Raw genomic sequence first — 272,222 nt, 5'->3', positions numbered from 1 at the left:
TTGTTTATTTTTATAAACCTCTTTTAGGCAGATTGGTATGAACACAAAACATCAAGAACCTCAATTGTTCTCACAACGCTGCTATGGCTCATTGCATTGTGTTAAGAGACTTGAATTGATGTACAAATTGGATAAACATCATGGGTGTGTGAATGCTATAAGCTTCAATCAATCTGGGACTCGTCTTGCCTCTGGTTCTGATGATAAAAAAATTATTGTTTGGGATTGGGCTATTGGTCAGAGTCTCTTATCATATAGTAGCGGACATACAAACAATGTTTTTCAGGTATGAACAGTACATAGGAGAGTGATTTTTGATTGGACTATTATTATCTCAAACATATGTATTACTTTCAGTGTAAGTTCCTTCCTATGACTGGGGACAACCACATAGTATCATCTGCCCGGGATGGGCAAGTGCGACTGGCTGTCTTGTCATCAACTGGTGAATGTCGTGGAACAAGGAGACTTGCTCATCACCGGAGACCTGTAAACAAACTTTCTCTTCTCCCAGAAACACCCCATGTGTTTTTAAGTGCAGGGGAAGATGGAAAAGTGATGGCTATTGATGTTCGTAACAGTAAACAGTCTACGTAAGTAGATTTAGTTCATAGAAGTGAATAATAATAAATAATTCAAATGATGTATGCTTTGAATTAATTATATCTTCTCCATCCAGTCTTGTTACAGTTAGAAATAATAGGTCCAAAGTGGGTTTGTACAGTGTTGACTCACATCCTCTGAATAGTGAGGAGTTTTGTGTGTGTGGAAAAGATTATTACATCCGAATTTATGACAAACGCAAGATTGATGTTAATGGAGCTCCTATGAAGAGATTCTGCCCAAGTCATATTGTAAGTATTATTTTAGTTGACCTTTAAGTGTCTGAATGTAAGATTTTTCTTGATTTCTTTTTCCCCTTTCATTTTAGGTTGGCACTGATAAATATACCAATGTGACATGTGCCCTATACAATCATGACGGTACAGAAATTTTAGGATCTTACAATGATGAAAGCCTTTATTTGTTTGACACTCGACATTCGGATGGAGCTGATTTTGTCCACAAGTATGAAGGTCATCGAAATAGTGCCACAGGTTGGAAACAGTTTGCAGACGCTCATGCTGAAAAGTTTGTCTTGCACTCTGAGTTTACTTAGGTTTCTGTTGTCATTTAAATGTTTGCAGTTAAAAGCTGTGACTTTTTTGGACCCAAGAGTGAATATATCATGTCAGGATCAGATTGTGGACATATATTTTTCTGGGACAAGAACACTGAAGCTATAGTCCAATTTATGCGTGGTGATGAGTCTGGTGTGGTAAGACTAATTGATGACTTTGTGATATTTACATAACTAGTTTACATCAGGAGAAGAGCTTCGTCATGTATTTCCTTTCCTTTTCTTTATTTGTTGGTCAGGTCAATGCTTTAGTGGGTCATCCTCAGTTCCCAATTCTAGCTACAAGTGGATTAGATTCAGATGTTAAGATATGGGTTCCATCATGTGAAGAAGATCCTGAAATGAAGGAGCTAAAAAAGGTATCTATAAGAAACACTTCCATCGTCAACTGAATGCCTGTGAAATGACAAACAGCAATTCCCTTTTAATTTTTTTAACTTTATTTTTTAACTTAGACAGTGGCGCAGAACCTGCAAGATCGAATGGATGAGCAGCCTTACAGAGTAGATGTATTTGAAACTGATCTCAATTTCGGTTTTCCCAGCAGGTTCAGGGCTTCTGTGGTTCGTAACTTTTCCTTTTATGAGCACTCCCTTCTTACGCTATTCTCACTCAAGTTAAATTTTGTGTCCTTCTGTTATCAGACTCATTCTACACCAAGGTCTTCAAGTTCTGATGGCAGTGACAGTGATGGGAATTCCCCTCGAATTCAGTGTCCTCAATCTTAACTAGAATCTGCTTTGGTCTATTTTTGGAAGACTCTCAAGTTGAATCTGTTTTTAATCTGTTCTGTAGCCTAGGCAAACTAATATTGAATATGGTTGATTCTTCTTATATTTTAAGTTGGAATAATTTCTACAACACTGCTCATTGTTTGTAAGTCATTTTAAATAGTACAATATAATTTGAGGGATAATTGCTTTATTCAGCTGTTAAGTAACATGTGATTATAGGGCTGTTAATTATTATCTCTATAGTCTTTTATTTTGTTTCGAAGGTGATACCATAATGACATGACATGCCCCTGGCATCACTTCATATCACGAATTTTCCGATGTGTTGCCTGTGTAAAGCAGTCTTAATCTGGAAATTTTGGTCCAGAAATTATTCTTGCAATCGGAAGAGTGGCCCTATGCATTTCTTAGCAACTTCGGAATCCGTTTATTTTGGCTGACCTAGTTTCCATTCTACCCCTCTGCAAGTTCAGTTAATATATTTCCTTTGTGTTTCTTCATCAAGTTAAGGCAGTGCTAACTTTACATAAAGTTCTTTAACAATGTATTTAGTGCTTTATATTGGTAGAAATTGAGACTTGTCCAAACTTGGAATTGTGATCTGTTGACTGAAACATCTTAGTATGTACTGCTATCCCTCTCGTTCAATAATATTAATTTTGGTCATTATTTGATTTGATGAATAGATAGTATTCACAGTACTCTGACCAGATCATTGTGGGGTATGTTCAGTTCATGGTATGAATCAGTCTGAGGAAATACAGATTGTAAAGGGAGACTTATATAAAATTGGGTTTTATTTACACTTAAACAGTTTTCATGTAAAAAGAATCAAAGAATAAAAGTCCAATTGAAAGTTATACAAATTTAATTCTTAATTTATCCTAAGTCCATTGCATTTTATACACACTATCTAGCTTGCTGCGAAAAGTCAGGAAGTTTTCCAGTTTTTTTATAAAAAGCAAAAATTTCTTTTCTGTCTTCTGCACCTGGCATATCAGGTTTGATATTCAGGCGTTTTCGATGCTTTCTAACTTGCTCCTGTGGATGGGAATAAGCAAAGACGTACAGTTGTTGTGATAATAGCTACTACACATAAGCAGATAGTACGCACCCAAAATTGACGGCAAAACTTGAAATTTTCAAATGCTACCTCACATTTGGAATAGTCATAGTTGTTTCTGTCCAAGCACGCCAAAGACTGTTGTCTTTCCTAAGAAAAGAAAGCAATAAATTAACTGAAACACAAACACTGTCTCAGAAGAACCAAAACCACAATGCAAGAACATTGAAGTCTAGTACCTTAAAACAAGGAACATCTTCCGAAAGCAAACTTCCAGATTTTCCTCGTTGATCGTTTCCAGCTGACATTGTTGTCACAGTAAATCTACAACAAATGGAAACAACTAAAAGGATATGCCATTTTCCAACCACACTTCACCTTCTCGTTGTCGTCTGCTGCGTTATTCGCACCACACATGTCGCCAACCTAAAGTCATAAATAACTTAGAAAAATGTGAACAGGGACATTTAGTTCGACATAGTTTACATTTTTCATGTAAATAACAAACAAAAAGTCATAAAGGTTCCTCTTGAAACACTAAAACTTTCAGATTTGTCAGATATATCTGGCACAAAGCAAGGTTGTTTGTTGGTGTTTCTAGGTGGAGAGGTCAGCCAGCCTTGGACAGGCAGCAGCAGTCAGCTGTGAGCTGTGAGCTCATCAGTTTTTGTGGATTTCCCCTGTTTTTGCCAGTTTTTATCCCCTAAATCGTTCCGTATTTCTGAAAAACAGAGTCCAAGATGGGGACTGCTTGGACTCACTTTGTGGCACCCGGCACTATACCCCTCGAATTTGCGGAATCCCAGTTCGACCCTATGTTCGGGTTCGAGGCGACGGGTCGGAAGGAAAGAAGTAAGAATCAGGTTTCCTACTGCTAAATTTCGTACTGACAGTCTCACGAATCCAACTGGGTTACAATTGACCACTTTTGTAGTGCAATTTCCTACGATCGTTGTTTCTACCTGCGGTTTTGTTGTGATTTTCAACCTTTCATTTGAGGTTATGTTGTTTTCCAAATATGTTGTTTTCCTCTCGGTTTTGTGAAAATTCGAGTGCACTTAGAACTTTATCATCTTCCTTTACCTGTTCATAATACAATCCTGCAACTATTTGTTCCCTTTGCAGAAATTGATGCGACGATCGCAGAAATGGATTCATTTTTATTACCATCTGAACGGCGAGACTTTTGTGCAAAAGAGTTGATGGAGTATCAGACATGCATGACTAACAACTTTCCTCTGTATCTGAAATGCACTCATCAACTGCATCACTACGGATTCTGCCAATATGATGAGTGAGTGTTGCCTGATAGTTGGTAACAGGGTCTCTGTACTCCATGTATGCTTCTGTGCTAATTATTCGTTTTCTGTCTATAGTTACGTCATCCGAATGAAGGAATACGAACGAGAAAAGAGGCTAATGGCAAGAGCCAAGCGCGTGGGTCCTGAACGAGCCGGTTACAAAGTAGCTCCTACCGAGAGCTAAATATTCAAAAATTTTACTCAATTTGTAGTAGGTGAAAATAACTTGTGAATATTGTATATTTAATTAAATTGGTCCCACATGGGAAAACTTTGTTTTTCTTTATCATTGATGAACTGCCAGTCTACCGCCAGCTGAAAGGGACACATATGTGTCGTGTCTTTTGACTGTACTACATTTTGGGGTTGTTGTTATGAAATAAACAGGAATTTTTCTCAAACTTAACTTTTATTTCACTCCAAAGGATTGATGAAACACAATATAACTAATTAAGATCTTTTTTCGATCATAAAACAAATTGGGTACAATGCTGGACCCTAGTAATCAAATCAGACATAGTCCTGATAAGCTGGTGGACACCTCACATTTTCCCCGTAAATTAAACACGGGTTCACACACAAGTGTTTTACTTCGAAATCAATAGCGACCAATGGCTGTGAATGGTTAGTGGGCAACTGCATTCCGGTTGGGTACGATATCGCTGGCTCCATATTCTTATATACACAAAATAATGATATTTACAACTGACACAAGTCACAAGACCCGCATTTCTGGCTGGAACTGAGCCCGGCCCAAGTTTTTCTTTCCGCGCTAGTCGCACTTGGCCTTCGGGGAAGTCCAGCTCTCCTGACACTCGGCCTGCGGTACGAGCTCTTTCGCCCCCCCGAGTACGAGCTTTGGCTGCTTGTCGTTGTTGTTGGACTCGTCGAGGGGCTTGGGCGCGGGGGCAGCGCTGCAGGCTTTGCCGCTGTAGGCCTTGCCGTAGAAGTCTTGGAACAGGAAGTAGAAGAAGACCGAGTTGGGCAGCGTGAAGATGAGGGTGAAGCGGGGGAAGCCGCAGTCGCGGAAGCACAGCTGCGACGAGTGGATGAAGGTGGCACAGAACTGGGCCTGCGCGGACACAGACAGGACATTCACTTCACAATGAACAAGCTCGGATCCAGAGAGAGAGAGAGGAGGGGGGGGGGGGGGGGGGGCGGAGCGGAAACCACCCACGGTCCCTAGACAGCCGCCTGAAAGGTAGGCGAGTACCCACACCCACACTTTGGCCCTGCAAGCAAGCCCAGTCAGCCACTCACCAACTGCAGCCTGGTGATGTACGGCTTCCACCACAGGTCGTGGTAGCCCATGGCCGACAGCAGGTAGTACATGTACATGGGGATGTGCACGAAGCTGTTGACGAAACCGATGAACGTCCCGTGGCCGCCGGGCATGTACTTGACGCAGCCCCACGACACGATGGGCATGACGGTGTGGTGGTACAGGTGCAGGAAACTCACCTGGAAGTTTACAAAAGAGATAAGCAAGGGGGCTGCAAAGAGGGAAAAGTGGTTACATTGCGACACGAACCTGCCGGTCCTTCTTGCGCATGACAAAGAACACGGTGTCCAGCAGCTCCGTCAGCTTGGACGCGAAGTACAGGTAGCACGCGTCAGCAATCTGGAACGGGGCGAGTGCATTACCGCCATGCAGTGCCATGGCAGTGCACTGCACCAATGGCGTGCAGCGCGCTCCGACTCACATTCACTGATTCACTGGCTCCGGACCAACCAGACCAACCTCAAGCGCCCTGGGCGTGGTGCTGTAGTCCACGGGTTGGCACAGCCAGCTGTAGTCCCGCAGCCACGCCAGCCTGGAGGCCTGCCACAACGCGGAGAGTGAGATGCGTCCTTGGACGTCCCCGCGACCCCGACGGCCAACGCACTGTTCTGCCTCTCACCTGGTAGAAGAGGTAGCACGACAGCACCACCTGCAGGAGGTTGTAGGCGATGAGCGTGTGGTACAGACTGAAGGGCTTCCGGTTGGCCATGAGGGCGGGGCCCAGCTTCTGCGAGAAGTAGTTGTAGAAGGCGAGCAGCGACAGCAGCGGGATGGGGTCGCTCATGAGCGGCCATTGCGACGTGCGCGGGTCTGGAGGGAGAGGGAGCAGCAGCCGGAGGGCCGTAAAAAGTTAATTAAACGAAAAGAAACGGAACAGTGGACCGTCCTCGTCTTGCGGCCAACGAGTGCCACCCACCTGTTGCCCAGTCCAGACTCGGCCCTGACTCTACTCCCTTACCCTAAAGACCCTACGTAACTTAACAACTAAACCCGTAAAGTAGCGATATAAATAATAGATGATTAAAACTAGGCTGAGATGTGGGTGCACGGCGGTCAGTAGCCGTGGATGAGGCCGTGGCCGTGGCGGTACACGCCGCTGCAGCAGCCCAGGCCGTCCAGGGCGCCGCGCAAGGCCCTGGCCTCCTCATCGGCGCAGTCCGCGGCCCCGGCGTGCGCGTGGCGGCGGCACGAGATGAACAGCCTGCGTCGCCACCCCAGGCCGAGGTTGAGGCTGAGCGCGCGGTGGAGGCCCGCCGCGCCGACACCAGGACGACCAGGACGCGAGGGTGCGCCGACGGCGGCCTCGGACTCGCGGGGAGCGTCCTTGTCGACAATCATGACGTGCGGGGCGGGGCGGGCCTGGCCGGGATGCGTGTCACCGAGGCCGGAGCGGGTGGTGGACTGGCGCAGGCGTGCGCAGGCGGCGGGGTGGACGCGTAGCACCGCGCCGCATTCCCCGTCCCCTCCCCGCCGCACTTCCGAACGCGAGTCCGAACGCGTGCTGCCGCGTGCTGCCTCAGCGACCCACTTTTGCGGCACTTTGGCCGGTGCACGCGACACGCCAATTCGCGCCAATCGCCACTCGCCATTCACAGCTCCATGTTTGACGCCGTCGATGCCGTAGTAACAACACCGGGAAGCAGACTCATTCCGAGAGTTGTTTCCATCGCTCTGTCTCTTTCGCACCTGTACTCCCATGGAGACCGAGAGAGACAGAGCGATGGAAACGATTCTCGGAATCAGTCTGCTGGTCATGATTCACTTCCAAAAGTTCCAAGAGCGCTTCCCGCTCACCCTTGCCCCGCCAGAGAGCGCCTGTGGTCGGGGGCATAGGCCAGCCCGCGGGGCGACCGTGCGTCGCGTGGATGCCTATCCTCGGTCCGAGGGCTGAGCGCCTTACGACGGCGGGGTAGGCAGGCCCGCCACGCACGCGAGTCTTGCGGGCCTGCCTACCCCGCGGTGGTAAGGCGCTCCAGGCGCGCCGCCCCGCGAACTAGATCGCCAGGGAGCTGGTTTTCCTCGGCCCGAATCCGAATCCTGCTCTAGAAGTGAAGCGTTTCCCGCGCCGCTTGCATGCCCCGCGCCATATCGCGCCGCGGCGCAGCAGCGTGTAAACATGTTTCGTCGAGCCGCGAGTGCAGGCGACTCCGCGGCCACGACGGCCGTAAGTCGCTTCGGTGGCCGGCGAGTTGCGAGGGTTCTTGCGGTGCATCTCGGGGTGGAGCGCTGTGCGCGCGCAGTGTGCGCGCAGTGCGGCGAGGCGGTACAGTGCATTAAAACAAGCCCAGTGGCTTGCATTGCCGACAGTCCGTCTGGCCGTCTGGCCATCTGGCTGGCTGGCTGGCTGGCTGGCTGGCTGGCTGGCTGGCCGGCCGCCTACCTGCAGCCAACGCGTTGCCTCAGACTAGTGACCGCCAGCCCCGCGCCGCGACCGCCGTTTGCAAAACATCTTTCTCTTACCGGACAGCGGGCAAGTCTTGGTATGTGTCTGGACCCCGACCCCGAGCCCGCACCTCGGCGCGCAGATTACCGCCACGCTGCCGCGCCACTGCAAGTGGCCGACTGGCACCGACTGGCCGGCCAGCGGGTTCATTTCGAATAGCGCCTCACGGCGCCGTCTCTCTCACACCCCCACCCCAACGCTGGGAGTGCGAGGGAGACAGAGCGAGGGCACTGTTTGGACTCAACCCGCAGATCGGCGCTGTGACCTCACCGGTCGACAGTGAGCGGCCCGCGCTCGCACCCGTACCTGCCAGGTCGGAGAAGAGGTACTTCCAGGAGAGGGCGGTGCCCAGGTCCAGGTGGGTGCCGTTGGCTCGCGGCTCCATGGCGGCGGTGCGTCAGCGCGACAGCGCGACAGCCTGCAGGGCCTGCTGCAGGGCGGCTGCGTTGCGGCAGAGGGATCGCCGGCCTCACATAACGACCGGACGACCCGGGCCAACCTGGAGCAAAACAAGGAAAGCGTTCGGACAACTTTCTCATACGTACGAACTGCGCGAGGAGCAACAGTCACGAAAATGAGTCGCGCCATTAGGGGAAGCATGTTCTCACTGAAATTATCGAGTGTCCGCGCACCACCTCGGCCACCGAGCCGTGCCGTGCCGAGCCGCGCCGAGCCGCTGTGCAATTAAGAAGGACTGCCGCTGATGAGTGCCGTGTCCTATATGCATCGCGTCACGTAATGTGCGGTCCAGTCCCCCCCCCCCCCACAATCTCGCAGTCCTGATTGAATCCTTAAGCGAGGTCGCCCTCCGTGTCAAAGTGTCTCGCCTGTCTCCTGAAACCGATCGCCACCACGCACCAACACCACGGCCAATATAAAAGTAATAATGATAGTAAATGCTGATAAATAATGATCAGTAATGATAAATAATAACGTGGCTCTGCCCGGCGCGGCCAGCGCAACCGCGTCCGAAAGGGCAGCAGGCGGCATTCTCACGCCGCGATGACCGCTGGAGGCTCTGGAGGCGCCTCGGATCCTTCGGACGCGGCCGAGAGGCCGAGGCGCCGAGACGCCGAGACTCACTACTTGCGGCAACAACACACTTCAGCAGGCAAATCGGCACCTTCGCCGTGATTGAGAAACAGCAGCACGCATCGTGGAAAAAAAAAGGAGAGCCTGTTTTTCACTTGGCAACTTGGCAGTGCGGCGTACCGCGTCAGCAAACAATGCCGCTTTAAAAAAATGTTTTCAGCGCGACGGCTACGATCTCGGCCCAGACCGGCCACGGATGAGGAAGAGGCCGAGATGCGACCACTCTAACGAGTTTAACGCCAATAGACCCTTTCATTTGTCACGGAGTGAAGCTCACAAAAGATATAAATTTTCCCAAACCAACAAGCTGCCAACTATATCGGTCGTTGTGACCTATGTCGGGACCGGGACTTGTGACCAATCAGGGTTCTTAATCTAACAGTCGACAGTAAGGGCCGGTAGGTGGCGGGCAGCTGGTTCTGGGAACCATATCACTCGACGAGTCAAAGGGTCTAGTTGCGGTTGTGCCTCTCCACGGCGAGCATTCTTGGCTGTGAGGTTGACCATATGTCAGAAAGCGCCGTGGTGTCCTCGCGAAAACCGCGGCACAGAACGGCGCACCTTGGATGCCTCAAAGCAGAGCAATGGGAAAATGGAAAGAAAAACCAGGAACAAAAACAAACCACAGCCGACGGACCGACGGACTGACTGACTGAAGCGCTGTCGCGGCGTCTGCGGGGCTCTGCAGGCACTGACTGGCACTGACGGGCGCTGACTGGGCCAGGGAAACTGGGTGATATGCCGCAGGGGGCAGCGTGCCGCGGCGTGTCGGGCCGCCCCGGAGCCCCCGGAGTCCTGGTGGACTGGGCTGGGTGCCCCGCGTCCCGCGCCCAGAGAGGGGGGCACTAACCACTAACCACCCGACTGGTGGCCCCCCTCCCCTCCCCTCCCCCATCTGCACCTGCGATTTATGCTACGTACAGTGCAGGGGAGGCCGCCGACTCCTCGCGCTCCTCGCCCAACAGAGAAAACAGCCCTCGTGCCAATTCCCCGCCAAGGCCGCCGTCCACGCCGCCGTCCACCTCGCCATGCAAGGGACGCGACGGGCGCCGCCCAGAAAACGGACAGAAAAAAGAGGCTGCGACCACCGCAGCTATGTTGTTTTTGTTTTTGTTGTTTGCAGGAAGCCGCGGGCCTGCCGCCACCTACCGCCACAGGACGCACAGGACAGCGCGGAGCTGGCGCCGCCGCCTAGTCGCGCAACGGGTGCAATGAGGCGGTCGTCGCCGCACCGCGCCCCGGACGGGAAGGACTTCGCAAGACGGGACGCACGCGACCGGCTCGGCTCGGCCCGGCCCGGCCCGGCCCGCTCGGTCCCAATACGCCGTACGCACTTCTACTTCTTATCCGGGCCAGGCGTGGCGCGGCGGGCCTAGCCGGGCCTAGGCGGGCCGCCTCATAGGGCATCGTGGAAGGGTGGCCTACCTGGCCGGGGCACCTCGCCGGCGAGACAGCGGCAGACAGACTGCCTGGCGCCCAGTGGGCGAGGTGGCCAACCTCGTCGAGCGCAAGCGAGACAGAGCGACGGGTGGCCTACACTGCAGGGCGCCAGGTGAGGCCGCACGAAGTGTTGCCTGCCCTCGCGGCGCACGTGAGGTGGTACAAATGCTTGCCTACCTAGCAATGAGCAGCGAAGACTGGGAGAATGGTTGCCTACCTGACAAGGCACAGGTAAGACTGTTCGAAGTGTTGCCAACTTCCCGGCGCAGATGGCCGTCCCGTGGGCGCGCAGGCCCGCACGAAGGGTTGCCTACCTGACGGCGCAGTGTGCGTCGGCCGGCCGGCCCGGCGTGGCCGCCGCCGAGCCAGTGTGACGGCATCGCGCGGGTTACGGCCATCCGCGTAATTTATCACCACTTGCTCTGCAGGTCTGCAGACTCATTCCGGGGATCGACTTCGTCTCTCTCGCACCGAAAGGGGAAGCCCCACGAGTGCGAGAGAGACAGCGACGAGATCGCCTCTCGGAATCAGCCCGCAGGGCAGTAAAGCGGGTGGCGAAAGGAAGCGCCGCCAATCCGACACCATCGACGGCGACCCTGTCGGCCCTGTCCCTCGACTCCCGGCGGGGTGCTCCGTGTCCGCGGTGTCGTGTCGTCAGCAGCCTGGCGGCGAGGCGAGGCGGCGTGTATCGCGCCGCGTCCGATGGCCCGATGGCCCGATGGACCGATGGCCCGATGGACCGATGGCCCGATGGACCGATGGCCCGATGGACCGATGGCCCGATGGACCGATGGCCCGATGGACCGATGGCCCGATGGACCGATGGCCCGATGGACCGATGGCCCGATGGCCCGATGGACCGATGGCCCGATGGCCCGATGGCCCGACACTGAGAAAACCTTACAAACTATTTTGGGCCTAACAAAGAAAAGTCGAGAAAAGTAGTTTGTATAACAAAGTATTTTGAGCATACGTAAGCTTACAAAGAAAATACTTTGGAATTTACGAACTATTTCTTCGTATAACAAAGTATTTTAGTTTGTTATGTGCATACTTCGTAAGGTTTTAAGAGTGGATGGCCCGATGGCCCGATGGACCGATGGCCCGATGGCCCGATGGACCGATGGCCCGATGGACCGATGGCCCGACCGGACAGAAGATCATGGAGGACCCACCTCTCCCCCACTCCGCGGCCACCAGCGGCACACCAACCAGCGCGCCGGTCGGAGCGCCGCCAAACAAGACTTTCCGCGGTTATTACTATTTCTGCTCAGCTGCCGGCTGTTGGCTGGTGCTGCCTTGTTGGCGCTCGTCTCGGCCGCCGTAATGTATTCCAGAGCCGAGCAGGGAAGGAGCGCCTCGCCGCGCTCTGCCTGCGTGGCGTTTTCCGCCCTTCTGGAATCGTCTGTCCTCGGTCCGACTTTGGTGTTTGGCCACAACGACACTCGACCGGCTGATTTCCGACGGGTCGCCTCGTCGCCCTGTCTCTCACACCCCAACGAGACTCTCCACGACAGTGACCTGGCGATCGTTTGGAATCCTTCGGAATGCTTCGGGAGGCGGCCGAGGAGGCGGCAGGCACTGCGCGCCGCTTGACTCGCGTCGCCGGTTGGCGACGGCGCCTCTCCTCGTCGACCCCCCCAGATCCGGGACCATCCGGAAGCATCCGGGACCGGGTGGGGGTCACCCCGGTCACCCTGCCGCTGTCACAGCGGCACCACGCCGTCACTCATTGTCTGCCGCCCGCCCCACCCCGCCCCGCCCCGCCCCGCCCCGCCCCGCCCCGCCCCGTCGATCCGGCTTCCTTTTTGCCGCGCACTGCGGCGTGTGCACCGTGACGCGGTCGACGCGGTCGACGCGGTGCAGCGAGACGACGCGCGCGCGCGAGGCGCCGGTCAGCTCGCCTGGGTTCAACTCCCACCAGTGCTTTTATTCTCTTTCAATTTTCATTCTTTTTCTTTCAATCATTGCAACGAGGGAACGTTTCTAATACAAAGACGGTGCCACGCGCGCACACTCGTCTGTCTGTCTGTCTGTGTGTGTGTGTATGTGTGTGTGTATGTGTGTGTGGATGTGCGCGTCTTCGGCTTAATCGCCGAGTAACCAAGTAGTCTGTCTCATTGATTGGTGGGTAACGTCGCCTTGGCGCGGCGCGGCGTTGGAGCTGCGGTCAGGCGCGCGCACACACACGAGCACACCCAGACACAGCGGCACGCGCGCCTGTGTGCCTGTGTGTGTGCGCGACTGCGCTTGTGCGTGAACTGGATGAAGCGTGCCGTTGGCAAAGAGACTGCACTGGTTGCTGCACTTTGTTGTGCCTCTTATCGCTCCTGGGCACACTGTAAAGATAGGGCAAAAAATTTAAGTATCTGAGATTACTATTTGCTAAAGGTGACTCCGCGTCCGCCTTTGGTTGTAAAACTTTAAGGCAAAGCGTTTGACGGGTGTCTCTGGCCGCCACTGGCGATGGCGTGGGCTGCACTCCCGGACCACAAACTGGCGCCGTTGCTTCAGCCTGCACGTCGCGGACGACGTCACCGAACGGCGCGGCGGAGGTTCGATCCCCGGCGGCGGCGGCTCGGTGACGCGGCGAGGTGGCGGCCGGAACAGAGCACAGCCGGCACCCGGCACGGACATGCAACACTCGTCATCCAGCACTGCCAGAACCAATTACCGGGTACTAATGATCGGTTCCGAGGCGGGGGCCGCGGGGGCCGCGGGGGCCGCGGGGAGGCGGAAGGGGAGGGGGAGGGCGGCAGGGAGGTGTGGTGGCCGGTGGCGGCTGCGACGGGACAGTGTTTAGAAATCAAGAATGTATGGCGGCTAAAAACACAAGGGAGGGGGTCGCGACTGGTTCCTAAGTGGAGCGCAGCGCAGCGCTCGCCGCGAGCCTCACCGTGGTTGGCCAACGCTCTGAGCCTCCGAGCCGCCGGGGCAGCGAGCAGCCGGAGCAGCAGGAGTTCCAATGTCAGCCCAGCCTCGCGCCACAACACGGCCCACAGTGGGCCAGAAGGCCGGTGGGGGCGGCCGAAACTCCAAACGCGTTTTGAGCTGCAGAGTCGCTAAAGGGGACTCGAACCGACCGTGTGACCCCACCAATGGATTCCTCGTTCGGAGAGCAATCCATTGGTGGGGTCACATGGTCGGTTCGAGTCCCATTTAGCGACTCTGGAGCTCAAAACGCGTCTCGAATTTTGGCCGCTCAACCGGTCTTCTGGCCCACTGTGCGGCCCAGGCCGCGGGCCCCGGTCTGCCTGCAGCGCGCCCTTCGCGGCCTCTGCCGAGCGGTGGCCGCAGCGCTGGCCGCGCCCGCAGGGGCAGGGTAGGCAGACGGCGGCGGCTACGTGAGGCGGGGCTGCCGGGCCTGCCTCCCGGGCGGCGGCTTGCACCGGCTTGCACCTCATGCGCACGCCGGTGAAGGCCCGGCCGAGGGAAGCAGGCAGCCAATTAAGACATAAAACACAATTGCATGCCGTGGCCGTCCTTCGCCTGCCTTCGCCGTGCTCGTCAAGGGAGAGAGCGCGGCCCGGCGGAGCCCCGCGCGGTGACCCAGAGAGGCACGCAAACGGCCAAAACGCGCGGAGAAACAGAGAAAAACGAGGAACGGGGAGGAGGAAGCGGAGACACTTAATCAGCCGCGGCTCGGCGCACGCGGCGCACGCCCGTGTGAAGCCTCTGCCGCACACACACACACACACACACACACACATATATATATACATACACACACACACACACAGAGGCACAGAGGCACAGAGGCACAAGCACACACTCACACGGCGCGCGGGGCACGCGGCATGCATAGCCAAGCCGAAGGCCTCGTCCCGAGTCCCGGCACACAGGCACCGGCGGCCACTAGGCACTTGTCCAGTGTTTGCTGAGCGAACCATTTCACGCACTTTGTCGCAGTGGCCTTGCCCGGCCTTGCCGAGGGTCGCCGATGTGGTGCAGGTGTACCCGTGGTGGGGCGACGCCGATGCGACGCCGAGGCGACGCGGGTTCGAGTACCGACGGGGCGTGTTCAGCGTTCGTGTTCACACGCGGCGAATTTTCCTGGTGGCCTTACGACGCTCCGTCAAGTAAACCATGGCCGCCGCGCCGCCGCGCATGACATGTTCCTCGTCCTGCCCCTCCCTCCCCTCCGCTTCCCCCACGGCCTGGTCACTGCAAGCTCGTCCAGCTGCCGTACCTGTCCGCGACAACCTCCTTTACCCCATTCCGCCCCGCCGTCAGCAAGCCCCGCCACCGCGCGGCCACCGCGGCCACCGCGGCTCCACGGAAAAATAACTTTTATGTTCGCCCATTGAATTAATACTTGATGGAAGGTGCGCTTCCGGCATCTACGCGCCTCGCAGCACGGCGCAGCAGGCTTGGTGACAGGGCGTTGGCAGCCAGGGCGACATGCTACGCGCCGCCCGGCCGCGCACGCACGCACGCGCAGGCACGCACGCGCACGCACGCCTTTGCCAGCTCGATCTGGGCAGGACGACGTCTGCACGGTCTGCACCAGCGCGAACGGCAGGCCGGCGCCGCTGAGTCCAAGTCGAACCGCGCGCGCCGGCCGCGCCAAGCCGCGCCGAGCCGCTGAGCAGTCCCGTCGCGTTGCGACACCACCGCCGCCTTCGCCGCCACGGCCCAGGGTCCAGCACAGTCCAGCACCGCACTGGCCGGCCGGTCCGGCTGGACAACGAGAACGGGAGGCGACGCGTCGCGACGGCAGCACTTGTACGCGTTCGTTTCAGACGTTCCGATGCAGCCCGATTCCAAAGAACAGTTTCGTCGCTCTGTCTCTATCGCACTCCGTGGAGCGTTGCGTGAGGGTGCGAGAGAAACAGAGCGATGAAACGATTCTTAAGGACCACTCGCCTGGAGCTCTGATTGGCTGCGGCACCGATCGGGATCAGGTCCCATCCCACCCCGTCGCATCCCATTGAGGCAACGAGAGGAGGCTCGTGACGAAACTGGCCGCCAGTATCATGTCGGTGTCGGCATGGCCAGCCAAAAGCCCCGCAAGCCGCCGGGCAGGCAGGCAGGCAGGCAGGCAGGCAGGCAGGCAGGCAGGCAGGCAGGCAGGCAGGCAGGCAGCACGGCCGAATGGCGTTCCGTCCAGCGGCGAGGCGGCGGCAACGCGCTGCAGAACGCCGCGTGCGTGGTGCGCGTGGTGCGTGCACACGGCGGCGCCTCACCTCGCGCTGCCCTTCGTGGCCTTCCCCGTGGACCACGGCGGCCTCCACGGCCACGGGGCGGACGGACGCACCGCCACGCACCGCGAATTAGGTGGGCCAGAGAGTGATGACCCTGGTCCGCCCTGGCCCCTGGCGCTAACGATATGCCGCCCGGACGGCGGGCTTGCAGGCTTGCTATGGGCCGGAGTGCATCGTTTCAGCCACCGCGGCTTGTGGAGACCGATCGGTAAGGCGGTGTGTATGAAGCTAGGCTTGATCGCTTCGCCCTGTTAGTCGCTGGGCCGTCGACCTGGCCTCGGAGCCCTTCACACATCCGCGACCTGGCGTCGACCTGGCGTGCAGGGCCCAAGGGCCACGCCCACTCCGGACGCCGCGATGCCTCGCTGACGCAACGGAGGTGCGAACGACGGTGGTGACCTGCGCGGGACCCCGCCGGGGATGCTGCGCGCTGCGTGGCCTCGGGCGCAGACCGTGCAGACCGCCACCTCCGCAGTCCCGCGCATCTTGACGCAAGTCTCAGGCCGTGGAAAATAGGAGCAAGGATCGGAATTTGAACCTTGGCCCAGCGTCTTCCTGCCGCCGTGCCGTGAGCACGGAGCAGAGCAGCCCCTGCGTCTTATGCAACACCCGCCGCCCCGGGCCAGCCGGTCAGCCGGGCAGCCCAACCGGGCCGCGCCGCCGCGCCCACGGGGGCAGGAGGCAGCAGAGTCGCCTTGCCGACCTTGGTTGGAAAAATGAAATTCTGTCAGCGCGAAACCGCGTGTACGTTTCCCATGCGACTCGTGGAGGCGACACAAAGGACTCCAGGCCCATGCCGGCCGCCGAAAAGGACGCTGGTGACACGGTGACACCGTCTACGCGCCACGGACCCACGGCGGGGCGCCTCGAACCAGCGCGGCGCGCGGTCGCCGACCGAAGGACTTTCTTTCAATTCAAATAGCCGAACGAGTGCGTCATCATGGCAAAGCGCAAAAGCACCAGCGCGATGGCCGCGACAATGGCCCGCCTCGCGACAATCAACGCAGCCTGCCGCCTGCCGCCGCCCGCCCGCCAGCGAGACAGCCATGCCCCAGCGCCGGGGCCACCGGGGGGGCAGGCCCCACCCCGCCTAACTATTAAATCAAACTAAAAACAAAACAAAAAAACAGAAAAAAATTAATTAGTCAACAAAAAGAAACCACACAGCGTAAACATGGCATCACAAATGGAGGTGAAGACGGAGCCGGCGGACGCGCAGTCTGGGCCGAGGACCCCCAGGACGTCCATGTCCAGCAGGCACAAGGTGGCGGCGGCACCGCTCGCACCGCCCGCCATCCTCGTGACGGACCCCAGCGCGCAGGTAGGGCAGCACGGCGTGGCTCCGCAGGCTGATTTCTGTCTCGCTCGCACTCACAGTTCCCCCATAAGGGCGCGAGAGAGACAGAGCAACCACTGTCCTCCCCGTGGCCCCGCCTTGCGACAATCTCGTTTCGTGTGTGCCTGCCGCCTGGCTGCACCCTATCCGACTCAAATCGCGTCCCGCGGCCTTGGGCGGTGGCCTTGGGCTGTGGCCTTGGGCTTTGGGGCGTGCAGCCAGGCTGGCATTCAAATTGCTTCACAATGGCTTGTCGTTCGTCACTCCAGGGAATCTCGGCGCTGTCCGTCGGCCGGACGCCCAGCGGGCAGCGGAGGGTGAGTTGCCGGCTGCGTGCTTTGCGTGCTTTGCGTGCTCTGCTGCTGCGGGTCTGCGGGGGACGGGGGCTGACAGTGCCTGTCGCAGTCCATCTGCCACGTGCACCCCACCACGTGCCACTGCGAGAGGTGCCCGTGTCCCGTCCCGGGGATGCTGGGGGCTGGCGCGGGGCCGGTGCCGTGCCCCGACAACAAGTACACGCAGCGCGCCATGAGGGAGCTGTACGGCGCCAGGTTCATGGCCACCGACCCCCAGGACCCGTACTTCGGCATCCGGCCCACCAGCGGGTCCCAGACAGGCTACGCCGGCTACCCCGGCCGCCTGTTCCTGGGACGGCCACCGCCGTTCCGCCGCCCGCCGCCGGAGCCGCTGGTGATGGCCAGGGTGCAGCGCTCGGCGGGGAGGTACCCCTTGTGGGGCGGGGTGGTCAGGGGGCTCACGCCGCCCATCGGCTGGGCCAACTACGAGAAGGGGCTGCCGCTGCCGCCCGGCTGCCCGCGCAACATGAGTGAGTCATGCCGGAAAGAGGAATAAAGTATCCGGCTGTTTATGGTGACCGAATCCGAGCCTGTGCCCGCAGTGCGGTCGCTGCCCATGGCCGCCATGACCTACGACTACGAGGACGAGTACGCGTGCGTGGGGCCCGACATCCGTCGCATGGCGCCGCGCTGGATAGAGCGCGCGGACAGCCGCACGTGCACGTTCCCGCAGCTAGCCGAGCGGGGCGACAACTTGCAGTGCGCCACCTGCGCGCAGCCCAAGGAAGCCCCCGCCGAGGCCACCAAGGGCAAGAAGCGGCGCCGCGACGCCGCGGAGTCCGAGGCCGCCCTGGAAGCCCCGCCGGAAGCAGCCCCGGAGACCGCGGCGCCCGACGACATGCCGCCCGCGCCGGAGGACGCGCCCCCGGACGGCGCGGAGCCCGGAGCGGAGCCCGGGGCAGAGCTCGGCGTGGGCGCGGAGCAGGACGGCGGAGGCATGGTGGACGAGTCCGTCAGCAAGGCGGTCTTGGTGGGAAGCCGCGCCGCGCTGGGCAGGGGCAGCAGAGTCAGCGCCGTCGGGGCCACCAGCTCTACGTCCGCCAAGATGTCGCCGTCGGGCTCCGGCACGGCGCCCGCCCCCGCGATGACGCCCAGCTCGCAGGGCGTGGCCAAGGCGGCGAGCTTCGGCAGTGCGGGAGGCGCTCCGCCCGCCCCGCCCAGCTCCACCTCCGTCAGGAGGACGTCGGGCGCGCTGACTCGCCTGGACTCGGCCATGCCGCTGCCCGAGGTCAAGAAGAGCGCGGTGTCGGCGCGGCCGCCCCTGGAAGGCATCCGCGAGAGCGCCACGTCCACCCCTGTCGTGGAGGAGCAGCAGCCCGCCGCCGAGCCTGGCGAGCCTGGCAAGCAGCCTGGCGAGCAGCCCGCGGAGGACGCGGAAGGCACCGCACCGTGAAATACACTTGCAGCCGCATCACTGTGTTGCTTTGGGAATCCTCCGGGACGCACGGGGCATGTTGAAAGCCTTCTCACACGCACGCACGCGCACACACACACACACACACACACACACACACACACACACACACACACACACACACACGTGCGGCGAGACGTCCAGCGAGGCGCCCTCATCGATATGATAAAACCCGCGACGCCGAGGCGCCAAGGGTCAGCGCGGGTCGGGCGGGGTCCGCATGTTGCATTCCGTTGCCCAACAGTGCCTGCGGCCTGCGGGGCCTGTGGCCGACCAGGCCGACTGGGGTGCCTCACGCTCACGTGTGGCTGGGCCGGCCAGGCAGGCTCACGCGGTCCAAACGCCCAGCAGCGCCCAGCAGGCTCACTCCGAACGTCGCTCTGTCTCTCTCGCTCCCGCGCCGGACACCCCGCGGGTGCGAGAGGCATGGCACTGCTCGGATGCAGCCAACGGCCCGGCCACCCGGCCCAGCCCAGCCTGTCCTGCAGGACTCCCGCCCGGTGACCGACCGGCCCACTGGTCAAGCCCGCCGAGCCGCCACGCCTCCGTCCTTGTCTCTCGCGCCGGCCGCCTCGGGCCGCCTGCTTCCGAGGGGTGTTTCGCCCCATTGCTGTCTCTGTCGCACCACGGGGCGTTCCGAGAGTGCGCAAGCGTGCGTGAGAGAGTGCGAGCGATGAAACGGCCCTCCGGAATCAGCGGCGGCCGCCGGCTGACCCTTGGCCGCGTGCAACCTGGTGCAAGCGGGACAACACCTGGCTCTCCGCGAACGCAGTCTCGAGGACGTTCCAGATAGGCACTCACACACACACACACACACACACACACACACACACCTACACACACACACACACACACACACACACACACACACGTGGCGTGCAAAGGTCGTCTCCACGTCGACTCGGACCACGCCGTCGGCAACCTGCTGCAGGGCCGGGGTGTGGCGTTCGGACCGTTCGGGCCGTTCGGGTGGCGTGATCGGGTTCCAATGTCCCAATTAGCAGGGCCCGCCCCACTCCGCCACATCGTGGGTCGAATCCAGTATGGAAAGCAAAGCGGTGCGGAACGCAACGGAACGCAATGGAACGCGGTGCAAACATCCGCGAAGGCGAGTAATGGCGGCCCCACAATCATCCCTTTGGGGGACGCAGATTGGGAGGGGGCAGTGGACACTCGGACTCAGCCGTCGACAAGGGAGGCGGGCACTGCGAATCCCTGAGGGCAGAGGTCGCCGGGGATTGGCTGACACACTGACACTTGTTAGGCTGGCGGAACCTGGACGGACGCACAGCTGCACCAGCTGCACCGAGCACCGGCTGCCTCAGGGATAGCAACGCTCCGGATGGCGAAACACACACGCACCCGCCAAGTTATTAAATTTGGGAGAGAAGCTGCCAGGCCATGACAATCGCATCATAACTGTTAATCTCCGCGGCGTGGCCCGACGGGCAGCCCTTGACGCCGAGCACGCCGAGCACGCTGGCCGAGGGAGCGGCGGTCCCTTTCTTCCCACGGGGCACCGCGACGCACCGCGACGCACCGCGACGGAGGGCTTCCCTGTCCTTCCCTGGCCGGCAGGGCCGGGCCGAGCCAGGCCGGCCAGGCAAGGCGCCAGTGAGTGACATAAGTGCGGGATATGGAGCGGCGGCCCTCTGGCCGCCCTGCCTGCCAGCCCTGCCTGCCGGCGTGGCGCGTGGCCCCGCCAAGGTCGCGGCAAGGGCGAAGACCTCGGCGAAGACCTCGGCGAAGACCTCGGCGAAGACCCAGTGACCCGGTTCCCCCGAAGCGCTCCAAGGCCCCCAAGGCCGGGGGAAAGTAAAGCAGGGGCTTGGGAAAATGGCGAGTTGACAGCGCGGCAGCGCGACAGGGCGGCACCGACCACCGCGGCCGCCGCGGCCACCATGGCACTGAGGAATGGAAGGTTGAGGTTATGGCGACCGTCGCGCTGCACCACGCCGTCACACAATTAGTGGCCGTCTTGCGTGCACTGCCGCCGACTGCCGCGGAGCGCCGAGCGCGGAGCCAACCTGTCAAACGGACGCACGCGCACCGCACGCACTGTAACTCGCCGGCAAGGTGCAGCGGGGCTGGGCGGGCCGGATCCGAGGCGTGGCCTACATTCGGGTTCATTACCAGACAGCGAGCCCTGGGATGGCACGGTTACGAGGGCCCGGATCATCACGTCATCGTGGGGGAGGGGGAGGCAGGAGTTCCGGCGGCCGTCTGCGCCTGGTCTGCGCCACTCCCCGTGCCGCCGTACCTGGGCGGGCGAGGCGGCGGACTGCAGTCGGGGGTGGCGGGTAGGGGGAGCCGTCGGCTAGGGGGAAGGACAAACTTCATCCCGCCCCGCCCCGCCCCTCCACCCCGCCAGACGGTCTTCCTCAGCGAGGTGCGCCTCGCGGTCAATTCACCCGCAAGACAGTGTGTGGCCATTTTGGGTTGATTATGTCCTGCTGTGTGTGCTGAGGGATTGGTGGGGAGGGGCGGGGAGGGGCCCGGCGGACGATGGGCTGGGCGGGCTGGGCTCGCAATGCACCGGTTTGGTGGCCCCGCCGCCGCCCGGAGCGCGCCGCCCGGAGCCCGCCGCCCGGAGCACGATTAGGTCACCAGCCAGGCGTCCTTGACGTCCTTGAGGCGCACCTCGTCCTTGAACTCGCCAGTGCACTCGGCGCCTTGCTCGGCGCCGCGCGGTGCGCCCCTACCGCGCCACCGCGCCCCGGACTCGTGTCGGTAAACGGCCTCTCGGTTTCTCACTTTGCTTCCCATTCCGCCTGTCTAAACTCCGTCCGCTTTAAACTCTGTCACGCGGCCAGACGCTCCCAAACACACACGCGGGCAGGACATCTTGGCGCGCGAAATCGGGGACGTGCATGCCCAGGCCGGCCGGCCCGCACGCCATCCTGATTGGGTAATAATAGCCGCATGCCGTGCCTGGCTTGCCTGGCTCCCGGCTTGACACGTTGTTGAGGCCTGCACAGCTAGCGCAGCTTTCAAGGATTTTCGGCCATTGTTCAATCGCCGTTCCGACGCGTGCTGTCGATTAACGCTGCGCTGTACGGCAGTACGCTCGAACAGGTCTGTGACTTTGACCCGCCAGACTCGCACTATGAATCCCACAGTGGCGGCGCGCGCGCACACACACAAACACACTGCAAGGCGGGGAAAGAAGGGAGCAAAAGTTGATGGCCGATTTTTTGGCATATGCATCGAACGGGAGAGCCAGGCCGCGCCGTTGTTTGACTGTCCAGAGCCAAACATTTTCGAGAGTCCTCCGTGCCGTGGTTCCGTCTAGCGGCCGGCGCAGCGCCGCAGCCTCGGCGGCCCAAGACTCCAAGAGCGGACCGGGTTGACTTCGCCTTGACAATCGCTGCAAACAGCCACGTGCCGAGCGGAGCCAGGCAGAGCCGCCATTTAGTTTTCCTAATCCTCTGCCTTGTGATGACGTCTCGTTTTCCCGCCGTCCCGCAGACCGCGTCAAAACTATTTTCGCGCGCCGAGTTCAAACGCCTGCGCGGAACTGGAAGTGCAGCGGCCAGCCGGAAGCCGTCTGAAGACGGTGACGCGCATGGATTAAAAGCTCGAACCGCGACGCCACGCGACGCCACGCGACGCAAGCCGACCGACGACGTCACCGAGCTCTCTTCGGGAGAGCAGGGACATTAAAAAAATTCCAGTGACCATTACACCTACCTTTCCATTATCCTGCGATGTTGTTGTTTTTGTTGGTTTGCGCGGAGTTTCCACGACGCTATCCTGGCGCTGATCACAACAACAACAACACGCGTCGGACGACGCCATCCTCGGCAGGGTTTCACGCGCCAATCTTGCAATTATTGACCTGTCCAGTCGAAGCTTACAGTCAGGTGCAGCCTGGGAACGCAACGGGGAACCCCGGAGCCCGGGCGTTCGAAGTTTGAACCGGGTACCGAGGAACCGGGTACTGAGGGACCGGCACCGATGCGGACCTAGCTGACTCAGCAAGGCTGCGGCTCACACACTCACTCACACAGACGACACACACAAGCACACACGAGCGCACGCACAGCGACGGCACGCGAAGCTCCGCGAAGCATGGTCACTGGCCGTGGCCGTATACGCTGTAAAGCGACCCATTGGAGCACCAGTGCTAAAGCGGTTACTTTCGGGAGGACCTTTGGATCGCGTGGCTTCCTGTTGTCTCGCTTCGCGAAACGATGACTTTGAGGAATCGGCGTGGGTTGCAGGAATTCCCTGACAGACCCCGCTAATGAAGGAACTAGGACCACTAAATCAGCGAGTGGAGACGAGCGACCGACGAGCACGGCCATCGACGAAGATGCATCGAGAGAAGTCACCCCACCGTAAAGTCGCCAGGGACCAGGGCAGGGGGCAGCCCTTGGGGCAGCCCTTGGGGCAGCCCTTGGGGCAGCCCTTGGGGCAGCCCTTGGGGCAGCCACCTCGACGCCGTCATCCGCGTGGCGCTCTAGCGCTGGTCTGGACTCCTGTGGCCGGCGAGGGGGTCACTACGTGATGACACGCGTCATAGCGCGCTCAAGCGTAATAACCAAAATTCTCAAAGTTTTACCTCTTTTTTTGGAAGGGGACTGTTTTTAACCAAATCCCAATGATTTTTAGGTGAAATAGATCACAATAAACGTCAAAGTCGGGGCGTGAGATTTTGGCAGTCCGTCCCGGTGGGGCGTCCACCGCCCTACCCGTTGGACGCGGTGCACCCTTCCCTCACAGTGGCCCAGCATCCCCCCTGGGCCGCGCTCCGCCGCGCTTGGCTCCCGTGCGCCCCCCACTCCCCTGGGGCCGCCCCGCCGCCCCCCGCCACGCCCCCCACCGGCCCCCGCCTCCCCTGGCCGCCCCGCCGCGAGCCAAGTCTATATATATGAGCCGGGCCGATGTGCTCCGCTCCAAAGCCGTCCAGTCCGTCCCGTCCGCCCGCGTTGAGCAACTGGCCGACGCACCGCGCACCGCGGCCCCGCGAACCCAGCCGAGGACCGCGCCGACCGAGCCGAGCCAAGACAAGCCCAGTCGGCGTCGAGTCGGTACGGTCAGTCTGCGCGACAGCTTTCGGGACCCCGCCGCGGCCGCGCACGCCGCGCACGCCGCCAACGCAAAGGCCGTCCGGGAGACTCTCGCGGGGAGCACCTCGACGACGACGACCCCAGGGAGCCGAGCCAGCGCCAGCCCACTGTGGATTACGCCCGAGTGTGTGTGTGCAAAGTGTGCAAAGTGTCAAAGTGAAGAGCAGTGCGCCGCGGGGGCGGAGACCGGGAGGGGACCGGGAGGAGAGCACCCCGCGTACGGGGTGGGCAGCGCTCGCCAGCGCGCCCCGTGGACCACGACCGCCACGACAGGTGAGCCGAGACGATGAGGCGACACGCCTTGCAGAGACCTTAACGCACGGCGCCGCCCTTTCGGCCGTTGCCCGATCGGCCCAAGCCCAGCCCAGCCTAGTGGTCCTTGCCGAGTCGCCGCGTCCTGGCAGTCCTGGTGGCCGCACCGGTCGTCGCCTGCACTTTGCCTCAGGCCAAGCCAGGCGTGGCGCTGCCCGGCGCGCCTAGAGTCCTAGACGCTAGCCGTTAGGCCGTTAGGCGCCAGACCGGCCTCGGCCGGCCGCTACATTATGCATTGGCAAAAAGTGCGCCCGCGACCTGTTGCGTGTCCTAAGCAGTGCGCACGTGTGTGCGCGCGCGTGTGTGAGTGTGTCCCAGCAGACTGAGTGAATGTGTGTGTGTGTTACAATGGGAAGTCCAGGACACCGACAATTTTGTGCCCGAGTGCATTGCATCACCGCTCGCGTCTCGGCGACAATAATACAATTAACATTTTTTTGCAGAGTAGGTGCAGAGCTGCTAGCTCTTAACGCGCCCTTTCAGATGCATGACCTTTTCGAAAGGGTGACAAATTTCGTGACAAATTCCTGAGCGGAATACATAACTTGCGTAAAATGAACCTGCTGCAACGTTTATGTTGACTCGACTCAGCGGTTGACAATGGACCCGCGCGCGTGATCACCAGCTGCTACACCGAAAAAAAAATCGTTTCTCGAACCAAGATAAAAGACCCGCACCAAGTGACTTTACTTTACTCGTAGGAAGTAAATTTTCTTGGTTCAAGAAACTACTATTTTGGACGTACACGCAGAGGGCCCTTGTGGCTGGCTGGGCCCGATGGCCCGGTAGGATGCAACACCGAATTAGCAGGATAGGAAAGCGAGGCGAGGTTATGGCCAATGCCAGCAATGCCAGCAATGCCGGCGTGAGGGGGAGGGAGGGGGCGGCATTGTAAAAAGCGCGTGCGCAATGTATATGGAGGCAGTGGCGGATGACACTCGGGTCGTGTGTGTGTGTGTCTGCGGACTCAATGGGCGTATATGGGGTCGTCGTAAAGGTGCTATCTCTCTCGCACGCCTCTGCGATTACACCTTCGCCATGACACACGTTGGTGCCACTACACCTGTGCCTTACTGTAAGGTCGCCGTCCTGGCCATTCGCGTAGGTGAGGTAATATGCCCGCGCTTCGCCGCGCCGTCCATGCAGGGGTGGTCCAGCATGGGCGGGAGCGAGACAGAGAGACATAATGGGGGGGGGAGGGGGAGGGCCGGAGCACCCCGATGCGATCAGGCCGGCCGCGTGTGGAGGGCATTTCAGGACAAGACGCAACACAACGCAACGAGCGACATTCCACACACACAGGCACACACAGACGCGCGCACGGGCACGCACACAGCGACACGTACAGTGCTGGGGGTCCAGGCCTTCCAGGCGGAGGGGAGGGAAGGCTCGCCAACATCCGAGATAAAATCCCGCAACAACACACGGCAGCAACGGCCACCGCGCCAGTGGGTTAACCGTGTTAGAGTTGCCAAACGTACGTGTGAGTGTGTGTGGCTGTGTGCGTGCAGTGTTTTGTTCGCGCCTGCCAGATTGCTCTGGACGCGAATTAAAAAAGGAACAAAGTCGGCGGGATGTCGTCAGCTTGATGGATGCGGCGCGGAAGCCTTGCCGGTGCCAGAGTGCTAGCGGGCAGTGGTGCAGCGCAGCTCCTGAGGCCCCAGCTCGTCCAGCTCGTCCAGCTCCAGGAGGTGGTCGTCCTTGGCGGCGGCAGTGGCGGCAGTGGCGGTAGCGGGGCGCTGCTGCAGGCGGCGGCACCGCCGGGCCTCGGCCGGGCCGCTGGACCGCGGGACGGACGGGACTGTCGACACCCTCGCCCGGGCGGTCCGTTTCGGCTTCGGCTCCCCATCGCGCGTTCCAAAGTGGCAAATCACGAAATAACGAGGTGTGCCAGGTGTGCCAACGCAGCGGCAGCCGACCGGTCGCACTGCGCCTGCCAGTGCCTGCCAGCGGTGCCAACATCGCGTAGTGGCATATCGAGGATATTGAGCGCGTGGCCGCGTGGCCGCGCGGCGCGTCAAGCCCATTTGCCTTCCCCTTCCCGATCCGCGGAGTCTGAAACCGAACCGCGCGCCGCCGGTCGTTCGTGTCCCAAATTGAGCGCGTCATGTTCCCCATGTTTGTGCCTGCCGCCTGGCGTACGTTCGAGTACGTTTCCAGTGAGCACCGCCCCGCGCGTCTCTGCGCAAAACTTGCCGCCGCCTCATACCTCGTACGTGTCGGCCGCCCGCTGCACCCACACCCACTTTGCGCCAATCATTTTTCGCGGCGGCACGGGAACTTTCCTGGCGAGTCGGCGCCAAAACCACAGCCTGCTCGGCCTGCCCGGCCGCCAATGAAAAGCCTAATGATGGACGCCGACGTCGCCGCCGACGTTGCCGTCGACCACAACGACGGCGGGGGTCACGGAGGTGGCCGACGCGGCGCCGCCGACGCGCCGACGGTCTGCGCACGCACGTCCAGGAGTCGTAGACCCCTCGAACCGCTGAGCCCCGCGCCTGGCCCGGCCCTGGCTTGGCCCTGGCTTGGCCCTGGCTTGGCCCTGGCCCTGGAGCGCGTCGGGGCTGCCTACCCGCCAGGCGGTTCACTGCGCTGTCGCCTCGCTGTCGCACCTCCTTCCGGGCGTCGGCGCGCGCTTGCAGGCCGTCCAGGCCGTCCAGGCCGTCCGAAGGCCGGTCCCACACCTTGGCCTGCAGCTGCACCTGTCCTGTTCCGCGCAAGTACGGCGACACCAAGGGGAACGACAGCACGCGAGACGCGCCGCGAGAAGACCGCGCTCCGCGCCGCCCTGTAGGCTTCTGCTTTAGGCTTCTAGCTTGTTGCTTGGGGGGGGGGGGGACGCCCCGCTAAAATTTCGGCCGGACAGTGCTGGCCATATCCACCCACCCACCCACCGGGGCCGCGGTCAGACGGCCGACGTCACGCCACTGCAGAGGCCGACTGTACCAGAGAGCCGTCGCCCGGTGTGAGATGGGTAATTGCCCCCTGGTTGCGTAATCGGGCGGCCGGTTGCATCTGCCCGCACAATCGCCGTGTAAGAGTTATCGTCCCGCCAGAATTGGCGAGGAGCGCATAACAGTGGCGCAGGATAATTGTGCATGTTTTCCCACAATAAACAAGAAAGAGAATCGTTTTTTTCTTTGTGGCCGCGGCGTGAATGTCGGTTTGTTTCCATTAGTCGCAACACGCTGACCGCGCGTTTCGAACAGTGCACTCGCCATCGCCGTGCAGCACGCCCCGGGGATGGCAGGCCGGTCCAGGACAGCAGGCGTGCCCTCCAGCATCTCTCGCCTGGAGACTCCAGACTCCGCGCCGCGTCCTGCTCGCCTTGCCGCCACGAGGAAGGCTCGGAATGGGATGTCGCCGTCGGCGACGTGCCGCCTTTGCCGCGCGCTGTCCGGCCGCCGCGTCGCGTCGCCGGCTCTCTATGGCCACGGCCGGGGCTGCTCCGAGTAGAGGGTTCGGACTTGCTCGGGGGATAGGAGGAGCGAGCAGGGCGATGGTCCTGGCTGCACCGCACTGGCGGCTGCGCCCCGCCCCGCCCCACCCCGCCCCGCCCCGCCGCGCCCCACCCCGCCACGCCACGCCCCACCTCGCCGCACCGCGGCCTTCCAAGGACGACCAGTCTGGCGGGCGTCGCTCCAGTGCATGGGTCTCTGGAGCTGGAGCGGAGCTGGAGCGGAGCTGGAGCGCGCACAAATGGTTGCGTCAGGAGGGGTGGGGCGGGGTGGGGCGGGGTGGGGCGGGGCGTTCCGGCGTTCCTGATACCCCATGCAGTCGCGATGTCTGCCTGACGGACGGCCCGACTAACGACCCCACCAACAATTTAAAGTGTTAGCGGAATCGTCTGGAGAGTCATTGTGCGAGTGTACAGTACGACAGACACAAAAAGAGAGAAAATGAGAATCTCGGTTTAGATCCCAATGGAAACAGGAGGAAAAAAAACTCATCGTTAAAACACTACTACGACTATACTACGTCGGTTTCGTTTTTCCTCGTGGTTTCTACGGCTTGCTGTGGCAGTGGCCTCTTACATGCCGTGCTGGTGCAGTGCGCTCTGCCGGTCGCGCGTCCAGACAGATAAAGAAGAAAAAGTACACAACTTCAAAATTGATGACCAAATAAATTCATGCCGTCTTTCTGAGGCAAACGCGAATCGAAACAAAACAAGCTTTGACCACAACGAGTTGTGTGCGAGTGTGTGTGTGTGTGAGTGTGAGTGTTGTTATTGTCGGAGCAGGAAGCTTCACTGGATGCCCTTCGCTTTGCTTTTTGAAGTAGCTGCGTGGCGGAGCGTGGCGGAGCGTGGCGGCTGCACATCCACTCGCAGAATGCATAATTTGGTTGCAACACGGGGACGGAATGGATCTCCAAGTCGGGCTCGGCCGCGCCGGCTCCGCAGGCGAGACTTCGGTTTCTCTCAAAGAGTACTCTGCGACGATGATGATGACAGACGGACGGACGGGACCGGGACGTCAGAGTGGAATTCTATCCAACAACAACAACAACAACAACAACAAAATAAAAACAACGGAAGAAAAAAAAGTACAGTACAGTGTTATTGGCGTCTGCGCTCCCACTGCTGAGTATCCCCAATAATACACATTCGCCCCTAAACGGCCGGCCAGTGCCATCCTTCCGGCTAACGACGAAGGAGAGGAGGAGAAGGAGGAGGAGAAAGAGAAAGAGGAGGAGAGAGGGAAGGAGGATGAGAGACGGGTGCACGAACAAGAGGAGAAAGATGATGTAGGAAGGCCGTGATATCACCGGCAGCGAGTCAAGCCACTTAAGGCCATGCTCCTGGCCGCTACGCTGCTAGTGGGATTCCCCCATTCTTGTTCTTGGTCTCTCCGTGCGCGGAGAGCAAAGCAAAACAATAAGACGCTGGCCGTTCCGCCGCACCCCCTGCTTCAGCACGCTACAGCCTGGAACAGGTCGAACAGTGCGTCATCGCAGTCTCTCTGCGGGACACCCCATGAGTGCGAGGGAGACAGAGCGAGGGAGTTCGGCATCGGCCTGCAGGCCGGGAGCAACGCACCTCCGCGGCAGTCGACATGACCCCCCGCGGTAATAAGGCAGGATCGGCAAAAACGAAGGAAATGGCGGTGCATTTGCGTTCGCATTCCACGAGGCAACGACACGGACGCGCTTCCACCGAGGCTTCCACCGAGGAGGCGGCGCGCGGCAGGCGGCGCGGTTGAAAGCCTCGCCTCGCCTCAGGCCTTGTTTGAACGCCGCGCACGCTTCGGCGCGCTTCGGCGATGCACTGTCGCTCGTAAAGCCGATGCCGGTCGTTTACGGCCGGATCGAACCGACAGGGCGGCGGCAGGGCGGCGCAAGGTCGCCGATGGACTCTCCTGGACCGCCCAGCCTCGGTTTAAGACCCCCGCTCTTCGCGTTTTGCCCTGTTCTCACCCCATTTGTGCGGCCGTCTTCCATTTCGGACGAAACAAACACTGCCCGCGTCGTCCGGGTCTTGCGCCGTTGACGGGCAGGGTAATAACAGCGTGCCAGGGGCGGGCGCCTCACGGAGCCGGATGGCAGAGTGCGTTGCCCGGCGATGAAGCACGTCAAACGAAGGATAAAGAAAACAACCCGAAGGAGAGAAAAATCGCCGGCGGGGCGGGGTCGGTTGAAAGTACCCCCTCCCCCTCCCCCGGTCGTGACCCTTGGACGCGGAGGAAGCGGTCAGGTACTGGAACGTGTACACTCACCCCTCCCCTCCCCGCCTCGCGAATGCGGTCCGGCAAGTGACCCTGCGAGGTCCGGGCCGTCCGGGCGTTCACCGAGGACGAGGGTAGGCCCTAGCACGGCATCACGGACTGCGTCCTGTGTGCGGCAGGGGGCGACTCCTGGGAGCGCCGAGTCATGCCGAAGACCCGCGGCCACCTTTGGACTTTGGGGCTCCCGCGGCACAGTGGGCCAGGAGACCGGTGGAGGCGGCCAAAATTCGAGACGCGTTTTGAGCTCCAGAGTCGCTGAATGGGACTCCAACAAAACGTGTGACCCCACCAATGGATTGCTCTCCGAACGAGGAATCCATTGGTGGGGTCACACGTTCGGTTCGAGTCCTGTTTAGCGCCTGTGGAGCCCAAAACGCGTCAAGAGTTTTGGCCGCCTCCACCGGTCTTCTGGCCCACCGTGCGCGGGTCCCGCTGGCCATGCCGTCGTGCCGCCACGCCGCCCCAAGCCCAAGGGCGGCGCAAGGTCCCCGCGCAGACAGCCGCTGCTCGCGAGGAGTCCGAAGTCGCTTCGAGTGGTGCTCGGCGTGCTCGGCGTGCTCGGCGTTGTCGTGAAGTGAAGATGGCTAATGCCTCCGACGAGTTCCGTTTCCTACACCACCGGCCCGCAACCTGCTCGCCGAGTAACATTTGAGCCTTGCTTAAATTATGTCTCCCTCTTTAACCGTGTTTGCCTCCATCTTCCTTATCGGAGCACAAAACGAAAACGGTGGCGCGCCCGCTAAAACTTTCGAAAAAGGCAGCCTTGATTTTTATTGGGTCCTTTTTCCCCGCCGACGTAAGAATTGGCTTATCCTCTTGTTGCCGTGTGCCGTGGGCTGCGCGGTGGGCTGTGGGCCCCGGGGCGGTCGAGCGTTACCAGACGCCGATGCCCCGACGATGCTTGTGACACTGGGGACCCTGGGGACCGAGGTACTCCGGGCAGAACAAGTCCGGGTCGGTCCGAGTCCGGACCACCGAGGAGCTTGCGAGACGAGCCGGCGCGGCATCCTGACGGGGAGTGCGTCCTGGTCGGTCCTGGTGCCGCCTGCCGCCTGCCGCCCCCTCGGCCCGCTCCACCCTTCAAGTCCCCGACGACGCACCGCCGGCCTGTGGCGCCCCGGCCGCGGACCCAACTTGCAGCACCTAACCCCCTTCTTGGTTTGCAGATCGCCGCGCGCCGACACCATGGCGGCCGCAGCCCTCGCCCGGGCGGTGGAGGACCGCTACCACGGCATCATGGGAGCCCTCGGAGGTAAGTGCCACGGCACTGCAGCCCAGGCCCACGCCGTGTGCCACTTGGCACTGCGTCGCTCTGTCTCTCTCGCGCCTGCGCGGTACGCCCTGTGACTGCGAGAGAGACAGAGCGACGAAAACGACTCTCGGGACCAGTCTGCTGTTTCGTTTCGCCCGCGCCCTGTCGACAGCGTAGGGGCGCTTCTTGAACGGCCGTCGGATCAAGTAGACACCCTTTGTCGGCGCGGCGTCATCGCCGACCTGCTGGCCGTGTCGACATGCGGTGCTCTTGCCGCCACGCTATTTACTCCCGGCCGGTCTAGTTGCCTGGTTCTGGAGGGCCGCTTCGTCGCTCCGTCTCTCTCGCACCCCTACGGAACGCCCCGTGAATGCAACGGAGACGCGACGAAACTGTGTCCTTCTGACTGAGGCGGCACACCTCGCACAATGGCAATGTCTGGCAGCCCGCCAGTGGCCAGCCCCGCCTCGGCCGGCCCCGCCTCGGCCGCCGCTCTGGTCCCAGGTCGCTCTGGGTGCAGAGGCCGTGCCGGAAGCGGCAAGGCTTACCGACGGTGAATCAAGGCAGTGTCCTGGCAGTTGGCAGTGTCGCCGAGAGAGCCTTGGCGGCGAACCACGGGGAATGCCGGGGACCGGGGTTCGATCCCGGACTGGTCCCCGAGCCGCCCCGAGCCCGGAGCCGGCAGGTGCAGCCTCTACGCCTCGACGCAACGCGGCCGGGCCGCCGCACCGGGCCGCGCCGTAACAACCATTAGCGAAGGAGGTCTGGGTCGACTTCGCCGCCATCGCCGCCGTCGCCGCGGCCGGTGGCGGCTCGATCTAGGGCTCTGCACTGCCGTGTTTGAATTTCCCGTGCGTTACCGCGTGGACGTCATAGCCGAAGCCAGCCGAAGCCAGCCCGCCCTGCTCTGGCCTTCCCCGGCCGATAACTCAATCCAAGCCTGGCTAGTGGCGTTGCTGGCGTTGCCACACCTGCGCTAATACGAGCCCACGTCTCGCGTTGCGGAGAAATTGAGGCTCGAGCTCGAACCGAACCGAACCGCACGACCGCGGCGCACAGTGGCGCGAAGACCAGCAGGCTGATTCAGAGAAATGTTGTCTGTCTCTCCTCGCACTCGTGGGGCGTAGCGTACAGGAGACAGAGCGATGAAAATGACTCTCGGAATCAGTCGTCTGGAGTGTGGACGGACAACACCACCGCTCTAGACTGGACATGTGTTGAGCTGAATAATCCTTCAATGGGACTAGAAACCACAAAAGCAATATCCAGGCTTTGCGCTCGCGAATCTATTAGACAGGCTGAGGTTGGCAACCCTTTCACTGGTGCATGCACTGGGAATTTTTGCCTAATTATGTGGCAACAGTGCAAATCGAGTTGATGACGGTACCAATAGATTGTCCGTTCGACGGGCAGTTCAATGGCTCAGTGTCCTAAAATCCGATTTGAGTTGAGGGACACACTATGTGTCGCATTCTTGATATGATTAATGCATCAGTCCAAAACCCACCCACCCACAATTAATTCTTAAAGGGACTCTGTCGCTCTCCTTTCAACGCGCTGTCACGTCGCAGGATTCCCAGTGCAGGTGCGGGGCGGGGCGGGGCGGGGCGGGGCTCACTCTGCACTTCCCGTCGGCGGCCGGGAGCTGCATTGCACGCGCAGGCCGCCAAGAGGAGATTTATTGACCCGGCACCTCATCGCGCCTCGCGGGGTAAATCTGCCTCCAGATTGTAAAAGTAAGAGGTGCCAGTCTCGTGCGTCACGCGGGCGTGGCGTGGCGAGGCGTGGTCCACTGGCCACTGGGCCGCCAGCCGGGCGGCACTAGCATTGCCCGGGATTGCCCAGGATCCAGGGCACAGTCCTGCTCTGCGCTTGGTGCGAGTTTGCTGGCGAATCCAGCAGACCGGCATGGCGCGCCATGGCGCCCAGCAGGTGAACAAAATCAGGCCAAACCGAGTCCACCGCGTCACGTTACTCCACATCTTGTCAAATCGGCGCGGCGCGGCGCGGCCGGGCGCGCCCGTCGCTCATTGGTAATTGGTAAAAGCGGCTCAGTGGGCCGTGGCGGGGCCCGGGCGTGGCGGGGCCCGGGCGTGGCGTGGCGGGGCCCGGGCGTGGCGGGGCCCGGGCGTGGCGGGGCCCGGGCGTGGCCCGGGCGTGGCGGGGCCCGGGCGTGGCGGGGCCCGGGCGTGGCGGGGCGGCGTGGCGGGGCCGGGCGTGGCGGGGCCCGGGCGTGGCGGGGCCCGGGCGTGGCGGGCCCGGGCGTGGCGGCCCGGGCGTGGCGGGGCCCGGGCGTGGCGGGGCCCGGGCGTGGCGGGGCCCGGGCGTGGCGGGGCCCGGGCGTGGCGGGGCCCGGGCGTGGCGGGGCCCGGGCGGGCGGGGCCGGGCGTGGCGGGCCGGGCGTGGCGGGGCCCGGGCGTGGCGGGCCCGGGCGTGGCGGGGCCCGGGCGTGGCGGGGCCCGGGCGTGGCGGGGCCCGGGCGTGGCGGGGCCCGGGCGTGGCGGGGCGGGGGCGCCCGGGCGTGGCGGGGCCCGGGCGTGGCGGGGCCGGGCGGGCGGGGCCCGGGCGTGGCGGGGCCCGGGCGTGCGGGCCGGGCGTGGCGGGGCCCGGGCTTGGCGGGGCCCGGGCGTGGCGGGGCCCGGGCGGGGCCCGCTGCTGCGCTTGGCGCCGACCTACCCCACGCGGCGCGCCGCCGAGGAAGGTGCGGGCCCCGAACGACGCCGTCCGCCGCAGACTCCGCGCTGCGGTCCAAAGCGACCACAAAAAAAAAGCAGGCCGCAAGTCCAGTTTTTTTTCCTGAATGGCGCGGTCTTGTATCACAGTCGCCCATCCGTGCCGTTGCGACGCAACTTTTGGCAACGGGTCGCAGCCAATCAGGGGGAGTGGTGAGGGCCGGCCTACGGCCTTCGCAGTTCACCTTTGGTTTCATGGCGCCGCTCTCCTTCTGTTGCAGATCCCCGGGTGGCGGACTGGCCGCTCATGGACTCGCCGTTCCCCACGCTCGCCATGGTCGCCGTCTACCTCCTGTCGGTGGTCGTCATAGGCCCCTCCATCATGGCCAATAGAAAACCCTTCCAACTTAATAAAATTATCGTCGTTTACAACGCGTTTCAAGTTTTATATAGCAGCATTATGTTTTACGAGGTGAGTGTGCGCGTGTGCAGTGTGCGTGTTGTTTGAGGACTCGTCTTCGGTCTGGCCGAAGTGCCACCGAGTGCCGCCGAAGCGCTGCCGGGGCGAGGTCGAAGTCGCACAGTGGGCCAGACGACCGGTGGAGGCGGCCAAAACTCTAGACGCGTTTTGAGCTCGAAAGTCGCTAAATGGGACTCGAACCGAACGTGTGACCCCACCAATGGATTCCTCGTTCGAAGAGCAATCCATTGGTGGGGTCACACGTTCGGTTCGAGCCCTGTTTGGCGACTCTGGAGCTAAAAATGCTTCGAGAGTTTTGGCCGCCTCCGCCGGTCTTCTGGCCCACTGTGAGTCGCGTCGTTGTCGCGGTGACGGCTGACAGCTGCTGACGGGCGTGACGCGTCGGGCGAGCGCTGAAGCGCCCTGCAGAACCGGGGTAGGCAACCCGCCCCCTCCGCTGTCGCCGTGCTGCCTACCTGCCGGGCGCTCCGAGGCCGCGGCGCAGCACGGCGCAGCAGCAGCGTGGCCGCGCTGGAGTGGCTGCAGTGGCTGGAGTGGAGAGGCTGCGCTGGAGAGGCGCCGCAGTGCTACTTTTCGAATCGATGTGTGTGTTGCCGAGCGAGTGTGTGTGAGAGAGTGTTGCGTCGAGGGCTGCCATTACACTGCCAGCGTAATCCTGACCGCGCTGCCCCTGGCCTTGAGGGAAAGCAGCGCCCCGTCGTTGCCCAAACCGCGCGCCGGCCGACGCTGACGTGCAGCGTCTGACGTCGGCATGCAGCTGCTGACGTCGGCGTGCAGCGGTCGACGCCGATGTGCAGCGGTCGACGCCGACGTGCAGCGGTCGACGCCAATACGTGAACCGCACCGCCGGCTAGCCACAGCCCAGCTTCACTGTCGCAAACGGGGCATCTTTGTGCAATCCCGCTCGTGGCGATTCGATTTAACGAGCGCTCAGTAAACCTCAAACTAAAAATAGCCGGCGAGTGCACGCGCGCTCTCCGCGACGGAAAGGACTCGGAAACCGAAGTAAACCTGTTGGCGAGTGATTGCGCGTGATGGCCGCCGCCGTCGTCGTGGCGGCGTGATGGCCGGGCGGTCGCGTGTGGCCAGCGCGGCCAGGGCGGCCGCAAGGCGACACGATTCGACGCGTCTTCTCACCCCGACCCCGCCCCGCGCCCCGCGAGTGCGACGGAGACTGCGCGGTTCGAAGCCATCGCGCCGCGGCACTCGGCTTCCACGCGGCGCGTTTCTCATACGACCGCCCGTCGGGGATGCAAATGCAAATACTTTTTATGAGGCGAGTCATTTGCGCGGGAAGGCGGCGGAACGCGGCGGAACGTTTAAAAGGCAGTGCCGGCCGAGGCGCGCGCGAGGCCCGCAAGGGTGGCGCGCATTTCGAAACGCCGAGCGGGAAAAAGTTGGGCGGGAACGTCATAGCGTCTCGTTGCCCCGCCCCGGCGCCCCGCATCGCGCGCCGATCCACGTAAATTACCAATCCAGCGCTTTTGGTACAGTGCCGCGGGCGCCGCGGGAATGACTCTGCGGTTGCATTTCGATACCTCGATAAGAATCGATCCGGCGGTGACTCGGCGCCAACGCAGGCCCATAGCCGCCATAGCGGTCGCTGCGACACGCGGCCGCGCGCCGCAAGTCGGCGAGGCCTCGGCTTGAATGCAGCGCCTATTTTTTTTGCCACTCATTGTTTGAACGGCGAGGCGCCTTGGCACAGTAGTGCACAGTAGCCGCGGAGCCGCGCGGCATTGTATTTGGCTCAATTGGATTGACGTTTTCCTCATCGGCCGCTTGTCGCGCGCGCCGCTCGCGAGCCGCCCGTAAAAATGGCCCGTTTTTGTTGCAGCACTTGATGAGCGGATGGTTCATGAACTACAGTTACGCCTGCCAGCCCGTGGACTACTCCTCGAACCCCATCGCCACGAGAGTAAGTGCTTCGCGAACTTTCTGATCCGTGTTTACTCACTTTGTTTGGAGCGTGTTGGGAGTAATTGGTGTTGTTTCATTTGTTTTTTTCGACAGATGGCTAATCTCTGTTGGTGGTATTACATTTCGAAGCTCACCGAATTCGCCGATACGGTACGAACAAGTTTCTTACAGTTGTTCCACGTCATATCATGCCATCATATCATTTCATATCATTTCATTTCATATCATTTCATATTCATCCATTTTGCACCCAAGCTGCTTTTCTAGGTCAAGGTCCTAAAGGACGAACATGAATACTCAGAAGAGACAGAAGAAATAGGAAAGAAAGAAAAGAAAAACGCGTCATCGGCAAGCAGCAGATCCTTGCCCTTATCACGCTTTTCATTGTGCTTTATTTTTCATGCTGCATGCCATCATGATCACCAAAATCATCATCATCATCATCATCCTCATCGCCATCACCAAGGCATCTGCTTCACCATCAAGGGCGGCCCTGTCACCACGAGATCAAGTCTTGACTTAAAAAAAAGGAAACCCTGGCGGTTTCAGAACTTTTCTAGTCTTCAATGCGATTTTAATTTGCCTAGCAGTGTAGACTGCGGCTGGTGGTAATCGTATCCAATCAGTTCCTGGTGCGGCATGCCATTAAATTCTCGTCGGCCCAAAAACAAACATTTTTCTTACAAAAAAAATGCAACAAACAAAAGCCTGTAACCTTGTAATACTGCTGAAACAGGAGCAACCTGCTTAAGAGCGAGGCTCGGTCCCAGGCCAAAGTGCGTCAGTCACATTCCGCCTCATTCTCACCTTCCATTCTTTTCCCCCCCGATCAATAACGCATGGAAGACGAGAGACATGGCGTGGCGTGGCGCGGCGCGGCGTGGCGTGGCGTGGCGTGGCGTGGCGCGGCGTGGCGCGGCCGCCGGGCCCCGCTCCACCACCGCCCCCCTCTAACCGCACCGCCGGACTGCTTTGCAGGTCTTCTTCGTGCTCCGCAAGAAGGACAACCAGATCTCCCTGCTCCACCTGTACCACCACTCCCTCACCCCGCTCGAGACCTGGATCTGCGTCAAGTTCCTCGCGGGTGCGTTGATGAGCCTTTACTTGCCGAGCCCATTGAGAGCGAGCCCCCATTGACGAGCGCTGTCCCCCTTCCCCTTCGTTGCAGGCGGCCACGGCACCTTCTCCAACCTGGTCAACAACTTCGTGCACGTGCTGCTGTACGCCTACTACATGGTGTCCGCCATGGGCCCGCAGTACGCCAAGTACATCTGGTGGAAGAAGTACCTCACCAAGACCCAGCTGGTGAGTGCAGAGCAAGGCAGAGCCCTGACCCACATTCCCCACGTTTGGGCCCTGCAGCCTACCTGCGGCCGAACGGCGGCCGGGCCGCGCGGCCAGCGTGCTGCATGCTGCAGCGGTGTGCAGCGGGGCGCCAAGTTCGGAGCGCGTGAAGCTCACCGCGAGCCTTCGCGCGTGGCGGCCTGTGGCGGTCGGTGGCGGCGCCGCCCCTCCGCATTGGCTTCGCCAGGCTCGCCAGGCTTCGCGTGCTCGCACTTTTACGTCACCGCGCGCGCTTCTGAAGCTGCTCTCGTACTTAGCAAATATCCTGCGAAGACGGAGGAGGCCTGGCGGGGGGAGTGTATCAGCCATTATAGGTGTACACTACGCGCACGCACACACGCGCAGCAGACTCGCGCTCACACACCACACACACACACACACACACACACACACACACACACACACACACACACAGAGGTACGGGCACACGGGCACACGCAAACAGGCGCTGGACGCCGCCGACGCCTGCTGCGTTTCGGTGGCGCAACCAGAGGGTTCTTGATGGGGTACAGGTGACACTCATGTCCCCGACAACAGCATCGAGGAGTGGTCAGTCGGTGTCGGCGTGGGCAGCAGTGGGCCCGGGCCGGCCGGCCGCGTCGCCGCTGGCCCTGCCCGGCCCGGCCCGGCCCTGACTTGCCTCCGTTTCCCAATGCGCGTCGGGCATGCCGCATGCGCAGCACAAGGGCCCGGGACGGGACACGTTCGCCTTCGCATTCCTTTCCTTGACTTGAAGCCGAGCCGAAACCGAAACCGAAACCCGCGGGCCGAGGAAAAGCCCAGTCGGTTAATCGGCCGCTATTTTTAGTTCGGAAGACATCCTCTCTGTCCGGCAAGGCCTATGGGCAAGGCGGCGGCACGCCGTGCGACCGCCGCGCTCTCTGACCGGCCACTCGGCGAACCAACAACCGGGTCCGGGTTGCGTCTGGAACCCGGACTCCAGGCAACTCCAGGCAACTCCAGGTTGCACACACGCCGCCGTCTCTACCCGCGGGCCGGCGAATGCCGCATGCCTTCGCCGCTTACCGAACGATAGGCCTGCGATGCAGACTGGTATAATCATGCGCACTCACACACTCACACACACACACACACATACATACACGCACGCGCGCGCGCGCGAGGTGATGCGAGCGGCCGGCGGAGTTGCCTCACCCCTGCTGAATTTGTCACCAGTGCATCTGAGGCTGGCTGAGGCTGGCCGGCCGGTCGGCGCCTCGCTGCGCCACGCCCGTCGGGCAAGAGGGACTTCCCCGGCAGGCTGGACACGCGACGCCGGCCGCGCCTCCCCGCGCCGCCCCGCGCCCCGCCCCGCCCCGCCCCGCCCCGCCCCGCCCCGCTCAGGTTCAAGACCGCCGCCGGCCTGCCGGTAGAGCGAAGCTAGCGGGACCTTATTGACGTGGGAGCCGACCATGACACACGCACCGCGCCACCGGCGCTGGCCTCCTGGCCGCCGCGTCGCCGCGTTGCGCTTTCGGGGGACTCCGCACGCCGTCGTCCCACCGCCACGCCGCCCGCCTCGCAGTACAGGCGAGCAGCTCGAGAAGTAATTGGAAAAAACGGCGCGATTTAATAAAGGGAGGCTGCGCAACGCGTCTGGCTGCATAATGGAATGGAACGAGACTGGGCTGGGGCGGGGCGGGGCGGGGCGGGGCCGCGGGGAGGGGGACGGGACGGGGCGCTGCACCGCGTTGCATAACCAAGTTCAGGGCCGCCGCCGCCCGCCGCCGCCACTTCAGTGAATGGCTGAATGGCTGGGCACGGACCGCGGCTTTGGCGGCGGTGCACTGGGAGGACAAGACGCCGCGCTTTGGCCGTCGTTAACACGCCGTTCTCACGCTGGAGGGCAATAAGACAGTATCGGCACGCGCTGTCCCTGTCCCTCTTAATGGGCACGCTGCGGCGCGCCGTCTCCCTCCTTCTAACCCGTCTCTCTCCTCCTTGCTGCAGGCCCAGTTCGTGCTTGTCTTCTTCCACTCGCTGCAGGCCATCTACTACGACTGCGGCTACCCCAAGTTCATCGCCGCCCTGCTGCTGGTGCACTCCATCATCTTCTACGCCCTGTTCTACGACTTCTACCTGACGGCCTACCGGAAAGAGAAGCCCCGGCTGCAGGCCCAGCAGCAGCTCAAGCAGCAGCAGATGATCGGCAACGGTAGCGCCCCCAACGGCACCGCCAACGGCGTGGCCAACGGCGTGGCCAACGGCCTCGCCACCCAGCTGCCCGGCGACCAGAAGACGGTCACCGAGGCCAAGAAGAACGAGTGACGCCAGTGCGCACCCACTGCGACGGCGACCAAGCGCCAGCTGCAGCTGTGGTCCATCTACCAGCAGCAGCTGACGCACCTGCACCACCACGGCCTGTACCAGCGACCCCTGGCGCGGTCCTGGTGTGGGCCGACCTGCGCTCAGGTCAGTAGCCTCGCCCTCCCCGCCCGTTGGGCTGCCTACCTCGCAGGGGTCTGACCGCGCTCTCTGCCCCACAGGTGCCGGACGAGAAGCTAGTGGGCTGGCCGCCCGCCGGGCCGGGCTTGAACCCAGGCTTGAAGCCCCGCGCGGGCCGCAGGGAGAGTCGCCACGAGCTCAACCTCAAGTGCGACGAGTAGTCGACCAATCGACCGGTCGCCGCCCGGCCCGCCGCCCTCCAAGACCGGCTGGTCCAACAAAAGGATCGCCACGCAGGCGCAGTGATTGTGTCTGGGACTCGGAAGCAATCCGTGTTGCCACAAAAAAACTAATCGTCGCCAATAACGTGACCTGTTTCCAGCATGTTACTTTATTTTTGTATTTTTTTGTCCTACGGTACAGTACTGACCTTACTTTTTAACTGCAAGATCTAGTCTTCCTATCCGGATTACGAGGGTGTTGCGCTGCTTTGAAAGAAAGAGAAAGTAAAATAGGGACTTATGGATTAAATTCGGATGTATCTTCGTCAACAAAATCATATTGCTGGCTTAGATTTTTTTTTACTAGTTTGATAAATTGTGTTTCGAGTGATATTGAACATGACTTTAAAATAAGGTGAACAATTTGCTCAGTAATTCATAAGTTTTGTTTTATATTTCTGCTGACGTCAGAACAAAAAAATTCGTGGTTACTAGCTTTAAATTTATTTTGCTATCGTGGAATGGTCCGTAAAGATTAGTTTTCAGTGTTTCCTACGCCTTCTTGCTGAAAAAGAATGGTACCACAGCCGAGATTGTAAATGAATATTTAAGTTCGTTAGTTTACTAGTTTTATTTATTGCGTGGAACAAGGAATGTCCCTTCATGGAAGGACATTTCACTGCCAGTACAATAGTGCTGCAATTATACTTTTTCAACACTCCAGTCACTTATGCGCCATAGTTACAAACAATTGAGCCATTCCATATTGTATGTCGAATTCCAACAAAGCACACCATAGGCCTAAGTGGAAATGTATTTAGAATAAAATACTATTTATATTAGGATGATTAGAGAATGAAAACGAATGCTTGCCGGGCAAAAGCAAGTTTGTTGTGTGGTCGCTGTGCTTGCCATGCCGTTAACGTACCCAAAGTGTCACACCTTTTGCCTGAAGTTTCGTTGTAAGGGTAATTGCTCTGCACTTACGTGATTACCTTCAGAACCTGTTCTTGCCCGACACTGTGTCGACGCGAAAAAAAAACTCCAGGAGGAGGAAGAGGTATAATTCCATGACCTGCCTGAATACCAACCTACTTACATTGTGTTCTTCTATGTATATATAGATTTAGTTGAGTGAAGAGCGCAGAGAAGTTTTAGCACGTCTCCTGTTCTGTTTCACGCGCACAACTGAGAAGTCCTCCGAACGACTGAGGTTGCAGTCGATAATATTCAAAGGATAATATCGTTCCTGCAGAGCAGTCCGTTCCAAGCGACTCACTCTACTTATGTAATTGTCTGTGGCAGAAGTTGTCAGTTGTGGCCGGAAACGAAACGGCTTGTACTTAATGCTCAAGTTGAAATGTGATTAACTTCGTACGTTGATTCACGACTTTATTGTAAAATATTCAATTAAAAGAATCATTAGTGTCTCAGAATGATGTTGCAAGACGATCATTTCACTAACCCACGGTATCCGAATCCCACTATGTATAGCACCAACAGAGCCCAATGAGCAAACACCACACGGTAAAAACGGAACCTAGTTTTCCCAGGAGGCCAATGGTGAAGGCATAGGCGATTTCCAGGGAGTTCCTGGGAAACCCAGGAACAGTTTTTACCGAGCAAATAAGTATACACCCTGCTCTTCATAATCACGGCGAGTCGGCAGGCTGCATTGGGCTGCGCTCTCGAAATTCGTGTTTACTTTGTGTACCGGAGCTGGTTCGCGACCGTCGAACCGTCCCGCGTGCGTTGGGCTGCCTACTCCCCGGCGCAGCAAAGTCGCCATCGGCCGGCCGAGCGGCGCAGCGCTGCCCCTGGCTGCCCCTGGCTGCCCCGCACCGCAGGCCACCCATCGCACGCCTGGTCCTGGTTGTTGTGGTGGGCGAAACGACTCGGAGCTCCCGTCCCGCTGCGTCTTGCCCGGCTTGCCCTGCCCCTCTCCCGCGTTAAAGTCTCCCCAGCGCCGTGTGTGATTGTGTGCTTGTGTGCATGTGTGTTGTGAGTGTGTGTGTGTGTCCGCGTGTTCTCATCTATGAAAACGAAATCAGTCAGCCCCTGTCAGCCCCCCCCCCTTCTCGATCTGCGTCGCACGGCCAAATAACTCGCTCGGCCAAATATGGCGGGAACAGCGCCGGAAGTGACCGCACCAAGGACCACAATGATCTTTCGCATTTTTTTCTCTCGCTCTATCCTTCTCCCTGTCGCTCTATCTCTCTCTCTCTGATTCTTTCTGTGAGCCCGAGCAGTGTGAGATGCGAGATGACACACGCCATAGCGATATCGGTCTGGCGCCCTGCTCGCCCTGCTTTCCGACCAGCGGTCCCGTCCCGCGCGCGCAACATCCGCCGTTCGATGACGGATGTGTCCAGGGCGCAGGCCGGACTGGCTGGGCGGCCACCAGGTTCGTCGCTCTGCCTCCCTCGCACTCAAGGGGCCATGCGGAGGGGTGGGAGAGAGACAGCGCGACGCCGGGCTACCGTCCTGTCGGAACGAAATCATAACGCCGCCCTCGCGATTTGGGCTACTTTGCTTCGCTTGTGTGTGTGTGTGTGTGTGTGTGTGTGTGTGTGTGTGTGTGTGTGTGTGTGTTGGTGTGAGTGTGTCGTGTACGCCTTTGCAGGTCAGCGGGAGGCTGAGACACCGGACAGGCGCGACAGGCGGGACAGGCCGCAACAGCTGTCCCACCGTGAAACCTATTTCAAGAGATTTCAGAAGAGACGGCTTCGGAGAACGCCTGGCGGTGCCGGCGGTGTCGTCACGGGCAGCGCATGCCGTCCATGCGATGCTGTCATGCCTCCGATGAGTAGGTTCCCCTGTTGGGAAAACAATCCGCGATCGCGCTGCGCGTCTCGCTGCCCGTCTCGTCTCTCGTCGCGTACCCCGTGCACTGCCTGGCACTGCCCCGCGCTGTGCCTGCAGGCAGCTCTGTCTCTCTCGCACTCATGGGGCGTCCCCTGCAGGTGCGAGAGAGACAGAGAGACGAAAAGGATTCTCGGAATCAGGCCGCTGGTTTGCGGCGGTGCTGCGGTCAGCGTCGGAAGCGCGTTGGGCGGCGTCCTTCTGGCGAGTCGAAGACCCTGCCCGGGCCCATGCCATCCCATGCCCTCGCGGAGAGGCGCCGGCGATGAGCCGCGCGAACATGGCGAAGGCTTCCCCGAAGCCGGCGCGTCCTCTTCGTCGTCGTGGTGATTGGATCGCCGTGCCGCCGTTTCCTGATGAGTCCAAACTCCAAGCGGCGGCATTATTTCCGCCCGGGTTCGACTCCCGGCAGCGGCGAGCGCGCAACATGCACATTGCTGGTCCATCTGCTCGCTCTCCGCCGCGACGCCGCCGTGCACGCCGCGCACGCCGTGTGCGGCCAGACGGCGTACCGGCACTCTCTGTCTCTCTCGCACTCATAGGGCAGTGCGGAGGGGTGCGAGAGAGACAGTGTGCCGGGGCTGCGGCCCAAGGTGGCACCACGGCGCCGTAAAACGCAACGCGGCGCTGCGGCACCGGCAGCATGTAGGTTTAGTGCTCCGCGGCTCCGCGGCTCCGCGCGCCATGCGGCGGTGCATTTTCGAGCAATAATTTTCCTTGGTGCGCGCCGCGCCGGCCAACTTTCCAAGGTCCGACTATTTTTTTTTTCCGCTGTTATCTGCCTTCTTGCGCAGCGCTGCGCCGTGCGCGCTCACGTGCGCTCGCGACGTATTAGGCTGGCGAGCGTCTCCGCGAGCGCGGCCCGAGCACGGCGCGCACGACGCAGCCCAAGAAGACGACGCAGGGCTCCATCACCGGAGTGGAGGCCGGAGGGGCATATCTCGTCGTCACGAGCTTGTCGCCGACCAAGGGCCGCCGACGAGCAGCTCACCGATTCCGAGAGTCTCTTTCGTCGCTCTCTCTCTCTCTCTCTCTCTCTCTCTCTCTCTCTCTCTCTCTCTCTCTCTCTCTCTCTCTCTCTCTCTCTCGCTCCTCAACGGGTTGAGTGAAGAGTGCGAGAGAGACGGCGCGACGAAAACGACTCTCGTAATCAGTCCGGCTTGGCCTCGCCGCCGGTGGTGGTGGCGTCGCCGAGGGCGCAGTCCTCGGCGTGGCTGCCCTGAACCCACTAGCGCTGAGCGCTGCGCGGCGCTGCGCCTACGGCCGGGGACGCTGGGACGGGACGCTTCGAGCTGGAAACGTGCGCCGCTTGTAAACTAGACTGCGACAAAAGAAGAGAAGCCATCCCACGCCTCCTGCGGCGGAATAAAACTATCCTCGCTTAATTTATTATCGGCGTGGCCGCGCTGGAGTCCGGGCTGGCCGGGCCGGCCGGGCCGGCCACGCCGCACACATGGCGCCCGCGCTTCGCGATTCGCGCCCGGCTTAGCCAACCGATGGGGAAAAGATTGGGAAAGATGAAAAGATCGAGTCAGCCGGCCCGGGACAAAGCTGTGGCCACCAAAAAAGTAATGCGCCACGAAGAGTCGATATTTTGTTTCAATATTTTTTTTTCGATATACCAACTGAAAATATAGATTGAACATTTGGTGTGCGACGGCAAAGTTTTCCTGGAATGGGTTCGACGCCTGTCTCCAGGCCCCGAGCCCTGCAGGCCTCTCGCAGCGTAGCCCGGCCCAGCCCGGCCTGCCTGCCTGCCATATCTCCAATTAGCAGTATGCCGTACACGCGGAGACCAGAGCGCGCGGCTCCGCGGCTCCGCGGCTCGCCACCCACACACTCGCACACTCACAGCCACACGCGCATGCAAACTGCCACCTGCGCGGAGCGACACGGCCGTGGAAGGCAGCGCAAACTAAAGTTGCCCGTTTTCCGACTCATTCCTTTTTTTAGTTGGCGCGAATTGGGACACTGGGCGCACTTGCGGGCCACGCAAATGCGCACGTAAGGGTCGCGGGGCCGCGGGGCCGCGGGGCCGCCGTCGCCGTGCCCTTTCCAATTAGCGACACGCGTCCGACGCGCCGCCCCGCGCCGCCACGTCCGCGACGAGACGCCACTCCCGCGGTGTGGAGCCGCGGCCGCGAGGCGAGGCAGGCGAGGCAGGCGAGGGTGGGCGGACCAGTTGAAAAGATATTCACTATTCGGCCGCCGCGCCGCCGCGCCCCATCTCGCTCCGCCGCGCTCGCGCTCGCCACGCGTTCGGCCTTCGGCTTGCCGTCGGACACCTCCAAAATGTCAAATCGACGCGGAAGAGAAGAGAGCGCGTCGCCGAGTCCGCCGCCAGATCCGATACCGCGATAGTAAATGGCCGGTCGACGGCGGCGCGCTTACACTACGAGGACGGCGGCGGCCTGCTTATCCTCGACGGCGTCGTCCACTGGCTTGGCGTCCGGCAGGAAGGGCCCCCGCGGTGCAGTGAGGTTCTGGTCGTCCTGGTCATCCTGTTCGTCCTCCTGGTCATCCTATACGTCCTGGTCGTCCGAGGAAACATTCTCGAAAATGACCCGCCGGCTGACCTGCCGCAAGGACGTGCCGGGCGGCGAGCGCGGCCGGCCTGGCGGGGCGCTACGCTAGCGCGGTCTTTTGGTCATGTGGCCATGGAATGAAAAACGGAGCAAAACTTCCGATGAAGGACTCGGAACTGGCGGCCGGCCGGCCGGCCGGACCCACACAAAGACCACAATGCTCTGGTCAAGACATAATGCCGTGACCGCACCTGTCCGCCGATCCGGGCGTGGCGTGGCGCGGTCTGGTGCAGGGCGTGCAGGGCCGCGGCGTGATGATGGCTCCATTCGTGGAAGTAGCTGGCGGTGGCTGCGCGCCAATTGGTGTACTGCTGGGGCCGCACAGGCCGCACGGGCTGCAGCAGCGCGGTCGGCTCCTCGGAACGAAACCCGAGACGACGGCAGCCGCCTGGCCCTCGGCCTGGCCGGCGCACTCTGTGATCAGCCGCGGGATGAGCCAAAAGCAACGTGGAAGTGAGGCAAATAAAGCGGCGGCACCGCGTGCCGCGCGTACCGAGGGCTAATGGCGTGTTGCGGCTAGTTGCGGGGGGAGGGGGGCGGGCGTGGCGCGGCCCGCCTGCCTGCGCGGTGCCGCGGTGCCGCGCTACGCCGCGCAGGGTCAGTTCCGCTCCACGCTTCGCCCCGTGGAGTCCTGCGCGTCCTGTGCCGCGAGTCGAGCCGAGCCGAGCCTAGCCGAGCCAGCAAGCGAGTCGTGCCGAGCCGAGCCGGGTCGACGGGCCGAGCAGTGAGTCGTGTGCTTGGTGCGTCGAGAGGGACACTAGACACCGTGTCCGAGTGATGTGCGACAAAGACGCGAGTGACAGCGTGCGGTACAGTGATATGTGGTGACGGTTCGTCCCACCGAAATGGCCTCTGCGACTGCCTTCTCGGCGCCGGGGGCCGGTGGCGCCGGCGCGGGGGGTGGCCGGGGCTCCCGCCCCTGCGCGGTGGCGGCCACCACGGCCTCCGCCACCCCCGTCGTCGGGCTGGGCGTCGCGGTGCCGGCCACGGCCCCCGGCCGCCGCAGCTCGTCGTCGGGCGGTCCTCCCGGGTCCACGTCGGCCACCATCAGCAGCGCCAACAAGTCGCGCAGCGCCGGGCCAGGCAGCGGCGGCGGCCCCGCGGGGCCCGTCAGCACGGGGCTGCGGCCCGGCAGGATCGTGCGCAAGAAGACCGCCACCCAGCAGGTGGTGCAGTGGAAGACGCGCAACGTGCAGGAGGGCATCGTGCTGGTGGACGAGACGCAGCTATCCAGGCTCATCAAGCGCGACCCCATCGACAAGTTCTACGACATGGACCCCGAGCCTTTCGCCACGTGAGTAGCCCGCGCAGCGACCGCGCGGCCTGGCGGTCCAAGCGGCCGACACCCGACACCGCCGCGCTCTATCGACGGCGCCGTTGCCAGCACCGTGCTGCACCGCCTGGCCGCCACGCCAACACGCAGCTGATACGGAAAACAAGGTGGAGGGCGTGGTGCTGCACTGGTGCTGCACTGGTGCTGCACTGGTGCTGCACCACGCGGACCCGGCAATAACGCGTCCCGTCGCTATCGCAGCGTGCGTAGCCTGGCCTGACCTGGCCTAGCCCTTTGGCTCGGGCGCGGCCGAGGGACATGGTCCTGCTCTGTGCGCGGTCTACGCCGCCGACCTCGCCGCAGAGAACGCCTTCTTAGATTTTATTTCGCTGGTTCGAGAACTCGGCTAGCTATCTCGGAGCGCTGATGTCTGCCGGACGACGCTGTCCCCGCCGCTGCCACCGCGCTGTCCCCCAGACGAATGTCTACCCGCGTGAGTAAGAGGTCTTGTTGGAGCCTCCAGCCTCCAGTCCGTGGGCCGGATCTCCTTTCCGCCACACAGTTGGCTGCATTGCGCTGCATGTGTGATGTGTGCGCGGCAGACTCATTCCGAGAGTCCTTTTCGTCGCTCTGTCTCTCTCGCACCTATGCGGGCCACCCCATGGAGTGCGTGAGAGACAGAGCGACGAAAACGACTCCCGGAATGAGTCCGCAGGGCGGCACGGCCAGTGAGGGGAAAGGGAAGGCAAGGGCGTCTGTGTCGGTCTGTGTCCATTCAGAAGCAGCGCGGGTAGTAACTCAGCGAGCGCGCCGCAGCAGCCGCATTGTCCTACCCCGAGTATATCTCCATCGAGGTGGCAGCCCTGCGGGAAGACCGGGGAAGACCCCCCTCGGCCGCGGTGCACTGCACTGCCACCCTATCGCGGGGCCTCCATTCGCGGCCGCACGTTGGCGGCCTGGCGGCGCTGGATCGGGACGACGGCGCCGTAAAGTGGCCCGCTGGCAGCCCATGGCAGCCCTGCGGCTCGGGGCTGCTCGGGGCCCTTGGCGGCCTTCCGCGGCACCGCGCCGATAAACTGCGGCGCCACAATGGGCGAGCCGAGCGCGGCGGCGCGGCGGCGCGGTCTGGCCGGCCGGATTGGATGTGCTGCAAGGTCTCTGCTGCTCTCCAAGCGCAAATGGGGGACTTCCGCGCGCTGCCACGCCGCGCTGCCGCTCCGTGCGGCCGTTCGTCGCGACGGCGGCTCAGCATGGCCGGGCCGTCGGTCGCGTCGGCCCGGGTGCGCGGCTCGGTGACGGGGTTCTCCTCCATGGTCGGGCCGTCGAACCCCCAATCGACGGGACGCGGCGCAAAGAGGCGGCGGCCGCGCTGACGCGACGCTGGCCGCATGCAAAACGAAATCTATTAGCCAAATGCGAGGAACCTGTTTCCGATTGCCGATTGTCGATCCGCCGGGGCGGGGCGGGGCGGGCCGGGGCGGGGCGGGGCGGGCATGCCGACAGCTATACATGGGCATGCGCGCCATCGATAAATAGAAGACCGCGGCATTTTTTTCGTCGACGGCCACGCCCGGCCGGAAACAGCGGGCCGCCTCGGCTGGGGAAGCAGGCAGGGCGCGGAACCGCGCGGAACAGCACCGCAAGGACAATGTAGAACGACGATGACATGTGTTCCAAAGTGGCAGGGTGCAAGGAGTGACCCCGTCCAGCAGGACGTTGCTCTGCCTCGCTCGGCGGGGCGCGGGGCGCGGTCCCCGCAGTGCTGCCAACCTCATGGAAGCGCTGCCCTTGCGATGGTTGGCCAGCCTGACCGGCCAAATTAGCACGCGACTCCCACTCACGGGCCTCCCCGACAATACGTGGACGTCGTCCTGGTCGTCGACGCCGCGGGCGGCTCGGGCTGCCGCGGCTACCGCCGTGAAATATGAGCGCGCCGATTAGCATTTAACGGAATCAGTGAACGGCGTGGGGCGCGCGCACACACACAAACACACACACGTACACGTCGGCGTCTTAGCGTATTGCGACGGCTTAGCTGTGGGCACCACACCGGCAGCGAGCCGACCGCCCAGCTCACTTTGCACTCACCCGGCAAACAAAAGTGAAAAAAGAAAAAAACTTAAAAAATTACGAACGAAGAAAATGAGGCTCCCGGAGGTGGTGATTCACCTGTTTGGCCGTGTTGTCTGACACGCCGGCTGGAGTGGAAAGACTTGACTGCCGCCTACCGTCGGCCTGCCGCCCCCCACGACGACGAGCAGTTACCTCTCGTGTTTTGGGGGACGCCGAGGCAGGGGGCGCGGGCGAACACGGCGTGGCGACACCGTCGAGCAGAGCCGGGCACACGCCAACGACGCGACAAGCCGAATAACAATCATACACTGAGGGAAATGTTTTGGGGCCACACCTAAACTTACAGCTGTGACAACCAATCTGTTTGGTCGCTGGGGGTTCAATTAAACGTTCGATGGTCACATTTAAATCGTTTAGTCGCACTACTTTAGCTGTGAGATGTACTCTTTTTCTAACATGTCGTCTGTCTACTTTAGCCACTGCCACTAAATCAAATCTTGTTACAGTGACTGAATGCGATAAGGTCTGACGATTGACTGTTTAGTCCTGACACATAAACGTAAACCGATGAAAAAACGACTTCAAAACGAGTGCTCGAACCACGGACCTACGTGTTACGAGTCCGTCGCTCTACCAACTCGCCCACCTGGCTGACTAAGAGAGGCCGGCATTGATGGGCCTCTTGGACTGACGAATGTGTGCGGACGCACCGAGAAAATGATAGCTCGCTCCCTTTCCTGGGGTCCCAAGTGTCCCACAGTCCATCTCCTGACAGCACAATAGTATACAAAGATACTATGCCAGGAGAAACTGGTTGCGCTACGGGGAGTTGAACCCCCGAACCCGGCTTCTTATCCAGCCTCCAGGCGCGGAGACCACTGAGCTACCGCACTGTTGAGATTATGGCGGAGCGCTGGGAGATGGCAACGCGACTTCCGTGTTGAGTGTCGCATCGCCAGTGTTTCGGTGCCACACCTAAACGCTTTAGTCGCAACTACTGACCATCGATCAAGCCCATGACTAAAGCCAGTTTAATCGAGTCCTTTCATGCTGACTATTATTGGCGGTTCAGTCACTCTCACTATTTAGCAGTCTTATTGTGATCATCGGCTGAACAGTTGCAAGGATTGAACTCGTGTAACTGTCGCCATTGGGGGGTTCCACAAAACACAGTTTTATCGTGAGGCACCGACCCCTTCTCTCAGTGTATTTCCCGCCTGATTTACCGCCTTGTTCCGCTGCCGTGCGCCGTCGCTCCAGTTTCGCCTCGCGATTCCGGGAGCCGAGCCGAGCCGTGCCGGTCCGAGCCGGGCCGAGCCCAGCCGGGCCGAGCCGATCCGAGCCGATTGGATCTTTTGGCGTGTGCAGCATGTTATAATGCTTGCGCGTGGGCGACGCCTCTTAACTGAGTAATTCGAAGAGGGCAATCAATCCGGCCGGCCGCGCTGCGCCGCGCTGCCAACGCCGGACTTACTTTCAATATTCGCGGGCCTTTGGTCTCGGTCTCGCTCGGGGCGGATAGTGGAAGCTGTCGACGGGTTTGGGGGCTGCCGGCCGTCTCGTCATGATGACACCACAGGTCTGCGGCGCAGACAAAATGGTGGGGCGCGCACCCGGTAGTGCTCAAAGAGGCGCTTCTGGGGCGGAGGCCTGCAGTCCCTCCGGGGGATGTTTGCCTCCTTCATGACTGGCCGCACTGCGAGTGGGAGCTTCGAGCCGCTTGAGGTTCGCCTCCGCCGGTATAACGTGTCCCCCTAGTAAGGACGGCCACGTCTCGTTTTGCAGTGCAGGCGAGCTTGTGTCGGGCCCGAAACGGCATATGATGATGTGTGGTCTAGCCCGTAGTGGTAATGGTAATGAGGGAGCCGCGGCCTGGCCCGCCGCTCACGTCCGCGTGGCGGGACAGGCTACGCCGCTGATAGCAGGCGCTCCGGGCGGTGCGCTGCGCTGCACCGCACCGCGCCCCCCACCGCCACCCGCGACGGCCTGGCGACGGCCTGGCGACGGCTCGGCGACGGGGACGGGTCGCTGACGGGCCGCTGACGGGCTGCTGACGGGCGGCGCTGCAGCATGGCTGTAGTGCGTGGAGCGGCGTGGAGTGCCGAGTACGTCGGCAGTGCGGCAGTGCCTGCCTGCCAGTGTCGGGGCAATGACTGCCCAAGCGGAAGCCAGCCTGCCTTATCCGGAGGGTTGGTGTCCTCGCATCACCTTGCCGCGCCGCGCCGCCTCCTTCCTCGCCGACGTCATCATCACCATCTTTCTCTCTCTCTTGCTCTCGCTCTCTCGGAGAGAGCTCCCGCCGGCTCGCCGACCCGGACGCACGCAGGGGGCACAACCCCCGAAAACGAGGAAACATTTGGCTGTCTGAACTGTTGTTGACGGAAATCCCCGTACTCGTTGCTACTCCGCGCTAGACAGAGACAGTGTATCGCCGGCAACCTAATGGACAAAGCGCGCGCGCGTGGGGTGGAGTCATTTCTTTCCCAGGTAGCATGCACTGCAGCGTGTGCCACGGCGTGTGCCACGGCGTGTGCCACGGCGTGTGCCACACAGTCCGACAAGTTGCTGCGGGTCACGCCGAGCGCGCCGAGCGTGCCGAGCCCAACGACAACGACGAACGGTTGCAAGCAGTTGCAAGCTGCAGCCGCCATGCCCGGCCATGCCCGGCCGTGCCGGACGAATAAGATGAGAAATTCGCCGCGGTGATTTATTGTTAATTGGAAAACTGTCGAAACTGTCACGGCCGGCCTGCGTTATTACGCACCGTTTCCTCGCTCTCTCTCTCTCACCGCGGCGCACCGGGAGTGCGAGAGAGACAGCGAAGAAACGCCGCCGCGCCGAATCAAAGCGAGTCCGCGCACTGAGCGCGGCGCGGTGCGCGATCCTGGTGGAGTCCCTCGGGTAGCCGGCGACTGCACGGCGCCACGCGCACTTCAAGAAGTCCGCTTCAAGAAGTCCGCTTTCGCCGCCATCCTGCGAGCCTCTCTGTCGCACTGGCGCGCCCTGGCGCCACGCCGTGGACAGTAAACAGACCACAATAAAGCTAGACGCACCGCTCGCTTTTATGACCAGCCCGGCCGGTCATCTTTCAATTTTCGCCAGTGTGTTGGTACACTCACATACACACACGCGCGCGCGCGCCACTGCCCCGTCTCACACTAACGGCATCCGGGTCACACAAGTGGCGCCTATTTTCCGCGAGGCTCTTTTGAGTCTTTCACGAAGCTCTCCGAAGGCTCTCCGAAGGCTCTCCGAAGGCTCTCCGAAGGCTCTCCGATGGCTCTCCGAAGGCTCTCCCGAGGCTCTCCACGGCTCGCTCCGTCCAGTCGCGCGGAGGCGCGGGGCGCGACGCGACGCCAGAGACAAGGAGAAGGCGGTGGGTGTTTCAAATTAGTTTGCATAAAAAATGTGTACCGGGGCTGGGCTGGGCCGGCCTGGGCCGGGCGGCCTAAACGGCGCTCGGCACGGCCAAGAGGTACATGACCCGCCAAAATGTTTGCGGCCGCCCCGCCACACTGCCAGGAACAGCGGATTGAAAAGCAGAAACAGCGCGAGAAAGAAACAGTAGACCGTAGACTCGCGCGTCCCGACAGCCCGCCCGCTCGACGTGGAAAATTCACCTCTGGGGACCACGTCGCGCGCGGCATTCGGCTGCGATTATCCTTGCTTCTCCACCTTGTTCTCCACTCGGCTTTCGGCTTTCTGCTGCACTGCGATTTCCCTTGCCTTTCCACTCGGCTTTCGGCTGCACTGCGCTTTTCTTTGCTTTCCCGCGCGACTTTTCGTCGCCAAACACGCGGCGCATTATGCAAAGCTCTTCGGAACCGCATTGGAACGTGGCCGCCCACCGAGAGCGGGCCGGCAGCCCGGCGAGCAGCCCGGCAGGCCGGCAGGCCCGCCACTTTACAGGGCACGGCTACACTAGGTGGAGCTCGGCGGGGCGTGGCGCGGGCAGCCTACAGCGTGCCGGCCAGCTTGACGGCGGCGGAGAGCTCGGCGGTGGAGTACTCGGCGGCCAGCCTTTGTCCCGGACACGCCGCCGATTGATTGCGCGAGTCCAAAAAATTACCTTGGCGCTCATCAGAGCCTCCCACTCTGCACTCCAGAGCTCCTCCCTCTGTCTCACTCGCACTCATGGGGCGTGCCGAAGGTGTGCGAGAGAGACCGAGCCCGCTGGGCCTGGCCACGCACTTCACACAAATCGCCCACCCATTAATATTCGTTTAGTTGGGCCCGTCCCGTCCGCGGCGGGTCGCGGCTGGTCGCGGCGTGGGCGGCGCGGAGGCGGGCGACCACTGCAACGCGTCATCAATGCGCTGTAAAAGCGATAACAGCGATTCAGCGAGCCTGCCGCGGCCTGCCGACCCTCCACGCCCTATTAAAAGAGAATCGACTCCGGCTCATCGGTTTTTGAGTGTGTATCGTCGGGCCACGCCGCGGCCACGCTGCGGCCGCGGCGCATGGCGCATCCGCCCGGTCCTTCGTCGGGGCCGCGACGGCCGCGACGGCCGCGACCCGCATGAGTCACGAAAAGCGCCGAACGAGCGTCGCCAGCCCACGGCCCACGGTGGCGTGGCGTCGCGTGGCGTCGCGTGGCGTCGCGTGGCGTCGCGTGGCGTCGCGTGGCGTGGTCCGGGCGGTGCAGCCTTGAGCTAGGTCAGGTTGGTCAGTCCCCAGCCTTCGTCATCGTCCGCCAGCCCAGCCAGCCCAGACGCCGTCACGTAGGCCTAGGCCAGCCTAGCCTCCCACGGGCACGGACCACCACAGTCACCGTCCACTGAAAACATGGAACCTGGAAAAGGCGCCCAGTCTCAGAGGATGTGTCACTCCACCGGAAGAGGCCGCGGGGCGAGCGAAGAGCGAGGCAAGGAGCGAGCCAGAGCAGGCCGAGCAAGCAGTCGCCAGCATTCGCGGCGTGGAGCGGCGCGGCGCCTTCCTCCCTCGTTACTGCCTTGTCGGATGATTAATTTCATTAGTCGTTGGCCATGCAAAACGGGCGCGGCGGCAGGCAGTATGGAGCTCTCGTGCTGGAAATCGTTTAGAAGCTTGTTTGCTGCAAAATGACTGCGGCTTCCCGTGCTTCCACTTCCAGTGCCTCCAGTGCCTCCCTGAGGCTCCATTGCCTTCCAGTGCCTTCGGTGGCGCCGGCGCGGTCAACGCTCGACTTCCCGCCGCGGTGGTGACCGAGTTCACGGACGGTGCGCTGCGCGTATTTGCAGGCCGCGCTGGAGGGGACCGGACGCCCCTGCGCCCCGCCCCGCCCCGCCCCGCCCCACCCCGCCCCGCCCCGCCCCGCCCCGCCACCCAGCCACCCAGCCCATGCCCGGCCGCTGTCAATCTTATTTTCATTTTTTAGTTCCCTTCCCCGGGAGCGCTTTTGCTCGGCGCACTGGTCTGCTGCACTGCATGCTCCAACTGCAGGAACACGACGAGAGTGCCCTTCCCTTCCGCGCGTCCCGATCACGTCCACGTCCCGATGCACATCCTCGCCGTGGACGTGACGCGTGCACGTCGGCCGCCAGCGCGCGCCCGTCTCTCCGCACGTCGGGGCGCGGTGCTGGCGGTGCTGGCGGTGTTGGCCTACGTGACGGGGTTCTTGTCAAGGGCTCGACTGCCTGTTGACTGCAGACCGCCACGCCGGCGTCGTCGGCGGGCTTGCAAGGAAGCCCCGGGCGGTGGCAGCCCGCCTGCAGCCTGCAGCCTGCATGCAGCTTCCTCCTGATTGCATTCATCACGGAGCCGCCGCTGCCGGGCTCCATGCTCACGCTCACCAAAGCGTATTGTTCGTGAAAACACCTGACCGAACGCGGCGCGGCGTGGCGCGGCGTGGCGTGGCTCGGGAGCGCGGCCCTTGAGCATCCCGTAGAAGGCGGTCCCAAAGGTCGCTCGCACTGTCGGACCGACACACGCCCCACCGAGCCCCGCGCCGCGCCGCGCCACGCCACTGCCTCATCGCCGCAGAGTAGCGGCGTTGCGGGCGTTGCGGGCGTTGCGCGGGAGGCGTGTTGGAGCGAGCCGCCGCCACAGACTGCTCGGCTTGGCCTGGACGCGCGCTTCAAACGTCTTATCTCCACAACGGCCAACTCGACGGCGGTGACGCGCGGACACCGCCAGGCGGCAGGCGGCGCCGGCGACCGCGCCTTACCCGTCCAGAAACGAAAAGTCAGCCACCGGTACCAGGTACTGCCTCAGTGCCTGTCGATGCGATGCACACGCGGAAATGGATGCACTATCTTTCACTTACTCCCCCCCCCCTCCCCGCTGCCCCCCGCGTCTGTGTCCAGGTGGCACGGCGTGGCACGGCACCCACGACGAGAGCTATCTCCTCCGCTGATCGGTAATTTCCTAGCCTGTCGCGGCGCCGCGCGTCCAGCGCCTCACGCGTCCTCCTCCCCCTCCCTGCCGCCCTGCCGGCGCGGCTGAGCCAGGGCTGAGCCGATCTTAGCCGATTGGGGCGATTGGCCGCTGCCGATGCCGTCGCCCGCCACCCGATGCCGCCCCACCGTGTTTCGACGCTGTCTATGTGGGAAAAACAGGGTTTTCGACAAAGGTTGTCCAAATCAAACCAAACTTCGTTTTTGGGTTCTCCTTGACCCAAAGACATGTCAAAAAAATTTTGAAATTTTTTCGACAAAATTTGTCGAAGTAGGAAATTTTTTTTATTTTACTCAAAAGACGCGGCAATTTATTTTGAAAAAAAATTTTTTTTTTCAAAGGTCAACTAAGGAGGAACATTTTGAGTTGTGTCCCATGTCCTGGTCTTGCTTAGTTTAATTGATACCCACCATTTTACGTTACGTGTTTTTCTCATTTTTACCTAAAAAATTAAAAAAATGCCCCTTTGCCAGTCAATTTGATTATAACTAGAGTCAAACTGAAGATATTTTATCTTTGTGAACCTCCTTCCATGCCTAACACACTATCTGGTTCCCCAAATGAACACAGTGTGTCCCAAAATACTATAACGGATCATTTAACGTTACACTTTGGAATAACGAGCACCGTGTCTATTGCTGGAGCAGTAGAGCAGCCCAACTATTTGTCACTGAAACAAGATTATTTTTTTTATCCACTTGTGAAGATTAAAGATTAAAACGATTCATCCTTCACAAGTGGATAAAAAATAATAATCTTGTTTCAGTGACAAATAGTTGGGCTGCTCTACTGCTCCAGCAATAGACACGGTGCTCGTTATTCCAAAGTGTAACGTTAAATGATCCGTTATAGTATTTTGGGACACACTGTGTTCATTTGGGGAACCAGATAGTGTGTTAGGCATGGAAGGAGGTTCACAAAGATAAAATATCTTCAGTTTGACTCTAGTTATAATCAAATTGACTGGCAAAGGGGCATTTTTTTAATTTTTTAGGTAAAAATGAGAAAAACACGTAACGTAAAATGGTGGGTATCAATTAAACTAAGCAAGACCAGGACATGGGACACAACTCAAAATGTTCCTCCTTAGTTGACCTTTGAAAAAAAAATTTTTTTTTCAAAATCAATTGCCGCGTCTTTTGAGTAAAATAAAAAAAATTTCCTACTTCGACAAATTTTGTCGAAAAAATTTCAAAATTTTTTTGACATGTCTTTGGGTCAAGGAGAACCCAAAAACGAAGTTTGGTTTGATTTGGACAACCTTTGTCGAAAACCCTGTTTTTCCCACATAGACAGCGTCTTTCACTGATAAATTGTTCGTCAAGCCCATGTAGGGGTGCGGTTCACCTTGCCTCCGCGTGCCGCTGCGTCACGCCGCGTCCGCCGCGTCGGCCGCGTCGGCCCGGGCGCACGCCGCCGCCGTCACGCCCCGCACCCCGGGCAGGGCAGGCCGGGCAGGGCAGGCCGGGCAAGGCTTCCGCGGTCATTGAATGGACCGGACCTGCAGCCTGCCTGCACAGACCGCCGCTTTTTTCACAAGATGCACATTTTTCTAATATTTCTCCAGACGCCCGCCAGACGATGATGACGAACGGACGTTCCTTTCGAGAATCCGGTCGGATCGAACAATGGGCGGCAGTTTCGCGCGCGCGATGAGGTTTTTTCCCCTTTGATGTGGGCACACTGGCAGGCAGACAGACAGACAGACGGACGGGCAGACAATTCAATTCAATTCAATTCAATTCGTATTTATTAAGAAAAACTTAAACAAGGCACTTACAGATAGAAACATTAACAGACAGACAGACAGACAGACAGACAGACAGACAGACAGACACGGCGAGATATATTGCCCCTGCTCGTTCTCCGCATTGCCGGAAAGGCGTCTCGGGCTAACTCGGATAGCGTACCAAATCCAATTGAAATAAATGTACGTATGCAAATTTTCAGCTGGAAGGTGAGGTGAGGACGCGTGTTGTTTGTTGGAAACTTTTGAATGGAGATGTTTTTTTTCTCAATACTGTTTTTGTTTTTGGCTTTTTTTATTTTTACCGGAGCTGTTGGCATTGTGGCACGTTCCAAATTTGGTCAATTTTATTCGTAAGTAGTAAGAAATACCCATCCGGACATGCCACCATCTTGAATACCCATTCGGACATATCACGAGGGCACGAAACCTAACCCAACCTAACCTAACCTTAGGTTAGGCCCCCATGTCCGAATGGGTATTCAAGATGGCGGCATGTCCGGATGGGTATTTCTTACTACTTTCATATATTTTTCAAAAGAGTAGATGTTTTGCATTTTTTTTTCTTCTTGTGATTATTGCTAGTGCAGAACTTGCCTTCCCATCCCGCCCTATCCCCATGACCTAGTCCCAGCAGCCCTGCGCCATGTCCACGGAGGAGGGGCGATAAGCTACACGCAAAACCACTCCCCTAGAGGAGATTGCAGCTCAGCGCCGAGAGCCAGTCCGCTGCAACACTGCAAGCTGCAACCGCGGCGCCGTGCCGTTGCTGCCGTTGTTGACTTGGTTGACGTTGTTGCTGCAGCCGGAGCGACACACAATTGCTATGAAAGGTTGCCGCAGCGCGAGGCACGGTTTCGCCATGCAGCGCAAACCCGAGTGCATCTGCGTGACATTCTCGGCAGCGATTCGCTGCTCGGCAGACTGATTCCGCGCAGTACCTACCTGTCTGTCTGTCTCTCTCGCACCGGTACGTACGCAGCGCCCCATGAGTGCGAGAGAGAGACCTCCCACACGGAATCGGTCTGCCGCTGCCCGCGAGCATTCCGGCCCGGATCGCTCTCATTCCTCTTTCGTTTCCTTCATTAGAGACGCGTTTTGTTATTTTTCATTTTTCATAAAAGGCGGCGGCGGCGCCCTGTGGTCCCTGTGGCGGCGTGCCTGCGTGCCAAGTCGCCACCTTTCAGGGATGGCGCTGTCGGTGGCCGGCCGGGCCGCGATGGGGTGGGGTGTTGCGGGGCGGGGCGGGGCTGGTAGGGGTGTCGGTGGCACTCGGTACTCGCCGCGTGCGCTGCTCTGGTGCAACGTTTTTTTCCCTTCCTGATGGCCGGGCAGCATGAGTTAGTACGCCTGTGTGACCGTCGGGTCGACAGACGGGCAGGCGGTCCGGCAGGCGGACGGGCAGGCGGACGGACAGGGCGACCGGTGGAGGCATCGTTCCGCGGTGCACCTTAAAGGCCTCCGAATCGGACGGTCCACGCCGCGGCGCGCGGTTGCTTCGCATGTTTGTCTGCAAGTACCCATTCTGGCGTCTGGCGCGGCGCGGCCGGCGCGGCAGACACGCGGGCCCCGCCCACGGACACCTCGCCGCAGAATAGATGTCGACGGGGACGCCCCAAAACCTCTTCTTTACCTCGGCGGCGCGAGTCCTCCGACCGAGGCCGAGCCAGAACGCACGTCGCACAGTGGGCCAGAAAAACGGTGGAGGCGGCCAAAACTCTAGACGCGTTTTGAGCTCCAGAGTCGCTAAACAGCACTCGAACTGAACATGTGACCCCACCAATGGATTCCTCGTTCGAGTCCCATTTAGCGACTCTGGAGCTCAAAACGCGCCTTGAATTTTGGTCGCTCAACCGGTCTTCTGGCCCACTGTGCGTCGGCGAGCACGGGAGGACCGTCGCTGTCGCGGCGGGTCGCGGCGACACGTAGCAAAGCGGAGCAAAGTGAGCTTCGAGGCAGCGGCCGTGTCGTCCCGGCGGCCCAGCGGTCGGGTCTGCTTGCTCTTGTTCTAGTGCGGCCTGCATGCCTGCCCGTTCTCGAGTCAGTGTGAGTTCGTCTGTGTGTGTCCGTGTGTGCCTGTGTGCGTCCGTGTGGGATTGCCAAGGTCGGCCTGCTCACGGCTCTCCGCTTGCTGGTCGCTGGCGGCCTGGCGGGCTGGGCCTACGTTGGATACACAGGGCGTGGCGGGGCGTGGCGGGCGCCGGAGCGTCTACATGATTGGAACTGGAACAGGAAATGGAGGAAAACCGCTCCAGCAGTGGCGAGGAAGTTGGCGCGGGATGCTCCCGAGGACAGCGCTGGAAACTGGAGTGCAGGAAGGCCATGCGCACGCAGCACGCAGCGCTGTGACGGAGCAGAGGAGGTGGCCAGCGGCTTTCTACCACCTCATTGCCGGCCGCCGTGCTCTTTGCAGTGGCCAAACAGTTCCAGCTGTGCGCGGCGGGGCGGGGCGGGGCGGGGCGGGGCGGGGCAAGGTGGGGCGGGGCGGGGCCCAGCTGACATAATCAGGCTCACTTAGCGGGTAATCCGAGAAAATGCGTTCGCCACCTCTTGGCCGCGCCCCGCCCCCCCCGCCCCGCCCCGCCCGCTATGATTGTCGACCCCCCACAGCCCGGCCGACCGGCTGCAACCCAGGTTAACGGGATAATAGGCGAGGATCACCGTCCTCACAAAAAAAACAACAAATAATTCAATTTTTAAAAAGTACTTTTTATTAATTTGAAGTAGTGGTGGACTGAGAGTGGCTAGGAATGACGGCCACACTGGTCGCGTCGTGTGCGGCGGCCGCCTGGGGCTGCCAGTGTGCTGTCACTGGTGGCGCGCGGCGGGCAGCCACTGCCGGCCCCGGGAAGGGAGCCGTGATTGGCCGTGATGGAGGAAGTCTGGCGGTTGTCGCGGCGATGCCGCCACGCGACAGACATTCGAAAGGTGTCTCTTTTGTGTCACAGCGCTGGACGCGCGACGCGCATTCCCGAAGCGCTCAGGTGCGTTCCTCGCTAAGGCAGCAGCGCTACCGCACGCCGCCATGGCGCCGCGCTGACGGAGCGAGCCACACACGTGGAGCCTCGTCACACACGTGCACCACACGTGCGCGGCGGAAAAAAAATCAGTCACGAGTTGAAGTTTAAAGATACTGTTTTGTTAGTTTTTTAAAAAAGTGAAGTGCGGCTCCACTGCGGGCTTGGAGCGGCACGCTGCGTGGTGGCGCGCCAGGATAATATGAGCCCAAACGCCCCGCCCCGCACTGCCCCGGCGTGCGATTATCGCGGAGACAAAAGCGGCCCGGCCAATCGGCTGGTCTGGTTTGGTGAGGGGCCTTCGACGCCAAAGGGGATAAGTAAGACGGAGACGGCAAGCCAGCGAGGAGAGCCGCGGCAGCACGGCGACGCGACGGCACGTGTCGGACTGCCGGACGCGCCGAGCGGGAATCGACGGCACTGTAAGGCAATCGAAATGCAGCCATTAGACCGACACGGCGACACGGCGGTCGGGCTATTTTCGAGTCGCCAAACACGGCGGGGACGAGCAAGGGGACGAGCAGGGCGTCGTGTGGGTGGGCACGGCCAAGTGGGCCTCGTGGCACGGCCCGGCACGGCCGCGCCCTGCAGAGCGACCGCGTCGACGGCGACCCGGCCGCGGTCGCGCCACTTTATCAGCGAGCGCCTGCCATGGCCGGGGTAGGCAGGCCCGCGGCGCGGCCGTGCGCCGGGGAACCGCGCTGGCCTACCCTCGCCGTCGCAGGCGGCAGCGCGAGGCGGCCGCCAGGAGGCCGCCACCAGTGCCGGCGCGGTGCCCCGACCCACGACGGCGACGGCGTTCATTTATTCCACTGGCATTGAGACTACCGTGCTCCGCAGCGCGCCGCGAGGAGGAAGGTAGAAAAGCGTGGCCATTGCCACCGGTCGTGCACGCCGGCCACGCCGGCCACGCCGAACGACAACAACATCAACAACAAGAGTGCGACGCCCAGGCGGCAGCGGCAGCAGCATGGCTTCAAAACGCAGTGCGCTTTCTCTGTCGTCCTCCGCGGAGCGCGTCGTCGCCTTCGTCTTCCTCGAGCCAGTGTTGCAGTGTAGGCGAGGCGTGTGTCACCAGCTGCATGGGTCAGGCCACGCCAGCCAGCCAGGCCCCAGGCCAGGCCCGACACCGAACTAGGAGTAATAGCTCTATCAATGGGTTCGGCATTGCCTTAGGCATTGCCTTAGGCATTGCCTTAGGCATTGCGACAGGCCGGGCAGAACTCTCTCTCTCTCTCTCTCTCTCTCTCTCTCTCTCTCTCTCTCTCTCTCTCTCTCTCTCTCTCTCTCTCTCTCTCTCTCTCTCTCTCTCTCTCTCTCTCTCTCTCTCTCTCTCTCTCTCTCTCTCTCTCTCGCTTTACGAGACGGCAGGGCAGTGCTGCCAATCCTGTTGAACAAACAAGCACGCGTCGGGAAAGCAAGCGCCAAGTGAGTTCGAGCTCTCGGCCGTACGCGCATTTAACGGCAAACAAGTTGCCAACTGCGGCCTTTGAAAAATAAAAAGTTTCGAAGTTTTTTTTCCTGGCCGTGCGCTGCCCATGCATGCATAGGGCAAGGCGTCATAGTTCCGGCGGGGCAAGACGGATAGCGCGAGACACCGCAGCTGACACACTGCACCGCCTCGGCCCCACACTGTCATCCGGCCCGTTTCTATTGCATCTCCATCTGGCGATCGTCCCTCCGATTCGGAGCCACTTCGCGACTGGCGAGTGGGGCGAGTGGAATAGTGGACCCTGCAAGAAACAGACGCGCGCCGCACCGAATCGCACGTGTGCTCGTGCGTGCGTGCGTGCGTGCGTGCGTGCCTGCGTGCCTGCGGTGCGTATGCACGTCGTTTACATTTGCGTGCAGAATGGATTACTTATTCATACCCGCGATGAATCGACAATAAGCGTTGCTTTAGCATATCGCGTACGGGGACCACGACGAGGACCCGCAGCGTCGCAGGGAGAGAGGGGTGGTGGGGAGAGGCGACGTGGATAAAAAGTGAAAAAGTCAGCCGGCCCACAGGCCGCACACGCCAGAGGGGAGGATAGGGGCGAAAACGGAGACGGCGAGGACCGCGGCGAGGACGCTGCGTGGGCGGGTCCACCGCGAGACAGAGACAACGCCAAACTTGCATTGCCGCCAGTTTAATCGCAGCCTGTCTTTCCGCAGGGGCATGTTCGCCTCGGTGCGGCGCTGCCGCTCGCGCGACACCGGCACCCAGCTGGCCGCCAAGTTCTCCTCCAGGCTGCGGTACGGCGCCGACTGCTCCGCCGAGATCCACCACGAGATCGCGCTGCTGTCGCTGTGCAGCCCGTCGCCGCGCGTCATCAAGCTGCACGACGTGTTCCAGACGGACGCCGAGATCATCCTCGTCATGGAGTAGTAAGTAGAGGCGGCGAGGGGAGACGGGTCAGCGAACCCGCCGACCACCGACCGTTTCGCCGGCAACGTTTCGCCCGCGTGTGGGCGTGTGGGTTGGACGTTGGATTAGGCCCGGGGAGTCTAGCCCCTCCTGTCCTGCCCACTCCGGGCCGAGTCGTCCGCCGCCGTCCGCGGTGACCCCATTGTAGACGTCGATGGTGATTGAAGGTTTGCCGGCGGTCGGCCTGACGGCCTGGGCGTCGCCCCGCCGCCGTGCGCTGGGGCTTTCGGCTTTTGGTGCCGCTCTGCTCTGCCTGGCTCTGCCCCGCTCTGCCTCTGTCTTTAGGCTGATCTGGACCGGACCGTCCGGACTTGGCCGCGGTGCTTTGGTGCTCTGCCCAGACTCTGGCGGACTCCCCTTATTCGGACAGCATTACGGGCCATCAGCACCGCCGGGCACAGCACGGCAGGCCGCTCTGTCTCTCTCGCACCCTGCGGACCGCCCCACGAGTGCGAGAGAGACAGAGGGACGGAAAGCAGCCTGCCGCCTGGCCGGGCCAGCGTCTAATTTGTCGAATCGCTGTCGCCGCGTGACCTTCCATCGGCCGCTTTTTCTTTGGCGTAAGAAACGGAAAATTGGTGAGAGTGTAGACAGTGCATGATGGGTGTGCTCCATGCCCGCAGCGCGCCCGGCGGAGACCTGCAGACGCTAATCGACGACAACATCGTGCCCTACGAGTCGGACGTGGTGACCTTCACGCGCCAGCTGGTGGAGGGCCTGGCGTACCTGCACCAGCGCAAGATCGCCCACCTCGACATCAAGGTGCGCAGGACGGCAGGACGACGCAGGGCCCGCGAGGGAGGGCCGGGGCTGAGGGTAGACCAACCACTGAGGCTGGTTTAATCGTTTGTCGGTTTCACAGCCGCAGAACCTCGTCATGATGGGCGACTTCCCCGACTGCGACGTCAAGCTGTGTGACTTTGAGATCTCGAGGGTCATCCTGGAGGGCACGGAGATACGGGAGATCCTGGGCACGCCGGACTACGTCGGTGAGTGCGATGGACGATACGAAAACGGCGAGCATGGCGGCCATGGCGATGGCAGGGCGACAAGGCTCTCGCTGACCCACCCGCCTCTGTTGCAGCTCCCGAGATCCTGCACTACGAGCCCATCACGATGGCGGCCGACTTGTGGTACGTACGGGCTGCACGCTGCAGCACGCCGCGGAGGCGCGGGGCCGCGCGCGGGGCGCCGTCCTGCACGCCGCAGCACGCCACGCAGTACCCGGCGTACCCTGCATGACGTGCTGGCTGTGACAGCGCCCGCACGCTGCCCCTCTTTCTCTCTCTCGCTGCAGGTCGCTGGGCGTCACGGTCTACGTCCTGCTCACGGGCTTCTCGCCCTTCGGCGGCGAGACGGACCAGGAGACCTTCTGCAACATCTCGCGCGCGCAGCTCGACTTCCCCGAGGAGCTGTTCGAGGACGTGAGCGCCGAGGCCCAGGACTTCATTCGGCGTCTGCTGCAGCGCGACCCGAGGTCTGTCTGCCTGCCGACGTGTCCGTCGGTCGTTGACGAGGCGCGTTGCTTACAGTGTTGTTGCCGTTGCAGGTCTCGGCCCACGGCCAAGGAGTGCCTCCGACACCCCTGGCTGTCGCAGCGGCCAGGGGCCTCGGCCGACGGCGGCGCGGGCCGCACCCGCAGCTGCGCGTCGTGCAGCAACGTGCCCTCCACCCCCAACCTCCGCAAGTACCTGTCCAAGTCCCGCGAGGCGCTGTTCGAGCGCGTGCTGCAGCGCGGGGGCAGCGCCGGCGGGCTGCTCGGCACGGCCAGGGCGGCCAGGGCGGGCCCGGGCGGCCGCCTTTGCGAGAGCCAGACGTCGCTGGTGTCCAAGTCCCGCGAGCGCGAGCTGCAGGCGGCACTCGTGGCCATGTCGCCGTCGCTGAGCCGCTCCAGGGAGAAGCTGTATGGGCTGCGCAGCTTGTCGCGCTCCCAGGAGGTGCTGGCCATGTGCCGCGCCCTACCCGTGCTGCGCACCCTCACCCGCGCCACCACCGCGGACCTCAGCGAGCTGGGAGTGGGCCCCGGCGCCGTCGCCCCCAGGATGCGCCTGCACACGTCGGTGGGTTCCGAGCTGGACACCCTCCCCGACCTAGAGGACGAGTCCGAGCCCCTATCCGGTTCCTTCTCCACTCCAGCCACCCCCGCCCCGCCGGCCGCCCCACAGCCGCCGCCCCTGGAACGAGCCACTAGCACGCCGGCCGCTACCAACGAGGCCGCGCCCGCCGTCGCCGCCCCCGTTACGTTTACCGCGACTTCGACTGTCACGCTTGCCACCCCCGCCATGACCGTGCCAACCCCGTGCCTCGTCATTCCTAAAACGGCAACCCCCACATCCAAGAGTGAAGTGCCCACTGCGACGCAGACTTCCATTCAAGACAATGGGGTGCGCCCGGCAGCAGCCCCCAGCCTGCACCTAGACAAGGCCGCCGCGGCCTCCGCCACTACCAGCACTACGTCGCCTACCCCGGCATCCACTAACGTGTCCTCTGCGGATCCCCTTACCGCTCCAACTGCAGCTAGCTCCACGGTTTGCACCGAAACCCCTGGCGCTGAACCGGACGTGGAGGCCGAGGCCGAGGCCATCCTCAACGCCTTGCGGCGGGGTCTGCTGGCCAGGGGCTCCCCCACGCTGCCCGCGTTGCTGGCACCCCTCATGGTGGCGGCCGCCACGTCCAGCGGCCACGGCGGCGTGGTGGCCAACGGCTGCCTGGGCGCGATGGACCGAGCCATGGACCGAGCCATGGACCGAGCCATGGACCGCCAGTTCGACGCGGAGCCCTCCGCGCCCGGCCTTGGCTGCGGGCTGACGGTGGCGGGCGGGACGACCGCGACGGCGGGGCTGCAGCGAGAGCAGTCCACGCTGTCCTCGCACTCGGAATCCTCGGAAAGCACGCTGGAGGGCGACGATGACGGCCAGGGCCTTAACGACGAGGACCTCAACGAGGACGAACTGCAGGACGACGACAGCGACACGGAGCAGCAGGCGCAGCAGCAGGGCCAGCAGGATGAGCAGCAGGAGCAGGAGGAGCCGCGCTTCACTGTGCAGCAGCTCATCACGGCCTACAACCTGCACGACGAAGTGGTCACCAAGTCCTCGCTCGACTTCACCATGGCCACCAAGGCCACCGACCGCGAGGTGAAGCTGCCGACGCCTCTCAGCAACGGCGGCGAGAACAGCAAGAGCAAGTTCCCCACTGGTCCCAACGCGTTGCGACTCTTCATCCCGGACATCGACATCACCAACGCCAAGCCTCGGAAGACCAAGACCAAAACGAGCAAGCTGTCCTCCACAGCCCTGGCCTCCTCCATCGAGAAGATAGACGAAGAGCCCGACAGCGAGCAGCAGGCGCGCCTTTCGCCAGATACCATGAACAACAACATCAACACCCACATCAACAACAACATCGGAAACAACAGCATGCTCGCCGACGCCGCCAAGCTCGTCATCCGCGTGGACGACATGTCCGAGCCGCTGCCCGATTGCACCGGCAAGAAGGCCTCCCCCATCCCCACCACGACGTCCGTAGATCCACCCGAGCCGCCGCCGCCGCCGCCACCCCCGCTGGTGTCCCTCCTTGAACCAAAGAAAAGCCCCAAGACCGCCCGGCCTTCCCCCGCGCCGCCGACAGCACCGACGCCGACGACGCCGACGACGCCGTCCTCCGTGCAGCGACACCGCCGCTCCGCGTCGACGCCCAGCTCGGAGCCGTACTCGCACTCGCGGTCCGCAGGGGTGTCGCCGTCGCCGTCGCCGTGCAAGGCGGGCGCGGGCCGCGGCGGCGTCGCCAACGGCGCCAACGGCGCCAACGGCGTGCACAGGTCCAGCTCCGGGGCCGGGCGGAAGTCCGGCGCGGCGGCCGGTGGTGGCGGGGCCGGGGCCAGCGCCTCCGAGAAGCTGAGGAGGAAATCCACGCCCGTGTTCAAGTGAGCCCGGCCAAGCCCGGCCCAGTGTCTGCCAGTGTCGTCGGGGTCGTGCTGGCAGTTGGCGCTGGCAGCGCACGGCGCACGGCAATGCCAGGCACAGGCAATGCCTTCACGCGCTGCCTTCATTCCGCGCGCGGAGCGGAATGTGATCTCTCTGAAGACTGACAATATTGCAACTGTTTTAGTCTAATTCAATGTACCTTTGCCTGTTCAAGAGCGTGGAAGAGCATGCTTCTGGAGTTGGGTGCGGTGTTGTTCCGTGCTTGACTCAGTCGGAACGGTTTAAAAAAATAACATGTGGAAATCTTCCCTTAGAGTAGGTGTCTAAATTGTATCTTCTGAACAATAAACTCGATTTATATTTTCATTCAATAGGGCTCATGGACTTAATTATTGTTGACCCCAATGGGGATAGGCAAGAGGTGGACGCATGAGCAAGAAAAGTAGACTATGTTGCTTAGGAGTACAGATTTATTTGGAATTATGCATGGTCACTGTAGTGATGATTTGGAAAATACATTTGTACTGCAAGTACACCGAATGATTAACAACACTTATTATATTACATGTCACACATCACATACACACGTGAGTATATGTCATGCTCCACAACTACATTGATAATCGTGCAATGTAAATAGGTCATGAATAATAGCACAAAAGGTTCAACTACACCTGCAAGGTACATGATTAAATAACAAAGCCCAAACAAGCTCGATTTTCATGGAGATCACACTGAATACAGAAGAGAGAAAAGAACAATGAGAGTTGATTCACCTTCCATTAATGGTCCTAAGCCATCATACCTATTTAATTCATACTACAACATTTAGATCCTTTAAACACAAACAGCACATCTAGAATATTCCAGATTTAAAAAAAAAAAAAGTCAAAATGCTAGGTGTTTTTTGTTGTTGTAATTTTCTAGTTCTACATTGAGATATACAATAAGTGAACATTCATGAACATTGACCAAATAGAAGTAATGAGCAGCTAAAACACACATGAAAGTTAATGAAATAGTTCTATCACTCCAAAAATAAATAAAAGAAAAGTGTTCTGCAGAATGTATGAGGAAAACCTAAACACAATCATGACACTCAACAAGGAGCTCCTTTGCAAGCAGGTGTACATTAGGAAAATTAGATACACTTCCCTTTGACTCTCTAGCTGATGTAGAGGCAAATTTATAGGCCACTGTCAATAAATAAATCCACATACACAAATAAATACAGTACACTCACATGGTCACTGTTACCAGCACATCAACAATGTTTCCTTAAAAGAAAGCAAAAAGAGGAAAAACAAAGTAAGAAGACCATACAACAGACTGAGTTCCGGAATGTGCATTTTGCACCAAAACTCAAACATGTATGAGAACAAAATAACATCACACGGGAGTAGTAACAACTTAAAAAATACTGATCAAACTGGTTTCTGAAATAAAGAAAATGCAGGAAGTGACAAACATTTTAAAGTAACAATCGATTCAAATGTAGGTCACAAATCAGCTTAAAGCTCAATTCAGGCTGCATAAAAACAAAACAGTTCAGATAAAGTATGATAGTCAAATAGGCATGCTAACCAGTAATGGATGAAATTTCCAATTAACACAGATTAAAGTAACAGTTACTTTGTTTCCTTTTGACAATTCTAGTTGCCATTAAATTAATACATATTTTTATATTTACATACACACATACCTACTTAGACCATAAATTGGAAAGTTCTAATGGTTCTCAGTACCAAAATAGCAAAGAAAAGATGTGCTGTGGCTACAAACTCATACACCGAACCTCATACAACAGATGAGGGAAAAACAACAACTGATTTCACATTAGGGAGACAAACAAAAACTAACGACACATTTCTAGCCTTTGACACTTTAAAAGAAAAACACAAGGTGCATGTAACAGAACTCCACAAAAATTAGTGCAGCCAGAGCACATCAAATACTTTCTGATAGACAAATGTATTTCCTACAGAAAAGAGTAAAACAAAATTGTACCAGGAGCGTTAGAAGCTAAGGGCAAAGACACATGCTCATGCCACAATACCAGCTACACAACAACATAATTGGTAACAAAGAAACTGAATATTAAAAGACCCAGCTAAGGCCCTCACATATCACAAACAAATCAATACATAAAAATGACTTAAATACATGACAGGTATAAACAATAGAAGCATGAAATTTATTCTTTTTTTTTACAAGTATATCATCACAGCTTACAAATAGAACAAAAAGAGCAAACTGGCACAGGTTCAAAATGAACCCTTTAAAGTATTATGCTTTGCAAAGTTAAGAACAAGAAGAGCAAACGATCTTCAATGGGCATTAAATCTTAGTCTTGAAGCTTTGCATAACCACAGCCTAAAGCCCATCATGTTCATTTTGCCACTGGTTCAAATTCATAATTTATTTTAATTAAATTTCAGATACTCTTTGCAAAATGGATGATCTTTAGATTGCAACTATGCAAATAACATTAAAAATACATGTATAAACTACCAAGCCCATCCCTCAGCTTCTAAAGTTCCCAGATACACCATAACAATTCTGTACTGTACAAAAGAAAAAAAAAACAAATATTACAACCTCTATACTTTGCATTAAATAAATGCCCATTTTCCTAAAGAGGTCTCTCCACATTTTTTTATTGATTTTTTTCCTTATATTTTTTTGATAAAGTGTATGTGTGTCAAAACTTCAGAACCATCCCATACCTCTTGTAATGAGGATGTCAAACTACCAATGGTGCAAACCACTTTCTTACAATTACCTATGCATTTTTCACCAATGACAAATGAAATGTTATCAGAGTTCACGGAAAAACTCCACTAATTCTATGCAAAGTATAGCTTGTACTGTAAATTGATTGGGGTCCAAAGGGCCATTCCGTTCAGTAAACACAGTTCAGAGCTAATACAGGCAAGACAAATCCCTAAAACATAAAAAACAATTCATTTTACCAAAAAATTAATAAAAGGGAAATTTTGGTTAAAGCCTAAAACATAGTAGTTGTCAATAATTTAAAAAAAAAGGCTTCAATTAAAAGTAAGCCTTAATGTTTTGCTTGAAACCTGTATTATGATGTGAAGCGTCTACTGACCGAAAGGGCCCGGCCACATTCTTGGCATGCAGCATGGCCATTAATAAAAAAGGAGAGCACGCCGGATAAGTGCGTCCATAGACGCTCCGCCCGCACAACCCCTGTGCATGCATAGTGGTAGTGAGATACCTTGCATGGAGTGACGTTTCCCAAACGGAAGAGAAAGCCAATATACGAGCAACAACTTCCATTCAGCCACAAACAATGAAAAATAAGTGAACGGTTAACCAATATCCAAAATCACAATTCTAGAAAATTGAAACTTCTGTCCCAAACACGGTTGCTGTAGGCTTGAGAGCCTATCAACCCTACATGTGCTAATGGTGATTGCTGTCAAATAAGGAAAACATAAACTTGAACTGACTGATAAGACTTAATCAAGTCTAGAGGAGTGTAATAAGTTTGGACAGCCTCACAGATTGGGGCAAGCAAACATGAATGAAAAGCTGACACAGAAATCACCACCCGTGTACTGGTTGTCTCTTCACAACTTTGTCAAAATCTTCAAGTACTCCAGTGTATTTTGAGCTGCTGCAGACTGCGCTTCCTTCGATGTGTGACCAGCCCCATAGCAAACAGCAACAGGTAATGTGGAGAGTTGAATCAAGCACTGCATCTTGCCTGAAAAGGAACACAACATAAAAATATCACAATGCGAAAGAAGCACACAACTCAGGGTAAAAGATGAATGAAATACTTTACCTGTCATGGATTTCTCTTCAATGTCAATATAAGATACCTCAATTTCTTGTTCGGCAGCAATTTCCTGAAGGAACTTTACGTAGTTGAAGTCAGGCTGGTTCAGGGGTTGATTCTAAAAAAGCACCAGATTAAGCATATTTTAGGCGACAACTTGTATCAATAGGTAAAAAAAATAGTATTTAAGCTTACAGATTTTCTAGGGATCCAAACAATTAAAATTTAAAAAATGAAGCACCATTGATGAAATTAAAGAAGCAAAATTAATTTTTACTAACAAGAAACCTTACCACCACCAAAAATAAACATAAACCAATATTTACCTTGAGCTCATCAAGCTTGGGCCCGGTCGAGCATTTAATGTTCTTGTGGAACTGAGACACCTTCACATTTAACATTGCAGTCATTGTACTGAATTTATTATCTTTCAGGCCTGCAAATCGGCTCGCCACGTTTGACACTCTTTGAGAGATCTACAAGGAATCAGAAAATTGAATAATGGTTAAAGATTAATACCATGAAATGACTTAAATTATCCTACACCTTAACATTTTAGGAGTCGATGTAATGGACAGGTAACTGAACCTAAACACTGTTTAAACCTTAACACAAATCGCAGCCACACAGTAAGAGATCACTTTAAATAACAAACTCGACCGGGTTACATCAACCCAAGAAAGTATCAGAGATCAAGTATGTCCCCGAAATAATGCTACACCCATGGCTCATAAAGAGTAGAAATAACTATTTATTTGTTTTTAGATTATCTTCTTTTTTTTTGAAAAAATTAAGAGCAATTTTAAGTCATTATCTGACCAGATTTTTGAGTCCTAAAAGCATCAGCAACTTTCTGCCAAGGAACTCAAATAAGTAACTTATCATCATAGAGAAAGTAACTGCAGAAAAAGAAATTTCCAGAAGACTTCAAATAATAAGGGGATAAAAATTGTACATAAGAGAATTGTGCAGCAACGGAAGTTAAAGACAAGGAGAAAAAAAAACCATAGAATGACTTAACAGATGTCAAAACATACCTCATCTTCATCCTCATTGTAACCCATGCGCGCATTGTTGTGTTCCATTGAGGAATCTTCCAATTTGTCCAGCATCTTGTGTGCTGCTTGGCGTTTGGCTAACTTCTTAGATTTGCCACAACCTATATAAATTGAGAAAAAGATAGTAACAACAAACTTATATCGAATGCTAGCTTTACTTTATCAGTGTCAGATATTTACCGATTTCTTTATGGTTCAAAATGATGCAAGCAATTGTAAACTGGCGCTCATGAGGCAGTCCCTCTTCACTCTCCATTTCATAAATTGGAGGCGGCCACCGGCGAGACATGCATTGTTCTTGAAGAGTTCCAATTGGATTACCCGGGATCTTATCATCGTACGGCGAAACTATTTGTCTGAGAGAAACAGGAAAAATACATGTTTGAATTGGACAGCACACAGATACATTAATTCACTTCAATGAATAAGGAGTTTAACTTACACATCAGGTATGTTTGCAGTGGTATTATTGACCATTCCCTCATTCTGTCCACCGATCAATTTGTCCAAAACAGCTTTAGCTGCAGCATGCTTTGCTTCCTTCTTTGAACGTCCTGTGCCCAAAGCTACAAAACCACAAGGATACAAAACATAGTATAAAACATTAAAAAAGAAAAAAAGAACATGAATTAAAATGGAATATGACTTACCAACAACATCTGCCACAGTAACCCTGTATCGGAATGTAGGTTCATGTATAGCCCCCTCAATTTGGACCAGCTCATAAGTGGGTGTTGTTCCTCTCCGACTTAATAATTCTTGGAGCACCGAAACCGGTGTCTTTGAAGGGAGTTCTTTCATCTCCTTTAAAAGGAATGGAAAATATTCAATTAAAAGTGCCTACCAATTAATATAAGCAGCAGATTCATGATGAAGTGGGTAACAACAATAAAATAAATAGTGGGAAGGGAGCAGGGAAATAAGCTAAAAAGCAACATGTGGGGGGAAAAGTTAGCACATGCAAAAAAAAAAGAAAAAAAGCTCAGAAGTTGAAGCATAGCAAAGCTACACACAAAATTAAAAAATGCAGCATAACATTTTATGACAAATTTACAAGTAGAGCACTAAATTCTTATAGGTAATTTTAATTTTGAAGCTTAAAATCCTCAATCCGGCAAAATATTCTCCAGGTGTGGAACTCAAATTTGCAAGAATCCTTTCTCCAGATAGATAGGAAATATGCCTTCAAACAAAACTACCTACAACCTAATGGGACTTGTTAAATTACAGTATGCGCTCATAATTGGTTGGGTCATTCTTACCAACTTGGCTGCCTCTTCTAAGGGGAGGTTCTCAGACAGCATAGATTTGAAGGTTCCTCGTTTTCTACGCCACTGATGATTTTGAGCGGGGATGGGGCCAGGGCCCGAACCCGGGCCCATAACGGGAGCCATGCCGTGACCCATACCAGGACCCATAGTAGGACCCATGGGACCCATGGGACCCATACCGGGACCAATACCAGGACCCATACCGGAACCGGGAACCGGGGGAAGGGCGGGGGCAGGCACAGGCATCGTAACCATGTCCATCATTGTTTATTCACAAAGCACTGAAAATAAATTAGCTTGGTGAAAATACAGCCAATTGGTCCAATCACCACAAAGTAAAACTGATGACAAGTTATGAAAATATTGATTAGTAACATTAATGATCTGACAGTGGCAAATGACAAAATTTAGATTAATCCACTTCTCAGCCTCCACAATTTTACTTAAATATAAATAAATTCAGATTTGCAGCCAGATTATTTTTAAGAAAGTTTAACCTGAACAACACTTGCTGACCAAATATCCTTCACAATCAATGAGATAAGTGACTTCATGCTACATTCAAAATGAGTGCCCAAAACAACATAAGATACAAACTATCTACAGGTGGCAAGAAGAAAATGCAAGAGGCAAGTCCAATGGTAAATGCATCTATTAAAAGTCAATCATATTTCTCAAGGGAAAGGGTCTTGGTGGGGAGTGCCAGCCCCCTCTCATCTCATCTAGAGGTGCATTTGACAGAGAAATGCAGCCCAATTTGATCTCGACGCCAAGTGGCGGAGCGCTGCGCGCGGAAGTGCTTAATTGGGTAGGACTACGGGACGGCCACACGGCCGACTCAGTCCCAGCCTACTGGCTGAGGTCAGGGCACAACGACCCAAGGGTCAGGAGCAGTCTCCATTGCCCACTGCAGCTTGCAGCTTTAGAAGAGCGGCATAGTTTTCCTAGGATTAGAATTGGACTTACTTTCTTTTTTTAACTCTTAAAGGCCTGCATGAAATACAGGTCTGTATGAAATATTAATGTTCAATCTACATAAAGAAAATCCCCCTCAAGGTCAGGCTATCATGGCGATGCATTGTTTTACCGAAGGCAAAGCAAGAAACTAACACATCCACCCAAGATATTATTTTGAATTTTAGTTCAATTGAAGATTAATCAACATCCTAAAATAGGCGAAGGAGTGAGATTGTTAAAGGAATATGAACTGTAATACAAGCATGAGAAGGTAAACTAATAAGGTCTGTGCAAATTGTAGTGTACAGGGCCTTATCAGTTAATGACAATGGCATGGTTATGAACTTTGATTATATATTTTCAAAACCAAGCATTGACATTATCATAAACATCAAACCAGCATGTTGGCAGAAAGCTAATAAACATCGACTGTTAAATGTTATTAACTTTTGAAAGACAGAAATAGGTTCAGGTCACATTACATATTAGTATATCCTGAACATATCTGAAGCTCACAGGACACATGTATCAGAGTCAAACAAAAAAAAATCACAAAACAATGAAAACACAAGCAGATATGCAGAGACATACTGAAACAATGAAACATGTAACAAATAAAACATCCCCAGCACCAACACAGTAGCAAAAATAGGCTTTAACAATCTAGGCCTAACCTCGCAAGCAAACATCCATGTTAATGTGACTACAAGCCAGACGCCAAAAACTTACGAAAATGCCTTCAGCGGTGAGCATATTGCTTTTAAACAATCACGAGACCCACAAAATAACTAAAGATTTACATCTTGTTTAGCGGGAACAGGTGGGGAGGAAGCGGCGGAGAAATAAAATCCAACCGGTAAGGGATTCTAGCATTAATGGCCTGGACTAGCGGACGGCCGGCGCCCTGACTTACTCTTTTTTAACGAAATTGAGCGCCCCAACCTAAATTATTCTAAAGGTGAATGAGTTGTTGAGCCCGGGATGAGAAAACTAGAGCAGCACTCAGCTGAGCGGCGCAAGCCGGGAAAATCAGCCGGTCTGCTAAGGCTGGGTTACACTATAAAGCCTGTCAGCGCCAACGCTAGGCCCGCACGAAGCACCCACGAAAGCCAAAGCTCCAGAGCCGAACATGGGAATAACGCAAGTTGATTTCATGAATTAATCTTTACCTCTTCGTCAATAGCTCGTCGTATTCTCTCCACGGTCTCTAGGGACGGGTAACTCATGAAACCCAACGAATTAATTTCACACACAAACGCCACAAATCCTCTCCCTGAGAGTCTGTGCACAAGTGCCGTTGTCGGCGACGGCAGCGCGATCTTCCCCCTGGTGGTGGCTCTGCGAACTAGAAGAGAACCGCAGCTACATTTCACAAAAATTATGTGTCAATACGGATATTTCGGTGCCGGTGACATGTTCTATCGATATCCTAACGATACAAAAGACTCAAATATTTCTACTTCACGAGAAATATCTCACTGTCCGTCAAAGGAAGTCAAGAACAAGCCGATTCAAATTGATCGTGTTCCGACGCCAGTTTCTTTTGTTAGCGGCAGAGCTTCCAAAGCAGCCAACTCTCCTGGGTACATCGTCTTTCAATGCAACGTAAAGAAAGGCAATACGGTTGGAATAAATCACAGAGACAGCATGGCTATCTACTACAGTCAAATTCGAATTTAGGTTTTTACGTGGAAGCATTTGAAAAGAGGATTATCGACAAAAACATGGCACTGTTTATTTTTTCAGGTTGGTGACACCATCGGAAACACAGCAGAAAGTGGCTATGGCGAATTCAGAGTCCGCTTTTGAGGCCGTCTTACTCTAGTTGATGTGCAGAAGAGGTGGCAGCGGGTGACTTTGTCCTGAAAAAAGGTAAATTTATGTAAGCGAAAGTTTGTACAGTCCGTCGCACTGCCAGCCGTCACTTGATGTGCATTGCCGTCGTGCCCGGTCCGAGTGACACGAAAATGACACTAAAGTGACACGCGTGGAACCGCGGGAAACCGCGACCGGCGCGAAACTGCCTCCCCGCCGCCCACGCATCCAAGGTCCCGTGCTCAGGGTGAGGTAAGAACAAAGTTCGTCTAGGACTGAGGTCGACGCGATCCTGAATCGGGGAGGAAGCCTGCCGACTGGTTGGTGTGGAGCCTCAATCCAGACTGCAGACTGATTCCGAGAGTCGTTTTCGTCGCTCTGTCTCTCTCGCACTTACAGCCTGAAAGTGCGCTAGAGACAAAGCGACGAAAACGACTCTCCGAATCAGTCTGCTGGTCTTAAAGCAGCGGAAGTGGTTGCGAGTGAAAGACACGTTTTGGAGGCGGCCATTTTCTGTGTGACTGACTGGCGACCTGGGCCGCGGGGCCCGCTCGGCCCGTACAGTACACGCCCCACCCCCACCCCACCCTCCTCGCGCCCTCTCTCTCTACCCTCCAAACCCCGACGGTTTGAACGCGTCAGGTTCCTCGGTGGATCTGTTCGTTCTCGGTGGCGAGCGTCAACAAGTGCCCTTCGGCTTGCGGTAGGCCAGCAGTGCGTCCGTTTTATAGGCCGTCTGCTCGCGGCGGTGCTGAGGCGGTGCGGCGCCTTGACGACGCGGGGCGAGCGGAACGGCGCGGCGTCGTTAGGGCGAGTACAGGACGCGGTGGGGCGGGGCGGGGTGGGGCACGCCAAACTTGACAAGGCGCCCCTCGTAGGCGCTCGTTGGCGTGTGTCGGCGCCCTCGACGGCAGGAGACTTGTTGAGTGCCCATCCCCGGGTGGGTGAGTGAGTACTCCTCGTGGTTCGTATCGGGCGTTGTTGTGCCGTGGCGAAGCACCGAAGTACCACCGGCATGCCGCAGCAGATTCCAGCGAGATTCCGGCGTCCCCACCTCCCTGGGGCTTTATCAGCGGACCTGGCATTCCGTATCGAAAACCGGAGGGCGATGCCGCGCCGCGGCCCCGGCGCCGCCCTGGCTGGCCCCGCCCAGGGGTTGAAGACCGCGCGAGGACCGCGATGATTGGCGGGACGGCCCTCGGCACGGCCTCAGGAGCCTGGGCTGCGGTTGGAGGCAGCGGCCGCAGAGTTTGCCGTAAGTACTGCTAATTCCGCCGGAGCTCTGCCCCCCCCCCCCCCCGCTGACAGGGTGGATGGCTGACCGTGCTGGCCGCCCTGGCCGCGCCGGATGCATTGATGCGCCCCGCCCCGGGCCGCCGCCCGCCCCGGCCTCCCTGCCCTACCGCACGAGCGACGTCGCGAGGCACACCGCGCGCGCCGCCCCTGGCTGCCCCGGGCCGCCCCTGGCCGCCCCTTCGCCCAGCTCCGGATTCGATCCAGCCCGTCCGGACCGATCCAGACCTGCGAAGCCGTCCGAGGGGTGGCCCGGGGGAGGAGGACAAGGAGGGGGGTAAAGCAGGCGGCAGAAGTCGCGCTGCTAAACGCCGGGGAGGCACAACGACAGCGACAACATGGTGGCCAAAGTGGATTACAGGGAATTCGCTTCCACTCGCCTCGTCCTCGCCCCGTCCATTTCCGCACTGTTAATTTTCAATCACGGGCCGGCGGACTGGCCAGCGCGGCCTCCGTGCGCCCCCGCGGCCCCCGCCCGACCGCCCGTGCTGCCGATGCACGAGGAAGCGGCGCCCGGGCGGGGGAGGGGAGGGGAGGGAGGGAGGGAGGGTTGCTTTTAGCTGCTTTTAGCGTTCCGGGAACTGTGGCCGGGACGCTCGCTGGGGTCTGATAGAAACGTGATTGGCCCGAAGGGGTGGCGAGGCGCGGCGAGGTGCGGCCTCCCCGTGTTGCCCGGTGCGGTGGCGGATAGCCGGCCTGAGAGGGGGGGGGGAGGGCAAAGGGGCACTCTCTGGTATCTTTCAGGGCCGAAGTACTGGCCTTTTGCGTATCTTTCAGGCGGCTGGGCCCTTTGTCTCTCCCCCCCCCCCCCCGGATCCGCGCGCCTCGGATGCCCGGCGCGAGGCGCGAGGCCAGCAGGGGTGTTTGTCGGGGTGCCTGTCCGCCGCCGTACGGAGCCGCGGAGCACCGGGCAAGGACGGATGTAGGTCAGAAAAGGGGATCCTTCGCGGAGCTGGACTAGTGCAGGCAGCATGGGGGAGGCATGGAGACCGTGCGCACGGGGCCGGGGGTTGGGGTAGGGGTGGGTAGGGGCTGCCCGGGCTGTGTCAGGCCGTCAGGCCTCGCAGCCTCGCAGTGCATGGCAGGTGGTTGGCGGACTTGCCGCTTGCAGCGCTCCCCCTGGGGCGGGGTGGGGGCCACCAGGGCCGCCGGCTGTTCCCCCTCACCGCCCCCCCCCCCCCTCTTCGCCCTGGCGTTGCCCGGGACACGGCGCTTTCCCCGCTTTCCCAGTCAAGAGAGGGGATGCTATACAGCCGAAAGATGAGAGATGCCACAACCAGCCGCAGCCGGGCACCGCTAGCGCCTCTGTTGCGGGGGATGCACTCTAAAAGTCTTATGGTAAAGATTCTACGTATGTGGTACAGATTCCCCATCACATGTTAGTGCAGGTGACTTTGTAACTCAGCTCCCATTGTACCTTCATAGACGTTTTGTCAAATTTCTGTCGGAGAGAATGTTCACTGCAATTTGTTGGTGTAGGCGTTTAGAGTGTGGGGAGGTGCCCTACACTGCCCTGGCGACGCGAGGGAATGACGCTTGGACCGCGGGGCGACTGGCCGGTCCGACTCGGCGTGATGGCCTGCCTCTCTTTGTGATGGCCTTCCAAAGGGATCCAAAGGGATCGCCAGGGAAGAACGGGTGCTGTAGGACCTCCTGGAAGGTACACAACACGGGCGTGTCAACATTGGGATGCTCCACCCCGAGCCGGGGCCGGGCCGGCCGAACACGGGCGCCGACTAGAGAGACTCTGCGTCGTGCTTTCGGGACAGTTTGCATGATAGCAATCAATACTGTGCGCGCGTTCTCTCTCTCTCTCCTCTTTGCCTTTATTCCCACCACTCCCGCCTCATCCTTCTGGAGCCCCAGCCCGCCCGACCCCGTCCCGAGCCCGGGCCCTCACAATCAACCCCGTGGTGGTGGCTAGAGCCCCGCGCCGCCCCGCGCCGCCGCGCGTGTCCCCTCCCCTCTCTCCCTCTGCCAGACCCCTGTTGCTTCCCTCTTCCCTCTCTCTCTTCATCCTGAGCGGCCCGTGTCTCGCGAGATCCGCCCTACAGTGTAAGCCCGGCGACCAAAATGACGCTAACTGACTTCGTAGTCGGCTTATGCCCCGACAGGGGATTGAACGGAGGGGTGGTCTGGTCGTGGACTCGCCCGGAGTGGCAGCGCCTGCCGCCCGTCGCGGCACGACACGGCGCGACGCGGCACGGCACGGCGCGGTTCAGCGCGACATGACACGGCACGGCACGGCGGGGGCCGCCCCGCCACCCCTGCGAGCCCCAGCGCTCCTTCAGCCGAGCGATTCGGAGCAGCCGTTTCGTCGCCCTGTCTCTGTCGCACTCACGAGGCTCTCCGCGGCGGTGCGAGAAAGACAAAGCAACGGACCGTTCTTTCTGAATCGCTCGGCAGGTTCGGAAAAGCAATCACCAGCTGCCGGGAGCACCAGGGGCAAGCGGGGCGTGGCGTGTAACCCGGCGGCTTGACACTGCCACACTGTCTTGGATCTCATTTCACTCCCCGCGGCTCCTGCGTCCATCTCCACGTCCACCCCTGTCCACCCCTCCCCCTCGCCACCTGCCTTGTGCCTCGCCCGCCTCGCCCTCACCCCCGGCCTCTTACATCACCATATCACCCTCGGCCAGCCCGCCAGCCCCGCCAGCCCGCTGCCGCGCGCAGGCTCCCGAGCCTGGAGCTGCTGCCACTTCGAGTGGCGCATGTAGGGTTTGTTTGTACGTTCGGAGAAAGGCAGGGGCGGGGGAGAGAATGGCGGAGTTCCACTGAATCGAGCCCACGTCCCGTCCGACCCTGACTGCTCCACCTTGGGTCTACCTCGCCCGACTGTCACACGCAGCAACGCGGCGAACGCGGCCGACACCCTCTCCGGACTCATTCGTCGCTCCGTCTCGCACCAGGAAGGGACGCCCCATGAGGACGAGAGAGACAGAGCGACGAGAACACTCTCGGAATCGTCGGTCTGCTCATCACGGCTTTGTTTGTGTCCGCAGGTGAGCCTTTGCCGCGTCCGCCTCGCGATGGAGGAGAGCGACAACCCCCTGGCGTCCAAGGCCCTCAGCGAGGACCTGGTGCACATCAAGATAGTGGCGGAGAAGTTTCAGCAAGTACGTATTGCCGTATCGCTTTGTCGCGTGGGGCGTTGCCCCGGGCCCTCTGGCCCTGGCAGACCGATTCCGCACATCACTGTCGCTCTGTCTCTCTCGCACCGACGGGACGGACGGGACGCCCCGTGCGTGCGACAGAGACGGCGGCGAGCGATGTGCGGACTCAGCCTGCAGGCTGCGGTCGGCGCGAGCACTGCCTCGCCCGACAGATAGGCAACCCACCGCGCGGCGGGGTCGGGTGGGAGGCAGTGCCGCGCGGCGCGCACCGCCTCTGTTTCCTCCGTTTCCCGTTCAGTTCGCATTCAACAAAAGAAAAAGACACAGCCGTCGGGCGGGAACCTTTGCCAACTTTTCCCCCGAGTTCCATTGATAAATGGAGAGCTGCCACAGTTGACTGCGGGTTTCTGCTGCAGTTTTCTGCAACATTGCTAACGAGGAGCCTGTTCGGGCAACAACGGGGCGTAATTGGGGGATTTCAAGTGCAGACCTAGGTCCGCGCTTGAAACTGAAGTGCTCTCAGTACACAGCACACACGTTGGTGCTCAGTACTCACTCCAGTGACCAAGCAGCGCCGCGCCCTGTAAACTGACAGTTCGGTTCTACCGGGCGAAGCTAGTGGTTCGACGTGAGTGCCCTCCTATTCCTATCCCCGCCTCACGTCTGCTTCCCACTCGCAGGTGCGGACCGACCTGCTGCGCAGCCTGGCCGGGGAGCGCGCGCGCAACCGCGACCTGGAGACGCGCCTGGAGCAGGCCAAGCAGGCCGAGAGGGCCGCGGCGCAGGCCTTGCAGCGGGCCGTGGTCACCGCCAAGGAGTACGCCCTTCTGGACAGGATCGTCGCCAAGCTCAGAGGTAGGGGTGCTACCAGTGCTACCCGGGGGGACCCCACACGGAAAATAGACGTCTATAGATTAAGCTAGACCGTCTAGATGTGGTCTTCAAAAGTCTATCTACGTCTATAGACAAATTTAGACAATCTATAGATGATCTTTAGTGTCTATAGAGATCTATGGACTGAAGTAGACGGTCTATAAAGGATCTAAGGCGCCTCTAATCTGTCTATGTCTAACTATAGATGCAACTGCAGACGTCTATAGATGATCTTTCTTGTCGAAGTTCATCTAAGGACTCATAGGACAGATCTACCTGATATCTAGCAAAGGTCTATCTGCAGATATCCACACGGTAGATTTCATGTAGGCAGCTAAGGTCGTTGAAACATGGACGTCTAAAAATATATCACATGTAGACTATCTATAGATGCACAATGATAGACTTTATGCAGACGCCACATAGATTAATTTCCGTCCCAACTTCTTAGGTCAGTCCATAGCGTAGTGGGTGAGATCTTGGTCTTCAAAGTAGAAAGATGTCTTTCTACTCTTTAGATAAGGTACTAGACGGATAAGCTTCTCCTAACTGCCACGAGAGCGCGCCACGCGCAAAGCACGTCTGCCCGCTCGCGGTGACGACTCCGTGAGCCAGTTCTCTTATAGTCTCTACGCCGTTCTCCTCTCATTTGAAGAGTCCTCTTAATATAAACGCTCTTGTGGCGTGAGGACCTTACATTTTTTTGGGTGTGGCAAGGGCTGGTAGTGCCGTACCGGCAGCGTTCCCTTGCTCGGCCCTCTAAATCCCCACATCAGGAACGAACTGCCCTATTCGATCTAGATGCTGCTACCTTCCCAAGCGGGAACCCAACTCGCGTTTTTACCGTTGATACCTTCGTTGTGCTCTACATGGTATGCAGGGGCTATTCTGAGTCCGTCGATTCTAAATCTATCTGCAGACGTCTACTAGAGAAAAAGTAATAGACGTCTAATAGACGTCGCAAATTCGACCATTAGATTATGTGTAGATGATCTACATGTAGATGTCAAAAGACCTCTATTAGACTCATTTCCATCTACAAATAGACGTCTAATATACGTCTTTTAGACGTCTTTTTTCCGTGTGGGACCGCCCGCCCCAGCCCGCTCCCCTGCAGGGCCATGGCCCGCCTGTTGGACCGGCTGCCGCCCCAGTGAGGCGTCGTGACTAGACCCGGCGGTGACCGAGGTCGGGGACGTCGGGGACCCGCAAATGAGTGCACGGTCATCGGTCCGACCCGTCCTTTGCACACACCCTGGGACTCACCTGGCGGAGCGGAGGGGCGGCGGCGGGCGAGGCGTGCTGGCTACCGCGATGGCATGGAGTGACGGATGCTGTGCCCCGGGCAGCCGGGGCTGGTGCCGGGGCTGGTGGTGCAGCTCCGCCTCCGCCGAGCCCCCGACTCGGGTCCGTCTGGGTGGGCCACACGGGACCCAGCGGCAAGGGGTAGCGCGGAGCGCGGCCGGCACGCCTGGGGGAGGGGTATCGGCAGGCGTCGCTGGCCCGTGGCGTCGCGACGCCTCGTCGCCGTGCCGAAGTCTCTCACCTCCCTCACCTCCACCTTGCTTTCTGCTTGCAGAGGAGAACAAGAAGTGCAGGGACGAGATCCAGGAGGTCAAGAATCGAGCCAGCGTCGACGCCGATGTAAGGACCGGTCTCCAGCGAGGATTGATTTGGTTATTTATTCCGTAATCAATGTTCACTACCATGTCCTATTCTTCCCTGCAGGTGGCCGAGGCGCGGGTGGCGGCATGGGAGCGCAACAGCAAGGACATGCAGCGCTCGCTGGAGCTGGAGAGGCAGGCCGCGCTCGACGCGGCCAGGGAGGCGCGCGATGCCGCGGACAAGGACAAGAAGGCCCTGCTGGACGCGGCCCAGAAGAAGGAGGAGGAGACGAGGCTGAAGCACGAGGAGGCCCTCTCCGCCCTGCGCGCCGAGCTCATGTCCGTCGCGGAGGAGTGCGCCGAGGAGATGAACCTCGCCACGCTGGAGGTGCGGACGGGGACCAGACCGACCGGACCGCACCGTGCGAGACTTGACTATTGTGTGGCATTTGTCTTGGTTGCAGTTCGAGGACCGGACGGCCCAGATGACGGAGCGCATGTCGGCTCTGGAGGCGGAGAAGGCTTCTCTGCACGAGCAGCTGTGCTCGGTCCACGGCCAAGTCGACTACCTCCAGTCGGTGCGTGCGGGTTCGCGCTCGCTCCGATTCAAAAGTAAGGCCTCACTTGACTGATGTTGCTGCCTGTCCGCAGAGACTCGTCGAGCTGCAGCACGCGCACGCGGCCCTGGAGGCGGAGAAGAGCCGCCTGCTGGAGTCGAACCGCAGCCTCATGCTGCAGCAGCAGAGCCTCTTGGCGTCGCAGCGCGCGGCCCGCGCCGCTCAGCAGGCGGCCCCAGCGGCCCCAGCGGCCCCAGCACCTCGGGCACCCTACCCCCAGTTCACCGGCCGCTTCCACGCCCCCGCGGCCCCCTCTACCACACCGCGCTTCCAGACGGCCTCGACCGTGTACTCGGTGCCCCCGCCCGCGCCGGCCGGCTCCTACCCCCAGTTGTCCATGGCGTGGCGGCGCGGTGTTGGCGTGGCGCCCCAAGCCGAGCAGGCCCAGCAGGTCAGTCTGCCGCACAGTTCAAATTTCGCGAGGTCTGGTGCATCTCAATTCGTAGAGTCGTCGATTTAAAAGGTGTTGTCAAGGGTAATTCAATTTCTAAAAATTTAATTTCTAGCTGAAACTGATTTTAAAATATTTTCTGCTTTCAGGAGGAGCGACGGGAGGAGTCAGTTCAGGTGTCAACCCACAGCTCGGCGGGTCCACCCAGCCCTCCGAAAACGACGGCCCCGCGTCGTCGCCTGCGGAAGGCGTTCGAGGCCGTGGAGATGGTGTTTCCCGCGCGTCTCGAGGACTCGGTGATCCCTGCGTCGTCCTCGAGGCCGCCAAGCGCGCCGAGCGCCGCAGCACGTCCGGGGACGACCGCGGCCGTGCCTCCGCCAGCCCCGACGACGACGGCGACGCCGCAAGCGCCAAGTGCCTCGAACACTGCGGTGCCCAGAGGCCGCTTCACCTTCAAGCGGAGGATGTTCACCACCGAGCCATCTGCAGTTGCAGCGGGAGATTCTCCGAGGAAGCCTATCGCAGCAGTGCTATTCCCCAGAGAGTCACCCGAACCTCTGCCAGAAGTGACATCCGCGTCTCCGCCCAAGAAGACACCTGAACATCTGCCAGAAGTGACACCTGCGCTTTTACCCAAGATGCCTGCTCCTCTGCCAGAAGTGACATCCCCGCCTCTGCCTAGGAAGACGCCTGCGCCTCTTTCAGAAGTGACTTCTCCGCCTCTGCCTAAGAAGGCCCCTGCACCTTTGCCAGAAGTGAGACCTGCGCCCTTAGTGAAGCCTGCAGTACCCGCGGCCCTAGAGGCGCCTGCGCCGGGGCCCAGTTCCACCACCCCTGCAATCGAGGGTATCCAAGAAGCTGCCCCATTCCAGCCGTCTCTGCCGGCGCGGAAGGTCACTAAGAAGCCCCCCAAAGCCGCAGAGACTCGCACGAAGACTCCGATGGTGTCTTCGCCCCCCGCTGTCGCCAAAGCCGCGCCGGCCGCGCCCCGAGCAAAGGGCAGCCGACGCTTGTTCTCGTCCAGCGCCGCCCCGGAGAGTTACTTGAAGTTCCTGTCCAAGCTGCCCGCCTCCAAGATGCACTTCACCATCCCGGCTGTGAAGGACGCCGCGCCGCCGCCACCACCACCGCCGCCGCCGCCAAAGCCCACGGAAGAGGCCACGAGTCGGGAGAGCACTCGCCAGTTCTTCCAGCGGCAAGTGCAACTGCAGGATCAGGCACCGTTCAGCGCTCCTGAAACACAGATTCAGGAGCCGGTGACGCGACTTGAGGATCCAGCAGGAGCTCTTGAGTCTAAAACTCAGAGGCCTGTGTCGCGACCAGAGGGTCCATCAAGTGCGTCTGAACTCCAAATTCAAGAGCAAGGTTCATCAAGTAGCCCTGAGCCTCAAATTCAAGAGCAAGGTTCATCAAGTAGTCCTGAGCCTCAAATTCAAGAGCAAGGTTCATCAAGTAGTCCTGAGCCTCAAATTCAAGAGCAAGGTTCATCAAGTAGCCCTGAGCCTCAAATTCAAGAGCAAGGTTCATCAAGTAGTCCTGAGCCTCAAATTCAAGAGCAAGCGGTGCTTATCCAAGCCACAGCAAGTGTTCCTGATCCTCCGATTCATGACCGAGCGATGCTAATCGAATCTACACCAAGTGTGCTCGAGCCCCAAATTCGAGAGCAAGCTATGGTAGTCGAAGCCACAGCTAGTGCCCCTGAGTCTCAAACTCAAGATCAAGCGATGCTGTTCGAAGCTCCTGAAAGTGCGCCTGTACCCCAAATTCAAGATCAAGCGATGCAAATCGAATCTACAGTAAGTGCCCCTGAGCCTCAAATTCGAGATCAAGCGATGCAAATCGAAGTCCCAGGAAACGCCTTCGCCCCGCCGGAGCAGGTGCAGGGTGTCGACGAAGACCCAAATGTCCCATCCGCCGCGCCTGGGGACTCTGCAGACCATTCCTCGCAGTCGAGCGAGCGCGTCGCTGCTGCCGAAGAAAAGCCAGCAGCAGCCCAGCTACAGGCACCCAGCAAGCCCTCCATGGAGCGCATGTTCAGTAATGACAGCGACGCGTCGTCGCTGCCGGCGACCCAGGCCGTGGACGCCAGCCAGGCGGAGAGCCGCGACCTGGAGGCAGCCTACGTCCTGCCGGACATCTCCCTCGACACCGGCTTGTCCCTGTCCACGGTGTGCGGCACCATGGGCCTCGACAGCGAGCTGGCCGCACCGACTCTGCCCCGCGCGCTAGAGGAAGCCGACGTGGACCCGATCCCACCCCCGCCGCCTTCACTTGCTGTCCACCACGACCTGGCGGTGGTTGGGGTTGCCGAGGAACACGCCTGCAGTGGCCCGGCCGAGGAAGGCACTGTTTCTGGCGTGCAGCTACCCCCACCACCGCGTGACACCGCCGGCAAAGGCGACGGCGTTTTGAAGTTTGCGAAGGACGTGGAGGCCGTCACCAATGCATCCCGCCTGGTCACCTGGCTCTCGACCGTTGTGCCAGAGAAAGACCCCGTGGCGACAAGCCCTCCGCGGCTCCCCCAAGCCACCCTGGTCGCGCGGCCTGTCCTGGTGGATGCAGCACCAGTCGACGACCTGCAGTCCGCGCCAACGCCGAGGCGCGAACCTGAAAGTGGCATGTCGGAGTGCCCGTCGCTCCCTTGCAGCCCGCCGGGACCTGCCCAGAACGCTGCGCCAGCCGACCCAGGAGCCTCAATGGACGACACTCTCGACCTGCAGTCCATGCCAACGCCGAAGTTCGATCTTGCCAGTGGCGTGCCAAAGTGCCCGTCTCTCACCTGCAGTCCCCCCGGAGCCGAGGGGATCCCCTCCGTCCTGGCCTCGCTCGGTCTTGGAAGACGGAATCTTGTACCCATGTTGGCGTCGCCAGGGTGTTCATTCCCTGCAGCTACCTCTGTAATTGCGCCAGGAACGTCGAACACCGCAACGCCCCTGGCCGACGATCAGGACGCCGACGAAGACCCCCTGAGGGACGCCGACGAGTCCATCTCGTACAGCCCTCTGTCGTCGAGTGTCGACGACGAGTCTCCGAGGCCGCTTGTCATAGACTGCAGCCCCTGGACGACGAGGCCGCCGCTTCCCCGCGAGCAGGCAGCAGCACTGCAGGGAGGCGAGGAGGCGGCGGTCGGAGGCCGCACGGGACTGCGCTTCCTGCAGGAGTCCTACGCAATAGGTGAGCCGCCGCCCCTGTTGGAAAATAGCGCTGAAATGAACTGTCTTAAGTGATGTCTTGCTGGGTGCAGGGTGCAGCCAGCTGTCGAAGCGCGGCAGCAGCACCGGGATAACGCCAGGCTCCAACACCCCAGCTACCTGTGCATCGGTACGACGCGCTGCTTTCCAATCGCCTCTCTCCTCCTGCAAGCCTCTCTTGACTCTTTCTTTTTGCCCGTCTGCAGATGGGGACCGACAAGGGCACCTCCACCTTGAAGCGGAGCGCGCGTCCCTCGCCGTCGCCCTCAGAGGACCGCGACTCCCCCTCTTCGCGCGCGACGCCGAGCGCGACGCTCACGACGCCGAGGCGCGCCGTGCCGCTGGGCGTCAGGGAGAAGAAGCGCCGGCGCCTGCTCTGGGTGGAGCCCGAGGCGGACCCCGAGGTGGACCGCGAAACGGGCCCTGCAGACGAATAGACAAGGTCACATGTTTTCGGACTATAAATTCTCCCAGTTTTTGTTGATTGTTAATTTGTATTTTGTGTTGTAACCCTGAGAGGACGGCCTCCGCAGGTCCCATGTTTTTCGGACAATAATTTCCCCAGTTTTTGTTGATTGTTAATTTGTATTTTGTGGTGTAACCCTGAGAGGACGGCCTCAGCAGGTCCCATGTTTTTCGGACAATAATTTCCCCAGTTTTTGTTGATTGTTCATTTGTATTTTGTGTTGTAACCATGAGAGGACGGCCTCGGCCTCTCGTGACAGTAAAGATAGCTATTTATTTATTTTCCGACTGCACGCTGTTTCATCGCTTCACCGTCGGCTCCTCCCCCTTTCTGGACTTGCTCGTTCGCACCGCCTTCGCCACTCGCGCTCACGTTGCGGATTTGCAGGGTTTGTGCATCGCAGGCTACTTGGTGTTTGCCAAGCCGCGCCGCCGCGCCGGCCTCCGTCCACGGCGTGCTGCTATTTCGGTGCCGGCTGGGCCGTGGCGGCGCGGCAGGGCGCGGCAGGCCACGGCGCGCGGCGGCCAGGCCTGGGATTTGCTGGGCAGCAAGCCTCGGCCAGCCTCGGCCGTAACGCACATGCTGGCGGCCAGACTGCCAGTGCCAGCCCGCGCAGCGTTTCTCACTTGTTTTTCCGAGTTAGGGCTTTGTTTTCGCTGGGCGCTGTTTGAGTGCCGCTGGACGGACGGGCGTTTCGCGCCGAGCAGCCGAAGCCTGCTTCGTTTCAGTCGCCGACTCTCGAACGGTCCGCCGTCTGGTGTGCTGGTGTGCCCTTTCCGCGGCTGGCGACGGGAATCCCCGGTGGGCCTCCAAGGGCTGGCCGGGCTGGCCTGTTCGGCCGCCGGGTCAAGGGCTCCACTGTCTCGCTGGCCCGCTACTCGCTCCGCGGCCGGCGACGCGGCGACACTACTCTTGACCGGCTGGCCTGCGCGGGTTTACTGCTGGGGCCAAAGTATTTCGCGCTGTGCAGAGACACGGTCCTGTTTTCCTTTTCCCGCAGCTTTCCGCCAAACGGGTGCTTATCTGCTATCAGTGTGTGCTTACCTGCAACAGGCGAGCGTTCTTCTCAACATGGCTGTCGCGTCATGAATGCGCACTATCCTGACGTTTGCGTGTCGTCGCTTCGTGCCCGAGCCTCTCTGCGGGCTCTCTTGGCCTCGGCCACGCTCGGCGCCATGGAGCCGAGCGGCCCGTTCCGAGAAGACATTGCGTCCGACACTTGCTCTTATTTGTGGTGCTGAACGGACGGAGGCATGGACACGCATTCTCAGAGCCTGTGCCAAGTCTGGTGCGATGCACTCTCGCCGCCCGGCCCGGGCTCGAAAACCGAGACGAAAACCACCGAGGCGGCCAGTTTGAGACGCTAGCAACAAACAAAGGTCCCCCCGCTGCCGTTTTCTTCAGTAGAATGGACGTTATATAGTGACAGGCCAAGCGGCCGAAACGTGATCCCTGCAGTCAGTAGAGCATAGGATCGGGGCGGGGCGGATGCGACAAGCTCGTTCCTCCGAGTCACCGACGTCACCGACACCTCGCTGCATCCGTCCCCAGGGCCTCGCCCAGGCCTCGCCCAGTGACATTCGCTTCCCGGCCAGCGCCCCGTACCTCCATCAACATCAACATGCAGCCTCAGATGCAGTCGGGACCAGCAGACTGATTCGGCTCAGCGTCTCGTCGCTCCACATCTCTCGCACCCAGCCAAACGTCCCATGAGTGCGAGAGAGAGAGAGAGAGAGGGTATCGCCCTGCAGTCCGGAAAAGTGGTCCGGGAAGCCTTGCTGGACGCGGTGAGTGTGTGTGTGTGAGAGAGAGAGAGAGAGAGAGAGAGAAGGACACACCTGGACGCCTCATACCGCATTCGCGTAGCGGCCCGTCCTCGCTGGTCCTGGTAGTACGGAGGGCCGAAGGGAAAACAGAAAAACAAAAACATGCGGCCGGCAACAACAACAACAGCGAGACGTGGAAACAAACAAGCGGCACGGCGGGCACGTTACGACAAAAATAACAAGGAACAAGCGGACAGGACACGGAGTACACCGAGTACTACGAGGCGCTGGGGTACACCGAGCGCCTTGACAGGACCTGTACCATTATACGGTGGACTTGTCGGGAAGGGGGGGAAAGGGGGGGGGTAAAGGGCTCGAAGGAGGGAGGGAGGGGGGCAACAATACCCGTATGACCACATGGGGAAGGTGAGATGAGGAAGGAGGTACACACACGGTCTCGGAGGCTGGGAGTGGGGGGCCGGGAGTGGGGCTGCGCCGGCCGTGCGAGTGAGAGAGCGAGGCGCCGTGCCCAGGCCGTGCTCCACGGGCAAGACGGAGACGGAGAGTGGGAGGGAAGGCCTACGGCTCAAGGCGGCGCGGGAGAGAGAGAGAGCGCCGGGCTGCTTGGCCGCGTGTTCCGTTTGGACGGCAGTGTACTTTTTGAACGCGGCCGAGCCAGACGGACGGGACGCGACGGCCCGAGGTACCGGCCAGTGTTTAGTTCGGTGCGGTAGGCGTTGGTGGTTGGTGGCGGGTCTCTCTGACCGCGGCAGGAGCGTGCGAGTGCGTGCTTACGCGCGGACGGGGCGCGTGCGGTGGACAGCACCTTCGCGGCCAAGGGCTTCCTTTTTCGCCAGCCGCCAGCTCGGCCGGCCCGCTTGGATAACTCCGCGAAGGACTCGAGGACTACCCTAGGTAGGTACTGTACCGGTAGCGCTGCGCTCTGCACCGCGCCGTGCGTTCTGTGTCTGTCGTCGGCGACCCGCGCCAGTTGGCCTGGCGAGGACAACGCCGCGAACGCCGCCCTCGGCACACCTGTTGCGCGCCGTACTGCCTTGTGGTCCTCGGCAAGCACACGAAAAAAAAAAAACAGAAAGAAACACGAGTGTGGTACCGCCGCTGCAGTCGTTGCTCCGGTCCAGTCATTTAAATATCCGGCGCTGGGTGACATCACGCAGTGTGAGTGTGTGCCTGTGTGTGCACGTGTGTGCGTAAGGTGGGCTGCGGGCCAGGCCGGGCGCCACGCCCTGCGCTCGTCTCCTCCAAGCAGTGGGCGTACCTGCCCCCTCTACCTGCGCCGCGCCCCCGCAGGCCCGCACGCCGCCAGGCCCTCCTGCCACTGCAGTGTGGTAGCGTGGTCCACCGCCAGCCCGCGCCAGCCAGCCTCCGGACCAAACTATGACAGCGAGCGCCGGACTGGCCGGCCGGCCGGAGCGCCTGCATGGCGGACTGATTCCCAGAGTCCGAGCCGTACTGTTTCTCTCCCACTGATGAGGCGTTGTGTGTAGGTGCGAGAGAAAGAGAGCAACGAAAACGACTCTCGGAATCAGTCCGCTGCTTCGGATGGCTTTCGGATGCTACTGATAAAGTGGTGAGGATGACCTTTGCGACGCTCGGCCTGGCCAGCCTGGCCCGCCTGGCTCTGGCTCAGCCACCGGCACGGCTCCGCTCCGGCCGGCCAAGAGGATTTTACGATAGCGTAGTCATGGCGTAGCAGTGTAGGGACGAGAGGAACAATCAGGTTTTACGTTCTACGGCGACACGCCGCCGGCGAGGCGGCAAGTTTGTTGTCCCCGCCGTTGCGTCACGTCTATTCCGGAGCCGTGATGCGGCGCGGTGCCGCCAGAGGTCGCCCCCTTCAATGCCCCGTGATGGTCGGCCGCAGGAATCCCGATTTCGGTTGGGAGTGGCGTCCTGGAGACGGACGGTCATGCCTCGTTTCGCAGTGCAGGCGAGCTTGCGTCGGGCCCGAAATGGCATACGATCATGTGTTGTCTAGCCCTTAATGGTTATGGTAATGGATCGCCTGGGAGGTAGGCAGCACGGCGACGGCGTTGTCCAGCGGGCTGGCCTATCCGGCGGCGGTAAGGCGCCTGGGTCTGGATGACGGCGCAGGCTCATCGCACGCACCGGTGCGGTTCCAAGTGGTCCAGCATGGGCGCCTTGGTGGTGGCGGCGAGGGCTGGAGGCGGCTGGCGCGCTGGGCTCGCCCCGATTAGGCTCGTTTGAGTCAGCGATGAGCCGACGACGCGGATATGGCCACGCCGGTACACTGTCAGACAAAGCGGCGTTCGGAACCGCTCTGAGGTACCGAACAAGGCAGTGCCGCCATTACGAGCACTGCCGCCGCAGGCCACGGACGACGGGGGAAATGCAATGCCGCTGCCGGGAGTCGAACCCGGGGCCGCGAGTAGTGTAGTGCGGCCGGTGGACTCCGCGGACCGGCGGACCGGGTGGGCGACCGCGGAGTGCGGAGCACGGCGGAGCGCGAGGGCGCAGGACGGATCAGCTGGCCGGCGAGCCGCGCCCCGCCTCGGCCCGCCCTCGGCCCCGCCGCCGAGAAGTGCGTGGGCCGCTACAGCTGCGCCAAGCCAGCCAAGCAGTGCGTCATGCCGTGTCGCTGCGTCGCGCTGATGCAGCCGACGGAAGGGAGAGAGAGAGACCGACTGCGCCAATTTCGCAGCGGCGAAAAGCGACGACGACGACAGTGCTTAGTGATGGCGGCGCGCGATTTTCGCGTCCCAAGCATCTTCCTTTCCGCGGCCCGAACGAGAATGCCGCGCGCATTGTGACTGTACGACACAGAGGGGCACGACGTGCTCTTGCGAAATGCCAGCAGCCGTGTTGTGAGTGTGTCTGTGTCGCGTGTGTATGTGTGTGGGTACACAGTGCGCTGTTTGCGTATGCATATTCAGCCAGACACAGACAGGAGTCGGCCCGGCGGCGGTGTCCGTGGAGCAGAAGCAGCGACGCACGGCGACCCAAGACGACCTATGGAAGTTAGGGGGGAGGGGGGGGAGTTGCGTAACTCTGTTTTAGCACACCTGAAAAGCGCTCCAGGACGTGACGCTATACGTCTCCGAGGGGCGGGGCGCGGCGGCGCGGCCAGGGATTTGCATTTGCAGCGCGTTCGTGTGATGCGATTACACTTCACCTCCGCCACGACGCGGCGCCGCGGAGATTGTTTCCGGCGACGACGGTCGGGCCAATCTTGGCCAATCAGGATCGGGAATGCGCGCGGCGGCGCGGCGCCGTACCCTACTTCTGCCAGCCAGCCTGCCATTTTTTCCCGAGCGGCGAAAAAGAACGACAATACGGCGGCGATTACGGGCGGCCTTGGGCGCCAGGCCTGGCAGGCCGTCACGGCGGTCACGGCGCCGCCTTGTTGTTGCTCCGTCCTCCTCCCACTCGCCGCGCGGCAGTGGAGTGGCGGAGTGACCAGCGACGAGGCGCCTCGCCGCCGGCACGGTCGCACAGTGGGCCAGAAGACCGGTGGAGGCGGCCAAAATCCCGGAGTCGCTAAAAGGGGCTCGAACCGATCGTGTGACCCCATCAATGGATTCCTCGTTCGGAGAGCAATCCATTGGTGGGGTCACACGCTCGGTTCGAGTGTTCTTTAGCGACTCTGGAGCTTAAAACGCGCCTAGAATTTTGGCCACCTCCACCACCGGTCTTCTAGCCCAGTGTGGGCGCAGTGCAGAGTACAGATGGACCATTTTTCGAGAAGGAAAGGAAGCAGCGAGGCTCCGCCAGCAGAGTGCACACACGCACACACACACACACACACGAACGCACGCGCACGCACATGGCCGCCTTAAAACCTTTACGATCCTTGAGATAGCACGCAACGCACAAGCCGTGTTGCTGGTTCCCAAAACATAAACGGATACTTAAAGATGATCGATAAGCAGGACGTCGGCCGCGTCCGGCAGGCCGATTCCGCGCAGCGTGTTTTGCGCTCCGTCTCTCTCGAACGCCCTCGGACCGCCCCGCGAGTGCGAGAGAGACAGAGTGAGTGTTTGGAACCAGCCCGAGGCGGCCTGCGCCTGCGCCGAGGCTGCGCCGCTCCGGGCTGCAGGCGGCAGGGCAGGGCCGGGCAGGGCGGACCTGCATGACGGCTTGCATTTGCATTTATTGGCACCGCGATTTGTCACACCACTCTCCGGCCGCACCGGCACCGCGGCCCCCAAGGGGCTGGAGGCGCTGGAGGTGCGCGTGGGCCCCTCGCTGCATCCGCTGCAGCCTCGGTGGGAGACTCGTTTCGCCGCTCTGTCTCTGTCACTCAAGGGCCACTCCAGAGGGGCGCGAGAGAGACAGAGCGACGAGCCGCTGTGCTGAATGGCGCGGCTCGCGGCCTCTCGCACCGCACGCAGCACGCCGCCAGCCACGTGGCCCAGCGCCCGCACAGTGGGCCAGAAGACCGGTGGAGGCGGCCAAAACTCCAGACGCGTTTTGAGCTCCAGAGTCGCTAAACAGGACTCGAACGGAACGTGTGACCCCACCAATGGATTGCTCTCCGAACGAGGAATCCATTGGTGGGGTCAGACGTTCGGTTCGAGGCCTGCTTAGCGACTCTGGAGCTCAAAACGCGTCTAGAGTTTTGGCCGCCTCCACCGGTCTTCTGGCCCACTGTGGGCCGGGCGGGGCAGCGAGCCACACTGCACCGCGCAGCGCCAGTTTACACAGCGCCGCAGTCCAGACGCCGGCCGCGCAGCGCGCACTTCCGGTACCCTCGCAGACTCATCCCAAGCGGGAGGTCTCTCTCTGTCTCTCTCTCTAGCTCTCATGGGGCGTCCCGAATGGGAGAGAGAGAGAGACAGACCGACCGGCCGCGGCTGGCGGATAGGTCGCCACCGCTTCTGTTTTTTGTTGGCGCGGCCGTGTGCTGCACCAAGTGCACGCGGTGCAGCCGGGCAGTCAGCGACCCCGGTTCTCTGGACGGCCGTCGCGGTCTTGCTGCTGCCGGCCGATGGGGCCGAGGCACACAGGACAGAAGGAACTGGAAGCCTGTTGAGCCTCCCCGTGTCCGATCCGAAGCGCCTTCGGTTTGGCTAAACTGGCCTCGATCCGAATGCAATTCCACGGAACGACAAGATGCGGTGCCCATTTTGTAGTTGGGTTCGAACCGCCGCCGCCGCCCCCCGCTCGCGCCATCTGCCGGCGAACGGCGGCGGGGTATTTTCAGTCTCCGCCGCCCCCACCCCCTCGCAAAGGACGCGTAGGAGCCCGCAGAGGACCCTCAACCTTCACACACTGACCCAGAAAGGGCCCCGAAGTTTTAAAAAAGAGCGGCTAAATATATGGAAGTTCAAGGGCAGTGCAATGAAGGCGCGGCCGATGTCACTGTCAGAGAATCCTCGGCCTTGGCGGGCGGGCAGCCCGCGGAGCACGCCGCTGTCCCGGGTTCGAGTACCGCCGGCTCTGAGTTACTCTGTCGCCGTTGCCGTTGTTGTGGCCGGGCCGTGGAGGCTGTCGGCGCTCTGGCTTGGTCTCGGGGCCAGCCCGGCCAGCCCCGCCCCGCCCCGCCCCGCCCCGCCCCGCGCGCTGCGTCCCGATTTCGCGACGAGAGCGTGACGACGCGACTGAGTGACTGCGGCACGCTGCGGCACGTCCATACACGCGCGCACGCACACAAACACACGCGCACCCCGCGGCAGGAACACGAGCACCATTCACCACGCCATACTCGCCTCGCCCGCACCCAAGATCAAAGCGGAGTGCAGCCCGGCGAGCGCGAAGAACGAACGCGCGGAACGCACTCGAGGGGAACCGATTCCGACGGGACGTCGCATATTGCAGCCACGTTTTCCGCGGCCGCAGCTTCGAACGTGAATAGATTTCAACTCTGCCGTGTCTTAAAGTTTCTGCTTCTGTTGCTTTTAGCCTTTTGCGCCGCTGCCGCACACTGGAAGTTAGAGTGACGAGGCTCGGGGCTCCCGGGGCATTGGTTTCGCGGTGTGTGTGTTCGATCCGCCAGCCTCGCGAGCCTTGCGGTCGCTGCAGACGGAGCAGTTGGCCTCCCGCCACTGCCATGTAGGGCCGGCCCGCGGCCCAGGTTGGTGTAGGTCGACCTCCGCCGCGCGCCGCCGCTTCCCGCCCCGCCCCGCCCCGCCCCACCGCGCCACGTGAAAGGAGGCCGGAAATTCCGAATCACAGCAGCAAATCGCGCGTCCGGTCCTTCCCCGAGACGCACCTGCCGTGAAGAGCAGTCTCCACCCACTCGGGTGGCGGCGGGAAATACCCCGGCCGTGCGAGGCGGCGAGGCGGCGCGCGGGGTATCGCCGCACTCACGCCCACGCACGGCACGGCGTGCGCCGCGCTGGCCGGCTTGACCCGCCAACAGGTCAAGCGCCCTCCCTGCGGAGCACTGTGGCGCACAGTATCGTCAGAGAGGCGAATTTTGAAAATGCCCGCGGCGCGGGGTATCGCCCTGCGCACGCGGCCACGCGGCTCGCAGTGTACGCACCGCAGCACGCTCGTGGCGGCACGTGGTGCCCCTCGCGGCGCACAGTGGGCCAGAAGACCGGTGGAGCGGCCAAAATGCGAGAAGCGTTTTGAGCTCCAGAGTCGCTAAGAGGGACACCAACCGAACGTGTGACCCCACCAATGGATTCCTCGTTCGGAGAGCAATCCATTGGCGGGGTCACACGTTCGGTTCGAGTCCCATTTAGCGACTCTGGAGCACAAAACGCGTCTATAATTTTGGCCGCTCCGCCGGTCTTCTGGCCCACTGTGCGGCGCGTCGCGGCGCGTCCACTCGCCCCGGCCCCACTCACGACCCATCGAGGTGCGTGGGACGGGCTCTTGGATTTCTCATCCGACTCGGCGCGGCGGGGGACCGGCCAGGGGGCCATGGGGCACCGCCATGGGGCACCGCGCGTCCCTCGGCCGGCCTTCAGACGACCCTCGGGGGTCCGGGCGGGGTGGGGCCGGGCAGCCCGACCCCCCGCGGACCGCCGCGGGGCTCGGCCGGCCTGGGCCTGGGCCGGCACGGGGCAGCGGCCGACGGACGACCCAAAGCACCCAAAGCGTCGCTGACGTCTCGGACACGTGTCACGTGACGCGTGACGCAAGCCGCGCCGCCACGCACAGACCGTCACGATCTCCGAGTTTGTGGCGCCCGGTCCTCGTCCTCGCCAATTCAAAGAGGGCCGAGGAGGCCGGGCCTTGGCGGGGCTTGGCCGGGCACGCGATGCCTGGCGACGCCGCGGGCACCTCGGAGTCGGCACGGCACTGCAGTGCACAGCCGTCCGATTCCGAACACTGCTTCGCCACTCTGTCTCTCTCGCACCCCTACGGACCGCCCCATGAGTGCGAGAGAGACAGAGCGACGAAAGCAGTGCTCGGAATCAGACGGCTGGCCCGCCGAAGCCGAATCAGTGTGAAGCAGGCGAAGGCCGAGAAAGAGGTGCGGAGCGGCGCGCCGAGCGCCTGCGGTGGGAAGGGTAGGCAACCCTGCGGCGCTCACCGCTCCCGTGCTCGACGGGCTGGCCTGCCTGGCGGGCTGCCGGGCTGCCGGCACTCCGTCGCCCTTATCGCCCCAATAAAGGGCGCGGCGCGCGAGCCAAGGACGCGGCGATACCGCGAGGGTGGCCGCAAGCAAGGGCGCGGCAGCGCGCCGACGGCCTGGAAAAAAGAACCTTTCAAAAGGAGAATGCTAACCGGGATCGAGGAGCTCACATTTCCAGCTGCACAGCGGTGGGGAAAGTGAGAATTACTGCACAACCCCCACCCCCACCCCCGTGCCAACGCTGCAACCCCCTTCTCCTCCCTCCGCCCCGACCTTTCCACGTCGCCCTGATTATCACCCCTCCAGTGCCGCGCCGGCCGTAACCCCGTTCCCCGTTCCCCGGGCTGCCCTGGGCTGCCTTGGCATGCCCGTCAAACTATCCCCTTCGCAGGGTGGGGTGGGAGCGGTCGCCAGAGCCAGCCAGGCAGTCCCGGCCCCGCCATGGACTGCATCGGCGTGGCCAGGCCTGGCCGGGCACGGCCCTTCCCCCACCAACCTGTCGCTTTGTTTTGGCCGTGGCGCCGCGGCCTAGGACGGGCCGGGCCGGGCAGGGCCTTGGCCGCGAGGCGCGACGCGACGCGGTGCGGCGCGATGCGGAAGGGCGTCGCCCGCGCCGCCCATCCTCATCCTCGCCATGTCCATCGGCACCGCCATCGGCACCGCCATCGGCACCGGGAGCGTGCCGGCATGACGGCTTTTCGGTCAAAGTGACGGACGGGCAAAGTGTCGCCAGTGGAGCGGCACGCTGCATTCACCGAGGCGGCGCGCAGCGCTGCAGTCCGCCATTGACCATGACGGCCGCCGGCACAGAGAGCACGCTCGCGCCCCGCCCCGCCCCGCCCCGCATCCTCGGGGACCCGCCCGTCGGGGGCGTGGCGGGGCGGGCGGGGCGTGGCGGCGGGGCGCGGCGGCCGATCGAAGGATTCCTGACACCCTCTTCCCCCCGGGGCCCGGGGCCGCGATGACGCCCTGGACGCCCCGCCAGAGCCTCACCGTCGCCCCGCCGGGGCCCATGCGCCAGGACCCCGGCAGTGGCCCCGCCAGGACTTGTTAGCCTGTCAGCAGTGGTGTCCGGGACAGCGCTCGGGGCGCCTCGGGACAGCGGCCACACCAGCGACGCCACCATGGCCCTGGTCATGGAGCACCCCCTGGACGTGACCGCCTTCAGGACGCGTGAGCCGCCTGTCAGTCTGAGTGCCTGCCGCCTGCCCGCCTGCCTTGGTCTTGCCTGGATGATGCACTCATGCACTCGCACCTTGACGGCATGCTTCCCCAGAGCAGCCGCGGAAGAGGGTGCCCTAGAGGGGCCTTGAGTGGGCCTCAAGCCTGCCGTAGTGTCCGAGCCCCCTGCGCCCCCGATTTGCACTTTGATGCCCGTTTGATGTCCGCTTTAACGGCGGACCCTTTGGAGTCTCTGGAGTCGAACGACAGCGCCGCGCTCCCACACACCCCTCCCGCAGCGCGTCAGGCTGGGCCAGCCCGCCAGCCCGCCAGCCCGCCCCTACCCCCGTGGCGAAGCGACCCGGCTGATTGTCAGCGCAAAATTAGATTTGCTCCTTCGTAACTCGCCTCTTTCCGTGTTCCAGCCGCCGAAAATGCCGTTCCTCGACAACTGCTGTCGGTGCTGCACGCTGAGGACGGGCACCATCGTCACCGGTTCCCTCGGCATTGTGAGTAGTAATTGTTTGTTTTTCGATTTGGACGTTTAGAACTATTTGAAACGTGGGCTTCGTACTTACAGGCCTTGGGACTGATGGGCCTCATCACCATCCTGTCCGTAGAGAAGCTGCAGGTGAAGACCATCGTCATCGACACACTGCCAGATTCAGTCGGTAAGTGCTAAAGTGGAAACAGGTGGGGGAAGCCCCCCCCCCTTCCCTGTCGTGGTTTTTGTGTCTTCTTTAAAGCTTAATGTCTCCTTTCTCAATTTCAGTTCGGATTATTCTGGCCATTAATCTGGTCATGACTATATTTATATCATCGCTCCTCATTTTCGGAGCCGTTAAGGTAATTTCATTTAAATGCCATTCCCCCCGAGAAGGGCAAAAGGCGAGGCAGTTGGCACTTAATTTTTCCCTTTGAAACGAACAGAGAAACCGGTGGCTGATGCTGCCCTTCGTCGTGCTGGCCCTGATGCTGGCCATCGGGCTGCTCATCTCGGTGCTGTACACCGCCGTGGAGCACTACGTGAAGAAGGAGCCCGTCCTGGGCAGCATCTGGCTCATCTTCGGCCTCATCACTGTCGGTCGGTACACTGTGGTACACTGCGCGCGACGTCGTCTTCCCTCTCGGGTCTTTGGGAAGCGAAAACTAACGACCAGTGTCTTGTTACAGTGGTGCACGTGTATCTGTGGTGCGTCGTGTTCAGCTACTACCAGCTGGTGCGCGACGAGCGGGGCCGCGGGCCCTACGGCAAGACGCCGTACCCGCAGCCCCGGTAGGCGACGCGGCGACGCGGCAGGCAGACACGGGCACCCCGACGAGCCGAGCACGAGGAACCTGGCGGGGAACGCTTCTGGAGCGCACCACTTCGCTCTGCCTGCGATGCCTGCTCTGCGTGCTCTGCCGTGCGGACGACCAGCGCTGTCGCGGGATTGAAACCGCTCCTCGAGACGCTGCCGATACTACGTAACACGTTGTCACTAACTTGAGATGCGTTTCCTGCCGTTATTTTGATCTGATAATATTTATGATGTTAAGGCGCCAGAATCTCCGTTCGTTGATTCGCACTGCTCCCTTGTACAGGCCAGGCGGATTGTTTTATTCCCACGATTTGTGTGTCAGATGTTGTGCGTGTTCGTCAGAGTATGTTAATTTATGAAGTTAGCTTTTAGTCATGCCGGGCCTCGCCTCGAAGGCGGCGCCAGCTGTGTCCGTCTCTCTCGCTCTTAATGCCGTGACTGGGGGGTCTCAGATGGGCTGCCTAGGCCTAGCCATCGACCCGACCTGAGGAACTGCCGTAATTCGAATCGATTGTACATCAGGGAGACACTCTCCGCTCTCCTCTTTTTCTCACAGAAAATTGGAGACAAGCTACAGCCAAATTCGCGATTATAGGCTTTGTGGCTTGTGTGCTCCTGTAGAGTTTCAGTCACTTTACTTGCCATGCCCTATGCGTAGCCGGAGTAGATTAAATTAATTGTTTGTCTCGTGGATGTTGGTCTCGTTTGTGTGATGCATAATAACTTATTTTTAATTCGTGACAACGAAGTACTTTTTCGAGATTTTTGAAATATTTATTGTATGCTGTTGTAAATGTGTGTTTGTGCGTATTTTCTTTTACTCGTGTGAATGTGTGTGCCCTACGTTGGTATCTCTGGATGTGTGAAGCTGGCGGTTAGGTCAAACAAAATACTGCGACAGGTTCAGCGGGCATATCTTTTAATTTATTTTTCCGATTGTTTGCCTACCGTCGACCTACGACCCAAAACCTACTTTTCCTACATGTACAAATAACAAATTAATAAAATGATGGACTGATGAACATCGACTAGTCGATGGCCGCGGCGCCACTGCTCCCCTCTTGCTCGTCCTGCAGGTCCTGCAGCAGCTCGTCCACCAGGACGCGCATGTTGAAGGCCACGGCGGCGGCCGCCACGCCGGTCAGGTGGGACACGCACTCGCTGCCCAGGCGGTCGTCCAGGCGAGCGTTGTCACTGCAACGAGCGGACAAGCTGCTCCGTAAAAGCACTCTAATCCAGTATTCGAACCCACGGCGGCGCACAGAGACTCACGCTAGTACGTGGAAGGGCTGGGCCGCCCCTTGCAGCTCGGTGTAGTTCCCGAAGCAGCCCGCCGGCCTCTGCCAGGAGAGGACCTCGTCCAGCCAGGAGCGGCGCGCGAATTCCGCGAAGTTCCGCAGCCCGCACAGCGCCACTGCGGAGGACGACGACAATGGGCCAGAGTCAGGACTCGGGAACAATGAGGGGGGCGGACCTAGGCAACACTCACTCACTCACCCTGCTCGGCGAACAAGTCCCTCAACAGCGGCGGGAACTGGGCGTTGGCGATGGCAGTCGCCTCCAGCAGGATCCGCCGGCACAGGTGCGCGATGGCCTCTTCGGAGCCGACCCCCACGGCGGTGTCCCCGCACCCCACCTGCGGAACAACCAGGATGACGATCAAGTCCGCGAGCGGCCGCCGTGCCCACCATGACCATCGGGCGCACCTTGCTCGCGACGTGGTGGAACAGGAGCCGGTGCGTGGCGGTGTACCCCGAGGCGGCGGCCCGCGTCTCCGTGCGCACGCACTGCTCCGACAGGCGGCACGGCCGCTGCAGCAGCAGGCCGATGCAGTGCGCGCTCTCCGCCTCCGTCGGCGAGCCCCGCAGCGCCAGCTCATGCAGCACGAGCAGCGTCCGCGCGGACGACGCGGCGTCCAGGCCCTCGCCGTCCTCGGGGCGGCGTCGCCAGCGGCTCGCCTCCACGCGCCACAGCCGGGGGTTCAGGAGCCGCCGCCACCCTGCGGAACCCGGGAACGGCGACGTCAGAACGGGGGCCACGGGGGCCACCTGCTGGGCTGCGTCTCTCTGGCTACACTCTAAATGTGGGGTGCCCAGAAACTGGGCGCCTTTGTCGCCTGCCCCACTTTTTAGGGTGCCAAATGTCGCCCAGTCTCGGGGTGGACTAATCATGCAGTAACCGGCCCTCTCCCATGGTAGAGCATGCACAGGGTGTCTAGTTCCTGGGTGACTAAGGTGCCCAGGTTCTGGGCACCTTTGGCACCTTAGTCGCTGCTGAGCCATGGGTGAGGGCAGCTGCCCTAGCTGCCCTAGGTTCCTTAATGGTTTGTCCACCCCGAGACTAGGCGACAAAGGTGTCCAGAAACTGGGCGACATTTGGCACCCAAAAAAGTGGGGCAGGCGACAAAGGCGCCCAGTTTCTGGGCACCCTACATTTAGAGTGTAGGCCTCGGACTCACCATCGTCGTCGTCGTCCACCTTGGCGCGCGTGGCCTTGCGCAGCACCGCGGCCAGGTCGCCGAGGCGCGCCGCCAGGGCGTCGAGCTCGGCAGGCAGTCCGGGGCCCGCAGAGCGCAGCGCGAGGAGTGCCATTTGGACCGCACCTGCGAGCACAGCCCTGTACTCGCACAGGTTTGAATGCGGCAGCGGGGTGTCCTGCCAATCCACTCACTCTCGGAAATGGCGGCCCCCAGGGCGAGGTCTTTGGTCATGATGTCCTCGTGCAAGTCCAGGAACTGAGCCAGCCTCTCCACCGCGTCCAGGGTGCGGTACACGTCGCCGCGGACGAGCCTCGCCTGCAGGTCCAGGGCCTCCAGCCTCATCTCGGGCCCGTCGCGCAGGGCGAGTTGTTGACTCGCGGCCTGGGGGCAGTGGCGGTGGCGGTCAGTAGCGCCAGGCGCGGACACGGTGGCAAACGACCGGGGCGTGCGTCGTCTTACCGCGGCCAGGACGACGAAGAGGGCGCCGCCGGCCGTGACTAAGAGCGCCATGACGTGCCCCAGGACGACTTGGCCGGCGCAGCGGACGAACAGGACTGCGGGGAGCTTCTTGCCGAGTCGAGTCCAGGTGCTTCCTCCAAGACGCCGCTCCCGCTCCGCCGGGGCCCTGCCGCCCCGCGCCACCCCCAGCATCCCCCTCCCCTCCCCTGCTCTTCGATCAACAGGTCGGGGCGCAGTCTCTTGGAGCCTCCGGCCTCTACCGCCGGCCTCAGCCGGCTGCCTCTATCTCTTTCTCACTCATGGCGCGTCTCGCGGAGGTGCGAGAGAGACAGAGCGGTCGGAATCGCCGCGTGCCCCGAGGCAAACGGAGACAAAGAGGCGGAGCAAGCAAATGAACTCGGGATGATGGGCCACTCCGGGAGGGTGCGTGGGACGCTGCGACCCGGGGGAGGGGCGGGCGGGTAGTTACACGTCTGCCCCGCCCCGCCCCGCCCGGCGACCGCCGCCGCCGCCCACTTTCCGAGTGGAGAGCAAAGGAAGGGAAGACAAAAATGAAGGCACAACAAGCTTTCCTTGGGAGAGGGTGTTTTATTAAATGTTCCAACAGTTTTGTGTACAGATTGTTTACAAGATTCGCTTCGGGCACCCCGTGGGCAGACTGGACTGCTGGGTGAGCTCGCGGCGTCCAGCCACCGCTCGACTCTCATGTCGCCTTGTCGGCCCGCCAGGAAGAAGATCGGCGAGGGGTTGGTGTCAAGGCAATGCTCGGGGTGCACTACACTACGACTACTTACAGGTAAGATGAACGGACACGTTACTCATTCATACTTGTCACATACACACAGACGACCGACTACAAAATACTTTAAAGTTCTAATTACGTACATAAATACAACAAGGGCGCGTTTCTGGCGAAGCTGCTGGTTCACCTTGGTCGAGGTGTTCTAGATGCACGATGAGGGTTGACAAACAAACGGAGCTGCCTAGGAGAACTAAAAGGATGCGCCGTCCGACGAGCCGGCCAACCCCCGCCCCGCTCGTGGCACGGCCGGGCACGGCGCGCACAACCATCACACGCTGTAGTTCGCCGTCTCGCCGCCCCCCGGGGCGAGGGCGCTGCGAGGGCTGCGGCCGCCTAGATGCAGTCCTGGTGGTAGGCCTCGAGGTACGCGCCCGCCACGCAGCCGCGCGCGAACCGCCCCAGCTTGACGCACTCGCCGACCACCTTCTGCGTCTGTGGAGCACACGAGAAAGAGTCAAAGGGTCAGCGACATGACAGTCATCACGGCCCGGAAGGCGTTCGCGTAGATCGCACTCACCATGGGCACCTCCAGGGTGCACTCGGCGCCGATGCGACTGTCCTCCTCCGCGGCGTACAGCTTGGGCAGCGGCACCTTCATCCGCATGGCTTTGTCCTGGGCAAGCAAGCCGTCAGTCTGGAGAGAACGTCCCACCCTCGGGCCATGCAAGCGGCCGCCACCCCCTGGACTCACCGCGGGCGACTCCTCGGGCACACTCATCACGGCCACCACGAGGACGGACATGGACAGCAACAAGAGTGACGGGGACGCCCTGCAACGAACGAGTGTCAGTGCTCTCTCTCCCTCCCTCTCGCTCTCCCAGGCGGCCATGGCTACTCACATGTGGACGGGGCGGTGCGGCGGTGCGGTCGCGAGGGAGGCTTGCCGGACATTGGGCAACCCCCTGGCCGCGCCGCCTTTTATAGGGCCGGGTGGCGCATCGGACTGGGACTGGGACTCGGATCGGACTCAGTCCGAGGACCCGCGGGACCCGCGGGGCGGGCGCCCCTAGCGCCGGGCCGGCCGCCATCATCGCCGTGAGCAAATTAAGTAATGAGCCGGACAGCGGACAAAACCGCGCCAAATCAGCCCCAAGGCTGTCGTCGGCCTTGACGGCAAGGTGCAAAATTATGAAAAATGAGGCCGCCTTCTCAGGACCTTAACGAGGGTGGGCTTGTTCTGGTTGTGCGTGGCCGCTTGGTCACGCCACTGTAAGAGGCGCGAGTTTGCTCCTCCACTGCCCTACATTGTACCCTACATACGCAACGCCCGCGCGTCCGCCGTCCGTCCGGGCCGGGCCAGGGGCCGGGCCCTCCCCGCCTGCCCGCTCCTCCAATCAGACCATTGAGTGGCTTCTCCTTCCCCGCCCCCCACCCCCGCCCCTGGAGGGAGGCCGCCTAGAGGTTGGTGCGCCGAGGCGTCATGCTTTGCGAGTACCGAGGCACCCTTGGTCCTTGGAGGTCCTTGGAGGTCCTTGGTACCCCCGACGGACCCGAGCCCCACCATGGCCACGCGGCCACACAGCCCGCGCCGCATCCTGTAATCACGCCATTGGCCGGCCGACGTTCCGGGACCGCCGTCACGCCGTCACCGCCGTGTCGCGCCACTCCGCCGGGCCGAGATACTGTTCCACTGTACAACGCGGATTCCCCTCACCATTCTCATTTTTCAATTCTTTTGCGAGGCCAATAGGCGAGCCGACGGGGGCGAGGTCGGCGGGGACGCGGAGGGCCGGGGCGAAATGGGGCGCACATCAAGGCCCTTCTTGTCCTGCCCGGGGAACACTAGTGGCGTAGATTGATTAAATTATTTGAAGATTGCCTCGATTCGAAAGGAAGGCTGCCTTTGGGCCTCCGGCGCGGCGGCGTAGTGTGACGGCCAAGGCCGCAAAGCGTGCCGCCATCCTCTCCCCCGCCCCCCGTGCACGGTCTGATTCTGCCCCTGCAGTGTCCAGATTTCCTGCTCGTGGCTAGTGTGACGGCCAAGGCCGCAAAGCGTGCCGCCATCCTCGCCCCCGCCCCACGTGCACGTTCTGATTCTGCCCCTGCAGCGTCCAGATTTCCTGCTCGTGGCTAGTGTGACGGCCAAGGTCGCAAAGCGTGCCGCCATCCTCTCCCCCGCCCCCCGTGCACGTTCTGATTCTGCCCCGGCAGCGTCCAGATTTCCTGCTCGTGTGCCTTGCCGGGCTCGTGGCTCCGCGGGGTGCACTGCGATGCGCACGGCGCGTGGAAGCTGCGCGGCCAGTCAGGCAGATGCCGTGGAATTCGCCTCCACGTCTACGGCTTCTCGAACACGCGCTGTCTGGCGCGGGGTGCCAGGGTGTGCCAGGGTGCCAGTACCAGGGTGGCTACCTCAAGCAGGCGCAATAGAAAGGACACCCTGAACTTTGTACTAACTTAGACATTTATTCAATCATAAGAAAACGTTATAACGTGAATCACAGCTTGACGACGAGGTCGGAAAGGATCTGGGCGAGGTTGTTGTTGTCGACGGATCCGACGCCCGCGCCGCTCCCTCGTAGCGTCGCGACGCCTCTGCCGCAGTCCAGACCGTTCTGTGCGCAAAGAATGACAGTGGCAAAATGAGTGGTCGTCCGACATTCCGAAGCGGTGGCTTCTGTGGCGTCAACACGACTGGAGGCACTCACCAGGGTTCGGGAGGTGACGGACAGGAGGCCGCCCGTGAGGCTGCCCAGCAGGCAGGGGTCCTCGTCGCGGGGCCCTACCCCGCGCGACGCGCCTCGCTGCGCTCGCTGCCCCTGGTGCGCCCCCACGCCCCCGGGGCCCCCGGGGCCAGTGGCGGCCGGGCGCCGTCTCGGCCTGCAACCAACAGCCACGCTGTAACGCGGGCAACCCGGGACAACCGGCAACGCACTGCTGCTTTCCCGGAAAAGGCTGGTTCTCCCAGCGACTCCAAGGACTCTTCAGATACGTTTGTCACGTGAGGAAAATGAAGCTAATAGACTCTGATCGATTTGGTGTGCTGACTGCGCTCCGCTGCGCCCAGACAGCAGCAAGCAGCAGGCAGTCGCCGGTCAATAACACAGTGACAGTTTGAGTGACCACCTGCCCCGAGTCCGCGTGCGTCCTGGCCGCTCCGTCCCCTTGGCCTCCTTGGCCTCCACGGACCGGAACAGGCTGAAGAGGAGGTCGGTGTCGGCGGCGGAGTGCGAGACCAGCGCACCCGGCCCTGCCCCTTCCGCGTGGCCTTCGCCGCCCTCGCCGCCCTCGCCGGCCCCGTCGGTACAGTCCGTGTCCGCGTCTGCAACAGAAGCGTCTGGTGACTTTCCGCGGCAGCCTCGACGACGAGAGGACCAATGGCGGCGACGCGGCGACGACGCCCTGACGACGCCCGCCCGGGACGGGACTGGGACGGGACGGCGGGGTGGCCCGGGCCGGAACACACCCTGGCGTACCTCGAGTGCGTGGCGAAAACGTCGACGCCGAGGGGGAGACCACGGCCTCCTCTTTGCAGAGAGGCGGCAGCGCGGAGAAGATGGTGCCTGGAGACGGGCCCTTGTTGTGGTTCGGCTGCTCCCAGAAGGACGCGGGCAGTGCGCGCAGCTTCATGGGCAGCGGCTCTGTGAGCGGGACGACAACATGAAGGACGTGAAGGACATGAAGCACCGGCGGACCCGCACGCACTCACTCACTCACCTTTCCGTGCCCGCGACCTGGCCGAGATGTAGGTGCCGCCTTCAGGGTCCCTCAGCAGCCTGCCCTTCTTGACGGGGGGTGGCGGCGAGGTGCACTCCCCGGTGGCGTCGTCGCGGTGCCGCTTGGCGTAGTCGTGGTGGTCGCGGACCGACTCCGCGGCCTCCAGGGCCACCCCCGTGTCCATGGCGCGCTGACGGCGCGCTGACGGCGTGCCGCTCCGCTCAGCCCGGTACGCCACCGTCCTGGACACACCGCGGCCCAATCTCATGCATGCCGGCCTCGGAGTGCTGCCCTGGCCGCCCTCTCTCTCGGCCCTTCCGTCGCCGTGCTCGTCGATAAATCGATGCTCCAAGTCGACAATCGCTCCTTGGCTTCGTCACTTCTTGTGCCCACCACCCCGGCACACCCCGGCCCGCCCCGGTGCTGTGCGCGCGGCGGCCGGCAGGTGCCTCCCCCTTCCAGGCGGTCGCGTTGTGCGTGGAGTGATGCGACTCTCGCTTCGTCCACTCCATGCCACGCATGCCACGCATCGGCGGCGACGCAGTCGGCGCCAGCAGGCCGCGGTCGATAGGAGTTCAATCCAGCCCCGTGGGAGATCGCATGAGGAAGGATGGCGTTGCGTAGCGCGGCCTTGCGCCCTTTCGTCTCGGCGGACCCCCTCTACAGATTCCCTGTTCGCCAGTTCTCGTTTCTATTCTACGGACACAAGGGCAAGTCGGATTGGCGGCGCCCGGGTCGTGCCGCGCCGATCCGCGGGGTCAGTAAAGCCCTTCCATAATGACCACAACCGCCCCCCCCCCTCTCTCCCCGAGCGCCTCGTGGAAGGGGTGGCGGCGCGGACTCAAGCGAACGCGAGCTTGGCCGCTTGGCCTGGCTTTGCCGCGAGGTCGCGCAGCGGAGGTGGACACCGGTCGATCTCCACTTCCCAACCGTCCTCCAAGTAATTGGTCAATTTGACTAACAAAATGGACGAAACGAAATTAAAAAGCAAACGGTTCTCCCCAGCCAGGCCCCAGCTCCGGGTCGAGCCCAAATTCAGGGCGCCCCGATTCTGCTTAGAAAGAGAACACGCCCTCAGAAGTCCTTTAAAAAAGAAAATTACGCTACAGCAGTTAGCTCGCATAGCTCTGCCGACGTGTAGTGGGACGACGAAGCGCCCCCGCACTTATCCCCCACCCCGTGCCTCTCGCCCGACGACGGCGCCACGGGAGGGCGGTCGTGTCCGCGGCCTACACCCTCTAGAGGAACTTTCCTTCCTTGCCTGCCATCCTCACCTCTAGACGTGCCGCAGCAGGCGCAGCAGCGAGCAAGGTGGCCGCCATGCTGTGTGCCACGTCGGTGCCACGTGCACCCGTCGTCCAGTCCAGCCCTGTCCAGCAGGTCCTCCACCAAGAGACTGGACGACGCGCACCCCGGCCCGGCCCCAGCCCTCCCCGCCGCCCCCGCCTCGCCCGGCCCCGAGCCCGGCCGGCCCTTCCATCATCAGGTCGGTTTGTTGTCGTCCTGGACGCACCCGTTGCCAGGCAACGACCGGCAACGACCAGGCCGCGCTGCATAGCGCAGCGACGGGCGGTGTGGTCGGTCGCGGAGTCACGGACAGGGAGCTGGAAGGACCCCACCAGCCGACTCGACTTTCGACCCTCTCGACCTCGTCCAGGTGGACGGCACCCCATCCAAGTTACCGTCCACCTCATTCGGTGGGTCCGGCACAGAGCGGGCACGTGTTCCGTTTAGAACTGAGGGCGAAACGGGCGAACTCTGCTGCCTTGTCAAAGTTTACTCAGGAACGAGGGTGAAATTGGTAAAACAAACTCAAATGGCAAGTTTTCAATAGCTTTATTCACAAAGGACAAAGGCTAATAAATTCAGATTTCAAAGAGATTCTTACAATGCAGACTCCCCTTGGTGTGAAACAAGGCGCCACCCATTTCAGAACTTTGCAGCTAGGATGAATGGTTCTGACAAAATACAATGCTGAAATAGAATCTCAACAAAACAGTCTTTTCACGCACAAAGAAGCACAAAGGAACGGGACTCAATTAAGAGTCAAGCTATGGGACGGGAGATGCAGGAAAGCAAGGTTTAGGGGAAGACACACAAGCTCATGTGGATACCTTATGACTGAACCTTTAAACTGTTAGTTACAATAATATCATAAATAGTATGAAGATAAAGCTAAACGTAAATAACTTGCAGGTTGATTAAAAATTTTAATAATCAATAAACTTACTATCCTTTTGTAAAATATCTTCTGAACTTATCTTATGATCAATCCTTGCAACCATAGAAAAATATTATACTAAGTCTGAAAAGTTAAAATATTATACTCACAACAGCAAAATAAATCATATAAAATGAAATTGGAAACACAATTAATGCTTTCCTGAAAATGATTGACCAAATGCCAGAATCTTGCCGAAGAATTTTTATTCACAATCTGAAGTTCAAATTTAGAATCTAAGACATTTCCAATGAACCAATATCAACAATTGCAACAGAATGCGGATATCACGGTGATAACATGTGTCTGCACCACAATTCTCTTTAAAAAAAAAAGAAAAACATATTAAGGGAGCAAATAAAATACAATGGAACAATATGCTTACATATAAATATATATATATATATTTCCATACCCTAACAACTTGCTGTAACAAAACATCAATGACGTCGCACCAATGGTGTCACTCCTGGCATCACATCTTACCAAAACTTATATTTTGGGAATTCTAATATTTACAGAGATGTGGTAGATAGCAAACCAACTCATAAATGTACACTCTAGAAAAACAGCTTATCAATGATAAGACAACACAAAAGTAACATAGCTTCATTATAAGCTGTTAATCAAAGCCTCACTCATAAATATTTCAGTGGGAGCAGAAAAAAAATCAACACTCAACTTCAGCCTTATACTCAACTTTGCATGGTTTCAAAAGTAAAGCACAATATCTCAGGAAATAAAAGAAAATCAAAACAATATTAAGAGAGAAAGGGAGAGGGAGATAGATATTAGATAGGTAAGTGAATGGTTTACAAATGCATACTGCATCGGAATTGTTACTGACAAAAAAAAAGAAAAATAATGTTCAATTCAATTACAATACAATGGCACCACTGACTCAGATATGAGTGTATCACAATAGTACAGGTTTACCACAGGTGCAGTCTAGTGGCATATGTTTCTCCATGGTTTCTCCCCAGAACTAAAATGATTTGATAAGGACCATTTTAATTAATTTAGTTGTGAAATGCAATTCAAGAGAACAGGCAAAGCTTTACACAAACACAGTAAGCTACAATAGAATTAAAAGCATTTAAATTAGAACATTTGCTCCTACTCAATGACAAAAACCAACTGTGTTGAATAGCCTAAATTACAAAACCATGGCAACACTTTATCACACACATATATCTACTTAGTTCCAGAATCAAATGAGGGAGCTGGATTGAAAAGCAGACAGGGAGTAAAAGTCAAATACAAATACCAAATCCCCAAATGATATCCCTCCTAATATCAATATTTAATATTAGGTCACCCCATTGACATTCCAATTGGTTCCAGTTCATGTTAAAATGGCAAAGAGGCAAGAGCTATGGTAAGAAATAACAATAGTTTTTAAAACAAAAATGCACAATTAAAAATAAACACATTGTCATCAATGTGAAGCATTAAGTTGATCCAAATTAAAGAAATCTCATTCTGAGTGTGTGTGTGTGTGTAATACTGTCAAGATCAGACATTAGATTGTCTACATTACATTACTTAATGAGCACAATAGCCAAAGCTAACAAATTTATTATAAGGCTCCTTTATAAGGCACAACTAGGCTAATTAAACCGTGTCAAGGTGACAGCGAAGGAGCTATCATAAACATAATTTCAAGGGAACAGTTCAAAGGTGCCCCCTACAACACACATTCTGAAAAGAGCCCAGCATTTCTTAACAAATTGTCAAAAACCAAAGACTTGTAAATACAAGGTTGCATGAGAATTTTTCTTTATAGAGAAGCAAGCAACATAACAACATCACTTACATACACATGTCTATGTTGGCTGAAATATCAGGCAAATGTACATAACACATACATAAAATGCATTATTTTATCCAGCAAGCAAACTTTACTTTACAAGTTCTGGAATTCCCCATAATAATTTAAGGCTTTGAACCTCTTGAATGCAGAGCAATGTGAATTAAGTGCAAAGTGTTCTTAGATAACAATAAAACTACAAATATTAACATGGAAGAAAACCAATCAAAACAGTTCCTTGTACCTAAAATTAATATAACGGACAGAAAAATGGATAATAAAACCAAACGTATTTCAGAATTGAAGCAAAGATGCTTCAGAGAGTTCCAAAATTCAAAATAATGATGCATAATACTACGTAGCTGTTCAAGAGCAAACAAAAAAAAAAGCTAAAGAGAACAAAAGTTGGATTGTAACATCAAACACAACTTGAAGAACAAGGCAAATTAACCCTATGTATAAGGTTGCGACAAACCTCCCATGTGATAAGAGCACCAATTCAGAACATTGTGCAAGTTCACTTTCAAAGGACACCAAATGGAAAGTATGAACTTTGCAGAACTTGAAATAAGTTATTCATACCAATGAATCAGGGGATAGGAAATACAGAACTGAAGTTTGATCATACTGAGCTGTAGGCACATTAAAACAAATATTGGCAGGTCTTACAAAAGACTGCACAGTTGGATGGACCAGAATGAGCAAAGTTTAAGCAGTCTATGAATGATAGGCAGTCACATAGGTGGATGGAAAGAGTCCTTTGCGAGCACCAATTTCACCATGCCACCAGTGCTGGTCAGTACGGTCTGTTACAGTGATAACGTCTCCTCTTCTGAATTCCAATTCACCAGACTCTTGTGGAGTGAAATCATATAATGCTTGGACCAAACACTGAAAGATAGTGAACAAAAACAGTGAGCGATTGAACAAATAAATTGCAATTTTCAAGTTCTATAGGCAGAAATAATAAGAATTACCTCTTCTGGAACCATATCCCTCAGCTTAACATCTTGAGAACGAGATACTGATGCTGTTCTATGATATTCTACAAGCTCATTAAGAGAGTTAAATTTTACGACCCACAAGAAAAACTTTCCCTGAGCATCTCTCAAGACTTTAAAATGCTGAACTCCATCAGAACACCTATAAAATAAGGCATTAAAGAAAATGAAGTTGTTAGGAATAATGCCCAAAGTAAAGGTTCTACCAAGTTAATCAGATTAACAGTTGCCATAAATAATTATTGTAAACAAAATGGATGAGGGGGAAAAGCGTCCAATCTGAACCTCACTCCTTTTTGTTAACAATACTTACTAATATAAACTGTTAATTTACTATACTCAATACTATCAAAATATAAATTGTTGCCCAATACTTACTTGACAGAAAGGGAGAAATCACCAGGAGAACTCTCACTCACTCGGATTAGAAAAGCCCCCTCATGTTTATTCAACAACAGCTTTTCTGCATCTGCCCGAGTTATTCTACCATAATACCAGCTGTAAAAATTTTTTTTTTATGTGAAAATGTGTGAAGGAAGAAATGGCCACACCTTAATATTCATGAAGTAGTAAACCTAATACTTACTCGTGATTCTTCATTTCTATGTAATTGCTGGGTATGAGGCCTTCCTTTCCCTCCAACTCAGCTCGATACCAATTCATATCATCCTCCATGTTGAGAATCTAAAAGGGACATTAAGGGACAAACAAGGTATAAAACAAGAAAATAGAGAGCACAAAGACAACCACAACTTAAAAACAAAATTATAAAAATAAAAAATCTGCATAATAGAAGCAGCAAATCTAACAAAATGTATTAGAATCAACCAAGTATGATTCACTCATGATTCACTCATGTGTCATCTAACTTGTCAAGGCAGATAGCCATAATGCAATGTCAGAATGGTGGTAATGTGGTAAAAAGTAGCTAATTTGATGCCAAAAAGAGCGTAAGACATATAGATACAACGACACGTTAAGGGGAAAATGTCACCGTTGCGTTGACAACAGAGGCGTCAATTCGCTGGCACTAGGCTTGGACACCATGAGAGAAGTACGTTAAAAACTTACCTTTAAAATTTGGTTTTTCCTAAAGCTCAGTTCATCATCAGCCGTTGCGTTGAAATCGTGCTTTGCTATCGCTTCCATTTTCAGTTTACTTTAACAAACACCACAAATTGTCTTATCCTTGGTGGCAGCGGACTTTATCAAGGTTAGTTTCTACTTCGGCAAAGACCCCAAAACAGGTTCCACACGCCTCTTGAGAGCCTGATAATTTGTGTTTCTTCCTCACAATATTCCAGTGGAGAATGAGACGTCACCAAATGCTTGAAAATACGGCTATTTACAGCAGTAAGAGCACGCTTACGCCGAATCACTTCAAAGTTCTCTGTCTACAACGGCCATTACTCCATTAGTTTAATTACCCAAGAAAACAGTGAGTATGAAAAAAACTGTGAGGAGACATGCGACTTAGCTCCAATTTCAAATGCAGAGCAAAGTCTTGCAGGCCAAAAAATTAACTTGGAAGAAAAATGATTGTAACTGAACTAGATAGAGACGATATCATTTCATTCAAGGAGAAAATAATTTGTATTTTAGCATCATAACAAATACTATCAATGTTGAAGGTTGGTACACCGAGTTATACAACTTGACTAGGGCTGTCGAGCAAAATATCCTCTAGAACTTTATTGAGAGAGAATTTCAACCTAAATGTCGGAGTTATTAAATATTTTTTTATTTGTCACGCATCTTTGTTTCGTTGCTTTTAGCTACAGAAAAACGTTAACGACTGCTTCACATTTGTTTTAGTTTCTAGTTTGTCGGTTCACATTGACATTGCGGTTTAGCATCGTAGGGCAGGTGGCAGGTTTTGGTTTCACAATTGTGAAGTGGCCTGACCTGACACATTCATTCATTTTCAGCGAGTCATTGCCGTATGACGGGTTGCTTATTTTTTCTGAAACTTCATTTTCATCTCATATCCTCCTAATTTCGACGTCTCTATTGGTATTTAGAAAAAGACCTACATCGCAATGGCCGTAAGAGTTATAAATGATGACAATCATTTCCATGGCGAACTGTCGGCTTCCGGATCTAAGTTAGTTGTTGTCGATTTCACAGCAACCTGGTAAGATTTGGAATTATTCTTCCCTTCATTCAATTTATTTTTTTGATTTTTGTACTATATTTTCTTTAGACTTTACTAAATTTCTAAATGTCATGGTCTAACCTGTAACTTCCCTCTAACCTAATATTATTTATAATGTTTGTGACTGATTTCTTTGTTGTTTCATGGGATGTGCTTTAGCATTTTATCACTAAGATTTCATTTCATACACTGTACTGTCTATCCTTTTTAAATAAAGTGATACTGCATGTGTGATTATTTTTTGTGATAATTCCAATTCTTTTTTAAATGAGTCCGTTTCTGTTTTAATTCCTTTTTATTCTCACCAGGTGTGGTCCGTGTCAGATGATTGCTCCAGTGTTTGAGCAGCTTGCTGGGAAGTATCCCCGAGCTGTATTCCTCAAGGTGGACGTTGACAAGTGCCAAGAAACTGCAGCAGCGCAAGGTGTATCTGCTATGCCTACATTCATTTTTTACAGGAACAAGGTTGGGACAATCTAAGTTTCAGCATTGATTGATTGGAAAGAAACAAAACATGATGGCATTTACCTCATATTAATGTATTACAGACTAAGGTGGATCGTATGCAGGGTGCAAATCCCTCTGGTCTGGAGTCTAAAATTCAACAGCTGTATGGTTCTGGCGATGCTGATGAAGAGGAAGAAGATGGTGTTGCTGGACACGTATGTCAAATTTAAGTGTATATTCACGGTTAAAATTCTGTGCACCATAATACATAATATGTTATCCTTTGTCTAGATGGATCTCAGTCCTTTCATAGCCAAAAATGAATGCGAGTGCTTGAATGAAGCTGATGACCATCCCTTCACCAACTGTTTGACCAACAGTCCAACATATCTCGAGTCAGATTGTGATGAGCAGGTAATTTAAGTACTTCAACAAAAATCTTACTTCTAGCATAGTTGGTGTCATTCTAGCAGTTTTTTTCTTACATTACTTCTAACTTGTTGCAGCTCATCATATCTGTTGCATTCAACCAAGCAATTAAATTGCATTCCCTTAAAGTCAAAGCACCTAGTGACAAAGGTCCTAAGAAATTGAAGATTTTCATCAACCAACCCAGAACTTTGGACTTTGATTCAGCTGACTCAAACCAACCCATACAAGAACTGGAGTAAGTTTTTCTGCCTCATTTTTTTAAATAATCTGTTATATTGTATATCATGGTTAGGTTTTCCATTTATAGCGGTTTCTGAAAGGTATAAATTTTTATGTTTTACTAAATGGATTTATTTTTTCCCCAGACTGAAGCCTGAAGATTTGAGCGGAACTCCAATAAATCTACGCTATGTGAAATTCCAGAATGTTCAAAATGTTCAAGTGTTCATTCAGAACAATCAAGGGAATGAGGAAACAACTCAAATTCAGCATCTTTCATTTATCGGTTCACCTATTGAAACCACCAATATGACAGACTTTAAGAGAGTTGCTGGAAAGAAAGGGGAAAGTCATTAAAAAACATTTCCTAATGGTCTGTTGAAATGAGATGCTGGAGAATAACATGTTTGATCGGAAGAACTAAGCATTTGTAGCTTTCGTGCAGGGTGAAGTCTGTGTAATCTTATGTCTCATTTATGTAATGGGGCTCTCCATTAAATTTTTTAACTTGTATCTTTTCCAATTTGTGATTATTTGTAATGTGTCTACTCATAAAAGGGATGGATTTGTCAAGAAAATAATCCCAATACAGATTGTACAAATACTGAACATTTGTCTAATTATTATTTGCATTTCTATTTCTGTTTCCCCTTTCCTGCACACTTCCATTCATGTCATGCCTGGAAAAGGAGAATGGAGGTAAAACCAAGCAATTTGGTCTGACTGAATTTACAAAATCTTAGTTGAATGACCCACCTTGTAAGTGGAATGACATCTAGGAGGCTTTTTGATTGAAATTCTCGTTCACCCAGCACTTTTGCGGCCTCTCTTGCAGCTATCTGGAATACCTGAAGGTATTCAGGCCTCACCTGCGATACAGGTCACAAGATTGATAAAGACATCTCAAACATTTGTAGAGCTCAGTTTGTTAGCATGAAAGATACTCACATTTTTTGCGACATTCAGAGAGGGATTAGTGGGGTTCTCTATCTCTAAAATTAACCTTGATGATTTGGGCATTACTTTACCATGGTAGACAGAAATTTTGTTTTTCTCAAAACTGAAAGTTGAATAGAACATGAAAAACTTGACAAGCAAACTATCAATTTTCTCTTCATTTCCACCTGACAATAGGCCCTTTTCCACCCTCCTCAAGTCAGGAAAGAACAATTCTGCATCAGGATCAAAACTTGAAGAAGTTAAAGTAGCTGCAGAAGACAAAGAATAAGATGATTGTTTAAATTGGGCATAACTAGCATATCTATTGCCAATATTTCTGATGGCCATCGTGGTTATTAATAAAAGTTGTCTGCTAAGGCACTTACTTGGTAGTCTACTAAAAGAGTGTAGAGATGGTAGAATCTGTTCAGTTTGAAGGAAAAATATGACCATCAGCATCAGAGAAAAATTAGTGATGTAAGGTGAAGGTTTTTTCACACAAGTAATATTATTCTGAGCAGCCCAGAGCCTTAGTGAGTAGACAAGAGGGGCTACACGAAGATCCCATTTATTCATTGTATATAAAATGTGACTGGTATCAACACCTGCACTGCAATGAGAGATGCGTACAATTAAGCACTATGCTATCACTTGTCATTGAGCACAAAAATTGAGAGAAGAAATTTGATCAAAGCCAAATTAATAAGAAAATACTTACGCTGAAGAGTTTTGAATGTCACACTCCACATTGGTCATGATTTGGTGATACTTGATAATTGGTACCCGAGCTCCTAGGATGCTTACCACATTTGTGCAGCCAGGGAGCAAGAGACTTATTAAATCACTTATGAGCTTCAATTGCATACTTTTATCCCGAACCCAAGATTTGGAGTGGAAAAATAACTTGGATGTGTCGTCTTTAATCTAGAGCAAATTGTTAAAATCATGACATTGTAAACAGGACATTGAAATGTAAAATTAAGGCATTGCATACATACCACCTGACAAAGGTTCTTCTTAAAATGAAGGTAAATGTCAAGATCTCCTGAATTACGTCCGAACCCACTGACTGTGGACCCAAATGGGAGGGCTTTCACATCCCTGAATAGCCCCTCTAGTGCCAGATCCAACTGGTGGCAAGTAAAGTACCGGAGTCTTATGCTTAAATCTGATATTTTGGATTTCTTATACAAATGATCCATTTCCATCCTCAGGCGGTTCTGGAAATAAACAAAATAAAGAATTGCATTTAAATAAAATGAGATGCACACTTAAGCAAAACACTCACTTTGCTGCTACATTGGAGATCTTTGAGTTCTTTTAGAGCTGCTTGTTCTTTGCATTGGATGTCCTCAGTAAGATCAGTTAGAGCTTGACTTCTTCCACTTTGAGGGTCCGATTGAAAATAAAGAAATGGAGAGAAGACAGGTATGGACTGTGGGTCTTTTGAATCATAAGAATTTTCCATTGTTTTCATCTTGCTTACAGCAGTTTGGAACTCAACCAAGACAAAGTTCTGAAAAAACAAAGAACAGTGTGAATAATGGCACATTAAATCTGAAACAAAGTCAAACACATTAAGTGCTGGATCTAAATAATGTTTTAAAATTAAACAAATAATGGAGCTGTGTCCCACTTAATGATAATGTGGACTACTTGTGCTTTTGCTTACCTTCCCAGGCCTTCTGTAAAAGAAGCAGTGCTTCACGGGCCCTATCTTGGTACAAAACTGTTTTACACGTCCTGCATCTTGCAGCCCTTCAATTTCCATTAGTATGCTTCTACGAGCTTCATCCCTTCTTCTTAATAACATTTCATAAAAGGGTACGAAAGTCTTGTTGACAACAGGCTTAGTGTCCACATTCTTAGTTTCTATATTTACTGCTGTAAAGACAAAATTTAAGTCATCAAAACACTTTCCTTCAGCCCCAAACATATGAGGAATACATTAACGGAACAGATTAGTCAGTGTCACAATTATGTATTAACCAAAGAATTTTGATAAAAAGAGTGGATGGTTTCAACAAAGCTAGAAGATTTACAACTAAGATCCCGATAAACAACCAACTGAGTCAATTGTTCAACAATTACTGGTTTAAAGAGAAGAACAGTTTTGAATGCAGACAAGAAAATAGTAGAGTGAAAGAGTTTCATTGCAACTGAATCATGTCTACAAGTTCTAAAAAAGAATATTTCTAGAAGATTGTGAGGGTTTGCCAGAATGAGGGCTTCACTAGATGAAAATGTAGAAAAACAGGGAAGAAACAACCTTAAAATTTTCGAAACCATAACATTACACCAATGAGTGAGGGCTCACCGCTATCACGTTGTATGTTGGTTACTTTGGGCGATGGTTCGGGTTTGTCAGACTTCCGCTTTTGATAAGCGATATTTGAAAACACTTTGGCATTTCTGGTCCGTGTGTGTCCTCTTACAAGGAGACACATGACCGTCATGGTTATTACGATAAAACTGTTGTTTTGGCTAAAGAAATCTTAACCTCTCATGTCCACTGTGCAGCCATCATTGTTTGTATTTTTCATACAACAGGGAGTCTAAGGTATGAAACATAAGTTTGAGCTCACCTGTTTGAATTAGGTACGAGGAATTATAAGCATGGTAAAAAAATTAAAATAATATAGTTACGGGCTTACGTTTTTGAAATATCAGATGAGAGATAAGTTAAAATGGGTCTGGATTTGCTGTTTGCTGGTTGCCACCAGTTGCCACTAAGTTGCCATCTTGGAGGGAAGCTGTAGATGAGAAATTTAGTTCCAAAGTGTTTTCGACTCGTTTTGCCTGCTTAGTTATGGAATTGTAGAGTAGAACCGAAAGCTTTTTGTGTCAAGGCACCGGCGTACTTTTTGAATTCGTTGGAAGAAAACCGTCTTTCAATGGTTGCTCGTAGATTACCTTGATGAAGTGTGCACTTTCATTTCACTGGGTTTCATAACAGTTGTTGGAGGTTATACTGTTCTATTTACTTGCAAGAGTTTGTCAAGTACGAAATGCCGCGCCTCAGAGCTCTCAATGAAAGTTCATCCGACGAAAGTGAGGAGGATAACGAGGAGAAGGAGACCATCGAAGCGCAGGTCAGAAAAGAGAGAAAGGCATTGTCAATTTTCGACTCAACTTTCTTTGAGTAGAGAACTGGTCATTGACTTCCTTAGTTCAATACATTTATTTGGGGATGATCCAATATGTACAGTATTTTTGACCTCACTAAGTTCACGAACCACCTTTTTTTTTCCTTTGTAGGAGGACCGGGCATTCTCACTTTACAAAAGGGCTTTGGAGTTACGTCAAAGAGGTAGTTATTCTGATGCTGAAGAGTTGTTAATATCCATCCTCAATGACGATTTCTTAGCAAACGTAAGTTTGTATACTACTTACATCTACTATACATCACCTTCCTACTAATAACCTGAAGCTCTTCTAACTTTATCAGGTTTCCCCTGAGGAGCTCTCTGATGGACATGCACGTCCAGCAGCTGCACTCAAGTATGCATGTTTAAAAAATTTAGGCAATGTTTTAGTCCTTCAAAACCGTGCCGAAGATGGCCTTAAATGTTTTATTCAAGCTGTTGAACTTGACAATTCAGATGTGACTATGTGGCATCAGATGGGCAAAGTGGCACTTCAAATTGATGATTTTCATCTGGCAAGTCGTGCTTTCCAAGAGGTTTGTTTTTGGCTGGAAAGAAAGTGAGAATTTGAACCTGACTAATACTTTTTAAGACTTATTTGAAACATACTTAATCTCTCCTTGTAGGGTCTTCGATGTAATTCACGCCATTGGCCCTGTTTGGATTTGCTTTTGCCTTTGCTGTATGCATTGAATGATTACTTGGGATGCTTACTGCTTGTGTCACGCACTCTTGAGCTTGATGCAGAATACCCTCAGGCCTTGGCACTTCAGAACCAAATTGCCAAGGAAGATAGAAATCTCATACAAAACTTCAAATTCTTTTTTCCTGGAGAAAGGTAGTTGCACTACTCTAAAATTATGAGTGGATATTTTTGATCTGTCTTGAATTATGTTGTATTTTGTTCTTATCTAGAGATATTTCTGAAGTGTGTTGTGACATACCAGAAGAAGAATTGTCCAATCTTATTTCTCATGCATTGTCTCTTCAAGAGCGATATAGATCAAAAATATCTGAACCTTTAAAAGAAGATTTGCACTGTGCAAAGATTGCTATAAAACTTCAATCCAATACCTGGGAGGATCTAGGTAAAAATTTGCTGGAAGTGCACAATTTAATTTCGTGCTCACAGGGCAAGGTATGAAGTACTGCATGCATGACGTAATCTTTTTAAAATCTTTTCTTGGATTCTGTTCTTTTCACTAACTAAGATTTTTGCATAGAGCTTCTTGGATTTTGTGAAGATCAATGCTTCAGAGTCTCCTGAACACTCTGATATTCATCCTACTGGCAAGCAAAACACGAATAATACGACAGGTGAAGATATTGTTGCTCAACCTGGTGTACTTGATATTGAAAGTGAGCCAATGGATGTTGATAGTGAGCAGGAGGCGAAAGGAGAAGATCAAACTGAAGAAGATGCTACGGAAGCATCAGGTCTTGAGCAAGAAGAAGAGGCTAGAACATTGTCTTCTGTGCAACAAAACTCAGCAGCTTTAAAACAGAAACGGAAAAAGACTTCAACCACTTTGATGGATCAGTGGAGCAAACGTCGCTCAGGAAGGCGCTCAGGACGCAAAGCTGAAGAAAGAGAGGAATCAAATTTAGCATCTCGTTTTCGCTCTCTGCTCCCTGACTCCTTGTTGTAAGTTATTGTCTTGCACAATTTTTTTCATTTCTTAACTACTCAAACACATTTTGAATTCTTAAATTTTCATCCTTAGGCCCAAAGATCTAGAGGCCGAATTAGCTAAAGCAAGTAGGAGACGGTCCCTGCGAGATCCAAACGAAATTCTATCATGGGGAGATGATTCCATGGATGCCATTGAATTGTGTAGACTGCTTCAGGAACGTGATGCCAAAGATGCTCAAAAGAGGAAACTTGGACTTCATGCCAAGGATAATATTCCGCAGTAGGTTTCACATACTTGAAACAACTTAAGTAATTGTTTCCGTTACTTCACCTTACCTGATTTTCATTAATTTCATTTTTAGGCGAATTCTTCAGGAAAGTTATTATGGAACCGAAAAAGAAGTATCTGAGGTCAAGGCCATGGTTGAGAAAGATGGGTCTGAAACAAATAACATCATTCAACTCATTATGAAATTCATCAGGCAGCTAGCAGAAAAACATGATCTTACATGGCCCCCTGGACTAGTGCCCATTTATGTTGGCTTGTATGAATGTATGCGGTATGTTGGAGAGTTCATTTGGTTTAGTCTTATGTTGGATTCTATCTCTCAGTTGATCAGTATAAAAAAGTGTTGATTGGTAAATATTTATGTTTACAGGAAGCATATTTCAAGTCCATCACCCTTTGATGGAACTGTCCCAGGGTGTTTAAGTATAATAGATGTGCTTGAATCCCTTCTATACTGTGAGTTGTGTGTAGATATGTGGCACCAAAAAAGTCTAAGTGATTCTTATAACCTTGGGTTTGTATTTATATTTCATAATAAAAGAAGAAGAAAGTATTAAAATGTATAGAGTTGCTTGTTTTACTTATATTTGTAAATTTTTCTTATCTTTTCTTAATATGTAGGGAAAGTGGGCTAACATTTTCTGAAGCTCTTGGAAACATATCAGCTCTGTCTGGATTAAATCACATCTTTACCTCTCCATCAGAGCAGTGCAGAATATTACTTCGTATCAATTGGTTAAAAGCTCATCTCTTCCTTTTGCTAGAAGATTCCGCATCTGCTATTTATTCCCTTCAATGTGTAAGCAATGCTTCATACATACTTGGTTTATTTTTTAATTGCATAAGGTATAACTTAAATAATTTTTTTTTTTTTGTGATGCTTTTTTAGGTTTTGGATAGTTTGGAAATAGTTGAAATGGTGGGTTCTACACTAAGCTCTGTAGATGATTCTCACTCCAGTTCAAAAGAAATAACTAGCACTGATATACAAAGTAAAACTTCTGAAGAAGTTAAGGCTGAGCAACTATCAACTGAAGAAAAATCTCAAAATGAAGAAAACTTAGATGCTTGTATGACTGAAGATCCGGCAGTTGCTTGTGAACAAAATAATCCACATGATCCTAACCATAGTATTGTTTCTCCTGGAGTGGTTAGTGATAAGACTGAAACAGATGGTCAAATGAACGAAGTACCTGAGCACGATCTCAGTATGGTAAAAGATGAGCAGAGTTTGGAAGAATTAGCTTCTGCTGAATCAGTCACTGAGAAAAATGAAAATGTTTCTCAAGGTGAAATGAGTGAAGTACCTGAGCACAATCACAGTATCATAAAAGATGAACAGACTTTAGAAGAATTAACTTCTGCTGAATCAATCACTGAGAAAACTGAAATTGTTGCTCCTTCAGTATCAAATCTTGAAAAAGTGAATTGTGAAAATGAAAATTCATTGTTCACCTCTTTACCATTGAAAGAAGAGAAAATCAATCAAATGGAAGAAGATACTGTGAAGGAATCATTGACAGATGAAACAAGTAGCCTTCAATCAAGAGATACTATTTCTCAGGAAACTGGTGCAGAAGTTGGTGAATCCAGTAGGGCTGTGCAGTCTACCAATGATAATGAAGAACTGACCATTGAAAAGCCAGATCAACATGTGAATGAAGTTAAACAAACTGATCAGCTTCATGAAAATAGCCAAAAGGAACAATATGAGTCAGATCCATCTTGTAACATACAAATTGAATCGATTAGTCCCCCTCTTGAAACAGACATGTCATCAGGTATTCATAAATCAAATGTCGAAAGTGAACAATCAGGGAGCTCATCTGCACTTACAGCTAAGACGAAACCATTCATTGTTATTTTGCCCAATTGTTCTGTCAATCAAGAAATAACAAAACGGAGTACTCAAAAGCTTCTTACCTCCCTAACTAGGTAAATTGGCAATTGAATTTGTTTGTTCTGACCATCTTCTGGTCACCTTCCTTACCATGTTCATTTTGATTTTCCCCCTTGAATCAGGCAACAACAGCTGAGTGAAATAGATGATTTGTATCAAAGTAGACAGTATGAACTACTGGCTGGTACCTTAAAAGAGTGTTTCAAATTCTGTGCACAGCAAACCGATAATGATAATTCAGAAATTGATAATCTGCCTGACAGAGCAACTCAAATGGCAATGCTTCTGGATTCCTTATGGCAACTCAAAAAGTACCCTGTAAGCGTGATGCTGCATTTTAATTGATTTGAGACAAGTATTGGTGATACTCATGTTAATTTTTCTGTGCTAGGACTGCTTTTACTGGGGAGAAGCGTGCCTTCATGAAGCCTTCAATCGTTACCTCAACTCAACTGATTCAGACAATGCATCACAAGACCAAGAAGACCATCAAATGTGGGCAACTGCAGTTGAAAGGTTGTTGGCTGGCTTGAATGATTGCCTTAAAATGGCTGGCCTGAAATTGAGTATGTTCCTGTTCTTGTACAGTGTTTACTTATTTTTGATTTTAACCAGATCAATGTATGTTACACACTGTGCACTTCTCTATTTTTTTATTTTTTTTTAGTGGAAAAGTTGCCAAAGAACTGTCTTACTCGTTTGGTACAAACACTGACTACAATACTTTGCCATCAGTTGGAACAAAGTGATTGTTCTGTTGGAATGGCAATTGAATGCACCACACCATGGGTCATCCTACACAGGATTGTGTTCTTTGAAGAACAGCAGCACCCTATTGAGCAAGATTGTGCCCCTTCGCACATAGAAGTTCTTTTTGAAGCTCATGAATATATGGCTAAGTAGGTTTAAGTATAGATTGTTTTCATGATTCACATTGTCAACTCTATATATTTGATATTTTCACAATGGTGTTCATTTTAAATATGTCTTTCTTATAGGAAGGGCCGCTGCTGTCTAAATGAAGGTATTCTTTTAAACCTCATTTTAGATGTTGTTGTCACCCACCTACAAACTGAGAAACGAGAAAGAGTACGTGACCAGCTTAATCACGAAGTAGACCAGGCAATCCTATGTCTTTATGGGCATCCAAAAAAGCCGGTGGAGAGAAGCAGAAAAAGGCTTCGAGTGAGTTGCGAGTAGCGTGCAATTGTACAATATTTAAATTGATTTTTCCCTTATTGCACTTTATTATTTGTTTTTGTTGAACTTGTAGGACCATGGAGTGCATCAACAAATTGAATTAACCTGGGATAGAAGTTTAGCATTGTTGAGGTTTTATGAGCCGGATGAACTTCCTACCTTTGATTCTATTTCAAAGATTACTCCTGAAGAAGAGCAGCTTTTCTTGAAAATTTCACAGCTGGTTCCCAATGAAAGCAATCCCAATCGTTACTTGAGTAAGGTGAAAGCATTCCTCAAGGGATCAACAAAAAATTTACCCGAAGTACAATGTTCTATTCCTCAAGCAGCTTGTAACCTTTATTACCACTTGGCAAACTATTATATGAAGACTTTCAAGTGGGAACCAGCAATCAAGTATTACATGCTAGATGTATGTCTTAACCCACATCGTTTTGATTCTTGGGCGGGAATGGCGCTTGCAAGGGCTGCTGCTCTGACAAGTGATTTGAACTCCTGTGACACTTTTGATAATGATGTTCAGTTAAATCGTAAGACCAAGGCTCAGCGGTGTTTCCAAAGGGCTGTTGATTTAGATCCAGAAAATACTACAATGTGGATTGAATTTGGAAGTTTTGCTTACACAGTGCATTCATTCTGTTCTCGTCTTTTGAAAACCGTAAGTCAATAATGTTGACACTTATTTCAATTTTGAAGAAAACAAGAAAATGTTTGATCTTTGGTTATTGTTATTGCTACATTTATTTCAGGAAACTGATAGTCTTAGCATGGAAATGTTTACAAAAATAGAGGAGGAAAAAGACAAAATGTTGGGTATAACGGAACAATGTTTCAAAACTGTTGAAAAGGTAATGTTGGATTATTTCACAGAGCTTATTTTTAGCTCAATTGTCTCAATTAGACAAACTTTTTTAAAAAAAATTCTTGGTAATATGAAATTTTTAAAAATTTTCCACTGCAGCTTGACCAGGAAGAACCTTGGCTCCCACAATATATGTTAGGCAAAGTTGCAGAGAAACGTGGGGAAGCCCCTGTTGTATTCTTACAACACTATAGAGCGGCAGCAAAACTTCTGTTTGACTCGAACGCAGTATATCCTTTAAGTCTGAACTATGATCCACCACAACACTATGCTTTTGAAGCACATGAGGTACACATTGACATTTTTCAAAGCGGCCTGGTATTTTCATCATCTTTGCAAGCCATATTGTGTACAGTACATTCTGTTTTCTTTTGTCAAGGTGCATTATCGAATTCATGCATCAATTTTAAAACACTTAGAATTAATGGAAGGAAAATGCCTTAGTGAAGAAATAGAAGTCCTGTATAATGAAACTCTTGATGAGGCAGCAAAAGGCCCTTTTATGGCTGCTCGAGGAATACCACAACAAACATTGTAAGTAATTTTGTTTCTTTGTGTCCTTTGACTTTATTCCTGCCAATGTGTTTTTGTATTTTCTTCCTTACTTATAGTTATTGTTGTTTCTTTTGTTTAATTCCAGTGCAAAGAGGCAATCCGTGGACCCAGTGGAAAACATGGTAAAAAAGATAAAGTTGGATGAATCTGTTGTAAGTAATTATTTTACTGAGTTCATTATGCATATCTTACAGTATAAAAGTACTTGGTCATTGGTTTGTTTTGTGAACAGGTGATGATAGATCATAACACAGAGCAGGATAGCCAACTACCAAAAACAGAAGATAAGGATGTTGCTGTTAACATGGACAGTAAAAGCTCTATGGAAGTTGTGCACAGTGGCCAAGAGATCAACCTAAGTCAATCAGATAACTCTTTGGTCACCACAAATGGTCAGCCAAAACAAATAGACCTATCAAAGAAGGATGTCATGCCTTCTGTAACTAACATCTCTGAGAATATGGATACAGATTGTGAGATTACGTTAGGAACTGCCAGCAATTCTAGTGCTATAGAAGGAAAATCTGATGAGACTTCTCCCAAGGAAACTGAATCTGAGAGTTGCCAAAGTAAGACTTCAATATTTTCTGGTTTGGCTATTGCTCCAGTGGGCTGTCCAACTAAACCAAAAGCTGATTTGAGTAGTATTAAAAATTCTAGTCCTGTTGAGATTGTAGATATTTCTCCTGGTTTGGATAAGGATTCTCCTGGTGTGGACTTAAGTACTGATGAACCAATGCATGGTATTTTGTCTATAGTTGCGGAGCATGATTACGCCGCACCATATGAGGATGCTGCACTTAAGCAGAGTCAACCTTGTTTAAAGCAGTTTATTTTGGATAGTAATACAGCTACATGCAAAGGTTTAGAAACCTTAAATTTCAAACATGTTTCTTCCAGTAGTGATAAAATCCCAGTTCCACAAATTGATGTTATATCTTCTGACTGCTCAGTTCCATTTACATCATTTTGCGATACAAACAAAGAAAAACATAAAATTCTCAACAAAATTAGCACAGATATTGAAACTTCCTATACTGAGATTAGACAGAGTAGTTGTAGTCGAGAAGGAGTACCACACCATATTGTCAAGACTGAAGTACAAGTGATTCCTGTAGAGTTAACGAAACATGATATTCCCTCTGCTGAGAAAATGATCTTTGATGGCTGCTCAGTCACAGGTTGTGGTGAGTTACTTCTTGTGTATGTTCTATCCTTTTCATGTGCACACTCATTCATTCATAACCACAAAAGTGTCTGGAGCAGAGTTTTTGAATTGTTGCAATCAAAAGTAAGCTTTAGTAATTCATTGTTATAATACTGTTTATTCAGCTTATGGTAATACTATACTTAATTTCTATATTTGCTATGAGCTTTTTTTTGTTGTCGTTTTACAATTACACAAAAATATTGGTTTATTGAAAATCCACATTTAATTTTATGCTGTAGCTATGGGGTGGCATGGTGTGCATGGTTTGAATTGTCATTATTAATAATAATTATAATAATGTTTGTGTATACACTGTTTAAGGCTTGTATTCTGCTTCTGCTCTTCTCGTCTTCATGCTTTGTGTCCGTAAGATGAGCATTTTGTAACAGAATGTAAATCATAGCATCCTATCATTAGGAAGAACACTGTTCTAATCTTTGAACTTAATTGGGACTGGACTGAAATCTGATACTTATTATTAGACTAGTTTAAAAATATTGTTCAGTTCCTATTAAAGATCGAACACCTGTATTTTTCTTTGCAGCTAGCCAAGTAGGTGCTGAAGCAAAGGAAAAAGACAATATTGTAGTCAAAGAACCAGGCAGTTCATCACCTTCATCTTACTGCTCGAACAGTGAAGCAATTGCTGTTGAACAATCTACCCAGGACAGTGTGGCACAAAAGAGCAGCTCTCAGGTATATTCTGCTTGGTGATGAATATTTCTTAATATTATGCAGGTTTCATTCTTTATTGAAATATTTGTTACATTGGTATATTTTAGGATTCAACAAAGGAAAGTAGAGATGCACCTTCTTTTGTTAAACCTGTGGTGGATCAAAAGTCTCCAAGTGAAAGAAGTTTGAGTATGTTGTTCTTTACAGGGATTCTTTTTTTGAATTTTACATTTTTTAAACTTTTTTTCAGGTTGTGTATGACTATATTTTTTTTTGTTCTTGCAGATCATGCAGACTTGATTAATCAATGCCTAGTGGCCATGGAAGAATGCCTAGCACGTTACCCAAGACATTACAAGTCTTTTTATAGATTGTGCCACCACTATTTCCGGTCAAAGCATCATCGTAATTATAAAAAGTGTCGTCAGCTTTTACTTGGCGATAATAGATTATCTCAATCCACTAAACTCATAAGTGGACTTTTCAAAAGCAATGGTGTTCATTCCATGTTTAATGTGAGTGTTTATCTCTGTTGAGGCTTCTACTTCCGTCAAAATGTTCTGATCTTTTTTAATTATCATTTCTATAAGGATGTTTGGCGGATCCCTATTGAAGAAATTGATCGTGCTGGCAGTTTTGCATCACATATGAGTAGATGTGTTCATTTGCTAATGGAACTGTTACGAGCCTTGCGAGACCATGCTTTTCTTTTAAAATTAAGTATCTTCCTAAAAAGAGATCCGGAAAAAAAAGACAAGTAATTTATTTTTGGTCTATGTGCAATTCTGCTTAAATTTAGTGTTGCTTTTACTAAAATTACCATTTTTGCAGGAAATACTTACGTGACAATGAACGAGCTGATTTGTCCAAGCAAGCTCTTGTTTTGTGCTTAGCTGCCATGCGAGAATGTGTCAATGAGACTCGAACTGCAGACCATGTAATTGAGTTGTATCGTACTGTAAAAGATGGTATTAAAGAATTGCCGCTGAAAGAAGCAGCTTTTAAGGGACTGCTGAGTGATGCTTACAAAAAATTCAAGGGGGTAAGTAAGATAGGTGATACCATAACAAATTTATTTTTTGTTTGCATGAAGCTGGATCCCTTTAAGCACACTGAGCTTATTTTTAGGATCAGGGTGACCAGCAGTCTTACTATGAGGCAGCTGTTGATTTCTGCTCGAAAGAATTGAGTAGTCGAAGGGCCATTGCTGATGCCAAAGCAAGAGCACAGGCACTAGCACAAGCTCAGCAAGGACAAGTTCACTCTCAAGTGCAGGTGCAAGCCCAGGTTCAAGATCAATTACAAGCGCAAGCCCTGGCACAGGCCATGCAGGTGGGTGAAACAAAATAGAGAAACACTATTTATTAGCATAAGTGTGATTGCAATTTTGTGATGTCATTTTGGTTTTCTATCGTAGATGGGGGTGATGTCATCAGCCTTACCATTCAACCCATTATCACAGAGGTTCCCAGCAGTGGGCAACACTCCTCTCAGAAATCCTTTGGCAGATGCCAGAGCAAACGCTATGGCCAACGCCATGGTGAGTTCCATGGCAACTTCCATGTTCCTGCCGCAGATGCCACTGTATCGTGGGCGAGGCCGGCCCCCCAAAGCCCAACAACGGCTGCACAATGCTATGATGAACATGGCTCACATGATGGGCCTTGCGAACGTGAACGTGGCAGGGGCGCCGTCCGGGCAAAGCTCCATGGATAGTTCCAAGCCTAAAGTGATGAAACAACAGCAGGTAGCTTTTGCAGTGTAAGGGTAAAGTCTTGAATAGCCTTTCCCTTTCCCTTTCATTAAAACTGACTGTTTGTACTTGCAGAAACAGCGGCGTCCTCAGCAAGGCACTGGTGCCCAAACGACTGTCGTATCATCTATCATTAAAGACCGTCCAGCACTTTCGATCACAGCTTTACAGGCCAATAAATCAACAGGTCAGAGTACAGGTTCTGCCTCCACACCTCCCCCAACTTCAACATCTGCTCCACCTGTGAGGACAGGAAGTCCTTACCCAAACACAACAATGAGTATGGGAGATGTTCTGATGACTGGTCAAACTGGATGGCAACAAAGGCCTCGTCATAATGTGCCCAGACCCATGCCTGGTGCAACTGATCCTCGAAGCATACTCAATCCCAATTCGGGTGCGGTGAGGAAAGAAGGCCCGAGACTGAAAGGACCCGCGACCAGCGCTGGTGCCTTTTCACCTCAGCCGAGACCTTTTGCACCTCAATCACAGACTAATGCACCGCTCAACAATCCTGCTGCTCTCCTCTCTCGGTTGCCTGGATTGCAAATTAAACAAAGGGCGCAACCCACTTCACCTCATCAGCAAGAAATGCCAACTCCTAGGCCTCAGCCCCCCAATAAGCTTCAGAAGACACAAGCTTCAAGTGGGCAGACGTCTAATTCAGCCATATCAATTAGCAAAATTTCTTCGTCCTCATTACATTCCACACCAGGCAGTGACTCTGCGGAAAACTCAGAAACCAAGAAGAGAGCTGACCCAAACTTTGATATAATAACCCTAGATTAATTCCTTTATTAAATTAAGTATTGTTTCCCAGTTGTCTGTGATATAATTGAGGCACATTGTGTACTGATGTTGATTGAAACAGCTTTGGTGTAAATTACAACTGTTTATAAACAGTTTATAAATTCATCTCATTTAAGATTAAGGATTGTAAGTGCTTTTTTTACTGTGTTAACAAAGTTCAATTGAATTCTTTTCCATTGTGTGGTTCTGTATTGTGAGAAGGTTAATTAGTCAGGATCATGTCTGATTGCAAATTTTAATGATGCGAAATAATCCATTACAATATCTCTTAAATGCTAACTACTCTTTTTGATTTCAAGAAAAATGGGGTAAACAAAACAACCAAACTGTATATATGTTCTTACTTCACATCACAAGGAGAAGTATGTCCAGTTAAATAACACAGTTTTCCAGTGTTCTTCATTTCTACACTTCATTCTTGACTGTGTGAGTTGGGAGAAGGTCATCTAACTCCACAAGTATGACATTCAATACATAATACAGTGAGCAGAAGATCAAGAGCAGAACACCAATCATTATAAAAATGTCCTGTAAGGAGAATTTTATCACTGTCAATTTTTTATTTGCTTCCAAATTGAAAAAAAAAAAAAAAAGAGAGAGACTGTTTATTCCTCTTACCCTATAAATGGTCGATGAATTTATCTTCATGTCATGTTTTTTAATTGTTTCTTTGTCAACTTTAACATTTTTTTTAACATCTTGATGTCCTGGTAAATGCAAATTAAAGTAAGCTGTTGTTTTGTTTTTTCGTTCAATTATTTGTTCTTACTTTCATGCTCTTACCAATACGTTTTCTGTACATGTCTGCAAAGCTTGCCCGCATCTGTGCATGGCTGAAGGAACCACCACTATCGTTGCGATTTCTACCCATAACTGGTTGTGTGCCACCTCAAATAATCACAAAGGGGTCACAGAAAAGACAAATCTACTTAATTGCCAAAAGAACTGACTTGGTTCAAAATGTACCGAGTTGCACAAAGATAAGGGGTGAGCAAATTCTGAAACCAAGGGGTGTTCACTTTGTCTACACCCAACTTGCAGTCCAAACACCCACTCAAGTTGTTTGGCGCCGTTGATATTGACATAAACTATGGCTGCAGTTGTGCTCTTTTGCGACTTCCAATTCACTTTAGACACAATGTAACACCGAAATTCAACTCCGGCAATTGAAACTCCACGAAACGATAACCCTTTGGCCCCTCTGACGGCGTCTGCTTGACTTGACAGCACTAACAAAACAAAAACAATCTCTCTGTGCATAGGCGAAAATAGTGTTATTTGCAGGACATACGAGACGGGTTTTGTTGTTGTTGCTGTCACCTGTCAATGAATGAAAACTGCACTAGATAGAATTATACAGATCAATTGGACGTTCCGAATCGAGTCATGAACGAATCTAGTGAAAGGAAGTTTGAGATAGAGACGAAGCTTGAAAAGGTTAGGCTAGTGTTCCATGTTTTAGAGAGCCATCATTGTTCTTAGTGTAGTTAACTGATCATCTAACCTTAATGAACAGAATACACCCCTTTCTGACCTCTCTGATCTTGAGTACTTTGCTTTATTTGTTTACTTGATTTTCTTTTCTATTGCCTGTTTATTTTTGACTACTATTTCAATAAATTCTGTATGTATCAAATTCTCAGGAACTTGGAAATCTTAATTTGCTCAAAGAAAGGGTGAGCAAAAGTAACCAACTTACCAAAGGAATAACCAACATTTTATCAAGTTTTGAACATCGACTAGCTCGGCTGGAGGAAACGATTCTCCCTGTCTACAATGAAACAGGGAATCTACAGCGTCAGCAAGAAAGTATCCTTTCAAGCTACTCAGAGTTTCTTATCTCACTTATCCCCCCTTCTGATCTTTGGAAAAGTTTCCTTAATGAGTATCAGATGTTGAAAGAACGCTTGTGGCTCTTGAGCATGTGATAAGCTTTTACAGCGTCAGTCAAGAAGTAGAGCCGATCATTCGAATGGGTCCTGGTCCCTCTCAAAATGGCATTCCATCTCTGGAGCCCTTCCTCAAGGCAATGGACAGACTTCAATCAGCTCAAGAATATTTTGAAAAGAACAACCCACAGAGTGTGGAACTTGAAAATGTGGTCAGTGACTTTTAAAGTATTAATTGGCATGAAGAAAGTGCTCTTGTTAAATCTTCTTCTCTGGACTTTTGCAGACTACACTCTTCACATCTGGTGGTGATGCTTTGAATCGAGAGTTCAAAGATATTTTGGTTCGTCATAGTAAATCTGTGCCCCCAATAACACTTCTAGATTTAGTTGCTGCTGATGAAGGTGAACAAACTGAAATGTCTTGTCTCTCACCAAGTTTTCGAAGCACCTTTACCTTACTAATCCTTCTCAATAATTTCAGACACATCTGGAGAAGATGCTCCACCTTCTCTTTCTCCTTTCCCTGACAATGTTATACAAGAATTGGTGCATATTGCTGACTGGCTCATTGCTCATAATCGTGATGACTATATGAATACTTATGCTAAACATCGAGCTGGAGTCTTGATGAAATCTTTGACAAATCTTAGAGAGCAGCAGAAGACCCATAGTGGTGGGAGCACTCATGGTTTGAATACAGCTGGCTCCCCAATGCTGGTATGTATGTTTGTGCTACAATAACTTAAATTTTTGTTTAATACTTTCACCGCTCTATAGTGTTACATTGTGTATTTCTAGCGTCAGAAATTCCAAAATCGTCATGAAACACCCAATCGTAGAGCATCCAGACGCCTTCAGCATGTGTAAGTGAAATAAATTTACAACTTCATCAAAACGTGGATTTTTTTTCTCAACTGAAATTGCAATTGTAACAGGTTAGAAAAAAAAGCCAACAAGATGTTTCTCAAGGCCTCTCAAACTCTAGAGCAATCCACAGGCCTTACTTTTGGTCCGAGAAGAGCCTCTTCCCATTTTGGTATGATTAATTCTAACTTTTAGGGAGTCTCATAATTACTGTACTTGGGATCACAAACTTAAATTTTTTGTCTTTTATTTTAGCAGAACAACGAGAGGATGTTGTTGATGATGTGGAAATGGAAAATTACCTTGTGTGTGTCATGGCTCTGCAACGTCTCATGCAAAGTGAAAGAGTCCTCATGGCTGGTATTATTCCTTTGTCACACCAACCTCATGTCTTCGAAACAATAGTTTCAGAGGCCATAGATTCTATAGTGCAGGAAGGAGAGGTGATCTAGCATAGCTGTAAAATTTTCCAAACTCATTTATTTTTTCAAACAAAAATAATTATTATAATATTTTATTCTAGAATATTGCTGTCCGTGCCAAAAGATGCATCAATCGTCAGGAATATGGTGCTGTTCTTGTCATATTTCCAATCCTGAAACACCTTCTTACATTACGTCCTGAGTTTGAAAAAATTCTTGAAGGCTGTGAATACAATGTGCGCTCTAAATTTAATTCACTCCTCAACACACTTCATAGCACAGTAAGTATTTTTGCACTAAGTAATTATATGTTGTCTGATCCTTCTTTAGTGAAATATTCTCCTTTTTTTTTCATCCCCAGGGAGCCAAAGCTTTGGAGGACCTTATTGAAAGCATTCGAGCTGATCCCAGTGCTCAGCTGCCCAAGGATGGAACAGTGCACGAACTTACCAGTAATGTTCTGGTATTCTTAGAACAATTACTTGATTATGCTGATACAATAGCAGGAGTTTTGGAGAAAGAACCAGCATATATGGCAGCATTACATCATGCTGGTCTGGCAAACCGCACAGAACGAGCAAGAGCTCTCCTTGGAATTTATGTCAGTAAGTTTTCAAAAATATAAAGTCATTTGACCACTTTTATATGTTTTATTAAAATGACAATAATAGTGAACTATATCTGTCCTCTAATGCAAGCCGCCTTCATATTGTTGCAGAGAAAGTGGTTTCACAGCTCAACACAACTCTGCTCAGTAAAAGTGATCTTTATGGAGATGTTGCTGTTCGTTCCGTTTTCCGTTTGAACAACAACCATTATGTTCTGAAAGCTCTGCAGAGATCAGGCCTATCTGAACTTGTTCAACTGACTGAGGTGGACTGCCAGCAATTGTATCATGATATGATTCAGCAACATAAAAAGGACTACACTCAAAGGTGACTGGATAGAATAGATCAGGTTTGATCCTCTTTTTAAAAATTATGTTCCTGTAGTAATTGAAAAAAAATTCCACCACAGCTGGAGTAGGGTTCTTAACTATATTTCTACAGTTGATGATATCCCACCTTCTGTTCTCCAATCTGGGAAGTTGAGGGATAGAGACAGAAACACCATCAAAGAAAAGTTTGCCGTAAGTTTGGCTGGAGTTAGTTGCATTTCCCTGCTATGTCTGTTATGAGACAATTTGCCATTGTTCTTTCCTCAGGGTTTCAACAAAGAAATGGAAGAAATGGCAAGAGTTCAAAGGGGCTATTCTATCCCTGATGTTGAACTACGTGAGAGTTTGAAAAGAGATAACAAGGAGTACATTCTGCCAAAATATAATGCCTTTTATGAAAAGTAGGTATTATTTTCCAGTAATAATTTTTCTTTAAATGTTTTGCTTTTGATCTGACTTAAAGTTTTTTGTTGGGTTTCAGATATGCAGGTCTTCAATTTACAAAAAATCCTGAAAAATATGTTAAGTACACTGGTGTTCAAGTGTCAGCAATGATTGATCGTTTCTTTGATGTTGCTGCCTGAAGAACAATGTAGCTCTGTCCACATCGAATTTTATTATTGTTGTTATATTATTTATCTGTTTCAAATGCATGCTAGTATATTTTTTCATAGAAAATTGTAATTACTCGTTATATTTAATAAATTATCTTAACTTTAATTCTTGAGTGGGGCGTCCTCCTCCTAACATGCTCCCTTACCATCAAAAGGACCAGAAGAACTTTACAGCAGGCATTTGGTTAAACTGGGAGAGGTGAAAGCACATTTGGTCCGCATGGCACTCAGGCTAAAGAGTAATTAGCGATAATTCAACAAACAGTCTCTCAATTTCTGAAAAAGAAAAGAAGTGAGGGAATGCCCATTGAAAAACATAATGCTTGGTTTGCAGAAAACAGCTTGCTGCATATTCTAGGTGTTTCATGAACAATAATTTCCTCAGAAAACAAGATTCTCATCTAGTGGTTCTTGAGGTCGAAAGGGGACTCCAGCTTTTCTAGGTACCTCTGCTTCTAGAGCCTGCTACAGGACTTCTAGGTGCAGGGCTCTACCCCTCCCCCCTCCCCTCCCCTCCCCTCGTTGTTTGTTTACGTCTGCCGGCGGCGGGAAAGCCAAACCTAACCAAAACTTTGGGTTTGTTGTGTTTAGTTGGATTAGTTTTAATCGCAAATCGCAGCATGCTGCATCGTCCAAATTGACTGTGGAATGCTATTTTAATGTCAATCGTGGATTAACCAACTTATTTTATTCATTTAACTTCGTTCTTAATCAAACATTTCTTCCCAGTTCTTGTGATGGAAGGTTATGGACTATAGGGGGTTGATCTTTGCATGTTTGCGTTCTATTTAATTAAACCTTTCAAAGCCGTCAGTGATGGAACCTCTTAATCCAAATATGAAGCGGATTAAGAAAGCACCACAGAAGTGCCCAAATCCTCTATTTGAAGAATGGCTGGAGCAGTGGCGTCTTGAGGCAGTTGAAAAAGGATCAGACATGCAGTACTGCTTTGGAAAGGTATTAGATTTTAAATTTGGAATGAAACTTGGAAAAACTGTAATAACTTTTCTTTCTTTAGGCCGTGAAATCTCTACGAAAATATCCGCTCCTCTTGAGAAGTGGAAGAGACTGTATGATATTGGAATGTTTTGGGAACCGTTTATGCCAACTGTTGGACCGAAAGCTTGCTGACTACCGTAAAACACACCCTGAAAGTATGTTATAATGTGATATGACAGATGAGCCCTATTGGAAAAATACTTATTTTTCATGCGTTCACTTCCAGTTGATGATATTCCTCCTGATGAAAATACGCCGGCCCAGGTAGCCGCTCCACCACCTGCTAAAAAGAGGAAAACACCCAAAAAGAAGGTACCTATTTCAAATATACACAATGTTGATCACTGTCTTGTCATATTGGTCTTCTTAAAGTTTACCCCAATCTTAAATCTTTTTAAAGAATGTTGCTACCAATGCAAAGGATCATCATGAAGAAGAAGATGGAGAACCATTAGAAAAAATTCCACGCCGCAATGGCGGAAGAAAATATGTACCAGCTTGGCGTTCTGGGCCTTATGCAATACTTATAACATTACTAACGCAAGAGAACAGCCCCAACTACCCAGGTCATTTTCCAATTTATTAAAAAATCACATTTTGCTTGTTTGCCTTTTTAATTCCACGGAATAAAAATAAGACATGTTGAATATTGCAGGTTTTATGTTAAAATCTGAACTTCAAGATGCAGCTCAGCCCCTATGTGACAAGTCATTCACGCGACCTGACCCAGGTTCTCAATATACTGCATGGTCCTCAATGTCTACTTTAGTGAAGAAGGGCCTTGTTAACCGATGCAGTTGCCCTGCAAAGTATGTCTTTACAAATACATCTTGGTTTTTACAGTATGTGCAATTTCTATTTTACAAAACACTGTCTCTCACATAAGGTTCTCTCTCACTGATGAAGGACGAGATATGGCAAGACTGCTGAAAGAGAAAGGTGAGGAAGATGCAGACACATTCTCACCCTCAACAGAAGAGCCCTCAAGTGCCAACACTGAATGTAACAAAGTAGGAAACAGCAAGGCCAAAGTCAAACCTAGCACTGCCAAGACTACAACTACTGCTAGTGACTGGCAAGAGGTAACAGTTTTTATTTTGGCAAAACACAGTTCTTGCAGCTCTGTGCTTTTTTTTTACCCTCAACGGTCTCAATGTTCTTTTTTTTATTTTATTTTCACAGTCTGCGTCATCAAGCAAGACATTACCTGCAGCACAGGGAGTCTCCAAACAAAGAAACAAAAACTTGCCATCTCCACTAAAGAATTTTGGACTTCAAGAACCAACAAGCAGCAATGCCTCTGATGCATCAGTTGTGCTGGAAAGTGGAAGTTTTGATGTGATTCTCCTAGTGGATACATGTGAAACTGGAGGGTAGGTGGAATTCGTATGAGATTTATGGCTTTCCAGAATGAGTTATGATAAATGTTACACAAATTGCATTTTTTTTCCACTCTCAGTGCAACAAAGAAGAACCACAACCAAACAGTGTCAGAACTTAGTAAAATGAATGTACCTTTTGAAGTTAGGAAGTTAGAACTTGGTGATTTTCTTTGGATTGCAAGAAGTAAGACTTCCAAAGAAGATGAGTTAGTATTGCCTTATATTGTTGAACGCAAACGAATGGATGACCTGGGGGGTAGTATCAAAGATGGTCGTTTTAAAGAGCAAAAGGTACATAAAATTTTCAGTAATAATAATTTTAATCTGCGCAAGATCAAGATTTATAATTACGATTGTGTTTATTTTGATTTTAGTTCCGTTTGAAGCAGAGTGGTATTCAAAACCTAATTTACTTAGTGGAAAGCCATGGGTCTGATCAGCATGTTGGTTTACCTTTGAGCACAGTGCAACAAGCAGCTGTTAACACCCAGGTGGTTGATGGATTCATTGTTAAACACACAATTGATCATCTACACTCCATGGCGTACTTGGCTTCACTTACACGTATTTTAGGACGAACATTTTTGGTATGGTATTCCCTTTGCCTGTTTCCCTTTATCTATTGTTTACATGAATTTAAAGAAGTAAATGTTTATTTTCTCTATTTACAGAATAAAACACTTTTGGGATGTCCTAAGAAGGATTTGGCTAATTTTACAATGTCAGATGATTTCATAACTCTAATAAAATTTCAGGAGTTTAAACATAGTTCAAAGAAAACCAAGGTGCTTTAATTATTTTAGTTATCCTCAATTTACTATATTAGTTGCACTCATATGTTTGTCTAATGTGTTTGTTTCATTTTCCTACTTAACAGAATTTCACAGTCAAGGAGATGTTAATCCGCCACCTAGTCCAATTGAAACATCTGTCTGTCGAAAAGGCAATTGCAATCGTCGGACGATACCCTACCCCACAAGCCTTAATTCAAGCAAGCAAATTTGGTGGACATGATGCGATGTTTGCAGATATTCCTTGTCTTGGTACTGCAACATGTAGAAATGTAGGCCCTGCTACCAGTAAAGCTGTTCATTATATGTACACTACTGAAAGATTGCATTAGGTTTGCTTCCTGGGATATTTGTGCCATACTTCTTTTTTTTTTCTTTCCTTTATTTTAACTTTTTTTTAAAATTCTTGGGGAGAAATGTTGCCTTAAAGACATTCTACATACTCCCTGATATTGTTTTAATTATGCATGCAGCTGTTCTGAGATTAAAAGGAAAAACAGTACTGTTTGACACTTGTTTATTACAATAAATTGTTACTTTACATACATTGTTTACATTGGTAATAGATGTTTCCTTCACATGCCCTGCCTTCAAATAAACTAAATTTTATTACAAAGAGCTTGCAAGATAATTTGGCCTCTCACTGACAATTAGGGCCTTTCCACATCAATATCACAAAAAGTCCTTAAAACTATGACAAAATATTTCTATGACAGACTTCAAAAATGGGTTAGTTTACAAAAAGCATCATTTGGCAACTACTTGATGAGTAATTGATGACGGAGCTGAAAAGCTCCTGTTCCACTCTTGCACGGTCTGCCCACACAAATGCGACTAGATGGTGAATTAAGACTGTCAGTCTTTCCTAGCCACAATGACTTCTTTAAGAAACCAACGGGAGCTTCAAAGGACATTTTTTGCAAAGCAGATGGGTTGTTGTCAAGCCCAGTTCGGCTCATAGGTAAAAATACACCAGAGAAAGTCATAAAATCAGCAATTAACATGAGATGGCGAGCATCAACTGTAATACCATAGACTTTAAAAACATCCTGAATTTCTTTAACAACTACTCTAACTGCAGCCTCAATGCCATAGATTCCTGCAATGGCATGAACATCATTGGAGTACAGTTTGTTTATATCAAGCAGGTCTGAGTATTTGAACATTTCTATTATGTTGAGACCATCAGTCTTCAGCACTATGCCCTCTCGAGGGTTATTAAGGAGAAATGCTTTCTTCAGACCACGAACTTCACTAATTGCTGACAAGCGAGATACCTCCTTCACAAGCGTAGAAAGATTTAGCTTCTTGCATGGGAGCGCAATACTAATTTTGATGACACACCATTCTTTCTTTTTCTTGTCATAAGAGTAGTCATCAATATGGGCATAATTATTGAGGAAACTTACATCATCTCCTTCATTAGCTTCATGAACGGCTTCTTCTTGTTTTATGAGGGCTTCAGATTCATTGTCAGAATTATCGTCTCCTGATTCATCACTGTAGGCTGCAGTATCCTGATGTTTTGTGTGTTGCTTGGCTGCTGTAGCATCATCATCTTCATCTCGAGCCTCTTCGTCAGAACTTTCATGACCCTCACCAGCATCAGCTTTAGGAGCCTCCACAGCGACGTCATCTTCCTCAGCCTCTTTCTTGTTTTCTATCCCAGACTTCATAGATTTTCTGACCTGCTCCTGGATTGATGTAGTTTTACCGGCAGATGAAATAAGCTTCTTGATGTGGAATTCTATGGCAGCAAGGAAATTCCTCTCGATATGCTTCAACACAGAATCAGGAGTTACCTGATACATTTGTTTGTAGTATTCATATGGAAGGAAGTGCATCTTCATGACATACTGATGAGCCCGTACAGGAGATAGGACCAAAGATTCTGTCACTTCAACATATTCCAGAATATCAGCTACAGTGACTCTAGAGAGTTTACCTTTTAGGTTTTCAGCTTCTTTTTGGAGGTCTGTGACATCTCTTTGAAATGGTATTTCCATTGATGGAGTGCTTATGTTTTTGGATGCTGTCATGAGAATTTCTTTCAGACGTGGAATACCAAGAGTGACATTCATTTCTCCTCGACCAGCAAAGTGGAAGGTATTTAATGTCATCTGAGTTGAGGGTTCCCCAACAGATTGAGCAGCCAACAAGCCCACAGGATCCCCAGCAGGGGCGAGGGAACACATTGCCTTAAGATACAACATGTCCCTGAATTGTGAATCCTCAATGACAGTGCTGTGCGCTCCATTTCTACTTTTGATATAATTATCTATCATGTCATCTAAACGTTCAACCACAGCACCAAAATGTGAATGTAAAAAGTGAGTTGAAGACACTGGATCAGGAACTTTATCATTGACAACATACTGTTTCATTTCTGGATTAGACTCTGGAGTCTCTCTGAAGACATCAATTAGCTGTTCCAAGCCTTTCTTTCTTCCGGTTTTGCTGGATAGCTTCTTGGAGTTGAATGTATCTTTCATTCCAACTGTGTAGTTGAGGAATGTACTTTTTCTTTGTCCATCATTGTTACTAACTTTTTTCCACTTCTTGACTCTTTTCTTCTGCTTTGAAATTTCTTTAGCACTTTCTTCATCTGTAAGTGATTTCAGCAATTTCTTATCATACAATACTTTATGATTATCTTCCAAGAAGGACATCTGGTCAGGTTTCAAAAACTGGACCTTATTTATGTCCATGCCATCTTCTCCATAGGCAAACTGCACAACACTTCCATCACTGTCCCTCACAGTCATATCGTAGTGTATGCTGAGACCTTCCAAACTTTTAACGACACACCTTTGTAAGTAACCGCTACGACTCGTCTTCACAGCAGTATCAATCAATCCTTCACGTCCTGCCATACAATGGAAAAAGAACTCCTGTGGTTGAATTCCTGTCATGAACCGTCCATCAATGAAACCACCAGCTCTTGGTTGCCTGTCATAAGGAGCAAAACTAGGCAGAGAGCGTCCTGATATCATAAGTGGAGGGCGCTTGCCTTCTAATTCAATCTGGCCCAGTAATCCTGAAATTTGCATGGTGTTTACAGTGGAACCTTTAGCTCCAGATTGAACCATAAGTTGCAGATTATTTTGAGGGAATTTCTGTATTAAGCCAGTTGGAAGGCATGTCTTGTTGATATCATCAGTATATGGGTTGAGCAAACTCTTAAATTGACTGTCAATCTCTCCTCTAAAGTTTCTCTTGTTATCACAGTATGCCTCTTCCATCTTTTCAGTTAGAAGATCTGAAGGGCTGTCTGGAGGAAGTCCAAGCGCAGCAGCAGCAGCAGAGTCCCCCATTTTCCGGCATTCTTGGATAATATCAGAACGACGCTTGTCAGCTTTTTCCATTACCAAGATATCTTCAACACCTAAGGTGAATCCTTGCATCAACTGAAGGAATGCCATAAACAACTTTGAGAAGGCACTGAGCAATTTACTTGAACATTCTCCACCATAGAGTTCATACATGCAATGCACTAAACCATAGGGAGTGGCACCGTAATGGGTTTTGTCAAGAACTCCACAAAGTAACTCGCCTTGTCTGATAACAACTTCAGCTTCTGACATTGTGTTTGAAGAGCCAAATGGTGTGCCTCCTGCTTTCCACGGACGGGGTTTTTCCTTAACCCACAAATTTGCTCTGATTTTGGCAGTAGCAGTCAAGTTGATCGGTGATTTTCTGCTAGGAATGGTGTTAATAATTACTGTAGAGATAACTTGCTTTCCTGACCACAATGGGAGAGGCTTCAGGATAGCAGGGCGGAGAAGTTGAATGTTTCCAGGCATGTCACCAACGGCCTGATATACCAGCTGTAAATAATCTTCACGTGAAAAGAACTTTCCTCTCACTGAAAGCCACACACCTGAAACCATATGATCCTGAATCAATCCACCCAATGGAGTGCCATCCTTGGGGACAAGATACTGGTGACACACGTTCACTAAGTTATAAGCTTCACTCCTTGCCAGCTCACTCTGTGGAAAGTGAGCATTCATTTCATCTCCATCAAAATCAGCATTGTAGGATTTGCAGTTGGAATAATGCATTCGAAGAGTTTTCTCTCCCTTCAGAATACGTGCTTTGTGAGCCATTATACTGGGCCGATGGAGAGTAGGCTGTCTGTTGAGCAATAGAATATCACCATTCACCAAATGGCGGTGCACTTTCTTAGTGCCTCCAGTAAAATTCTTGGCAACATCTCCTGGTTTCAGAAGCTGTTTGGCTATGGTCTCCCTCTGCAAGGGATCATCACTCTTCAAACGTGCACGGCGTCCATTTTCATCTTCTACATACACAGCACCAGGGTGAACATCAGGACCATTCAAAACCAGTTGCCTTAGTTCCCTCACATTCCAAGGGGTGACTGGCACAGGATATGTCAATTTCAAGGCAAAAGCTTCCGGAAATCCAATTTCATCTACATTTAGATTGGGATCAGGAGTAATGACAGAGCGAGCCGCAAAATTAACACGCTTACCCATCATGTGCATTCGGATTACACCTTCCTTTTTTTCTAGAACTTGTTTCAGGCCTTGCGCTCTAACTTTGCTATTCAGGGAGCTAGTGTCTAGCAACTGATCCGTACTTGTCTGCAGTACCTCCCAGGCACAATGCAGCTTTTCAAATGGACTGCTACCCGTAACTCCTTGAACAAGTAACTTGCCTTCTTTGGAGAGTTTGTCAATTGAGCCATCTTGAACCAGTTGAATAACATTCCACATAACCATTGAATCTGTGAAAAGTTTCTTGTACATGGCAGTCTGAGGATGATCACAAGGCATTCCATTGACCATATTTACAGGGCGCACGTTGGGTGGAGGTACCGGTATAACATCAAAGAAGAAGAGATCTGTAGGGTACTCCAGGTCTCTATCTTTCAGGATGGGCATCACTTCAGCCATAAACTGCTTCTCATTGTTCCATAGACCTCGCAAATGATCCCTTAATTCTTTGGGGTTAAGAGACTGCATTTGGCCTTTGGAGACAGCAGATGATGTTGCATTCAAATCTACAGCGGACGTATTTGGGACCATTGAATTATTAGGGTTCAGAGTGTCCTCACCCTGATGCTTTGGTGCTACTTGAACCTTCACATTCAAGCGATCCCTGAAAAATGTTAACTTCACCAACCGTGCTTTGCAGAAAAGGCATTTCTTGTCAGTAGTGGAACCTCGGAATAAAGTGGCTAATGTAGCATTCCGAACTGTTTCAGCAGCTTTGGTATTGGCTGAGTTTTGGTCCGTTTCAGAACGTGGGCTACTTTTGATGACAGAAAGAACATAATCTATTATCTTGGCCTTACAAGAAGATTCTTCTAATTCAGCGGAAGGCCACTTCTCATCCGAAAATGAACAGTTATTTTCAACTTCTAAGGCTTCTGTAATGAATCCAGCATCGGCTAGTTGAAGTTGAGCATAGATTTGCCATTTAACTGCAGGTGGCAGCTGAAATCGGTAGCAATTCAAACAAGCCATTCTTATGAAAACAGCGACTGGTTTGTGGAAGATTGGGTTGGTCACAGGAACAGGCAGTTCGATGTGTCCGATGTGCCCAGGACAGCTTTGAATATTCTTCATGCAGGTTTTGCAAGGCTCACTGGTTTCCAACATGGGCCCCATAGCACCATCATAAAGACCACCAGTGACAGGATGTCCCAAAGGGTTGAGAGTCATAGGGGTCACAATCTTCAAAACACTGATCTTGCGGATTTCATCTGATGTGAACACAGAGAAAGTAACGTTCCTGGGGTCGAGGACACGCCTCGCACTGCTGTCACCCATTGAAAGCTCCATGTTTACTGTTTTTCGAACAACAAAGATACCTGCAAACAAATAAGTTGTGTAACATTTACAAAATTCTGCACTTCAGACATGAGGTACGGACAGCGGGCACAAGAATACGAGTTAATTTTTACCATCAGCGTCAGCACAACTATTTTGAAATATTCTTCAAGTGATCGACTGATCTAACTTCTGAGCGCTAGCAAGAGACAATCAACAATTCAGTTAGCGCGCAGGGGATACATCTCGGCCTCTCATTCTAAGCAACCTAACCTTACTGCCACATGCACGCACGCACGTACAGGCTGCAAGCAAACAAAAACAAGGGCAGGCGAAACAAGCAACAACATAGGCATGACCACCAACCTTTCAAGAAGAATCGATTCTGCTTGTTTCAGACAAATAGAAAATGTAATCCATTTTAAAACTATTTGGAAATTCAAATTTAAATTGATTTTGTAATTCAACACCTTTGAGTTAAAACCAGGTCTAATGTTTTTTTCTTAGCGCTTCAATGAAAAGTTTTTATGTTGCCTACTTGTCTGAGAAAACAACCTAGCAGCGCGGCGGCAAAGTTATGAAGTGGAACGCATGCGTAACCGCCTGGCACTCGTATCATTCAATAGCGTGTTTCAAAAGGGTTTTCGAAAGGTTCCACATTCGGACGCACCGGAGGTTGGGGTGGGGGGCCCTCACTCTTACTGGCTAGCTCAAATCAAGAAAGGAGCCAGGGACAGCAGTGATGGCGCAAGATGGAATATGACGGGACTAGGACTGGTGACTGAGTTCTACCGTGTACTACAGGGTCGCCAGATGGGACTATTGTTATGGTCGGCTTTTTTAATCTAGTGGATCTACAGTTCCGATTATGCGCCTAGAAGTCTTTCGATCACTACCGGTCACTATGGAAGTTGCAAGGTGACCTAGCGCAGAAGGTAAAAAGGCACACTTCTTTTTTTTCCCAAGCTAGCAATGGCCATTTTTGAACACCGCTTCTCGCATGTCCGTGGAATCAGGGAAAGAAATAAGGAGACTAGTTTTTTTCAAAGCTGTTGTTCAAAATATATTTATGTCACTTCTAGAATACACAGACTTTTACAGCAAGACATTGACAGAGCCTCAAAATGAAATCCAATAGTCCTTCAAAGGGACTAAAAGCACTGCAAAGATAAAATAAAATGTCATTATGGAAAAATGCCTTGCAAGCTGTTTTCAAAATACGGGTAATTATGAACTTTTTAAGATCATTTACTCTTAACATTGTTCCAAGAATTATGAATGGGAGTATAATTTGTGGATTTATCAGTTTTCTTTGAGTAACATATAAAATATTAACAGTTGAGCATTTTGCACAAGAGGCATAAAAATTGTCTCTGCTTCTGACCTTTGAACCTTATGCTGTACACAATGTTTATCTTATCACGCATCAACAAATCAACAAAATTTAAAAAAGGACTGTACAACATAAAAATTATAATAGGGAAAATGACTAGCATTATGTTACAGAAGGGCACATATAGACAACAGAGATATTCAGTTCATGAGTACACTTTATGTTGGAGGGTGGAAAAAACAACTTTACAACACCAAAATAATTATTCCTGAAAACTTAGGTGTTTTCTTAAAAAAGAAGATAGAAAAATTTTAACACCACTCCTTGCTAAAATGGCAAGTATCATCATTCACTTATTAAAATGTTCACAATATTTTCAACATTTATTTGGTGAACTTGCTTAAAAAGTGATGATTACAGGCAATGATGAAAAGTTGGTCATTTTTTGATTTTCTCAAAGCATAGCGTCATTTAGAACTTGAATCACAGAACACACAGATTCATGAAAGCTTAAGTATACTATGTATGGCTGATCCCGAGATGTGCAAACAGAAGATATCCATGGCATAAAAACACTTTCATTAAAGCAGTCTCCATATACTGAAAATTTAGCTACACGTGACTGGTACATGTCCACAATTTGATTTCATTATTGATACAAACTGTTTGCACATCTCCTCTGGTACATGCATATACGTACATTCACACAATCACACACAAAGCACAAAATCCAAGTTTCACCAAGGAATGCAGAGAATTGTCACAATAAGTTAATTTAAATATGGTCCCATATTCTACAAGAGTCCTTAGATTAATTAAATACACCTAATCTAAGTCAAATTAAGTAAAAATCACATGACAACAAAAGTTCACTAATTATGACTTTGCGCCCTGAACTTGCAGTTTGCGGATCCGCGACTGGACAGACTCACACTTGACCTCGCTGAACCGGGCGTATCTGCCGCCGGGCTTCACTTCCCGAATTTCCCTAATGACCACCAGGTTGCCGTTCTTCTCGCGCATCAGCTCCAGCCCGCAGCGCTTGCCCTTGTTCATGGCCGTCTGCATCAGGGCCAGCTTGTTCAGGATGGGCTTGTTGTGCACCGACATGGCCGTGGGCCTCGGCCTCGGCCTCGCGTCCCCCGCGGTCTGGCCCTGGCCGTCGAAGCCCTGCGCCTTGTCCTCGGGCTCGGTGGCGAAGCGGGACAGCGCGCGGGCGAACGAACCGTTGCACTCCCTGGGGAACAGCCTGGCGGGCCGCGGGCCCAGGGTGCCCAGCGCGCCCAGGGAGCCGAGGGAGCCGAGCTGGCCAGCTGGCCCTGGCGCTCCCACACGTTGTAGCTGAGGCGCGTGGCGGACGCGGGGCCCAGCCCCAGCCCCAGCCGGTAGCCCATGGCCACGTCCCAGGGGTACGCCTCGTCGTGGTCCAGGGAGATGATGCTGGAGCGGTCGCTGGACGAGTCCACGGACAGCTCGCTGACCGTGTCGCTGCTCGAGTCGCTGATGGACGTGTCCGAGTACACGGACGAGCCGGTGGAGCCGTTGATGGAGGGCGGCGGTGACATGGACGACAGGGGGAGGTGCGACAGCGCGCCCAGGTCGTCGGCGTCCACATCCTCCAGGACAAACACCTTCCGGTACTTGAAAATGGCCTCCTTGTCCTTGGCGAGCAAGTCCCTGGCGAGCACGTCCGACCTCAGGTCGACGGAAGAGGTGGCCAGCCCGACGAGTCCCGGTGTGAACGCCGAGGTGGCCGTCGACGTCGCCTGCCCGCTGGGCGCCTCCACGCTCACGCTCCGCACGGGCATCGTCTGCATGGCGGTGGCGCGCGCCGCAGTGCGACTTGGCGTCCTGGTGGGCGTCCTGGGAGGCGAGGCGACGGGGGAGGGGACTTCGGCGTCGCCGGTCACGGACAGCCTCTTGGCGATGCTCTCCATGTTGCGCAGGAACGTGTTGCGGCGCACGGCGCTGATGCCGCTGCGTGGCGTCGACTGCGCCGACGGCAGCCGGTCCAGCGCGTCCAGCGCGTCCAGGCTGTCGGCCGATGCCAAGCGCCGCGACGCCGGCGTCGACACCAGCGCGTGTGCCGACTGCGACCTGCAAGGACCTTCCCTCGTCCGCCGCGAGTCCAAGCTGTCCTTCGCCGTGGCGGGTATCCGCCGCGAGGGCGCCGTCGGCGACCCGGGCGGGGTGGTGGTGGTGGTGGTGGTCTTGGCGGCGGTGGGCGGCGGCGTGGTGGGCAGGGGTGGCGGTGAGGAGGGACACGCCACGCTGTGCCTCCGGACGGGCGGCGTGCTCGGGGTGCTCGGCGTCGTCGTGGTGCTCGGTGCCAGGACCAGGTCCACGCGGCCCTGCCCGGCGAACCAGTGATGCTGTAGGCACTCGCTGGCACTCAGTCTGTGCCTGCAACAAGAAAACAAACGTGCGTCACTTCACGCAGCCCCGCGCGACACCTCTACGCAGGCCTGGACGGGCCTGGACGGCCGGACACTCACTTAGGATCCTTGACAATCAGCTTGCGCATCAGGTCTTTGGCGTTGTCGCTAACATCCTCGAACAGATCGTCTGGGAAGTCCAGACGGCACTGCGAGATGTTGCAGAAGGTCTCCTGCTTCGTCTCGCCGCCGAACGGCGAGCACCCGGTGAGGAGCACGTACAGGAGCACCCCGACGGACCTGCGGCAGAAACGTGAACGTGACGAGGCCGTGACGGCCGCGGCCGAGGGCAAAGGCCGCGCATGGCGGCATGTCCAACTCACCACATGTCCGTGGCCAGGCTGATGGGCTCGTAGTTGAGCACCTCGGGGGCTGTAGGGACAGAAAGAACACACGGTGGGCTCAGACCAACGCTCGACCATTGCTCGGGGTGATGGTGTACTCACAACTCTCAAGTAAACTCGGCGCCGTACTCACCCACGTAGTCGGGGGTGCCCAAGATCTCCCGCACGTCGGCGCCTTCGCTGAGGTACCGTGAGATGCCGAAGTCACACAGCTTGACGTCGCAGTCGGGGAAGTCGCCGGTCAGCACCAGGTTCTGCGGCTGCGGACAGAGGACAGTGGAGAGGACAGTGTTTGCAGCGCTACCGCCGCCGATTTCCGTATGCCGGTTTCGCCCCCTCCCCCTGCACGCATCCTTGCTGCAATTTTAGGTAAGTCGTCAACGTCCGAGGGGAATAAACTCATCGGGCCGTGCCATCTGTCGCCGAGGGCCGTCCTGGGGAACACGGGCCACTCGCGACTCTGCCCCCTCCAAGACCCCCCTTCCCCTGGCCCGACGGTCCCCGGCACGCGGCGGCCAGACCGCGGGGAGGGTGCACCCGGCCCGGCAGCACAACATCAATATTGCAATCATGCGTTTCGGGGGTCCGCGCGAGCGCGCGCGCGTGTGTGTGCGTGCGTGCAGGAAACATAAAATCAACCATTGACCCAAATCCGAGTGCGCCGCTGCGCTGCGGGCGAGGCGCGCTGCGTAGCGCTGCGCGGGCACGTGGTCTGGCGGTCCGCGCGGCGAATGACCCGCCGCCCGATTCAGGTTCACAAGAGTCGTTTCGTCGCTCTGTCTCTCTCGCACTCATGGGGCTCTCCGTAAGGGTGCGAGAGAGACAGAGCGACAAACTTCTTCTGAATCGCTCTGCAGGAACGATCCGGAACGACCAGGAACGACGCGGCGGCCGGTTGGACCGGGGTTCGCGCGTGTGGCCCAGTGTGGCCCTGCCCTCCACAGCGGTCCTACTCCAGCCTCTGTCTGCTACTTTCGGCCGCAACGCAAACACGCGTCGCGGCGCCGAGGGGAGGAAGAGGAACGAGGGTCAATAATAATCGGGAGCGCAGCGTGAAATTTCAACCCGCACCATAAACAGCAGCGCGGCGCGGCGCGGCGGAATGATTCCGGACGACGCTTCCGACACTCTCGCGCGCACGCGGCGGCCCGCAAGGGTGCGAGAGGGACGGAGAGAATTAGTGCGACAAAGCATGGCTCCCACTGCGCGGCGAGGAAAACCCCCTCGCCTTCACGCACCCCATCGCCACCCTCCCGGCCTCGGCGACACTCATTGCTTTTGGCCATTATTCATAGCGAGATGGCTCGGCTGCCGCCGCAATCGTGTCCAAGCCACACGCCCCCTCCAAAAAAAAACCCACAAAACACTACAAACAACGATGACCCAAGAAGCCGCGAGGGTGGGAAATGAGACAGAAGCACAATCTTAGAGCGGGCCGCGGGACACCGCACAGCACCACGACTTTGCTTCCTTTGCATTGCAGAGAAACCCAAAGGGGTGTCTTTTGGTGTCGTCTGGCACACGCTCGCCCTCATCCCCATGGACCGCGTGACCCCGACCACCCCCACCCCACCCCACCCCACCCCGCCACGCACACACGCGCACATAAATTGTTTGCGTTAATCTAGAGTCAACACAGTAGCGCGACGCCGAGCGGGGCCGTGCGGGGCTGGCCCTTCCCTCCCCGTCGCAAATCAAACTCCGCCATCAAGCGGGCGTCGCTTCGGCGTCGCTCTCATCAGCGGCGTCGCGACGCTCCCCCCCCCCCCCCCCCCCCCCCACACACACACACACTGCGAGTGCCTGGGAGAGGACCCTCGGCTCGCGCAGAAAATCACTGCGAGCGCCGCTCCAAAAATAATAAATAAAAAAATGAGTAAAAGAACTGGAGAAAATGGAGAGAAAGGGTACAAGTGGTACCTTGAGGTCCAGGTGCGCCACGTTGATGTCGTGCAGGTAGATGAGGCCGTGCAGGATCTGGCGCATGAGGCGCGCCACCTCGCGCTCCTCTGGCACCTCGTCGCGGTCCAGCACCATCTGGAGCTCGCCGCCCGCAGCCCTGGCGGAACAACAAACATCAAAGTGTGAAACAGCGAAACACTTTTCGACGACATTCCGATCCCCGGCCGGCCGGCCGGCAGCCCGAGCCGGACGGACGGAAGGACGGACGGACGGGCCGATTTGCCTGTCGCGTATTTCAGGTTCGCCCCCTCAACGAAGCTCCTAACTCACACAGTCACCTCGCAGTGCAAAGGCGGCCACCGCAGATATCCGCACGTGTATGTGTGTCCGCGCTCTGCGTGTGCGTGTGTGTGTGAGCGCTCACCTGAGCGGCTTGCCGGTGGGCGTCTTTGCTCGCTTAGGCCCCTCAATAGCCTCTAATTGTGAAGCCGGTGACGTCACCGCCAAGTGGCGCAGGCAGGCCGCGCAGGCCTCGCTCGCAGGCATTCAGATCCAGTCTGCAGACGGCCGGCTGGAGTGCCAGCAGTGCTAGCCTGGCTGGTGAATGTGCCCCCAAGACGGACGACCGGCCAAAGAATCTTAAATTTACTCTGGAAAAAAATGACGGCTGCCGCGGCGGGACTGCCAAACTGGAGAATCCGTCGCGGCTCGGTGCGCCTGCCAATGGCGGCGTAGGCAACCCGACTGGCACCGCTTCAAACGGCTCCAGGTGGCGAAGCTACTCGACCGACTTACTGCAGGCCCGCGGGCCCGCGACCTCGAAACTTAAGAGAAAGCTTTTTTTTTCGAACATTTAATTTTATTCCGTTGTTTTTTATTCTCTAGGCCTAGGCGCACTGCTAAGACGGATTGCGGCGGGCTTTACTGCCGCGCTGCGTTGCCTCCCTCACGCACGCGGCAATAAACTTACATTGTTTTGCTTGACATTGTGACCCACTTGCGCGGGGCTTGCGTGGATAGGAAGACTTGACTTCGCGGATGCAAAGCAGGCAGCGTCGCGAGCGCTGCCGCCGCCGGGGCCGTCGGATCCTAGGACCCACCCTTAGTTCTAGGACTCTGGTACACTGCGCCCGCCCGGGCCTGTCTGTCTGACTGTTTCCGCACAGCGGTTCTTCGCTCTGTCTCTATCGCACGCATTGGGCATCCCGTAGGGGTGCGAGAGAGACAGAGCGCCGCGAAACGCCCTCTGGTGGTAAATACTAGCTCGCTGGACCTTCGCATCCACGCGGCCACGAGGACGACGACGGCCAGCGGGGAGGGGTGGAGGGGGGGGGGGGCTCGCCGCGGGCCGGCCACGACTGGCCAGCGTCCCGCCGGCGAATGGCTCAGCCATCCACCGTCAACAAAAGGCAGAATCAAATTCGCCAGGGCGGGCAGCGGGGCCGACGGCCAGGGCCGTAAGAGTAACGTCGTCATAAAAAGAGCAACAAGGTAGGCCAGGGCGCGCCGCGCCGCGCCGCCCATCAAGCTTATTCGGCTCAGAGAATTAAGACGCGTGGCCGAAGATCGATCCAAGGCTGGTTCCTTTTTAATGTCCCGCCATTCCACGCGCGTGTGTGTGCGTGTAAGTGTGTCGGGCTCGCATTACCGGTCGAGTGGGAGTCCCGCTAAGCCGCACCACGGTACCACGGTGGCGCACCGAGGGGAGGCCTACCGCCGTGGTCGAACCAAGGGCGGATCCAGAGACGGGTTAAGGGGGGAGGGAATGTCGCGAAACTTGCCAAAGTTGCCAAGTGCGAGCACCATGCAGAGCAGAGGTCGTACTTACAGCTCGAGCAGCAGCACCATGTCGCCGGGGGACTCGAAGACGCGGTGCAGGCGCACGATGCGGGGGCAGCCCCGACACGCGTCCAGCACGGCCACCTCGTGGAGGATCTCGGCGCGGAGGTCGGCGGAGCGGCGTCGCTTGCGCACCACCTTGGCGGCGAACTGCTGGCCCGTCGACCGGCACCGGCACCGCCGCACCGTCGCGTACTTGCCCCTGGAAGGAAAGAGAGGAAGAACAAGTTTAGCGTGAGTCTTATTTTTGCAGTGCGCTGTGTGCAGTCAGGCTGCAGCAGCCGCCAGCCGCTCGCGGGCGGGGCGGGGCGGGGCCACGGCGGGGCGCAAACTCCACAGTAATGTCTCCTATTCATTGTGACAAAGCGCGCACGGCAAGTCGAGGCACTGGATCATGTTTCCTCGCCGTCAGGCCCCAGCCAGGGCCCGGCCCCAGCAGGCCCAGCTTCAACAGAGATAAGTGAAGGCGATTGCCGCAATCGCGGTGCATTTAACTCCCAAATGAGACTTCCTCCTGCGGACCCGGCGGACGGCCAGGCCCGCCAGGCCCGCCCCCCACGGTGGCGAGGGCCTAATTACGCCGGCAAAAAAAGAAAATTCCGCCGCCGCGGCCGGGAATCGAAGCCGGGCAGACGCCGCACCGAGTCGAGCGAATACACAACAATCGCGACTTCGCCCAGCCGGCCCAGCCCCAGCCCGGCCGGCCAGGGCGGCCGGGTTACGGCGGCCGATATGGCGAGTTGTGGGCCAATGCCACTGGCTCATTCCGAACGGTGGCTCTTCGCTCGGCGGCTCGGCCTCCCTCGCACTCACGGGGCGGGGGCCCGCACTGTAAGTCAGCCTGCTGACCACCGCCACTACCGCACTCGCGGCAGTACCGCCACGGCCACGTCGCGCACGAAAATTACACGCCCCGCCGCGGCGAGCCAGCCAGCCAGTCCTGCGCCGCCCTACGGCCACTGCATTGTCGGACAGGAAATGAGGTCAAAGTACCCGAAGGCCCGAAGCAACTAATCCTCGCCTAACGCCCGGCCGCCTCATCGTCCGCTATCCTTTTATCCACCGCGATCCGACGCGCCTTTTGCCGTCCTGGCACGCCACGCCACGGCGCGGCACGGCACCGTCTTCATCATTTCTCAAACTGTCGTCCGCACGGAACGACGGCAGGGGCAGGGCGCGGCGCGGCACACCGTACAGGCCCTGCCCCGCCCTGCCCCGCCGAACAACGCCGCATTCGCGCCAATCAATCCCCCCTGGATCCGCCACCGCCGGCCCACTCTTGCCCAACGCGTGGAGCGCGTACGGCCCTTATTTACACACACACACACACACACACACACACACACACACACCAGGCAACAGGTCAGGCGGCGCGCGTGAATATGAGCGGGAGAATCAGTACCGCGTCCACGTCCTGCCGGAGGAGGAGGAGGAGGAGGGGGGGGGGGGGGGGGCGCTAAACTGCGCTGCCGTTGCGATGACTGTGACAAAGTAAAGGGGGATTGATGAAATCAGTTTCCTTTGGGCCTTTTGGCCAGTCAGGCACCGGCAGGCCGGCCGACCGGGCACTGAGAGGAGGACGCCCCGCCCCGCCCCCCCCCCGCCCCGCCCCGCCCCGCCCCGCCCCGCCCGCCCCGCCCGCTGCAAGGGCCCGGCAGCACCACTACACGCAGCTTCCGTTGCGTCACCACGTAATAGGCGGCCCCCGGGCTTATTGGGCTGGGCAATGAATTCGGGCCTTAGCAGGGCACAGCCCGGCACAGCTCGGCCACTGCACTTGTCCGGCCAACAGCGAGGTCAGCGGTTCGAGTCCCGGCGGCGGCGGCGGCGCGCGTCCCGTCCCGCGTTTCGAAACAATGCGTGCCTTTTATTTTACGATGAGACCGGCTGGGCCGACGGGAGCGCAGGGGCTAATGTCCGGAGCCGTGTGTCAACACACGCGGGGCTCGAGTAACTGCGGGGCTGCAGTATTTTTTATATTTTTTTAGAGCGCTGCGCCGCGCGTTACAAACCGCGGACGCCGTCTCCTCCCGCACGGCGAGTCTCAGCGTCGCACTGCCGCACTGCGCGGCAAGAACAGGGCATTGCGTCAGAAATGGCCGGCCTGGCGACTGGAGACTGTGTGGCCCACACTGCAGTTACCCCTTTCCGATGTGCCGTGGCGGCGTGGCGGCGTGAGCCATGTGCCACCGACAGTGGCGGAACGACGGCAGAGGCCAGGCGACGCGACACGCGCGGCGAGCAGGCTTCCTGTTCCAACGGCTTCCTTGCACAACGCGTGCAACCCGCCGCCGCAGTTGCCGTTTTCTTGTTCCTGTTTTTCTGTTTCCAGTGTCATTCAGTCATTGGGGCGCGATGATGCCAGCGAGTGCCAGCCAGCGAGCGCTACCCGGTCAGCCCGGCAGCGCACAGTGGGCCAGAAGACCGGTGGAGGCGGACAAAACTCGACACACGTTTTGAGCTTTAGAGTCGCTAAAGGGGCCTCGAACCGAACGTGTGACCCCACCAATGGATTCCTCCTTCAGAGAGCAATCCATGGGTGGGGTCACACGTTCGATTCGAGGCCTGTTTAGCGACTCTGGAGCTCAAAACGCGTCTACAGTTTTGTCCGCCTCCACCGGTCTTCTGGCCCACTGTGCAGCGCTGGCCAGCCAGGCCAGCCAGGCTTCCGCGGCACACCGCCAGCCCTGGCACCGGACCGGGCACCGGGCACGCCGGTATCAAAGTGACCCATCAGTCCCTGAGGAAGCAGAGTGACCACTACTGGACAGCGCAGCAGCGCGCTTGGCTCGGCTGGTACCGCGGCGGCGGCCTGGACGAGCAGGAGGGGGATGAGGAGGAGGCCCAGGGCCCAGGTCGCCACCTTCCGGGGCCGTCGCCGTCGTGCCCGCGCCCAGGGTGTTATTACCGTGACCGCGTGTGGTGGCCGCTAGCCGCGGCTTGGCGTCCGGGACTGCGGGACTCGGGTCAGCGGTTCGATAACGAGCCTCTTGCGTTGCCCGCCGCGGCCCGCCGGCCGAGCCAAGCAAGCCGTGCACACAAAAACGCCACCAAAATTGAACATTTCCTCGAGCGGCCCGAGGGAGCCAACCAACCAGCAGCCAGCCCGCTGCACGTTGCACAACTGTAACGACATCCACGACGGCGGTGTGGCGATGTGGCCAGCCGGCCCGGCGACTCCAGGAGTCTTGACTCGGCGGCGAGCGCCAAGCGGCGCCAAGCGGCCAGGCGGAAGGGAAGGACCAACAGATAGCCCAAAGAACGTCTCACGTGGAAAAAGAGGCGGGAAAAAAAAGAGCGCGACGGCTGCTGCACTGCCATCTGGCGGCGTCGTGCAGCCTGCAGCGATTCCGCACACCGCGGCGGTGCTCTGTCTCTCTCGCACTCACGGGGCGCTCGGCAAGTCCGGCATGGGTGCGAGAGAGACGGGGCCGCATGCAAAGGCGCGGTCGTGCCGGCGGATTTTGAAACGCGCGCCACAGTCTATCAAGATTGGAAGCGGCTGGCCGACGGACAGGTGGACATCTCCGGGGTGGGGCGATGATGGATCGGCAAGCCTCGCGCCGGGCCCTTCCTTGTTAGGCCCCAGCGCCCCAGCAATCCCTGTTCCCACCCACGCCGCCAGGACGCCGCCAGGAAGCTTTTGCACAGTGGGCCAGGAGATTGGTGGAGGCGGCCAAAACTCTAGACGCGTTTTGAGCTCCAGAGTCGCGAAATGAGACTTGAACCGAACGAGTGACCGCACCAATGGATTGCTCTCCGAACGAGGAATCACACATAAAGTTCGAGTTCTGTTAAGCGACTCTGGAGCTGAAAACGCGTCTAGAATTTTGGCTGCCTCCACCGGTCTCCTGGCCCACTGTGCGCTGCCCACCGCTGCCAGAGGCCCTGGCTGCAGGCGCTTGTCCGCAGGGCCTGCGGGCTCGCGTCGTCGGAAGTGGCACGGCGGCGGGCCCACACTGCCACAGCCTCCGGCTGCCTCCAGCGCCAGGCCCGCTGGAGCACTGGCTGGACGGAGGACGCCTGGACATTCCAGTGGCGCCGCGGGCTGCAGCACGGCAGCATAGGACTCGTGACCCGTGCCGGCCGTGCCGGCCATGTAGGTCTGACTGGCCTGGCTGGCCTGGCTGCGTGGTGGACAGTGGACAATCCGCTGGACACGACGTCCCATAGGGGAACAACGAACAACGTACAGTACCACGCACGGCACCCCGGCCAGTGGGTCACCGCGGCCTGCCGGGCCGTGCCACACAAGACTAGTACTTAAATTTTTAAAATTGAATTTTAGTTTATCCCTTCTTAGAAATCTCCAACCGTTTACGAAATAAAACTCCAAAAAATTGTTATAAGTTTGTACGGCGTGCATCGTGCCTCCCCTTCCCCCTCCCCGTGTCCGGGATTCCGGGATGAAACATCTAGCACCGGGATTGGCGGCGGGGCGGCCCCAACCCTACACTACAAGTGAGGCCGAGCCAAGGCAGGCCGAGGCAAGCCGCCAGCCGCTGGCAGTACTTTTCGAGATGTACAGCAGGTAAGTGCTTTCCCTGCGCGCCGCGCGCCCACCGCGGCGACACCGCCATCCATCTCTCTCTCTCTCTCTCTCTCTCTCTCTCTCTCTCTTTTTCCCCCTCTCTCGGGGGGGCGGGCGGGGGGGGCGGGCGGGGTGGGTGGGCGAGGCGGGGCGAGCCAATATGAGGTGACCGGGCCTGGGAACGCCTCGAGGCGCCGCGTCCAGTGCGTCCCGGCCTACATAGCGCGCGTCCGCGGGGCGTCGCCCCGCCCCGCCCCGCCCCGCCCCGCCCCGCCCCCCTCCCGTGACCTTTTCGGCGCCGCAATAACTTTATCAGTTTGCAAATGCGGCGATGGACGCGCGGCCCGCATCGCCATGCCGCCATGGACGCCGGCCGCGCCAAACGGGACGTTTATACGCACCTGGAGGGTCGTCGCGGGGACCGAGAGAATGTTGGAGCCACCTGAGCGGGGCACGCAGCCCCCAATAGCAAGTGTGTGTGAGTGTGAGTGAGTGAGTGAGAGAGACGGACAGGATAGATACCTTCCATCTCCTCTCTCTCTCTCTCTCTCTCTCTCTCTCTCTCTCTCTCTCTCTCTCTTCTCGATAGCGCCAAGCTTGTTGCGGATTCCCTTTCCACCCAGTCACGAGCGCAGCGGCGCGGCCGAAAGGCGATACCTCGCGACCCACCCGACCGAGAGTGCGAGTGCGTGTGTGTGTGTGTGTGAGTGTGTGTGTGAGTGCGCCTTGTGTGTGCATGTGTGTCGGTGCGCGCCGGGCTGTAGTGGTAATGGTAATGCGCGCCGGGTTGGATGCAGGCCCGCGGCGCACGGCTGTGTGGCGGGTCTGCCTGTCTGGCTCGCAAGGCGCTCCGTGCCGCCCGCACCGCGGCAGCGCTTTGTCGTCGTCTCTCTCGCTCACCCGCAGGCCCGCAACACGCCCGATGAGTGCGAGGGAGACAGAGCGACGAAAGCAGCACTCGGCTGCCATGCCGTGTCGCGTGGGACCGCGCCGAAACTGCCATTCCGTTCCGATGGCAAGACACGCTGGCTTCGTTTCGGTCCTGTGTCAAAACGGACAGGCCAGGAGGAACAGCCAGAGAGAGAGAGAGAGAAAAAAAAGAAGAGAGAGAGAGAGAGAGAGAGAGAGAGAGAGAGAGGGAGAAAAGGAGAGAGGAGAGAGGGGAGAGAGAGAGAGAGAGAGAGAGAAAGAAGGAGGGAGGAGGAGAGAGAGAGGGGGAGAGAGAGGGGAGAGAGGGAGGGGGAGAGAGAGAGAGAGAGAGAGAGAGAGAGAAGAGAGAGAACCCAAAACCCGTCTCGGTTTTAAGGGCAGTCCCCGCGGCTGTCAGGGGAATCCACCGCGGTAAATCATGGGCATGGGCGGCATTTGTTGCAACTTCTCATAGTCGCGTGATCACACTCACACACACTCACACACACACAAACGCGTCGGCACGTGAGGCGCCGCCCGCCCAGCCACCAATGCCCCGCTTCCCCTTGGTGTCGATTACAGGACAGTCGGTCCATACCGCGAGCACCCAAGAAAATAAATTTGAGAAAACAAAACTTTCGTTTTTAAGCTTGATTTTGGACCAGGCGCCTCGTCGTGGCGCGAGACAAGACTGCGTTTCTTCTTCCCATTTCCTTAACTTGAAATTCTCGGAAATTCTTCTGCTTCGGCCCGCTGTTTGTTTGTTCCGTCCCATTCATCCCGCTTGCCCGTTCTCGGCCTGTGCGTGCTCCGTGCTGTGTGTGTGTGCGTGTGTGTGTGTGCGCGCACCGGTTCGTCGGGAGCCTCGGGAGCGCACGTATACGCACCGCGCGTGTAAGTCACACCGCCAAACCCACGAGCCAAAAGCGATGCGAGTTCCGCCGTCAATTTCGGGGGGCCAACAGGTGCCGCCGATGGAAAGTGAGTGAGCGTGTGTGTGAGGGCGGCAAGGGCAAGAGAAAAGGGGGAGGGGTGAGAAAGGGAAATCTTTTCGGCGGGAAGGGCACCAGGCCGCGCCGCCGGCCCGTGAAGGGCCCCGTGAAGGGCCCCGTCGGCGGCGGCACGTTTTCGCCATAAGCAGGCGTCGCGGGGCCCTCGGCGGGGCCCTCGGCGGGGCCCTCGGCGGGGCCCTCGACGGGGCCCTTGGCTCTTCACGGGGCGGCGAGGGATTTAGAGGCGGTGGAACACTTGGGATTATCGGGGCAATGCGGCACTGCGGCACTGCAGCACGGCGGCGAAGACGGCAGGGCGCAGGGAGGGAGTTGTGTCCCCGCCGTCACGGGCCCCTGATGGCCGGCACGTGTCGCACACACACACACACACACACACACACACACACACGCTCACACACAGGGGGCCGCACCTAGCGCACGGCCGTGCCAAAGGGCAGCGCCTGGCAGCGCGTGTCCCTGGGTCTCTGGGTCGAGCTCGCGATCCCCGGCTGGCCCGTGGGCAGCGCGGGCCGTGCACTATAAAATAAAAGTGTGGCCACCGCAGTGGTGCCACCCATGCGGCACGCGGCGCTGCCGTCCTGGCGTCCTGGCGGCCGTCGAATTGGGGCGTACATCACCGGCATGGCGGACCCGCCCGGCAAGCGCTCACCGCCAAAAAACAACAACAACAACACGAGAGGAGAGAGAAAAGGAGGGAAAAGCGGCGCTCCGGTTTCGCAGCTCGCAGTTGGCACCGCTGAAATGCGGCGCCGCGACGCCGCGACACGCCAATCAGGGGACGTGTGACTTCTTTCTCCTCCTCCTCCTCCTCCTTGGCGGGGCCGCCGGCAGCGCCGTCGCGGTGCTGCCGCAGTCCGCCTTAATCGGCCAGCCGGCCAGCCCCGCACGCTGACATTACAGCCGAGTGGAACGGAGTGCGTATCTGTCTGGCGGTGTCTGGCGGGCACGGTGACCCACATCGAGGAGCGCGGCGCGGCGCGGCAGCTGTATTACAGTGGCAATGAATCATCTCCCAGCCTCAATGGACGCCGTACTGCCGTACTGCCGTACGCACCAAAGCAGCAGGCAGCACGGACTGTACCCGCGGGCCGCGCCGGGCCGGGCGGCAGGGCGGGGGCGTAGTACGCCTTGCGGTACCACTCGGCGTGCGCGGCCAATCGCCCGCCGGGCCGGTCAAACGCACACACGCACACACACACGCACACACATCCGCCGACGCAGACTTTGTTTCCCGATTTGTGGGTCTAGGGGACTCTGCGGCGCTCTGCGGCGCTCTGCGGGCTGCAGCCGAGGGCCCAGGGGCGTGTCCGCGTCCCTTGGGGGGCGCGCCGCCGTGCCGCCGCGCCGCCCCCCGCCGCCTCTTCTCCGCGGCCAGCCGGCGCCGAGACGCGACGCGCCGGTCGAGGTCATGCAGTGCCAGCCAGCCAGCCTGCTGCAGCGCCAGGCACACCACAAAGCGCCGGGCGGGGCGGGGCGGGGCGGCGGCGAGCGTGTCGCAAGTCGCGGGGCGGGGCCGCGGGGCCGGCCTGCCGCCGGTAGCACGGCGTGGCCTGGCCTGGCGTGGCGCGGCCACTTAGGGGCTTTTTGTTTGGCGCTCGCGCCATCGCCCGCGCGGCCCATTTTGCCCGCATAAGTCGGCGTGGCGCCGCGCATCACCCGCATGTCCTCGACGACCTCGCCACACCTGCCGAGACGAACGCACCGCCGCCACCGCCGCCAAAGCCACGCCGAGCGACACAATCAGAACGCAGCACAAAAAGCACTCATACAAGGCCGCGCGCCAGCAGCCCGCGGCGCCAGATTTGAAACGCGCACTGCCAATAATTAGCACACACGACGAGCCGTATCGCCGGAGCGGCGAGGGGCAGTGGAGCAGCGTCGTGCAAATAGCGCCGCGTGGAGCACTCCCAGCGCCGATAAGGCGGACACACACACACACACACACACACACACACACACACACACACACGAGTGGCACACTTAGCGACGCGCCAAAAGCACTATTCGCACGCCGGATTAGTCATCCCCTAATCTCTCGCGCCTCGCCTCGCCGCCACGCTCTCTGCAGGGGGGCGCGCGGCGCGTTGCATGCGTTGCGACGTACTGGACGACGTACTCTACGAAGTACTCCCCGATGGAGGAGCGGGCGGCGCCCCCAAGGCGAACTGCACCGTGATGCACACTGACACAACACTGCTAGACACACTCACACTCACACACACTCACACGCACACACACACACTTGCCGGGCGGCCGTCAGCGCGCAGGGAGATTGACGGACTGGTGCACCGCGTGTAATGCGCCTGCACTGCATGCGGTGCATCGCATGCGCTCTCCGCGGCGCCCCGCACTGCCTTCTCGATGCACTGCCATGCACACTGCAGCCTTGCGCCTCCCCTAAAAAGCCCGCAGCGCGGACGCGCGGCTTTCGTTCCAACATCGCGCCGAGAAACATTAATCACTGATTGGACCCCGAGGACCCCCTCCGCGTCACAAGCCACGGCATTCCGGCGGGAATGTTTCCAGCAGACCTGTTGTTGTTGTTGTTGTTTGTTTGTCCGCGGCGCCGCGCTATCACTGCACCCCTTATCACCGCGGCGCGCGTGCAAGTGCTGCCGACCGCGGTGCACCGCAGCGCACAGATTGTCAAACTGTGCCGCGGCACCTCGCGGCACCCAGCTCGTGCCGGAAGCAAGCGGCAGCCGTGCGCGCCCCGCGGCCCCGTCGGGATGAAGCCTTATGTCACTCAGGACCCGGAGTGCGGGGCGTCGACGGCGTCGACGGCGTCGTCGAACGGCCCCAAGGACAAGAAGAAGGGCCTGCCCGCTTTGTCTCGGCGGCTTGCGCAGCCCTTCTTGCCTTTTGCGGTGACGGACGGACAGACAGACAGACAGACAGACAGACGGACGGACGGACAGACGGACAGACGGACACTGTGAGTCCGGTGAGTCACGGCCTGGTAGACTCTGATGCTGGCGCCCGGCCCTGGCGGGTGTCGAACCCGGACCGACCCGGCCGGCAACCTGCCCGATTCCATATTCCACGCGCTCGCTCCTCTTGTTCCTCTTGCTCGTCTCCCGACGACAGGCAAACAGTGTGTGATATAATGGGCCGGGCCACCGCTGGGCGCCCCGCCGGCCCCGCCGGCCCCGCCTCGCATGGCGCCGCATGGCGCCGAGCAGGGCCGTCTTCCTGCCCCCGGGCCCCTCCACCCCTCCGCACCACCTCCCTGGGAGCGGCCACCTCACGGCCACCTCACGGCCACCTCACGGCCACCTCACGGCACATCGACCCGAACCAATTTAATAAGCGCGCTACAAGATAAGGGAATTCGGATCCCCTGTTCTGTTTTTCCTTCCCTGCGTTTTGCCCTCCCAGTTCCCCCCTCCCTCCCAAACCTTTCCCAGCCCCCGCCTGCTGCTGCCGAGGTCCCCGCCGACAACCAGTTCGAGACACGGCGCACCAAAGCGATGAGTCTCTGTCGCAGGTGCGTGTGCGTGCGCGTGTGTGAGTGAGAGCGTGACGCTGGGAAGGCCCCGAGCCGAGGTTTCGGCCATTTGGTTTCATCGGCGAGCGCACAGCGACACACTCTAAAGAGGATTTCGGCCAGCTCAAAAAGCAGGCCCCCGAAAACTGAAAACCGAGCGGGCATCTTAGTCACGTGGCGTTGAGTTTGTTTGCCTGGCCGGGGCCGGGGCGCTGGGGTGGCGAGTGGGTTGCACCAGGCCAGCCCTCTCCTCTCTCTCACCGAGAGCCTTCCCCTTATCGGTGACACCCCGGCCGGCCGGCCGGCCAGCGGACCTGCTGAGTAGATAGTGGTGTTACCTCACGACGTCCCCGAGGGGGGCGCAGGGCGCACGGGGCCACGCACAGGGCGCGGGGCCCAAAGCCGGCGGTCCTTTCTAATCTACAGAAAAGAAGCAAAAGCCGCTAACGAGGACGAGGGCGGAAGTCCGAGTCTCCGAGTCACACCGCCACCGACTAATTGAAGCTTAATCGCGGCGCAGTAGCGGCACTCGAAATGGTAATTGACGAAAAGCGCTGCGGTGCTTTTATTGGCGAGTTCCCGGAGGAGGGCTGATTCCGATTATCACCGCGAGGGCCTCGGCCTTCTGGAAGGCTCTCTGCCAGGCGCTCTGCCAGGCCCGGCAGTCGGGCCGTGAGAGAGTGAGAGAGACGACGGGCTGGGCCGCTGGGCCGGGCCGGCCGCCGCCATGCCGCCCGCCGCCTTCCCAGGGAATAAAATTACCATCGGCAATTGGGACGGGCGGGAATCGGACACCAAATAAAGGATGCACCGGGCCGGGCCGGGCCGGGCCAGGCCCACTGCGCGCCGCACTTGACACGGTCGCCTTGTTAGTCGCCCGGCCGGTCGGAGTCGAATCACACATTCGTCACAACAGGTGACCACGAAAGCACGGCGTCGTGCATTCAGTGTAGGGGATTTGGGGGCAGCACCGCGTTGCTCCCACAGACTCGCCGTCAAGACGCAGGCGCCGGCATGGCGGCTCGATGGCCGAGGCAAAGAGCCACACGTTGCCCCTGTAAGTAGGCAGAGAGAGGGGTCCTCTGCCCCGCCCGCCTCTGGATCCGCGACACTGTTAAGACGAGCATCACGACGCCGGACCACGACGCCCGTCCACGACGCCCCGCGGGCCGCGGGACGCGGAAGAGTCTCGGCAAGAGCGCCGCGTGAGCCTGGTCAGGACGCCCCGCCCCGCCCCGCCCCGCCGCGTGCAGCGTCCAGCCTACATCTCCCCTTGTCGGGCCATCTAGTTCTGCGTCGTGCAACTGACATGACGTGGCGGCGGACAATGGGGCCAATCTCACTGCAGCACACACTCACACACACAGACTCACTCTCACTCCCTCCTCTCTCTCTCTCTCTCTCTCTCTCTCTCTCTCTCTCTCTTTCTCTCTCTCTCTCCTCTCCTCTCCTCTCTCTCTCTCTCTTCTCTCCTCTCTCTCTCTCTCTCCTCTCTCTCTCTCTCTCTCTCTCCACACACACACACACACACACACCTGTGCGGTGCAAATTTGAAGGACCGGGTGGATGTCCAGCTGGACCGCGCGACACGTGCTCGCTGTCCACGGTGTCCACGGTCGCCCCGCAGGCCAATGGGCATTATTGTTTCTCGGGCAATTTCATCACGGCCACCTCGGGCGGGATAGCAAGCGCGTTTGTTGCCTCGCGTGTGAGTGTGTGTGTGTGTGTCGCATGCAGTGCGGACAGACGGGGTCCCCGCGGTGGGCGCCCCACAGGCCCCTATTCAGCAGGCCGCGGGGCATCGAGGCATATGGGGGGCACGTCGTGTCGCAAGGCGCCAACGACCCCGTGGGGCACTGTGGGGCCCGATGGGGCCCGCGGCACATTTTGCACTACTTCGCCAGCCCCTGGGGCGGCGGCTGCAAAAAAGAGCACTCGCACAAACACACACACACACACACACACACACACACACACACACACACACACACACACACACACACGAGCACGCGTGACTGATCAGGGAGGGCATAGCATTAACATTGTGCTGCTGTTATTGCAGTGGCACGCCGCGGACGGTGTTCTCCGCGCGCCATGCATACGCTTTCGCGTATGCAGAGTTATGGATCGGGGCTGCAGTGGCGTGCCTGCACTAGTAGTGTGCACGTCGGAATGAGCCAAAAGAAAAAGACTTGTCACAACAAAGTAAAGGAAGAGAGGCGGCGCGCGGCGCGGCAGCTCGAGCCAAAAGCTGAGGCGGCGGGCGAGCTCGCTTACAGTGACGCGGCCGACGCGGTGCTGGAGCCGCTGGAGCTGGAATGCAGGCTGGGCAAGTGGGAGTCGCTGACGGGTCAAGAACACGCCGCCGCGCCCCGCCGCGCCCCGCCGCGCCCCGCCGCGCCCCGCCGCGCCCCGCCGCGCCCCGCCGCGCCCCGCCGCGCCCCCATGGGCGCCGTGATGCAGGTCGCAGCAGGGCGGGGCGCGCGCGCGTTTTGAGGAGGCAAAACCAAAGCGGCAGATGTGGAGCCCACTAGGCTGGCCGTGTGAATAGCGGGCGAGCGACAAGCAGCACAGTGGCCCAGAAGACCGGTGGAGCGGTCAAAATTCTAGACGCGTTTTGAGCTCCAGAGTCGCTAAATGGGACATGAACCGACCGTGTGACCCCACCAATGGATTCCTCGTTCGGAGAGCAATCCATTGGTGGGGTCACACGTTCGGTTCAAGTCCTAATTAGCGACTCTGAAGCTCAAAACGCGTCTAGAATTTTGACCGCTCCACCGGTCTTCTGGCCCACTGTGCGCCGTTGGCCATCCCCGCACGCCTTTCCCCGGCAGTACGGCCCACGTCCACGACGCGTTGCTGCCACGCGCAGCGCAGCGCCTCTCTGGGAGTCTCAAAGTGTAGCATCCGTATCCGGAGACAGAGTGAGTGCACTGAGAGAAGGGGTCGGTGCCTCACGATAAAACTGTGTTTTGTGGAACCCCCCAATGGCGACAGTTACACGAGTTCAATCCTTGCAACTGTTCAGCCGATGATCACAATAAGACTGCTAAATAGTGAGAGTGACTGAACCGCCAATAATAGTCAGCATGAAAGGACTCGATTAAACTGGCTTTAGTCATGGGCTTGATCGATGGTCAGTAGTTGCGACTAAAGCGTTTAGGTGTGGCACCGAAACACTGGCGATGCGACACTCAACACGGAAGTCGCGTTGCCATCTCCCAGCGCTCCGCCATAAACTCAACAGTGCGGTAGCTCAGTGGTCTCCGCGCCTGGGGGCTGGGTAAGAAGCCGGGTTCGGGGGGTTCAACTCCCCGTAGCGCAACCAGTTTCTCCTGGCATAGTATCTTTGTATACTATTGTGCTGTCAGGAGATGGACTGTGGGACACTTGGGACCCCAGGAAAGGGAGCGAGCTATCATTTTCTCGGTGCGTCCGCACACATTCGTCAGTCCAAGAGGCCCATCAATGCCGGCCTCTCTTAGTCAGCCAGGTGGGCGAGTTGGTAGAGCGACGGACTCGTAACACGTAGGTCCGTGGTTCGAGCACTCGTTTTGAAGTCGTTTTTTCATCGGTTTACGTTTATGTGTCAGGACTAAACAGTCAATCGTCAGACCTTATCGCATTCAGTCACTGTAACAAGATTTGATTTAGTGGCAGTGGCTAAAGTAGACAGACGACATGTTAGAAAAAGAGTACATCTCACAGCTAAAGTAGTGCGACTAAACGATTTAAATGTGACCATCGAACGTTTAATTGAACCCCCAGCGACCAAACAGATTGGTTGTCACAGCTGTAAGTTTAGGTGTGGCCCCAAAACATTTCCCTCAGTGTGTGCGTGTGCAAGCCGTGCAAGCCTGCGTCTCACAGTGGGCCAGAAGACCGGCGGAGCGGCCAAAATTCGAGACGCGTTCTGAGCTCCAGAGTCGCTAAATGGGACTCGAACCGAACGTGTGACCCCACCAATGGATTGCTCTCCGAACGAGGAATCCATTGGTGGGGTCACACCGAGGGGGTAACCACTCGCGTAATACCCTGTACACAAAAACCATGTATTACGCGTAATACACGTGATCGTAATACCATTTTTGGGTCAAATGTGCCAAATTTTGGCATTTGAGGGCCGTAATACACGTGTAATACACCCGTAATACAGCGTAATACCGAGTAGTCTGTACACGATTTCTTGAAGTGTTTACCCCCTCGGGTCACACGTTCGGTTGGTGTCCCTCTTAGCGACTCTGGAGCTCAAAACGCGTCTCGAATTTTGGCCGCTCCCCCGGTCTTCTGGCCCACTGTGCGTCTGTTGTCTGCGTGTCCGTCCGCGCGTCTGCACCACCCTTGGAGCGGCCGGCCGCGCCGCGCGTGGGAGCCCCTTATGCAACGCGCGGCAGCGCAGCTGCACTGACCGGACAGGACTCGGGGCAGGGCGCGGCGCGGCGGCCCGGGCAAACCTTCGCACGGAATGAGAAATATGGACTCGGCGTCCGTTTGTCTGCGCCTGTCTGTCTGTCTGTCTGTCTGTCTGTCTGTCTGTCGGAGCAGAGGTAGGTACCCCGGGTGAACGACACGCCGCGTCGCCGTGGAGCCAATGCAGCGCCCCGCCGTGGAGTGGTGCCCAGCCCACTTCCTGCACAATATGTCCTTTCCGAGTCGTTTCGACTTTTGCTGAAGGTTAGCGAGCTGCAGCGCCACCGCGGGGCGTGGCGACTGGCGAGGCGAGAGTCCGTGTGCGTGCGTGCGTGTGTGTGTGTGCGCGCGTGTGGTGACTCATCGGGAGGCTGGACGCGGCCGCGGAAAATGCAGCGTGATTCCAACGGAAGCTGCCCTCCCACCTTGGCGACGACGCACACGGGGGTGGCTGCAGCTGAGTCACATCAGTCGCACAGCCCGTGCCGTCGTGGTGGCCCCGGCCGGTCTAGGGCAGTCCGACGCCTCAGCCAGCGCCGCACAGTGGATAAGCCAGGAGACCGGTGGAGGCGGCCAAACTTCTAGACGCCTTTTGAGCTCCAGAGTCGCTGAACAGGACTCGAACCGAACGTGTGACCCCACCCCACCAATGGATTCCTCGTTCGGAGAGCCATCCATTGGTGGAGTCACACGTTCAGTTCGAGTATCATTTAGCGACTCTGGAGCTCGAAACGCGTCTAGAGTTTTGGCCGCCTCCACCGGTCTTCTGGCCCACTGTGCGCCGCTCCGTTCCAAAGAGTTCTTGACACATTTCCATCGAGGGAGTCGCTCCGCTCCGCTCGTGTGTCCCCGGATAACACGCTCGGCCAGTGACCTTGCCCGCGGGACGCCCGGCCCAGCTTGCCCGGCCGCGTGCGCGTACGACTGGTCCCGCTCATTTCCACTCACTCACTGCCGACTGCCAATAATCCGACCAGGCCGCCGGGCCGCCAGCCGAGCGGGGAGATTTACCTGAAACAATACAGAGGCCTGCATCAGACAAACAGTTCACGGCCACGTCAAGTCAATCGGACTGGCCTGCCAAAGCCGGCGCTCGCCGGCGAGCCGCTGGCAGGCCGGCAGGCTGGGAGTGACGGCTATCGCTTCATCACAGCCTGCACGCCGCCGCACTCCCCCGCCCCGGAGACTAAATACTCGGCGTGGTGCGGGTCGGCGGGCAGGCCGGGCACGCCGTCTCCGGGGTCACCAAGGCGAGCGGGTCCGCGCAGCACCCACTCCCCGAAAGGCAGAGAAGAGGAGAGGAAGGGCGCGTTTAATTCTCCTTCCCGGGCGACTTTTGCAACGACACGCATCCTGCGGCCGGCCCACCTCGCGCCTCGCCTCGCCCCGCCACACACACACACACACACACACACACACACACACACACACACACACACACACACACACGGCGACGCGTCACGCGCGTGACATTGACTTTCAAGCGAGTGACGCCCATGCCGTGGCGGCGCGGCGCCTCATAATTGGACCCGATAAATACTGGAAAATAATAAAATCCGAGACGCGGCGCGGCGGGGCGGGGGGACGGCGATGGCGCCACGGCAGACAATGGCATTATTGTCGCGGCCGGCGCGCCGACACTGCGAGTGTGAGCCGACCGCACGGCGCGCCACACACGGCACGCACAATGCGCCGCCACGCGTGATGACGGCCTGCCGCGGCCTGCCCAGAGGTGTGACGGCGAGAACCAATCAGGCACGCGCCTCTCCACCGGCGCTACCCACAAATAATAATAATAATAACAACAACATTATTATTGGTGTTATTTTTAATTTTCGCCTTAATTAATAACCGCGCGAGGTGGCGGTAATGGTGATTAGTGAAGCGGGCCGGCGGGGGCACTAATGATGCCGCAAAGGCCGGCAGTGACTTGGCCGGCAAAGGCCCCGACGGAAGTCCGGTGGCGGCTTGGCCGGCCTGGCCCTGGTCACTGTGCTGGCTGTGCTGGCTGTGCTGGCCACTGGCGGCGATGCCCTTGCCGCTCACTCACTCACTCACTCACTCACTCACTCACTCACTCACTCACTCACTCACTCACTCACTCACTCACTCACTCACTCACTCACAACCACACACACACACACACACATCACTCACTCACTCACTCACTCACTCACTCACTCACTCACTCACTCACTCACTCACACACACACACACACATCCACCACACACACACACACACACACACACACACACACACACACACACACACACACACACCTAGACGAGGAGTCGGCTGCCGGTAAACACAACAACTCCCTCCGAATAATCAGGCCATATCGATTAGTCCGGATGCCGGCCGCTGCGCCGCCGCGCTCCGATTGGCTGTCTGTCGACCCGTCCTTGCCACCCGTGACCCCTCCGAGACTCTTGAGGGGCCCACCACATCGGGCCTGCCGGCGGGCCATGGCGGGCCCACCCACCCAGCAGTGTGCATGCACGGGCACGGCGGCACGGCCCCTCGGGCTCCTCCGAGGGACTGGATCTCGCGTCGGCACGCACGCGAGCCGTTTTTGTTGACGTTATGGAACAAACAAGGTGGCCGTTCGGTCGTCACTGTTTCGCCAAAGGCAGGCCTCGCTCGTCTCCGCAGAGCGACGGCTGGGCGGCTGGGCACCGCGCGACCGGCCACGCGCCACAGGCTGCATACAGTGTGCTGACAGAGTGGCCGCGCTAGCGCCGTTGCAGGTAGGCTGTGCCGCCGCCCGCGCCGTCGCCGGGACGGCCTACCTGCCGGGCGCGGGGCGCGCTCCGCCTCGTGCTCCGCGTCCACGCCAACCAGACCGTGAGTCACCACCTGGGCCCGGCCAGGCCAGGCCGCGCGGCCCCGCCGTCATCGGCGACCCCGGTGAAAGGTGCGCTCCGTGCCGCTGTGCCCCTCGCGTGCGCACGGCATCGTGCCGACGAGTCCTTGCCCGTGGCGAACCGCTCTATTCCGCATCGCTTTATAATGCTGAATCGAATCAGGGATTCAAATGCTAATCATTATAATTGTTTATCGCTCGGCAAGGGCAGCCGAACCGGCGCGGTGCAGATCGCTGATCTCCGCCGCCACACTGCCGAGTCCGCGGGCCGAGGCCGCGGAGGCAGCAGAGGCCTGCGTCCCTGGGCAGCCCGGCCAGCCTCACTGACCTGTATGGACAGGCCGACTCCGAGCCTTTCTCTCTCGCACTTAAACGGGATGCCCCATGGGTGCGAGAGAGACAGAGCGAAGAAAACGGCGGCATCAGTCTGCAGCCAAACCAGTAGCGCACGCCGGACTGGGAAACGGACATGGCAAAAAAAATATGACTGAGAGCAAAATCATGTATCCTATCAAAAACAAACGGGAAACAGGTTTATAATAGCCCCTATGCGTCACGTCACTTGGTTTTTTCCCGCTTGCCACCGCGCGCGGCGGCGTGGTGGCGCAGCACTTTTGGCAGACGTTCCGTTCCTCCGGACGACACGGACGACGTGGACGTCGTGGACGTCCCGACATGCAGACGGAATGCGCCGCGACGGACTTCTCGAAAACGGCAGCCCGGCCCGCCAGCCCGGCCCGCCAGCCCGGCCGGCACACTGCCTCCGTGACTCGTGTTCGTCGCGCTGTCTCCCTCGCACCTTTACGGGACGCCCCGGGAGTGCGAGAGAGACAGAGTGACTCTCGGAGGCAGTCTGCAGCGGGCCGGCGGCGGGAATGCGCATGGCGCGATATCCAGCGGCAGCAGCCGCCCAGCGACTCCGAGAGCGTCGTTTCGTCGCTCTGTCTCTCTCGCACCCACACGGGACGCGCCTCGAGTGCGACGAGGACGGAGCGACGGAGGCTGTTCTTCGGAATCAGCCTGCAGGCAGCAGCCGCCGGTTCGAATGTCACCCTGTTTGCAAACGGCAGGAAGGAGCTGCGTACGCCTTCTTCTACGCCTCACTCTCACACACACAAACACAGACACACGGACACGACCGAGCGTGGCACTATACCGCAACACGGTGTGACATTTGCGAAAAAAAAATTTCCGCGCGCTTGCTGCTGCTTGCTGCTGCCCCTCGCTCGCCGCCTTGTTGTCTAACTGAACTCACCCCGGCGATTCCCACAGCCCCCCTGTCCCTGTAACGGTGCGCGCCGAATAACGCCGCCGATACACTGTAGGCTGCCAGCCCCGCCAGCCCCGCCAGCCACAATGGCGCGCAATTAGAAACGAGAAAAACGAAAAAGTCGGAATGGCACAGTGGCGTGGCGACGCGTGGCGCGCAGTCTGGCGGCGGTGCGCGGGTGCGCGCGGGTACGCGGTACCGTAAGGACGGCACAACAGAGACAACAATAAGGACAACAATCGAATGAAGGATCGCCCTTGTTGGTACGGTAACTGAGACGGTCATATAGTACCAGCATAAATGAAGCGTAACAATGCCACACACACACACACACACACACACACACAGTGGAGTGCGCGGCGGGTACGTACACGCACTCACTCACACAGGCTGCGCAACAATCGTCGAGGTGTTTATAGATGCTGCAACGGTGTCCCGCTGCACAGTGGGCTAAAACACCTTTTTAGGCGCTCAAAACCTCTTTCTTGAAAATCTTTCAAACGGGCAAACTTTTTCTCCATCGGATAGGAAATTTTCCGCAGATTTCAAATCTGGGCGTATTTTTGTTGTCAGACCAAAACTACGACCACCACAGGCCGTCAAAGTTAAAACTTGTGATAATGTGTTATTTTTAGTAAAAAATTCAACAAAACGCCGCAGCGATTTTGACGCCTTTGCATCTAGATTTTGAATCTCCGGTGGTTCCATTTTAAAGAACAAGTATTCCCGTTCAAAATGATACCCAAGTTATCGTCCTGCGATAATTTGAAGGGTGTTGGTGTGCATGTAATCGCTTTATTTGTATAATTGTTACTTTAAAAGCGAAAGTTTGAGATCTACTATAGAATCAAGCACTATCAAGCAGGTTTCAGCGCTGGAAATTATCAACCTATGTGTCAATTGAAAGGATCAACAGAGAAAACCTGCGCATATTTGCGCAAACAGTAATACACGGCTGTGAAACATTAAAAAATTGGCAATTTCCCCGTTTTCGGTAGAAAATGCGTCCCAACGAAGAAAGAATCCATGCAACCGTGTCTCCATCCCAACCGTCCCTTATCTTTTCACGTGTTATTTGGCTCCTTTTCCGGAGCCCCCCGCCCCTTCTCTACAATAACCCTCCAGAAAAGGCCACCTGGGCTTGCAACTGAATTGATGAGAATGCAGATCTTCTGACTGCAATGTTGTTTCATCCCATCCTGTCATCAGCTCTTTCAGGAAAAAAACCTAAAGTCAAGTTTTAAAAAAATGTGTGCCACAGTTCTTTCACTTTTAGTTGACCCCTTTGATGACCAGGCTAATGAGCCTGCCATGTTTTTGTTCCATGAAGAGAAAAATGATACGTATATCTTTTAAAAAATTGATTTTAGGAAATTTAAGTTTGACAGTTGCTATAAAATCTGTAACCATTATTTTTTTTTTACAGTATTGTTTTTAAGAACGTACATATATTTTAAGTGATGTTTTTGACTCCTTGCGGTTTTTAATTGTTTCGTCTGCAATTAACATTTAAAAAAACCTACAATATGTTTTGCATCGATCTAGTGGAAAGAGAGAGTGCTCCCGCAGACTCAGAAATATACAACAAAAAAATACGATTATATTAAATCAATTTTCGGTGAACTACGGCTGAGATAAGGTCACACTTGCCGCCGCTTGTTCAAAATCTCATAAAGTAAGACCAAAAGAGGGTCTGCACCAAATTCGGGACATATACGATCAAAAATGGCTGAAATATAGGTTTTGAGCGCCTAAAAGGGTGTTTTAGCCCACTGTGCGCTGTCGATCTGTGTGCAAATGAGTGCCGCGTGGGCGAAACCGGGGCGACGCGCAAGGGCACAGCACGCCACACCCCCTACTCGGTACACTCCGTCCGAGAGCCCTGCATGTGCACGCGCAAAGCCGCGAAGAGAAGAGCAGCGGACGAGTTGAGTTTTGGGCACGACGAGTGAGAATCCGCCGAAAACAAACGAGAAACCCTTCGCGGCGCGGTGTGGCCCCTCGGCGTGGCCGGTCCTAGACAGCTTCCCCGTTTTGCCTAATGCGCCTGCTGGGCGGCATCAGTCGCCTCGCTGCGGGCCACCACACTGGATTCCGAGGGTCGCTTCTCTCTCGCACCCACGCGGGACGCCGCAAGAGCGCGAGGGAGACAGAGCGACGAGTCAGTCCGCCGCTTCGCTGCTTTGCTGTCACACATGCCTCTTTCACCGAATTAGTCGCCCCGCGCCGCGCCGCTCCGCGTTGCGACAAGTGTCCCTTCCCGATATAGTCTTGCTGCGGCGCGGCGCGGCGAGGCGAGGCGAGGCGGGGGCGGAGCGGCGGGTGACATGTGACATGGACTCATTCGCCCTGCCGGCCTGGCGGCCCGGCCCGCTCGGCTCCGCCATGGGAAGCTTTCCAGCTGCCGCTGCTGCCGCTGCTGCCGCTTGCCGAGCGATCCCCAAGGATAGTTCGTCTCTGTCGCACTCGCAGGGTGTCCCGCAGGCCGCAGGGGTGCGAGAGAGACGGAGCAACGCCTTCGGACGCGCTCGGCTGGCGTCGCGGTGCCGTCGGGATTAGCCTGGCGTGGCGGCTCCACTGCATCGGGGGGTTCAGTTTCCAAGTTTGGACTCGGACACTGGATGGCGTAAAAGTGGAACGCCGCGGCACGTGCGGTGCAAAGCTCGCGGTGCAGAGGGCGGCGCCGTCAGGACGGGGCGGCCGTCGACGGCCACCTCGTCGCGTGCGGCACGTCGCGTGGCCCGGCCCTTCAGGAGGACCACGTCACCACGTCCACGACGATGACGGCACGGCAGCCGCCCGAAGTCCGGGGAGTCGGTCCGTGGCTCTTCGTCGCACTCGTGGGGCGTCGCGCATGGGCGCGACAGAGACGGAGTGACGAACCGACCTTCGAGGCGGCTGCCGCCCGCTGCACAGTGGGCCAGAAGACCGGTGGAGGCGGCCAAAATTCCAGAAGCATTTTGAGCTCCAGAAACGCTAAACGGGACTCAAACTGAGCGTCTGACCCCACCAATGGATTCCTCGTTCGGAGAGCAATCCATTGGTGGGGTCACACGTTCGATTCGAGTCTCATTTAGCGGCTCTGGAGCTCAAAACGCGTCTAGAATTTTGGCCGCCTGCGCCGGTTGCTGGCCCACTGTGCGCTGCCGCCCGCTGCCGCCACAATCGCGCGCACGCCATCGAACGGGGCCAATAAGTTTCGTAACGCGGCGTCATCGCCGTCCGTCCTGTCAGCCCGTCGTCGTCACCCTGGCTGCGTTTGGCAAATCGGGTGAAAGCAAATTAACATGCGGCAATTACGGGCGTCGACGCCGTGCTCGGCGGCACGCAGGGGGCACGCAGGGCCCCGTCGTCGGGGTGCTGGACGACCCTGGGCTGGGAGAATCGCGCCACCACGCCGTCGGCACGCAGGGCTGCCGACCCAAGTTCACCGGAGGTCTCTTTCGATTTCAACGCTCGATTCCGAAGCCTTTTCGTTGTTGTCAATATATTTATTTTCGCCCACGCTGTCTGTGTCTACGAGGCGCGCTTTCTGATCTAAGTCATCGACAATCGCCACCAAAAATGGAATTTTGTAACAAAAAAAAGAAGAGCTCAGTCCGTTGAAAAGCGCGGCGCGACATCAGTGTGCGCACATCTCAATGAGATTATCCCTTTCCGTCCACAAAGTGGGGGCCGCCACGTTGGAAACGCACAGCTATCAATGTAGCGATCGATCAGTCTCCCTCTCAGTCATTCTCTCTCTGTCTCTCTCTAACGAGCACCGCATGGAAAGTGGGGCAACCTAGCTCCAGGCGGCAAAGTGAGGCTGCAAGTGTCGAAGAGAGAGAGGGAGAGAGAGAGGTACGTCTCATTCTGCACCGGCCGGCAACAAGAGAGCCGCCTCACGTTCGACCACTGCAAGCGACTGCACGGCGCGGCACGGCAAGGATGCCCCGATAAGCGTTTGACGTGCGAAGGTCCAGCAAGCGAAGGTCCGGCGAGGCTTCTCATCATAGCAGCATCGACACAGCGCGAAAGCGCAGAGCAAGCCTCCTCTCCTCGGTCCCGGTGTGCTCATCCCTCGGTGATCCCCTTTTTGTTTTTATCCAGAGCAGAAAGGAAGGCCCTGGCTTACTTTGGGTAACGGGATAATGATTTCCCCAGCGAATTCGCCCGGCGAGCGCCGATAATCACGTTGAGAGAGTGCAAAGCAAATCTCCGGGGATCCTTTGTTGCATTTGATTGTCCTTCGCAGGATCCGCAGCCAATCAGCGGCACCGGACGCGCGGCGGGAGGCGGCGGCTGTCACCACAACCAACCCTTCCCGCCGGGTTGGCGCAGGACGCTAGGGTTGCGGAGGGTTGGGGCTGGCGCCTCGGCTGGCGCAGCTCGGTCTTCATCAGTGTAATGACGGTCCAGACGAGCGAGCGATTGTCGCTCTGTCTCCCTCGCACCCTTATGGAGATCCCCATGAGTGCGACAGAGACAGAGCGACAGTGCGGCGCTGCGCAGGGACGGGGGAGGGTCACTCCAGGCCGCGTTGCGGCGCGCTGCCGAGCACTGCGGAGCGCCGAGGGTGGCCACGCCGATTGAGTGCTGTGTTCCAGTGCAGCCTCGTGCTGGAGCCGTGTCCTGGAGAACTGCTGGAGTCTGCCGAGTCAGCAGGACGTCATCGCCGTGTTCCAGCCTTCCAGCCCGCCAGCTGCGCGCACTGTCAGTGCTGGCAACGCAGTGCCAGATCCGCGTCCTGCGATAGCACCAGCTGAGGCACCAGCCGAGGCACCAGCCGAGGCACCAGCCAAGGCACCAGCCAAGGCACCAGCCAAGGCACCAGCCAAGGCACCAGCCAAGGCACCAGCCAAGGCACCAGCCAAGGCACCAGCCAAGGCACCAGCCAAGGCACCAGCCAAGGCACCAGCCAAGGCACCAGCCAAGGCACCAGCCAAGGCACCAGCCAAGGCACCAGCCAAGGCACCAGCCAAGGCACCAGCCAAGGCACCAGCCAAGGCACCAGCCAAGGCACCAGCCAAGGCACCAGCCAAGGCACCAGCCAAGGCACCAGCCAAGGCACCAGCCAAGGCACCAGCCAAGGCACCAGCCAAGGCACCAGCCAAGGCACCAGCCAAGGCACCAGCCAAGGCACCAGCCAAGGCACCAGCCAAGGCACCAGCCAAGGCACCAGCCAAGGCACCAGCCAAGGCACCAGCCAAGGCACCAGCCAAGGCACCAGCCAAGGCACCAGCCAAGGCACCAGCCAAGGCACCAGCCAAGGCACCAGCCAAGGCACCAGCCAAGGCACCAGCCAAGGCACCAGCCAAGGCACCAGCCAAGGCACCAGCCAAGGCACCACCCAGGCACCAGCCAAGGCACCAGCCAAGGCACCAGCCAAGGCACCAGCCAAGGCACCAGCCAAGGCACCAGCCAAGGCACCAGCCAAGGCACCAGCCAGGCACCCAGCCAAGGCACCAGCCAAGGCACCAGCCAGGCACCAGCCAGGCACCAGCCAAGGCACCAGCCAGGCACCAGCCAAGGCACCAGCCAAGGCACCAGCCAAGGCACCAGCCAAGGCACCAGCCAGGCACCAGCCAGGCACCAGCCAAGGCACCAGCCAAGGCACCAGCCAAGGCACCACAGGCACCAGCCAAGGCACCAGCCAAGGCACCAGCCAAGGCACCAGCCAAGGCACCAGCCAGGCACCAGCCAAGGCACCAGCCAAGGCACCAGCCAAGGCACCAGCCAAGGCACCAGCCAAGGCACCAGCCAAGGCACCAGCCAAGGCACCAGCCAAGGCACCAGCCAAGGCACCAGCCAAGGCACCAGCCAAGGCACCAGCCCCGACCGTGAGAGCGACCCGGCCAGGACGACCAGGGTGGACTGGAAGGGACGGCCCAGTCGTTTGTCACAACGGCGCGACAAATTAACGGACAAACACTGCGTCTGCACGTCCAAGTCCAATCAAGGCGCCGACGGTTTCCGGGCGAACCAGCGGGCCTCCCGCACCGCGACACCCCCAGCGGACTTGCCCCTCTTCCTCCGCCACGAACCGCCACAACCAACACGGCAATCAACTCGCCGGGAAGCCCGCAGCATTGGCAGCAGTGAGTGATCGGGATGAACACAGCAGTCTAATTGACCGCTGCAAAGCACTGTTAATCAGTCTACATTATTACTCCGAGGGGCAGGGAGTAAGCAGCACCGAAAGAACTGAGCTCAAACTTCGGACATGTCCTATTGGTAAAGAAGGTTACACGAAAATAAATCTATCCTTGCTCCTTGCTCGATCAGATACGCTGTTCGAAGCCAGGGGGCCATGGAGACACCACAAGGACGGCCAGGCGGTCTTGGCCGAGGACGTCGGGGGCTCAGTCCCAATGCCGAGGTCGAACGGTAATCCGAGGCCGCGGTCGTCTCTCTCGCTCCCGCCGCGCGAGTGCGAGTGAGACAGACCGCCGAAAGCTCTGGTGGCGCGCACGGCACGGCCCGGCACGGCCGCGGCCAGAGACAAGGCAACCCGCTGCGCAGCGGTAAATCTCCCTTTTCTTTACATGTAAAGGGGCGCTGCAGCGCTGCTCGGTGAGCTAGGCCCCGACCACGCTTTCCAGATCCTCCTTGACCGATCCCCCCGACACTTTTCCCACTGACGACTGCACCGCGTTCGATCCCCGCCGGCCGGCCTTTCGAAATGGCCATTTCTCATAGGCATTCTTGCTTGTCCAATCACACTTGTACCTCGCCCCCAGCGACTGCCCCGAGGCGCGGCCCCGGCTTCTCTCACTCACACTCACACACACGCACACTCTACACGGCGCGGCGTGTGATTCATGGGGTGCTGCGGAGTATCCAGTTCAGATAGCCAATACGAACACGTGTGGCACATCACGGCATGCTTTATGACGACCCGGAAACGGCTTGACCTGCACACACACACACTCTCACACACACAGGCGGGGAAAGGGGCAAGCACTGGGCTGTGTTGGTTGATGCGGGGCAGTGATGGGACGCGAGCGCACACACACACACACACACACACACACACACACCACGCGACGTCCGCACTGCAACCCCTTATCGGCCCGGTGGATGCGTCAGTCATTCTCTCCGCCCTGCTGCCCGGCCTGCCCGGCCTGCCCGGCCTGCCCGCACTGCCGCGTCAATGGGGGGTTCTGTGACATATCGCTGTCAGACGGTAGTTGCTCAGCGCAAACAGCGCGGTGGGGCCCCTCACTTCCTGCAGCACTGTGTCCGAGACTGTGTGTGTGTGCGTGCGCCAACACGGGCCGTGGAGGGTGCCAAGGCGGTGCCAAGGCGCCTTATCGCCCGCATTGTGAAACCGAGCGAACGGCAGCCAGCAGATAATGCGGTGCTTTCGGGTGCCATTCAAACTGGGGCCGCGCCATTGGCTGGACCCACTGGCTGGACGCGCGCGCCGCGCCGGCCGCCAGCGCCGCCGCGCCACGCCCCGCCACGCCCCGCCACGCCCCGCCACGCCCCGCCACGCCCCACAGGCCCAGCCAGCCCGATTGACCCAGTTCCCTCGGGTCCTCCTCAGTCCTCTGCGGACACCGCGAGGCCCGTTGGCATCTTCAGCCTTACGGCGGGGCTGGCGGGGCTGGCGGCGCTCCTCCGCACCTGCCCGGGGCCCGGGGCTGGCCGGCCGCACCGTCTTCACTGCCGACGAGGCCCCAAACAGCCGGCGGTCCACTTCGGCGGCCCACGGCCCCGCCTGCAGACTAATTCCGAGAGTCCTTTTCGCCGCTCCGTCTCTCTCGCGCCTATACGGGCCGCTCCATGAGTGCGAGAGAGACAGAGCGACGAAAGGGTCTCTCCAGTCTGCCGGCCGGCCGGCCCGTTACAGTAGTGTCCTCACTGATAATAAGCGGTCTGGCCGGGCAGGCTGGCCTCGCTGGCCGCGGAAGCGCGCGCCGCGGCGGAATCACGATTATTAGAGCCAATCAATTAATAAAATGCGATGCGGGTCGCGGCCTGGATCGGGCCGGATATGCAGGGCGTCTCATTTCTGTCATTGGCCGGCGAGCAGCGCGGCGGACTGAGTGATTCAGAGCGGGCGGCTGTCTCTCTCGCACTCGAGGAGGGTTTCCGCGTGTGCGTGCGAGAGAGACGGGGCGACCCGGGGCCCCACGCGTTCGGAATATAAGCCTGGTGGCCGCGGTCGGACGAGGCGGAAGGCAGGGAATTGGGCACCCCCGAGAGAAAGAGAGAAAGACAGAAAGAGAGAGGGGCACTGCAGAAGGGATTCCTTTCCTTCCCTGCCAAGGCTGCGGCCAGGCTGCTGGCCGTTCACATGCAAATAGGATTAAATAGGCCCCGCGCATGTTGTAGGTTTGTTAGTCTGGATGTTGGCGTGTCCCCTTTCATGCCCGCTCGCCCGCTGCACTGTAGTGCAGTGCACAGTGCAGTGCACGGCGCGGACGCGGACAAGCAAGGCATAGCCAAGCAGCCCGGGCCGCGCCGCCCCGTCGGCCCGCCTTGCCCCGTCCACCCCGGCCAGGAGGAGCAGGCAACACTTCCACTAATATCTCCCGCCACTCCCCGCCACTGTGAATAGTAATGCCGCTCGAATTTGTCCCTGTCGTCCGGGCGGCCCTTTTCTCCCTTCAGCCTTCGGCCTCGCCGCGTGCCCTACGCCTTGGACCGAGCCTTGGACCCTACACTGCCCTCGACCCGACAATGTGGACATTACGATGCGAGTGTCTCTGGGCCAGGGGCGAGGCCAGGGGCGCCCGGCCAGGAGAAGGGTTTTCGTTCAGGAGAAACAAATCCATTTGGTTTTACAGAGGCAGCCCAAAGGACACTTTCTTCGGGCGGAAAAAAAGTGTAGGCACTCCTCACGTTCAAACAGGGATTTCAGAGCAGCAGCAAAAACAACAAGATTCATTCGGTGGGCGGCGGCTATTCTACTTACAATCACGTGACGTGTTGACACTCTCACGCTGCTGCTCGCGTGAGCCAGTCTAGTCTGCGGGACTGGGCAGGCCGGGTCCAAGGCCCGAGTGCTTGCTCTTCCAAGGGCCGCTGCTTGCCGGCTTGCCCGAGGGCGGCCTCCCTTCACCGACACGGACAGAGAGGCAGGGATACGGAGAGCGACGCAGCGCCGCGCAGCGCCGCGCAGCGCGGTGCGTTGGCCGGCTCAAGACTCGCGGCCTTGCCGCCTAGCCGCCGTGCCGCCGTGCCACTGTCAAAGCGGCTTGGCCGTGCCGTGTGGATCCCATTCCGATTATTCTGCTCCCTCTCCCCCCTCTAGCTCTTGCTGCTGGTTCCCTCCTGCCGCGCGACACGTCCGCTGTCATGTCGTGTCGCGGCGTGGTGGTGGCGGCGCTGCAGTGGAGGTCACGGGCGGGCACACACACACAGTCACACACACACATGAGCGCAAGTCAAGGGACCTCAACGCGCGAGTGGAACGAGGGCTTCATGGCGACGTTCGCCCGGCGCGCGGTTCAACAAGCGTCCGTCCCTCGAGGACCTCGAGGACGATGGTGGCGCCGATGGCCGGGAGGAGAGGGCACGGTGGCGCGGGGACGGGGGACAGTCAGTCGTGCCACCGAAAGGCTATATCACAAAGAGGTAAAATTGGTTACGACGTTGTGAGAAGTTTCTTTTCATCGGCCGATGGGCTTCCAGGCTTTCGTTTCGCTGCAAGCTTCGGGGGTCCTGTTCGGCCTCGGCCCCGTTTGCCCTTTGCGACCCGTTGTCGGCGACCTGGCGGACCGTCGTGCGGCTCATTAAGACGCAGCTAATCAACACATTAACGAAACGGAAGGAGAAGTGTGACGCCTAGCGGTCCCGGAGTCCGGGACGCCGGGACGCCGGGACGCCGGGACGCCGGGACGCCGGGACGCCGCGACGCCGGGACGCCGGGACGCCGCGACGGCAGGAGCGTGCGCCGCGCGGCCCGCTTCCCCGCTTGAGAGGTCGCCGTCGAAGGCAGAAAGGCACGCGGAGACAAACCGCCGGCCCTTTAATTGAATCCTGTTTCCGGGTGAGTCCCAGACCCCGACAAGACCCTTCGACCCTTCTTCGCGGGGCCCCGCAGCCTGCAGCCGGCTGCACACCGCAAGGGCCGGGTCACGACTGCCCTACAGACCTCACACCCCACTGGTAACTTTACCCACACTGACCCCGCCGGCACGGCCGGTACGGCCAGCACGGCACCGCGCTCAGGTGGCCACTCCACTCCAAAATTGGCGGCCAGGCGAGAACGAGGTGGCCGCCGCGGCGCGCCGCGACGCCGGGGGTCTGGGCGAGCTGCACCGAGAGTGCTTTTCGTCGCTCTGTCTCTCTCGCACCCACACGGCACGCCCCATGAGCGCAAGCGAGAGAGACAGTGCGACGACTCCTCGGAGTCAGTCTGCTGCTCGCTGGCGAGGCTTGCAGTGCAGGGTGAACCTTGCTGGGCTCGCGGGCCGCCGCGGGCACTGCCCTTCCGAGGCGTCAAATCCGTTACCGGACAAGCACTGCCAATAGCTGCAGTCTGCAGTATTGGCAGCGGGGCACAATGGGCAGTAAAGCGGAGCGTGTATAGGGCATGGCGGGCACGCCACGCCACGCCACGCCACGCCAGGCTGTCCCGAGGGTTCTTTAGAGCCAGTCCGGGCGGCCGCCTTTAGTCTCGGCGGACGGGACGGACGATGTCCAAAAGCTGTTAAGTCTAGTCACTAGACCCCAGTGCCTCAAGGCCAAGGCCCCGAGGCTGCACCAAAGACCGGGACAAACGATAAGAACGCCGCGATCCAGCGTCCACCAAACACGAAACGCCATTCAAACATTTTGTCTTTTACAGTGGCCATGAATAAATATTTTTTGGACGATCGGGCCGAAATGCATACTGCGTCCAAAGGCTGCAGCCCGTGGACAAAGGGCGGCCAAGTCTGGAGCCGAGGCAGGTCGAGGGTCACTGTCGGTCACAGCCAGTCACAAAACAGTCGGTGGAGCGAACGGCCGGAGGAACGCTCCATGGAACGCCCCGTGGAACGCCCCGTGGAACGCCCCGTGGAACGCCCCGTGGAACGCCCCGTGGAACGCCCCGTGGAACGCCCCGTGGAACGCCCCGTGGAACGCCCCGTGGAACGCCCCGTGGAACGCCCCGTGGAACGCCCCGTCTGGGCGCGTGATACATGCCCCTGCCGCGCTGCCACGCCACGGGCCAATAGTGGCTGCAAACATGCAACTGTGTGGAATGCGGCAATGGGCTGCAACAGCGACCCAAGTCAATGTGAAGGCTGGGCCGCTGGGTCGCGCCACGCCACGCTCAGCTCAACGAGCTCAGCACTATACGACGTGCTGCAAAGTGCGGCCCTGCACCACAAAAACACATAAACGGGATGCTTTGCGGCGCCTTTTTTTTGTCGCTGCCGACGGCCGGCAGCCCGTCATAGCGCGGCGACGTGCGTGCGACACGCCGGCCGTGCCGGAGGTGAAGCATGGCCTGTTCGTGTTCCCGGAGCGAGGCACGGCAGGCACGGCGTCGGGTAGGCAACCCGGCGGGCGTCGGCGCGCGCCTCCGGGGCGGCTGCCTACCCCGCACGGCGGCCCGAGGGCCTCGGCGACGGTGCCATGGCGGTGCCATGCATGCCGGCCATGTCGGGTAACGGGTCGGATGCTTCCAGGAAGGGCGCCGCCAAGGCGAACGACTAATGAGCTCGCCGATGATCCCATCCTGGGGACGGCGACGACGACGGCGACAATGGAAGCCGCCGGCAGGGTAACGGCGAGCACGTCGTTCCGGAGTCCGGAGGGCGACGGTTGCCGCGCCGGCCGGCGGATCGGCGGATCGGGCTTGGGGCCGCGAGGTTGTTCCAGGTCAGGCTCCGTCTCCGTGAGGCGCGGCGAGGCGAGGCGGGGTCGGCTCGGCGCCGCGGAAGGCCCCGGGCGACCCACGAGCGGCGGACCCTGCACGGCTCTCTTCCTTCCTGGTGTCCGCGATTACCATCCGCCAAACGCTCCGTTAAAAAACGCGGCGGGGACACCGCGTCGTGCACCGCCTGCTGTAACGTCCACTTTCGTCCGTTACTTGTTTAAATTTCCCGCTCTACTACTGTCCTCTGAATTTTCCATACCTCGTTCCGTTTCTATCCTCTTTTCGACTTCGGTTCGTTCTTTACTATTTTTCATACTGTCACCAGAAGTTTTCGCCCTTCCGTATTTTCTGGGTTCTGTCATTCAGCTGGGGACTTTCGTTCTGTTAACAACTTCCAGTGCTCGCTTCGGCGGCCTGGCTAAGTTCGTCATGTAGTCCCACTGTTTCCCTAACCCGAGAGGTCTCATCTAGTTTTAACAACTTAGTATAATCTGTACTTTGTCCTCGGTGAGTTTGTCTGTGGCCTGTTCCACTCTTGTTGTCGTTAACTTGGAGGTTATGTTGCCCATGGTTTGCCATGCTTTGGCCTGCTCCTAGCTTACCTGCATTGTGTATTTTCAGGGTTTTGTATCTGGTTCGTCACACTGTGCGTTGAGGTCATTCTCCGCCATGTGTTCCTTCACTCCAAGATCAGGAGCAGCAAACTTGTGTAGTGAAGTGATGTGAATATGGACAAACCTTCTGAGTGAGAAGTTCGCAGTCAGTGCTGTGATTATGTGTTTTAATAATAAGTCTGTACTTCAGTAAGTCTGTGTTTTAGATTAGTAGTCCAAAGTTCTGAATATGTTTGCAAGTAGCAAAACGGATCTGTTCAAATCATGTAGTCTTTTCGTTGAGACATTTTGAGTTTGCGTTCACCTGGGTATTGGACCAATCTTGCCCAGTGTGTTTTAGTCATACCTTGGGAGAGGTTATCTTTGCACTCTTCAGTGAGTTAGTTAAGTTCTGATGATTTGTTTGAATTTGTACGGTTCTTATTCGAGCTGTTGTTATTCTGTTGAAGCCAGTGCCCATGGCGTGCCCGTGCTGATTTTAATTTAGTTCTGTTTGTGAGTGCCGTTGGTTCGGTTTTTTGGTATTTGTGATTATGTGTATGCATATGAGTATGGATTTGTATGGGCTTGAGTTTTGCCCTTTGTGTGAGTTCTGTGCTTGAGTTAAGTGTGATCTGTCCGTTATTAAAATGGTTGTTTCTGTTATTGTTAAATCGGTGTTCAGTTCAAGTAGCCTATTTCCTTTGATGGTGACTTTGTCGCCTGGCGCCCAAACATTTGTGAGATTATAAAGTCAAAGTTGATCACCCTCACCCACTCTACATCTAAGGCTTGCCGGTGCCTCCGTTTAACAATATTCAGTTTTAGTCTGTCAGTAATTATGAGGCTACATTTTGGCGCCCAACGTGGGGCTGGCTTTGTCCGTCCTTGTTTGTGTTTGTATTCTTAAGTTCCTAAACTTGTGTTAAGTTAGTTATAGTAAGTTTCTTAGTGTAAGTAGTTTTCAGTTAAACATGCATATAATTATAGACTGAGTGCAAATACAAGGATCAATTATTTTATACTGTACATGTTCTTTAGTTTTAAGTCAATTGTTTTGAGTGAGTGTGTCGAACCTTGTCTTACTTTGGGCTTTCTGCCTGCGTGTTTGTCCTACATGGACTTTGGGAGTTCACAGTGACTGTTGGCATTGTGCCTTCTCCGTGTTCATCCCACTGATTGGTTTCATTGCCCTATCATGACCTTCCGTCATTTCTGCCTATTGTAACTTAACCTTTTGTTCTTGGCGTGTGGCTGGTGTATTTGTATTTGATGTGTGTAAATGCTCTATCCCAGGTGGATCAATGTTTTGCGCTTGTCCATGGTGTTCTACAATATGAGTTCACAGTGTAATGTATTTTCAATTTCCCCCAATTTTATATTGTGTGGGTCCATTTGCTGTGTTCCTCAGTTCATTGTGTTTCCTTGTGTGGTATGACGCCTTGCGCTTCCATGTCGTCAGTTTAACCCCCTTGTGTGATGCAGCTAGTTCGGTTTGAACTTCTGTTACTATCACTTTTATTTTTTGCCCTAGTTTTATAACTTTTACGTTAGTTGTGTCCAGACTAATGTTTCAAGTGTTTTGGGGTTATTTTCTTTAATACAGTCATGTCTAGCTGTGCGCTATGTTCTGAGTAGCTCAGCTTTCTTCAGTAAAGTTCTCCCAGTTGTTTACTATGGTATGAGGCTCCACTGTAGGAAGGGGGGGATGTAACGTCCACTTTCGTCCGTTACTTGTTTAAATTTCCCGCTCTACTACTGTCCTCTGAATTTTCCATACCTCGTTCCGTTTCGATCCTCTTTTCGACTTCGGTTCGTTCTTTACTATTTTTCATACTGTCACCAGAAGTTTTCGCCCTTCCGTATTTTCTGGGTTCTGTCATTCAGCTGGGGACTTTCGTTCTGTTAACAACTTCCAGTGCTCGCTTCGGCGGCCTGGCTAAGTTCGTCATGTAGTCCCACTGTTTCCCTAACCCGAGAGGTCTCATCTAGTTTTAACAACTTAGTATAATCTGTACTTTGTCCTCGGTGAGTTTGTCTGTGGCCTGTTCCACTCTTGTTGTCGTTAACTTGGAGGTTATGTTGCCCATGGTTTGCCATGCTTTGGCCTGCTCCTAGCTTACCTGCATTGTGTATTTTCAGGGTTTTGTATCTGGTTCGTCACACTGTGCGTTGAGGTCATTCTCCGCCATGTGTTCCTTCACTCCAAGATCAGGAGCAGCAAACTTGTGTAGTGAAGTGATGTGAATATGGACAAATCTTCTGAGTGAGAAGTTCGCAGTCAGTGCTGTGATTATGTGTTTTAATAATAAGTCTGTACTTCAGTAAGTCTGTGTTTTAGATTAGTAGTCCAAAGTTCTGAATATGTTTGCAAGTAGCAAAACGGATCTGTTCAAATCATGTAGTCTTTTCGTTGAGACATTTTGAGTTTGCGTTCACCTGGGTATTGGACCAATCTTGCCCAGTGTGTTTTAGTCATACCTTGGGAGAGGTTATCTTTGCACTCTTCAGTGAGTTAGTTAAGTTCTGATGATTTGTTTGAATTTGTACGGTTCTTATTCGAGCTGTTGTTATTCTGTTGAAGCCAGTGCCCATGGCGTGCCCGTGCTGATTTTAATTTAGTTCTGTTTGTGAGTGCCGTTGGTTCGGTTTTTTGGTATTTGTGATTATGTGTATGCATATGAGTATGGATTTGTATGGGCTTGAGTTTTGCCCTTTGTGTGAGTTCTGTGCTTGAGTTAAGTGTGATCTGTCCGTTATTAAAATGGTTGTTTCTGTTATTGTTAAATCGGTGTTCAGTTCAAGTAGCCTATTTCCTTTGATGGTGACTTTGTCGCCTGGCGCCCAAACATTTGTGAGATTATAAAGTCAAAGTTGATCACCCTCACCCACTCTACATCTAAGGCTTGCCGGTGCCTCCGTTTAACAATATTCAGTTTTAGTCTGTCAGTAATTATGAGGCTACACTGCCCGGCCAGCCCGCCCGACCTGCCCGCCCGACCTGCCCGCGGTGACTGATGCGTTTCGGATGCAGGTGCGCCGATATCTACCATCGTAACTTTTGGATCAGCGGCGAGCGGGGCAGCCGCAGCGGCAGCGGGGCCCTGCCTCTTCTATCCGTCGACCTGTCGGCCCGATGATCGAAGGGATTAGCCAAATGGATGACTGTCAAAAGGGCGTGGCGCGGCGCACTGCAACGTGGCCTCGTTCGCCTCGTCAGCGCGCGCGGCCGTGCACGAATCACGTAACACCGGCCCGCGGACTCGCCGTCTCGGAGAGCAATCCATTGGTGGGGTCACACGTTCGGTTCGAGGCCTGTTTAGCGACTCTGGAGCTCAAAACGCGTCTAGAGTTTTGGCCGCCTCACCCGGTCTTCTGGCCCACTGTGCGGAGACGGAGCAAGGCTGCTCCTCGGAACGAGAGTGCAGGGAGTGCAGCGCGGCGCATTCCGCGACACCTCCTAATGAAAGGAACTAAATCGCCTGGCGGACCGGCGACCGACCGACCGTCCGACCGGCGGTGGATTAAAATCGACCTGTTATCGATATCGGATCCTTAACGACCCGACACGGCGCGGCGCGGCACGGCACGGCGCGAGGCGTGCATGCCAGCGATTCGTGATTCGTGACCTACGACACGCCGATTGGCCGCGGTACTGGTTTACGGGCTGCTCTGCCGCCTCGCTGCCTCCTTGGCTGCCTCCTTGGCTGCCTCCTTGGCTGCCTCCTTGGCTGCCTCCTCGGCTGCCTCCTTGGCTGCCTCCTTGGCTGCCTCCTCGGCTGCCTCCTCGGCTGCCTCCTTGGCTGCCTCCTCGGCTGCCTCCTCGGCTGCCTCCTTGGCTGCCTCCTCGGCTGCCTCCTCGGCTGCCTCCTCGGCTGCCTCCTCGGCTGCCTCCTTGGCTGCCTCCTTGGCTGCCTCCTTGGCTGCCTCCTCGGCTGCCTCCTGGCTGCCCCTTGGCTGCCTCCTCGGCTGCCTCCTCGGCTGCCTCCTCGGCTGCCTCCTTGGCTGCCTCCTTGGCTGCCTCCTTGGCTGCCTCCTTGGCTGCCTCCTCGGCTGCCTCCTTGGCTGCCTCCTTGGCTGCCTCCTCGGCTGCCTCCTCGGCTGCCTCCTCGGCTGCCTCCTTGGCTGCCTCCTTGGCTGCCTCCTTGGCTGCCTCCTTGGCTGCCTCCTCGGCTGCCTCCTTGGCTGCCTCCTTGGCTGCCTCCCGGCTCCTCCTCGGCTGCCTCCTCGGCTGCCTCCTTGGCTGCCTCCTTGGCTGCCTCCTTGGCTGCCTCCTCGGCTGCCTCCTTGGCTGCCTCCTTGGCTGCCTCCTCGGCTGCCTCCTCGGCTGCCTCCTTGGCTGCCTCCTTGGCTGCCTCCTTGGCTGCCTCCTTGGCTGCCTCCTCGGCTGCCTCGCTTGCGGGACCGTCCATAAAGAGTTGCAGCGGCTCCATCCCGCGCTTCATCCACGCCGCGGTGCAACGGGGCGGCTAGCCCGGCCAGCTCGGCACGGCACGGCACGGCACGGCACGGCACGGGGGAGACGACGGCCAGATGCAGCAGATGCAGCAGACGGATGGCTCCTCCGCGGCCGCTAATTTATTTTTATTTCCCGCGCGTGATAAAGGTCGACCTTCGCCGTGCCATCCATCGCGGTAACGAAGTCCGCACGCACTCACACACACACGCACGCACGCACGCACACTCACGCTCAGAGAGTCCCATTTACTGGTCGAAACAACCACCCATCCCGGAGTGCGGAGTGAGAAAAGGGAAGGGCAGAAAGCATTCCGCGGAGGAGCTGGAGGCACGGCCAGGCACGGCCAGGCACGGCCGCGCGGCTGGGCTGCGTACTTCCATCGCGACTACTTTCTTATAATGGTGTCGGTTTGTCTCGCGGGACAATAAAGGGTGGCGGTACCGCTGCGTCTCGGCGCGCGGCAGCAACGCGCAGCAACGCGCAGCAAGGAGGGAGGGCATAAGTCATGGCGGCGGCCATCCTTCACGACGACGGCGTCGCGGAGGTCGGCGACGGCTCGGCCGCCTGCTCGGAGGCCTCCGAGGGCCCCGGCGAGCCTGCCGGTGGTCCCTGCGGGTTCCTGGCCAAGCGGACTCTAGCGGGCAAGCGGACCACCATTTAGCTCTGCATGAATGGGCCGGGGCGTCGCGTTGCGTTCCCCGTTGCAGCGCGTCAGGGGCGGATCCAGGGAAGGGCAATCATTCGTCCCGACCGGGGGACAGCCGCCTGAAAGGCACAGCAAACAAGCAGGACTTTACCCCTGCGAATAGGCAAAAAGTGGCAGCTTTGCCCCCTCAGACCGGCCCTGGATCCGCCCTGCACAGCGCATCGCGTCAACCACCAGGCCGCCACAGCCGACGCCACGGCACCACACTGCGAGAAAAAAGCACCGCAGAGGATTTCCGGCCTCCAGCTGCGCGCAGGCGCCTCGGCCTCCTTGGCGCGGAGTCGCCGTCGTTGACAAGCTCGACAGCACGCGTTTGATCTTCGATCGTATGGTGGCGGTGGGGGCGGCGGGGCGGCGGTTCACGGCCCGAACGGGAGGGGAATGAGAGCGAGCAGCATGTAGATGTCTCTGGGGCGCTGCCACCGCGCCAGGCCGCGCCAGTGCGGGGCCGTGCCGCCGTGCCGCCGTGCCGCCGTGCCGCCATGCCGCGGCCGGTGCTCCATAACGAGGCATGCTGCGCCGGCCGCCTCGACGCTTCGTCTTCAGTCAGTGTGCTCACCTTCATGACTTCCACGGCGTCTTCCGGGTCGCCCCGACGCCGCGCCGCCCAAGTCAACACTAGGCCAAGGTGCAGCCCGCCTGTTCCGTTCTGTTCCGTTCACCGTTGCCCGTTTTACACCTTCCATATGGCTCGCGGCTCGCGGCGGCTGCAGCCATGCCTCGCGCTCTTCCCACGGCTGCAGGGCGCCGGCCGACTGATTCCGAGAGTCGTTTCCGTCGATCGTCTCTCTCTCTCTCGCACTCATGGGGCGTTACGTGCAAGTGCGAAAGAGACGGACACACTGGAGACCTGAACGCGCGCGGCCGCAGGGGTCCGTTCCGAGCGGGTGCGAGAGAGACGTCGAGGACTGCACGGCGCGGGGCCTCGGCGCGCTAATCAGCGCCGTGGAGCCTCAGCGACGGCAGCGACAGCCACGGCGACAGCCGCAAAGCGAGGCGAAGAGCGCAGTAATTCGACATACAAATCTCATTTGGCAGCCCCGGCCCGGCCGCGCCACGACGCTCAGCCGCAAACCGACGTGAGACAAAAGAAAGGTGAGACTACCCGTCCCGTCCCGTCCCGTCCGCCTGACGGTCTGACGGCCTGACGGCCTGACGGCGGCCCCGCCGCAGACCTGCCTCTCGACCTGTCGGCCCCTCGGCGCCGCGCCCAAGATCCGCCAGATTTGCCAGGCTAACACGGTGACCTCGAGGTCAGCGTCAGCGCGCTCTTTGCGGCGTGCGGCGCGCAAAGTGTTTCGTCGGGTCGGTGCCGCACTGGTGCCGCGTGCCGCAAGGGGTGGGGGAGGGGGTCGGGGAGGCCCCCAGCTGCTCGGGACAAAGCCAGCCGCGCGTCGAACTGGGGCTGTGGGAGGACTGCACCGTGGGGCCTCGCCGTGGGCCCCGCCCCACAGCCCCACCAGAGGCCAGGGGTCATTTTTGCGCCATTACGGCGGGGCGTTGACGGCGAGCTCCGCAACCGACTGGCGATTGGAAACGTGACGCGCCGCGCAGCGCGCACCCCGCTGCCCCCATTTCGCGTGCAGTCGCGGGGGCGGAGCGCGCAGCCGCGCAGCCAAGCCACTGACGGCGCGGGGCGGGGTTCGAAACCCGCCGCCGCCGTTCGCTTTTCTGCCTCCATGCGCGCCGCGTCCGCGAGGCCCTTCTTATGGATGTAGTCGACGAGGAGAGCGAAAGTCCGCCGCCTGACGCCCCCGACGCGCAGCGCGCAGCGGGACGTTGCACGTGCGGCGGGACGGCGGCGGCCAGAAAAATGCACGCGTCAAGCGGAAACAAAGCCAGTGTGCCAGACGCCAGGCAGCCGGGCAGGGCCGAGCGAGGGGCCGAGCGCAGACAAATCGCCGCCGTCGCCGGGACACGCGGAACACGACCCCGCCGACCGCGGACCGCGTCGGGCCGACCGCGCACCGCGCACCGCGCAGCGCCCCGAACCTCGGCCAACGGGCAGGCCGACGGGCAGGCCGACGGCACGCGGACGCGGCACGCCGCGGAGGTCAAGACCAGATGGCGGCAGGCACTGCCGCAGCCGACGGCAGCCGTGGCGCTAAATAATGAAATATTCAGTCTCAGGCCGCCGGCCGGAGCCACGCTCGGCCGAAAGCGGCGGGAAAGAAGCAAAGAGTCCTCGGTTCACCGCAGGGAAAGAAATGGAAACACAAAAAATGACGACCGCGGCGGTTGCTGGCGTCACGCGGCGCCGCGCATCCAGTAGCCTACTTCGCTCCCCATCGCGACTGTCGCGACCGCCCTGGCTCGACGGAACTGCAAACTAGCTTGGACCGAATTACCGCCGCCTTCGCGCTGCTTCGCGCCCTGCCGCGCCGCCGAGGCCCTCCTTGGCGTGGACATGCTCGCGGTGAGGCTGGACGGCGCGGCCAGGCGGTGCTGGCGGTGCGTGCGGCGAGGGCTCGCCAGGGCCCGCCGTCTCGCACGTCGCTCCGTCTGACCCTTGCCGCCGCCGCCCAATTCGAGGCCCTGTCCAAAGTGGCGGGGCCCAAGTGGCGGGGCCGCGAGCCGCAGCGCGCCGTAGAAGGAGGACCAAGGGCCCCGTCCAGGCCGACTCCTTCGCCGGCAGGCCGTCTGCGGGACGGTGCTCCGTCTCTCTCGCTCTCACGGGGCGTGCCGTTGGGGTGCGAGAGAGACAGCGCGACCGTCCCGGAGTCACCTGCAGGCCGTGAGTTATGGCGCCGCCGCGTCCCTCGCGGCCCGGCCTCCGCCACGACCAATGACCCAGGTCGACGTCGGGCGGCGCCCGGGCCTGCCCAGGACGCCCAGGCCGGGCCGGGCCACCCGCACCGGAAGTGATCGGAGCCAATCGGCATCGCGCTCCTGGACTTCCGCCGCGCCCTTGATAGCGCCGGCAGTGCCAGCAGTGTGCCAGCGTCTCGCCTCGCGGCCCGCGGCCTCGATGCCGCAGGGCGGGGCCAGCCGTGCCGCGGGGCCAGCCGCGCAGTGCGGCCAGAGCCAGTGCCTCGCCAGTGCCTCGCCCCTGACGTCCACGCCAGCTCGGTCCGACCAGCCTTTTCCCTTTCGCGTTTGGCCCGCTTCGCCTCGCCGAAGACAGACATGAATCCCACTTGCAGCAGCGGCGCCGTTTTGATACACGACGGAGTGGCGCAGGCAGGCAGGCAGGCAGGCAGGCGAGGCCGCGGGGAAAGGCCGATCGGAGATCGAAATGAATCGATGGATCGGTGCGTCTCGTCTCGTCGCCGTCCATCCGTTCGTCCGTCGGATTATCGCTTCCAAGACACGTACCGTAACACGAGTCCAGGCGGGGCATGGCGGGGCACACGGCCAAAGGCAAGCCACGGGCAAGGAAAGAGAATCAAGCCTTTCCCTTCTCCCGCACGCCGGCTCTCAGGCGGGGCGGGTAGCTCACAGGCAGCACCGCGACCGCGCTGTGCAGCGAATATCATTTTGAATGTGGCGCGTTCCGTTCGGGTCGCTCCGAGCTCCACGCTCCGCCACTGGTAAAAATGCGTTTGTTTTACATTACGGGGCTCTCTCCCCGCCGCCCCGTCGGCCCCACGCCTCCTTGACGCCCCCGATGCACTGCGCGGCACCCCTACAGTGCCCTGAGTGCGACAGCGACAGAGCGAATCGCAGCTGCTACACCGTGTTTTCCCTTTCGACATGAGGCCGGCGCACCAATTATATTTCGGCCCGTTATTTATGGCAGCATAGGATAGGCTGTCTCTCTTTCTCCCGCCCTCGCGGGTCGCAGGGGTGCGAGAGAGACAGGGCGACGGCAGCACTGCGCGCGGAATGAGACTACTACGCGGGCCCACGCTCCAGTTGGCGGCCACCTCACACCGCCGCGCGGCCCGGCCCGCCTCGCGTTGAATCATTTAACCGAAGAGAGAGAGAGAGAGAGGGCACCTACACGCGGACTGCCTGCCGATCGGAAAACCAACACCAAGACGGACCGCCATGCAAATGCTGCTCATTGTCAGCAGCAGCCGCCTGCCGGCCTACATGCAGCGCGTGCCCCGCCCCGCCCCGCCACCGATTTCGCTCGGAAATTATTCGGAAAACGACACACGAGACTAACTAGGCCACCAGCAGCCAACAGGGCGACTGCAACCCGACCGACTGCTCGCCAACAACAACTACGCGTTTTTTGAGGTGTGCCAGTGCGATTCGGCCTTCACCCCCCATAAAATTTCGAGCAGGTCGACGCCAAGTTTCTCCGGCAGCCAAAAGACGAGCCGAAGCACACGAAAAAGAGAGGAGAGAGGGAGGCGGCCGTCGTCGGCCCGGCCGGCGCACAGTGGGCCGGAAGACCGGTGGAGGCGGACAAAACTCCAGACGCGTTTTGAGCTCCAGAGTCGCTAAATGGGAGTCGAACCGAGCGTGTGACCCCACCTATGGATTGCTCCGAACGAGGAATCCATTGGTGGGGTCACACGGTCGGTTCGTGTCCTGTTTAGCGACTCTGGAGCTCAAAACGCGTCTAGAGTTTCGGCCGCCTCCACCGGTCTTCTGGCCCACTGTGCGGCGAGTCGCCTCACTACCTTACGGCTTTTGGCTCTAAAATGAAGCCTCGCCGCGCGCCGCCAACAGGGCCACTGTGTCGGTGCAACCGGTTCGATGCGTAGACTGTTTGCTGACCCGGGCGGGACGGGGCGGGCGGGGCTCGGATTTTAACAACAAAACCGATGCAAACTGCGGGCGTGGCCCCGGCGTGGCCCCGGCGTGGCCCCGGTGTGGCGGCTGGGAGTACACGCCGCCGGGCCAGCGGCCACGGCAGCCACGGACAGCAGGGCGGGGCGGAAACATAAAACGCATCCTGTAATTCCAGACTCGCTGTACTCCAAATATTCCGTGAGGCAGGTTCACGAGAAAGGGGGGCGCCGCGCCGCGCCATTCTTCCAAGTCAAATAATAATGCCACTGCCAAAAAGGAGAGGGGGGGATGAATCATTTTTCTTTTAACGCGAAGGAAAACAGGTTACAGCCCTTTGGCGAGTTGCTGCATTATTGCCACACACTCACGCGGGTGCATGCGGCTAAAAGCTCGAGCAGAAGCAGAACCACCGACGGCAGGCCCGGACTGGCCCGGGCCGCGGGGGCGCGATCGCGGCCGGGGCCTCGCGCGAAGCGCGGGGCCTTTCGGCCGCGGGCCACGGGGCCTTTCCACCGCGGGGCCTTCTTGGCCGCGGCAAAGTCGCGGTCTTTAACTATTTACGTACTTAAATCAAAGGGGTACCCATTTGAAAATTTCTCAAGATTTCGCAGAATTTTGCGTCAAAATTATGCCGGATTCCGCGAGATTTTGTTGGTATTCCACGAAATTTCTGCCGATTTTACGCATGATTTCGGCAAATCAAGCGCATTTTTTGGCCAACTTTGGTCCCAAAATCGTTGCGGTCAAAGGCAAAATCGTTGTGGTCAACGTCTTCCCGAGACAGGGCATGGAAGAGTGGGGTCTTAAGAATACTGGAACGTCGAGGGAGGCCTTTTACGTCAACTAGATTGGACACAGTGGCCGCCCAAAGTCAGCAAAATCAGCAAATTTCCGAGACTCGACCACTTTTTGACCAACTTTGGTCCCAAAATCGTTGCGGTCAAAGGCAAAATTGTTGTGGTCAACGTCTTCACGATACAGGGCATGAAAGAGTGGGGTCTTAAGAATACTAGAACGTCGAGGGAGGCCTTTTACGTCAACTAGATTGGACACAGAAGCCGCCTAAAGTCAGCAAAATCAGCAAATTTCCGAGATTCGACCACTTTTTGACCAACTTTGGTCCCAAAATCGTTGCGGTCAAAGGCAAAATCGTTGTGGTCAACGTCTTCCCGAGACAGGGCATGGAAGAGTGGGGTCTTAAGAATACTGGAACGTCGAGGGAGGCCTTTTACGTCAACTAGATTGGACACAGTGGCCGCCCAAAGTCAGCAAAATCAGCAAATTTCCGAGACTCGACCACTTTTTGACCAACTTTGGTCCCAAAATCGTTGCGGTCAAAGGCAAAATTGTTGTGGTCAACGTCTTCACGATACAGGGCATGAAAGAGTGGGGTCTTAAGAATACTAGAACGTCGAGGGAGGCCTTTTACGTCAACTAGATTGGACACAGAAGCCGCCTAAAGTCAGCAAAATCAGCAAATTTCCGAGATTCGACCACTTTTTGACCAACTTTGGTCCCAAAATCGTTGCGGTCAAAGGCAAAATCGTTGTGGTCAACGTCTTCCCGATACAGGGCATGAAAGAGTGGGGTCTTAAGAATACTAGAACGTCAAGGGAAGCCTTTTGCGGCAACTAGATTGGACACAGTGGCCGCCCAAAGTCAGCAAATCAGCAAATTTCCGAGACTCGACCACTTTTTGACCAACTTTGGTCACAAAATCGTTGCGGTCAAAGGCAAAATCGTTGTGGTCAACGTCTTCCCGATACAGGGCATGAAAGAGTAGGGTCATAAGAATACTAGGGCGTCGAGGGAGGCCTTTTACGTCAACTAGATTGGACACAGTGGCCGCCCAAAGTCACCAAACACGGCTTACCCTCCCCTGGCTAGTAAATTTAAAACAGGACGCATATCGGAAAAGGGGGCCCTTGACGTCACACTGCGACCGGGGCCCTGACTTAGCCAGTCCGGACCTGGACTTAGCCAGTCCGGACCTGACCGACGGTAGAAAAGGAGAGTCGAAACCGCGAGGGGCGAGGCGGGCAAAAGTAGTGGAAAAGCCGAGAGGAGGATTACAGTGCAGCGTTCGATTGACCCAGTTAGAGCGCGCCCCCGCCCCGCCCCGCCCCGCGCATCTCAGGCCATCCAAAGCATGTCCGACATTTTGCGCGGCGGATCGCCAAGAACAGAGATGCTGCCCCCCCCTCCCCCCCCCTCTTTGCCGGGCCTGTCCCTTCCCTCGACTTCACCTGCTGCATGTAACGCGGTGCTCAATTACCATGCGCTGCGCTCGCCGCGCTTGCACACTGTACACTCCGGCGGAACGCTTCTCACACTTTATTTTTCGTTGCTCAATTTCGTTTCAGACACACACTTTTCGTGTTTCTGTTTCGGACACATCTAAACGAAACAGCCCGCTGCTTCACGCCCGCTGCACGTCGTCTTGTTTTTCTCTACCGATGTTTTCGTTTCAGTCCACCAGCTTTACTTCACCATGACCTAAGTTATCCCTATTCCGAGTAAATTTTCTTGTGTCCAGACATGTTTTTTTTTTTTGGTGAAATAAATGGTTTTTGTCACTCACTGCCTCACCGGTCGGCACGCTGTCCTCCTCACTCTCACGGGCGCATACCTGGAAACACGCAGAAAACATGAATGAATACCACTGGAAAATGTTGGAGTTTTTCGGGAATTCGCTGGAGCGGCGCGCGGCACTGCAACTGCAGCCACTGCAGCGCGGCCGCGGGGACGGTGCGCAGCGCGGGGACACTGCAGTGGCCGCGCCGCCACCATCAAGGTCACGCAGCTGGTCGCGCGCCCCGCCCAGCCGGCCTGCCTGGCTGGCTCGCATGGCAGGAGTGGAAACTGTAAACCATAAGCACAAAGCGCGCAATGCAGCAGTGCAGCAGCCAAGGCAGGCCAGGCGGCAGCGCCGTGGGAGGCGAGGCGGCCCGGCCAGCCAGGCGAGCGCGCAAAGCGCCGCCAAGCCGCCAAGCCAAGCCCGGCCAAGCCTGCACAAAAACGGCGAGCGGCGCGCCAGTTTCGCTTAGTTTCCATTTTGTGAAATCGCGCGAGCCACTGCACGCCGCCACGCCGCGGACCGCCGTCGCGCGCGGGATGGACTGCCGAAGAAGTTCTTCGGGGAACATTGAATGTACGGTCGGAGGTGGCAGCCTCGCCCCGCCCCGCCGCGCCCCGCACAGTGGGCCAGAAGACCGGTGCAGGCGGCCAAAAGTCAAGACGCGTTTTGAGCTCCAGAGTCGCTAAACAGGCCTCGAACCAGACGTGTGACCCCACCAATGGATTCCTCGTTCGGACAGCAATCCATTGGTGGGGTCACACGTTCGGTCCGAGTGCCATTTAGCGACTCTGGAGCTCAAAACGCGTCTAGAGTTTTGGCCGCCTCCGCCGGTCTTCTGGTCTACTGTGCCCCGCCCCGCCCCGCGCACGGGCGGTGGTGCGGTGGTGCGACGGGCCGATGGGGCGATACCGCACGCCCGGAAACGGCCAGGCCGGGCCGGGCGAGGCGACGTGGCGGCGGGCCGCGGATCACCATTGCTGCACCGCGGCCAGCCTAATCGACCGCTGCGTGCAAAAATCCACGAAAACGGCCCAAAGACCAAAAAGTGGAAACTTATCGACCGGGCACGGCCAGGCGCGCATAATCTGGACGGGGCTTCGCGCCTGCTCGCGGCGGCCAGCCGCGCCATAGCGTCCGATCCAAAAGTTGCGGGGCGGGGCGGGGCGGGGCGGGGCGGGGCGGGGCGGGGCGGGGCGGGGCGTGGCGGGGCGGGGCGGGGCGGGGCGGGGCCGCCACGCGCCTGCCGCATTCCAACGTGGGCCATTATCAGACCGGCTGGGCAGCGTGCAGTTCCAGAGCCGCAAAGTTCCAGCAGAGCTAGTTCCAGAGCTGCGCAGTTCCAGCGACCATACGGCTCGGAACGACGAGGCGAGCAAGGCCCACAGACTGCCTGACGCTGGCGCGGCCTGGCGCGCTGATCGACGGGACGGCACCCACCTACCCTCGTTACTTGGCCACTCCGTCACTCGGTTCCGTTGGCAGCACTGTCGCCGCCCGGCCCCGCTGTCGCAACGCAACGCGGCCGACCTTGCCGACTGGCCATTAACAGTGCTGCCAACACAACGACGGAATAATTACGCGCCGGATGCGAGCGAGAAGCAAGCAGTGCTGGGGTGACTTCCAGTGCCCCTCCGTCCGCCCGCCGTCCGTCCGTCCGTCCGTCGCACAGTGGGCCAGAAGACCGGCGCAGCGGCCAAAACTCTAGACGCGTTTTGAGCTCCAGAGTCGCTAAAAAGGACTCGAAGCGAACGTGTGACCCCACCAATGGATTCCTCGTTCCGAGAGCAATCCATTGGTGGGGTCACACGTTCGATTCGAGTCCCATTTAGTGACTCTGGAGCTCAAAACGCGTCTAGAGTTTTGGCCGCTCCATCGGTCTTCTGGCCCACTGTGCGTCGCACAGTGCTGACGCGTGCCTCGCCGCGAAGCAGCGGACGGAAAACAAACATCGCGCAGAAGCCCCAACACGACACCCACCTGCCCAGCCTGGCCAGCGTTTCCGTTTCGGCAATCGTGGCGCAAAAACGGGTGCCGCGTTGTCTCCTGGGTGACTGCCGCAGCCGGTTCGCGTCGCGCGTCGTCCGCCAGCGGTGACCCGGCCGGCCGGCCACTGCCGGGGGCCGCCCCGCCCCGAGCCACCACGCAGCCCCGAGATACGGTAAAAGAAGACTCGACTTATCAATCTTGGTTGTCCGGGAACTGGTTTGGTCGTAAGAATCTCTGGTACGACGCCGTCGTGCTGCGCCAAGCCTCCGCCTCCCACTCGCCACTGCGCTACCGCTGCCGGCGGCACGGCGCTACACAGCGCGACCCGCTCGCCCTGCTGACCCAATGCCTTGTCAAACCGCCCAACCGGTGAACCGGCGGGCCGCGGCGGGGAGGCAAGGCACCGCGACCACCGCGCGGCCACCGCGAGGCGAGACGAGTGTCAAAAACGAAAGTGCATCAGGCTGCCGGGCGGCGCGGCCCCGCCGACGCCTTGTCCGTGCGATTTGCATAAACGAGGACGCGGGGCGCGGCGCTGCGGTCAGCCGGCCTGGATCGGCCTGGGCTGGAATGGGATGCGCCGACGGCCTGCGAGCGTGACAGAGACGGACGCTGCACAAAAGCGAGAGACGAGTCGCGAGTGGCGCGGCGAGTGCTGGCTGCGCTATGGCTAGCGCAGACCACCCCCTTCCTCCCTTGGCCCTTCTGGCCCTTCTGGCCCTTCTGGCCCTTCTGGCCGGCACGCTGAGCCCGGCCCGCCGCGCGCCGCGCCGCCGGGACTCTTTGCATACGCTGCACTAAAGGCCCCGCATTCCATCGTGGCTAAAGGCTGAGCGCGGGCCGCGCCTCAGGCAGCCCCAGGCCTCGGCCCTCGGTCGCGCTGCCCAGGGCTGCCCAGGGCTGCCCACGCCTCCAGCCTGACTGATTGACACGTTCGGCCGCAAGCCGCGCAAAGAGCATCGCAGCGGGCGGAGCAGCGGAGCGCCCCATCGATTCCCTGAAAAGCACAAAGTTGTGGACGGCGCCGCACCGCTCTCGCCTGCGTCGCTCCGAGCGCCAGCCAGCGCACAGTGGGCCAGAAGACCGGTGGAAGCGGCCAAAACTCTAGACGCGTTTTGAGCTCCAGAGTCGCTAAACAGGCCTCGAGCCGAGCGTGTGACCCCACCAATGGATTCCTCGTTCGGAGAGCAATCCATTGGCGGGGTCACACGTTGGGTTCGAGTCCTGTTTAGCGACTCTGGAGCTCAAAACGCGTCTGGAGTTTTGGCCGCCTCCGCCGGTCTTCTGGCCCACTGTGCAGCGCCAGCCTCCTCGTTCCCGCGACGCCCCCCGCGGCCGCTCCGCCGTTCCCGCGGACACCAACAAAGGCGAGAAGAGCTCCGGCCGCCCCGCCCCCGACGAGCACCTCGTCTCGGGGGAAGTCCTCCCCTCGTCTTCCGATACCAGGCGGGCTGTTGCGCGCCACCATCGCCCTGCCATCGCCACCACAGCACCGCGCCACTTGCAAAAGCAATCGCCTGGAACACACTCCGTAACTCGCTTCCATGTGTTCAAACAGGGAACCGGTTCCCTAGCGAGGGAACAAGCACGCACGCACACACGGACGGACGGACACACACACACACACGCACCCATATGAAACACCTCGACCAAAGACTCCGTTTAGTACCATCATTAATTTCCATGTGCAGTATACTCTCTCACGAAAGAGGCATCGGTTCGATCCACCACTGGAGACGGAAAACAAATAAATAAATATACACAAAGCGTAACACTGTCCATTCGGGCCGATTTTCACGCTCACGCCAACAACAACAACAACAAATTATGTGAGGGTGCTTTTCAATTACCTCTCAAATTGAAACACGTAACCTCACGCATTCCCCGTTCGACACGCGACAATACGAGCATGCGTCATTGCCGTCAGCTCGAAGGCAACCCGTCGAGGCAACGCGCCGGGGTAACCCCGCGACCTCTCTGCTCCGCGCTCCGCTCCGCACCGCGCCGACAGGCCGTTACCCCACCGCCTGCCTGCATCCGCCCGCCAGCCCGCCGAGTGCATCCGAACCAACCTGAACCAACAATAACACTTTCTTGCATTTGCTTTGATTTTACTGGAATGTTTCAAGAAAATTCACTTACTGCACGCAAAATTTTCATGGCCCAAGAAACGAAATTTTCGAGTGTGCACACTTGCACAGGCCGGGCTACGAAATGGCATACGATCAGTTGTGGTCTAGCCCGTAATGGCAATGGCATGGTGAGGTAGGCAGCCCTGACGCGCTAGACAGCCGAGCGCGCCGGGCGGCCTACCCTGCCGGGCGTTCGGGGCTCCTTGCGTTGCGAGGATTCACGCGCGGAAGCAGAGTAATTCTCAACAGTGCTTCGACGTCGCGCGGTCTCTCTCGCACCCACCTGCACCCCTGCGTGCCCCACGTGAGTGCGAGAGAGACGGCGGGCGTCGGAAACACTCTGTTCGGCCGGCAGGCGGCGCCGGCGGCGCGCTCTCGCGAATACCAATGAGGAGCCTCGCGGTCCACGCCGTGCTCCGCGACGCGAGCAGAGCGCAGCCCGCGCGGCCGCAGGGGAAAGGCCGGGCACGGCGGCGGGGCACAGTGGGCCAGAAGACCGGTGCAGGCGGCCAAAACTCTAGACGCGTTTTGAGCTCCAGAGTCGCTAAATGGGCCTCGAACCGAACGTGTGACCCCACCAATGGATTTCTCGTTCGGAGACCAATCCATCGGTAGGGTCACACGTTCGGTTCGAGCCCTATTTAGCGACTCTGGAGCTCAAAACGCGCCTAGACTTTTGGCCGCCTCCACCGGTCTTCTGGCCCACTGTGCGTGGCGGAAACCGAGAGTGTCTTCGGGGAGTGTTGAGGCTGCCGCGCTGCCGGCCGGCGAGCCGCCGCGCCGCCGCACACCGCAGCAGGGTCAAAAGTGCAGCCCGGCCCGGCCGGGCCCGGCGCGCCTCGGGCCAGCCTTTTGCGTCATGTCGACGGCGGGGGTGGCGGGCCGGGCCATAACACTCCCTCCCACGCGGCGCCGTACGCCGTGCACGCGGCCACTGCGGGGACGGCCGGGCTCCTAGAGCAAATCACACTCGGTGTGTGAGTGTGTGCGTGAGCGGTCCAAACGGCACACGCACGTGTCGCGTTGCGGTAATGCACCTCGGCGGCCCAAGGCCCTGAGCGCCGCGCTGCATGTCGCTGCGGTGCAGCAGCGCGCGCACAGACGGACAGGCGGACGGACGGACGGACAGACAGACGGACAGACAGACAGACAGACAGACAGACAGACGGACAGACAGACGGACGGACAGACAGACATCGACCCCCGGGCCACCACAGACCGAACGCATACCCGTTTCCTCGACAGGCCGGCCCGACGCCGCGACGCCGCGCGAGAAGGAAGGGACGTGCAAAAAATGGGTGTGTGTGGGTGAGCGTGAAAGTGGCGCGGCCGTCACTGCGTAATGACGGGCCGACAGACGGACGGACGGACAGGCAGACAGACAGACAGACCGGCAGAGCGTCGCCATTATGTGGGAGTGTGCGTGCGACTAGGACCCGGCGCATCGCGCAAGCAGCTCAAGCGGCGCGTCGCGGCGCCGGCCAGCACCGCCACCAGGACGGCCAGGACGGCCAGGACGACGGCCAGGTAATTACACGGCGCCGCGCCACTGCCTTCCGGCACACTGGAGATGAGTGAGGCGTTGCGGCCCATGCGAGAGTGCGAGCAAACACACACACAGACACACACACACACTGAATGGGGACATTTCCGCTACTTCAAGCCACTGGCACACACACACACACACACACACACACACACACACACACACACACAGAGAGGTGCACTCCCGATGGGCGGCCGCCCCGCGGAGAGACGTCGCCGTCACAGCGACAGTCCAGCCAGCCGGGGATAGCTACGACGCCTTGAACTTGACTTGCATGTGCTGCAAAAAGAGTTTCATCGCCGTCGCCGCCGGCGGGCCTCGCCGGTGTCTGCGCCGGTCGGCCGTGCCGTGCCGTGGCGGGCCTGCCCCGCGGCGACGCGCGACCGATCCCTGCGTAGAAAGTGTACTAAATTTCATCCCCAAGGCCCCGCGCGCACACCGCCACTCCTGTTGTTGTTTTTTTTTGCGGAGCTTGTTGTTGGAGCTGAGCTGCTTCTCCGCGCAGCTGTGGCTGGAAAGTGCCGCGACCGTCGGCCACCGTCACGGCCTGCAGGGGCTGCCGCACGCCGCCACGCGGTGCCCCGCCAATACCAACTATGTCACCAAGCCGCGGCGCGCTCGCCGTGCCGTGCCGTGCCATGCCGTGCCATGCCGTGCCGTGCCGTGCCGCGCCGCGCCACGCGACCACCAAGAAGCGGCGGCCTGCAGCCAGCCTGCAGCCAGCCTCGTGGAATTCGAGTCCACGTCCACCGCAAACGACCTTGCCGACATGTCACCCCGACGTGTCCGCGGTGCGCGGCGCGCGGCGCGGCCCCCATTCATTACGACAGGCGGAGAGAAAACCTAGAAAAACGCGAAAACCGAGAAAACCACTCGCGCTTTTGCTCCAAAACGGTTTTTGCGTGGTGGCGCGGCGCGGACGCGGAGCCCGGACCCCTGCGGCAGCTCGCCGTGTGTGTGTGTGCGTGTGTGGGAGGACAGGAGGGCCTTAAGGGCCTCCTCGTCATATGCACGCCTCGCACACTTTCTCTCTCGCCGGCCGAAGGCAGAGATGTCCTCGATCACTTTGGGAACACCACCACCACCGCCCCCCCTCCCCCCCCCCCTTTTCCCCGCCACGCTCCCAACGCGCCGGTCACGAGTTCCGCAGACACAAACGGTTTGTATCGCCTTAGCGGGATGGCCCTTCCGCGGCCCTTCCGCCCTCGATCCATGCCCGGAGTGCACCCCACCCCGCCCCACCCCACCCCACCCCGCCCCGCCCCACCCCGCACCGCCGCAATGTGGAGCACACACCGCACGACCGCACGCCGAGGCGAGGGTTCCAATACCGGCGGAACATATTTTTTTGCGGTTCTAGTTCCAGCCGACCCGTTTACGTGACCACGGTAAAAACTTTGTCGCGGTCTGTAAGTAGTACGCGCCGGGGATAGCCTGGCTAAGGACGGCGTGGGGCCGCCTAAGTAGGCATCTTGGGGCGGCCAGCCTAGAGGGCAGCCACGCGGCAGCACCGTCGGGATAGCCACACATAGTGCTTCCTTGCGGCCAGACTGCCTAGGCCTTCCCAACCTTTTTCGGTTCGCAACCCCAAATTTGATACAAAAAATTTCCGCGACCCCCAGGAAAAATTTCGCGACCCCACGCGACCCCTCCTTTAGCATGCCTTTGATACAAAGTGCGATAATCCACCTTAGTTTGGGAGCAGTATTGCCGCAAAGTTAATCAAAACGGCCACAAATGTCTTTGAAAAATCGTGTTTTGGGCCGACTTTAAGCAGCCACTGCGTCTGATCCGAGGCGGTATTTCGTCCTCCCTCAACGGGCATTTGGTCTTTGGACCTTCCTTTAACATGCCTTTGTTACGGAGTGCGATTATCGGCCTTAGTTTGGGAGCCGTGTTGTCTCAAAGTGGATCAAAATGGCATTCAAAGGCATTTTATACTGTTTTCATCAACTTTGAGACAATACTGCTCCCAAACTAAGGCCGATAATCGCACTCCGTAACAAAGGCATGCTAAATGAAGGTCCAAAGACCAAATGCCCGCTGAGGGAGGACGAAATACCGCCTCGGATCAGACGCAGTTGCTGCTTAAAGTCGGCCTAAAACACGAGTTTTCAAAGGCAGTTTTCGACCGTTTTGGACAATTCTGCCAGCCGGGATACAGCCGCGACCCCAGGCGACCCCAACCACCTCGCCGCGACCCTTCGAAATTTTTTCGCGACCCCATTTGGGCTCGCGACCCCAAGGTTGGGAACCGCTGGACTAGGCCTTCCCAAGAGCATCCCTTCAACCTAAGAGCATTTCCTCTACACGAGCATTTCTTCAATGCCCAAGAGCATTTCCTCTACCCCAAAGCAACTATGTAGTCGTTTGGATGGATGCTCGGCAGAGAGGGCGCGAGGCACGCTTGGTGCCGCGGGTCCGTCTCGTCCACGCGACTTGACGTTGAGGCAGGCGATGTCGGGTCGGTGATGCCCGCCGCCCCGTGGCTGTAGGGCACTCCTCCGCCGCGCTCCGCTCAGCTCGGGTCGGAGACGCCCCACACGTCACTTTCCTGAGGCCTTGCCGGGCCTTGCCGCTAACGAGGCACGCCCGCGCCGCGGCCGGCACCGCGTCCCGGTTCACAGCCCCGCCAGACACTCCAGACACGACGCGGCACCGCGTCCACTTGGCCAAATTCCGGAATGCACGATCCTCCGCCTTATCTCCCTCGCGGCTAGCTTCGCTTTCACTCGGCCTGCCCCGCCCCGCCCCGCCCGCCGCCAAAACAAACCGACTCATTTGGCGCGGCCTCCCACTCCCAAACCCAGCCCTGGGCCGAGAGGCTTGCCGAGAGGGCAGTGCCCGTACTCGAACCTCGAACCCGGGTCGGGTAGTCGGGTTCCGAGGCGCGGCGCGCGGCCGAGATCGAGACGCCCGATCGGCCACGATGGCCAAGGCAAGAGGGTTGGTCCGTTCCCCAGGTCCCCCCGAGGCCAGTGGCGGCCCCGGCCTGGTTTACCGCCAGCCTCGCCCGCCCGGCCCACGCCGACAACAATGCCGTCCCGGCGGCCTGCCCGACGTGGTGGACGTGCTGGACGTGCTCGATGACCCCCAGACCCCGGCGCGAAGCTGGCGCGAGCCGCTCTCTGCCGACGGCGATCACCGGCCGCCGCATTTTGACACTTTTTCCACGACCGGCTTCGCGCTTCGCCCATGGCCTATGGCTTGGCCTATGGCTTGGCCTATGGCTTGGCCTATGGCTTGGCCTATGGCTTGGCCTATGGCTTGGCCTATGGCTTGGCCTATGGCTTCGGCCGACTGCCCCGGGCTCAGCGTCAACCCCGTCAACCCCAATGCGACCGGCGGCCGAGACGGTCCGAGACGGCGCGGCGCCCCGCGGACCCCACCCCCGCCGCCGCGGCGGCTGCCACTGCCTACACTGCCTTCTGTGTGAACTGGTGAAACGGAATCCGGTACGCGTCTCCGCGCGTCCTTGCAAGGACTCGGCGCGGCCGCGGGGCAGCCGGGGCAGCCAGCCGGGGCGTGGCGATCCTGGACATACTATATCCCTCATTGTCTGAAAGTTGTTTGCTTCCACTTTCCAGGTGACTCGTCTGTGTGTGTGTGTGTGCGCGCCGCCTGTCCGCCTGGGAAGCGTCTAAGGTATGGCGAGCTCCGCGTTAAAACGCGCGCGCACACAAACACACAAGCACAGACACGCACGCACGCCGCTCGGCGGCAGCGCGCCGGGGATTTAGCATGGGCTCCCCCATTGTCTCGGCGCGTCCCCGCGATCTAGGCCAGATACGTCGCGACGACGGCGGGGCGTGTCCTGGCGGCACGGCGCGGCACGGCACGGCACGGCGGCGACGTCGGCTCAAAACACCGCCACTCCCAGTCGGACCCGCTTCATTATTGATCGCAGCTGACTGGCTGCAGTGTGGCTGCAGTGCCACGCACGGGAGGAAAGGGGCGGGAAAGGGAAAGGAAGAGGGGGGGGGGGGCAAACGCGTGGGGGCAAAGTGCGCCTTCAAGTGCTCCTGATTCCACAAAGCAAAGTCGCGCGCCTTTCTCGCCCGCCGCAAACAGCAAATCCAGTAGTGTGGGAGAATCGTTTTCTCTCTTCTTCGTTTATCACGCATGTGGCGAGGCACCGCCGCTTCACGCCGCCCCCTCGCTCTTCAGCGGCACCCAAAGCATCTTCACTTGCAAAACGTGAATTTTTCTGGTCGAAACATTCAAGTTGACTCACTTGTTGCAAGTTATCTTCGTTCAAGAAACGCCTTTTTGCGGTGTGCCTCCAGCCAGCACGTCGCGAATCTATCTGAACCGGCGGCGCCCTCGGGTAGACACGGGCACCGCGGGGGTGGACGTCGACGGCGGCCCCCGGCAGGTCGATCAGCGCCCCGCCCTCGCGTGCGGTGCGCGGCAGTGCGCGTGCGCGGCAGTGCGCCCGGGACGCCAACAAGGCCCGGATATTGCAGCGGCCCCGTTTTGCCCAGAGTTTAAATGGAGCGAAGGGCCTAGCGCCACCAGGCGGCGCGAGGCGGCCCCAGGGGCATGCAATGCGGAAATAGAGCCATTTCCCCGGAAGGCCTGGGCCTGGGCCTCTGCCCCGGGCCGGGCCTAGGGCCGGGCCTGCCCATCAGGCCGACTGTTACAGACACGCTTTTTTCGTACGGAAATGCGACGGTGGCAAGGGCGGCCTGCTTCGCCTGCTTGGCTTTGCTTACGGTCAAGCTGGACCCTCTTTTTTCCCCGGCCCGGCCGGTCGGGAGTCGAACTCCCATTAGCGTGCACCCCGGTCGCCCCGCCCCGCGTCCCACGGTGCAGCCCGTCACTGCAAAACGGTTTCCAAGGGCGACCTGCCTCCGCCGGCCTGCTCGGCCTGCTCGCCGGCGCGGTCCTGGTCGAGCCCAGGTCCAGGCTGCATCCCGTTTTATGATCGGTGCCGTCACGTCACCGCGATACAGATCGGCACGGCGTGGCACGGCGTGGCACGGCACGGCAGCCCGGCGCCAGTTTCTCGCATCAGCCGCTAAGTACGTGACGAGCGATACTCTCGCTGGGGCCGTGCGCTGCACACCACTGCAGTCGTGTCGCCGTATAGACCGCTTTTACGACCAGTTTTCGGACCGCCCCGCCCCGCCCCACCCCAACCCGCCCCGCCCCGCCCCGCCCCACCCCGCCTTGCCCCGCGGTGGCGGACGATGCTGACGGGGTGCACCGAGATCGACCGAGGCCCTAGATCTGCAGACTCCAGAGTGACGGACGACCTCTGCCGAGGGACGAATGTAGACGGAGTCAGCCTCCACGAATGGCGGTGAGAGGCCTTAGCCGCGCACAAAGCATGTGGCTGCGTAGGTACGCCTTGGCTACGCCACTGCCAGTGCGCGCGGCGCGCAGCCTCCCACGAAGGGGCCGCGCGCTGGGATCGGATTCCTGACCCGCGCAACACAAAAAGAACACTCGGCGATAAATAACGGGGGAAATATAAAGAATAATGTGGCGTACCGGGTCGAGCTGCGCTGCAGCGCTGCTGCTGCGCCTTGGCCTGCTTGGGCAGCCCGCCGCTCTGCAGTGCACTGCACTCCGTGGAGTGGCTCCAGTAAATCAGCGCCCAGTCGCCCACGGCCCGCGGGGAAGTGCATAAACCACGCCACCTCGGGCTGCGTCGCGCTGCGCTGCACGCTGAGCGCGCTCAGCTCGCCCGGCTCGGCTCGGCGGGCCCCGCCACCGCGGCAGGCTCGGCTGCGCTCGCTGGGCCCCGCGGCTCGGCTCGGCTGCGTCCAGCGACGCGGTATTTGGCGGCCGTCCAGACCAGTGCCCATTGTTCGGGCCATCGGACGCCATCCCGCGTGCACCCTGGCCTGGCCGGCACCCCAGCGCCGCACGGCCGCACGTCGTAGCAGACCCACGAGTCAACCAGGTGGGCCACCGGCCAACAGCCCAGGCCGGCCAGGCCAACAGCCGGGCGTGCAGGCCGTCCGAAAGGTCGCAGGCAGGTCACGCCGGCGGTCGCCTCGCCGGACCTCGAGGTCACCCGACCTGGCCCGGCGCGTCTGGCACGCCAACCCCCGCGGTCGCTGCCCCGCCAGGACCACCAGGCCCTCCGCCAAGTCCCACGCCGAGGAGAACCCTTTTTACAGCCGAGATGAGTCGAAGGATAGCACCGGGAAGGACACGGCAACCATACGGTCCTACGCCGACCGCCAGAGCCCTGCCCAGGAAATACCCCGGGCCCCAGAGGCCGCGCGTCCCAGCATGGGGTCTCGCCCAGCCGACGACTCCGCGCCGCCACGCCGCGGCCAGCCAGCCGGCCGGCCAGGAGCGACGACCCGGCCGCACGTCCTTCCCCTCTGTGACTCACACACAGACACACGCACACACACTGACGACATTGCAACTGACACTAAAGCCACGTTGGCCACGAGGCCGCTCGCGAGCTCGACGTCCGTCCCCCCGAAGATAATCACCGTCTACGACCTCTTCAAGCACAGTCGCCGGCCAAAGGCAAGGCAGAAAAAAGCCAGCGGTTCCTTCCGCAGTGCCACCCGCATTCAAATCACGCACGTCTAGGTGTCTTGTCCTCCGCCAATGGCCGACCACGGCGTCGTCGGCGTCCTCGGCGCCCCGGCCGCGCGATCCGTCGAGCACGACTTGGCGGGCCACTGCACCACTGTAGCTGCAGGCTGCAGGGAAATGGGTCGCCGTCGGCCGAGGGGCGTCTTTTCCCTTCCCATACATCCATAAAACAACGAAGATAAAAAAAATGATACACAAGAAGAAGCCGCCTACTGCGCTGCAGCTGCAGGAAGAAGCGGCTACGCCGAAACTCAAGATGGGTTACGACGTCCGTCCAGCCGCACACACACACACACACACACACACACACACACACACACACACACACACACACACACACACACACACACGCAGGCCACCGTGTGTGCGTGTCGTTCCAGCACTCCGGACTGAACCTCCGCAAGGCCGTCCTGGTCTCCACTTTGGAGGGGCCGGCGCTGGCTGGCGCTGGTGGCCAGCCAGGTGCGGGAGTGGTGGCGCGGTGGCCCCACTGGCTAGTGCCCCGACGCTGCCCCGACGCTGCCCCGACGCCCCGACCATCTGGCGGCCAAAGCCCTCGTCTGTCGCGCTCCGGCGTGCTTCGCCGTGCTTCGGCCCGCTTGCCGCTTCAGTAGCGACAGGTGCGGCCTGGCGGCCTGGCGCGGCATGGCCCGGACAGCGCGGACCGAGGACCCAGACACCGAGACCGGGAATCAGGTCGCGCGACTAAGTGCGCTTAGGCCTGCAGGCCGCAGGGTCGCGGGGTCGCTAGCGGGGCCTAGCGGGGCCGTCTCAGCCGCAGGCCGAGCCGCAGGCCGAGCCTCAGGCCGCCTGGGGCGTAGGCAACCGGGCCACCGCGCCCCGCCGCATCCCGCCGGTTTAGAAAGGCATTGGAGCTTCCCAGCGCCTCGAGCGGTACATACAAAGTCTGAAAATCCTGGAACGCCCGCCTGCCTCCTTGCCCGGCCGCGCTGCACATCGGCGGGGCACGGCGGGGCACGGCGGGGCACGGTCGGTCGGCGACGAGGTGCCAAAACAGGTTATTGGACGCGGTGCAGCGCCATGGCAGCGCTGGAAGGGGGAAGGAGCTAGAAGGAGCAGGTGGGACGCGGCGGGGCGGGGCGCGGGGCGGGGGAAGGGGCAGGCGCCCGCAGCCTAACGGTTCGTACTTCCTCGCCTGTCCTGTCGGCGTTAGCGGGGCGTTAGCGGGGTGTTAGCGGGGCCTTCGCGGCGAGGCGAGGCGGCCCGAGGAGTCGCCGGACTCGAGGGCAGGGCCTTGTCGCCCGTTCCGGTCATATTCCCCCGCAGCGTCGCGACACCTCCCAGGACGCCTCCCGGGACGCTAAAGGCGGTTAAAGGCCACCAGGACGCTGCCCAAAGCCCCCAAACCTCTCCTCCACGCCCCGCCAGCCCCGCCAGACTCGTCCTCGACGCCAAGCTGCTTGTCTCCGTGGTGGCGGCGCCGTTGCGCCGCTGCGCCCACCCAGCAGTGAGTCACTCACTTCGCGCTGCTTCGCGCACTGACCTCACATTCCCGGGCGCCCTGGCCCCTTCCGCTGCTGGCAGGCCGTCGTTCTGTCTCTCTCGCACGCGAGGGCCGTCCCGCACGGACGAGAGAGACAGAGCGACGCAAGGACCGCGTCGGCCGGCGACGCGCAGCCGTTCGAACTCACCGTAAACCGCCGCGTCGTCGTGCGCGACTGTACAAAAGTCAGCGCCGCCTCGCAATAAAACGCACCTGAAACAGAGAAGAGTCGACACGTTAGAACAGAACGGGCAGACGGCCTTGTCTCAGGGATGAGTCACAAGTCACACACGCACACGCACACACACACACACACAGAGCCAGGACGGGGCAGGACATCGACTCGATTTGCCTTTTCCCCAGACGGCATTCTGTCAAGACGCTGTGGTAATCAGGCGGGGCGCTTCGCTGCCTGCACTGCCGGCGCTGCGGGGAAAGGTGACTGGGTCGGACAAAGACGCGAAGCGCGAAGCGACGCGCCGAGCCCCGCCGAGCCGGCCTCCGTGTCGTGTCACTTCCTGGAGGGGACCTCTGGCGGGGACCTCTCCGACGGGGACCTCCCGCGACGCCCGCGGCGGCGGCCTGGCCGGCCAGGCCTGGCAACGGGACGCAGACGCACTCCTGAGCCGTAGGGGCAGTGCCGCGCGGTGTTTAGCCGCCGCCACCACGCCGCACGGGACAGCAGCTTGTTGCACGCAATCTGCAGCAAAGCGCGCGCAACGCGCCGCCGAAATTGCCGCGCCAAAAAGAGGAGCGGCAGGACGAGTAATTGGCGGAGCGAGCGCCTCGGCGTCTTGCGAGCCTTGCGGGCCACGAATGCAAATTCTTTAATTTAGTTGTCCGCTAAGGAGATGGACCGGCTCGACGAAAAAGGCCAAAATCCGTTTAGCGGCGTTGCTCCACGACGACGGCGGCGTCCCCGGCGTCGGGCAAGGGCCGGCCGGGGGCCGGGCCACAGTGGGCCAGAAGACCGGCGGAGGCGGCCAAAACTCCAGACGCGTTTCGAGCTCCAGAGTCGCTAAATGGGATTCGAACCGAACGTGTGACCCCACCAATGGATTGCTCTCAGGACGAGGAATCTATTGGTGGGGTCACACGTTCGGTTCGAGTCCCATTTAGCGATTCTGGAGCTCAAAACGCGTCTAGAGTTTTGGCCGCCTCCACCGCCCACTGGGCGGGCGGGGCCGTGGAGGGGGCTTTGCATTGAGCTCGCTAACTAAGCAGCGAGGCGGCGAGGCGGCCAGGCGGCGCAACTAGAGCGAGATTTCCTGGCGTGGTTATTCACGTGTTGTAAGCGCGTTGCCTCACTCGGCAGCCTCCTCGCCGGCCGAGACGACGGCCAGCACGGCCACGGCCAGCAGCGCCAGCAGCGCCAGCAGCATCCCCGGAGACTTGAACGCCGGGGAGCCCAAGGCGGCACCCTATCCTGGGAACCTCAACGCCGGGGTGGTGCGCAGCTTGGTGCGCACCGCCGCCACAAGGTCATGGGCGTGGCCTCGGGGTCCACGAGGACCTCGAAGGGCCCACCAAGGGCCCACCAAGGGCCCAGGTAGGGTGCGGCTACCTGCACACGAATAAAACGCCCCGTGTCGCCCTTTGAGGCCGAGTCAATGGGGGCGGGTCGCCTGGCCAGTGGCCACACATGCACACACGCGCACGCACACACGCGCGCGCACACACACACACACCCACACACCCACACACACTGAGAATCCAAACGCTATGAGTATAGCGTCAATTGGTGCAATGCAAAAGCATTGCACATGAAGTGCAATGCCTCCCATTTCCCATGCATTAGCATAGGGCCTTTTCGGGAAGCATTGCACCAAAGGTGCAATATGCCTGTGGCATTGCACGTATGGTGCGATATCACAGCGCATTGCACCATACGTGCTATACTCATAGCGTTTGGAATCTCAGTGCACACACACACACCCACACACACACACACACACACACACACACACACACACACACACACACACACACACACACACAACAAGCCGCCCCCTCGCCCCCACACACATAAAGATTAGTGGTTTCGTTCCCAAATCCGCTATAAAATGTCATCCCAAATAAAGAGGTCGCGGCACGTGTGCTGTGCCACCACACCTTTACAATTTGAAAAAAAAAAATGGTTTTAAAAAGTTAAGTCTGCAGCTGATGCGTACGAGTCTTAGTTTACAGTGTTGACGTTAGATAGGCCGGCGCATTACTATTGACACAGTGTTGTCCACACAGGAATGGAACACAAGGTAGGGAGGGGCCGGCCACTAAAAGGGGTACAAGGAAAAATAAAAAACATAAATAAAAAAATGACGACTACGTCGGCCTTTCCTCCGAATCCCAACTGCACCCTCGTCGCCTCGCTGCTGCCTGACTGTGGCTGTTGTTGTGCTGCCATACGTTTTCGTCTCCCTTTGTTAATCCTTTTTACTTTAGCCCTTATTTTATCGTGTTAGTTTTTTTTAAATTTTTTGTTCTGAGGAAATTTGTCGGCGAGATACGCTTTTAAAGGGATAGTGGTTATGATGATCATAAGTGCCCCCGGGGGCTCGGTCAGACCCCAGACTCGGTCCAGGTGGAGAAGGGGGGGGGGAGGCTGCTGCGGAATGCTGGAGGCTGTCTTCCGCACGGTGAGGCGCTCGCCTGGAGATTTGGCGCAAGGCCGGCTTTCTCACTTCACAACAAACGCAAAAAACAACAACAAGACGAGCAACTAGCGAGCGCCAGCGAGACACGCCGCGCCAGAGCGCCGAGGGAGACGCGCAAGCGACACCCCTTCCCAGCCGGTGCATTCCTAGAGGCGTGTGACGTCACCGCCGCAGGTAGGAGTGAATGGAGGTAGGCCCGTCCCGTCGCGGGGCCCAAAGGCCCCAAGGCCCGAAGGCCCCAAGGCCCGAACCCAGCGGCCCGGCTGGGCAGTCATTCACTGCGCCAGCAGAGGAAGCTCGACGAAAAAAGAAAAGCGCATACCGGAGCCGGCGGCGGCGGTACTCGAACCTCGAACCCTGCACTCGGGGAAGGGACAACGTCGGTGCGAACCCCTCTCTCTTTCTATCTCTCTCTGGTCGCTCCTGGCGGCTCTCTCCCTCACGGCCCGCGAGCGACACTGGTGCTGGCCACGTGTGAGCCCAGCGACGACGGAGCAAGACACGCGTGAGCGAATTGGAAAAGCGCAGCCACGGCCGCGGGGCCGCGAAGCCGCGGACCCAATTACCCCACGGCCACCCAATGCTCGCGCACTCACACACACACAGACTCACACACCTGTCGCAGCTAATTAACATCTTTCCCACTCGCACCGCCGCGCACCGCCACGCCGCCACGCCCCCCGCGAGGCCCTCGACTCCGGCGCCGACTCCGCCCGGCCGCTGAAGGCCTTGAAAGCGCTCTGTCCCAGCGCGGGCCCCGCGAGCGCTCCAGCTGACACATTGTTAGGAAGAAACAGCGCCGCGCGGTGCCGCCTTCGAGTCCAAGTGCGCAGACAGATGGAACCGATGTGGGGCTTTGGCTTCTGATGCGGCTTTCCCGCGAAACGGCCACCAACCGGCTCGGAATCGAGTCCGGAATTTCGTCTCCGTCCATCGGGCTCCCGGCTAGCTCGCGGCTCGCTCACGGATCTGGCTGATAGTGTAGCACGGCGTGACAAAGCTTTGACGGATTGGCCGGCAGCGGACTGCAGCAGGCTGGAGCGGCTTCTCTCCCAGTGGGGAAAATGCGCATAATTTGAACGGGACGTTGCGTCACACGTCAGGCCGGGCGCCGCACAGTGGGCCAGAAGACAGGTGGAGGCGGCCAAAACTCTAGACGCGTTTTGAGCTCCAGAATCGCTAAACAGGCCTCGAACTGAACGTGTGACCCCATCAATGGATTCCTCGTCCGGAGAGCAATCCATTGGTGGGGTCACATGTTTGATTCGAGTCCCATGCAGCGACTCTGGAGCTCAAAACGCGTCTAGAGTTTTGGCCGCCTCCACCGGTCTTCTGGCCCACTGTGCGCCGCGCCGCCCCTCCCTGCCGGCGACCGGGCCGATGGCCGGCCGGGCTGCGGTTCGACGCCTGGCCGGGGCCAATAAACGCCACAATGTTATTCCGTATCGAGTAATTAAAAAGAAGGTGACCGTCCGTGCGGCCCGGAGAAACGTTAGAATATCAGCATAACGCTGTTCGGTGCGAGAGGCCGAGTCACAACCGGTCCGCGCGTTGGTTCGGCCCGACGACCTGTTGGCCTGCTGGCTGCTCCGAACAGCGCTTGCTCGCTCTGTCTCTCTCGCGCCGCTACGGGACGCCCCTCGAGTGCGAGGGAGACAGGGCGACAGCGTGCAGGTGGCGGGGCAAGTGTCAGGTCCACGGCCGCCCCGCCCCGCCCCGCCCCGCCCCGCCGCGCCCCGCCCCGCCCCACCTCGCGGCGGCGCAGCGCCTCGCCGCTAGGACCGGGAGGGCGGGCCGGCGGGCCGCGCCGACGCTGCCAGGAATCATTATTAATTTCTTCATTTCCGATGACGACAACCCAAAGATGGATTCGGGCCGAACTATCAACACCAGGCCCGGCGACAGCGCCTTGGCCCTTATCTCACACTTTCCCTGGTCCCGCAGGTCGAGCAGGCTCCGCGAGCTGGCCGGGGCCGCTCGGCCGGGGCGGCGGCGACGCCGAACCAGCCCGACGGGCAGACGGCCTGCAGGCCTGCGCCGCGGCCTTCCCCTAGTGCTCCAGCAGCAGCGCGCTGCAGCGCCCCGGAGGCTGGAAGCTGCTCGCCGCCGGGCCGATCCGGAGCCAAGTTCCCACGCCAGTCCAATAACCCCGCGGTCCAAACCGGCGGCCACCGGGCGGGCCGGGGCGGCCAGCACCGCCAGCACCGCCACCGACGAGGATTCATAAAAAGAGAGTAAAAATGGCGGGCAGTAACTTTCGCACGTCCACGGCGGTCCGGGCCCGACCCGCCATCCGATGCGCGCGGCGGGTCGTTGACGGGGTCCTATTTGCGTCAAGTTGGCGGGGCGGCGCGGCGGCGCGGGAATGGGCCGCAGATACGCGCTTTCCAGTGGCGCGGCCAGGGCGCGGTGGCGTAACTGGCCGAGCGGACGGCCTTTCCGCGCCGCGAGTCTTGTCATCCATCGTTAGTCCGGCCGCTGCTTTCCGGTCACCCCGTGTGGAACCTGTGCAACAATCAAGCGACAAGCGGGCAAGGCGGGCAGAGCGCCACTTTCTTCTCGCCCTTCGAGCCACCCCGCCCCGCCCCGCCCCGCCCCGCCCCGTCCTCAACGGTTACTGCGTCGATATTGGAGCCATTACGCCGCCAATCTGGATCGGCAGCCGGCGGCGCGGCGCGACTTGGCACGGGTTCAAACCCAGCGTCGCAAAAGCGCGCTTCATTTTTGTTGTTTGCTTATTTCATCCCTGCTCGCGCTGCTTTCCATTTAACGGCCTCGCCGACGATCCCGGTCCTGGGGGACGACGACGAGGTGCTCTACGACGGCCGAAACTCTCGCAGGGCCTCGCAGGGCCAGGCAGGGCATGGCGAAACTCTCGCAGGGCCTCGCAGGGCCAGGCAGGGCACGGCGAAACTCTCGCAGGGCCTCGCAGGGCCAGGCAGGGCACGGCGAAACTCTCGCAGGGCCTCGCAGGGCCAGGCAGGGCACGGCGAAACTCTCGCAGGGCCAGGCAGGGCCAGGCAGGGCACGGCGAAACTCTCGCAGGGCCTCGCAGGGACAGGCAGGGCACGGCGAAACTCTCGCAGGGCCAGGCAGGGCCCACACTGAAAAAAAAGTCTAGTAACGATAACCAGAATCCTGGTACCAAATACCAGACTGTCTGATAGAATATAACTCAACTAGAATTCTGGTAAAAAATACTAAACTGTCTAGTTGGCCTCAGTCTAGTAAACCGTACCAGATTTATAGTTATCCTCACAATGCCGCCAGGTCCCCTTCTGGTAGTTTTTACCAAACATCCTGGTTAGTTAATGTGCTTACAAAACTGAAGTAAGAAGTCCAAAATTTAATAAAATATTTTTTCGTAGTGATGAAACCTGATGTGACGTCGACCCTCTGAACAACCTCTGAATTGTTTTTTTCCCTCCTCCTCTCCTCCGGATTCGAACCGGGATCTCACACTTGTGAGACGGGCACGTTACCACTGCGCCACCACGTCGCCTAAGGGTCGAGGGGATCCCCACTAGGTGACTCTCTACGTGTCTGGCTCAGGGAAATACTCCCAGTGTTTCTTTCGGATTTAAGACTCCGAAAATAACGAAACCGGTTGCAGTTTACTTTTTGACACCCGAACATTTCAATTGAAACGAATATTTCGAAGTTTTACGTATGGTGCCAATTACGGAACAGTCTGGTAAAATTTACCAGGATTATTAACTAGACACCTGGTAAATGTCACAACACCCGATCTGGTTACTGCAACTGATCATCTGGTGAGAGTTACTAGGATTCTCGTATGAGTAACTAGTACTCGTTTAACTAGGATTGGTCTGGTACTTTTAACCAGACTTTTTTCTCAGTGCAGGCAGGGCACGACGAAACTCTCGCAGTGCCTCGCAGGGCCCGGCGAAACTCTTGCGGCCACTGGCAGTGATCGGAGAAACGTCGATCGGACAAACGTCGGTCGGACAAAAATTTAAGGGAAAAGGAGGTCGGACAAATTTCGGCAGGTCGGACAAACGTCGGTCGGACAAACGATGTACACCGGCTGGGAGTCCGCGGCCGACGGGGACGTGATCCGTGGCCGCGACAGCCGAGACCAGCATCGCGATGATGCGCCCCCAAGACGCTCCCCAGGACGCCCCCCAGGAGCCCCCCAGAACGCCTTCCAGGACGCCCCAGGACGACCCCCAGGACGACCCCCAGGACGTCCCCTAGGAAGCCCCCCAGGACGCCCCCCAGGACGACCCCCAGGACGACCCCTAGGAAGCCCCCCAGGACGCCCCCCAGGACGGCCCCCAGGACGCCCCCCAGGACGCCCCCCAGGACGCCCCCCAGGACGCCCCCCAGGACGTCCCCGGCCGCGTCCGTGACTGAGGGTCGCGGTCGGCGGCGACGGCCGCACGCCCCAGGGTGCCTGGGGGTCACGACACGGCGGCCAGGACGGCGACGACCGGGACGAGAAATCTCTCCCCTGCGCCACTAATTAGTGCTGCGGGGAAAAATGGCCGCGGGTGAGATTGGCGCTCGTCGGCCGCCTTGCCTTCCTGTGCGGCGCCCTCGAGACAAAGCGCTGCATCCTGGCCGCGATCCGCGTCGTGTCTCGATGCCGGTCGCCACGCTGCCACGCACGTCGGGAGCACGGGGAGCACGGGGTGGCGGCGGGCGGCCACCTCGCCGACCTGCGTGACTGTCACTTCTTTTCGGCAAAACGACATGAATGGAGAAAGGAAACACGTAACAGACACACTCACACACACATGTGACCCTCTGCACTACACGAATGGTTGCGGGAACATCGAAAGGTGTACGAGAGAGAGAGAGAGAGAGAGAGAGAGAGAGAGAGAGAGAGAGAGAGAGAGAGAGAGAGAGAGAGAGAGAGAGAGAGAGAGAGAGAGAGAGACAGACAGAGAGAGAGATAGGGGGGGGGGGGAGAGCACATACAAGCCGCGCCGACTTCACTGCTGATCCCTGAACCGTCAACCGAGTCGCTCTCTCACTCGCGCACACATACACACACACTCACACACACTCGTAAGACCAGACAGACAGTCATCGCAGTCCTTTCATCATGGTTGCGCGTATGGACTGGATGAAGCTTTCGCTACTCACATGAGCCCGGACCGAGACCGAAGCCCGCACCCGACCCGGCCGTCCGGCAGCACTGCCAGTGTGGTGGCGTCCCAGGCTGCGCAGTGCACAGTGTGGTGGCACCGGCACTGCAGGCGGCCTCTGACCTTCCGGCCGGCCGGGCCGTGTCATTTCTAATTGAAGAGTGGCGCGGCGCGCGGCGGCGGACGAAAGTAAAAGTAAAGTGACGATGGCCGTAGGGGGAGCCGCCAGGGACGCCGCCAGGGGAGCCGTCGCGCCACCCAGTGGGGGTGCAGCCCCGCCGCGGCGCGCGACGTCGTCGTCGACGTCGTCGTCGACGTCGTCCAGGGCGGGCCGCGGGCCGCGGGCAGCAGGCTCGAGTCCCCGGAGGGCGCGAGGCAGGACGCAGGACGAAAGGGCGGCGCGCAGGCTCCAGGATGTTAGTCTTTCCCGCCCCACACCACTTCCGCTGCCACCCTCGCGCCCTCCCCCGCGACGACACACAGTGCGACACAGTGGAACACACAGTGCCCCAACGAAAGCAAACACAAACAACAACAACAAATTACATCGCCCTCCGTGAAAACGAGAAACGCGGCGCTCACGTCATCGCGTCGTCGTGGTCCTGGTGGTCCTGGCGGTCCTTTCTTTCTCGTAACGGCCGAGGGGTCGATCACGGCGCTCGGCGCTTCGCAGTGGCGTGGAGGGACCAGGCGCTGCTTCGCCTTGCTTCGCGTGCGGGGAGCTTGTTGGGCGAGGGGTAGGAACAACAACAGCAACAACAGCAGCAGGCACCGAAACAATTAATTAAACGTTTTTCCCTCCGAGCGTCGAGTCGCGCGAGCGAGCGAGCGCCCTTCCCTTCCCCTCGCTCTTTCTGTTTCTCCGGGCGGCGTTTTGTTTTCCAGTGTCCGCCAGGTCCGCCACCACACTGGCGGCCGGCAGGCTGCTGCTGCTGCTTTCCTCGGCGAGACGCGCGGCCTGACCAGTGGAGGCGTCCAGATTGACCGGTCAAGGATCGGGTAGAAAACTAAACTGCGGCGGCCGCCGAGCCGCCGAGCCGCGACGCCACGTAGTCGCGAGGCGGGGCCCGCCCGGCCCGCCCGGCCTGCGATGCAGCAGCGGTGACTCTCAGTGAGTGTGTGTGTGTGTGTGCGTGTGTGTGATTGCAATGCGCGTCGGGTGATCTCACGCGCGTCATTTTCATAACGAGTTACTGAACAAGTTCACGTCGAGGCAATGACCGACAGAAGAGCGCACAAGCTGTTTCCGCACCACGCCTCTCTCTCTCTCTCTCTCTCTCTCTCTCTCTCTCTCTCTCTCTCTCTCTCTCTCTCTTTCTCTCTCTCTGTCCCGGCGTGTCCGGCCGCCGCGGCGCGTCCCCTTTGTCTTTCTCTTTTCTAACTACTCGCGTCGTCAACGGTGATGATCATGAGGTTGGCGATGTGAACTTTGGTCCGCGGCTCCGCGGCTCCGCGGTCAGCCCCGGCTTCATTAGCACTGGCACGGCCTTGCCTTCGCGCTGCCCTGCAGTCCGCGGCCCGCACGGCCCGCACGGCATCATGCCAAGATTCAATTTCACCCGCCGCGCCGCGTACGGTACCGCTGGCAGGTCCAATCCGAACAGCGCCTCGTCGCGTCTCCCCCACACCCCGACGGGGCGCCGCGTGAGTGCGAGAGAGACGGCGCGACGACGGCGCCCCGTTCGGAATGAGTCTGCGGCACGGCGCGGCGCGGCGCCATGACGGAGTACCCGTCGGGGCGCGACATTAGCGCCGGCCGAAGAGCGAAGAGCACTGCGTCGTTTTTCTTCGAGTTGGCGGTGGCGGCGATGGGCGGCGGGCCCACGGGGGTCAGGTGGCGCCGGTACGGCCCTCGGTCCCCCGGCCAGGCCCCGGGGAGGAAGTCCAGACCGCCGAGCAGGCCGAGCAGGCCGAGCAGCACAGCAAGCAACAGGTGACGCTGCGGTACCGGGCCTCGGGGCCGCCGACGGGCAGCGCATCACGCTGGACGCGCACAAGCACCGCGCCCACGGCCAGCTTGTTAAACCGCCGCGCCGTCTTGGCCCCGCCCCGCCCCGCCCCGCCCGGCCCCGCCACAGCGGCCACGGCTCCGCAAAACGCTTCTTAGCCGCTTCAGCGCGTTTCTCGCCGAGTTCCACGAAAAACCTGCTGCACCGCCGTGCCCCCTTCCCCCACCCCTTGCGGGTCCCCGCCGCGGGGCGCGCTGCAGGTGCCCCCCTCCCGGCCCCTCCGCCTTGATCCGCCTCCTCATGCACAAATTGACGACCGATTGGGAGAGTGCAAGTCGAGCCGCCAACAGCGCGCCGGCCGGCTGGAGCGGCTGCTGCAGGAACCGGGGCGAGCGGCAGAGCGGAGGGCCGGCGGCGGCGGGCGAAAAAAAGAGGAGAAAAAAGGGCCGAGAGAAAGGGATATTTGAAGGGAGGCTGATGAAGGGCAGCCATGCAGAGAAACCCAACGGCCGCCTGACAGAAATAAAGACAACGAAAACAACAAGAGAGAGGGAAAAAGGGCGCCGCCAAAATTTCAATTTCGGCGCGCTGATACAGTATGAGACGAGCATCCGACATGCCACGCGCGGCCGCCGTCCCGTCGCCTCCGCCGACAAGGACCACGTCGCCGACGGCCTCCTCCGTGGCCCCCGGCAGGCAGGCAGGCAGGCAGGCAGGCAGGCAGGCAGGCAAGGGCTAAACGGGTCTTCGATGCCAATCTTTACGCCCAGGCCCCGTTGTCGGCGAGCCCCCGCCCCGCCCCGGAGTATACCGTGGCGTTCACGAATTAAAAAGCTCGCCTCGTTGTGGCGCGGCGAGTGGGCGCCTCAAAACTTGTTTAGGAATTTAATGCAAGAAAAGGAATAAGAATGTGCGCAATCTTTTGTTCACAAGTGGGCCAGGAAGTGACCACCGCCACGGCGACGCCGAGCGCGAAGAGCGAAGCACCTCGCCGTGTGGTCACCTCGCGTGTGTGGCGAGGCGGTGGGAACGGCGCCACACACACACGCGCACGCACACACGCACACACGCACACACGGGCCGCATTTTCCTCATCCCGCGAGGTGATTCCGCCTCCAGAGCCGGCCTGGCCGCGGCCTGGCCACGCTTATGTACACTTGTTGGTGCAACTCTTTCCTGTCACCGCGGCCCTGCCGCCCTGCCGCCCTGCAGCAGGCTGCAGCAGGCACTCGGCCAGCCAGCCAATGGGCACGAGGAAGTCGACCAAGTCCCGGGAATGTGGGGCAGGCCGGCGTCCGGGCCGCCCGGGCCGGGCCGTCGGCCAGGCCGCCGCCGACCTTGGGGTGCGCCGCGGTGCACTCGGTGGCTCTGCCGCCAGGATGGTGCACCAGCCGCGGCACACTTGACACCTCCTGGCGCGCTTTCTCCGAGTGGCGCTAAGAGAGCCGTACGTCGGCGCGTGGTCCCGGTGACGGGGTGCGCGAAGAGGACGACGCCCACGTAACCCTCGGCGCCGTGCCGCCGTGCCGCCGTGCCGCCAGGCCCGGACTGGCCCGGGCCGCGGGGGCGCGATCGCGGCCGGGGCCTCGCGCGAAGCGCGGGGCCTTTCGGCCGCGGGCCACGGGGCCTTTCCACCGCGGGGCCTTCTTGGCCGCGGCAAAGTCGCGGTCTTTAACTATTTACGTACTTAAATCAAAGGGGTACCCATTTGAAAATTTCTCAAGATTTCGCAGAATTTTGCGTCAAAATTATGCCGGATTCCGCGAGATTTTGTTGGTATTCCACGAAATTTCTGCCGATTTTACGCATGATTTCGGCAAATCAAGCGCATTTTTTGGCCAACTTTGGTCCCAAAATCGTTGCGGTCAAAGGCAAAATCGTTGTGGTCAACGTCTTCCCGAGACAGGGCATGGAAGAGTGGGGTCTTAAGAATACTGGAACGTCGAGGGAGGCCTTTTACGTCAACTAGATTGGACACAGTGGCCGCCCAAAGTCAGCAAAATCAGCAAATTTCCGAGACTCGACCACTTTTTGACCAACTTTGGTCCCAAAATCGTTGCGGTCAAAGGCAAAATTGTTGTGGTCAACGTCTTCACGATACAGGGCATGAAAGAGTGGGGTCTTAAGAATACTAGAACGTCGAGGGAGGCCTTTTACGTCAACTAGATTGGACACAGAAGCCGCCTAAAGTCAGCAAAATCAGCAAATTTCCGAGATTCGACCACTTTTTGACCAACTTTGGTCCCAAAATCGTTGCGGTCAAAGGCAAAATCGTTGTGGTCAACGTCTTCCCGAGACAGGGCATGGAAGAGTGGGGTCTTAAGAATACTGGAACGTCGAGGGAGGCCTTTTACGTCAACTAGATTGGACACAGTGGCCGCCCAAAGTCAGCAAAATCAGCAAATTTCCGAGACTCGACCACTTTTTGACCAACTTTGGTCCCAAAATCGTTGCGGTCAAAGGCAAAATTGTTGTGGTCAACGTCTTCACGATACAGGGCATGAAAGAGTGGGGTCTTAAGAATACTAGAACGTCGAGGGAGGCCTTTTACGTCAACTAGATTGGACACAGAAGCCGCCTAAAGTCAGCAAAATCAGCAAATTTCCGAGATTCGACCACTTTTTGACCAACTTTGGTCCCAAAATCGTTGCGGTCAAAGGCAAAATCGTTGTGGTCAACGTCTTCCCGATACAGGGCATGAAAGAGTGGGGTCTTAAGAATACTAGAACGTCAAGGGAAGCCTTTTGCGGCAACTAGATTGGACACAGTGGCCGCCCAAAGTCAGCAAATCAGCAAATTTCCGAGACTCGACCACTTTTTGACCAACTTTGGTCACAAAATCGTTGCGGTCAAAGGCAAAATCGTTGTGGTCAACGTCTTCCCGATACAGGGCATGAAAGAGTAGGGTCATAAGAATACTAGGGCGTCGAGGGAGGCCTTTTACGTCAACTAGATTGGACACAGTGGCCGCCCAAAGTCACCAAACACGGCTTACCCTCCCCTGGCTAGTAAATTTAAAACAGGACGCATATCGGAAAAGGGGGCCCTTGACGTCACACTGCGACCGGGGCCCTGACTTAGCCAGTCCGGACCTGCGTGCCGCCGCGCGCGAGGCCCTCACGACGGCCGAAAAGACGGCCGAGCCGCAGCCGCCACCGCCGACAGACAGGCAGGCCTAGGGCAGGCCCAGGGCAGGCCGTCCGCGGTGGAGGCTGCGGCAGCCGTAGGCAGCCGTAGGCAGCCGACTCGACACTTCCTGAAGGCTGCGCCTCGGCGCTGCGGCCTGCTGCAGGGCGTCCCGTTTCCTCGTCACGGCGCGGCCGGAGCAGGCGGAGCAGACCCTGCCCAAGGCGGAGCCAAGTCGCCCAGGCGCGCACCGCGGCGCACCGCCTGCTCCGGCCGCGCCGCGCCCTAAATGCACCGCTTGATCGCTGCGTACGCCGCGCCCCGCCGCGTCGCGCTGATAACATGAGATACGCCCCCTCCCCTCCCCCTCCGCCGTTCGGCCCCGCGACAGCCTGAATCGCATTTCCGGTTTTCCTCCCGGCGCAGCGCGGCTACACTCGCGGATTTGGCGCGCGCGGCGTAGCGGCGGATGGCGAGGCGTACACGACGTAACCGATTGGGTAAGTCGACTTGGCTATGCCTCGGCTTGCCTACGGTGTAGGCCGGGGCCGACCACAGAACAAGATGCCACCCTGTCCGCCACGCCCCCGCACCGCAGCCGCCTGGAGGCCGCGCCTGCACTGGCAGCGCGGCCCAGCCGGCGGGGCGCCTGGCGGGTAGGCCGTCCCGTCGAACGCGCGTGTCGAGCGGCACGGTCCACGTCCCGGGCGGCCAGGCGCGCCACGCCGCGCGACGAAGACGCCCAGAATGCACGGCGCGTCGCGACGCCGCGAGTACGTGAGGCAGTTTCCTCAATCCCGGCAGGAAGACGCGGAAGAACTCGCCAGAAAAAAAGGATACGAGGGGGGCGAGCGAGAGAAAGAGACGCGCGCACACACCGACACACACACACACCTACACACACACACACACACACACACACACACACACACACACACACACACACACACACACACACACACGAGACAACGAACCACTCGTACAACTAGTTGGGACTTAAGGCGGGGCTGGAATTTGGCTGCAGGCGTTATTCAACGTACCGGTACTGGTTACTGCCAGTAGTCACGGCGGTGCCGGGGAGAAAAGGGGGAACGGAGGGGAGGGGAGGGCAGGGGAGGGGAGGGGCAACAAGCTCGTATCATTGCGCTTCCTCCTCATGATGAAACTAATCGAATCATAGGCTATAAAAGGACAGTGCGGGCGAGGCGTGCGGGGGTCGGCCGACACGAGACCAACTAGAGCATCATCACACACACACAGACACACACGCGCGCGAGAAGGTTGATGCAGTGTGTAGGCGGGAGGGGCTGCGGCGCAGAGAAATATTACTACCCGCGGTGGCGTAGAGAATTTCCCTTCCTTTATTTTGGGAGGAAGGGTGCGGGATTTGGTAAGGAGAGACAAGGCCACCCCACAACAGTCGGCACGGCGGCGAGCGAGCCACGCTGACGTAGAGATACATCACGGCGCGCATCGCGGCGCCACGCTCGGCACCGCACTGGGAAACGCGTCCGTCGGCGCGGCAGGCACGGCAGCGCGGTCCTGCTCCTATTTCTGGCGGCGGCGCTCGGAAAGGACATCGCGGGGCACGCGCCCCTCCAGCCATTAGGCGGAGGAAGAGGCGACAACGACGCCACCGTTCGGCGAGGCGCCGCTGCCGCTACACCGTGCTGCCGCTGCAGGTGGGGTGTCTTAACCAGTCTTAACGGTATGACCCTGGGCCCGGGGCTATGGGCCTGGGCCTGCACGGCCTGCACCCAGTAGAGCGCGGCGCCACGCCCCGCCACGCCTGGCCGCCTGCAGAGAATGGGCCCTGCCTTCGGGGCCTTTGGGCAAGCCTTTGGGGCTTTGGGACTGGAACGCCATTCAAGCACGCGCACAACGGCGCGCCGCGGCTCGGCCAATTTTCAGCCAACACAAACAACTCCCGAGTCCGAACGGTCCGAACCGCGCACAGTAGCCGATGCCACCGCGCACAGTGGGCCAGAAGACCAGTGGAGGCGGCAAAAACTCCAGACGTGCTTCGAGCTCCAGAGTCACTAAATAGGACTCGAACCGAACGTGTGACCCCATCAATGGATTGCTCTCCGAACGAGGAATCCATTGGTGCGGTCACACTTTCAATTCGAGTCCTGCGTAGCGACTCTGGAGCTCAAAACGCGTCCAGAGTTTTGTCCGCCTCCACCGGCTTCTGGCCCACTGTGCGGCCGGGCCTCGCCTCGCCGGGCCTTGACCGCCACGACGCCGACGTCATCGTCCTGCGGGGCCGATTTCCACGCGGCGGAAGGGAAACCATCATATATCTGACGAAACCGAGCCGACGGGCGGCCCGCCTAAAAGGGCCCCCTTCCTTCCTCCCCCTTTCCCGACGGGCCTGGTCAAGGCGGAGGACCGGACCAGGACATATAGTGCGAGCAGGACGCGGGGCCGCGCGAACCAGTAGAAAGTGCAAGTACAACAAACATGTCATGTCGCGCCGGCCGCGCGGCCGCGTCACTCAGGGAGGAAGCTGTCTGCCGGCCCCGCCAGCCCCGCCGGCCCCGCCAGCCCCGCGCAGTATGCACTTTCATCGCAGCCAGCGCGAAGGCTCGCAGAGAGCGGCGGGCAGGCGCCGCCCTGTGTACTACGTACTACGCCCACCCCCGCGGAGCCAGCCCGACCAGCCGGACCAGTCGCGAGGCGAGGCAAACGGCGAGCCCCAGTCAGTCCTTGCGAAGGTCGTCGGGCGGGGCGGTCTCGTCTGTTCGGCCGCCAGGCCCGGCCAGGCCCGGCCGCTGCAACGCGTCGGCTTGCAAAAACTCTCCCCCCGGATCCGGCCCGCCCGGCTCGGGCTCTCAGGGGCCAAGGACCTAAGTGGCCGGCGGGCCGGCGGGCCGGCTGCCGGGGACGCGCGCCATTGTCTCCACTTTTATGCCCGTTTTTCGACTTAACAGGACTTTCAAAAATAAGGAGCAAGAAAAAGGGCGGCGAATCGCGCGGTGCGGTGACGCCCGGCGAACTAGGGCCGGACGGACGGACGGACGGACGGACAGACAGACAGACAGACAGACAGACAGACAGACAGACAGACAGACAGACAGACAGACAGACAGACAGACAGACGGACAGACAGACGACGGACCGGTCCTCCTTCAAACCGTCCGGACGACGCGAAGGAAACTGACAGCAGCGCAGCCGAAAACGAGGGACTTTCATTTCCGCCGCAAATCGCGGGGCGGGGCGGGGCGGGCCGAGTGAGTGCGTGTGTGTGACGCGTCGACGCGTCACATGACAAAGAGGCGACGTAACGCCTTGCGCGCATTAGCCAAACGGGTGGAATGAAGCGAGAGAGAGAGAGAGAGAGAGAGCAAGCAAGCGATCGCGGGGCGGAGGGCGCCATTCATAGAGACGTGCCGCAAATGCAGATGGAAGCAGGGCAGGGCGCGGCGACGGGGCGGGCCCAGCAGGCTCCGGTCCCAACAACGCTTGTCGTCGCTCTATCTCTCTCGCACCCAAACAGGGCGCCAGATGAGAGGGCGAGACAGAGCGACAACGCCACTGCAAGACGAAACTTTCAGAATTTAAATATCGAATGAAGGTGGAAAATTCAGAGGGCGAATTCAGTTTTCTTTCCAGTGGGGAAATTGCCCCTCGATGGGAATACCATTACGACCCCGCGGCGACAAGCGCGCCCTTTGTGTCCGACAAATAAATCCGCATAATGGCAACGTAATAGAAAGTGGAACCGCCAGCCAAGCAGGCAGCCAGGCAGGCAGCCAGGCAAGCAGCCAGCCAGTCATACCCGTCGCAACGTCGCATTGCAATTAGCGGGCCGGCCACGCCGAGGGCCACGCCGAGGGCCACGCCGAGGGCCACGCCGAGGGCCACGCCGAGGGCCACGCCGAGGGCCACGCCGAGGGCCACGCCGAGGGCCACGCCGAGGGCCACGCCGAGGGCCACGCGAGGGCCACGCCGAGGGCCACGCCGAGGGCCACGCCGAGGGCCACGCCGAGGGCCACGCCGAGGGCCACGCCGAGGGCCACGCCGAGGGCCACGCCGAGGGCCACGCCGAGGGCCACGCCGAGGGCCACGCCGAGGGCCACGCCGAGGGCCACGCCGAGGGCCACGCCGAGGGCCACGCCCACGCCGGCCTAGCAGCCTCCCGGCGGGACGACGGCTCGACTTGAGTCTCTCCCATTCACCCGTTTTCTTTTTGCTTGTTGTTTTTTCGCACTGACTCCGCGGGTGTGTCGACCGCGCCGAGGTCGTCCGGGGTCCGCACGTCCATACGGCACGCGGTCGGCGCCGTCCTGTCCATGGCTCTCGGTCCATGGTGCAGGCGCGGGGCCTCGATGACGCTGGCCCGGAAGTACGGGCGCCTATCGGTGCCGCCGTGCCGCAGCTCCTCAGACAGACTGCCATAAACGCCCCGACTGCTCAGCGCGAGTCAAGCCACCGACTGACCTGCCGCACAGTGGGCCAGAAGACCAGTGGAGGCGGCGAGCAGCCCGGAGGTAGGCAGCACGCCGCGCGGGTCGCAGCGCAGCTTAGACTGCGGTGAACTTGCCGTCTGCGGTTTCGATCCGCGCAACACCGCGCCGCGGCCGTGGCGCGGCAAGGCCGAGGCAGGGGAGGGGAAAGGGGAGGGAGGGCAGTGGAGACCGCGTCCAGTGTGAAACAGGGCGTCCAAGTGCATTGCACCCAGCCAAGCCAGAATACAGTGTGCGCTTTCGTCGCCCTGTCTCTCTCGCTCTCACCGGCATCCTCGAGGGGAGCGAGAGAGACGGAGCGACGATGGCAGGTGTGGTGAGGCACTGTTCGGAATCAAGCTCCAGGGGGGATATGATACGTGCAGGCCGCAGGGCGACACACACACACACACGCAGACGCATACATACATCACACACACACACACACACACACACACACACACACACACACACACGACGGTGAAATTGGATGTCGCCTGGCCGGCTTCGCCAGGCTTCGCAGTGCTTTGCAGTGCTCCGCGGAGAGGACAGTCACCCGCAGGCCGCCAACAGGACGGACAGCGCCGGGACAGCGCTGCTGCAGTGCTGCTGCAGTGTGCTTGCAGCAGCCCGCTGCCTGCTGCTTGCCTGCTGCTTGCCTGCTGCTTGCCTGCTGCTTGCCTGCTGCTTGCCTGCTGCTTGCCTGCTGCTTGCCTGCTGCTTGCCTGCTGCTTGCCTGCTGCTTGCCTGCTGCTTGCCTGCTGCTTGCCTGCTGCTTGCCTGCTGCTTGCACGCGCGGATGCCTGCTGATTCCCAAAGACTTGGTCTTATTCTGGTTCCTGCGACAGGGCACGGCACGGCACGGCCGGTAGGGGGCACAGCTAGGCAATAGATAAATAGTAGCCGGGCTGCCGCCCCGCCCGCCCCGCCCGCCCCGCCCCCGCCCCGCGGGGCAAGTCGGCAGCGGCGCGGCGTCGTAGTCGGTGCACCTGTCTCGGGCCAGGCGATGCCAGGCGATGCCAGGCGATGCCAGGCGAGCCCAGGCATGCATTAGCTCGCACACCGCGCCTCGCCGCGCCTCGCCGCGCCTGGCACACAGCTTCAGTCCAAAGAACGCCGCAAAGTGGCGAACCGAGTCCATTTATTCAAGCCTTTTCCCCGCTTTTGTCGCCGCGGCGCCGAACGACGCAACGGAGGCCTGCCGCCTCGCGCCCCGGGCACCAACCCCTGCGGAAAAGCGGAAAACGATCACGAGAAAATGGCTTTTGCGGTGCCGTGCGACGCAACGGAGGCCTGCCGCCTCGCGCCCCGGGCACCAACCCCTGCGGAAAAGCGGAAAACGATCACGAGAAAATGACTTTTGCCGTGCGTCACAGACGCGCGCGTCACAAAGTCACTCATCTGCAACTCGTTGAAAGTAAAAAATGAGAATAAACTAAAAAGCGCGTGGTTGGGCCGCGCGTCCGGAACGCGTATTACAGTGATTACGGCGCGCTGTGCTGCAGCAGGCCGCGCAGGGCGTGGAGGGATGCACGCCGCAGCACTGCAGCACGCACGGCATTAATAAACGCCATTAGCCTCGGTACTCCGTGTCCCCCCCGCAGGACGTGACCGCCAGGGCGTACCCAGGGCGTACCCAGGGCGTACCCAGGGCGTACCCAGGGCGTACCCAGGGCCGCGAGGCGGGGCCACCTCCAGCCACCAGCAGCAGCGAAAACGGCGACCCTCGTCGGTACTTGAACCCAGGACCCTCAACTCGCCATTGACATTGGCCACTCCGTCAACATTGGCAGGGCGGCGCATCGGAGGCCGTCCTTGTCCAATGACAACAGCCACTGAGCAATCTGTCTGCCTGTCTGTCTGTCTTCTGTCCGTGCAGACGCAGTGCAGACTGCGTCGCTGTGTCGCCAAGTTCAAGGCCGCCTGTGGCAACCATTCGATTGACGCAACGACAATGATGACACACCCCGGCTGGCTGCAGCTCCAGACTGCAGTGCAGGCCCCAGACCCGCCCCTAGAGCCTGGAGCTGGCTGGCTGGCTGGCCGTGACAGCCAAGGCGTCGTCGCCGCCACGACGCCACCGCCGCCGCGGGGCTTGCGACACGAGGCATTCCGCGCCGATGACGCGGGTTCGAGTCCCGCTAGAGCCTTGTTGTTCTGTATCACGGCAATTTTTATTGTTTTGCGTTTGTCCGTCGCCGAGCGCGAGGGACCTGCTGGCCGCCGCGGGGCTTTCACTCCCGAACCCTGCGACGCCGACTCTCTGCCCTCACCCAGGCGACGCCTCTCTCTCTCTCTCTCTCTCTCTCTCTCTCTCTCTCTCTCTCTCTCTCTCTCTCTCTCTCTCTCTCTCTCCCTCTCTCTCTTTTCTCTCCTCCTCTCTCTCTCTCTCCTCTCTCCTCTCCCTCTCTCTCTCCCTCCCCCTCTCTCTCTCTCTCTCTCTCTCTCTCTCTCTCTCTCCTCTCGGAAGCAGTCTGCTGGCGACGTATCGACGCCGCGTGGCTATTTTTCTCCGCGAGCGCGACCGAAAAGAAAGAGGGGGAGTTTGTCGCGCAGGGCGGCGCAGGGCGGCGCAGGGCGGGCAGGGCGCGGGGCTCGCAGGGGTCCATTCACACGCCGCGCCCCCTGTCGGGCCCCCGCGGCCCCCCCCGGCCCCCGCCGCCCCCCGCCCCGCGGCCGACGGCCCGTTAGGTCAATGCCCGGCCGCCGCGCGCGCGCCGGGCCCCCATTTACCGCCTTTTGGGCCTTTCTGTGCACCAGTCCGTCCGCCAGCCCGCCCCGCCGGCACTTGTCCCCTTTTTTGTAGCAATTTCTGTGTTTCTTTGCCAGGGCCAGGGGCCGCCCACACTCCCACACAGCCCCGCCCCGACGTCCAAACATTGCGCTTCCGATCCGCCCAAACACCTGGGGAGTTTAATGAAACCCTTTCGGGGCCCCAAACGGGCGGGGGCCCAACCGCAAAGCACTACACAGACGCGCACACACACACACACACACACACATTGCGCGTTGCAGCTGCATCCGCCAAAGCAGCCGTCCCCCGCCTCCCCATTCATCATAAAGGCCCTAAATTAGCGTGTGGGCCGAAAGGGTGGGGCCAGAGGGCGGGGGCAAGAAAGAAACCATGTCGGCACACACCGCCCCACCTAGGCGCGCGGCCCCGACACGGCGTAAGTTTCCAAACGCTACAGCGCTCCCCATTCACTCATAAAGGCCCGTGATAATAATGAGTGTGGAGGAACGGGGTGGCGAGAGGGTGGAGGCGGCAGAGAGGCGGCGGCAGGAAGAAAGAAAGGTGTCGCATGTCGGCCACACCGTCCCCACCTGGGCCGCCCGGGCCGCGACACTGGCGGTAAGTTTGCCAGAAGGGAGGCAGAGGGAGCTACTTCCGGTCATCCGGCGAGCGTGTGTTTGTGTGAGTGTGCGCGTGTGCGTGAGGCAGGGGGAGGTCTCCCCTTCTGGTGTACGCGCGCCGACCCAGGCGGGCCGATGTGCCCCAACCGTCTTTTTGTCCCGGCCATGCCCTGGAAGAGGAGACCCGATTCCGAGAGCGTCGCCCCACCGTCTCTCTCGCACCTGTACGCGACGCCCCACGAGTGCGAGAGAGACGGAGCGACGAGAAGCACTCTCGGGACCGGGCTTGCGGCCCCCCCCCAAGCTTCCCGGATGCACGACCCGGCGCGGTGCAGCGGCAGCACGCGACAGCGACGCCTCCAAGACGAGCAGCAGGCTGCTGCAAGCTGCACCAGGCCGGGCACAGTGGGCCAGAAGACCGGTGGAGGCGGCCAAAACTCTAGACGCGTTTTGAGCTCCAGAGTCGCTGAATGGGACTCGAACCGAACGTGTGACCCCACCAATGGATTGCTCTCCGAACGAGGAGTTCATTGGTGGGGTCACACGTTCGGTTCGAGTCCCGCTTAGCGACTCTGGAGCTCAAAACGCGTCTAGAGTTTTGGCCGCCTCCACCGGTCTTCTGGCCCACTGTGCCGGGCCGAAAGGAAGAGGGGGGGGGGGGGCCGCTCCGAAACGGGAGGAGCGGCCGGGACTAGCCAGGACCGGGGATAAGGGATTAGCGGCACCATTGGCTCCATTCGGATTCGACAATGAATGCATCAAGCGGCCACGCATATTATCACGCAGCTGGCGCTCTGTGTTGCCACCGGGCCAACCCTGCAATTATCCGGTTTCTCCCCCATTTTATTGTGAACACACACACACACACACACACACACACACACACACACACACACACACACACACACACACACACACACACACACACACACGAACACACACACTATACTGTACGACACGCGCCCGCGTGAGTGGGCAGCGCTTGGGCAGCGCGCTGCGACCCAGGCCTTGGCGGACCGGCCCCGCCCCGCCCCTGCCCACCGCTCCAGCCGCAGCGTCCAACTGCGTGCACTACACGCGACAGACCACTACAGTGTCGCCAAGCAGCCGACACGCCACCGCTACATTTAGCCTACATTCGCCACGTCACCAGGACCCTGGCCTGGCGCCGTGGTCCGTGGTCAATGCACCGCGCTCACGCAACAGCACGGCACGGCACGGACCGCGGCCAAGGGCTCGGCCAGAACGGCGCGGCCCTAGCAGCCCTCGCAGCCCAGGCCGCATAGGGCATGCGCCGTGAAGGGCGCGCCAGCCTACTGCTTCGTCGCTCTGTCTCTCTTGCACCCGTACGGACCGCCCCTTGAGTGCGAGAGAGACGGAGCGACGAAAGCAGTGCTCGGAATCAGACGGCTGGGCTGGCTGCGTCGCTCTGCGTCGCTCTGCGCGGTGTAATGGCGAGGCGGAGAACTCACCGTCACCTCAGCGGCATGCGACAGACAGACAGACAGACAGACAGACAGACAGACAGACAGACAGACAGACAGACAGACAGACAGACAGACAGACAGACAGACGGACGGACGGGCAGGCAGGCAGGCAGCTTGCATGCGCATTGGCGGTGCAGCAGTGCGCATTACGTGGCTGGCAAGGTTACGCCGGCGCATGACTTCACACGGGCCGTCGTTAAAGCGAGGAAGGCACGCCGACGACGGCACGCCGATGTGACGAACGCGACGAAAAGCGACAGTCAGGCTGCCGCGCCGCCCGCCCCGCCCCGCCGCGCCGCAGGACCAGCTTTCTCCGGCAGCCCCCACACACGGCAAAAACCGAGATGAAATGTTGTTGTTGTTGTTGCGGCGGCGCGACGCCGTTTTGACGGAAAAAGCGATAATTTGGGAGTCGACGACGGCGACGGCGGGCACCGCGGGTAGCACCGCGACGGCGTGGGCCAGCCGGGTGCGGAGTGGGCGTCGACGAGTGGATGATCCGAAAAGATCCGCGGGGGCACGCCGGGCACGCCCCGCCGGGCACGCCCCGCCTGGCACCGCGCCGCCACCGCCGCTATGCTGCCGATAATTAATTATTCCCATTATCTGAATCAGTATTAATCACGGCCGAATATTACTTTACGACTTGACCGCGCGTTTTTATTGTTTTTGTTGGTTTTTGGCGACGCCCACTCCGCGCCCCGCTGGCCAGGCGCTATGCCGGAGTATGATCCACAGCCAGGCGCGCCCTGCTGCCCCCACGGGCCCACGCCCTGCCCCCAGAGGGGCCCAGAGGGGCCCAGAGGGCGCTAGGCCGATTCACTGCCCGATCGAGTTCACATTCCAGTCGTGTCACACATCACCCGCTTTCTTTCTACGGTCCGACCCGCATTTTTTTTTCGCCCTCATCGAAAGCTGCCCTGCCCGCGATGGATTGCCGGGCCGGCGGTGTGGCAGCCCCGAGTGGACGATTATTGCGAGTGAGGCAGTGTAGTGACAGGACAGGACGCGTCGTCCGTTGTGCACTTCCCTCTCAAATCAATCCCATTTTTCAGCGCTTCAGCGCGCGGACTCGTCGCGTGTAATCGTTTCGCATCGTGCACGGTCGGAAACGAGCGGGGGGGGGGGGGGTTGCTTACTGTTCTTGTTGGTCGTCTTTTTTTTTGTCTCACCGTACTTCTGCAACGAGCCCTCCCGATGCATCCCGGAGCACACAATGCACTCCGTGGCGAAACACTCCGCCGCGGCTTTGGCCACGCAGCCAGCCAGCTCACCTGGAACAGCAACAACAGAGCGTTAGAGAGAGAAAGAGAGCGTCAGCAGGCGTCGCACCGCGTCGCACCGCGTCGCACCGCGTCGCACCGCGTCGCGCTGGCCGCGACCAAACAACTTGACCTTATCGTCGCCGAGCAGTGCGTCGCGGCCAAGCGGTGTAGTGCTCCATTTCGATTTTCAGCAGCCTGCGGCCCACGCGCTCCAAGCAGTTGTAGTTGCACACAATCCATTTGGCACCGCTTGCAGTTTCGGACCGTTTGTTGGGAAACACGGCGAGAGCGGCGAGGCGAGGGAATGGCTTCCAAGAGAGACGTGCAAAACGAGTGGAATTAGCAACCCCAGACTCTGCACACCGACCAGGCACCGCCGGGCCAGCCGGGCCGTGGCGAGCGCCGCCAACTAAGCCTCGACAAGTATTGCACGATTGCCATTAACTCGAACGGCGACCGCGCGATTATTAGCCAATAATCGGGGTATTTCTCATTCTGCCCGAACAAGTAGTGTGTTTGTGTGTGTGTGTTCGTTTAAAGACCAAGACAAGACAAGCCGAGCCAGGCATACCCAGCAGGTCCGAAAACACGTTCGTTCGCCGAGGCGGTCGAGACGGATCGAGAACTTCGAGACCGCGCCGATCCACAATCGATAGCTCTAAACGCAATCAACGCACTACTGCACACTTCCGACGGCCGCGTTGCCTCTATTATTAACCGTATTCTTCGCGCGGACGACAGATGGAGGCGGTGAAAGTGTTGCCGGGCACACATACATAAACACATTTCCAGGATCACCTCAAAGACACCACGAGCCGTGGGAAGCGTATGCAGATAGGGCAGTGTGTGGTGGCACGCACGCACGCACGCACGCACACAGACACACGGCCAGCGTCCCCATTTCTAATTGTGGGAAAAGGCGGAAGCTTGGTGGTGCCGGGGCGCGTGTCAGCGGCGTGTCCGAGGAGGTCCTGCAGGCCCGGAGGCGAAGGCGCCACCACTGCAAGAGTCTTTCGCAAAGGACCGCGTTGCTGTGGCGCCGTGGCGCGGCCGTGGCGGGGCCCTCGCCCTCGGCGGGGGCGTGGGGGCCTCGCCAGTCCGCAGTGCTCCGGCCAGCAGCCGGCCAGCAGCCGGCCAGCCGCCAGCTCGGGTACAACGGCCTTCAGGCCTTCGGGGCTGCGGGGCTGCGGGGCTGCGGGGCGCCGCGCCTAATGTTTGTTTTGGAATGCAGTGTACACCGCCAGCGACCAGCACTGGACGCGCCGCACGACATGCTTGCAGGATAAAAGTACGGCGAGAGGCTGCGCCGGACACGCGGACGGACGGACGGACGGACGGACAGACGGACGCGCGGACGTGACACAAGAGGGAGATGCGCTTCGGGGAGATAAGCAAGTCGCTAGGAAGGCGGAGGGGGCGGAGGGGCGCGGGGAGCCAGGGCGGGATCACCGTGTAATTTTACCGGTTGCCGCACCGGCCGCTCCACCGCGCCGGGCGGAGGCACAGGCACAGGAAAGCCCCGCTCCTGATGTAAGGAGCTTTTCAAAGCAGCCGACTGACCGCAGCCGGGTACTACACTACAAATACTCCACCCGGCGGTTGCAGTGTTACCGTGGCGCGGAAAACGAGTGACCGATAGGAGTCCGCGAAGGGAGCGAGGATCGCCTCGCCGGCGGCCGCGGTGCCAGCGGTGCCAGCAGCGCTCGCAGTGGCTGTCTACGGCAACGCCTCTGGCCGAAGCCCCCTCGCCCCCGCAGCCCCCGCGGCCCCCGCTTGGGCGACGACGCTAGAAGTATACGGAGGCTGCGAGATTCTTCTGCAAATAAAAGCAAAAAGAGCAAAGGAAGCAGCGGGCGGAGACCCCCAGGCCCCTAGGCCCCCAGGCCCCCGAGCGGCACACAGCGGCCGCCAAGTAAAGGGCTTTCGAGCTAAGTTGTTCACGGGTCGCTGCGCTAAATACACGCGCACTTGGAGGGGCCGCCTCCCCGCCCTTCCCCTCACGCGGAAATAACTCGCTCCGCGCACAATGCAAAGTGCTAGCCAGCCTTAGCCACCGCCTTAGCCACCACACTGCCTTAGCCAGCCTGCTGGCCGGCAGGCCTGGACGCGTCCAGTGTCCAGTCAGACTGCAAACAAGCCTGCCCTGTTACTGTCCGCCGCTCCGGCCGTCCGTCCGCCCGTCCGCTCCCACTCCGCCTCGTCCTCGTCCTCCTCCACTCCGCCTCGTCCTCGTCCTCCTCCACTCCGCCTCGTCCTCGTCCTCCTCCACTCCGCCTCGTCCTCGTCCTCCTCCACTCCGCCTCGTCCTCGTCCTCCTCCACTCCGCCTCGTCCTCGTCCTCCTCCACTCCGCCTCGTCCTCGTCCTCCTCCACTCCGCCTCGCAGTGGAAAGTCCGCAGGGCAACGGAGCAACAGTTGAGCATCCAGCGGAAACCATTTGCATAACAAGCAAATACTTTCATGAGAGGGGAAGGGGGGGCGTCATTACACAGACGGAACACGTCCCCGGGAGATGAGATGCGATGGGACCCTCGGAGGGGCGCAGTGGCGCACAGTGGGCCAGAAGACCGGCGCAGGCGGCCCAAACTCTAGACGCGTTCGAACCGAACGTGTGACCCCACCAATGGATCCCTCGTTCGAAGAGCAATCCATTGGTGGGGTCACACGATCGGTTCGAGCCCCATTTAGCGACTCTGGAGCTCAAAACGCGTCTAGAGTAACCGGCTGCGCCGGTCTTCTGGTCTACTGTGGGTCGGACAGGTGGGTTGGCAGTGTGGTCCACGGAGAGACAGACCCGGCCAGCGAGCAACGAAAACGATGTCCTATCGCGTATTTCTCATTGTTTCCGACCAGGGTCGGGCCGCGGCGGTCCTACTCGACTCTCGGCGCGGACCCGCGGCACGGACGCGGACGCGTGGGCGGCGCGGCGGGGCCTTGGCAGGTGGCAGTGGCAGCACTACAGCGTGGCCGCCAGACGAACTGACTGACGAGTACATGAGCCGGCGCCCGTTGTGGGCGGGGCTGGCGGGGCCGGCGGGGCGTCCGAACGCGTTCCGAGGCATCCGATTCGTCTCCATCTCGCGGCAAAAGGTCACCGCCATCCTGATTGAAAACACACGCGGCGGCGGCGGCGATGGCGTGTATGACGCCATGTGACTCACTATGGGGCCATTAAATTGCGCGGTAGCGGCAAACATCCGCGGATCTGGTTTCAAGGTCCTATCCCCCCCGGAGCGGGACACACGCGCGCACAGCGCCAACACAGACACACACACAGACACACACACACACACACACACACACACACACAGCGTGGGATGATGTAATTTCGTCAAGTACGAGCTGCATTTCAATTCCCCCATACCATCATTGTAATTATTAAATTTGTGTATATACAACACACCGGGCCTTCCCGGTAATGACGTGCCTAGGAGCGTAGAGAGTGCCTCCCCGCCCCGCCCCGCCCCGCGGCAGCTGCAGGTGCGGTGCGGCGTGGTGCGGCGGGCCCCGGGGCAGATGGCGGTGCAGGTGGGGCCGGGCGCACTAAACAGGTGCCCGGAGACTGCAGCACCGCGGGCCGAAGACATGAACGTCGCGAGAAGTTACGTGTGTTCAACGCGCATCTCCCCGCGAGCCTAGCGACTGGTGCACTTGCAGCGAGGCACGCTGCCTGCCTGCCTGCCTGCCTGCCAGTCCGGTCTGTCCGTCCATCCGCCCGCTGGAAAAGCGAATGCAAACGCAGCGAGCTTCACTCGACTACGGACGCATTTCCTGAGGAGGGGCCGACGCGCCCCGCCCACCCCGCCCCGCCCCGCCCCGCCCTTTTTCTCACAATTAAAACGGCTGTGTGCAATGCCCTGCACGGCCTGCAATGCCCGGCACGGCATGTTCCGGTCGAGGGACAAAGTCCCACGCCAGACGCCTCACCCCGCCCCGCCCCGCCCCGCCCCGCCCCGCCCCGCCCCGCCCCGCCCGAGGGAAAAAACAAAACGAAATCCGCGGCGATCCGGCGTCGTGTTGCCGACAGGGTAGACATGAACTTGGCAGCGCGGCCGCCAAGGGCCAAGGGCCGCCCAGGGCCCCGTGGGGGGCTCCGCGTTGGGCCGCGGGGCCGCGGGGTCGGCAGAGGGCCCCGCCTGTGCCCCGCCGTGAGGGCGTCCGGCAGTAAAAAGGCGAGGCAACGCAACGCCCTGCACAGTGTATAGGCACTGCAGGGCGATGCAGGCACTGCAGGGCGATGCAGGCACTGCAGGCGATGCAGGCACTGCAGGGCGATGCAGGCACTGCAGGGCGATGCAGGCACTGGCGATGCAGGCACTGCAGGGCGATGCAGGCACTGCAGGGCGATGCAGGCACTGCAGGGCGATGCAGGCACTGCAGGGCGATGCAGGCACTGCAGGGCGATGCAGGCACTGCAGGGCGATGCAGGCACTGCAGGGCGATGCAGGCACTGCAGGGCGATGCAGGCACTGCAGGGCGATGCAGGCACTGCAGGGCGATGCAGGCACTGCAGGGCGATGCAGGCACTGCAGGGCGATGCAGGCACTGCAGGGCGATGCAGGCACTGCAGGGCGATGCAGGCACTGCAGGGCGATGCAGGCACTGCAGGGCGATGCAGGCACTGCAGGGCGATGCAGGCACTGCAGGGCGATGCAGGCACTGCAGGGCGATGCAGGCACTGCAGGCGATGCAGGCACTGCAGGGCGATGCAGGCACTGCCAGGCACTGCAGCCGGCGGAAACGGGACGGTGCAAATGCTCGTCAAGCACTCCACGCCAAAGCAGCACCCACAAAAAACACAACACCAGTTGTCACACGCGGCGAGCGGAGGCAAGGCGACTTCCGTCTCGAGCAATTTTCGCGTGCGCGCTCCGCTAGCTCCGCGAGCGCGCTCCGAAAGAAAAGGGGGGGAAACGACCAATTTATAGCCGTGTTGTGCCTCGCGAGTGTGAGAGAGCAGGGATAGGTACGCTCGTTCGATTTGAACCCCGCAGATCGTCCGCACACACTTCCCTTTGAAGGAGACCCTCACGCCACGCCGCGCCACGCTGCGCCACGCCACTCCGGCCGACGCAGCGCGGCGCAGATGGCACGACTGCAGGGTCAGTGCACCGAGGGCGCGCATGTACACACATGCACTCACACACACACACACATGGAAGCGCGCGCGCGAGCAAACGCTCGCACATGCACACGCTCACACACACACATACTCTCTCTCTCACACACACACACACGCGCGCGCGCGCGCACACACACACACACACACTGTCCGCGCGTTCCGTTTGTTTTCGTCTGTCCAGCGCGCCTTCTTTTCGGCAGGCACATCAACAAGCGCGCGACGCAGGTCGCCGTCGCCCCCTAAAAGCCCCCCCCCCCTTTTCCCCACTACACTACAACGCGATTCACGCGCATTCCTGCAACAATACGCTTGGGCCAGCGGACTCATTGCGAAGGTCTCTCTCTCTCTCTCTCTCTCTCTCTCTCTCTCTGTCTCTCTCTCTCTCTTTCTCTCTCTCTTTCTCTCTCTCTCTCTCTCTCACTCGCACTCAAGGAGCTTCCCTTGCGGGCGCAAGAGAGAGAGAGAGAGAGAGGGAGAGAGACAGTGCCGTTCGAGCCAACAAAGGAGCCTGGAGGCGCCTGCTGCTGCAGCGTGCAGCACAAGCTGAAAAATAACACAGCCGTCTGCAAACACAGCCTCCGGAAGGAAGCGGGGCCCACCCAGCAGCCGGCCACTTTAGCCTGCTTTAGCCGCCCAGGCAGGCAGGCAGGAAGGCAGTCAGGCAGGCAGGCAGGCAGGCAGGCAGGCAGGCAGGCAGGCAGGCAGGCAGGCAGGCAGGCAGGCAGGCAGGCAGGCAGGCAAGCAGGCAGGCAGGCAGGCAGGCAGTCAGGCAGGCAGGCAGGCAGGCAGGCAGGCAGGCAGGCAGGCAGGCAGGCAGGCAGGCAGGCAGGCAGGCAGGCAGTCAGGCAGGCAGGCAGGCAGTCAGGCAGGCAGGCAGGCAGGCAGGCAGGCAGGCAGCAGCGCCATCTCGCCGCGGGCCGCGGGGCTGTGCGCGGGTCGCGCGAGTGCAGTGCTCACGTCAGCGTCTTCGCGCGCCGTCTCAAGTGCGCAGAGGTGTCGAGGGGGAAAGGGGGGGGAGTTTCTGCGTGCGGAGTCCTCCAGAGGCATTCTTGACACTGACAATGACCCCAGCCATCCTCCAGCATGCTTCCAGCCCTCCAGCCAGACAGGCAGGCATCAGCCATAAACACGTCCACGGCGGCCGCGCGGCCGGGCCGGTACGGTGACAACGACGACAAGCCGCGTCTCGCCCGCCTCACCGAATCGACCGAACCTCTCTGTGCGCGCGCTTTCCCCGCACACCTTTGACCGGCGTCGGAATAAAACAAAAAAGTAAAAGTAAAACAGAAAAGGGAAACTCGAGGGACAAGTGCGGCGCCTGAGCCTGCCCGCCACCCCGAAGGACCCCAAGGACCTGAAGGTGGTTGGGCAGCACTTCAACCCGACAGAGGACACTGCCTGCCCATTGCCTGGCCCCGTGACGACCCAGCCGTAAAGTGATTACCTGCTAGGGTCGGCACCAGCCACTCCGGCCCGGCTCACCTGACTTCACACCTTCTGGGAAGATGTGATGACCACCATCAACACAGCTTGAGATCCACAACGCGTTTCGCGCGATGAGGCAAATGAAAGGAACCACCCACACACTCCGCTCGCCTCTGCTCCTTTTTTTTTCTGATGTTTGAAGGGCGGGGGGGGGGGGGGGGGGCAAGAAGAATCCAAGATTGAATGCGGCTCATTCCTCAAAGCGGCCAAAGAAAAGACCTTGCGTTTATTTTGAGCGGGCCAACACACAGCTACACCGAAAGAGACATGAATTGAAGCGCTGCTAAGCCCCTTTTTTGCGTTTTCCGCCCCCGTGTGTGCGTTGCCGCGGTGCCGCCACCGTGGTTGCCGAATCCGCCTGCTTCAACTTTTCCCAGGGCGAGCCGGGAGCAGACGAGCTGCTTGCACTCCACTGCGAAAAATAAATAGGAAAATACCGGAAAGCTCCGTCAAAAATTTTCAAAGCCTTCGTTTCATGCAAAAAGTAAAATTTTTTGTACGATACCTGCCGAAAACTTGTACAAAATAGAAACGTTGAGAGGTTTGAAATTTTCTGAGCGTAGAGGGCAGTTTTCTGAGAGTATTTTTTACGATTGTCGTTAACAGAGTCGCCTTTTGTCACCCGTCCCTCTCTGTCCCTCTTTCTCCTCTCTCCCTCTCGCTTCTGCGGGCGACATGACACACTGCAGCATATTCCCTCCCACTTTCGCGCCGCCGTTCCCACATTCCCACAGCGCGCGACGCCGCGGACGCCGTGGACGCCACCAATTCGGAGCAGGCCAGGGTCGCAAGCACACAGCCAGTAGGGAGAGAGTGGATAGAGTCATCAGCCGTGCACGGCGGGGATGTGATTCCAAACACTACTTGCTCCGGCGCTCCGTCTCCCTCGCACACGCTCTCGACCACGGAGTGCGAGGGAGACGGGGAGCACCGCGGGGCAACGACACACGGCGACCACAACAACCTGTCGTAAACCTACGCGAGCAGCAGCAGCTGCGATGCGCCCGGAGATGAGCACTGAGATTTCGTCTCTAAATGACAGCAGCAGCAGCAGCAGCAGAGCAGCAGCAGCAGCAGCAGCAGCAGAGCAGCAGCAGCAGCAGCAGCAGCAGAGCAGCAGCAGCAGCAGCAGCAGCAGCGCAGCAGCAGCAGCAGCAGAGCAGCAGCAGCAGCAGCAGCAGCAGCAGCAGCAGCAGCAGCAGCAGCAGCAGCAGCAGCAGCAGCAGCAGCAGCAGCAGCAGCAGCAGCAGCAGCAGCAGCAGCAGAGCAGCAGCAGCAGCAGCAGCAGCAGCAGCAGCAGCAGCAGCAGCAGCAGCAGAAGAAGAAGAAGAAGAAGAAGAAGAAGAAGAAGAAGAAGAAGAAGAAGAAGAAGAAGAAGAAGAAGAAGAAGAAGAAGAAGAAGAAATGGAGCGACCTGTGGAGCCCGTTGCCCTTCATGCGATTCTTCGTGTCATCGCCAGAATTATGACGTTTCCCGAAGATTAAAACGCGGCCGCCGACAAAGTTCCGCAAAAGGCGCGCGTCACTTCCTCCGGCGGGGGGTCTTTTTATAGTGCCGGCAACCCGGAGTCGCTAGTCCCGGTGGTCCTGGGGATCCATGAGTCCGCAGAACACGACGCGACGCCCCCGGACCGACAACAACAGGCAGAAACAAAACGACAGCGAGTCAAAAACAGTGTGGAGTCGCGGGCATCGAGTCCCGCGATCGCCAATACAACAGAACGCCGCCATCCTAAATCTGGGCTGACTTGATGTAAATGAGGGACCTGACGGGGGTTATTGTAACACTGCAACAGGCAGCGGAGGAGAGGAGGGGAGGGGAGGTGCTCCAATTGAAGGCGGGGGTGTCTAATGGGGGCAGCAGTGGGGCAGCATTGTCGTAAATAGTTGGGCAGCTCGGCCTTTGCTGGCCGCCGACCCGCATGACCCCCGTACCCCCCCCCCCCTCCGGACACGAACCAATTTCCCTGACCGGCGGCGACACTACTATCAACCCTGGCCGGTCTTTGAAGGGCCTCTCGTGCCGACCGAAAGCAAAAACCAAAAAAAGAACCATAAAACTACGACTCCTTGACAGGATTGCACTTATTACTACAGGTAAGGCCGCGCGCGATTGTCGCTCAGATTTTGGTCCAGATTCGCATCTTTCTTCTTTCTTTCTCCACTTTTTTTTTTCGCTGAGCAGTATAGGAGTGACTTTACCTAGCGCGCTCAGCCTCCTCGACGAAGACGGCGACGACGAAGACGGCCTCGACGGGCAGCACCGATACGGCCGCAGCGACTTGCGTCACGAGTTTAAATTGAGGAGAGGAGACGTAAATGAAAACGACGCCCCGGCCCGGCCCGCCCCGACACGGCGCGAACTCGTCGCAACGGTAATAACTCAATTAGGAGAGCCTGCCGAAGGGGGTCAAGTTGACACAGACTGCACCGCGCAGCCGCGCAGCACCGCCTTGTGCATGCCGACCGCGGCACCGCCTTGTCGGCGTGCCGGTGGAGGGAGGACCGAGGTGTGGCAGGACCAACACCGACTCACGAAAAAAAAAATTAAAATCATCCAAAACTAGAACTCGAGCGGCTAACAGCGATGCAGAAAAATTCTAAAACCGGCCGTCCGCTTCGTCCCCATGGCAACCGTATTAATTAATCAACTTACCCAGCCGGAACAAGGAGGGCCCAAATTGGTAATTGAGATTCATTATATGATTTCCACGAGCATCCGCGGCATCGTGCCAGCCCCGCCGCCCCGCCCGGATCGGACAATAGGCTCTAATAGACAATGCTTCGCTCACTCGTGCGGAATAGGAGACGCGGGGCACATTCGCCGGGAGGGGCGGGGCGGGGCGGGGCGGGGCGGGGCGGGGCGGGGCGGGGCGGGGCGGGGGCCCTTCGTCCCTTCGCATCATTCGGTCAATGACTTCTTATAAACATATTCCCCCTACCCCTGCTCGCCACGCTACGCCGCGCCGCGACGCCGCGCCGCGACGCCAGGCGGGCGGCCCTGGTCCGCGGAGCGTCGCGACGCCGAGCCCTTCCCGAACGGTCGTGAGAACTGGGAACGAGGCACGGCGCGGCGCGGCGCGGCACGCCACTGCGAGGCGCATCCACCACGTGGCGACCGACCGGGCACCGCCCACGCACGCCGCGCCGTAGCCAAGCCGTCAGCTAAAGCGCTAAAACACCAAAACACCGAACGCAGACAGACGGCGCGTTTCGGCCGCCACTCCACCCTCACTTCCCCCCTGCCAGCCAGCCTAGCCGCAGCCACACGTGGACACACACACACACACACACACGCACGCACACGCACACAAGCGTGCAGCTCGAGTCGCTTTTCGCCTCTTCGCCGCAGCCAGACTGGGCTTATGTTTGCAGTGTGGCGGTGTGCGTGTCCGCGCGTGGCCGCGCAGGCCCCCGAGCAGGCCGAGCAGGGCGAGAGGAACTAACGGTGACGTATGGCGCGGTGCGCGTCGAGCGTCGAGGCGCGCTGGACTGGACGCAAACTCCGGCCGGCTACATCATCGGGGAGGTGCACGACGACCGCGACGGCGGCCCGTCGCCGGGTCACCGCGCTTCGCCGTCGGGAACGTCGACCGGCAGATTCCTCGCCAGACTCGCTCCGCAGATCGGATTATTGCGTGCCGAAACCGTGTCTCGGACTTTGGGACCGCTTGGCGGCTCGGCTCGGACCTTTCGGAGCCCCGCCCGACTGCCCGACAATCCGACACACGCACCTGCCAGCACCGCGACGAGAGGCGAGAGACGAGAGCGACGGGCACCGCCGTGGCCGGGCCGTGGCCGAAACGGCCGAAACACTCTGGCAGCCCCGTTACCGTTGCTGCACCGGCCGTGTGGCAATTTCCAGGCCGACGCGCCGTGCCGCGGCGCCTTGCCGCCCTGGCCCTGCTTGGCCCTGCTTGGCCCTGCCTGGCCCTGCTTGGCCCACGGACGACGGCGACGTCGCGGGGGAACCGCAGCACCGCAGCGTGCGCGCGCATACCAAGCCGACGGCACCGACGGCACGCCTCGGCCGCCACCAACGCGCCGAGCCGCGCCGCTGTGTGACCCGCCTGAAAAATGGTGCTCGGAACGGGACGGCCGAACGCCAGGGCAGGCGGGCAGGCAGGCTCGTGGCGCCGCGTCGTGTGACGACAGCAACAACACCGTTGCGAAAGAACACGCGGAAGGAACACCGCGGCGCCTGCCGCCACCGCCAGCACGGCCTGGACGGCCTGCTGGACCAGGCGCGGCAGGCTGGGGGCACGCGCGCCGCGGTGGCGCCGACCGGCCATTTGACACACTGCCAGCGCCCAGCCCTGTCCCAGCCAGCGCACTGCCGGCCGCGTCGTCCAGGCGCCGCGCCGTCGTCCCGTCCGGCGGGGGACTGCAGATTGCAAAGCGTGCCGGCTGCTAGGGGTCGTCCACGTGTTACGTAACCTCGTTTAGGACCTTGCGAAGCCGAGCACCCAAACCGATGGGAAAACCCCGAGGTCTTTGGTCGGCACGCGCTGACGGTACGCGTGCGCACCTGGGGCTGACACGCTGCAAGGGCGTCACGTGATTCGATTCGTGCACCGCACTGCACCGCGCGGGCCTTGACCTCGCCGGGCCGCCATCGCCGCGCTGCAATCCATCCATCACGATATCGCCCCCGACAGCCTCATCAGTGATAGCAGCGCCTCCCCCACCCCTCCCCCTCCCCCTCCCACCGCGTTGATTGATCCCGTCAGCAGCGCGACGGCCGCCTGCACCGGCCGCGCCGCCGCTAAGCCCATCGGGCGCGCGACGTTCAAAATAAGACACGCGGCTGGCGGCGCACAGTGGGCCAGAAGCCGGTGGAGGCGGCCAAAACTCTAGACGCGTTTTGAGCTCCAGAGTCGCTAAATGGGACTCGAACCGGACGTGTGACCCCACCAATGGATTGTTCTCCGAACGAGGAATCCATGGGTGGGGTCACACGCTCGGTTTGAGTCCCATGTAGCGACTCTGGAGCTCAAAACGCGTCTGGAATTTTGGCCACCTGCGCCGGTTTCTGGCCCACTGTGGGCCGGGCCGGCCCGATTCGCCGCGCCGGCTACGCTGGCTCAGTCTCAGTCACAGAATCGGGATTAGCGAGAGGGCTCGGCAAGTTAGCGGGGCTTCGCTGCTTCACTGATGAACACTCACTCACACACACTCATCGTACAGGTGCGTCATCGGGCTGCACGCTGCGCGCTCTGCTGCGCCGCAGTCGGGCCCCGCGGGCTGCCTTTACCCTTGGCCACCCTTGGGCTGCCACGCCGCCCCCGCCCCCGCCCCCCGCCCGCCTCCGGACCTTGCCGAGGACGCCGTGAACCTCCGCGCCACCCCCAGCCAGGCCCACCCCACGGCCTCCACCGCTCCCTACCGGCGCCGCGGCCCTGGCCCGCCCTGGCCCCTGGCGGCCCTGCAGACTGATTCCCAGCGAGGCGTCCCCTCGGTCCGTCTCTCTCGCACCCCCGCGGTGCCCCCAAGGTGCGACAGAGAGACCTGCGGGCAGCCCTTCCCTTCGCTATCGCTCATTCCCCCGCAGTGCGCCACGGCGCGGCGCTGCGGCCGTTAGCCTGCAATGCGGGCGGCGAACCGAACGGGCCGAACGGGGCGGCGTCAGCGCGTCGGCGCCAGTCACAGAAAGGCGAGAATCGCAACGTACAGTGCCGTGCAACACGCACACAGACACACACGTGACCTTCGATCGCCATGCTGCGTGCGCTGCGTGCGCTGCGTGCGCTGCGTGCGCTGCGTGCGCGTGCATGTCCGTGTCGTGCTCGCCCCGGCGACTCCCTTCCCTTCCGACTCGACAGACCGACAGACTCGACCGGCTGGCTGGTGCGCTGCGCCGAGTCGCCCAAGTCGTCGTCACGAACATGGCTGCCAACGGTCACTGACTGCTGGCTGGGCTGGCTGGGCTGGCTGGCTGGGCCCTGCGACGCTACACGCCGCGTGGCCACGCCGTGCCGCGCCGCGCCGCGCCGCGACACCAAATAAAACGAGTGGAATGCGAGAAGTTTGTCACGACACCGGGGCGCGGCGCGGCGCGGCACGGCGCGGCGAGTGCACTTTATTTCCTTTTAGACTAGCGGAACGATAAGCCGGCAGCGGCGGCAGCGGCAACCCGCGGCCGCGGGCAAGGCCTGCCAAGGTCGGCCGAACCATGCGGACCACGGCGGACCACGGCGAACAGAACCAAGTGTCGCAGCAGTCCAGCGTCGCGGCCTAGGACCGTTACGGCCTGCGCCGCCGCCCCCACCGCCCCCAGCCAGTCCCGGTACCGACACTGTGTACTGTACCGACCGGCCGGCCGGCCGCACGCCCTTGACCACCACGCCGACGCTCCGTCTCACTCGCACCCACGGAGCGTTCGTTCCGTACGGGAGCGAGAGAGACAGAGCTCCGCGATCGATATAATTACGCGTGGACACGGCCGTGCGCGCCGCTTCGGCGGGGGAGGGACGGGGCGCGCGCCGCGCACGCGAAACCCCGAGACGCATGGAAACGCATGGCAACGCGGTGCCGCGGTCGACGCCGTCCGCTGCAGCTGGCTGTCGCGTGGCGGCGAGCAGGCCGAGCAGGCCGAGCAGGCCGAGTCCCCCCTGGACTGGACTTCACTGCTTCGTGGCCCTCTCTCTCGCACCCCTACGGCACGCCCCGTGGGTGCGAGGGAGACAGAGCGACGCGCTGGAGGCAATCTGGAGGGCTGGAGGGTCCGGAGCCCAGCCCGCGGGCCGCGTGTGCCGATCGTCCGGCACGGCGGATTAAAGCGCCCTAAAGACCCAAAGCCCTCGAGCCTCGCCCGGGCCGGACCGGACCGCTAAGCCGCGCGGGCCGCGGGGGCGGCGGCACTTTAGCGCGCAGCGCGCCGCCCTCCTTTCTACAGGCCACTTTCTTCAACGGGGTCCTCGCGGAGGGCCGACCGGCCGACCGGCTGCAGGCCCGCGGGGCGTCCGCAGTCCGCGCCGGCCCGGGCCGGCGTCCACGCGGTTCAGACACTTGAAAACCAGCAAGCTCTGCGTCCATGTTCTTTTCCCCTGAGGGTTGGCGCCAGTGGGGTCTGCGCCCTCTGGGTCTGGCGCGCCGAGACAAAACGCCCACTGCAGATCGGAGCTCACAACCGCCAGGGCACCGGCAGGGCAGCGCCGTCGTGAGTCCTCGGCCTGGTGGTGGTGGAGTGGGTGGAGTGCACTGAGAGGCCCCCCTCCCACCTGTCATCGCATGCATGGCCCGCTTCGGCGCTTTGACCAGGGCCGCCCTGCATTCACAGCCAATCGACCGCGCAGCTGTTGTGGCCGACGGCGTGGTTGTTGCCGATGCTGGTGCTGCTGCACAGTGTGCTGGCCCGGACCGGACGGCGGCCCGGCGCCCCCAAGACCCCCATCGCCTTCTCGGCCACTCGATTGGCGGTCAATGCAATGTCACAGTTACTGACGCCAATCGAGCCGAATAGTCCAATCCTAGTTACACACACTCACACTCACACACAGGCCGCCTGATCGGCCCTATCGTCGCCGCCGCGCGACAATCAATATGTTGCACCAAGATAGCAGCAATCTGCCCGACCGGCCGAAGCGAAGGGCTGCTCTTGTGTGCAGCGAAGCAGCGAACGGGCCGCGCGGTTCGGTTCGGTTCGGCCGGTCATCGTCGCGACGGACCGGGCCGGGTCGGGCCGGTGTTGATAAAGACCCCCAGGTCTTTGTTTGCGAGGGCCGGCTATCGCGGCGTCCGCGGCGTAGAGGGGCTCCTTCTAGAACGGTGCGATCAGCGCTCAAATTAAAGACAGTCGCAGGGCTGTCAAACCGGCGGCGAGCGCGGCGAGTCCGGGCCGAGCGCTGACGCGGCCCAGCGACGAGATATCGCGCCGCTTCAGCCGACTCATTCCGAGAGTCGATTATCTCTGTCTCTCTCGCACCTATGTGGGCGGACGCAAGAGTGTGAGCGAGACAGAGCGACGAAAAGGACTCTCGGAATCGGTCTGCAGCTTGAGCGCGGTGCGTCATCGTCGTGCATACACCTCTCCGCCGGAAGAGCACCAGATAACGGCGAAAAAAAAAGCTGCGAGAGAATTTCCTCCCGCGGCAGTAAAAAAAGAAGGAAATTGAAACGCGTTAGCCAAACAGGCACGTGTTGGCGAGGCGTGTTTGGCCTGTAGTAGCCGAACAGCGCGCAGAGGACAAAGGGCTTACAGTCGGCTTACAGTGTGGTGCTGCGACAATGAAATGATAAGTCTGCATGCGCAGGACCCGCAGGACACGTTATACCCGTTCCTGGAAACCGGGAGGCAGTGTGATGGCACTCACCTTGCAAAGGGTTGGTCCTCCACCTCGTACAGCTCCTCGATGGGCCGCTCAGAGAGCAGCTCCTTGGCGCGCTCTTCGCTCAGCTCCAGGTAGCCGGGCTGGGAGCTGAGCATCTTGACGACGGCGGCGGCAGCGGCGGCGGCCTCCCCCGCGTCCGTCGACGCCGTGCCCGCCGCGGCGCTGTCGTCCCGGCAGCCGTTGTTGTTGGCGTCGTCGTCACTTTTATCCAGAGTGGTGTCGTTGTTGTTGTTGTTGCTGCTGATGGCGGTGCCGGGGCCCGGACCGCCGCCGGGGCCGCCGCCGCCGGACACGAGGTTCAGCACCTCGCGCATCGTGGCGTGGACTGAGTCCTCAGAGTCCTTAGAGTCCTGGCCACTGATAGTCCGTCCAATCGCCTCGGGCCCGTCACTGCGCGGCGGGTCTATGTCGACCGATAACGTCAACCCTTGTTCACAAGCTCGGGGGTCTTCGAGTCACACTGGGGACGGCCGGGTCCGCGGCCCGCCATGGCCACGGCCACTACACTGGACAACGCGCAGGGAAGTCCACACTGACGCACACGAACGCACACACACACACACACACACGCACACTGTATCCAGGAACGGCTGCAACTCCTCGCGGCGGCGCACTAATCCAAAATCAAACAGGACTCGGGTGTCACTTCACTTCCATAGCGGTCTTGATCGCAACTGCCACTGGGAGCGCTAACGCTCGCACACACGCACTCACACACTCGCATGCACAGCACACTTCGCGAACGGAGCAAGGCGACACAACACGGCACGGGTCGGCCCCACGGCGCGGGCGCGCGAGCGGACACACGATCGACGAAGAGGCGCGGCGACGCGACGATGGGCGGCGCAGGCTCTACGTCCGCTCTCCTCGGCCGCACCACGGCGTGTGGCGCGGACGCGGCCGCGGCCGCCCCGCCCCGCCCCGCCCCGCCCCGCCTCCCTCCACTCGCGCAACCTTGCCCCCACCACGCCGCGAGCGCAGCAGGCCGCTGGGCCGCCGCCACCCACAGCCGCAGCTGCAGTTGCAGCGAGCAGCCAATGCAGCTGCAGAAATGGCAAGTTCGGCCGGCCTGTTCACTGTTCAGGCGTTCAACCGCACTGGGCGTGGCGGCGTGGCGGGGGCAGCGGGCTGAGTCAAGTCCAGTCAAGTCGCGCCTTGAACTGCCAATCGGCCCGATACTAAGCACCTAGAGACTGCCAGAGACCGGGGAAACGGGCGCCATGGCCTTCATCTGAGTTTACGGCAAGCTGATTCCAGTCAATTCACTCGGATAAAAGTCGTTAAGACTTGGTTTGGCCAGCAAGTAGGTTCGCAGCTTTTTGAATCTGCAGCATGCTCTGCCCGCTTGGCAAATGGACTATACTCTGACCAGAAAACGAAGAGCCCTGGGTTCTCGCGGTCGAGGGCTACCTGCAATGCTATCCAAAAGGCGGCAGATGCCATAAACCGCGAGGACTCAGGGCTCGTCATTTTCTGGTCAGAGTAGTATAGGTTTGGTCAGGTTCTTTTGTCGAGCCTCGACACATGTAAACTTGATAAGTGTCCGAACCCGAAGCTGCCGGGCGGCCCGGCGCGGCGGCCCCGTCGCTGCAGCCGCGCTGCCGAGGCGCGCGCGCCACCTAGCGGCGCGGCCTGGAAGGGGCCCCGAGCCGGGGCCCCCGCAGCCGGCGGCCTCCGCAGCCGGCGGCCCTCCGCAGCCGGCGGCGGGGAAGCGCACCCGATTTGAAAAGGGGCGCGCCTCTGGCCCGCTCTGGCCCGGCCGCCGCGCCCCACTGGGAGACTGGGGGGCGTCCCGCGTAGTCCAGTCCAGTCCGCGACCCAATGGGTAGCCATGGGTATCGGGGCCGGTCCCCATTTGCAAACAAAGCTTACTGTACATCGCTGCGTTGCCCGCAGTGCCGCGCGTAGATCCATAAAAAAAAACTGACCATAAAACAAAGCACATTAATTCTTTCAAATCAGCGAGAGAGATTTATAATTGAGCGCCGCGTGGATGCCACGGCTTGTCATCTATTCATCAGCCCGGGCCACGCGGAGGCAGGGGACGAAAAACGGGACAGGGAAAAAAGACACCTGGTGTCTCTGTCCATCTCGCAGCGCGCGGCAGAAAAAAAAGAAAGAGCCAGTAGCTACACTAGCTGGGCCCGCGGGCGTGGTCCCGCGTGGTCGTAAAGCGCCATGCGTGCAGAGTCGTATTGTAAAATGCACTGCGGCCAGGAAAAAACGACACTGCGCTTATTATTCACTTGATGAAGTTAACAGAGCATTTTATTATCGGCGCTGCCTTTTTCAGGTGTATAAACAAAAAGAAAGGACATAGCGCGCGACGCCGCGACGTAAGGAGGAAGGGGCCGGGTCGGGCCTGGTGCCCTTCCAGCCCTTCCAGCCCTGCAGTCCCCGCAGTCCCTGCCTCCAGCGCGGCTCGGCAGATTGCATTTTTTAGCGCGCAATAAAGTGGCACAAAGTGTCATTCTGGGGACTGATGCCGAGAGTCGCTTTTGTCGCTCTGCCTCTTTCCAACTCGGGCGGCGGCCCGTGCGGGAGCGAGGGAGACAGCGCGACGAAAACGACTCTCGGACAGTCCGCTGGAGGCGCCCGTTAGGCCGTTACCTGGCCGGGCTAGTCGGGCACCGTGCACACCACTGCACACCGCGCCGCCGCAGCGCCCCGCCTCGCCTTGCGTCACACTGCAACTGCCCACACGGCCATTCGGCCATTCGGCCATTTCTCGCCTTTTTTTGCCCGTCTTTTAAGACGCTTCGATTGCACCTCGCCGACATGGCTTGACTTTTACACGGAAACAAAGGCGGCGGCGGCGGCAGGCAGCGGCACCTCCGGAACGGCCAATCCGTCAGCAGCGTGGCGTCATTGGCAGTGGCTGCCGCTGGTCAGCACAAAGCCAAAAAAGTATATTCACTTTGAAAAAGAAAATCAGGCGGTGACTCACTCATCGGAAAGAGAAAATCGTCCTGGCGATTTTGTCTGGGTTTGTACCAGTTTGCCGTGCCAAAATTAACAAACTAAACAAGACAGTGGTCCTCCAGTGTGTTTAGTGTATTTTTTTGTGGAGTGTTTCCAGGCTGTTTCGGTTTTCAGCGACTTCCTTTTTTCGGACGCGCCGTCCAGCTAACCGCACAACGGGGCTCCTCGAGGCTCGAAGCTCCTTAGGCAAAATACGCCTTTATTCCCGGAAACGGAAAACGGAACGCGGCAAGTCCGGCGGGCGGTGCTGCGGCGGTGCTGCGGCGGTGCCGGCGGTGGCCCTCCGGTGGCGGCAGTCGGTTGTGCTCTGCGGTCGGGCCGTCGCGGTCCCCGGGACGGCCCCGCGGACGGTCCCACGCGACGCCGTGCAGTGCCACATCACGGAGCGGTGCGCTATGGTCAACTACATAACGGCACCGCCGAGACCGCCGGGCCATGGCAGGGCACACTGCCGGGCACCGCGCCGCTCCGGAACTGCACCGTAGGGCTCGATCGGCGCCTTTGATGCGGATGCGGCGCCGGTGTCCTCGGCGGCGACCCCACGACGGCGTCCTCTCGGCGGCGGCGTCCTCTCGGCGGCGACCCCGGCACTCCTCACCCACCCGAGCCACGGGCCTCGCCATAACCTCATCCTCCTCGAAGAGAAAGAAACTCGGTGCGTTCCGCTGCGCGCTGCCCCGTCGTCGACACGTCGGCGCCGGCCGCGCGGTTCGCGCCGCTTCGCCCCAGCCTCATTCCTGGCAGTCACGATCTTCTAATCGCTCGTGTTTGATCAAGTGTTAGCCAAATACTAGGTCGCCTTTTCTTTCTGTCGGCGAGGCGCGGCATGGCAGGGCGTGCGGCCCGCGGAGTAACTCACGCCGGTTCGGCGCACTGACCGGCCGCCCCGCGCCGGCAACACTCCCCCACCTTGGGAAATCAATCCGCCGGTCAGTCTTTTCAGTTTTTGTTGCCCCGGTCGAGATTTGGAGCCGCGGGCAGCCCGGCCCCTCTTGCGGCAACCCATCGGGATAAGTGTTAATCGCGGTTCGGAGTGGCGGGGCGGTGCGGTGCGGGCCAGGGCGGGGCGGGGCGGGGCGGGGCGGGGCCGCCACACACCTGCAGTGCGCAACCGACGCAGCGCTAATGGCATTATTTCTCGGGGCGCGCTTAGAGCCCGGACGCCCCGGACGGGCCGACGGGGCGGGAAGGGGCGAGTCTTTGCAAAAGAAGCCGTGCGCGATCGAGCAGCTCTCCAGAGTACTGTACGACGTCGCGCGAAACCAACGTGGATGGCAGGCTCGGGCTGGCCAGGGCAGACAGGCAGAAAAATCTGCCGGGGCCTTCGGGTTTCGGACCAGTAACGTCACAAAGTTGGTCAAAGAGTGACTGAATCTCCGAAAGTAGCCGTTTTCGCTGATTTTGGGCGGCCATTGCGTCCGATCTAGTTGCGGTCAACGGCCTACCTCGACGCCCTAGTATTCTTAAGACCCTACACTTTCATGCCCTGTATCGGGAAGATGTTGACCACAACGATTTTGGCTTTGACCGCATCGATTTTCCGACCAAGTTGGTCAAAAAGTGGTCGAATCTCGGAACTTTGCTGATTTTGGGTGGCCACTGTGTCCAATCTAGTCGCCGTAAAAGGCCTCCCTCGACGTCCTAGCATCCTTAAGACCCTACTCTTTCATGCCCTGTATCGGGAAGACGTTGACCACAACGATTTTGGCTTTGACCGCATCGATTTTCCGACCAAGTTAGTCAAAAAGTGGTCGAATCTCGCAAATTTGCTGATTTTGCTGACTTTGGGGGGCCACTGTGTCCAATCTAGTCGCCGTAAAAGGCCTCCCTCGACGCCCTAGTATTCTTGAGACCCTACTCTTTCATACCCTGTATCGGGAGGACGTTGACCACAACGATTTTGGCTTTGACCGCAACGATTTTCCGACCAAGTTGGCCAAAAAATGGTCGAATCTCGCAAATTTGCTGATTTTGCTGACTTTGGGTTGCCACTGTGTCCAATCTAGTCGCCGTAAAAGGCCTCCCTCGACGTCCTAGTATTCTTAAGACCCTACTCTTTCATGCCCTGTATCGGAAAGACGTTGACCACAACGATTTTGGCTTTGACCGCAACGATTTTCCGACCAAGTTGGTCAAAAAGTGGTCGAATCTCGGAAAGGTGCTAATTTTGCTGACTTTGGGCGGCCACTGTGTCCAATCTAGTCGCCGTAAAAGGCCTCCCTCGACGTCCTTGTATTCTTAAGACCCTACTCTTTCATGCCCTGTATCGGGAAGGCTATTGACCGCAACTAGTTTGGGAGCGGTAGCCTCACAAAGTTGGTCATGAAGTGTAAAAACATAATGATGATCGGGGGTCTTTTGCGGTCTTATCCGCTGGGGCCTTTTGGGGGCCAGTCCGAGCCTGGTGGATGGTCAAAGTGGTACTTCTTCTGCCTTTGGCTCCGTTTTCAGCCGACAGAGCCTCTGAAATATTGGAAATTCGGTGACTCTGCTGTGGACTGGCCGCTGGCGCTGGCTGGCGCCGTTGGCGCCACCTCGGATTGCCGGGTCGAGGCTCGCGTCGGCGAAACTGAATTGCATTGCGCTGGATTCTAGATTCGCGGAGGAATACGGGAAATGATCTGCAGCTGCGGCCGGCGGCCATCTGCGCCTCGCTGCGCCCAGCAGGCCCTGTAGCGCAGTCCAGTGGAGGGCCGCACGTAGCGCTGCGGGCTGGGAGTCCTTTTCGTCGCTCCGTCTCTCTCGCACTCGTGGGGCGTCCCTGATGGGTGCGAGAGAGACAGCCCACGGGGCTGGAAGGCTGGCCGCATGCCAGAGCCCTATTGACTGGTCGCCGCGGTCCATTCCGGCGTCACCAATCCTCGCGGCATGCCGCGGGGCGCTGTTTTCAATTTTCAGACGGTGTTTTCGCGCGCCGGTTGTTGCTGCAGTGCTCGTGTCCTGGGCTGGGTGCTTGGAGGTGTCACGCTGGCCGCTGCGAAGCGAGGTGAGGTTGCCCCGAGGGAGGTTGCGACGTGTATCCTCGAGCCGTGCTAATGGAAACGTCGCCGGTGACCGCGCGGCCCGGTGCCAAGCACCCCGTGAAGCACCCCGTGAAGCACCCCGTGAAGCACCCCGTGAAGCACCCCGTGAAGCACCCCGTGAAGCACCCCGTGAAGCACCCCGTGAAGCACCCCGTGAAGCACGCCGCCGCCGAGCGAGTCGAGGCTTCCGCGAAGCGCGCGGGGCCCTCCGACCGACAACCTTGGCCGGCCCAGCACTGTACTTCATGACGTTTCGTAAACACGCTCGCCAATAAATGCAAACGGAGCGAGAGAGGCAGGGCGGGCGACGCCGGCGCGCATTCATTCGTGGGCACACTCGGTGCACACGACGGCCATGGCGGCCGTTTGTTTTTCTGGAATGGAACGTGTCGCGACGCGTCGCCCGGACGAGTGTTTCGCAAACAAGGACGCTTCGCGCGTCGCGGGGCGCTTCCTCTCGGCTTCCTGCCCTCTCAGTCCCTGCAGTGCGGCAGTGCGGCACCGCGGCCACGTCGGCCTCCACGTCGGCCACCTCGGTGCGACGCCCCCGGCAGTTTCGGCTCGAACTGCTTCCTAATTGAAACAGTGCCGTAACGCGGTTCAACCGCGTTTACAACTCGTTTTTTTCGGCCCGGAATGTTATTGCATGTAGAGGCTGTAGGGACTGTAAGGCCTGTACAGCCGGTAAGGTGGGACGCCGCGCCAAGCCGCGCCAAGCTGCGCTATGCCCGCCTGCCCTGTGGAGTCCCCGGCCGGCGGACTGAACCGGTCGTTCACCTTGGCGCTTGGCTGCGCGCTGCGCGTCGCGGTGCTCCCAGTGTGCCCTCCCCTCCCCGGCCCCCTTGGCGCATGTGGAGTCACACCAGCACTGGGGTGCCTTGCAGTGCCTTGCAGTACCATCAGATACTGGGATTTCATTACATCCCCCCTCCCGGCGACGACACTGCTCTGTTTTCGAAGCCAGACGCGAAAAGGCGACACTAAACTAAACTGTCCGCCTTTCGTCACCGCTGCGAGGCCTGCGACGCAGCAGGGCGCGCGCCATGCACGCCCTGCCGCCGTGTACGACGAGACGGTCAGTCGTCTCGTCTCCCCGGCGGGTTGGCCAACCTCGTCATCAAATGTATCGGGCCATCAAACGCGCTGCCGCAACCGGGTTGGCAGCCCTGTATGCCGCGAGGGTGCCGCGGCCGCGCCGCCACGCCATTGGACGAGGAGGTTGGCAGCCCCGCGCCGCTCTTGATTTCCGCTATGCCGGGCCGCGCACTGCACTGTCAGGGACGTCGGGGACGTTGGCAGCCCTGCGCCGCCGGTTCAGAGCCGCCGGGGGGTTCATGTCAAGCCAGCGGAGGGCCGTGCGCACGTCGCACGCACAGCCGCCAACCCAACAAACAGCACAGCAGCCGCGCCGACCGCCGCCAGGGCCTGCAGGGCGGGACGGGGCCGCGGCGTGGCGGGGGACGACGACGACGACGCCGTCACCGGGACATGCTACAATGTTGCCGGCGGGAGACGGCCGCGAGATGCGGGAATCGCTGCGGTCATTCCACAAACAAGAAGCGGCCTTTGGGGCCTTTGGGGCCTTTGGGGCCTGTCGGTCCTTTCGGCCATGCCCAGAAATGCCACCGTCGTTTTTACTCGCCGCAAACCAAAACGACTTAAAATCCTGTAAAATTTAGGATGTAGCCAATAAAAGGCGTCACATTTTTAGGGGGAGGGGGGCAAAAAAATCTCATTCAACGAACGTTAATGAAAGCAGATGATCCATCGCGTTTCACAACTGCTGTGATAGCCGAGAGGTTAGAGACGTGGGATCGAGTTACCGCAGGCCGGCGTTCGAATACCAGCGTCACAAAAGTTTTTTCGACTTGCTATCCTAAGGGTGGTGGTTCGAGGCCATGAGAGCGGAGCCGTGTGCAACAGGCCCACATGCCGGAGGTTCGACTCCTAACAAATATTTCCATTTAATTTTACTGCCTCACCCAGTGCGGTTCAAGCCCGTAAACGTGAGCCCACTCCGAGCATGGGACGTGGTGGTCCAGGGAGTAGAGGCGTCGGTTCTCAGTGCTAGGGTCGGCGGTTCGACTCCTCCAACTTCTTGCGAAATTTTGACCGGGTCGGTCGAGTCCTGTTGCGTCAAGAACCCACCTCACGCCGATCCCCTCATCATGGGCCGTGGTGGCCGAGAGCGTAAAGTCGTGTGACCCCGATGGCGGAGTCCGGGGATCGAATCCCATCATTTCATTACATTTTTCGACCGCCTTCCTCCCAGTGCAACTCAAACCCGTCGTCCAACACGCTGCCAGACGTACAAGCGTGATAGCGTAGTGGTCAGAGTCACATTCACCTGTGGGTGTCTAAAAAGCAATCCGCTTCGGCGGGTTGGCCTCGGCACTGGAGCGATGGCGTATTTGATCCATCAATCCAGACCATCCGGTGTGTGGTTGCGGGTGGTGCCTCCTTGATTCGTCGGGGAGGCGATGATAAGTCCTTTGAAGCTGGCCTAAAACGCTGTATGTTCGGTACGGGAGCGCCGGACAGTGGGGGTACCATGGGGTACACAACCAACCCTACGAAAACAAGAAGCTCCCACCAAACCTCTTCTCTGTCTGAGTCTCTCTCTGTCTCTCTGTCGTCTCACTCTACGTCCCGCCCCTCAAAGAGCTTCGTACTGGGTGCTCTCACCCTACTGCCTGAGCTTTGGGGTCCTACTGGGTCCCCCGGCGAACGCTTGGGTCGCTGACGGGATTAACCCCAGGTACCTGATAGCACCGGTTCCCATCCCGAACACCGAAGTAAAGCAGGAGGCCTCCCCATTAAGACTGGGGAGGGGGTGTAGAGTTCAAATTTTTTTCTTTTCCCTTTCAAATTTCTCGGTTAATACTCGTTTGGTTTTCTTATACGGGGTAGTATGGGGGCTCATTCCAAAGATAGTAATTAAAATTCTGTATGAAACAAAATACACAGACCCGAGCGCGAGGGGGCCACCACTCCCATTTCAGGCGTACACAAGATTACGGGATTACGGGATATTTACCAGGGATTACGCGTGAAATTTTCGAAAATTGGTTGGAAAACGTTAAAAAATAGCTCGAAAACGTTGGAGAATGACTCAAAAACGTTGAAAAATGACAGAATTTTGTCAAGGATTACGTGATTACGCCATGGATTACCAGAGATTACCAGCAAACTTGTACACAGGATTACGGGGGTGGTGGCCCCCTCGCCCGAGCGTCGAATTCCGCGCAGGCTGCGCCTCATTGCCAGCCAGCCACACGCACAAGCCCGCCCCGGCAGCCAGCCCCTATTATATTGTTTAGGATACGCGCTTCGTTTCTGAACTCGAGAGTAAAAGCACGCTGACACCTTCATGTGTATAGTAGTTTTAAGTATGTTTCAAGTGTGAAGGTATCATCTGCTAGAAATGGAGATGGCTGCGGAGAGCCGAGGAGGCCGAGAGTCTCCACATGGAGCCTCGGCTTCCCGTTACAGTGCCGTCGCCGTGCCGCACTCGCACTCCAATTGTCCCTCGGCGGTTAGTTACATTTCCTCGCAGCCGCGGCTTCATTTTCGCGTCGCGGGAGTCGGACGGGACCGACGAGCCGACGAGTCCGACGGAGTGACGGAGTCCGATGGGGACGGATGGCGGCAGTCCTGCAGCGCCCAAGCCGAGCCGAGCCGAGCTGAGCCGAGCCGTGACAGGTGCGGCGGCGGGTGGAGCCGAGCCGAGCCGAGCCGGGGCGGGTGCTGCAGCGGGCGCCCGGGCGGCGTCCACGGCGTCGCGACGCCAGGATGACTCGTCAGGGTCAAGGACCAGCAGGGCCTTGTTTCACTTCTGCCTGCTCACCAGGACCCACGGCGGGGCCCTCGCCGGCACGCCGTTTTCGGCACTGTAAACGCAGAATGATTCGGAAATTGACGGAAAAAAACGGCGCGGGTAACGAGGCGTCGTCGTCGGGGCCTCGCAGTGTGCGCTCGGCGCGCTTCACCCTTTTGTCGCTGTTGTTTTGCACAAGGCTTTCTTCCCCGCGTCTTACCGCCGTCGTGAGTGACATCCTCGGACTTTGACGTCAAGCTTGAGGTCAAGGAAAAAGTAGCACAGCTACACCCCTACCCAACACATCGTATTCACTTTCGCCGCTAAGCACACACTCACACACACACACACACTGCCCTGGGGCTCACATGCGCAGAACTGAGAGTATCTGTCTCTGTCGCTCCGCAGGCGCGGCGCGGCGGCGTGGCGGCACGGCAGGTCTACCCGCAGCAGCAGCCGGTGGAATGGGCAAACGGCTGGCCAAACAATTGGGCCAAGTTCATTACCTCCTGGGAATAAAGGTTGACAGGAAGTATAGCTTGTTTGGGCCGGGCGCTGGGCGGGCTGGGCGGGGCGTGCTCGCGTCGTTCATCATGCCCCGCTGCTCCTCGGTCCGGTACACTACATTTACGGCACCCCCCCCCCCTTTTCCTGCGGCCCTTGCTTCCGGCCGAGTGATACTTTCTATCGATTCCAATTTCCAGCCCCGCTGTCCACGCGGCATTAAAAATAAAAAGTTTGTTTTTCTTTTTTTTTTTTTTCGACCATAAAGCAGACGCTCTCCGTCCAGCGCGTTTCCAGCCCGCGGGCCGCGGCGGTTGAAGGCGGGGGTCGGCGGGGTTTATAATTAAATGGCGCTGCGCACGGCGTTGCGAAAAAAGAGCCAACTACCGCCGCGCTGAAAAAAGTCCCTCATCACATCATCCATGCGCGCGCACCTGAGAAGCTTTTTTTTTCGTTCCTTTTCTCGCCCCGAGTTCATCAGCGTCAGTCATGCTTTTGGCCGGTGTCGTCGCGAAGGCGCGATGGCGCGGCCACCGCCCCGTGGCGAAATGAGCGGAGCGCACCCTGGCCGGCCGGCCTGGCCCTGCCTGGCCCTGATGAAGGCTGCGCCGGGAAAAAATGAAATAAAGGCCGATCGGGCAGCCTTGGCATTAGCAGTAACCCTGGAGCACCGCGCACGCGCCGCGCCCCCATGCCGCTGTCTCTCTCGCACTCAGGGGCGCGCCGTACACGTGCGAGGCAGGGCGCTGGTGCGAGGGAGATGAGGCGAGACTCTATGGCTTACGATCGTGTGTGTTCTAGCCCTTAATGGTAATGGGGGGAGAGAACGCCCGGCCGGCAGACCGGCCCGCCGCACACGCCTGCGCCGCGAGGCTGCGGCTGCCTACCCTGCACGGGGCTACGACCGGCTGGCTCCGGGCAGTGCTCCGTCTCTCTCGCACGCTTGCGGGACGCCAGAGAACGCTAGAGAGACAGCGGCGCAGAAGTTCAAGTTCAAGTCGAGGGGGTTCCGACATGCAGGCTTGGGCTGGCTTCGCCGGGGCTTCGCCGGGCTTCGCAGCCCTGTGCGAAATGAACCTGCCTCAGGCGGCAGGACCTCCCAGCGACGGCGTCACTCGTTATCACATTCCTGGCAGGGAAAAGGAAAAGGCTTGCCGGGTGCGGAGCGGGACGGAGGGCCCGCAGCCTGCAGGGCACTGCGCACCAAGGCACAGTGGGCCAGAAGACTGGTGGAGGCGGCCAAAACTCTAGACGCGTTTTGAGCTCCAGAGTCGCTAAATGGGACTCGAACCGAACGTGTGACCCCACCAATGGATTGCTCTCCGAACGAGGAATCCATTGGTGGGGTCACACGTTCGATTCCAGTCCTGTTAGGCGACTCTGGAGCTCAAAACGCGTCAAGAGTTTTGGCCGCCTCCACCGGTCTTCTGGCCCACTGTGCAAGGCTCACTGCGCTACAAAGTCGCCAGCGGAGCCAGCGAAGCAGCCGCGGGGCGCCACCAGCCCACCCCCTGGGGGGCCCACGGGGGGCACGGGGGCGTCCTGGAGGCGCCGCCAGCCACGCCAGCCGTTAGCCGGCAGGCACTCGGCGTTGACCGCCAGCTATGAGAAATTCAGCGCGTAAACAACGAGCATGTCGCACGGTACGCCGTCACCACCGTCCGCACCACACGCTTCACGCCGCTCTCTCTCCAGACGCCGGACTGGAGTTGTCCGGGACCTGCGATTTTTTTTTTCGAGACCTCGGCAGGCAGTGAGATTTGAACCCTCGGCAGTCCGTCGGTACGCACGGAGCGCGTCGATTCCGTGTCCTCGCGAGTTCAACGCACCACCACCGTCAGTCAGTCGTCAGTGTTTTTTTTTCCTAGGAACCCCCAGCAGTGCCTTGCCGCCTTGCCACACTGATGTAATAATCAGTCAAACCGTTCATTATTCAATAGCCATCACGCCAAGTAACGTAACAACGCGACCCATTACACAATCCAACAGTAAATACCGCAGTCATTAATAAGGCAGTGCGTGGCGGTGCGAGGCGCTGCAGTCGCTGCAGTCGCTGCAGTCGCCCAATCACAGTGCACTGCCGTGTCACATTACCGTTTTATCGGCGTTTGACGGACTGGCCGGGACCCCTACCCTGGCGGCCGAGGCCGGGATGAGGCCTTCGACGCGCGGCCTCCACCTGGCGGCCTGGCCCTGGCGCACAGTGGGCCAGAAGAGCGCTCGCTGGAGGCGGCCAAAACTCTAGACGCGTTTTGAGCTCCAGAGTCGCTAAATGGGACTTGAACCAAACGTGTGACCCCACCAATGGGTTCCTCGTTCGGAGAGCAATCCATTGGTGGGGTCACACGTTCGGTTCGAGTCCCATTTAGCGACTCTGGAGCTCAAAACGCGTTTAGAGTTTTGTCCGCCTCCACCGGTCTTCTGGGCCACTGTGTGGCGGTGTCCGAGGCCGTCCGACTGTCCGAGGCCCGCTCGCGTTTTCCGAACCTCTTTCCCGATAATTAGGGCAAGGCCGAGTGTCCGGCAAGTCCAGCATTACGTGAGCCGCTCCAGCTAGCGCTGGCCAGCACCGCGGTATCGCGTGACCACTCACTCGTTGACTAACAAGGGGTGGCTGAGTTTTGTCGAGTTGTCGGCCGCCTCCGGGGCTGTGGGACGCGGGGCGTGGCGCGGTGGCGGCCCGGCGGGGCGGGTCATGCGGGCCGTCATTTCCTTCCTCATTGACGCGGAGCCACTTGGACGGCCTCCAGGTCGACGCGGCGCTTGGCGGCGCTTGGCGGCGCTTGGCGGCCTCACCAAAGAGCCCTGGTGGTGTAAGGCCAGCAAAGGGCGACTGCACGGCACTGCACTGCAGCGTGGCCGCGCCCGGCCGCGCCGCCACCAATCAGGCCTTCTTCGCCTTGATTGGCGCTATTGACACCGAGGACGCATCCCGCGCCTCGTTGCGTCACGACCGCGGAGGGTGGCAGGACCTCGACGTCGACGCCGCGCCCGGACAGTGTCGCAGGGCCGCCGGGAAGGACCTCAGGTCGGCGTCGACGCCGTGCTCCCTGGGTCGCCGGGAAGGACCTCAGGTCGGCGTCGACGCCGTGCTCGCCGGGCCGCCGGGAAGAACCTCAGGTCGGCGTCGACGCCGTGCTCGCTGGGTCGCCGTCGACGGGGCGCGCCTTGGCCGCCCTCGCCGCCCTCGCCGTCCACGAGGTAATTGATACGTCCTTGCTCGCGGGTCTCGCGGCGATAGTGCCGCCTGGCCGGCCGCCGGGCTGACCAGCAGTGACCAGCAGCAGGCTGCTGCCGAGCGCGCGCTCTGCCTCGGCTCTGCCTCTCTCGCACTCGTGAGGCGTCCCGTGTGGGTGCGACAGGGACAGACCGACGGGACCCCCCACTCGGAACCAGCCTGCTGGAGACAGTCGAGGAAAGTTATGGCGCGCGGTCTGTGGCGGCGGCTCCACTCTATGGCTGCTCTGCAGACTGATTCCGAGAGTCGTTTTCATCGCTGTCTCTCTTCTCCCTCTCTCTCTCGCACCTACACGGGACGCTCTATGAGTGCAAGAGAGACGGAACGACTCTCGGAATCGGCCTGCTGGCACCGCGTGTTATATGGCGTTGATAACGGCCTTCATTAAGACGCGCTTGTGCCCTACTGGCCTGTGCTGGCCGCCCTGCCCACGCGCCAGGCCGTGGCCGCCGTGGCCGCCGAGTGCGCGACTTGCGGACGGCACGCCAAGGCCATCGCCAGCATCGCCGGGAATTTAATCTCTCCATCGGACACTTTACCCCCGCCCCGGCCGCCCCGGCCGCCCCGGCCGCCCCGGCCGCCCCGGCCGCCCCCCGCCTCCACGGTGGTGTGCAGCGCGGACCTCACCTTTCCCGCCCTTTTCCCGAACAAAGGCAGCGGGCCGCAGACACCGTCATCGCGCACCCTGGGCTGGGCACCCTGCCCTGCCGGAAGCCGCCAAGCCGCCGGGGGCGCGACGCGGTTCGACCGGATTCGACGCACTGCCGACTCGTTTTGTTTCTGGCTTCGGCCGTTTCACAGTGGGCCTGAAGACCGGCGGAGGCGGCCAAAACTCTGGACGCGTTTTGAGCTCCAGAGTCGCTAAACAGGACTCGAACCGAACGTGTGACCCTACGAATAGATTCCTCGTTCGGAGAGCAATCCATTGGTGGGGTCACACGTTCGGTTCGAGTCCTGTTTAGCGACTCGGGAGCTCAAAACGCGTCTAGAGTTTTGGCCACCTCCGCCGGTCTTGTGGCCCACTGTGCGTTTGGCCCGCTCGCGCCGCTCGCGGCGTGGGGGCGGCGAAGGAGGATAAGCCGGCCGCCGAGTGCCGAGTGTGGCCGCGGGCAGTCGGCCAGTCAGGCGGACCCGCACGCTCATCCCGAGAGTCGTTTTCGTCGCTCTGTCTCTCTCGCGCTCGCAGAGCGTTCCGTGTGGGTGCGAGCGAGAGAGAGCGACGAAAACGACTCTCTCGGAGCCAGTCCGCTGCATCGGCATCGGCGCGGCGATCGAAGCGGCTCCGACGGGCCGGGCTGGGCAGGGCTCCGCCCTTGACCAAGTCGTGTCACTCAGCGAGCGGCCCTCCGCCACCTACACCGCCGGGGTCAGCCCAGCTAGACGGGGCGTGGCGGGGCGTGGCGGGGCGTGGCGGGTGGGGCGTGGTTTCCGGGAGTTCAAGTAGTCCGATCGCGGGATTAGCGCGTGTAAATTAATGGCGGGGGAGAGGACATGTAGCGCGGAAGGGGAAAGCGGCGCGCCCCGCCCCGCCCCGCCCCGCCCCCGCGGGCGTCCCGCTGACCTTCCGCAGGTATGCCCCGGCGGACACGGCGCTTTTAGGGCGAGGAGGGAGGAAGGCGTTCCGCGGGCCCAGCCGCGTCGCAGCCACGTCCTGGAGGCCCTGGAGGCCCTGGAGGGGTCCGTCTTGTCCATCTTTCTGGGACAATCTGCCGGGCCGCGCCGCACTCCTCCAGCAGGCCATGCGGGCCGCTCTCGTGCGTCTCGCGCGTGCAAGTCCCCGACGCGGCCAGGCGGCCACACAGCCACGCAGCCCGCGAGGCAACATGAGACCGAAAGTGCCTGCGACCGAGGTGCGGGTGTCGATCGAGACGACAAGGGGCGGGCCGGGGCGGGGCGGGGCGCGCCTTGTGACATTTGGACGCCCCGCCGGGGCCTCGTCGCCCCGTCGCCGTTGCAGCGGCGACCCGAACGCCGCACGCCGTCTCGATTCCACTTTCCCAAAAGACCCAAAGGGTTTTCGCTGCTTTACAGCGCTCGCATCCGAAATTATGTGCATGCCCGGGACGGCGCTTTACAGTGATGTGGTCTTCGTGGAGGCAAGAAAAGAAATCCGCAGCCAGGCTTTTGAGAAGAGAAATACGAACGCTCCCGAATCCTCTCAACTGACTTCAGAAATCACATCACTGCACCCACAAAAGTCGTTTCTTCAACCAAGAAAATTTACTTGCAATGCAAGTAAATCACATCTCGCTATAGCATCCTCTTGGTTCAAGACACGACTATTTTTGCCATCAAAATCGCCTAAACTGGCATTGGCGAAACCAAACGTTAAAGAAATAAACGTCGCGGCTCCCGCCAAACCATTTGGTGAAATCGTAGGTATTTATTCCCCGACCCCCTTGTGAAAATAAACCGCGACACGTCGGCAGTGTTCTCCTTTCCTTCCGTTTCCGCGGTATCGAAGATCGAAGCAGGATATCGAAGCAGGATATCGGGAGCGAGGCGCGCATCCAGCGGGATCTAATCGTGTCCCTCGCGATGGGAAAAGGGCTCCGCCGGGCTCCGCCGGGCTTCGCGCTCGCTTTCTCCGCGTGTTGACACTGGAGGGGGCGGGGCCTCGGGGCATCGCAGTGACACCGCAGTGACACGGTGCATGTAGCGGAGCAGGGCGAGCAGGGCGAGCAGGGCGAGCAGGGCGCGCGGGGCGCCCTTGAGGCCGCCGCCAAAGAGTTGTGGGTGCGTGCGGGGCGACAATAGGGCCTGCCTGGCGGCGGGACTGGCGGCGGGGCTGGCGGGGCTGGCAGGCAGGCGGGCGGGGGCGTTGCCGGTTTCAGCGCATAATTGCAAGGACACTGCCGTAGACAAAGTGCGCCACTGCACCTCGTTAAGGGCCCCGGCCTGGTGGCACGGCCTGGCGGTCCGGTGCACCACCGCCACACGGCACGGCCGGGCATGGCACCGCGGTGTCAGGTTACCGTGGTCACGAACCGAGGCCACAAATTCCCGAACGACCTCGAACGCGTCGCAGCAAAGGCCGCTCGTGTGTTTATTTCATTCCGTTTCGCAGAGTAGATGGTTGTTTTGGCGGCAGCCCTTCCAGGCCTCCCCGCTGACCGCAGGCCCCGCAGGCCCCGCAGGCCACCGCGGGCATAAGCGGCCACCCGGCCGCCACCGCTCGCCGAATGAAGTCACAGTGCTCGCGCCGCGTGACGAGCGTGACGAGCGTGACGTCACGTCACGTGACCCTTGCCGCGACCCGTGACGGCCACAAACCCGCCGTGCGTGCGCCTCCCCGCGCACGCGACGCACGCGGAATGCATTCCGGGAAATTAGTGAGGGGAAGAAGTTGAGGAAGAAGAAGGAGGAGGAGAAGGAAGAGAGGGACTCTGCCCACGCCATTCGCGTCGGCCGGGCCTGCAGCGACGTGCAGCCTGCAGGAGTGGGCCGCGGCGGGCCAAACGGAAAAGTGGAGGTAATTCGACGAAAATCAACTGCTTCACGCCGCGCTGGGCGCTGGGCGCTGGGCGTGCGCGTCGCGGCCGTGGGAGTGCCGGATGTGCCCTGGGCGCGCGGCGAGGCGCGAGGCGCGAGGCACGGCGCGACTCGGAACGACCCGGAGCCCTGGGACTCTGGGCGTTTAGGGAGGCAGCTAACGGCCTTACGTCACCGCGGGCGAATCCTCGACGCCTCTCGGCGCGTCCAGGGGACTAGGGGGTCCAGGCCGCGGTCCAGGCCGCGGTCCAGGTCGACCCAGGCCGTCCACAGGCCGCAATCGCGGCGTGGAATCTCGAGACACCTGTAGGCACGCCAAGCACGCCTGCCCTGGAGCACTGCGAGCACAGCGTCCGTGACGTATCCGGACCGATGCGCCTGGCACGTAGACTGCCCCGTGGCGTATTTTGGGTCCACCTGGAGTGCAGGATTGGCGTGTTATTGTGGATTAGTACACTCTCAAAAAATTTCAAAAATGTTTTTCACCAGCCCAGGTTGCTGCTCCGCGGTAAGGCGCAGCCGTCGCCGTGAGACCGATCCGAGCATTGCAAGGCAGCAAAGCAGCACCCTGGCGTGCCGGTGGCGTGCCGGTGGTGGTGGCGTGGCGTGCCGGTACTCCCCCACCAGCAGGGGAGTACTTGGTCCCTAGGGATAATGTACTCCCCCAAATGGCAGACGTCATAGGGCAGATGCCGTTGTCGGGTTGGTTGGGTTGGGTTTTCCTTGCATCGACGGAAGGCTACTTAATATTCTAAATCTAAACTGTCCAACCAATCCTAACCAAACCTAACGGGCTCGGGATAGATCTTACTCTACTCGCGACGGATGTTACCCTACTCTCGACAGATATTATAATCAAACATAATGGTCCAACCAGTCCTAACCTAACGGGCTCCTCACAGATCTCAAGGGCGCCGGAAGTGGGGTGCGGAGGGGGGGGCGACTTGCCCCCCCCCCCAAAATCTGGTGGGGGGGGCATCGCCCCCCCAACTTTCACACACTAAAGTGCCATTTTGAGCTCGAAATAGAGAAAAAAATATAGCAAAGTCGCAAATTCTTTGATTTTTGGCTTCTTGCTCGCTTCGCTCGCAGGTTTTCTTAATTTTCCTCCATTATTTTGCCGTTTGGCTCGCTTCGCCCACCAATAAAGCGTGTGATTAAGCTCTAAAAATGGCAAAAGTTGTGTTAAAGTCTAGAATTGTGTGAATTTTCGCTTTAAGCTCGCTTCGCTCGCTGGATTTGGGACACTATTAGAGAAGTCTAAACCGTTTCGGGTGTTGCCCCTTAACAGTAGGCAACCCAACAATTTATCATAAAAATTTCGCCCCCACCCCCACCAGAAAGTACTTCCGGCGGCCCTGGACGCTGGCACAGCCTCGCTGTTTGACGCTGGCACAGCCTCGCTGTTTGACGCTGGCACAGCCTCGCTGTGTGAGGCTGGCACAGCCTCGCTGTTTGAGGCTGGCACAGCCTCGCTGTTTGAGGCTGGCACAGCCTCGCTGTTTGACGCTGGCACAGCCTCGCTGTTTGACGCTGGCACAGCCTCGCTGTTTGACGCTGGCACAGCCTCGCTGTTTGACGCTGGCACAGCCCCGCTGTTTGACGCTGGCACAGCCTCGCTGTTTGACGCTGGCACAGCCTCGCTGTTTGACGCTGGCACAGCCTCGCTGTTTGACGCTGGCACAGCCTCGCTGTTTGACGCTGGCACAGCCTCGCTGTTTGACGCTGGCACAGCCTCGCTGTTTGACGCTGGCACAGCCTCGCTGTGTGAGGCTGGCACAGCCTCGCTGTTTGACGCTGGCACAGCCTCGCTGTGTGAGGCTGGCACAGCCTCGCTGTTTGACGCTGGCACAGCCTCGCTGTGGGAGGCTGGCACAGCCTCGCTTTTGACGCTGGCACAGCCTCGCTGTTGAGGCTGGCACAGCCTCGCTGTTTGAGCTGGCACAGCCTCGCTTTTTGGGAGGCTGGCACAGCCTCGCTGTGGGAGGCTGGCACAGCCTCGCTGTTTTGGGAGCTGGCACAGCCTCGCTGTTTGACGCTGGCACAGCCTCGCTTTTTGGGAGGCTGGCACACCCTCGCTGTTGAGGCTGGCACAGCCTCGCTTTTTGGGAGGCTGGCACAGCCTCGCTGTGGGAGGCTGGCACACCCCGCTCCCCCTCGCTGTTTGACGTGGCACAGCCTCGCTTTTTGACGCTGGCACAGCCTCGCTTTTTGGGAGCTGGCACAGCCTCGCTGTTTGAGCTGGCACAGCCTCGCTTTTTGAGGCTGGCACAGCCTCGCTTTTGGGGGGGACCCCTGGCACAGCCTCGCTGTTTGACGTGGCACAGCCTCGCTTTTTGACGCTGGCACAGCCTCGCTTTTTGACGCTGGCACAGCCTCGCTGTTGAGGCTGGCACAGCCTCGCTTTTTGAGCTGGCACAGCCTCGCTGTTTGACGCTGGCACAGCCTCGCTGTTTGACGTGGCACAGCCTCGCTGTTTGACGCTGGCACAGCCTCGCTGTTGAGGCTGGCACAGCCTCGCTGTTTGACGCTGGCACAGCCTCGCTGTTTGACGCTGGCACAGCCTCGCTGTTGAGGCTGGCACAGCCTCGCTGTTTGACGCTGGCACAGCCTCGCGGGGGGGAGGCTGGCACAGCCTCGCTGTTTGAGCTGGCACAGCCTCGCTGTTGAGGCTGGCACAGCCTCGCTGTTTGACGCTGGCACGCCTCGCTGTGGGAGGTGGCACAGCCCGCTGTTTGACGCTGGCACAGCCTCGCTGTGGGAGGCTGGCACAGCCTCGCTTTTTTGGGGGGGGAGGCTGGCACACCCCCTTTCGCTGGCACAGCCTCGCTTTTTGAGCTGGCACAGCCTCGCTGTTTGAGCTGGCACAGCCTCGCTTTTTGAGCTGGCAAGCCTCGCTGTTGGGCTGGCACAGCCTCGCTGTAGGCTGGCACAGCCTCGCTTTTTGGCTGGCACAGCCTCGCTTTTTCCCACAGCCTCGCTGTTTAGGCTGGCACAGCCTCGCTGTTTGACGCTGGCAAGCCTCGCTGTTTGAGCTGGCACAGCCTCGCTGTTTACGCTGGCACAGCCTCGCTTTTTGACGCTGGCACAGCCTCGCTTTTGACGCTGGCACAGCCTCGCTGTTGAGCTGGACAGCCTCGCTGTTTGAGCTGGCACAGCCTCGCTGTTTGAGCTGGCACAGCCTCGCTGTTGAGGCTGGCACAGCCTCGCTGTTTGACGCTGGCACAGCCTCGCTTTTGACGCTGGCACAGCCTCGCTGTTTGAGCTGGCACAGCCTCGCTGTTTGAGCTGGCACAGCCTCGCTGGGGAGGCTGGCACAGCCTCGCTTTTGGGGGGGACCCCTGGCACAGCCTCGCTGTTTGAGCTGGCACAGCCTCGCTTTTTGACGCTGGCACAGCCTCGCTTTTTGAGCTGGCACAGCCTCGCTGTTTGACGCTGGCACAGCCTCGCTGTTTGACGCTGGCACAGCCTCGCTTTTGACGCTGGCACAGCCTCGCTGTTTGAGCTGGCACAGCCTCGCTGTTGAGCTGGCACAGCCTCGCTGTTTGACGCGGGCAAGCCCGCTGTTGAGGCGGCACAGCCTCGCTGTTTACGCTGGCACAGCCTCGCTGTTTGACGCTGGCACAGCCTCGCTGTTTGACGCTGGCACAGCCTCGCTGTTTAGCTGGCACAGCCTCGCTGTTGAGGCTGGCACAGCCTCGCTGTTTGACGCTGGCACAGCCTCGCTGTTTGACGCTGGCACAGCCTCGCTGTTTGAGCTGGCACAGCCTCGCTGTTTGACGCGGGCACAGCCTCGCTGGGGAGGCTGGCACAGCCTCGCTGTTTGACGCTGGCACAGCCTCGCTGTTTGGCTGGCACAGCCTCGCTGTGTGAGGCTGGCACAGCCTCGCTGTTGAGCTGGCACAGCCTCGCGGGGGACGGCCTCGCTGTTTGACGCTGGCACAGCCTCGCTGTTTGAGCTGGCACAGCCTCGCTGTTTGACGCTGGCACAGCCTCGCTGGAGCGGGCACAGCCTCGCTGTTTGACGCTGGCACAGCCCGCTTTTTGGGAGCTGGACAGCCCCTTTTGGGGGGACCCCCTGGGCACAGCCTCGCTGTTTGACGCTGGCACAGCCTCGCTGTTTGAGCTGGCACAGCCTCGCTGTTTGACGCTGGCACAGCCTCGCTGTTGAGGCTGGCACAGCCTCGCTTTTTGAGCTGGCACAGCCTCGCTGTGGGAGCTGGCACAGCCTCGCTGTCAAAAGCCCGTCTACCTGGCACAGATCTCGGGCGGGGGTGGGGGGAGGGGGGCACTTGCCCCCCCCTGGTGGGGGGGGCACCCCCCCCCCCCTTTGACGCTGCAACAGTCCCCTTTTGACTCTGGCACAGCAATCGCTTCTTTGATTTTGGCTTCTTCCCTCGTTTTTCGCTGCACAATTTTCCTCCCCCTGTTTGGCGCTTCGCCCACCTAAGCTGTTTAACTCTAAAGGCAAAAGCCTGTTTTGTTAGAAGTGGAATTCGCTTTTGAGCTGGCTTCCCCTCGCGGGTTTGGGGACGTTTTGGAACAACCCTTTTCGGGTGTTGTTAAACGTGGCAACCCAACTTTATCAAAAATCGCCCCACCCTCGCTGAAAGTACTGGCCGGCCCCTGGACGCTGGCACAGCCTCGCTGTTTGACGCTGGCACAGCCTCGCTGTTTGACGCTGGCACAGCCTCGCTGTGTGAGGCTGGCACAGCCTCGCTGTTTGAGGCTGGCACAGCCTCGCTGTTTGACGCTGGCACAGCCTCGCTGTTTGACGCTGGCACAGCCTCGCTGTTTGACGCTGGCACAGCCTCGCTGTTTGACGCTGGCACAGCCTCGCTGTTTGACGCTGGCACAGCCCGCTGTTTGACGCTGGCACAGCCTCGCTGTTTGACGCTGGCACAGCCTCGCTGTTTGACGCTGGCACAGCCTCGCTGTTTGACGCTGGCACAGCCTCGCTGTTTGACGCTGGCACAGCCTCGCTGTTTGACGCTGGCACAGCCTCGCTGTTTGACGCTGGCACAGCCTCGCTGTGTGAGGCTGGCACAGCCTCGCTGTTTGACGCTGGCACAGCCTCGCTGTTTGAGGCTGGCACAGCCTCGCTGTTTGACGCTGGCACAGCCTCGCTGTTGAGGCTGGCACAGCCTCGCTGTTTGACGCTGGCACAGCCTCGCTGTGTGAGGCTGGCACAGCCTCGCTGTTTGACGCTGGCACAGCCTCGCTGTTTGAGGCTGGCACAGCCTCGCTGTTTGACGCTGGCACAGCCTCGCTGTGTGAGGCTGGCACAGCCTCGCTGTTTGACGCTGGCACAGCCTCGCTGTTTGAGGCTGGCACAGCCTCGCTGTTTGAGGCTGGCACAGCCTCGCTGTTTGACGCTGGCACAGCCTCGCTGTGGAGGCTGGCACAGCCTCGCTGTTTGACGCTGGCACAGCCTCGCTGTTTGACGCTGGCACAGCCTCGCTGTGGGAGGCTGGCACAGCCTCGCTGTTTGACGCTGGCACAGCCTCGCTGTGTGAGGCTGGCACAGCCTCGCTGTGGGAGGCTGGCACAGCCTCGCGGGGTGTGTTGGCTGGCACAGCCTCGCTGTTTGACGCTGGCACAGCCTCGCTGTTTGAGGCTGGCACAGCCTCGCTGTGTGACGCTGGCACAGCCTCGCTGTTTGAGGCTGGCACAGCCTCGCTGTTTGAGGCTGGCACAGCCTCGCTGTGTGCTGGCTTGGCACAGCCTCGCTGTTTGACGCTGGCACAGCCTCGCTGTTTGACGCTGGCACAGCCTCGCTGTTTGACGCTGGCACAGCCTCGCTGTTTGACGCTGGCACAGCCTCGCTGTTTGACGCTGGCACAGCCTCGCTGTTTGACGCTGGCACAGCCTCGCTGTTTGAGGCTGGCACAGCCTCGCTGTGTGAGGCTGGCACAGCCTCGCTTTTCCCCACAGCCTCGCTGTTTGACGCTGGCACAGCCTCGCTGTGTGAGGCTGGCACAGCCTCGCTGTTTGACGCTGGCACAGCCTCGCTGTGGGAGGCTGGCACAGCCTCGCTGTTTGACGCTGGCACAGCCTCGCTGTGTGAGGCTGGCACAGCCTCGCTGTTTGACGCTGGCACAGCCTCGCTGTGGGAGGCTGGCACAGCCTCGCTGTTTGACGCTGGCACAGCCTCGCTGTGTGAGGCTGGCACAGCCTCGCTGTTTGACGCTGGCACAGCCTCGCTGGGGGAGGCTGGCACAGCCTCGCTGTTTGACGCTGGCACAGCCTCGCTGTTTGACGCTGGCACAGCCTCGCTGTGTGAGGCTGGCACAGCCTCGCTGTTTGACGCTGGCATAGCCTCGCTGTGTGAGGCTGGCACAGCCTCGCTGTTTAACGCTGGCACAGCCTCGCTGTTTGACGCTGGCACAGCCTCGCTGTTTGACGCTGGCACAGCCTCGCTGTGTTAGGCTGGCACAGCCTCGCTGTTTGACGCTGGCACAGCCTCGCTGTTTGACGCTGGCACAGCCTCGCTGTTTGACGCTGGCACAGCCTCGCTGTTTGACGCTGGCACAGCCTCGCTGTTTGACGCTGGCACAGCCTCGCTGTTTGACGCTGGCACAGCCTCGCTGTTTGACGCTGGCACAGCCTCGCTGTGTGAGGCTGGCACAGCCTCGCTGTGGGAGGCTGGCACAGCCTCGCTGGCACAGCCTCGCTGTTTGACGCTGGCACAGCCTCGCTGTTTGACGCTGGCACAGCCTCGCTGTTTGACGCTGGCACAGCCTCGCTGTGTGAGGCTGGCACAGCCTCGCTGTGGAGGCTGGCACAGCCTCGCTGTGGAGCTGGCACAGCCTCGCTGTCACAGCCTCGCTGTTTGACGCTGGCACAGCCTCGCTGTTTGACGCTGGCACAGCCTCGCTGTTTGACGCTGGCACAGCCTCGCTGTTTGACGCTGGCACAGCCTCGCTGTTTGACGCTGGCACAGCCTCGCTGTTTGACGCTGGCACAGCCTCGCTGTTTGACGCTGGCACAGCCTCGCTGTTTGACGCTGGCACAGCCTCGCTGTTTGACGCTGGCACAGCCTCGCTGTGTGAGGCTGGCACAGCCTCGCTGTTTGACGCTGGCACAGCCTCGCTGTTTGACGCTGGCACAGCCTCGCTGTTTGACGCTGGCACAGCCTCGCTGTTTGACGCTGGCACAGCCTCGCTGTGTGAGGCTGGCACAGCCTCGCTGTTTGACGCTGGCACAGCCTCGCTGTTTGACGCTGGCACAGCCTCGCTGTGTGAGGCTGGCACAGCCTCGCTGTTTGACGCTGGCACAGCCTCGCTGTGTGAGGCTGGCACAGCCTCGCTGTTTGACGCTGGCACAGCCTCGCTGTGTGAGGCTGGCACAGCCTCGCTGTTTGACGCTGGCACAGCCTCGCTGTGGAGGCTGGCACAGCCTCGCTTTTTTGACGCTGGCACAGCCTCGCTGTGGGAGGCTGGCACAGCCTCGCTGTGGGAGGCTGGCACAGCCTCGCTGGCACAGCCTCGCTGTTTGACGCTGGCACAGCCTCGCTGTTTGACGCTGGCACAGCCTCGCTGTTTGACGCTGGCACAGCCTCGCTGTGTGAGGCTGGCACAGCCTCGCTGTGGGAGGCTGGCACAGCCTCGCTGTGGGAGGCTGGCACAGCCTCGCTGTCACAGCCTCGCTGTTTGACGCTGGCACAGCCTCGCTGTTTGACGCTGGCACAGCCTCGCTGTTTGACGCTGGCACAGCCTCGCTGTTTGACGCTGGCACAGCCTCGCTGTTTGACGCTGGCACAGCCTCGCTGTTTGACGCTGGCACAGCCTCGCTGTTTGACGCTGGCACAGCCTCGCTGTTTGACGCTGGCACAGCCTCGCTGTTTGACGCTGGCACAGCCTCGCTGTGTGAGGCTGGCACAGCCTCGCTGTTTGACGCTGGCACAGCCTCGCTGTTTGACGCTGGCACAGCCTCGCTGTGTGAGGCTGGCACAGCCTCGCTTTTTGACGCTGGCACAGCCTCGCTGTGTGAGGCTGGCACAGCCTCGCTGTTTGACGCTGGCACAGCCTCGCTGTGTGAGGCTGGCACAGCCTCGCTGTTTGACGCTGGCACAGCCTCGCTGTGGGAGGCTGGCACAGCCTCGCTGTTTGACGCTGGCACAGCCTCGCTGTTTGACGCTGGCACAGCCTCGCTGTTTGACGCTGGCACAGCCTCGCTGTGTGAGGCTGGCACAGCCTCGCTGTGTGAGGCTGGCACAGCCTCGCTGTTTGACGCTGGCATAGCCTCGCTGTGTGAGGCTGGCACAGCCTCGCTGTTTAACGCTGGCACAGCCTCGCTGTTTGACGCTGGCACAGCCTCGCTGTTTGACGCTGGCACAGCCTCGCTGTGAGGCTGGCACAGCCTCGCTGTTTGACGCTGGCACAGCCTCGCTGTTGACGCTGGCACAGCCTCGCTGTTTGACGCTGGCACAGCCTCGCTGTTTGACGCTGGCACAGCCTCGCTGTTTGACGCTGGCACAGCCTCGCTGTTTGACGCTGGCACAGCCTCGCTGTTTGACGCTGGCACAGCCTCGCTGTTTGACGCTGGCACAGCCTCGCTGTGTGAGGCTGGCACAGCCTCGCTGTGGGAGGCTCACAGCCTCGCTGGCACAGCCTCGCTTTTTGACGCTGGCACAACCTCGCTGTTTGACGCTGGCACAGCGTCGCTTTTTGACGCTGGCACAGCCTCGCTGTTTGACGCTGGCACAGCCTCGCTGTTTGACGCTGGCACAGCCTCGCTGTTTGACGCTGGCACAGCCCCCTGTTTGACGCTGGCACAGCCTCGCTGTTTGACGCTGGCACAGCCTCGCTGTGTGAGGCTGGCACAGCCTCGCTGTTTGACGCTGGCACAGCCTCGCTGTGTGAGGCTGGCACAGCCTCGCTGTTTGACGCTGGCACAG

General features: G+C 58.3%; 19 protein-coding genes, 1 long non-coding RNA gene and 1 pseudogene across 42 annotated transcripts in view; 12 read left to right on the top strand and 9 right to left on the bottom strand.

The window, feature by feature from the left end:
• The window catches only part of LOC117645746 (DDB1- and CUL4-associated factor 8-like), a 4,020-nt gene extending 1,872 nt beyond the window's left edge, over nucleotides 1-2,148 (top strand). For 7 of the 8 annotated variants that reach the window (XM_034386127.1, XM_034386126.1, XM_034386128.1 and 4 more), the window contains exons 5-11: nucleotides 28-286; nucleotides 358-593; nucleotides 680-854; nucleotides 932-1,097; nucleotides 1,188-1,318; nucleotides 1,420-1,539; nucleotides 1,636-2,148. In XM_034386127.1, the coding sequence (XP_034242018.1) occupies nucleotides 28-286; nucleotides 358-593; nucleotides 680-854; nucleotides 932-1,097; nucleotides 1,188-1,318; nucleotides 1,420-1,539; nucleotides 1,636-1,908 (1,360 nt within the window). In that variant the 3' untranslated portion in view covers nucleotides 1,909-2,148. The remainder of the gene's footprint in view (nucleotides 1-27; nucleotides 287-357; nucleotides 594-679; nucleotides 855-931; nucleotides 1,098-1,187; nucleotides 1,319-1,419; nucleotides 1,540-1,635) is intronic. The other variant, XM_034386134.1, reaches the window with a different exon arrangement.
• A 545-nt stretch (nucleotides 2,149-2,693) lies between these two features.
• LOC117645752 (coiled-coil-helix-coiled-coil-helix domain-containing protein 7) lies at nucleotides 2,694-3,386 on the bottom strand. Its single transcript, XM_034386141.1, has 3 exons — nucleotides 3,217-3,386; nucleotides 3,029-3,127; nucleotides 2,694-2,955 (listed from the first exon to the last, which is right to left on the bottom strand). Exons 1-3 carry the CDS (start codon nucleotides 3,283-3,285, stop codon nucleotides 2,824-2,826), a joined length of 300 nt encoding a protein of 99 aa, XP_034242032.1. The 5' UTR covers nucleotides 3,286-3,386; the 3' UTR covers nucleotides 2,694-2,823.
• Nucleotides 3,387-3,576: 190 nt separating this feature from the next.
• Nucleotides 3,577-4,553, top strand: LOC117645751 (NADH dehydrogenase [ubiquinone] 1 beta subcomplex subunit 7). The gene is made up of 3 exons (XM_034386140.1): nucleotides 3,577-3,829; nucleotides 4,103-4,271; nucleotides 4,354-4,553. Exons 1-3 carry the CDS (start codon nucleotides 3,718-3,720, stop codon nucleotides 4,460-4,462), a joined length of 390 nt encoding a protein of 129 aa, XP_034242031.1. The 5' UTR covers nucleotides 3,577-3,717; the 3' UTR covers nucleotides 4,463-4,553.
• A 115-nt stretch (nucleotides 4,554-4,668) lies between these two features.
• LOC117645748 (elongation of very long chain fatty acids protein AAEL008004) lies at nucleotides 4,669-8,403 on the bottom strand. Of its 2 annotated transcripts, none has more exons than XM_034386136.1 (6): nucleotides 8,310-8,403; nucleotides 6,180-6,370; nucleotides 6,020-6,100; nucleotides 5,810-5,899; nucleotides 5,539-5,739; nucleotides 4,669-5,350 (listed from the first exon to the last, which is right to left on the bottom strand). In XM_034386136.1, the coding sequence occupies exons 1-6, from the start codon at nucleotides 8,386-8,388 to the stop codon at nucleotides 5,051-5,053; spliced, it is 942 nt and encodes a 313-aa protein (XP_034242027.1). In that variant the 5' UTR covers nucleotides 8,389-8,403; the 3' UTR covers nucleotides 4,669-5,050. The 2 variants fall into 2 exon arrangements, with proteins under 2 accessions (XP_034242027.1, XP_034242028.1); XM_034386137.1 differs by lacking the exon at nucleotides 8,310-8,403 and adding an exon at nucleotides 6,477-6,637 and having other exon boundaries at nucleotides 4,850-5,350.
• A 9,365-nt stretch (nucleotides 8,404-17,768) lies between these two features.
• On the top strand, nucleotides 17,769-18,824 carry LOC117646221 (annotated as a pseudogene).
• A 4,971-nt stretch (nucleotides 18,825-23,795) lies between these two features.
• On the top strand, nucleotides 23,796-41,663 carry LOC117646172 (elongation of very long chain fatty acids protein AAEL008004-like). Of its 2 annotated transcripts, XM_034386952.1 has the most exons (9): nucleotides 23,796-24,190; nucleotides 31,119-31,204; nucleotides 34,158-34,348; nucleotides 36,195-36,275; nucleotides 36,371-36,427; nucleotides 37,256-37,361; nucleotides 37,446-37,582; nucleotides 39,572-40,033; nucleotides 40,108-41,663. In XM_034386952.1, the coding sequence occupies exons 2-8, from the start codon at nucleotides 31,138-31,140 to the stop codon at nucleotides 39,887-39,889; spliced, it is 957 nt and encodes a 318-aa protein (XP_034242843.1). In that variant the 5' UTR covers nucleotides 23,796-24,190; nucleotides 31,119-31,137; the 3' UTR covers nucleotides 39,890-40,033; nucleotides 40,108-41,663. The 2 variants fall into 2 exon arrangements, with proteins under 2 accessions (XP_034242843.1, XP_034242844.1); XM_034386953.1 differs by lacking the exons at nucleotides 23,796-24,190; nucleotides 34,158-34,348 and having other exon boundaries at nucleotides 31,127-31,204.
• A 5,129-nt stretch (nucleotides 41,664-46,792) lies between these two features.
• On the top strand, nucleotides 46,793-66,814 carry LOC117646220 (mucin-5AC-like; the record flags this gene model as incomplete). Its single annotated transcript, XM_034387028.1, has 9 exons — nucleotides 46,793-46,968; nucleotides 62,317-62,529; nucleotides 63,193-63,331; nucleotides 63,432-63,558; nucleotides 63,654-63,702; nucleotides 63,867-64,046; nucleotides 64,119-64,283; nucleotides 64,350-66,303; nucleotides 66,680-66,814. Coding segments are annotated over 9 exons (3,138 nt in total), but the record flags the coding sequence as incomplete, so codon positions are not given.
• A 133-nt stretch (nucleotides 66,815-66,947) lies between these two features.
• LOC117645835 (interferon-inducible double-stranded RNA-dependent protein kinase activator A homolog) lies at nucleotides 66,948-74,950 on the bottom strand. Of its 7 annotated transcripts, none has more exons than XM_034386287.1 (9): nucleotides 74,759-74,916; nucleotides 72,624-72,913; nucleotides 72,012-72,165; nucleotides 71,804-71,927; nucleotides 71,542-71,717; nucleotides 71,341-71,462; nucleotides 70,630-70,779; nucleotides 70,310-70,421; nucleotides 70,092-70,228 (listed from the first exon to the last, which is right to left on the bottom strand). In XM_034386287.1, exons 2-9 carry the CDS (start codon nucleotides 72,894-72,896, stop codon nucleotides 70,092-70,094), a joined length of 1,248 nt encoding a protein of 415 aa, XP_034242178.1. In that variant the 5' UTR covers nucleotides 72,897-72,913; nucleotides 74,759-74,916. The 7 variants fall into 7 exon arrangements, with proteins under 7 accessions (XP_034242182.1, XP_034242184.1, XP_034242183.1 ...); XM_034386288.1 differs by lacking the exon at nucleotides 74,759-74,916 and adding an exon at nucleotides 74,503-74,689; XM_034386289.1 differs by lacking the exon at nucleotides 74,759-74,916 and adding an exon at nucleotides 74,319-74,478.
• An 8,742-nt stretch (nucleotides 74,951-83,692) lies between these two features.
• LOC117645834 (nascent polypeptide-associated complex subunit alpha, muscle-specific form-like) lies at nucleotides 83,693-87,231 on the top strand. 2 transcript variants are annotated; one of them, XM_034386286.1, is made up of 4 exons: nucleotides 83,693-84,738; nucleotides 84,856-86,469; nucleotides 86,540-86,616; nucleotides 86,693-87,231. In XM_034386286.1, the coding sequence occupies exons 1-4, from the start codon at nucleotides 83,760-83,762 to the stop codon at nucleotides 86,921-86,923; spliced, it is 2,901 nt and encodes a 966-aa protein (XP_034242177.1). In that variant the 5' UTR covers nucleotides 83,693-83,759; the 3' UTR covers nucleotides 86,924-87,231. The 2 variants fall into 2 exon arrangements, with proteins under 2 accessions (XP_034242177.1, XP_034242176.1); XM_034386285.1 differs by having other exon boundaries at nucleotides 83,693-86,469.
• Nucleotides 87,232-89,370: 2,139 nt separating this feature from the next.
• Nucleotides 89,371-99,712, top strand: LOC117646261 (lysosomal-associated transmembrane protein 4B). Of its 2 annotated transcripts, none has more exons than XM_034387099.1 (6): nucleotides 89,371-89,633; nucleotides 97,815-97,898; nucleotides 97,970-98,060; nucleotides 98,162-98,235; nucleotides 98,320-98,473; nucleotides 98,563-99,712. In XM_034387099.1, the coding sequence occupies exons 2-6, from the start codon at nucleotides 97,824-97,826 to the stop codon at nucleotides 98,667-98,669; spliced, it is 501 nt and encodes a 166-aa protein (XP_034242990.1). In that variant the 5' UTR covers nucleotides 89,371-89,633; nucleotides 97,815-97,823; the 3' UTR covers nucleotides 98,670-99,712. The 2 variants fall into 2 exon arrangements, with proteins under 2 accessions (XP_034242990.1, XP_034242989.1); XM_034387098.1 differs by lacking the exon at nucleotides 89,371-89,633 and adding an exon at nucleotides 97,281-97,412.
• On the bottom strand, nucleotides 99,602-101,732 carry LOC117646219 (UPF0764 protein C16orf89 homolog). The gene is made up of 7 exons (XM_034387027.1): nucleotides 101,629-101,732; nucleotides 101,361-101,550; nucleotides 101,123-101,292; nucleotides 100,397-100,564; nucleotides 100,188-100,326; nucleotides 99,963-100,104; nucleotides 99,602-99,884 (listed from the first exon to the last, which is right to left on the bottom strand). The coding sequence occupies exons 1-7, from the start codon at nucleotides 101,677-101,679 to the stop codon at nucleotides 99,719-99,721; spliced, it is 1,026 nt and encodes a 341-aa protein (XP_034242918.1). The 5' UTR covers nucleotides 101,680-101,732; the 3' UTR covers nucleotides 99,602-99,718.
• Nucleotides 101,733-105,253: 3,521 nt separating this feature from the next.
• LOC117646002 lies at nucleotides 105,254-107,492 on the bottom strand. The gene is made up of 4 exons (XM_034386605.1): nucleotides 107,359-107,492; nucleotides 106,085-106,326; nucleotides 105,844-106,008; nucleotides 105,254-105,689 (listed from the first exon to the last, which is right to left on the bottom strand). The coding sequence occupies exons 2-4, from the start codon at nucleotides 106,266-106,268 to the stop codon at nucleotides 105,463-105,465; spliced, it is 576 nt and encodes a 191-aa protein (XP_034242496.1). The 5' UTR covers nucleotides 106,269-106,326; nucleotides 107,359-107,492; the 3' UTR covers nucleotides 105,254-105,462.
• Nucleotides 107,493-107,903: 411 nt separating this feature from the next.
• On the bottom strand, nucleotides 107,904-112,559 carry LOC117646031 (protein enhancer of sevenless 2B). The gene is made up of 5 exons (XM_034386668.1): nucleotides 112,188-112,559; nucleotides 111,703-111,800; nucleotides 111,495-111,614; nucleotides 111,093-111,258; nucleotides 107,904-111,006 (listed from the first exon to the last, which is right to left on the bottom strand). The coding sequence occupies exons 1-5, from the start codon at nucleotides 112,263-112,265 to the stop codon at nucleotides 110,833-110,835; spliced, it is 636 nt and encodes a 211-aa protein (XP_034242559.1). The 5' UTR covers nucleotides 112,266-112,559; the 3' UTR covers nucleotides 107,904-110,832.
• Nucleotides 112,560-112,899: 340 nt separating this feature from the next.
• On the top strand, nucleotides 112,900-114,887 carry LOC117646030 (thioredoxin-like protein 1). Of its 2 annotated transcripts, XM_034386667.1 has the most exons (7): nucleotides 112,900-113,056; nucleotides 113,138-113,250; nucleotides 113,580-113,736; nucleotides 113,820-113,933; nucleotides 114,010-114,132; nucleotides 114,225-114,385; nucleotides 114,516-114,887. In XM_034386667.1, exons 2-7 carry the CDS (start codon nucleotides 113,156-113,158, stop codon nucleotides 114,724-114,726), a joined length of 861 nt encoding a protein of 286 aa, XP_034242558.1. In that variant the 5' UTR covers nucleotides 112,900-113,056; nucleotides 113,138-113,155; the 3' UTR covers nucleotides 114,727-114,887. The 2 variants fall into 2 exon arrangements, with proteins under 2 accessions (XP_034242558.1, XP_034242556.1); XM_034386665.1 differs by having other exon boundaries at nucleotides 112,942-113,250.
• A 69-nt stretch (nucleotides 114,888-114,956) lies between these two features.
• LOC117646029 (poly(A) RNA polymerase, mitochondrial-like) lies at nucleotides 114,957-118,073 on the bottom strand. Of its 4 annotated transcripts, none has more exons than XM_034386662.1 (10): nucleotides 117,963-118,067; nucleotides 117,626-117,893; nucleotides 116,981-117,189; nucleotides 116,597-116,824; nucleotides 116,307-116,528; nucleotides 116,027-116,232; nucleotides 115,695-115,918; nucleotides 115,318-115,577; nucleotides 115,126-115,238; nucleotides 114,957-115,049 (listed from the first exon to the last, which is right to left on the bottom strand). In XM_034386662.1, the coding sequence occupies exons 2-10, from the start codon at nucleotides 117,762-117,764 to the stop codon at nucleotides 114,986-114,988; spliced, it is 1,665 nt and encodes a 554-aa protein (XP_034242553.1). In that variant the 5' UTR covers nucleotides 117,765-117,893; nucleotides 117,963-118,067; the 3' UTR covers nucleotides 114,957-114,985. The 4 variants fall into 4 exon arrangements, with proteins under 4 accessions (XP_034242553.1, XP_034242552.1, XP_034242554.1 ...); XM_034386661.1 differs by having other exon boundaries at nucleotides 116,981-117,192; nucleotides 117,963-118,063; XM_034386663.1 differs by lacking the exon at nucleotides 117,626-117,893 and having other exon boundaries at nucleotides 116,981-117,192; nucleotides 117,963-118,073.
• Nucleotides 118,074-118,087: 14 nt separating this feature from the next.
• On the top strand, nucleotides 118,088-129,733 carry LOC117646025 (calcineurin-binding protein cabin-1-like). The gene is made up of 29 exons (XM_034386655.1): nucleotides 118,088-118,400; nucleotides 118,567-118,680; nucleotides 118,757-118,990; nucleotides 119,081-119,292; nucleotides 119,370-119,592; nucleotides 119,678-120,099; nucleotides 120,179-120,367; nucleotides 120,450-120,647; nucleotides 120,747-120,890; nucleotides 120,998-121,175; nucleotides 121,266-122,311; nucleotides 122,399-122,594; nucleotides 122,668-122,842; nucleotides 122,944-123,175; nucleotides 123,275-123,461; nucleotides 123,550-124,134; nucleotides 124,226-124,324; nucleotides 124,438-124,626; nucleotides 124,718-124,872; nucleotides 124,979-125,045; nucleotides 125,126-125,462; nucleotides 126,648-126,799; nucleotides 126,886-126,967; nucleotides 127,064-127,293; nucleotides 127,369-127,535; nucleotides 127,610-127,820; nucleotides 127,907-128,110; nucleotides 128,196-128,525; nucleotides 128,607-129,733. Exons 1-29 carry the CDS (start codon nucleotides 118,317-118,319, stop codon nucleotides 129,318-129,320), a joined length of 7,356 nt encoding a protein of 2,451 aa, XP_034242546.1. The 5' UTR covers nucleotides 118,088-118,316; the 3' UTR covers nucleotides 129,321-129,733.
• Nucleotides 129,734-130,617: 884 nt separating this feature from the next.
• LOC117646027 (exocyst complex component 7) lies at nucleotides 130,618-134,175 on the top strand. Of its 2 annotated transcripts, none has more exons than XM_034386659.1 (14): nucleotides 130,618-130,778; nucleotides 130,985-131,150; nucleotides 131,234-131,442; nucleotides 131,517-131,634; nucleotides 131,714-131,949; nucleotides 132,031-132,095; nucleotides 132,168-132,268; nucleotides 132,355-132,539; nucleotides 132,620-132,799; nucleotides 132,880-133,123; nucleotides 133,237-133,453; nucleotides 133,536-133,647; nucleotides 133,723-133,856; nucleotides 133,937-134,175. In XM_034386659.1, the coding sequence occupies exons 1-14, from the start codon at nucleotides 130,728-130,730 to the stop codon at nucleotides 134,037-134,039; spliced, it is 2,121 nt and encodes a 706-aa protein (XP_034242550.1). In that variant the 5' UTR covers nucleotides 130,618-130,727; the 3' UTR covers nucleotides 134,040-134,175. The 2 variants fall into 2 exon arrangements, with proteins under 2 accessions (XP_034242550.1, XP_034242549.1); XM_034386658.1 differs by having other exon boundaries at nucleotides 132,352-132,539.
• Nucleotides 134,176-134,284: 109 nt separating this feature from the next.
• LOC117646028 (crossover junction endonuclease MUS81) lies at nucleotides 134,285-137,786 on the top strand. Its single transcript, XM_034386660.1, has 12 exons — nucleotides 134,285-134,645; nucleotides 134,877-135,026; nucleotides 135,088-135,223; nucleotides 135,295-135,380; nucleotides 135,469-135,634; nucleotides 135,724-135,877; nucleotides 135,955-136,150; nucleotides 136,251-136,441; nucleotides 136,528-136,741; nucleotides 136,825-137,037; nucleotides 137,122-137,235; nucleotides 137,328-137,786. Exons 2-12 carry the CDS (start codon nucleotides 134,886-134,888, stop codon nucleotides 137,571-137,573), a joined length of 1,857 nt encoding a protein of 618 aa, XP_034242551.1. The 5' UTR covers nucleotides 134,285-134,645; nucleotides 134,877-134,885; the 3' UTR covers nucleotides 137,574-137,786.
• LOC117646026 (DNA-directed RNA polymerase I subunit RPA1) lies at nucleotides 137,745-143,366 on the bottom strand. The gene is made up of 2 exons (XM_034386656.1): nucleotides 143,174-143,366; nucleotides 137,745-143,080 (listed from the first exon to the last, which is right to left on the bottom strand). Exon 2 carries the CDS (start codon nucleotides 143,049-143,051, stop codon nucleotides 138,000-138,002), a length of 5,052 nt encoding a protein of 1,683 aa, XP_034242547.1. The 5' UTR covers nucleotides 143,052-143,080; nucleotides 143,174-143,366; the 3' UTR covers nucleotides 137,745-137,999.
• Nucleotides 143,367-144,076: 710 nt separating this feature from the next.
• On the bottom strand, nucleotides 144,077-247,137 carry LOC117645965 (death-associated protein kinase related-like). The gene is made up of 7 exons (XM_034386541.1): nucleotides 246,250-247,137; nucleotides 150,882-151,094; nucleotides 149,072-149,210; nucleotides 147,285-147,411; nucleotides 147,131-147,179; nucleotides 146,868-147,047; nucleotides 144,077-146,775 (listed from the first exon to the last, which is right to left on the bottom strand). The coding sequence occupies exons 1-7, from the start codon at nucleotides 246,579-246,581 to the stop codon at nucleotides 145,455-145,457; spliced, it is 2,361 nt and encodes a 786-aa protein (XP_034242432.1). The 5' UTR covers nucleotides 246,582-247,137; the 3' UTR covers nucleotides 144,077-145,454.
• LOC117645966 lies at nucleotides 181,457-184,557 on the top strand. The gene is made up of 3 exons (XR_004587756.1): nucleotides 181,457-181,683; nucleotides 181,798-183,797; nucleotides 183,912-184,557. It is a non-coding gene; the product is annotated as an uncharacterized LOC117645966 (long non-coding RNA).
• Nucleotides 247,138-272,222: the final 25,085 nt, after the last annotated feature.

This window comes from Thrips palmi, unplaced genomic scaffold (assembly GCF_012932325.1).
Source record: "Thrips palmi isolate BJ-2018 unplaced genomic scaffold, TpBJ-2018v1 HiC_scaffold_19, whole genome shotgun sequence".
In the NCBI taxonomy this organism is placed as follows: domain Eukaryota; kingdom Metazoa; phylum Arthropoda; class Insecta; order Thysanoptera; family Thripidae; genus Thrips; species Thrips palmi.
The sequence above is the reverse complement of the archived record's forward strand: the minus strand, read 5'-3'. Positions and strand labels throughout refer to the sequence as shown.

Coding starts and splice junctions, on each gene's coding strand:
- LOC117645752 (XM_034386141.1), bottom strand. CDS start 3,285: ATGTCAGCTGGAAACGATCAACGAGGAAAATCTGGAAGTTTGCTTTCG. Junction 3,128..3,216: donor AAGATGTTCCTTGTTTTAAG/GTACTAGACTTC, acceptor TTCTTTTCTTAG/GAAAGACAACAGTCTTTGGC. Junction 2,956..3,028: donor AGTTTTGCCGTCAATTTTGG/GTGCGTACTATC, acceptor TCCCATCCACAG/GAGCAAGTTAGAAAGCATCG.
- LOC117645751 (XM_034386140.1), top strand. CDS start 3,718: ATGGGGACTGCTTGGACTCACTTTGTGGCACCCGGCACTATACCCCTC. Junction 3,830..4,102: donor GACGGGTCGGAAGGAAAGAA/GTAAGAATCAGG, acceptor TTCCCTTTGCAG/AAATTGATGCGACGATCGCA. Junction 4,272..4,353: donor GGATTCTGCCAATATGATGA/GTGAGTGTTGCC, acceptor TTCTGTCTATAG/TTACGTCATCCGAATGAAGG.
- LOC117645748 (XM_034386136.1), bottom strand. CDS start 8,388: ATGGAGCCGCGAGCCAACGGCACCCACCTGGACCTGGGCACCGCCCTC. Junction 5,900..6,019: donor CCACGCCCAGGGCGCTTGAG/GTTGGTCTGGTT, acceptor GCCCCGTTCCAG/ATTGCTGACGCGTGCTACCT. Junction 5,740..5,809: donor TGCGCAAGAAGGACCGGCAG/GTTCGTGTCGCA, acceptor GTAAACTTCCAG/GTGAGTTTCCTGCACCTGTA.
- LOC117646172 (XM_034386952.1), top strand. CDS start 31,138: ATGGCGGCCGCAGCCCTCGCCCGGGCGGTGGAGGACCGCTACCACGGC. Junction 31,205..34,157: donor CATCATGGGAGCCCTCGGAG/GTAAGTGCCACG, acceptor CTTCTGTTGCAG/ATCCCCGGGTGGCGGACTGG. Junction 36,276..36,370: donor CGAACCCCATCGCCACGAGA/GTAAGTGCTTCG, acceptor TTTTTTCGACAG/ATGGCTAATCTCTGTTGGTG.
- LOC117645835 (XM_034386287.1), bottom strand. CDS start 72,896: ATGATGGACATGGTTACGATGCCTGTGCCTGCCCCCGCCCTTCCCCCG. Junction 70,780..71,340: donor ACAATGAGGATGAAGATGAG/GTATGTTTTGAC, acceptor GATTCCTTGTAG/ATCTCTCAAAGAGTGTCAAA. Junction 70,422..70,629: donor CCAAGCTTGATGAGCTCAAG/GTAAATATTGGT, acceptor GTGCTTTTTTAG/AATCAACCCCTGAACCAGCC.
- LOC117645834 (XM_034386285.1), top strand. CDS start 83,760: ATGTTCACCACCGAGCCATCTGCAGTTGCAGCGGGAGATTCTCCGAGG. Junction 86,470..86,539: donor GCAGGAGTCCTACGCAATAG/GTGAGCCGCCGC, acceptor TGCTGGGTGCAG/GGTGCAGCCAGCTGTCGAAG. Junction 86,617..86,692: donor CCCCAGCTACCTGTGCATCG/GTACGACGCGCT, acceptor GCCCGTCTGCAG/ATGGGGACCGACAAGGGCAC.
- LOC117646261 (XM_034387098.1), top strand. CDS start 97,353: ATGGCCCTGGTCATGGAGCACCCCCTGGACGTGACCGCCTTCAGGACG. Junction 97,899..97,969: donor TCACCGGTTCCCTCGGCATT/GTGAGTAGTAAT, acceptor TCGTACTTACAG/GCCTTGGGACTGATGGGCCT. Junction 98,061..98,161: donor CACACTGCCAGATTCAGTCG/GTAAGTGCTAAA, acceptor TCTCAATTTCAG/TTCGGATTATTCTGGCCATT.
- LOC117646219 (XM_034387027.1), bottom strand. CDS start 101,679: ATGGCGCTCTTAGTCACGGCCGGCGGCGCCCTCTTCGTCGTCCTGGCC. Junction 101,551..101,628: donor TCTTCGTCGTCCTGGCCGCG/GTAAGACGACGC, acceptor CACTGCCCCCAG/GCCGCGAGTCAACAACTCGC. Junction 99,885..99,962: donor CAGCCCTTCCACGTACTAGC/GTGAGTCTCTGT, acceptor CGCTCGTTGCAG/TGACAACGCTCGCCTGGACG.
- LOC117646002 (XM_034386605.1), bottom strand. CDS start 106,268: ATGGACACGGGGGTGGCCCTGGAGGCCGCGGAGTCGGTCCGCGACCAC. Junction 106,009..106,084: donor CAGGTCGCGGGCACGGAAAG/GTGAGTGAGTGA, acceptor TCCCGCTCACAG/AGCCGCTGCCCATGAAGCTG. Junction 105,690..105,843: donor GTTTTCGCCACGCACTCGAG/GTACGCCAGGGT, acceptor CTTCTGTTGCAG/ACGCGGACACGGACTGTACC.
- LOC117646031 (XM_034386668.1), bottom strand. CDS start 112,265: ATGGAAGCGATAGCAAAGCACGATTTCAACGCAACGGCTGATGATGAA. Junction 111,615..111,702: donor ATAGAAATGAAGAATCACGA/GTAAGTATTAGG, acceptor AAATTTTTACAG/CTGGTATTATGGTAGAATAA. Junction 111,259..111,494: donor GATTTCTCCCTTTCTGTCAA/GTAAGTATTGGG, acceptor CTTATTTTATAG/GTGTTCTGATGGAGTTCAGC.
- LOC117646030 (XM_034386667.1), top strand. CDS start 113,156: ATGGCCGTAAGAGTTATAAATGATGACAATCATTTCCATGGCGAACTG. Junction 113,737..113,819: donor TCATTTTTTACAGGAACAAG/GTTGGGACAATC, acceptor AATGTATTACAG/ACTAAGGTGGATCGTATGCA. Junction 113,934..114,009: donor AAGATGGTGTTGCTGGACAC/GTATGTCAAATT, acceptor TCCTTTGTCTAG/ATGGATCTCAGTCCTTTCAT.
- LOC117646029 (XM_034386661.1), bottom strand. CDS start 117,764: ATGACGGTCATGTGTCTCCTTGTAAGAGGACACACACGGACCAGAAAT. Junction 117,193..117,625: donor CAACATACAACGTGATAGCG/GTGAGCCCTCAC, acceptor TTGTCTTTACAG/CAGTAAATATAGAAACTAAG. Junction 115,919..116,026: donor GACATTCAAAACTCTTCAGC/GTAAGTATTTTC, acceptor CTCTCATTGCAG/TGCAGGTGTTGATACCAGTC.
- LOC117646025 (XM_034386655.1), top strand. CDS start 118,317: ATGCCGCGCCTCAGAGCTCTCAATGAAAGTTCATCCGACGAAAGTGAG. Junction 118,991..119,080: donor CAAGTCGTGCTTTCCAAGAG/GTTTGTTTTTGG, acceptor CTCTCCTTGTAG/GGTCTTCGATGTAATTCACG. Junction 123,176..123,274: donor GCTCATGAATATATGGCTAA/GTAGGTTTAAGT, acceptor TCTTTCTTATAG/GAAGGGCCGCTGCTGTCTAA.
- LOC117646027 (XM_034386658.1), top strand. CDS start 130,728: ATGAACGAATCTAGTGAAAGGAAGTTTGAGATAGAGACGAAGCTTGAA. Junction 130,779..130,984: donor TAGAGACGAAGCTTGAAAAG/GTTAGGCTAGTG, acceptor TCAAATTCTCAG/GAACTTGGAAATCTTAATTT. Junction 132,269..132,351: donor AAGAGCCTCTTCCCATTTTG/GTATGATTAATT, acceptor CTTTTATTTTAG/CAGAACAACGAGAGGATGTT.
- LOC117646028 (XM_034386660.1), top strand. CDS start 134,886: ATGGAACCTCTTAATCCAAATATGAAGCGGATTAAGAAAGCACCACAG. Junction 135,381..135,468: donor GGAAAACACCCAAAAAGAAG/GTACCTATTTCA, acceptor ATCTTTTTAAAG/AATGTTGCTACCAATGCAAA. Junction 137,038..137,121: donor TTTTAGGACGAACATTTTTG/GTATGGTATTCC, acceptor CTCTATTTACAG/AATAAAACACTTTTGGGATG.
- LOC117646026 (XM_034386656.1), bottom strand. CDS start 143,051: ATGGAGCTTTCAATGGGTGACAGCAGTGCGAGGCGTGTCCTCGACCCC.
- LOC117645965 (XM_034386541.1), bottom strand. CDS start 246,581: ATGCGCGAGGTGCTGAACCTCGTGTCCGGCGGCGGCGGCCCCGGCGGC. Junction 149,211..150,881: donor ATGGTGCTGCTGCTCGAGCT/GTAAGTACGACC, acceptor TTGTTCCGCCAG/GGCTGCGGGCGGCGAGCTCC. Junction 147,412..149,071: donor TGGCGCACCTGGACCTCAAG/GTACCACTTGTA, acceptor CTCTGTCCGCAG/CCGCAGAACCTGGTGCTGAC.